Raw genomic sequence first — 288,358 nt, forward strand, 5'->3', positions numbered from 1 at the left:
TTGAAGGAAGCTGACAAGTGTCCAACCTGTGGAAAACTCTACTGAGTAACTGTAAGGATGTTGCAACTTGATAGTAGTTTATATGCATACCTCTGTCTTTGGCTGCATTTCCCTTTCCTTTCTTCAGTGTGACTCTGGCTGCCACTCCCCCCTTCCTATTAACTCCCCTCTTACAACCATTGCAGTTCCCTCTTTTCTCTCCAATTCCTTTTTCTTCTCCAGATCCCTTCCTTCTGCAAAAAGGCATCAGGTGCCATTTATTCTCACAACAAGCCTGAGAGGTGGGTCAGGCTGAGAGATGTTTGAATGGTGCAAGGTCACCCAGAAAGCTTTCATGGAAGAGTGGAGGTCTGAACTTGGGTGTCCCAGATCCTAGCCTAACAAGCTAACCACTACACCACACATATCTTTCAGCATCTCTTCAAGTTTGGCCTGTAGATCAAGGCAGTATGGGATTTGGGGCTTGGGGTGGGGGGTGTTACAATGAATATACCAGACCAACATGTGAAAAGGAGGAAGGTCACAATTCTTCTTCCCGGTGCCATATCATGCATTTAATTTCCTGAAATACCATTCTTGGTTTGGCAACATTTACAATGGTATTGTATGATTTTAGATATGTCAAGCTGTGCAGGGAGATGTGGGGCAGGGTATTCTAGGAAGCATAACTGCCAATGTGATAATAACTGCTACCTCTACATGGAGTGCTGCCCAGATTACAAGAGACTCTGCATTGCAGGTAAGTCCTCAATCCCACATAGCTTTTTTTTTTTTTAAAGCATGGATCTGTTGCACTGAGAGAGTGGTTTTCAGCCTGTGTTTTGGGAAACCTCATATAAACTTATTGGAAGGTTCCTCAATGACAAGGTCACCAATGGGAAATACGTTTCTGTTGTTTTTTTTTAAGACAGCTTGTCTGACATTATAGATCTTATCTAAAATTGTAGAATTTCTCCTACCAGGCACAGCTGTGAAGAGTGATGGATATGTTCCAAGGGTTGCTATCAGTTTGTACACGGCCAACATCTAGGCCCAGCAGGCCAGCACCCCATGAGAACAGATAGTGTTATGGAATTCCATGGCAGATATGAGAGAGTTTATTTCCACATAAATTTGTTGTAGAAAGGGTTCGGTATTAGTAAGAAGTTTGAAAACCACTGCCTTAAGATCCTTCCCTTTGGTACTTGCTCCTCCTTGTCTTAGAGTCCTTGATGGTCCTTTTGTGTGTGCATGTGTTTTGTGTCTCTCGTCCTGACTTTGTTTGGTAAATGTTGAAGTACGATTTGCAGAGTAAGGGTGAGTTCCCTTTGCACAGTTTTCAGCTGTCTACAAATAATTCCTGTGGGCAGTGGAAACATGTCATGTCAGATAAATGACTTTTACATGCAATTTGTTCCCACCATGCATTTCACAAGATCGCTGGGTAACAAATAGTGCGCATGAATCATTGACAAAACATGTTTCATGTATGTCCTAGTCATGGGCATCACCTTATGGGAATTATCCAGTTTCTTAAAAATCAGTGAGAACTGGGCCTCAATCATTCAAAAGGTTTAAGCATGAGTTTTCATATGTGCTATATTTTAGTACTGCATTATCTAGATTACAAGGCAAATATTTGTATCTGGCCTATTCTTCTTAATGCTACATCAATACAAACAAGCTGTCAATTTCCTTAACTACTTTTCTAGCCACATCACAAGCCATCCCAATAAGTGAGTGTCCCATTGTATGGTATGTCAAATACTTTGTGAGGGTAGAATTTGCGGATGCCCTAAATGAGGGCCAATAACCACACTCCAATGTCTTGAATGCATGTTCTACAATTATTTTACTTTGAAAAGAACACAGGTACATAATGTGTTATGTTTTACTTGGTGATTATCTGCAACTGAATAAAACTGAAGGACATAGAGCAGGTATAGTAAAGAAGTTGGGTAAGTTTTTGTAATTATATTTCTTCGAAATAAGAATAAAATGATGGCTATCCTACCTAAGTAGCCTTCCTTCAGCCAATGGAGCTGTCTTCCAACGTAAGTAATTCCTCTTCCAGTGGAAGAGCCACCAAGCTGAAGGAACACTTTTAACACTGTTGTGTGGACTGGTAGAAAACATGTCACCTTAACTAATATATTATGACATCAATTTTTAAGTGACATTAAATGAGAAGCAATTGAATTGTTCTTGAGTCCAGGCTGATTCAACAGAAACACAACAAAAGGTTGGATCCTATGGTTCTCTTCTGTCTTCCTTCAAGGGAAAAGGACTTCTTCCAATGGGGTGCTGGTAGAGAAAGGCTGTCTCTGATAAAGTCTTTCCTTGTTGAAGTTAGAGAAAGGTCTGAATGAAGAGAATCATAGGATCCAGCTCATAGATTCTAAATTATATCCAATATACTATAAATTATGACCCATACAATGAGGTCATGAATTAATTCAGGGGTTTTTGAATGATGCTTGCCATGACACCATTGACATGAAAATCTTCCATCTATCAACCCATAATATTTGAAATAAAATTGATTCCATGCAAAGGAAAGACAGCTAACTGGCTTACATCCTCCTGTGTAGAAGTCACCTGTAAAGGTCGTTGCTCTGAGGGCTTTGTAAGAGGGAGACCATGTGACTGTGATCCAGACTGTCCATTATATGGCAAGTGCTGCCCAGACTTCGAACAGGCCTGTCTAGGAGGTGAGTACCCTAAACATTACATGGAAATAATTTTGCCTGAACCCCGGCATGTTGAGGTGGCAACCTATGCTTGGATGGAACCGTTGCAGATTACAAGTGGCAGCTCCAATGGTTGAGTGTTCCTCTAATTTAAAGAATCAAAAAGAGTCCAGTAGCACCTTTAAGACTAACCAATTTTATTTTATTGTAGCACAAGCTTTCGAGAATCAAGTTCTCTTCATCAGATGCCTGATCCGAACTGGTCAAATACAGAAGAGGAGGGGAGGGGAAAGAACAGGACATATATCACAAGAAGACAGGATGCAATTAGTGTGAAGGCAATCAAAACATTCCTTTGCTTGTAAATGTAAACATCTCCTTTTGGTGTGGAGTCAGTTTGCCGCAGTGAAGGTATACAATTCCTATGTAGTATAAGCCCTCGATAACCACAGCTCTCCCTGCCAGCTGCATCTGACAAAGAGAACTGTGGTCCCCGAAAGCCCACACGCACTCAGGCTGAGATAATTGACAAACAAAGCCCACACCAGGCGTCTCTGGGCTCCCCCAGACCACGCCTCTGTAAAGGAAATCTGTTACCTGTGATAATGTGATAACCATTCATAGTCTCTATTCAGTCCCAGCTTGACAGAGTCAAATTTGCATATGAATTCCAATTCAGCAGCCTCCCGTTGGATTTTGTTTTTGAAGGGTTTCTGTTGAACCACAGCGACTTTTAAGTCTTTGGTGGAATGTCCTGGTAGATTGAAGTGTTCTCCCACTGGTTTTTGGACGTTTCCATTTCTAATGTCAGATTTGTGTCCATTTATTCTTTTGCGTAGAGGTTGGCTGGTTTGTCCAATGTACAGAGCAGAAGGACATTGTTGGCACATGAGGGCATATATCAGATTGGAGGATGAGCAGCTGTAAGAGCCAGATACAGTGTAGTTGATGCCATTGGGTCCTGTAATTGTATTCCCTGGGTAGATATAGGGGCAGAGCTGGCATCTGGGTCTGTTGCAGGGCCTGGTACCTGTGCTGGTGGCCCTGCTGGCCGATTCATGATTGTAAGTGAGAAGTCGTTTAAGATTGGGGGGCTGTCTGTAGGCAAGGAAAGGTCTTCCACCCAGGACTTCTGAGAGAGAGGTATCATTTTCCAGGATGGGTTGTAGCTCCCTGATGATACGTTGGATGGGTTTGAGCTGGGAGCTATAGGTGACAACCAGTGGTGTTCTGTTGTTAGTTCCTTTAGGTATGTCCTGGAGCAAACTGTTTCTGGGTACTAGTCTGGCCCTGTTGATTTGTTTCTTCACTTCATTTGGTGGGTACTGTAGTCTCAAAAAATGCTTGTTGTAAATCTCTTAAGCGTGAGTCTCGGTCGAGAGCATCGGAGCAGATACGGTTGTAACGTAAGGCTTGGCTGTAGACAATAGACCGAGTGGTATGTTTAGGGTGGAAGCTGGAGGCATGTAGATATGAGTATCGGTCTGTTGGTTTCCGGTATAAGGTGGTATTTATTCGTCCATTATGTAGTTGTACAGTGGTGTCCAGGAAGTGTACCTGTTGTGTAGAGTGGTCCAGGCTTAGGTTGATAGTAGGGTGAAAGTTATTGAAGTCCTGATGAAATCTCTCAAGGGCTTCCTTCCCATGGGTCCAAATGATGAAGATGTCATCCAGGAATCTTAAGTATAGTAGTGGTTCCAGTGGATGGGAGCTGAGGAAGCGTTGCTCCAAGTCCGCCATGAATATGTTAGCATATTGTGGTGCCATGCGTGTGCCCATGGCTGTGCCATTCACCTGTAGATATAAGTTGTCACCAAATTCGAAGTAATTGTGAGTGAGTACGAAGTGACAAAGTTCAGTGGCGACTTTTACATTGACATTTCCGTAGACGTGCTCAGGCTGAGATAATTGACAAACAACAACACCTAAAGCAGAATCTCAGCCGTGGGGTCAGAAGGTAGTATTTTATAGAATGTTGTGTTGGAGAGTTGTCTTTCTGCTTCTTGTATATAATTTTGTTTGTCCATGATGACAACTGCCCCGCCTTTGTCAGCTTCCTTGATTACGATGTCAGAATTATTTTGGAGGCTGTTTATGGCCTCTCTTTCTCCACGGCTGAGATTCTGCTTTAGGTGTTGTTGTTTGTCAATTATCTCAATCTGATATATGCCCTCATGTGCCAACAATGTCCTTCTGCTCTGTACATTGGACAAACCAGCCAACCTCTACGCAAAAGAATAAATGGACACAAATCTGACATTAGAAATGGAAACGTCCAAAAACCAGTGGGAGAACACTTCAATCTACCAGGACATTCCACCAAAGACTTAAAAGTCGCTGTGGTTCAACAGAAACCCTTCAAAAACAAAATCCAACGGGAGGCTGCTGAATTGGAATTCATATGCAAATTTGACTCTGTCAAGCTGGGACTGAATAGAGACTATGAATGGTTATCACATTATCACAGGTAACAGATTTCCTTTACAGAGGCGTGGTCTGGGGGAGCCCAGAGACGCCTGGTGTGGGCTTTGTTTGTCAATTATCTCAGCCTGAGTGCGTGTGGGCTTTCGGGGACCACAGTTCTCTTTGTCAGATGCAGCTGGCAGGGAGAGCTGTGGTTATCGAGGGCTTATACTACATAGGAATTGTATACCTTCACTGCGGCAAACTGACTCCACACCAAAAGGAGATGTTTACATTTACAAGCAAAGGAATGTTTTGATTGCCTTCACACTAATTGCATCCTGTCTTCTTGTGATATATGTCCTGTTCTTTCCCCTCCCCTCCTCTTCTGTATTTGACCAGTTCGGATCAGGCATCTGATGAAGAGAACTTGATTCTCGAAAGCTTGTGCTACAATAAAATAAAATTGGTTAGTCTTAAAGGTGCTACTGGACTCTTTTTGATTTTGCTACTACAGACTAACACGGCTAACTCCTCTGGATCTAATTTAAAGAAGTCTTTTCCACATAGAAAATTAGCATCTCAGAGAGAAAGGTAGACTGGATGTCTTCCCAAATTTCTTTCAGGAGGGCACTTTTGTATGAAGGAGCTGTTATGAGGCCCCATTAGAAATGAGGCAGTTCAGACACAGGTTTTCATGTCGGTAAGAGAACTAGATCTCTGGGTATTTATTTATCAAATGGTGAGATCTCGTTATTCTTTCTGTTATGCTCTAGCAATATCGTGCTAGAACATGATAAAACAATAAAAGTGGGGGAATTGGTGTGGAGAGGGTGGGGTCAATTCGTGGGTTGTGGGGGCACCTGAGTGGAGAGCCTCGTCACATGGACCAAAATCTTGTTCAGCAGTCTGACTGGAGCCTGGCTAAAGGCATCACACACATACATCAACAGCAAACCAAGACAAGAGTTCTCAATAACTGGTTAAGTCCTATAGGACAGACTAATGAGCTACCTCTGGGATGCCTTCTCTTCATCCCAGATTCTGGTGTTATCTGGAGCAGGGAGCACATTTAGCCCCCAAACCCAATGGCATCCTCATGCCCACTTTCAATAAAGTGATGATTGCTATTTGCTCCTATGGGGAAAAGTGCTGCTATTTGTATGATGTTTCACTGTAAATATGTACTTCCACCAAGTCCAACTTTTAGTGACATGGATCATGCTGGAGATTGTGGCTCTGTGAAAGAACTTTCAGAGACACACTGCCCTCCTCTAAGGGTCCCAAGCTTTTGGGCCACACGTGCATCACCTATCATAATGAGCATGTAACTAATTCGCTATAAAAGAAATGCAGGAAGTGCTAAAAACCAACAGAGAATCAAAAATTTGTAGAGAACCATTTATTTATTTCCCCATTATTTTTAGCCTTTATATATGCCACCCACACCCACATTTACTGCCTCCTATTTATTATAGTCAGGTCTGGATTTTCAGCAGACATAACTTCATTTGACTTCAGTGGAGTTATGCCAGGTTAGAAGTTGGTCCAGTAGAAGGTTAGTAATAAGAGGACAATAGAGAGTCCAGGGCAACATCCTTTGGAAAATCTTGCCTTCTTAGCCCCCAAGGAAGCAGAAATGGAACCAATGCTCTGTGCTGTTCCACAAAAACTCGGTCTTTCAAGCAAGAAGTCATTTTTAAAGAAGACTAAAGGCCAGCCAAAGTATTTATTTTGTGACAGACCTGGCAGGGCAGTTCTAAGCAGAGTTGTGTGTATGTGTAAAGTGCCATCAAGAGTTACACCCATCTACATTTTACAGTGAACTTAGAAAAGTGTGGTACTACTTAGGAGCATAATGCTGGTCTGGGAATCCCTGTCTTTGACAGAGAGAGGGGTGGGGGGGCGGGGGAGAGAGGGAGAGAGAGGGGAAGAAGGCACAACCCGCAGTGCAGAAGTAGCATGCTTTAAAGTTTTCTTCTCCCTTCTTTTCAACCTGGCACTCCATCTGCTCCCCCATGCCAGACAGGGCCAGAGGTGAAGAAATTACTGAGGAGAAACAACAAGCTATGAAAAAGCTATACCAACCCTCCACTGCCTCTCCAGTGTAAACTGCACCTTCCCTTGTTTTGTAGAGAGTCAGTTTCCCAGACTAGGGTCTGCCATCAAATAAATTGCCTCTAATGCAACTAAGCCAAAGGTCTGGCTGTCATGCAAGCAAAGCTACTGTCTGGGGCTGGTTCAGAAGACCCATGCGTGGTTTAATGCTAATTAGGGTGACTGGAAACAAAACAGGAGAGGTTTCTTGGACCTTTAAGAGTTTCGTAGAAGAGGGAATTTTGGCAGGTGAAGATAATGTGAAAGGGATAAGAAATGCTGCATGTGTGGAAATTCCAAATCTACAGATCTGTTCAGATTACAGAAGCCCGGTCTTCCTCCTTTACATCAGCTTACTCTAACTCTGGCTGTCTGGAACTGAATTGTGTGTATGGTGGCTACCTTTTGTCCATTTCCCATTTTGTGCCTTTAATGGCTGCATAACAGTCAGAAATTCTACAAGTACCGCTTTTTAAAATCACAGGTAAAATGCAGCTGCCCATACATGACATGGTTCTCGACAATCAGTTTTGCTCAGTGTGCAACAGGCACAGTGCCCTGAATACAACCATCTTGTACATAGATGTATCTGTGGTGGTATGCCATCTGTTCATTACAGTACATCACAACTACTTCATATGCATGAGGTTTGCCACTTGACTATTGCCCTCCTATCCCACTTCTGTTACCCCGTCAGTTAAGAACATCAGAACATAAGAAGAACACCAGTGGCCCAAGTAGTCCAGCATCCTGTTTCACACAGTGGCCAACCAGTTGCCAAAGCTGCTTCTTGCCCTGTCTGATGTTGCCTCCAGTGGAGGTATTCTTAGGTTTACCACCTCTGACAGAGTGGAAGTTATCTTTAGTCACTATGGCTAGTAGCCATTGATGGACTTCTTTTCCATTCTTTGGTCTGATCTTCTTTTAAAGCAATTTATGTTTACGGCCTACAAGATTCTGTTCTGATCTTGGCACACCTCTTACAGTAGTTGACCCTGGGTGTGGGGTTGCCATTTTTTGGAATAAAAAATATTGGCCTTCTGGTTGAGTCAGGAGTAGAACTGCTAGCTCTGGGTCGGGCCATTTTGAAGACTTTGGAGTGGTCACTGGGGAGGGGAGGGACCTCAGTAGCTTATTACAGGAGTCCACTTTCCAAAAGCAGCCTTTTCTCTCAGGGGAACTGATATCCATAGTTGGGACTCAATTATAATTCTGGGAAATCTTTAGGGCCCATCTGGTGGTTGGCAACCCTAGTCAGGGGAGTAGATTAGGGGTAGAAACTGGCAAGTCAACGATTGTATCTGGAGGAATCTTGCAGATCATAGGGGAAGCTGGGATCTAAATTAAAGTCTGAATATGACTCTGCCTAAAGAAACCTTGCTAAGTTTATGTAAATTATCCCCAGCAACCCCCCCCCCCAACTTTAAACATTTTAAAAAGTATGATTATAGATTATAACCAGGTTAACTTTGTATGTTGCTTGAGACATAGAAGAGAACTCTCAAGTAAGATATGTCTTTTATGTCTTGTTGCAGTCCAAACTACCGCAACCTCACCTTCTACTACCACCGCCCCAATGACTAAACCGTCCACAGCTATGAAACCGAAAGCAGGTCCTCCAGCTACTAAGTCAACAACCAAACGTTCACCGAAACCTAAACTCAAACCCAAACCCAAGCTGAAACCCAAACCCAAACCTAAGCCATTAAAGAAGAAAAAGAAGCAAAAGAAAGTATCCCATGAAATTATGGAAGGTAGGGGAAAAACACATTTTGGGAATTTGGGGATGTGCTGCCTGAATTTTTCTTTTTGAGTCATGATTTGGCTTCTTCTCTGGTTGTTCTCTGGTTGTGTGAACCTCAGGAATGTTAGCAGGGGCTGATTAAGAAAGAGTCAGTGGATGACACTTGTAGATCTATTTCTAGAGAAAGGTGCAGTGGGAAATTCCTTTATAGACTTCCAAAGAGCCTCATTTGCCATTTTACAAAAGAACATTCCTATAATTTTAATTACATTTGATTAACTGATTTTTATTCTTGGCTAGCCCTGACCTGGATAGTCCAGGTGAGCCTGATATCGTCAGATCTCAGACGCTAAGCAGGGTCAGCCTTGGTTAGCAATTGGATGGGAGACCTCTGTGCTGTTACGACCAGGCAATGGCAAACCACCTCTGTTAGACTCTTGCCATGAAAACCCCACCAGGGGGGAGGTCACCATAAGCCAGCTATGACTTGAAGGCACTCTCCATCACCATTCTTGGTTAGAGGAAAGACTGCAGTTTGGCAAGAAAGAGGACCAAATACTCTTTGTATTACAAATGATTTCTGGTTTTTGGTGAGGATGGGATGGACAGGACAGAGAGAGGAAGGCTTGTGCACACGTGATGCTCTGTGGTTAGCTGTGCCTAGTGGGATTTTGCCTGCATTGTTTAAACAGCAGACACCCCAGCCTACATTCTAAACTGCTTTTGAGAATTCTCTGAAACATGCTAGGCCATATGCTATGGCAGAATGTTTGACAAACAAAAGCCCCAGCGGGTAGGACTAGCTGTGCAGCTCTTCAGAGTTCATTCTGAGATTTAGGTTTGCTTGCAGGGAAAAACGTGATTCCTGCAGTGAAATTAACAATGCAGCAAATAGTGTGACTCGTGGGCTTACTTACCAACCCATACTGCTCCAGTTCAGTAAGGTCTGGATCCAGTAGCACCTTAGAGACCAACTAGATTTCCAAGGTGTGAGCTTTGGCTCTTGAAAGCTCATACCCTGGAAATCTAGTTGGTCTCCAAGGTGCTACTGGACCTGAATCTTGCTCTTCTACTACAGATCAACACAGCTACCCACCTGAAACTGCTCAAGATTAGGAGCAGATGATTTTTTTCCCCACAGGGCCAAGGCCTACATTGAACTATATCAGGAGCAGGAGGGTCTTTTTGGTATTTTGCACTTTAGTTTCCAAAGTGATCAAAGATATGTTTCATATTATAATTTGGACTTCTTCCGTGGGGCCGTTGGCGCATTTGGTCTGAGAACAAGGACTCCATCAGTAAAAAAAAGTCAGAGAAAAACTACATTCAGTATAACTTTGTTTTTGTTGATTGTTTTGCTTGGTTGCAGAACGTTCTAAGAAGATGTCCTCCTCCTCCTCCTCATCTTCTTCAAAAATTCGGAGAACTATGGCTACATCAAGCAACGCCAGTGAAAAGGACAAGAAGAAAAATGAGAAAAACAATGAGAAAATAAAAGAACAATTGAAAGGTATGTTTTTTGATCATTTTTAAACATGCAGAAATGAAGATGTAAAAGAAAAAAACATGATGTGATTTTTCATTATTCCTTTCCTCTGATAAAAGACCCGGTTTATAGTTTGGCAAATGCTATTAGATCCATGCCCATAAGTGTAGGGATCAGCCCCCTGCGGAGAGCAGGAGTGTGTGGATTACACTGTATAAGTATGGGATTAACTGATCACTTTGAGTCTGAGCAGGAATTTTTTTTGGACTGACTCTAATTGGCTGTTAGTATTTTGTTTTGCCTGCTCTGTGCTGTATTGGGGATCTTAAGCTTATTTCAATAGACTTTATTAGTGTAGACTGATAAGATCCTAACTGAGGAGCAAGTATGAAGCCAGCAGTAACACTGGCCAAGTTCGAGGCCAGGATGGACTCACCCCAAATTTTGGTAGGTTACTTGCTGATGGCAACTCACACCAGAGTTGGAGCTGTTTATTTGAAAATACGCAAGTAAATAAATACTTTTGTCTGTCTGATTTTAAAAATGATTTAAAGTAAATAAATAAAAGGAAAGCTGCACTAGCAAGGGGGAGGTAAAGAAGTTGCTTTCCTCACATGTGCATCTGCTTGCGCTGCTTAGTATCGAAGCCGACATTTTAAATTTATTTGAGTTATGCCTAACCTTAAATATTCCTGCACCAAATACATTCTCAATAATGTTTGGATCAGACTGGATGGGATACACATATTTAATTTATATTAACTATGTTGGTTGCAATAAATACAGAATTATACTTTGGGGGCTTGCAACAAGGATTAATTTAGGAGGGAGAGTCTGGTGAACTTTGGCGTATAGCAAGTCCAAAACACATTTTTTTAAAAAATCAGGGTTTTTTTTTCATTTTGCAAAAGAGCACCTAAATGTGGTCTGAACTTGTTTTACAAGGCTGGGTTCCATATAGACTGCTGCTCTGAAGTCACTCCAGTTTAGAGGAGAGTGTATGAATTCCTTTCAGAAGTCTGAAGGTTGGTTTTAAAATGCCATGTTGGTTAGAGAAACAGTTAGAAACAGGGCACAAGGAGAAGAATTATATTGTTAGAGATCTTATTCAACATTGCCCTCTCAACTGCATTGGAAAAAGAGACAATTTTGTAGACCATTGCAAAAGGCCAGTTGGTATATATCAAAAAGCATGATTTTGTATAGTTCTACACGCACATGTATGTGTGTTCACATGCGTGCGTATTCGTGTGTGAGAGAGATCTTTTTTAAAATTTATTTTAGAGATTTTTCTCTGTCCTTCTCCTAGTAAAAGAGCCAGCAATTGGTATGCCTTTAAATGCATAGTCCTGTTAGCTTCTGTCAAATCACTGTGTTAAGATTCTTAAGATCCGAGGCAACCAAACCAAAAAGTTTTAGAAGTGAATTTTTTAAATAGAAATGTGTATTTAATAAGTTAATATGTTGTTTCCTATCCATTTCTTTTAGCTAAAAAATCATCAAAGTTATCATCAAAGACTTCAAAAACCAAAGCGATAAAAGTGATTTCTGAGGAAGATGGCAGTGGGTTAGACAATGCAGTAACAACAGCCGTTACCACAACTATAACCAGTCAGCCTTCTACCATGTCCACAACGAGTCAGCCTTCTACCACAAGCACAACACAACTTCCTTCTACTACAGTCACGACAAAGTTGCCTTCTACTACAGCCACGACAAAATTGCCTTCTACTACAACCACGACAAAGTTGCCTTCTACTACAACCACGACAAGGCTACCTACTACCACAGCAAGACCATCTACTACTGCAACCACAACGAGGCCACTTACTACAATGACCTCCATGACAACACCTACAACTATGACTACAAAGATGGCTACTACTATGACCACCACAACAACACCTACTACTATGACAACAATGATGTCACCTACAACGACTAGTCAGCCTTCTACAACTACAAAGCAACCTAATACGGAGCATATAACCAAAGGAAATCAAGGTACTGCAACAACTCCTTTATCTGAAGATCATGTTAGCCAGATCCCTCCTTCCCAGTCTGAAAAAGCGACAACATCCTTCACAATTATTACTACAAAACCATTAAGGCCAAACAGTAGCTCATCACCTAGCTCTCTTTCAAGCATCAGTGATGTTTTGACATTGTCTACCATAGCTAGTGTCACTGTGGGCCAAGACACAAGTACTGCTGGTATGAAAGCCACAACCTCTATAGCTAAAGGCACAACAACAATAGCCAAAAGAGATACCACTACTGTAGCTATGGAAGCAATATCAGCAACTGATAAGGACACAACCAGTGCAGACAACCAGATTTCAACCACAACAAACAAGAATGATGCAGCATCTGAAAGTGATAAAACAGATACCACCACTGCAAATAAAGAGAGTGTAGTCACAAATATTAAAGATACAACTAGAAACGCAGACACTACTACTACAACAATAGCAAGCATTACATCAACAGAGACTCTAATAACTCATAAATCAGATGGAACTAGTTCAGGTACTGTCTCCATAGTAACTGAAAGAACCACAGATAATAAAGACACAACGACACCACGCAATGAAGACACTACTGCTGCTGCTGGAAAGAGTGTAACAACAGATAAAACTAGTGAAAGTGAAACAGCAGCAGGAAGTCAAACAGTAACAAGTTCTTCAAATACATATTCCTCGATATCAGCCAGTGAAGAGGTTGTTGTTATAAATACAAAAGTGACAACTACTGCTGATAAAGACATAACAACCACAGAGAGAACAGAATCTATGAGTGAGGAGCTGATAACAGCCAGTAGCACTGTTGAAGCCAAAGACACAACTACTGCTGACAAAAAACCAGCAACTACACCTTTCACAGACACAGCTACAACTACAGAAAAAGAAACTGCCATAGGTAATAAAGAGACAACAACAGTTGGTGAAAATGAGACACCTATTTCTGTAAAAGAGACAACTGCAGTAGATAATCAAGAAACAACAAACTCTAAAGAGATACCCAGTACCAGTAAAGAGATCACTACAGTGATCAAAGAAAGAATTACTCCTGGTGAACTGAGAACTTCAGAAAATGAAGATTCAGGTACAACAACTGCTCTTACAGAAGGGGTGTCGACTACAGAGCTGACAACTTTAGTGGACAACTCTAAGAAAGACACTGTTCCACCATCAGGTACGAACACTGGAGATACTACAAATACAATAGAATCAGGAATTACTTCTGGGACCATTGGACACCCTGCTCTAATTCAGACACCAACTAATGAGCCAGAGCAGCTTATAACTCAAGACAACCCAGTTCTCACGCCACTTATGACAGTTTCAGACAATCCTCAAGAAACCACTAAAAATGTTAAGTCTCCCAAACCAGATAGTCCTCAATACCAACAAACAGACTTTCCCTCAACTCCTTTATCTCTGTTCACAAGTTCTCCTCAGCCTGGAAGTGATTATGGGAGTGTCAGGACAGAACGGAGTGTTACTGTCACAGAGTCAGCAACACCACAGACTGATCCAACAAGTGACACAGCTAAACCAAGTACCGGTAATATAAATGGCACACCAGCAAGTAGTACTAGAAGCACAGAGGCAGCAGTAACACAAACTGATGCAACAAGTGACAGTGATAAAGTTACTAGTGATGACAAAAATGACATAACCAGAAGCGGTACAACAGTCACCGAGACAGCTATAACACAGACTGATCCAGTAAATGTCACACCCATTCTTGCTGGTGGTAATATAAATGACAGGCCAGATGGGACAACTGCAGTTCTTCAGGCAGTAACACAGACAGATCTAACAAGAGGCACATCTAACCCCAATACCAATATTAAACATGACAACACAGAAGATACACCTACAGTCACAGAAACAATAACACAGGTTGATCCTTCAAGTAAAATACCTATCCCTGATGTTAAAGATGAAAGTAATACTACTCCCACAGGAAGAACAATAAGGCAGACAGATCCAACAAATGACTTAGTAAATCCTGATGATAATGGTAAGAATGACAAACCAGACAGTACTGCTACAATCACTGAGATAACAAAACCACAGACAGATCTAGGATACACAGCCAATCCTGATGGTAATGATAAAAGTGGCAAGCCAGAAGGGACTACTACTGGCACAGAGACGACGACGACAACAACAACAACAACACAAACAGATCCAGTAAATGGCACACCTGTTCTTATGGGGGATGATAAAGATGTTAAACCAGAAGGCACTACTACAAATAGAGAGATAGTGACCGATCCCTCAAATGACTCACCTACTCCTGATAGTAATGATAAAAACGATAAACCAGAAATAAGCACTACGGGGACTGAGACGATAACACAGCCACAGACTGGCTCCAAAAGTGACACATTCATCCCTGATGATAAACTGGAAGGAACCACTTCAGTCAGAGAATCAGTAACACAGAGTGATCCTTCAAGTGACCGAATCAGTTTTAATAGTGACAAATCAGAAAGGACTACTACATTCATAGAGACAATAACACCTAAACCACAAGGGATTACTACAGTTGGAGAGACCACGATAACACAAACTGATCCAGTAAATGGCACACCTGTTCCTGCTAGTGATGATAAAAATGATAGACCAGAAGGAACCAGGCCAGTCAGAGAAACAGTAACAACACAAACTGGTCCCTCAAGCAGTCAACCCATTCCTACTGGTGATAATAGTAATGACAACCCAGAAGGTACTACTACAGTCAGAGAGACGGTAACAACAGAACCAGAAGGGACTACTACAGTTAGGGATACCACAGTTACACAGACTGATCCAGTAAATGGCATGCCCATCCCTGCTGGTGATGATAAAAATGATAATCCAGAAGGAACCAGGCCAGTCAGAGAGACAATAACAACACAAATTGATCACTCAAGTGGCCAACCCAACCCTACTGGTGATGATAATATTGACAAACCAGAAGGTACTTCTGTGGTCAGAGAGACAATAACAACAGAACCAGAAGGGACTACTACAGTGAGAGAGACCACAATTACACAGACTGATCCAGTAAATGGCACACCCATCCCTGCTGGTGATGATAAAAATGATAAACCAGAAGGAACCAGGCCAGTCAGAGAGACAATAACAACACAAACTGATCCCTCACGTGGCCAGCCCATTCCTACTGATAATGACAAACCAGACGGTACTACTACAGTCAGAGAGACAATAACAACAGAACCAGAAGGGACTACAGTGAGAGAGACCACAGTTACACAGACTGATCCAATAAACGGCACACCCATCCCTGATATTGATGAAAAAAATGATAATCCAGAAGGAACTAGGCCAGTCAGGGAGACAATAACAACACAAACTGATCCCTCAAGCAGTCAAACCAACCCAACTGGTGATGATATTAATGACAAACCAGAAGGTACTACTACAGTTAGAAAGGCAGTAACACCAGAACCAGAAGGGACTACTGCAGTGAGAGAGACTACAGTTACGCAGATTGATCCAATAAATGGCACACCCATCCTTACTGGTGATGAAAACGATAAACCAGAAGGAACCAGGCCAGCCAGAGAGACAATAATAACACAAACTGATCCCTCACGTGGCCCGCCCATTCCTACTGATAATGACAAACCAGATGGTACTACTACAGTCAGAGAGACAATAACAACAGAACCAGAAGGGACTACTACAGTGAGAGAGACCACAGTTACACAGACTGATCCAATAAACGACACACCCATCCCTACTGGTGATGAAAACGATAAACCAGAAGGAACCAGGCCAGTCAGAGAGACAATAACAACACAAACTGATCCCTCACGTGGCCCGCCCATTCCTACTGATAATGACAAACCAGACGGTACTACTACAGTCAGAGAGACAATAACAACAGAACCAGAAGGGACTACTACAGTGAGAGAGACCACAGTTATGCAGACTGATCCAATAAACGGCACACCCATCCCTGATATTGATGAAAAAATTGATAATCCAGAAGGAACCAGGCCAGTCAGGGAGACAATAATAACACAAACTGATCCCTCAAGTAGCCAACCCATTCCTACTGATAATGACAAACCAGAAGGTACTGTTAAAGTTAGAGACACAGTAACACCAGAACCAGAAGGGACTACTACACTCAGAGAGACGACAGTCACAAAGACTGATCCAATAAATAGAACACCCATCCCTACTGGAGATGAAAATGATAAACCAGAAGGAACCAGGCCAGTCAGGGAGACAATAATAACACAAACTGATCCCTCAAGTGGCCAACTCGTCCCTACTGATAAAGACAAACCAGAAGGTACTATTAAAGTTAGAGAGACAGTAACACCAGAACCAGAAGGGACTACTACACTCAGAGAGACGACAGTCACACAGACTGATCCAGTAAATGGCGCACCGATCCCTATTGTTGATGATAAAAATGATAAACCTGAAGAAACCACTCCTGTCAGAGAGACAATAATAACACAGACTTATCCCTCAAATGGTCAACCTATCCCTACTCCTGATGATAAAAATGACAACCCAGAAGGTACTACTACAGTCAGAGAGACAGTAACAAAACAATCTGATCCTGTAAATGGCATACCAATCCCTGATAATGAACCAGAAGGAAAAAATCCAGCCAGAGAGACAATAATAACACAGACTGACCCCTCAAGTCGCCAACTGCGCCCTACCAATGGTGATAAAAATGACACACCAGAGAAGACTACTACTGTCAGGGCAACAAAAATAACACAGTCTGATCCAGTAAATGGCACACCCATCCCCGTTGATGATAACAGGGATAAACCTCTAGGAACCAATCCAGTTAGGGAGATGATCATTACACAGACTAATCCTTCAAATGGTCAAACTAGCCCTGCTGGTGTTGATAAAAATGATAGACCAGAAGAAACCACTCCAACCAGAGAAAAAATAACAACAGAGACCATTCTCTCAAGAGGCCAACCCAGCCCTACTGGTGATGATAAAAATGACAAACCTGAAAGAACTACTATAGTCAGAGAGATAATAGCACCACAGATTGATCCAGTAAACGGCACACCCATTCCTACTAATGATGATAAAAACAGTAGACCAAAAGAGACTACTCCATTCAGAGAGACAATAATAACACAGACTAATCCACCAAGTGGCCAACCCAGCCCTACTACTGATGATAAAAATGACAAACCAGAAAGGACTACTATAATCAGAGAGAGAATAACAACACAATTTGATTCAAACAGTCCTAATGGTGGTGAGGAAAGCAAACCACCAAAAAATCCTGAGATCCCAGAAAGACCACCACAGTCTAAATCACCAAATGATGAACCCAGTCCCAATGGTGCTAGTAAAGTTAACCCACCACTTGTTACATCCAAAGTTACAGAGACAACAACAATAATTACACAGTCTAACTCACCAAATGATAGACCAAAACCTGATAAGCCAGATCGCACAACTGAAGTCACACAAACTACTACCATTGTCAAAAAAGAACCTGATCCAATAAGCAATCCCCCTAATCCTGATGAACTTGGCAAACCAGGCAGCATTACCAAGGTCACCAAAACTTCTACAACTATCACAACGGAATCAAATCCTAGCTCACGTAACCCAAATGGCAATGACAAAAAGGTCAAGCCAGAAGTTACCACTAAAATTACTCGGATAACAACTGCTACTACTTCTTCAAGCACCGACCCATTGAATAGACCTGACTATCCAGCACGTAGTGTTAATACAAAAATTGATCTTTTTTCAGATACAGAACCCACCAAGAAAACTCCTGCTAACAAGAGTACAAATACTACAATAACAAAGGTGACTACATCTTTGATTACATCAAAATCTCCCAACACGCCAACTTCTACAGTTGACAAGACCACACAGTATACCTCAACTTTCCCAGCCACTCTTGTAACTACGAAAAGAAGACGAGTGACATATTACCCTACTCCAAGGTACTCTACAACTTATACAGCTAGACATCCTGAGAGGATTACCAACATAACCAGAGAATATATTCGAGAGGAGAAAATAGTCACACCGGTATTATACAAAGGTATATTCATTTCTTTAAACTTGTACTACGGATGAATATTGATATCTTAAAATAATTGGAAGGAATGTAGGGTGAGTTTATGTGTGTGGTATATATAAATACATATTTACATGCTTTATTGTAGGATATGGGAAGTTATTTATGAACAGAGGAATGGTGCCTTCATCCTTTGTTTCAAGTTGCATTATGATTATTCCTCAGGGCTACCTATATTTCTGGTGATTATGATATATAAATATTATGAGTATTAACATGGAACCACAGCTCTTTATCTTAACAAACTAATTATCTTAAAATAAAAATCCACTTTATCTTGAATATATTCCAAAGAGTAAGTTTACCATTACCCATTACAGAAAACCAAAAAAGATGCCCCTGCTGTAGAGGGCTGAATTTTCCTCATCTATAGCGACCATGCATATCTGGAGCATCGCAGGTAGCGCATACTCCCAATATGTGCATACCAGGGTTTGGTAAACACGAATGTAAGATTTGGAAAGAGCTAGTCTGGGAGGAATATTAGCCCTCGGAAGTGACCATGGAAAAGTTGAGCACTGAGTTGCTAGGCTTGCAAAGACCTGCAAGTGAAAAAGTGACCCAAAAATTCACTGGACTTCCTTGGGAATCCAATGTGCTCATGCAACGGCTCTGCTTTCCATAATTCTCATGCCCATCTCTCCAGCTTTCCGTCCATTGACTCCTACCCTATTCATGAATATGCTCCTATCAACCTATAAATGGATCTAAGATGGTTTGCCAGTGCCACTACAATGGAGGCATCCTATACAATTAGCTCCTTAAAATTGTTTGTGTTGTGCTTAATAGTACATACATTCTTTAGCCTCCAGACAGCTGGGATAAAAAAAGAGTCTTAAGAGCAATACACTCAGATTGCATATGCATTTGTAAGAGTGCCATGTGTATTTGCAAGAGTGCCATTTTCCCATAATATTCTCAATTTTTTCAAATTCATGTACGAACTAGAAAGAACAGAAGAATATGCAACATGGTCAAAAACAAAGCAGAGAAGGTAGCATGTATGCTATCACTCTACTTTTAAAGGCCAAGTCTGAGGTCTAATGTTAAAACATTTTTAAAATATATCAGATCAGCTGATGCACAATGGAACCAAATTGTACAGGATTCTCTGCTGTGATAACTTCAGAAGGAATACACACTTGCCGTTGATAATGGCACTGTAATTTGCTGTTGTAGGGAAAAGTTTGAGGAGGAAGTTTGTCTTTATAAACAATTCAATGGGTAGAGCAAAGTAGTTTGGTATAGAAGTACATCCGAAGGATATAGTGTCAAATCTTAAATCGTTTATATGCTTGTTTGATGGCCTCAGGAAAGTTAAACTATTTAGTTTTTACCTCACTCTTCCTCCACGGAGCTCATGTCAGGTTCCCTCACCACCATCTTATCTTCACAACAACACTTTGAGGTAAGTTTGGTTGAAAGACTAGCCCAAGATTACCCAGTGATCTTCATAGTTGAGTAGGAATGTGAACCAAAGTTTGTGTGGTCCAAGTGCAACATGATAGTCATACACCACAGAGGCTCCTTTCCACCACACTGCATTCATAGATGTGTTCAATTCTAATAATACTCTAAGCAATAATATCTCATCAAAAAGTTCCCCATAACTGCTTTTTGGGAGAGAGTCATGGTAACGCACATTAGCCCAAATGATCCTTTCAGAAATTCATCTATAGGCACAATTCTCCCTTCACTTCCCTATTTGTAATACAATGCAAATGGTGATTGGTTTTGTACAGGGGAATGACAAAAGAAAATATCATTATCTATCAATAGAATTATTGGTAGACTGAACTATACTATTTTCCAATGAAAACTGAAAAACATTAATTTTCCAAAAGGCGTTGACTTAAGGCTTTGTGTCCTGAGATGAATGGGAGAAAGGTAGCTATATAAATAATCTAAATAAATAAAATAAAACTATGGAGAACATGGTTGGATCCAGTGATGCATGAAAGGAAAATGTACTCTTAGCAGGGTTCTCATTGCACAAGTAGTACTGCAATGGCTGTGATATAGTGCTTTGTTATAATCTTTAACCCAATAACAGTGTATCTACAAAGCAATGGAATGTACAAACAGATGACATTCCTGATTTAATTTGAAATCTGTAAGATCCATCTGTATTTGAGCAGATTCTACTTAGCTGTATTTTTAGAAAAATATGGTGCAAATTATATATATATATAAAATCCACAATGATAAAGATGACCAAACTACAACTTCAGAGGTTATCCATAAGAAACTATTCTAGATGGCTATTCTGTTTGTGATGTTGTTTAGTCTGAATGTAGGGCAAGAAGGCTTTTGTGGATCCTGAAATATCAAGAACCCAATGTTTCAGAAATTATCAGTGCAAATATTTAGGCTAAAGATGTGTTATGAATAATGACTTGGTTCCAAGTTATGTCCTTGTCAGAATTACATCTAAAAAAAATTACGGATTATGTGTGAGCAACATGGGGGCCTGCAAGGGGAATCATGAGAGTGGGGAACAATTTTGAAAACCCATTCGCCCTTCAAAATCTCTTCTCCTTTCTCAGACACTTGAACAGGCTGATTTATACTCCCCCCTCCTATAACTGACATTCAGCTGTTTTCACCACTTTGCTCCGTCTGAGGCGTGTTTGGTCCTTCTCAGACTGTTTCCAATTTCCCCCCTCATTTTTTGTGTGGTTAATTTACAAAATTGTATTTTTTGCATACCTGAGGCATCTGCTGAATAAATAGATATTTTAGCCTTCTGTGCGTGGCACTGATGTAGTGCTTTTATTGTTCGTACAGGTGTCAGCCAGTTGGAGGGGTGAATCCTATGACTCCTTTCTACCGAATCTTCCAATAGAGAAAGACTTTTCTTCTGGAGAAGGCTTATTCTGTCATAATATGCCATTCTCCATTGGAGGAACTTCCTTCATTGAAGGAAGGCTTAGCAGAAGAGTGCCATAGGATCCATAGTGATATAGTAAACTATTTGCACTACATTTTCTCATTTTGTTAGTGTTGCATGACTTTCTTGAAAAAAAAACAAATTACAAAAATTAAGTAAGAACAATTACTAATTATTTTGCACCAGATGTGCCTGAAGAGATGAACTTGTGTAATGGAAAGCCTGCAGACGGGATTGTCCCTTTACAAAACGGATCTTTAGCTGTGTTCAGAGGTAAGTTACCCATTTTTGTGTGTGTCAAAATGCCTAGTAGTAACATATCAGAATGTGATCCTACCCTTCCTCTAAGGCTGAGTGCGTATTTAATCCTCGTCATTTGTATTGTCAAAACAATCCATTGAGGAAGGCTAGGCAAGAATGTCCCATGGCTGTCCAATGAACTGCATGCTTGGCTGGGGGATTTGAATTGCGGCAGCCACCCGGGGCCTAGTCCAGTGCACAGATGCTACACTCGATATGTACGGGGCTGGTCACATTTCTCTGTTACAGCCGCAGGAAACCAGCCTTCATTAGATTCTATCCATACTGAATCTCCTTGTTGTAACAGCTTGAGAGGTTTTGTTGTCCAATCATAAAGATATTTTTGCCTATCCTGAACTTTCTGAAGACCTTCTCGCACCCCAGTGAGTACTTTGGGACACAATAAGCTGGTAGTTACTGGCAATTTGTTTCTTAACATTCTACCCATCAGTATCTGAGCTGGCAAATGCAACATTCCAGAAACAGGCGTATTGCAATATTCCAACAATGCCAAATAAGGATCCCTTTGCGAGTCTTCTGCCTTTTTAATAAACTGTTGTATGGAACGAATTGCTCTTTCTACCATTCCATTTGATTATGGGTACCCTGGACTTCTAAAGCATTGTTCAAATCACCAATCCTTTATACACCGTGTTATGCAGCTTTGGGTATGAATAGTATGTATGTACATAATGAGATGTGTATTGTATGTACATATTAGCCCCAGAGTTGTATTTGTATGCATCTATTCAGTGAAAAAAACCTGTGGCCTTAAATGAAAAAGTCCTTTTCCATCCACATCAAAAGCAAAAAACACACAAATCCAGGCAGTATAATGGTACTTGAAGTTGGCTCAAGCACCCTTTCCCCACATCATCCCAGTGAGATCCAGGGTATGGTAGTGGGGGCAGCATAGTTGCCTATAGGTGTCCCATGCCCACTGGAGAGGCAATTAGTGGCAGAGTTCTGGGGGAAAACATGTACTTTTCGTGCTTGTTCCACTCATTTTTTTAAAGCCAACAAAGAAAGGGTTAAAATGCTGCTGCTTCATTCCCTCATGGCAGCTTCCCTGCTCCTTTGCAATAGGCTGTGCAAAACACTTGCTTTTTTTCCTCTTTGGCATTTGGCATTTAACCCTTTCCTGGCTGTTAAAGCCAGCAGAGAATAAGCAGCAACATTAGGGCTAGTTCCTGACTTTGAAAAAAAAATAAGAGAGTTCATGCATACCTGGGAGGAAGGAAGCGAAGGGAGAAGCAGCCAGTTTGGTGTAGTGGTTAAGAGCGCAGGACTCTAATCTGGAGAGCTGGGTTTGATTCCCCACTCCTCTGCTTGAAGCGAGATGGTTGACCTTGGGCTAGTCACAGCTCTCTGGAGCTCTCTCACCCCACCCACCTCGCAGGGTGTTTTGTTGTGAGGATAATAATGACATACTTTGTAAACTGCTCTGAGTGAGTATTAAGTTGTCCTGAAGGGCAGTATATAAATCAAATGTTGTTGTTGTTGTTGTTATTATAACCCTTACCTCACTTTGCTAATAAAAATGATGGAAAAGGAGTTCAGAGAGCTGAGGAGGGTGGGAATGGTTGCCAGCAGACAGACCAATCAGCTCCTGGGGGAAAGGAAGAAGGGAGCATGAAAAGCAGGAGTTTTTGATTCTGTGCGGAACGACTGGGCAGTGACTTAAAAAAAATCATGGAATGTGCGCAGGGAAAAACCCGGAAAAGTTGGACAAAAACTGTTTCTGCTTCTTGTGACTCCGTTGCACCTGCAGAACTCTGGAGTTCATAGAAAGCAGAATAGATTCTGAAACACTGTAAAGTGACCATGCGGAAAACACCCTAGTTTTCTTTTCCCTCATACTTTGGGAACCATTACTTTAACGAGTTCCATTTTTTTTGTTGTAACCAGTCATTTATTGAAAAAGTAAGCATTGCAGAGTGAGTGAGATTGGTAAAAACTAATGCTTTGCTTTCTTCCCACACATTTTATCTCTGCTTGCTTTTACAGGTCATTACTACTGGTTGCTGAATGGAAATAGCTCACCTTCTCCTAACCCTCGTAAAATTACCGAGGTGTGGGGTATTCCATCTCCCATCAATACAGTCTTCTCTAGATGTAATTGTGATGGCAAAACCTTTTTTATCAAGGTAATATAATTTTATCCTCCATGGCATTGGCGTATACATATTGACAACTTAATTTTTTCTGCAGGATTTGAGTCCAGGGGCACCTTAGAGACCAACAAGATTTTCAGGGTATAAGCGTTTGAGAGTCAAAGCTCTCAACTTCAGACATTTTTTTCAGAAGCTGTTTATGACATATGAATCTGCATCTTTGCCAGAAAGGAAGCCATCCAAATTCTGCAGCCAGAAACCCAACCCTTTGGGTCCAGGACCTTAACCCTCTAATAGAACTTGCCACCATCGAAACACCCCCTCCCTTTGCCTCCCCTCCCCACTGTTTTTGGACCCAGGAGCACAAACAGGTTTGTGTGTGTGTGTGAGAGAGAGAGAGGGAGAGGGAGAAATGAATAAGGCATTTAGTTGAGTTCCCCTTTCCATTTCTTCCCCCTCTCCTTCCTTTGCTCACTCAGTGCTGTCCCTTCAGTGCCTGGCTGAATCCTGGTTGCATGAAAAATGGCTGGCTGCAAGGATGAGATTATAAATGCATACTCAGGACCATAAAGACAAATGAGTCTGAAGACAAACAAACTGTCTTTCTGACTCCAAGCTATATGCAGCCTTGCCCCCCTAGTTTTAAACAAACATTACAATTACATGCTAACCATTTTTATCCATTCTACTGCAGCTTAGAATCAAATTTAAAATGGACAGGCTCAAACTCTCTAAATTGGCCAGTTTATTCACAATCCCTTTCCTAATAGCCCCCAGCATACACTTTGCCTTTTTCACCACTGCCACATATTGGGTCAATATTTTCATTGAGCTTTCATTGAGCTACAACAAGAAAATCTCCTGTCCTATCTATAGAGTTTACATCCAGGGATAGTAGTGTCCGGTTGGTTTTCTCCATTCCATCTGTCACCATGTATGTGAGTCTCTTTTCCTGGATGTAACTTAAGGATTTTAATGGCTCCTGTCTCACCGTCCTAATAGTTCAGACGATATTTATCAGTCAGTCAAGCAAGCCTTTATTGGCATATATAAAATATAAAATTTTTAAATACAGAGACTCCATACAAAATGAGATTAAAATACAGATAGGAGCAGGGCAACAGTGCAGCAAAACCAGTACAGAATATTACTTGTCATCTTTGACGATCTTTATCTCTTCAGAATGCAGAAGCAGGGTCAGTACTAGGGGTGTGCAGGAGGGGGTTGATTTGGGTTTCCCACCTCAGGTTTACCCAAAGTGGGAAAAAAATTCGGAAATGCCTTAATTCTGAAGCGGCAAGCCGCTTTGGAATTAAGGTACTTTACTTGCTTTGGTATGCTCTGTAAATATTTGGAGCATACTGAAGCGAGGAGGGCAACTCCCCCCTCCCCCCACCCCCCTGGGGCAACCCTTCCACTCCCCACCCCCTTGGGGAACTCTTCCACCACCCATCCACTTACCTTACCTGGCGGGAAGACCAGCTGTGCTGCGGGCTGTTGCCACCATGGCGGCGGCGGCATGACACTGCGATGGCCTGGAGGCTCCAGGCCATCGCAGCCTTGTGCTGCCGCCGCCTGAGCCTCCGGGACATTGGGGAAGGCCGGAACTGCCTCCTCCATCCCTTCCCGCCCCTCAAATGGCTGCTGTGGCGCTGGCATGCCATGGCCATTTGAGGGGCAGGACGGGCTTTCTCCACCTCCTCCGGCCCTTCCTGCCTCTCAAATGGCCGCTGTGGGAAGGGCCGGAGGAGGCAGCTCCGGTGTTTCCCAACACCCCGCAGGCTCAGGCGGCGGCTGCCACCAACAAGGTAGGTGGGTGGGTGGGGTGGGTTGATATTTAAAGGGGCATGCCACTGTGCCCTTTAAACTCAGCCCCGAAGCTTTCTGAAAGCTTCGGAAAGCTTTCATTCGGGACTTCCGAATTGGAGCCAGCATGCTGGCCCTGATTCAGATATCCAGAATCTTTCCGGATTGGGTCTGATTCGGGTAATTTACCCAAATCAGAAACCCAAAGCGCACAGCCCTCGTCAGTACTTGGATGTGAAGCCTTTTAAGAAGAAGGGGCTGCTATGGAGAGGTAGGCAATGGCATGCTGCCTCTGCTCATTTCTTCCCTTGAAAAGGGAAATGGCACACTTTACCTTTATTTGCCCTGATCTGGATGGCCCAAGCTATCCTAATCTCATCAGAGCTCAGAAGCTAAGCGGAATCAGCCCTTGGTAGTCCAGGGTCGCTACACAGCGGCTGGCAGTGGCAAACCACCTCTGTTCATCTTTTGCCCGAAGTCAGCTGTGACTTGACACTTTACACACACATCTCACATACAGACCCATAAGACACATATTTCATCTTCTCCCTACAGTTGCAACTGGAGTTAACGTCTCCTTGAGCTGTATTACTTCAGATGGCACATAGAAATTCACTAGGCAGAATGGACTTCCATATCAAAAAAAAATCCTACTATATGAGAAAGTAGCATGTTAGGGAAGATTTCTGTTGTAACGTTTCTTGCAAACAGTAGCTTGTATCCGACAAAGTACCACCAAAATGTAGATTTTTCTAACATTCCCCCCCCCACACCACCTGCAATTCCCCCGGCAGGATTTTCCAAGGATTTAGAGCCAAATATGGCTTCTCCCCCCCACCCCACCAAAAGGAAACCTTTAAGGTATATTGGAGGAGTAGATGGGGGTGCTAGAATATGTGAAGGGGATGGCAGGCTAAAACTGAACGCAACTAAAAGTCTTTGTAGCGATGCATTACAAAAAGGGAAGTGATAAAGATGAAAAGTTGCCAGTGAACCATACACAGTATACTAAAGTAATCACACAGGTTGCATATTGTGAGACTTCATGTGTGCCACTTCCTAATCAGAGACTCACAACAAATCGGGAGCTGCAGAAACTTTATTAGTTATTAATAAGTCAATTATTAGTAACATTAAATTGGATATTTTCAGTTACACAAACTGGTTTTCTTACACTGGCTATTTGTAGATTGAGGCTCTCAATTTTAATGCAGTTTGGCTCTTTAATTATAAATAGTAACAGATTCTTGCCTGGGGTGGTGAGGAATTATTCCTAGGGTTGTGAGACTTGCATGTAGGAACAGCTGAAAGAGCTGTGGTCTGTGCTTATAAAGGGTAGGGGATGAAATTGCTCTTCCTCTTTCCAGTCAGTGCAAGGGGGAACACCCCCTCCTCACTGCAGGCCCCCAACATATGCAGCTGTTTGTCTAAATCCCATGACATGCATAGAGGAACTCGGGCCTCCATCCATTGGTGCTACATTGGACAAAAGCCTTTATACTGATTGAAATACGTAGGCATTTCTCCCTCTTCAAAACTAAAAATGAAAATAGGCAACAAAACAAAATGTCTTGCAAAGTCATTGCAAGAGAGTCAGTTTGGTGTAGTGGTTAAGAGCACGGGACTCTAATCTGGAGAGCCGGGTTTGATTCCCCACTCCTCTACTTGAAGCCAGCTGGGTGACCTTGGACTAGTCACAGCTCTCTGGAGCTCTCTCAGCCCCACCCACCTCACAGGGTGTTTGTTGTGGGGATAATAATGACATACTTTGTAAATCGCTCTGAGTGGGCACTAAGTTGTCCTGAAGGGCGGTATATAAATCGAATGTTATTAATATTATTTTTATAAAAGGGAACTTTATTGTGAATTTTAGTGCCAGAATAGATTTTTCCAGGTTCAACAACTACTGCCATTTTTGCCCACGGCTGTGAAGATTTTGACCCCTCTGAAGTACAATCAGACAATTTAAACAGATTTAGGAATGCTGAACTATTTAAACTACATAAAGTGAAAATGTTGAGTGCAATTAGGGTTCTCACTTGATTAAAGAAATCTTAGTTGGTGAATTATATGAGCTTTAATTGATCAATTAAATCTGCGTAGAGATGAAAATTATTTTAATGAAAAAATGTTTTCTTTTTAGATCATGCATGTATGTATCATGGCAAACAACTTTAAAGAGTTATTCTCCTTTCTCACATGGGGGAATAATTACTGATTAATTGGGAGCTTGTTTTGCACATTAAAATGTTTTAACATATTAAACCAAGCAATCAAATAACTAAACATAATTTTTTAGCTGTAAATGCAAAACCTGAAGATTTTGCTAATAAACTATTGGGCTGGTCAGTGTGGCAAACTGTTTTTAGTGCACAAGAGTTATCCTGAACGAGAGAAACCATACATTTTAGAAACCCGGTAGAAACAACTTTAAAAAAATAAAATGGAAAAAGTTTGAAGCTTCCAACGAACACCAGAACACTACGTATGTATTTCCTGTTCCTCAGCAGAACCTGTAAAATAGTAGTAAAAGCAGAAATGACTCTTGAAATGTCGGCAACCTGTGTATCTTAAAACCAAGATATATTTGCCTTCTTAGAGGATAATCTTGGAAACCAGAGAAGCCCTAGACATTATGCTGCAACTCACACTCCAAGGCGGTATTCCCCAGGATCCTCTGGAATGGTCCAGGTGATACTGGGCATGACTTGTGGGTCACATGTGGCTTTCTGGGTGCCCTTAAAAATCTCACCACCCTGAGTTACTGCTTGGAGGCTCCAACTGCTGGGGAGGGGCCTCCAACCAGGTCAATAATACATGGCTTACATATGTAATTTATGCTGAACCAAATCTGGATTTAGTTTACATAGTTTTTACATGAGCGGCATACACAAGTCTTAAATTGTGTTCTGAAATCTACACCTTATACTATGACTTCTTGCTTCTGCATCCTACTCGTCCCTATTATTAGTAAATGTTCCCAATTTGTATTGCCAAGATTGGGGGAAAAATCCTGGAGATCTCATCTTCAGTAAACCATGTCTGGCAGATTGGGTGGGTCAGATTTGGACTGCCAAATCATACATGTTTTATTGAAAATATCCAGCTCTGTAATATCCAGCTCTGCAAAGAAAAAAATTAAGCTAATTTCTTCCATCTAACCACAAATTATTGCATCAACTAAGCTACACTGGATGTCCATGTAAAAAGGATGGTTTTTAAAAAAATGTGTTAGTACAGACTTTTACTTAACTTTTAAAAATGTCTTTGTTAAGCAGGGAAATAAAGAGCCAAACTAGATGTTGCATGAGAGATGCATGGATCAGTCTCAGAACGGGGGTTAAAAAATAAAATAAAAAACCTCAGAGGTTGCAGTTAGAAATGGGTGGGGCAGGGGAGTGGGGTGAGAGTCTGTTTAACTGTGGATGGAAAAGCATATGGAAAAATAAATGGGAACCATTTCTGGAAAACCTGAGTTCAAATCCCCACTCTGCTGGGCGGCCTTGAGTCAGTCACACACACACTCAACCTAACATACCTCGAAACGTTGTGAGAAAAAATAGAGGAAAAGAGCACAATGTAAGCTGCTTTGGGTCTGCACTGAGGAGAAAGATGGAGTATAAATGAAGTAAAATAAAATAATTGTGAACAAGCAAAACAGGAAGGAAAAGAGTTAATTCCCCCCCTTCCCCATGTTTCTCTACTTCCTACTGTGACCGCCAAAGGAGCTTTTGACAATAATTGTAAATGTAATTAAAAAATACCTGGCAGACTGATTTGCCTATTGCCCATGTAACATACAGTTCTGCTCATGTTCTACTTGAAAGAGTTGGTCCTGTTAAATTCATTGACTCCAGTATAGTTAAAAACAAACAATTCCTACACCCAGTGCTTTTTTTCATCTGGAACACGGTGGAACGGAGTTCCGGAACCTCTTGAAAATGGTCACATGGCTGGTGGCCCCGCCCCCTGTTCTCCAGACAGAGGGGAGTTTAGATTGCCATCCGCACCACTCAGCGTGGAGGGCAATCTAAACTCCCCCGTCTGGAGATCAGGGGGCGGGGCCACCAGCCATGTGACCATTTTCTCCGAGGGCAACCCACTGAGGTCCACCACCTCTTTTCCCAGAAAAAAAGCCCTGCCTACACGCTATGGCTAATTAAGCCTAAAAAAACTATCAGAACCTTGTAGCGGTTGCTCAGTACTCTGAAAAGAGAGAATCTGGGAGGGACTGCCCATAGTTATTACAAGGACTTCTCCTCTTGATGAGTTTCTTGGCCTTACATACCCCCCCGCTCCCTCTGCCACTTGGAAGTACCCTGGAAGTCTCATTCTGTCTCCTACTCTATACCACTCTGGGACACTCTGAGTGGGTGTATCGTGTCAATTTATTGCTCATGAAAGGAAGTGACTAATAATAATAAATAGATCAAACTTGTTAGCCTTAATTAAATCAATGTTTGCACAGAAGTTTATTTAGCTAGCAAAATTTTCAGTTTCTAACTTGCAGTAAATAGCTTAGCATTAAGGACAGTAGGGAGTTAGTTTGCTGCAGAAAAAAAAGGTAAATTCCATGTCAACAGACTGGAATATAGCTTGGGGGGAGTTCCAGAGAATAAGCTGCTGGCAGTAGAAGGATTTCTTTCCCATCTGCTGCCAAGGGCATTTTTCAAAGGTCAAGTAACCATTAGGACTTCATTACATGTAGTGTAACATGCAGCTTAGTCCTTAATAGACATGGGCACGAACAAAAAAAAATTACAGAACCAGAGGATCGTGGTTCGGTGTAGACCATGATCCTGAATTCCCGAACAGCAACAAACATGTCCCGTTCCCGAACCCGGATCGTGGATCGTGAAACTCAGCCTGGGAGCCCATGGCTATTTATAAGCATGGATCCCATTCAGCAACACAGGAGGTCTATGTTTGGCCGTCAGAGCTGCCTATCAGGGTTTGCAGGGATAAGATTGGAGTGCCCATGGCTACAAAACACCCCCTTCCCCCTCTGTCCCCTGGGTGTCTTCTCCCAACTTGTGACTGCTTTGCTGCTCCGTGGTTGGAGGGAAGCCCTGCTGATCAAGGAAAGCTGGGCTTCCATTTGGGTTTCCAGGGCAACAGAAGGAGGGCAAACACAGCTCAGGCATTCCCCTGGCTCCGTTGCCAGGGGAATAGATTGCTGGCGCCTGAGTGTCTGGATCCCCAAATCGAGCCCGAACGCCATGATCCAGGCCTCTCCCAACCGCTTGATCGTTGGCCGTGGGTGATCACGATCCGCTGGGTCACGATCATGCGATCACCATTTTCGTGGGTTTTTTACGTTCGTAATGCGGATCGTGCCCATCTCTAGTCCTTAATGTCTTTTTAAGGATCAATTTCAACCCTATGTTTTTCTCCAAGGAAGAGTAACACGTTTCTCCCCATATTCTTTAGATTCAGGGATGAGATCCCATGACATGCACCGCCAATTTAGGGTGGTACAGTCTATCCAAGCACAAAGCAGATAGTTCTTAGTCTATGGTATGCACTGGGAGATCGGCGTTGCTTACTTGTGTTTTTTGCTAGAACAAGGCACAGTGACTAGCATGGAACCAAACCAAATACGACTCTTAAAAACAAATCTTTGAACTGGAGGGGTAAATGGGATAATAGAGTAACTAGCATGTAAAGAGAATGGCGGGCAACGATTTTTTATGGGGTTAGAGGGCTTATACTGTACGTAAGAAGAAATGAAGAGCTGCCAGCATTCCACGTGCAAACCATGCAGAGATTTATGCCAGTGCAATAAGACTGTATTTATTACTTATTGTGAGATCTCATGTATGCCACTTCCTCATGAAAGGGTTGCAACAGATTTATGCCCATGTTTGGGCTGTGGACATTTTATGGGTTTTTAGTCAACATGTCAATTGCCAATCTCTTGCTCTGAACTTGGATGTAGTTTGTCTCTTTATAAAATGTTCATGACCTCCATGCTGGAAAGTGAAATGTTCCTCATTTCTACAAGCTTTTCCAGACTAGGATTCTTATTTAATTAGTTCTGTTTTATTGCAGCTTTTTATTTCCAAAGTGATTTGTATGGACTTTTATGATCTTAGCCTTGTGTTGGAAAGGCAACTTGTAAATGCAATATCAACATGAAAGGATTTGTACTGGAATCCACTTTAATGTTGCAAGACATAACCACATCCTTCCATCTCTTTTCAACATCATTTCTTGCATGTGCATTTCTCCCAGGAAAAAGTCAAGTGTTATAACTGAAATAATCCTCGTGTTGTTTTTCTACACCAGCTGACTGATCTGCTATATGGTAGCTGAATGTAATAGGTATTTTCTGTCTCGGTATAACTTCAACCATTTTCATACGCAGGATTCTCAGTATTGGCGCTTCACCAATGACCTGATGGATACTGGCTATCCCAAGCAAATTTTAAAAGGATTTGGAGGATTAAATGGGAAAATAGTAGCAGCTCTCTCTGTGGCTAAACACAACAGCAGGCCAGAATCTGTGTATTTCTTCAAAAAAGGTGAGCTTCGTATTTTGCATACCTACCAAATTTAGCACGATGTATCCACCAGTGACATTCTTGGATATTTAAAGCCTTGTTTCATGCATGTGAGAATCCAGTGACTGTAACTGAATGATTCCTTTGATGTGTGTTGCTTGGATTATTTGCTCGTATTATATTTAGTACTGACAGACGTAGAAGTGTACGTGATTAAATCTGTACTAATTAAAACAGTTTTGAAGGAAGAAAAAGCCTTGGGCTGGATCCAAAGGTGAGCTTCCACAAACAGAAGGCATTCCAGTTGCACAGCGCCTCCTCCCTGCCCCCAACTGTCAGGGCAGTTGTTCTGGTGGTATGGAGAGCTACCTAAGATGGGAAAGATCCAGTCCACCAGCAGGTCTTTGCTCTTGGATCCACAAACATTGCTTTTAGATGATGTATGCAACATGCTATGACTACCACATGTGGCTTTCCTAAGTGCTTCTATTTAAACAGATCTAAAAAAAATTACTGCCTTTAATATACCAGGGCCACTTTTTAAATTGATTAATTTGACTAAATGCTGAAGTCCACATCTCCATATGCTTATCTTTTAAAGTCCTATACTACCAACAGCTATGACATGGTACATGTTAGGAGTGGGCTACAGTTTTATTATTAGTGTCGTAACAGCAGTCATCTCTTATGCTGTGGATAAAAGTGAAGCTGCTTTTCTTGGTTACTAGCAAAGTTTTACAAATGTGGCTTTCCTGCTACAGGGGGCAATGTTCAACAGTATACCTACAAGCAAGAAAGTGCTAAGAAGTGCAAGAAGAAAATTGTGACTGTGAAATACCCAGCTTATAAACCAAACACTGTGATCAGGAGGCGTCGGCGACGCTTTGAACGTGCAGTCAGGCCTCACCAGATATTCCGCACCGTGAGAATCAAGCATTACCCCGTTGTTCAGATCAGCCATCAACCCACAGGCATGTTCACCATTTATGTTAAATACAATCCTGAATGCAGATTGATTAAATCCACTTGAATTTAATAGGATTCAGCAGCATATTTGGATTATGTGCCAGCAAGACGAGTGTCAGAAGTACTTGTCACTATTTTCTTGATTTCAAGAGAAATTATTTTTGTGTTTGCAGGAGTGCTGCACCAGGAAGTCAAAGTCAGATCATACTGGAGGGGATTTCCAAAAGAAGTTAATTCTGTTATCTCAATACCTAGTGACCAGAAGCCAGATGGCTATGATTACTATGCTTTTTCTAAAGGTACATCGCTAAGGTTTCACAACGCCAACCTCAAATTGGCAAATCTTTTAGACCAATGCTCTGCAATCCATGGGGACCTTCAGATGGGTTCACAGAGCCAAGAGTCGGTGGGATTGGGCAGCACTGTGTTGGGAGAATAGGTTCACTTCCATTCCCCCCAAATTTCATCAATTCATCTCCCCTCCTTTCCAGCAGACCTGAAAAGGGAAATAGAAATCCTCTCTTTGCCTGTCTTTTTTCTTCTCTAAAGCTAACAATATGGTGGGAAGGGAGAGAACTTTGGTTGGTAAAACCATACAGACATGGAATGCTTATATCTGTTCTCCCTGACACCACAGGAATTGGGGGGCCTGCATGGAAGCTCTCAGCCTTCTAAAAACACTGGGAGATTGCAGAAGTTCTGGAGGGGGATCCCAGAGAATCTAGGAAAAAGCTCTTTGCTGGAGTATGTTGCTTTCCTAATAGGAAAAAAACTGAATCATAGTCCTTGGAGCACTGACTTTTTCTGCCTCCTCCTTGACCAAACTTCACACCTCTAGGGAAGATGCAAATGCCCAGTATTCTGATTTTTTGCCATAAAGACTATTGTAAAATATTATTTTTTTCTTTTCCAGATCAATACTACAATGTGGATGTGGGCAGCCGAGTAGCGAGACCTGTCACATTACAGACTGGGCAAACAGTGTCCAAGGCATGGTACAAGTGTCCTTCAGAGTGATTTGGAAACATAAAGACCAAAAAAAGTGCTATCACCTTAGACAAATTCTGTACTTTTTATTAATAAAAGACAATGAAATGTTCATACATCAACCCAAGTTTAAAAACTGCCTTTAAGCTTGGAGGCTACTACACTAATACAGAATAGAAATGAACAGAACGGTACACACTCTTTCCAAGTTTTCTTTTTACAGAACTCAGTTAATATTGCCTCTGTTTAGACCTCCTCTTCCTCCCATCGCATGAGTTACTCCTGCAAGAAAAGAGTATTATTACTTTTGTTCCAGTACTGTTATTAATTCTTGACTAATTTAAATGTCACTATCAAAGGATTTTTTGGAGATGTCCTTCCACACACTCTTTTTAGGATAATAATCCTATCTTATGTAATAGACACAGCATGATTTGTTGTGGGTACATATTGCTTCCTTTTTATTACATCTATTTTAACCAATTTAAACCATAGCAGCCTGTACTAGAAATACCTTCTGGTTTATCCCAAATGTCATTCTGACAACTAGATCAACTGGTGACAGAAACATTCCTGTTTTAGGAGGGGACTGGCACAGTCTGACACTAAAAAGTTAATTACTTGCACCTAAGTTTCAATTTGCTTGAACGAAACATCATTTTTAGGTAATTCTACATATCACTAACACAGACAAGATCTTCAAACGGATGGAGGGGAAAATTTTTTAAAAGTGTGAGTTTAGAAATAACTGTGCCCTGTTATAAACCTTCGTGTTCTGCTGATGATTTACTTATATTTATTTACTATCTACTGCAATTAACTTTCCTTGATAAAACCCATGCGATCTTCTAGAGAATTTTTAATTTTGTTATTTCCCCTAAAAGCTAAATAAATATCCAAGATGACATACAAGTTATAAGGTCTTTGGGGTAGGGAGTTCAAAATTATCCAGCTCCATACACACTATTGGTGGCTACAATACTACTCAATACAATCTTCTTAAAAGCAAGTAAGAGATCATGTTAAATGTAACACAGCCCTGCTCACGTTAGCTTCAAAGAATACCTACCCCTCTGTCTGTTAAATTGACGACCACGAACTCCAGTTCTCAGCGTTGGGGGTTGAAGTCTGACGCGCCGAAAAGGCTTGGGGTGACTACTACTTGTGTCTGGAAGAGAGATCGTGGGACAAAAGGGTATGACTGTGACTGTAGTTTGACTTGTAATAGTCATGTCAGAATATGTCTCCTCTTAATTTTTATCCTTTGCATTGTGAAGGTGTAGGTGATATAAATAAAATCTTAAACTGAAAAAAAGCAGTTTTTAGCTTTCATCTTTCATATTATCTAGCTACATGAATGTTAACATTTAAGAACATGATAAAAATAACATGTTTCTGAAATGAGAAGGTTACTCAAGAGTACTGAAAAGCAAGCGAATCTAGCTATTTATTTTTATTTATTTATAGTCCGCCTTTCTCATAGAGACCCAAGGCAAATTATACAATGCAACGGGAAACAATATAACCAACAGTGTATTTCACTGAGCAAAAGACAACACAATCCACAGTTAGGACATTCAATACACCAGGGTACGTAAGCAGAAAATTTAAAAACAAAAACACAGATAAAACCTTCCTGAAACAAAGTGTAACTAATTAACATGACCTCTTTAGCAATGTTGAACTGCCCAGTAGGAACATACCTACATCAGCAGACAGTATCAGCAGACAGAATCCAATAGCATAGTCTTTGTCCTTTACTAAGGCATCTCTCAGCTATTTCTTATGACAGAGCCCTCTCTTCCCAAAGCTATTCCTTGTGACCAGTATTTCAGGGGGGCATTTTGGGCTGTAGTGTGTGGGGGTGGGGTGGGTAGATAAGGAAACTGCATTTCTGTGGGTGGAAAATCCTTCCATCTGCAGAAGTTTTAGGAGGGATCTAAGCCAGTGCATACCCTCATATCCAGTGTTTAGACCTTTTATATAAGAAGCATATCTGGGCTTCCCTGCTTTTTGTAATTTGGATCAAGAAAGTATCCTGACGTCCTATAGTGAACACTTAACCATCTACACTCAGTCTCCTCCACAAATACATACCAACATAATAAACAAATTGATGGGGAAAACATGCAAATCTTTTAAAAAAGAACAAAAGAGTCAATACTCCAAACATTATCCATTTCACTTGAAAATTTTCACTTGAAAATTTTGTTGGTGTTAATTTTGTTCTACTGCTGTAGACAAGCGTGGCTGAGAATAACCAACTATCCAAGCTAAACCAGACTAAGAGGATTGTGCGGTACCTGCAGATGAACTTGAAGGAGGATCTTGACTGGTAGAAGGAAGGTCTGATTCATCAGGTGTTTGCGATGATTCTTCTTCTTGCTGGCTATCAATCTCTAGACCAACCTCTGAAGTAATTCTGGAGGGGAATGATAAATGTGTAGTTATGAGATTTCCACAGAGAAGAAAAATCATGATAGGACAAAAGTTCTTTATGGGTTTATTTCTTGTGGAAACCTACCCCTTCCCCCACTAATTTTCCCTATATATGGAATTTTTCACATCAAAAACAATATAAATGAATATTCTTATCCAGTCCATTTTCATAAACGACAGTGACTGTAACTTTGCCGGATATTCCAACAGAAAACATTAGCATTACTCAAATTAATTTTATTAGATATATAATTATTAAACAACATCAGCCACATTAAATGGTCTCTATAGTATACAACAGCCATAGGATTCAAGAAAGTTTAGGATGAGATTTATAAGCCTCAAAAGAAGATACTCTCTGGGCAACATTCATTCCAGTCACAGAGCAGAAGACAAATCTTGTTTATATTGCTCAATCCAGGATTTCTTTCACAACTTGTCTTTGAGAATATTATATAGAGAACAGTGCAAGATATAGTGTAGCATGTCTTCAACCTCTCTTTGACACAAATGTACAAAAAAATTCATCTACTGAAATTTTAGAACATATTTCCCATCTAAAGAGGTTGAGAGCACGGTCTTGAACCCATCAAGACACAGCCTTATCCTGGACTCCATTTCTTGGTTACACTAATGGGGTAAGAGTATCATTTTAGATTTCAGCGTGGAGAGGAGAAATGATTCATAACAAGGTTCAAGCACTTGCTTTTAACTATATTTAACCTTAAATTGCAAAAGGCCTGGTATATCATAAGTATGTGTTAAGAACAGGGACTGCCCAACTCTGTGCTTAGGACAGGATTAATGTCCGCTCTCATGTTCTACAAAAATATTTGCTGTATTAAACACCAAACAAACCCCACTGATTTCATGCATTTGGATTTTCTCCTGGTCATCTGAATGGGCTCAGTGGTATCTAGACAAGTCTCCCAAAATGACTACATTTCAGTAGAGCAGTGATGTGCCACTACAGAAAGATGCTAATTTCTGAAGAGATGCTATTTTTCTGAAACAGCTCAGATGAAACTCAGCCATTCTAACAGGACGCAAACTTTTGCCAGAGAAAGTACTGAACTCATCTTTATCGAGTTTAACTGCAGCATCCTGAGGACCACAAATTATCAATGAAAAAATCCAGCACCTGCTTCTAGTTATCAGCCATGGCCAATGTTGACTTCAGGAACATAACATTTCATTTATTATTGCTGTCAAGTAATTTATGAGAACCTTCACAATTTGATCTGTCTATAAGCCTTCACATCTGTGCCAGTGCCAGAGAGGATAACAATCTAACTAGACTGGGTTGAATGCATATTTTCCACTGCCAGTGGATGAATTTGTGAATCATGTCCTGCAGCCATGAAGTCACCTCTAAAGGCAGATGGGAGCAATTCACTCTCTCTAAACAGGGCAGCTCCATTTAAGGACTTGCGGCCTGAAAGCCTTTTGAATCTAAAGTGGTTACAACAGAAACCTTTGTTTTCTTTTGGGGGAGTAGAGAGGTCAGGTGACAACAACAATTCATAATGTTTTTTGCATATCCTAACAGCATCTCAGAACAGCCTCAAGTAGTCCTTCAAACTATCGGACTGGTTTTGATTACAGTCCCATTCTGCAGATGGGAGGGAAGAGGCTAAGAGAAAGCTGCTTGCTTTGATGGCAAGGTAGTGCATGGATGAGTGCAGCCTTTTAACTTTCTGCTTTCACTGTTCCACCTTTTAGCTACTACAACAGTACCTTGTTTTCTCCAGTGAAACATAAAGTTCCCATAGCACTCCTAGAATTCACATAGAGTTCTCAAGCGAGCAGAGGCTTTCCGGTTCACTTCCAAGTTGGAGGTAGGTGTGTGCGGTTCAGGTTCCCAATTCGGAAAAAATGCCCAAATCGGACCCCATCTGTAAAGATTTGGGTTTTCCGAATAGTTTTGGAACATGCGAACCAAAGCTTCCCAAGAGATTCAGGTCGCTTCGGAGTCCTTTAAACTTCAGCTGACCCGTGGGCCAGCTGAAGATTAAAGGGCATCCTGGGCATACTTGAGGGGGGGAGTTTAAAGGGAAAAACGCTCCCCACGCCATTTGCAAATGGCGCAGGGAGCCTTCTACCCTTTAAGTTCTCCCCCCCCTTCCTCCAGCCAGCTGGAGAGGGGAAGAGCTTAAAGGGAAGAAGGCTCCGTGCCTCCTTTGCAAACTCTTTCCCCCCTCCCACCAGCGAAGGAGGTGGAGGAGGCCCTTCCTAACCCTCAAATTGCTGCCGTGGAATACGAAGCATATCGAAGTGAGCTAAATACCAGAACCCCGAAGCAGCTTGCCGCTTTGGGATTCTGGTAATTCTGGGTTTTTTCCCCACTTCGTGGAAATCCAAAGCGGGAAACCCTAATTTTTTAGCAGTGCACACCCCTAGTTGGAGGATGTTCTGCACACGCATTCACATCCTTTGAACAGAGTTCATCTACTAACACTGCAGTCAAAAGGGAATGCTGTGTTTGTGGAGAACACTATGGGACAATCAGCGCTCTATTGTAGTGTTGCCTATTACTATTATCTCTAAGTGGCCAAGATAACATTTTGTATGGTAAGAGGTGAAGTACCATCAGGAGAAAATTCCTGTGCCTTATTACAGTGTAACAAAACCCAAAAGGAGTATGTCCTCAATCATGCCCTTCCATCAACCAAAAAACCTTGAAAGAAGCACATGAAACCCAAGGACAACGGTCATCAAATACACATCTAACTGTCCTCTACAACTGTGTACATGAGGCAAATCCAGAGCTACAATAATGTATTGTGATATTTAGGCCTCACTGGAGCAGTGATATGCATTGCTGAGCTAGCTGACAAACTAATGATGAGACCCTAGGTGGATTCTTGTTTTTTGTTGTCATTACTGGATCATTACACACCTCTCAGTTTGTCTGGTGTTTTGCTTACGACATTGCAGAGTTTCCCAAATATGCTTCCTGTGCAACTGGCATTAAGCAGCACACTGGATCAGTTTGAAAATTTGGATAACTATAATACTTTGCAACTTAATGTGGAAAGCATCAGATCACTGAAGCGGGTTTATTTGTTGTATGGAGAAATGTAATGAGTTCTTCAACAGGTGAGTGAACAGACTTATTTCAATAAGATTATGCACAGGTCAGTTCCTGCCGCCAACAGGATCAATTCTTTGCCACCAACAGTTTTACTTACCCTTCTGATTCTGCCTCCACAAAAACCTCATCACCATCATCACCGGTTCCAGATTCTGAAGTGGTAGATAAGTTACCAGTGGAAGTCGTAACCATTGGGACAGATTGAGACGCATGTTCCGAAGCATCAGCGGCAGTGCTTTCAGTAAATACGGAAACTTGAAGAGCAGAGACAGCACAGAATAAGCTACAAGATGGTATTGCACAATTCCCACTGCACTAAGAAAATCCATATTTCTAAAGAAAACTGCTGAGCAGTTTTTATTAAATGTAGTGGAAGGTACGTTTTTAACCAATAAAAATGTTTGGATGTATGTGCTGAAAACAATCATGGCGGTCATCCGTCTGGCCACAATATATGTCTAATGGATTATGTTTGTTCAGGCATTGTTTGACAAAAGTCGAGGGTGGAGGAATGAATTTGAGAATTAAGGACACAGTGACAAAGTCAGAAAAGAAAAAGCAACTGAAGCTCTAGGGAAGAACTGGAGATTTTTTAGTGCTCTGATCACCAGAAGCCCTGACTCAGGCTTCTTCTGGATTCTAAGCTTCAAATGGGGGCTGCATATACAGTTTCAGATTGTTCTCCAAGACCCCACATTTACTTCTTTTGGGTGTTCTGAGTGAAGCTACTTCATTGCCACTTTATATGGCAAACTACAGCAACGTGGACTCAACTTCCAGCTTGTAACTAATTTCTTGCTCAGCAATGCAAGCCCACCAAATACTGCTTGGATGGGAATCAAATTGAAAGCCACTCTTTGTAGGAAAAGCCAGTCACAAGTGTAATACATAAATATATTTCTAAAGGAACAGTGCATTTAAAAACATAATGTGAAGAATTCATTTTCAGTGCTGTATCTTATCACAGCCACAAGATTGTACAACAATCCATGCAAACTATACACTTCCACAACCAAAATAAGATTACGGACATTCCCTAAACTCACCAGGTGCTGCAACTTGAAGGGGAGTTGTTGGAACACTCCGGCCTCCTGATTCTTCTTCATGGGCAAGGAAGAGAGGAGTTTCATACATTCCTAACCCTACAAACAATTCTGCAATTAATGACCTGAGAAAGAAGGCTGCGCAGAAAATACTGTGCCTGTTGTGTGTGTGTGTGCATGCAAGCACGTGCGCAAAAGAGTTAGGAGAATGAGCAAACGTGCATGCACAACTTCCCATCCACATGGCATATAAACTTGCTTTGGCTAATTTTTTTTAAAACGAAAGATCATAGTAAAGTTGGGGAAGCAATGGGGCAAAATAGAGGAAGGCTTGCAAAGCAGATGATTTGAGGATGGTTCTGTGCGGATACTCCAAAAAACATTTGTTTGAATGCCAAGCTAGAGCAACATAGTCCTGAGGAAGCAGCCTGAAAATCACCCACTCCACTAGGACCAGAGTATGTCTCAATAGCAACCTGAAGTTGAATTGAACCAGCAGTGCCATCTAAATAATGGCAGATGATAAGTAGCTACGGAAGAATGATGGGAGAAGAGCGAACCCTCTCTCTTCCCTCACTCAGAAGATCTGGTTATGATTGAAGAGCATTCACCATTTTTTTAAAAAAATTCTGGAGGATGCTAAATTCCATGCCAGATACCAAGTTGTACAATCTCACAATAAAGCAGTGCAGTTGCAGGACTATATAAGCTTTCCTGCATGTTTTAAAGAGGCAGAGAACAATCTAGGGAGAACAATCTATGTCTTTCTTACCACCTCATCTGCTTTTAAGGCAGGCCAGACACTGGGTTATTATGACAGGCTAGTGGAGAAAAATTATTCCATTTGGGCTGTTTTCTTATTATGTCTGGTTTGTAAACTCCATTAAAAATAAAATAGACAAAAAGGTTAGTTATATGTACCTCCTTGTGATGCAAGCTGACCAAGATCAGAGTGGCTGGAACTGGTCTGTGGCATATCTTCAGGTGGTCCAAACCTGAATCTAGGAACTCCAGCAACTTGAGGAGAACTGTTAAAAAAAAAGAGGTGCATTTTGTTTCATAAATCACTGACGCATTATCTGTACAATAAATGTGGAGGTAAGAAATGAGCAAATAAGACAAACTGTCCAACAACGGTTCCATGTAACCGAGAACTCCAGTTCTAGACAGACCATGCCCAAAATGTGTTTGCCCACAAATTCTCTTGTGCTGACTGAACTAGGTTTGCATATTGTGTACAGAAGATGACATATTTTGATAAGATACTTAAAAAGAAAGAAGAGTCATTATTATACTATGATGACAGGGCAAGCAGTCAGTTTTGAAACTGTAGTACGAATAAAACTGAGATTAAATGTTGTACTACTGCGAGATTCCCAAAATGGAATAGGTTTAGGGTGGTGGGAGGTTTGAGTAAGGACTGATGAGGCATCTCACAGAACATGGATGTAAGGTAGCATGTTTTATGGGCTGATATTTCTAATTCTACAAGTAGGCCCCCCACAAGAACTCACAGAAGGAACCTTATTCATCCCAGCTGATTATCTTCCCCTACCATTTTCCCTCCTTCCCCATCACAGCCTCTACAGCTTTGCTCCTTTTCATGAACGTTCCCCCAAATTAGTATAATTTCCCCTTCTGTATATGGCTCTCATCTGAGGATTTAACAATATCCATGTTCACCATTACATATGATATCCAAATGAGACCCCCCCCCCGATTTCTGACTACCAACTATTTATTAAGGTTTGCTTTAGCAACTGCAAAGAAAAGGTCAGCAGACTAAACATGACTTGTAGCTTTATTACCTATCCCTGCTCTTTAAGTTCACAATGTAGGCTTCTATCGCGGAGCCAATTTAAGGCATGTCTTTCACATCGGAACTCAGAATCCACTTACTGAATTGCTTCTGCGAAGCCATCTGTACGATGCGGCACCACTAACGTTGGGGTGCTAGGGACAGTCCTGTCTTCGTCATCAAAGAAGTGTTGCTGCTGAAGAAAATATTAAAGATCACTAACTAAAGCAACAGAAATGCTGCCAAATCCTTAAACCACCATGAAAACTAACATCTTTGTGTTTTGCTTCTTTAATATTTTGATGGAAATTGGTAATGAAATAAGGTAACTGACTAGCATTTCAAGAAGAGTTTCCAAGGGAAAGCATACAATTTGTTGTAAACTTTTGTATCACTACCAACCCTCTTCTACAGCATCTGTTTCAAAGGTTAGTTGAATTTCTCAACGGAAAGTTAAAAAGTGGCAAAGGAAGAAAATATTATTAATTTGCTGTTCATTCTTTGTAGTTAATATTGGGCATACTAGCTCCATTGGAAATAGAATGCTACAATGTATCTTACTGATTTCTCCAGAATGCATGAAAAGCTGGCCGAAAGAGCATGTGGGGCGGACAAGAGTATGTCACAGAATGAATTCATCACTTAGTAAATCCAATCTGCCAGGCGTCATCACTAGGGGAAAAAAGAGAACGCTTACCATGCCCCCTATGCCAGGTGTGAGCTGAAGTCCACGTCCCACTGACTGCCTACGAGTCATCTGAATTCTCTGTAAGGAAAACAATTTAAGATATTTCAGATAGCCTACAGGAAGACGAGCAAACTGAGGTCCGTTGGCCAAACCCAGTACAGGAGTGAAGGTGCAGAAACAGCAGCATATTTCATGCAGGTGGAGGTAGGGTATGAAACAGAGTATTCTGAATTCCAAAACCATACCTTCTTTAGAGGGATGGAGGGGGAGGGGAAAAGAGTATTGGAACCCTTGTGGGGGGGTGGGATGGGAAAAGATGCCCCCTCCATATGCATTAGATAATACCAAGGTTTACATGTCCAAGGTTTAGCAACAGCACCACCAAAATGCATCCTCCTTTCACAACAAAAAGCTTATTTTAAAAGTAACAATCCTAATCTAAGCGTGACTTTTCACTGAACAATAACCATAAATATTATTAATATATGCTTTAAAGCGTGTTAGATTGTAATTTAATATTACAATTTTTTTTGTTAAAGAGGCCATTAGCTCTAGATATTTTGATGGAAGTTATCTGAGATTTCAAGCGTGCCTCGATACTTGTAGGTGTAATCCCAAACAGAATTATGTCATTCTAGGCCCACTGATGTCAATGGATTTAGAAGGGCATAGTTCTGTTCAGGGTTGCTCTAGGAGACACCATAAAAGAAAGCATGCTCAGCAACTTAATGGCTTTCAACATCTTGTAAGTCTCAATGGAGCCAGCAGGAAGAATAATTCTAGGAAGAGTGGAAGGAGTCTCCTAGTCTGGCCCTTGGCCTAAGTCCCCTTAACAAATCTGCCTTATAGTGGAGGTAATACTCAGTGTGTGGACCACTGAAGGCAAGAAATAAAGGAGTCAGGAAACTTTTTTGCTGCATTCAATATCAATCTGATTAACATCAGAGTACATTTTGTCATCCTTCCAAACACGCAAAAATGCAGAAATTCCAATGAGTTACAGCCAAGAATTTAAAAAATTACACTTTTACAGAGGTAATACTGATTCTACTATAAATTGGGTGTAATTTCAACTCCTCTTCATTACTCCTGAACACTTTTCACTGTTGTGCTTGCTGCATAAAACTACTGCCAGGCTTAAGGAAGAGGAAGTAAAGTTTAGTCAGGCATGGCGATTCATAATCACCCAAGAGACCTATATTTCTGCCTAAAAAGGAACCACCTTAAAGTAGTTTTCCAGATGCAAAGAATATTTTAAAAAGTCTTCTTCTAAACAGTTTTCTGAGAGATTTCCAAGGTTTGGGCTGAGATCACATACCTGCACGGGTGGTCCCAGCTCCTGTGGTGGAGCAGGAACAGCGTGAATAGTCAGCCGTGGTGGTAACGGGTGGGGTCGAGGTGGACGAGGCGCCTGTCTCTCAGAAGCAGATGTTGGCTGCTGTTCTCTTGGGCTTTCCTGGGAGAAGGTAGACTCAGCAACACCTGTGGTACCGTCACCTTATGGTAAAGACATAATATTTTGTATGAGGCCCTTTTTTAGTTCTGCAATTCCTATTCAGTAAGATGCAGTGGGTCATTTTAATGCATGCACTGAACTGCGAAGTCAGGAAAAGGAATGCATTTTGTCAAAAGTAAAGGTAGAACAGAATCACTGTTAATACTCAACTATACAAGTTCTATTCAATCCCCCACGAAACATTTCTCATTAGTGATAAATGGGCTATAATTTATTAATTAAAATATTTATATCCCACCTTTCCTTGTAGCTCAAGGTGGCTTGCGTATTATAATTAAAAACGTCTCAATTTAAAAACAACAAACTAAAACCCCAAATAACCCCCCTTCCCAGTCAAAGGATATCTGCAGGTTAATACCCCAGTAAAAGTTCTGGCACATAAGATGGTATGGCCACACCTCTTTATAGTTTTAAGTAAACATCTCAAGCAACAGTGCACAAGGGTACATCATGAATCGAGACAGGTACTCTCACCAGCTCCTACTGTGACTTTTCCCCAAGAGATTTTTTTTAAAAAAATTCTAGACATAAGGACATTGCCTGCCATATCGACCTCTCCCCCCGAAATTCTGCACTGTGCAGGCAGAAGCATAGAGAGGGAAAGGAACAGAAAAATGGGCAATGACTGCTCCCCCCCTCTTATGCAGGCAGAAATGCTTTCCATAGCTACCATCCAACATTTTGAATAGCTACCATCCAAACCATTACATTGTTAGTGAAAACTCAGAATTAAGTATACCGCAATTCTGAGAGTCGGCTGCTCTTTGGCTGCTTTCACCTCCAGCAAGGCTTTCTTCAGTTTCTGTACTGGGATCCATTCCATCAGCACCCTGGAGACACACACAAACTAATGGTGAATTCAATGGAAATTTGAGGAGTAAGGCATAATAAAAAAAGCTTTCATGTGCTGGATACTTCTGAGACCTCTTCTCATTCCACAATTCCTGCTGATCTTTAAATCCAGTTAGGTAGCTTTCAACCTACATTCCAACTGGCACGATATTCTTTTTGCTTTGAAATATGTAATTTTGGGGGGGGGGGGGAGATCAGAGATATACTGTCACACTTAAACATCAAGAAGGATGTTACTGTTATTCTGAGCTTTGTAAATTAAAAAATGGCTCAACAACAGAAAAAGGTAACAGCTTTCGTGTCCTATCATAGCAGCCATAAAAAACCATCTGTCCTGTGACAGTGTGCCCCAGGAGAGCAAAAAGAAGGCAGAGATATCAGTATGTGCCTGCTCCTTGACAAGTTGGGAGTGACTCCTTTTTAGGTTGAAACGTGTTTTCACTTCTTAAATTAGAATCTGCTGCATTTTACAAGTGTTGTGGGTCATTTTGAGGACTGTGATCAAATAGTGAACTGCAAACCCAACAAAAAATAAATTTAACACCATCCTATTTTGTCTGGCATTCTTACCTCGGTTTCATCAGCATCATACCCATCATTCCCGTCAACGCTTCCAGTGCCTTCGTTACTATCATCACCTTCATCTCCCATCCCTGTGTCTTCATCGTCCTCATCTTCATCATCCTCTTCCTCGTCTTCATATTCCTAGGAAGAGTGCCATTTCAGAAAGGTACAGAAGCAAGGCTAATTCTGACTTTGCTTAGCATCCTCTGACATTTGAGGTTAGTTACTGGGTTGGATCCTGCTGATCATTTCTGCTAATGAAAGGGCAGGGGCAAATTCTGCTGATCCCCAGCTCCTGCTGCAGACATCCAACTTGCTCATCATGCTGTTCATAAAGGCCCCCCAAGAGCACTTTTTTATGGAGATCAGGGGGCTGCAACAGGGCAGGGTGGGGAGAGGGATGGAAGTTCCATTCCGTGAACGGAAATGCCTTCTGTTAGTGGAAAAGATTAGCAGGATACAACCCAATCAGCAGTCAGAACTGAAAAAACATTGCAACCTCCATTGAAACACTTGGTATTTGGGCTACCTTGATGTGGTTTGTCATTTTAAAGAAAGCCCTCAACTGACTGACAAAAAAAGATACACTAGACAACACGCCACAAGAAAATGAAGGTAGCCATCTCTCTCCCCCCTCTCTCTATATCTATATTTAAGTCAAATTAGGATTTTTAAATGATGGTGATGGCAGCATTAGGGGCACTGACTCATTCACAGATGGATCTGTGAATTGTCCTCAACTCACACACAGCACTAGAACCCTCTTCCTGACTTCTATGCAATCAAACAGCAGCTTGCAATTGAGTAGCAAGTCCTCATTGATTTGGTAATTATGCTGGCATGAGGCACTATCCTCATTTAACATTAACAATTTAACATTAAATTACAAATTTACCAGAAGATTAAAACATTAATGCAGACATCCACCTTTTAGCTGGAATTCTCCATGATGGCTAATGAAGAAAAATCTAGGAATCATCTGCACTGGAAAAGCTGAAGATTAGTTTTGCTAAACTAAAGAGTCTTAAGAGGCACAAAATATCCTACAGAGATTGTAAAGCCTACAGCAATGGACTGGATCCAACCAGCTTTTTTGCCAGGGTACAAGGGAGAAGTTCCATTTGACCACCAAAAGGGCTATTGCTGAGGATCATGGGACCTGTATAGACAAAAGTCATGTGGGAACTGGGGATTACTAAATGAAAGAGCTCCCTGCATCTAACCCAGTATCTAATATAGATATAATAATAACATTCAATTTATATACCACCTTCAGGACAATTTAACATCTACTCAGAGCAGTTTACAAAATGTGCTATTATCATCCCCACAACAATCACCCTGTGAGGTGGGTGGGGCTGAGAGAGCTCCAGAGAGCTGTGACTGACCCAAGGTCACCCAGCTGGCTTCAAGTGGAGTGGGGAATCAAACCCGGTTCTCCAGATTAGAGTCCTGCTGCTCTTAACCACTACACTAAAAAAGAGTTGCAAACTTCTGCACCTTGTGCTACCACGGCACATGTATCTTTAATTTCTGATATCTAAGAGCCGGGGGGGGGGGGGGAGTTGAAGGTACTAAATTCTGTAGTAAACAAAATAAAGTGTATTATGTGAACAGAAACTCTCTCAGAGTCACAACAGAGAGAGCTACCAGCATGTCTGGCTATTAAGCTAAACTTTATAACATTCACTGAACTTTTAAATAATGCATTATCATTAAACACATTATAGCATATTAATTGTTGCCATAATCAGTTACATTTAAACAAAAAAAATCTTGCAAGCGTTTTATCTGTCTACAGCGTATAAGGGTTTTTCCCCTTGCAGTGCCCCCCCATTCAAATTTCCTGATTTTTCCAATATAAATATGAGAAAGTCCTCAGACCTTTTCATGCTGTACTCTTGGACTGCCAAGGTGTTTGTCACACACAAACACAAAATTCATAGGAGGGTTTTTTCAGTGCATCCCAAAATTTCCCAATTTTTCCATTGGAAAAACTGGAGAGAAAAAAAGGACTTGGGGGGACAGGAAAAAAAAGACTTCCCCCCAAATTTTCTTTCTCCTCCCACCCCTGGCCTTTACATCTCTAATCTAATAGCACTCTACATTTGTCTGTACACGAAAGGCCTCCATTTTGACTTACTACATAGTCCTAAACTTGGATAAATCACGCCAAAACTTGTAACTTTACCCTACCACTGCTCAGCAAAGTCTGAAGTCTTCCTCCAGCCTAAGTAGCCTTCCTTCTTCTACCACTGGAGGAACCACTGAAGGCTTCAAACACTGCTAAAGGGAGTGGCAGAATGTAAGCCAGAGATTTTTTAAAAGCAAACAAGGAAACAAGCCTTGTAGTGTACATACTTCAGGTTCCCCATCATTTTCCTCATCATCTTCCTCTTCATCATCACTGTCAATGACAATGACGTCATCTCTCTTTCCCTGGCCATCCTGGGACGATGATGTATTCTGCTGATCTGACTGAAGAGGTCCAAGATCTACTGGGAGTGAGTGAGAAGTTTCCTCACTGTCTTCCATGGGAGTATACTCCCCCTGTGTAACGCCCTTCAAAACAAGAAAAATGATAGATAGATCAGCGGTGTTTTTTTAAGAACTAAAGGGGCAATCCATGAGCAGTCCTCACCATGTTCAGGTGACTCTCCCCTGCATAGTTATCTGAGCCCTCAGCAAATCTGGCACGGCCCTACTGCTTCAAGCAGCAGAATTGGAAGCCTTCCACCAACCTAATGGGCTCTGTCAATTAAGCTGGAGGGAAGCTTCAGAATTCACTGAGTAGAGGGATAGGATATGTGTCAGTAGAGTCAAAAGACAGCGGGGTGCTGTGGCTGTGTTTGTCCTGCTACTGGGGCACTTGCTGAAAGGAACACGGCAGCTGTACAGCACAATTTATAGTCAACTTCTATGCTTGAGAGTTTGCCACTGTTGACAGTGAGAGTCAGCACAGTGTAGTGGTTAGAGTGTCAGACCAGTATCTGGGAGACCTGGGTTCGAACTGCCCATCCTTTTATAGGCATGCCAGTGGGGAAAACACATGAAAATGACACGTAAGTATCCTGCGCCTCTAGGAGCTTCTGGAATGCCTGCAGCAGGCCTGCCCACGCACAGTTCCCATGTGGGACTGCAGAGAAGTCATGACAACAAACAATGGCCACCCATAAATGTATTTCTGCATGAAATGTGTACAATAAATGCTCAAAAGGTGCTATAAACTCTTACAAGTACAGCTGGGCATTCCAAACCATTTGGAACTTCTGATATGCTGGGCACTTTTGAGCCACTGCATACCTAAGGGGCATGAGGCATAACATTCAATTCTACTACAGTGATAACTAAAAGAAGTGATCTCAAGTAACTTGGCGTAACATGTGTCAGGTTGTTCCACCAACAACTTATTCTCAACCCCGTACGTGCCAAGAAAACAGATCATGGTCCAATGCAAAATAAATAAATAAGCATCTCCAAAAGAGAAACAGAGGCTAAAGACTCATAAGCAATCTCTCTTACTATTAGGGTGGAAAGTTGACAAGGAATGACATGTAATTGCTATTAAGTTTTTACAGTAATTTTCCTGCTGAGTTTCCCTGCAGCAAGATGCAGGTTCTGCACGAAGGGTACAAAAGTGCTTTGCAATGGTTAGAAATGGGTTTGTCCGATTACTGTAAAGACATGGGATCCAAGACGTAGTGCAGTCTTCCATACTTACACTCTTCAGCTCCTGCATCTTATAGCAGCCCCTTTGGAAGTTCTTGAAAGTGACCTCCCACAAGGATCAAATGGCTGCTGTCAGAAAGGAGAACTGGCGCGCGCGCGCGCGCGCGCGCGCGCGCGCGCGCACACACACACACACACACACACACCCACCCACCCACCCACCCACCCACAAGCAGACAGGAGTTTTTCTAGCTACAAGTCATGACATATATATTAGATGCAGAACTATTCTGCTGCTTACTTCTCCCATGGAATCCTGTGAGTCTTGGTTGTAGGCCTGAGCTTCTATTTCTCCATCCGTACTCTCTTCTGCAGTAACTTCCTCCTGAAATATTATGTTAATTCATCACAGTTAGATCATGAGAAATGCATGGTAATGAATAAAAAAGATTTAGCTCCCCTAACTGTACAGGGTAAAAATACAGCTGTAAATTTTAAGTTAGCACCATTTTTGACAGCTAGTCAATTTACTCCATCTAGATCCCCAAAACTCATTCCATATTTCTCTCTTCAAATTTTATATAACTATGGGATCAGAGAAAGTGGCCTGGATTCACCTCAGTGTTTTCATGGATGGGAGGATTTCCACTGGATCCAAGCCAATGTATAAGCCTCCCTTTTCTAGTGACTGAGTTTTCCCCAAGAAGTCCCTTAAGTTTTGAATTTCAAGGTTGTGATTTCTTTATTGCAGGATGATGGAATTTGTCATTTACACCAAGGACTGTATCAATACATGCAAATTACTTGATCGGGGTGGGGGTGGGGGGTCGGGTCTAAATTGCATGCATGAAGTGCTATCATTTAAAAGTAATTGTGTTTGAGATTATGATAATATGATGTGGCAGCAGAATTCATGCCCCTTCCCCCTTTATTGGCATGCTGACATTCGTAAATTGGGTTTCTGGGGCAGGTGAATCTTCTTCAGGATAGACACAGTGATCATGACCAAAGACAGCCAAATTAGCAGAATGAATTTCAATCTTACAAACCTCCGGTCCAATTCTTTGTATAGTTCTCAGTTTCTTGGTATGAGGCATATCAACCATTTCCTCTGGAATTTGTTCTGAGTTTTCAACTGTACTATCATCTTCTTCTTCTCGTTGACGTTTGGGTAGAGAAGAACTTGGGGTAGCTGAAACTTAAGTGGTACAGCTTTGTTACACCCAAAACACATTTCACAAAGACTTAAGAAAGATTCTAAGGAAACTCTGACCTCAATAAGCCAATTGGCGGGATCAGTATCAGGCATCTTCACATGTTCATGTGATTGTAGACAGTACCATATTGTTGTAATTGTGATAAACCACGCGTAATGGAACAATAATCTTTTATATAGTACTTCTCCTAAATCTAAAGGATTGACTGACCTTTGCTTTCATTGAAGGATATTTGGTTAAACTAACCTGTGCCAAACACTGCTGTCGATGTGGAAGGTCTTTCCACCTGCGAACTCTGGACAACTTCCAAAATAGCTGGGGTTGGCTCCTGAGCGGCTGGTTCGATCTGAGGATGACTCTGCTGAGTGGGCTGCACAAAAGCCGTTGCCTGAGTCTGCTGCTGAACTGTCAAGATGGGCTGAGAGAGAGAGGTCTGGACATTGGGACTTGTGGAACGCACAGATCCACTTGTGCTTCCAAAGACTGGAACATGCTCAACTGGTCCTTCTGACTGCATAGCTGGAACAAACAAAAACAGCCCATTTTTAGCAGCACTGACACTGTCACATAATTTTAACAAACAAGGAGCTGCCAAGCTATAGCTGGTGAAAATACTACAACACGTTATAGTTTTGTTATCATTACTCTTAAGTGTTAAAAGACAGTTGCTGAAGAACATCAACAAAAAAATCAAGGATAAAAAAAAAGGAATTTCAACTTGCATTTCCTTGCCTCCCTCTCTGTCTTCCTTTGACATTTTTGGAACGGCTTTTTAAATTGGACTTTTACAGGTATGCTAGAATTTTTTCCTTTTTGAGAAAAAGTGACAGGTGATCTCCTAAAGCTTTACCAAGATCACACAAAATTATTGTATGATGCCCGTTTACTTGGTTTAGTACTAGGACAGACACCACAAACGTTCCACTCCAAACCATCTGAGATTTTCATGGTATCCACTCCAAGAACACAGGTGTGGTATTTGGTGTTTTAACTACTCAACGTTCTCCAGAACAGCACAGTACAATGCAGAGGTTCTTCAGGTAGAGCAGCTGGTGTTACCCCTTTCAATTTTTTACCCTTATAGATCTCAAGGAACTGCACATGGCGCTCTTGATATTTAGCTGATACTCCCTTTGATCAGAACCTTACCTTCCTGAGTTTCCACCTGAGTCGTTGGCATAACGGTTGCTGTTGGTGTCGTTGTCGGGTTTGTAACTGTAGCAGGAGTAACCATGGGACGGATGCTGGCTCTAGGAGTAGACTTGTTCCCAGCTATGGCAGCAGCTGTCACTTTGCTTGGGGTAGATACAACAGGTGTTGGTTTGATATTGGCTGTCGGTGGATCTGAAGTACTAGCACTAGGAACAAACAAAAAAAAATTGTATGCTATTGCTAGAATGCAATTGTAAGCACATCACAACTGCAATATAACTTCCTTAGAGTAAATAATAGAAGAAGGATATGTGGGACGGAAATGGTACAGAACACACACTGGATATGGAATCATTAAGACCCACAAGCCTCTCCACCCCTTTGTGCATGATCAAATCTAGACAGGTTCCTGAGTTTACACTGTCACTGTGATATGTGGAAGATAATGAACACAACAGGAAACTTTGTGCTGGAGGGAGAAAGTGTGACTGTATGATTAGGCTTGTTCACAAATTTTTCTGAACATGAGATTATGCTGGCATTTTATTTTACAGCTTCTAAAAGGAGATCACAAAACGTTAAAAAAATGAGATCCAAAGAGATCTGGGAAGTTACAGACCCATCAGCCTAGCTTCCGGCTGAAGTAACAGTAGAAAGCATGATTAAAAACTAGACTAGTTAAGTATACAGAGGAACATGACTTGCTAAGGAAGGCCCAGCATGGCTTATGCAACGCAAAGCCTTGCCTCAGCAATCTTTTAGAGTGAACAGATATTCTTGCTCTTTTTTAAACCTGCAAATGGCAGCTGTGGGATCCCCCTGATTTGGCTTGAACCTGCAGTGTACACAGGGTTTGTACATGCTAAACTCGTTTCCTCCATGCTTAATCCCCTTCCTGAGGCAGTATGCCCTAGAGGGGAAAATATACAATCACCCATATGATACCCTTCCTCTAGGACAAAGAACATCCATGGAGGGATAGGGTTATCATCCCCCGCCCCATCAGCAGTTGGTATTTCCATCTTAAATAACAGCAGGAGACCCTTCACACATCTCCTATCAGCAGAAAACAGTGTGAATTAAGCAGACACTGCATCTGAGGACTTTTAGCAATGATAGACAAAGCCCTTCAAGTGAAGGCGCACAAGGATCTCTCCTGAGGCCAACGGTGAATAGTAAGGTGGCACTGCAGAGCACCAAAATGGATCACTGGGCAACACAATGGCAAACAATGATGCATACTGGGGTCAAACCCCTCCCTCAACTTCATAGACAGACAGACAGACAGACAGAGACAGAGAGACAGACAGAGAGAGAGAGAGTCTAAGTTGCCTGTGGCTAGTTAGGAAAAAGATCTTGGGTTGTGGCTCACTGGTAAGAGTAAGAGAATTAATGAGGGGGGCGGGGATTCAGTTTTGTGCATTAAAAATAAGGCAGCCAGTATCCTAATGTCTATGGCAAAATCTACAGGCTGGGCTAACTGTACGTACAGTTCTGAAGAGCAACACAAATGATCCAAGGGCTGGAACACATTTTTTTGCAGTTAATGAAGCACTATTTCAAGTAGAATGAGTAGTTCAAGAGATTTTCTACCAAGAGCCATTAGCTTCAAAGAAAACAGCTATCATGGCTGGATAGGATTCAGTAAATTTCGAATCCCAGAGCCAACAGTCCAGTTGCTGGGCACTAACAGGAGAGGACTGTTGCCCTTAGACTTTGCTTATGAATTTCCAATATACATACAACTGGCCACTAGTGGAAATGGGATCCTTTCCTTGGTATGCAATTCACCTGCCTATTTACAAACAGAAGTAAGAATTGCCACAGCACGGATTTTTTAAATTTTAAACAATTATGCTAACTTTTCAAGTAAAGTGAAGGCACTTGGTTTACCCAATAACGTGCAGGCTTTATTATACTCAGTAATTTTCCTATCAGCTTGACTCTCTAGTGCAAAGCATCCAACGAAAGGTAATATATAACTGTAGAGCAAGTGTATTTTGGTGGTTTTAGCCAAGTATCTTTCTTTGCTTCAATCATGTACCAAAAAATCATAGTTGTATCTAAAGCATGTTTGGAACAGCCCAGGCACACAAGTTTGCACTGTGGACAGAAACAGCTTGTACAGTAAGAATAGGAAGGATCAACAGAAATGTAGATAATTTAAACAAGAACTTACATTCCTCGGTCACCAGTTGCAGGTGTTGATTTAAGGGTGATCTGCCTCTGCTGTTCTGAAGCCTGTTAGAAAAAAATGTTTCTATAAGCCACAGGAATCAAAAATATCAACCCTAGTACCACTATAAAATAGTAAAAGTGCTGTTCTACTGAACTACTGTGGAGGAAATCGTTTTGGCCCCAAGCACAGGGGGAGAAAGACGCGTCTACCTACAAAAATGTGGGTGTACCAACAAACACAACTGAAGGAGAGGGGGTGAGAAGAGCTGTACTTAGAGCAACTCAAGCCCCAGTGGATTGCCAACATCTCAAGGATATGTCCTGGACACTGCCAGTAGATGTGCAGGTCTGAGAAGCAATGATTGACATAAATCATACCTTTTGCTTTCTCTTGCATCAGCTAAACTGCCAGTGCCTCTGTTGCTTAAGACCTTGCCCTGGTTGCCAAGGAAAATGTTACACTGTACTCCTTTCAGCACATATGCCAGAGGCATGCCACTGAGCTTGGACAATATTTAATACATCTTAACACAGGTAATAGTGTGGGTTATGCAAGGCAGTGGATGAACATGCCACTTTAAACAATCTCTCATTAGAGCAGAGTGGCAGCTGTAAGTCCCACCGAACTGAAAGTACCCAGAGACTGAAGAGGTAAGAATAGCATCTACAAATCAAATACAGCAATCTTAGCTTAATGGGGGTTTGAGACAAAGTGAAATTTCCATAGACACTAGACCTTGTTGGTAGACTCTGGCGGCTCATCTCGCTGTTCATGGTGCCTCTCTTGCTGTTCTCTGAGCTCCCTCTCAAGGCGGCAAATCCGGCCTTCGTATTGTGATTTAAGCGCACTCATCCGTACTTCTAACTCAGTCTTTTGCTCTTCCAGAGCACTGCTCTTTTGTTTCCATTCATCGCTTTCTTTAGTTAGCTGCTCTTTTGCACCTAAAGAACAGAAAGTCTCTTCATTAGAAGCTAGGTCGCCAAACCACCACGCAGGATGTAGGAGCCAATTCTCTTCAGTCCATTGTATAGAGGATGATGACTGTTGATCAAAGCTTAAGAGTTTTACGGCATCTTAAAATCCGACTATCTCACTCTGCAAGAGAATGAAGATGGCAACCCTCCTAGAATTTAAAAGCCAAACATGCCACTCACCTGCTAATTGTGCAATCCTCTGTTTGGCAGCCAAAAGTGTCTTCTTTGTCTTCTCCTCCTTCTCAGCAATCTGTTGTCTGAGCTGATCTTCCTGCGTCGTTCTCTCCTGTAGATCTTGATGAAGTCGGGAAGTCTCTGACTGCAGCTGGGTTACCTGGTCCTGAAGGTTTTTTACTTCAGTCTCCTTCTCTCCTAGCATCTACAGAAAGTGAGACAGGACACAACTGTTTTCAAAAGCTGGTGGATTTGTAAATTGGTAGGAACAAAGGGGACAGGTATAGCCAACACAATCCAAATATCTTCATAGAAAAGGTTATTAAGTCAATCCAGTTGTGGATCAATACATTCAACCAAGGTAGTTTCTCCCTGTGGAGAGGCACTTGTAGAACTGCGTACTGTGGTGATTTTTCACCACCTCCATTTATAACACGTTCTTCTGTCAAGAATGCAGGGGCTGCATACAGAGGATTATCCCTTTAATCAAAGTGACAGCCCTTCGAGACAGGGGAAAAAAAATGAGAGCACGCAACCCTGTCCAAGTTTCACAACTGAGCACGCATCTGAATTTGGATCACCATCTTTGAGCTCAATGCACTGCTTCAACTTACTAGTAATTTAGTTACTCAAGCTGGAACAGGTGCAGATGCATGGGCACTGCACAGACTCTACTCTTACCTTCTGTAAATTTTCAATCTGCCCCTCCAGAGCTTTGATCTTTGCCTCTGCTTGACTGAGAGCCTCTTTCACCTCTTGAACTTCCTTGTCCGAAGTGTGTTGCTCTTTCTGTTCTACAAGAGACTGAACTGATGCTTCTGCAACCACCTAAAATTGCGGACAGATAACATGAGAGTTCTCTGCTGCAGAAAAGCACCAGTTTTATGATTGATCGTCATGAGTTTTTATGTAGCTGTGGCGCAGAGTATGCGTCAAAGGGCAGCAAAATTCAAGAGCCTCTGCTCCTTCTGTTGAGACATCCACTATCCCAGACACTCCACAGAGGTTTGAAACAGGAAAACGACCATATATTTGCACAGTGGCGGAGGAAGCCTTGCCTGACTTGATGCGCAGTGTCAGTCTACCTTCAGAGAACTGGCTGAGAAGATGGGAGAAATATCTGTAGAGACCAGGATTGTGGCCTCCCAGCAAAAATTTAAAAAACCATCCTGGAACTTGTTAAACAAGAGATTTACCAATGTGCATCATTGCTACTGAAAGAACTTCGAAGGTTATCTTCCACTAATGGGGCAATTTTCACCCCTCTCACTGTAGGCCCCCACTTTCATCTCCCCTGCTGTCTCTGCCTCCTCCCTCAAAGCAGCATTTGCTTATTCTTGTTTTGCAGACAGGAATATTAGGCAGTATTATTAAAACGTACATTCAGAAGAGAAACTGTGCATGCAAGCCTTGAAAAACAGGAGATGTTACAAAGGCCTCATGGGATTGCCTTGCACTTCTTCCTCGGCCAGATGTCAAAACCTACCTTGTCATGCTGAGCTTTCAGTTCTTCATACTGAGTCTTGTATCGACGTCCAATTTTCTTGACCTGTGTTATAGTTTTGACTTTCTCTTGGATGTCAGCCAGCTTTGCTTCCAACTCCTTCTGCAGGGCGTCCTTTTCAGCTTTTGTTCTTGTTAGATCTTCACGGAGTGACTGAGTCAGATTCTGACTTGTAGTAAGTGACGCGTTTGACCTTAACACAAATTGAAAGTTTTACACACCAAGAATGCTGCACCACAGAGCTACTTCTTTAATGTTATTCCACATTCTATTCTGGGGCAGAAAACAAAAAAACAAACATGCAGACTGCACGTAAAAGGAAAGCTGCTAAATGGTAAGAATGCTAGTGACAGCCATGAGCATATAGAAATAGCTTAAAATACCTTACAAACCTGTCATACAAATGTTAAAATATCAAAGGTGGTTTTTTGGCAGCATGCAACCTGTAGTTTATTTGTGTTATTTTAATTATGTTATTTATAGTCCACCTTTCTCACTGACAAACCCCCATCAAGGGGTTGAATCCACACTCCAAGTACAAGGAACACATCATGAGTCCAAGTAAGCTTCTGGACAAGTACTTCTTCCAGCACCCAGTATAGGATCACATTCAGTATTTCTCAGATCGCAAGATAAACCTTTGTAACTCCCCTGCCCCCGAACTGCTAATGTGAGCCACCTTGAGCATTTTTAATGGGAAGGTGGTATAGAAAACAAACAAACAAACCTTACCTTGCAATTTCTGCTTTCAGCCTGCCTATTTCTTCACTCATCTGCTGTATACGCTTGGTGTTCACTTCCTTCTCTGAAAGAAGCTTCCGATATTCTTCAACATCAGTATCCTTTTGTTGGCTCAGCAAATGCTGGGGGGAGATGTTAACAAATCATAACTTAAGAGGAAGAGGCACGTTCCGGGCTACAAAGATCAGCTGTGTTACAGATTGTAGCACGATACTGACTCGTTTGGCCTATCAAGTTTGAGCACCAAGAAGTTTCTTTTTGCAAGAGGCAAAACCAGCACTAGAGTGCACATGGCACTACAGGGAAACTGAATTCTGGGCCAGGATTCAAAGGGCTAGTTAAGTGAACACAATCCCTATTTGAGATTTTATTCCCATTGTATGCCTTGAATAGCAGACCCCACCTTTCCAGTCACCAACTTCTAAAAATTCTACTCAAAGAGCCATTTCATCATATGGTGAAAGATGTGCTATTGAAGGGCAAAACTGCTACTGGGTTCTGGCCAAAGAATCCCCTTCTCACCAAGAGAAAAGAAGAGGAAGCATCATTTATCTGTATGTATCATTATCTCTTTATTTTAGAACCCAAATTTTCTTTTATGCTTTGAAGTCCTACACATATAATCTAACCCTGTCACTGGTCTCCTTTCTTAAACCGTTTTTCTCTAACGCCTGAAAACGCTTCCCTCCCTAAGTAAACACTGCTGTTGAATTTGCTTATAATCTTACATCATAGTCACTGCCTTATCCCATTTTCTTTTTCTACCACCCACTACATTTTCATCTGTCCTGAGGCAGCAGCTTCTTCTTCTGTTTTTGAAAAAATGCCATGAGCACGGAGTTGCTTTGCAACTTGCAACCGCTCTGTAACCCAAGGCAGGTGTACCTGAGTTCGGGTTTTCCAGCGTTTAACATCTTCTTCCAACAGCTTCTTCTCGGCCTGGAGCATGCCACTTTTCTCACTCAGCTCAGCATTGGACTCTTGCAAAGGCAAGATATCAGCTTCCAGCTTACGCACCTGAACCAATGATCATTAAGAAGTTACTACAAGTGACTGTTTTCTAGCATTTTTGGTACTCTTACATGCAAATTTTAACACATGTTCTCTCTCTCTCTCTCTCTCTCTCTCTCTCTCTCTCTCTCTCTCTCTCTCTCTCTCTGTGTGCAAACAAAGCTCTTGGGTTTTGAAATCTTTGAGAATATCATAGTTTTCTAGGTAGACAGAAAAAGACTTGTATGGCACCATGACACCAAAACTATTGCTGGACTGTCTTACACTGTTATCTCTGGTGAAAAATGGAGAAGTTAAACATAACTTCCATCTGTCACTCATAAATCTAACAAATAAAATAAAAATAAATAAATACGTCTCATTCATTCCCAGTATCTTAGAAGAAGGGAAATTAGTCAATCATATTTAAATTGTGAAGGCCGTATCAATTTTCTAAGAAAAATTGGATTGGAATGACAATCGCTAATTCATCACTGTATTGAAAGGTTGATTCAGATGCATTGTTTCCAATTCTCCATACCATACTATGGAAGACAGAAAATGTGTTGAAGCTCATTTGCTACTTTCCTGCTTTCCCAACACATCAGGTGATGTGAATCTTAACATGTGTTTATTCAAAAGCCGTAATTTGCTTTTACATGAAAGTGAACGAATAATGGTTTTAAAACCACAGTGTACTCAGTTCACATTCAACAATGAACTGTTTTCTGAGAAAAGGGTAAGGAAGGAGACACCCTCCAGCACATCATGGAATGCTGGAAAGGGGAGCACACACAAGCCTAATGTTCAGACATGGGAACCAAGTCTAAGTGACATAAAGGGCTTTAGAGGGTTTGTTTTAGGGCTTTGAAAGCTTATCTGAAGTTCTGACTGACTTTTGCTTGCATTTGCTGCAGTTCCTGTTCCAGTCTCTCCTTCTCTTCCCTCAGCATCTTGTTGGTCTCTATCAAAACATTCATGGTCTCCGTTTTCTTCATTAACTCTTCATGCTGAGCAATTGTTTTTGCTGTCACCTAAAAGTGACAAAAGCAACAATGAAATCCAATTCTGTGTGAAAACCCCTTGCCATATGCTGGGCTTAGATGTGACCTCAAGTGCCTGGTATATGCATTAAATCTGCTAGACAGTCAAGTTCCGCTTTGAATTAAGCCGTATGTATAACATGGCAAGCTACCAAAAGAGGGGGGCAAATCCAGTGGACCAAAGGTCAAAACTACAAAACCCACCAGAATTATAATTTTTAGTTTTAATTTATAAAAGTGCCAAAGTGCAATGCAAAAATGCAATATCAGTGAAATAACTTAATAAATACATAAATAGGAGTTCAAAATACAAAAGGTGCGTCCATACATTATATACAAAATACAATAAATGCAATCAACAATTCACAGTCCGAAATATAGGAGTAAAGTGCAAAGTTCCAGCGAGGTGGAAAAGCGCTGCTTGGTGGAGAGCCAACCAAGTGTCTTCTCATGAAGATTCACAGTCCCAAAATAAACCTGTTATGGTGCCGACGGGGTTTAGCAAGCAATATTTCTATTTAACCCGTTTCGTGAGGCAAACTCACTTCATCATCAGGCATGAAGCGATTAGGACTGACTATGCTGTAACATGGAAGACGTAAGAAACTTATTACAAATATGATTCAAACATGAACAAACATATCTCTTCTCTTAATTAATGAAGTTGTACTCACAAATTCACAACAGTTCTATGCTCTGCTCTCCTACCGCTCCAAAGTTGGTCTGCGGACTATGTGATCAATTAGTGGGACTCAACAATTTTATAAAGGAAGGGTCTGATTCCATTACACAAGTTGTGGGTGAAATCCCGCAGGAACTTAAATATAAGAGACATTCAGGGAAAATTATAAATAACATGATAGATCCATTTCCTGATTAAGCCCATGCGGGGCCAAAGTGTCTAATTTAAATATCCATCTAGATTCCACTTGCAGTAATAATTTACCCAGGTCAGTGGCATGGGGACGGACTATCTGGTCGATGACAGAGACCCTAAATTCATTGTTAGTATGTTTGCATTCGAGAAAGTGACTAACCAGAGGCGCTTCCACGACCTTATTCCTAATCCTTGAAATGTGCTCTTGGACTCTTACTCTTAAAGCACGGGTGGTGCTCCCTACGTATAATGCAGGGCATTTACACTGGATTATATAAACCACATTTTCTGATCTGCAGTTGGTAAAGCCCTTCTTGGAAGGTAATAGGTCGGGTCGAATGACTTCACGCTTCACCATTAGGCTGCATACATTACAGGAACCGCATGCATGATGGCCTGTAGGTCTTACTGCGGTTTCCTCGGCGCTGGTGAATTCCGATCGGATTCATCCTAACAATGAATTTAGGGTCTCTGTCATCAACCAGATAGTCCGTCCCCATGCCACTGACCTGGGTAAATTATTACTGCAAGTGGAATCTAGATGGATATTTAAATTAGACACTTTGGCCCCGCATGGGCTTAATCAGGAAATGGATCTATCATGTTATTTATAATTTTCCCTGAATGTCTCTTATATTTAAGTTCCTGCGGGATTTCACCCACAATTTGTGTAATGGAATCAGACCCTTCCTTTATAAAATTGTTGAGTCCCACTAATTGATCACATAGTCCGCAGACCAACTTTGGAGCGGTGGGAGAGCAGAGCATAGAACTGTTGTGAATTTGTGAGTACAACTTCATTAATTAAGAGAAGAGATATGTTTGTTCATGTTTGAATCATATTTGTAATAAGTTTCTTACGTCTTCCATGCTACAGCATAGTCAGTCCTAATTGCTTCATGCCTGATGATGAAGTGAGTTTGCCTCACGAAACGGGTTAAATAGAAATATTGCTTGCTAAACCCCGTCGGCACCATAACAGGTTTATTTTGGGACTGTGAATCTTCATGAGAAGACACTCGGTTGGCTCTCCACCAAGCAGCGCTTTTCCACCTCGCTGGAACTTTGCACTTTACTCCTATATTTCAGACTGTGAATTGCTGATTGCATTTATTGTATTTTGTATATAATGTATGGACGCACCTTTTGTATTTTGAACACCTATTTATGTATTTATTAAGTTATTTCACTGATACTGCATTTTTGCATTGCACTTTGGCACTTTTATAAATTAAAACTAAAAATTATAATTTTGGTGGGTTTTGTAGTATGTATAACATGTGCAACTCCCCAAACTGCAGACCCTTCAGCAGAGCTTCAGGTATCCATCAAGGTCCGTGTTTTATGTCAGTGTTGTTTGGTCTGTGGTCTTTAACATAACACAAGTCATTTTAAAAATGCCTATAAAACAATCCATACCCCACTGGCAACATTACAATTTACATTACAACATTGCAATTTCTCAGACAGGGACCTTCACACCTGAAGGAGTTACAACCATACATTCTTGACATTACAATACCCCCCTAGTAAAGTAAAAGATCATCAAAGCTGGAGTGGTACCCAGAGGCAGCCCCAAAGGAGATAACAATGGAATAGCTAGTTGTCACCTACATCTCACAACTTAGTTCAATGCATCATCAGTGACCTAAAGGTTCTCCTGGATAAGGATATTTCTTTTCCAGAGGTCTTGGGTAGCATGCCTTTCCTGGCTTATTGACAACCTCCTAATAGCTTTTCACCGGCAATGATGGACCATCAAACAGAGACAAATCCAGGAACCAAACCCCACAACCCACCTAGATGGTGACTTTGTCCCCATATACACTTAAGCAATACTATCGTGGGCCCTAATTACATCAGCTATACTATTGTGGGCTCATCCATTATTTTAACCACCAATTTAATATATGACATCAACAATCCCCATTGGATAAACAGGTCAGTCCCAACTGAGAGAATGAAGACAAAAATGACATAAAAAGATGCAACACTCAGAATGAAATCAATGGGAGAACATTTTAATCTTACTGGTTGTACTGTTACAGATCTGATAGTCACTGTTTTAAAAAAAAATTCAGAGGGAGAATACAATATAAAAGCACTAAGGCAGAACCAGTTACCCTGGAATTTCCAAAAAGATTTCTCTGCCATTTGTGTCTGAAGATATGAGCTCTGGCTCATAAAAGCACATATTGAAATAAAGTGTTAGTCTTTAAGGTGCCATTGGACTTCTGTTTTATTTTGCTACAAAAGATCAATATGACTACCTTTCAGGAATTATTACCTTCAGGGAACCCCGCCAACACTGAGTTTTCTGCTGAGAAATCTCTGCTGTGGAACATCTACACATTCTGGGTCATCTGATCCAGAATGCAGTTACTTCACCTGGAACATGAGCCAACCCTACTGAGTTTTTATTGTTGTCCCACAAAAACATGAGTATGTTCCAGGGAACACTCAAACATCATGCTGTAGCTGTGTATGGCAGGAAAAACCAAACGTTGTGAGCAAGGGGGTCTTCCAAGGAAGCTAGCCCAACATTACTGATGAACTCCAGGATTTCCTGGAATACAGCATGAAAGCCACTGGCATAATCTAAGGAATGTTTCTGACTTGCTTTTCCTAAGATATCCTGCACAGGTAAATATTCTAAGCGTGTCGATGCTCCTGAACGCCAGCTAGCAGCCTCTCTCAGGTACTACCAACGATATTAACATCATTGCCAACAATCTTATTACAGTTTTTTACATGACTCACAACCCCATGCAAAAGGGAAATGCCGCAGTAGCAAGCGTGAGCGTGTATATACCTGCACCTTCTCTCTCTCTGCATTCAGACTCTCCTGAAGCCCTTGAAGTTCCCTCTCCAGCAGTTCCACTCTCTGACGATAGCGCAAGCTCTCCACCTGAGCGACTTCAAACCTGGTTTCTGCAATCTCCTTTTCTCGACGTATAAACCTGAAACACAAAGAGGACCCACTGAAGATTAAATGCCTCATCCCCCCCCCTTTTCCTTTCCTTTTACTTTAGAAGTAAAACGAAAGCAAGAAAATGTAGAATCATATTGGATCTGGTAACACAAGAGATGCTTATGGCTTTGATGACTGTGGCAGTGATGTGTATTGTGACTGTATGAAAATCAATGAACAAATGAAAATCAGCAATGGAGTGCTATAAACGAATCTGCAGTGTGGCATTTTTAACTAAACCCAAGCAGTCAGTCAAGCAGTCAAGTTAAAGTCAGTCAAGCAGACTTGTAAAGAACTGGATATTGTTTGCGGAATATTGGAACATGGAATTCTTCAGTTCTGTAGAGCAATATGTATGGTTTTCTTTGCTATAAAATATAATAAAAAGAGTATGAGGCATGCAGCTCATGTAACCAAACACAGATGACAATGTATAGAATGCAAGCTACTTTGAGCCACACTGATTGGGGGAATATTCTAAATATATAAGGACAAATACAGACACAATGAGGCACTGTAAATTTAGAAATAAGAAGAGAGTCATGGGATTGCGTTGCTAATCCTGGTTAAAATTCAACCAAGCTTCTGATTTTCAGGGAGAATTTCACTTTCTAAAAAAAGTAGCCACTGAGGCTGGAATTTGAAGAGGGAAGGAGCTAGCTTCATTCTTGATCTGCAGTTCCCTGATGAAAAGTACCCATACCAGAGAAAAAATACAATTACCTTTTCTCAGGAGCAGTAAAAGCAGCTTAATGAGGGCTCTTTTCAGTGGGGAAATGGCCCCAGGGACATGAGAAATGACTAACTGTAAAGCTGCTTTGGATCAGTTCCATCCCGTGTGACTCGGCACAGCTCTCACCTGAGAATCTCCACTATTTGCTCCTGGGATTTGCCTTCTTCGCTGAGAGAGACGTTCAGTGCACTTGGCGCCCCTTCCTTTGCTGAAGACACCATCTTGCTGCTGAGGCTTTCCAGCTGCTCCTGCAGCAGTCGGTTTTGTTTCTCCAAATCTTCGCAGCGAGATGCCAGCTTCGAAGCTTCATCCTATAAAAGAAGAAATGGGGTTCACCACTGGAGCACAAGTTTGAAGAAAGATTACAGACCTGTGTTGAGCTTAAAAAGGGGCCACTGGGATCTGGCAAAAAGGCCCTTACCTTTAACATTCTCTCTCGCTCCTCCCATGATGCTTTGCTCTCTCGCAGAGTGGATTCTGCTTTCTGAGTTGCTTCTTCCAGTTGCTGCCTTATTGCAGAATTCTTAGCCACTTGATCTTTGGCTGCCTGTAAGGCTTCGACATCAGAAGCATGAAGCATCAGCTCCCGCTCGTATTTGTTCTGCGCTTCGGCAGCCATCTTGGCCTGTAAGAAACCACCAAGCATCACCTCTTAACCATCAAGAGATTCAGTGGATCAAACCAGCTTTTCTGCTGGTGAAAAAGGAAAGCAGGAGACCCTATGACTACCAAAAAAAAATTCCTTTGCAATGATGGGTTGGAGACTGTAGTAATGAAGGAAATTAGACAAAACTGAGAGAAGCAGGCTGAATCCAACCGAACAGCTTTATTTCCTAGTGCTGTTCTCTGAGTTACAGGGTTAATAAAGAGATATGTGAAAGCATTAATGGGGTGGGAAGAGAGAGACATTTCCCATAACAGCACCTCAGCAATTCCTTTGAAATCTAAGGGTTTTTGTTTCCCCAGGCAGAAGTAAGTTATGGGACTTGACGTTTTCTTGCAAAAGAATTCACATGAAAAGATACAAGGAAAAAGTTTCTAACACACTGCACATAGAGACCCCCATGCCATTCAATATATAAGATCCGTGGCACACACGGAACTCTCACACGTATAAATTACCAAGTATTTTAACATTTTCAAGGAATACAGAAGAGCTGCCACGAAGTTCATTCTTAACAAGCTAAGCTATTATCTTGGATCCTTGATTAAATAGATTATAGTTTTTGCAGCAGACCTTGTCCTCTATATACCTAAACTTAAATTTTTTAGTAAAGTGGCAGAGGCAATTATGTGTCATCACAAGAAAAAAAATACAAATAGAAACAGCTGCTATAATCAATTACTTTTTTTCCTCCACAAAAATTTAATGTATTTTGTTTTTATTTAAAACATTTGTCTCTTTCTACCCAAATACAGTTCCCAAGGTGGCAAACATTAATAAATTTAAAACACTGTCAACAATTTAGATTTAAAATAACATTTAATAGTATAAAAATAATTTAAAACACACACAAACAAGACCAAGAACAGGGAGGAGAACCAACAACAATTGTTGGAGGTATGCCTGTGTAATCTGCCTTGAGTCTTAGTGAGAAAGGCCGACTATAAATGACAGAAATAAATTTTGTTCATGTTCAGATACTCAAACTTACTTGTTCTTGACAGTCTCGTTTGGCTTGCTGCTCATTTGTAAGAGCTGTGCTTGCTCTCTGAAGAGATTCCTGGACTTCAGCTTTCAGATTGGAGAGGCTTTTCTTCAGCTCAGAAAGCTGCATGAGAAACATGATACATTGAGGGTTTTTTTTTTGGTTTTGGTGAAGACCATCAGATTTTAAAATCAGAACTGGAAGGCATGATATACAACTTTAATTAAGGAAAAACACAGATTAGATTAAGGCAAAGCCATTATTTGTCTCATTACAGGTCTTTCAGTTGAAGTGCAGATTCCCACAATTACGCTTCTCATTCCATTGAAACTGCAGCTGCCATATAGTGCCAAAAGCCTTCCAAAAATTCCATGGAGTTCTATATTACTGATTCGAGTGTTTCATCACCTCTTTGGAGATCACCTTGAAGAGGGATGATTTCAAGTGACACATCCACCTATCGCTCTCGTAACATGTGAATCCTGCCTTACAGCTTTTTATTTTTCGATCTAGACTCAACAAACACATTACTGGTTTCACAGGAATCTTGCAGACTGTGCCTATAAATGTGGATGGCTAAAGAAAATAATCTGACATATTGGTCTCCTGCGTTTTCCTATCCTACTAAAACAAACCATGAGAGGCCTTGCACACCTTTTGCATTTCCAGTGGTTCAATTATTCCAGCTCTGCAGAAGAGTTATTTTATTGTGCAATATCCATACCAGATATTAGAAGCAAGAAGCAGAAAATTCTACAGGTCAGGATCCAAGGTGCCACACAACTCCAGCTGTGAGCGCGCACAAAGGGACTTCAGGCAGGTGCTTTTTGGACAGTAACTCTGTCTTGGGCAACACATCTTTTTGAAACTAAGCTACAAGTGAATTATAAGATTGCACTGGGATCTATTAGGTGCATCCAAATCCTTAGATTAGTTGAAGTAAACATTTGGATTCTGGACACGCTCTAAAACTAGCGTGAAAACTCCAGCTATAGAACCAGAAAAATGGAGAAAGATCATGCCACTATACCTGTAACTCCATGCTCTCAACAGTTTTCCGTTTTTCGTCCTGAAGCTCCTGCTTTTCCTTCTCCGCCTCCATCAACTTTTTCTCTAGCTGGGACTGATACTCCGAAGAGTCCTTCAAGCGGGCTTCAATGGTTGCACGAACTTCTTCCGTCACCTACAAAAGGAAACTCAATTTTAAACATAAATACGGAACAGGGTATTCACAAGTTTCCTTTTTTCCTTCAGTGTGGAAAGGAGGAATAAAGTCTGAAAGATAGGCCGAACTGTTCAAATTTTGTCATACTAACTTCTTCTAATTTTTTTTTTTAAAAAAACTAAAGTACCAGACTTCTTTGGGTGTAAATAGGATGAGGACAAGGACCTGGCTTAGTCAAAAAAATAATAGTTGTCTCTGGGACAGTACAGGACCCACAACATGCTTTACAGTTCACCCACTGGAGAAATACGCAACCTACACAACTGCTTGTGAATGGGTGAGTGTTACTGTTGAATCAGCAAGTTCAATCTTAAGTCACTTTGGAAGCCACTTGATTGCTGAGGTCATGGGGCCTGTATGTAGATTAATAGCCACCCTCAGTCTCTTCTGCTGATGGCAGAGGGCAATTTCCCTCCCTCATTACAGCCTCCTAACCCATAAGGCTATTAAATCCACACCTGTCCTATGACCCCAAGAATAATCTTTTCTGGTGTGAGATGCAGCTCTGAGGCAAGGGGAATACAGGAAAAATGCACCACCAATGCCTTCTGCTGATGCATTACTAGACCTCACCTACAATATGGCTGAGCCCCACAGATTCTATCTACAGAGCTAATTAATGATCTAATTAATTCTCCTCAGGAAGTATCGAGATTTTAAAATTTAACAACATTAAATATGCAGCTGCAGTTCACAGCTGTGGTATTTAATGTAGGGAGCTCTTCCTGGAGACTACGGCAGATCGTAGAAGTATGCAAAGAACTTGATTTTCTGCTTTAGATTACAACTGGAAAGTAGCCCAGCACAACACAGTCTCCAAACACATTCAACAGTAAAGTTATATTTAGCTGACAGCATATTACCTGTTTTTCTTTGTTAAGGGATTCCTCAAGGCTCACCACCATTGCCCGATACTGCTCCACGTTATTTGTGGTTGTCTTCAGCCTTTCCTTTAGATCATTAACTTGCTCCTCCGACTGTCTCAATCGACTTACGAGATCATCCACATCCTCACTTGTACTAGGCTGGCCTGAGAAATTTAAAACCATTAAAACCAAAAGCCTGCATGGAATACAGCACTAAATATTACTTCTTCTTGTACATATGCTATCTCAAGAAGAGAGCTCTGACTCTCAAAAGCTCATACTCTGAAAATCATGTTGGTCTCTAAGGTTCCACTGGATTCAAATCCTGCTGTTCCCCTCAAATAGAGCAATCCAATGCAGTAACTTTTAAAGGAAAAGAAATTGCACTGTCAGCTGCAGAATGCCATGGCTGCATGGCTCTGAATGCACCACCTGTGCCATATTCTATTACCAAAAAAAAAGGTGCTATGGTTTCTTCTAGCTTTTATTCATAGCAACTCCTAGCATATTCTGTCTGATTATGTAAGAAAGGACTGTATGTACTGTTCAAAACTTTTGGCTTATCCATGGACACCCAAAAGAAGGAAGTATGCTGGAAAGAGGAGGCTATTTTGGAAACTAACATCAACTTGAATTTGCTGTAAGACAAGAACTGGCTTTTCCAACATTATTTTCATGATGCTGCTGCTAAATGCCATATAAACTCCTATTTTAGCAACCTGTAATCTCTGAAGCAAAATGAAGGTAGAGATAAAATTATGAATTGGATGCTGTGGTCTGTTTCTGCAGGCATGAGGACACTGCAGCTAGAGGGAATTTTCACCAAATTCCACTCCTATGGTAGAATCCCACGTTGTTCAGTATTGTCCCTTGGGGGTAGTCCCCTAAATCTTGGGGGTAAAAGACAAGGTACTGTGGAAGGTGGAGGAAGTTCTGTTCCAAGAGAGGACTATTGGATCGAACCCTAAATAAAACTGGTCAGTTGACTGGGGATGCAGGGTCCCCTTCCCCTGGACTTACCATGGCTGACAGGGAAGGAGGAGACAGCCCCAGGGGCAGGCAGGCCTGCAAAGGAGACAGGTGGGCCTAGTGGGGCCAAAGGAGCGGATGGGACCACAGAAGAGGCAGAGGACGACCACAGCAGCCCCGCAGGGTGGCAGGGGCAACAGCTGATCAGTGTAGCCACAAGCCCACCTGCACCGAGCCGTAGAGGCACTGGCTGAGAGACTGGGCTGGCAGCTGGAGTCTCAGCCCCAGATTGGCACAGCCCAGCTGGCAAGACCAGAAGGAGCCCTTTCGCTGCTCCAGCCATCCCACCCAAAGGCTGCCGGAACACTGCCACCTTTAGCAGCTGAGGAGGAAGAGATGGGGAAAGCATCCTCCGAGTGTCCACACCATACCTGGCATGGCACCACCAGCCCCACCCTGCAGCCAGATCCCCACTGGACAAGGGGAAGGCTGTGGGAGGGGGGCGGGACAACTTGGAGGCCCAGGTTGGCCAGAGACCCTCACAGATGAGGTGTGGAGAGACTATGGGTCAGAACCTGGGAGCGGGGCGAACGTTCTGCCATGGTGAGCCCTATAAAAGCAGGCCCACTGGGACAGCCAATGAGGAGGAAGTTGTGGAGTCTGGTGTTGGTGAAGAGAGTGAGCAAGTGAGCGAGCAGAGGCTTACCAGCAGCCAGCGGCACAACAGGGGAAAGGGGTGTGAGGATGCTGTAAACCCCCCTCCTCCCCCATTCTGTGGCTAATCCTAGGCCAAAAACAGGGAACAAGGGGCCAACCTGGAGGGTAAGCTCCTTCCAGGTTTCAACACCTCCAGTGCGGAGCCTGACATCAGTATTTTATATAATTTTAATTAGTACTTAAATGTTTTATGGTTTTAAATGTTTTATGGTTTTAAATCCTATAAATTGTGAAATGTAATTTTAAACTTTAGTTGTAATCTGCCCTGAGCCTGCTGATGTGAGGAGGGCAGAATACAAATCAAATAAATAAATAAATAAAGACAACATTCAAGTTCTATGTTTGGAGCGGACATTTTCATATTCAGTATGTCCAATGACTAAAGTACTACTTTACTAAAGTACATTTTATCTGGGTTGTACCATCTGACACTCTTATGTTCCTCTTTTTAGGTAATAAAAGTTACATTTAAAAAACTCTACTACTGAGGTTGCCATCCTGGGTTTACACATGCCAAGCCCAAGTTGATGAAGAGTGCCAGGTTCAAATTTGTAAGTTAATTTTTGCACACTTACCTTGACCAGGAGCTCGCTGCGATGACTGGGAGGCTAACTGAGCCTCCATATTGTGAAGCTGCTGTTTCAACATCGCAATCTCTTTTTGGGCATTCTTCAACAGTTCTTTTGTGTTAACATGAAGATTTATTTCAGTCTCGAGCTGTCTTTTGCTATCCAACAAATGAATCTGAAAGTACATCATGTGTGCCTTACTCCACAAGTCAGAGAGCCTCAAGAAACAGGAGTGCAGCTTAAAGTACGATTCTTACTTGAACCATTAAAGCCTACTGTCTTGGCCTCCTCTCTCAGTAACTCATCCAACTGCATGAGAGCACTTCAAAAAGCTGCCCATTTGACTATTAACCTACAAGAAACCCAAGCACACCAAAAAGAAGGACTGACTTATCCTGCTGCCCACTCCCTGTCTGTGGACTTATAAGACATAGCCCCAACCATGGGAGTATCTTGCTGACAGCAAGTGTGTCATGCCTCAGGTGGGGTGAGCCATGTTACGCTGCCACCACTCTGGGATTTAGGGTCCCTTGGGAAGGCCCAGAGTACCCTCCCAACCCTTCTGACCTCCGTAGCTTGGCCAATAAACAGGTGTGAGGACCAAGCAGAGTAACAACAAACAAAAGGATTTATTTACAAGGAGGTCAGTTAATATCAACCAAACAAGCAAGCAAGCAAGGTGCATTAGCAACAATAGATGGGTGAAAGTAAAATAAACAAAAGGCCCTAGCGCAACTGAACTCACTGTCTCTCTGTCTGCCAGGCCTGTCTTCTCACTCTACCTGGATGAGGGCCTCTCCCCCTAGCAGAAACCTCCTCTGGCCTGCTCCCTGGGAGAAAGAACACAGGCTTTTTTCCTCCCAGACTTTTATAGCACTAGCCCCCTGTTCTGATTGGCCAAAAAAGGGCGCCAAAATGGCTCAGGAGCTCCTGGGAATTGTAGGCAGGCCTACTCTCACTGCTAACAGGCTTCTGAGGCCTTGCTAGGCCTTCCTGGCACAGTCAGATCATGACACCTCCCCACCAAACCAAATCATGGGGTCCGGCCATCCAGATCCCCATTGATGTGGTCTGCAACCAGGGATCTGGGCTACGCTCTACCAGCTCTGGGATAAGATGGCAAGCAGTAACTTCCCGCGAATGATAGGGCTTCAAGAAGTTAACATGATAAACCCGGGGAGGAAGGTCTATGTCTGTTGACTGGACTACATATTTCACCTCCCGCATGCGTTCCTTGATCTGGCAAGGCCCCTCCCAGGAAGCGTCCATTTTATTGCTCTTTATAGGCTTCAACACCATAACTAAGTAACCAGCTTGGTAAACCTGCTCCCTGGCCTTTTTATCATACCAGGTTTTCTGTTTACCTTGGGTTTCGTGTGGCTGATTATGGGCTAGCGTTAAAGCTTCCTTTAGGTAGTTCTGAAGCTTGTCCACAAAGTCCAAAACATTAGTCTCTGGGGAAGGTAGGGAACCCTCCCAGTGGTGTTTCACCAATTCCAAAGAGCCATGGACTTCCCTTCCCATAGACCAGTTCAAACGGGGAGAATCCCAAGCTGGGGTGTGGAACTGCCCGGTAGGCAAAAAGGAGCTGAGGCAAAGCCAAATCCCTGTTGTTGGAATGGGCGGTTACAAACTTCTTAATCATCTCCCGGAGGGTCCCATTGAACGTTTCCACCAACCCATTGGATTGGTGACGATAGGGGAGAGTCACTAAGTGCTGAACCCCGTGGCTGTGCCACAGCTTCTCCATCACCTCTGAAAGAAAATTGGTTCCAGCGTCTGTGAGAACCTCTAGGGGCCAACCCACCCTTGCAAATATATCTGCCAAGGCTTGGCAAATAGCGTTGACATCAATATGGCTAAGAGCCACAGCTTCTGGCCAGCGAGGTGCAAAGTCTACAACAGTCAATATATATGGTTTCCCCCTCGGGGTTTTATTCAGCAAGGGCCCCACCACATTAACAGCTACTCTCTTGAAAGGGGTGTCAATCACAGGTAGAGGCTGAAGTGGGGCTTTACCCTTATCCAGGGCCCTCCCCACAGTCTAGCATACCTCACAGGACTGGACAAACCTGGCAACGTCCTTGCCCATCCCCTCCTAATAAAACTGCTGTCTCAGCCGGTCTTTGGTTCCTTTTACTCCCGAATGGCTGCCGGGGCAATCATGGGCAAGGCTCATGAGTTGGAGGTAATGTTGGACCGGTACCACCAACTGACAATGCGGCCTACAGCCACTTTGGTCACCTGGTCGAAGGGACTCATGGTACAGTAGGTCTCTGTCCATCACAAACTGGAATTGGGTGACTGCACTGAGGGGAAGATCCTTCCGTGCCTGTTCACGGGCTTCCTCAAGACTTGTGTCTTCCTCTTGCTCCTTCTGGAAAGCAGCTGAGGTCACTGGAGGAGACTCTACCTCTTTAGGGGGTGCCACAACGTCTGGAGCAGTCACTGGTGCAGATACAGCTGGTTGCTGCTTCTTAGTCTGGCTGCATGTTAACAGCCCTATGTAGTCTCTGGCACATCTGCCAAGTTCCTCTGGAATGTCTGCAAAGTCTTTCAGAAACTGCGTGTATACATCTCCCTCTTGGTCGACCTCAGGCTGGTTCTACAGACTGTAGCTTGTGTTCTTTTGGTTCTTGGAGCACATGCTCTGCTAAGTCTTCTCCCACAAACATGGCCACTGGGGTATAATCGTGCACAGCAACTTTCCAAAGTCCATTCCAACCTTCATGTGTGTGTGTGTTATGTGCCATCAAGTCGTTTCCGACCTATGGCGACCCTATGAATGAAAGACCTCCAAAACGTTCTCTAACAGACCTACTCAGATTCTGCAAACTGGAGGATGTGGCTTCTTTTACTGAGTCAAGCCACCTTGTTTTAGGTCTTCCTCTTTTCCTTCTGCCTTCCTCTTTTCCTAGCATTATTGACTTTTCCAGAGAATCTTGTCTTCTCATGATGTGACCAAAGTATGCTAGCTTTAGTCTTGCCATTTTAGCTTCTAAGGAGAATTCAGGCTTGATTTGATCTAGTACCCACTTATTTGTCTTTTTGGCTGTCCATGGTATCTCCAAAACTCTCCTCCAGCACCACATTTCAAATGCATCAATTTTTTCCTGTCAGCTTGCTTTACCGTCCAACCTTCACATCCATACATGGCAATGGGGAATACCATAGTTTGGATTATCTTGATCTTGGTTCCCAGAAAGACATCTTTACCTTTAAGTATCTTCTCTAGCTCCCTCACAGCTGCTCTTCCGAGTCTCAATCTTCTTCTGATTTCTTCACTGCAGTCTCCATGTTGGTTGATGATTGAGCCAAGGAATAGAAAATCTTGACCAACTTCAATTTCCTCATTGTCAACTTTAAAATTGTGTAGTTCCTCGGAAGTCATTACTTTTGTCTTCTTGATGTTCAGTTGTGCTTTGGCCCTTTTCCCTTTAACCTTCACCAGTAGTTGTTTCAAGTCTTCACTGTTTTCTGCTAGTAATGTGGTATCATCTGCATATCTCAAATTGTTAATGTTCCTCCCACCAATTTTCACTCCACCTTCTTTTAGATCTAATCCAGCTTTCCTTATGATATACTCTGCATAGAGATTGAACATGTAGGGAGATAATATGCATCCTTGTCTGACACCCTTGCCAATTGGAAACCATTCTGTTTCCCCATATTCTGTCCTGACAGTAGCCTCTTGTCCAGAGTACAGGTTGCGCATCAAAACAATCAGATGTTGTGGAACTCCCATTTCTTTTAAGACACTCCACAGCTTTTCATGATCTACACAGTCAAAAGCTTTGCTGTAATCTATAAAACACAGGCTGATTTTCTTCTGAAATTCCCTAGTATGTTCCATTAGCCATCATACATTTGCAATGTGATCTCTGGTGCCTCTTTCTTTTCTGAATCCAGCTTGAACATTTCTCGTTCCAATATATGGTAAGAGTCTTTGCTGTATAATTTTGAGCATCACTTTGCTTGCATGGGAAATTAACGCAATTGTCCGATAGTTACTGCACTCCTTGGCGTCCCCTTTTTGGGGATTGGAATGTAGACTGAGTATTTCCAGTCGGTGGGCCATTGTTTTGTTTTCCAAATTTGTTGACACATTCTTGTTAAGATTCTGATGGACTCCATTTCTGTGGCTTGAAATAGATCTATTGGTATTCCATCTACTCCAGGTGCTTTGTTTCTCTCAATTGCTTTGAGTGCAGCTTTTATCTCACTTTCTAGGATTTCTGGCTCTTCATCAAAAGATTCGTAAAAAGTATCTGTCATCCTTCCATCTCTTTTGTATAGTTCCTCAGTGTATTGTTTCCATCTTTCCTTTATTTTGTCCTGATCAGATACTGTATTTCCATGTTGATCTTTTAGCATCCCAAGCCGTGGCTTGAATTTCCCTTTGATTTCTCGGATCTGTTGGAACAAATCTCTTGTTCTTCCTTTTTTGTTGTGACCTATTTATTTGCACTGGTTATTATAATAGATTTGTCTCTGCGTGCAAGTCGCTGAAAAGCTGCATTTAGAGTTTTGACCCTATTTCTGTTTTTTGCTTCTCGTCTATCTTTAGCAATTTTAAGAGTTTCCTCAGACATCCATTTAGGCTTCTCCTTTCTTTTGGCTATAGGAATAGTCTTTGCACATTCTTCCTTGATAATATCTCTAGTTTCAGCCCATAATGCTTCTGGCTCACGATCAATTAAACTTAGTATTGCAAATCTGTTCCTTACCTGGTCTTTAAATTCTTCAGGAATATTATTTAGATTGTATTTTGGAACTATGATTCTTTCAGTGTTTCTCTTCAGCTTTATTCTAATTTTTGATATTAACAATTCATGATCTGTATCGCAATCAGCTCCTGGTCTTGTTTTAGCTGAGAGAATAGAGCTTCTCCATCTACTGCTTCCAATTATGTAATATAATTGGTTCCTGTATTGTTCACCTGGTGATTTCCATGTATACAATCGTCTTTTTGGTTGCCTGAAGCATGTATTAGCAATGAACAGGTTGTTGGCTTCACAAAATTCTATGAATCGCTCACCTGCTTCATTTCATGATCCTAATCCAAATTTTCCAACTATGTTTGATTCTGCTTTATTGCCTACTTTTGCATTCCAGTCGCCTATGATTATCAGCATATCTTGTTTAGGTGCATGGTCAATTTCTTCTTGGATACTTGCGGAAAAGTTTTCTATTTCTTCCTCTTCAGCAGCCGTAGTTGGAGCATAAACTTGAATGCACCCCTTCTTGAATACACACCTTAATGCGGTGAGGGGGTTTGAGTGTGTCAGTGAAGCTGAGAGCAACACTGCCAGGAGCACAGGCTTGGTCAAGAGTCTAAACTTCTGGAAGAGTCACTCAAGGCGGAATGGTCAAAGCTGAGATACCAGACTAAGATGTATCCACCCCCTTCAAGAATCAATGGTCACATCAGCAGAAGAGAACTGAATGTTCCAGTGGTGATGGGAGTGGAAGAATCCTTGAAGGTTAGCTACTGGGCAGCAGCAGTAGTGGAAGGTGACACTGGCGGAGGATCTCTCGCAGACAACGGCAATGTCACTTCAACTAACCCTGGTTAGTACTGCGAAGTGGAAGAAGGCAATGGTAAACCACTTCTGCTAATCTCTTATCTTGAAAACCCTATGATGAGACAGTCCAAAAAGAAAAAAGATATAGTGCTGGAAGACAGGACCCCCAAGTCGGACAGCACTCAATTGGCTACTGGGGAAGAGCTGAGGACAAGTACGAATAGCACTATTCTTAATGATGGGACTGGATGAAAGCCGAAAGGACGTCCATTTGCGGACGTGAATAGATGCAAAAGGAACGTCCAAAGCTGTGCAACACACATAATAGGAATATGGAACATGAGAAGTATGAAAACAGGTAAGCTAGAAATTGTAAAACAAGAAATGGAACATTTAAACATTGCAGTCCTGGGTGTGAGTGAACTAATGTGGACCGACTCAGGACATTTTCAGTCAGAAAATCACAGTGTTTTACTGTGGAAATGAACTAAAAAGAAATGGTGTTGCTCTAATAGTGAGGCGAGACACAGCACAAGCAGTCAAGAGCTACAACGCAAAGTCTGACCGAGTAATATCAATCAGACTTCAGGGAAAGCCTGTCAACATAACCATCCAACCTTCATAGGTAATCAGTACCTGGGCGACAAACAGCACAATACCTTCTGCTTTGTGCAAGCGCCTTATCCTCCTTTCTTCTCCTGGGAGGAGGTACTTGGGATTGATAAGAGAGCGATGCACAGTAGTCAGGACAGAAGCAGTATCTCATCAAACAGCAACTTCACAGTCATCCACCATGACCCGGTGGTGCTGGGGAATATACTCTGGATCAAATGCAGGTGAAGACATCTGAGGCCTCTCTGGGATCATGTGGTGCATGTCAGTCTCGGCCTTGGGGCACTTATTCTGAAAGTGGCCCAACTGGTTGCATGTAAAGCACTGCGGTACCTTCTCCTCCACCGTGGGTGACTTCCCACCAGCACTTGGGAAAACAGGTTGCTGTTGCTGGGACGGCTGTCCTTTTTCTTCTGGCTGCTTTCTGGACCAGGTTGGGGACTTAGGAGAGTCGCTCTTATGCCAGTCCCGATGAATGCTGTACCTCTGCCCCCCATAGCCTTCAGCCAGTCGCTCCACCCACTGGCCTGTTTCTTGAAAGGCAGGAGGACTCTTGTCCACAAGCGGGCACCAGATGTGCGCAGGAAGAAGATTCAGGAACCGGTCAATGCACATCAGGGCCTTGACATCAGCCAGGGTCTTGGCTTCTGCAACTTCCACCCACAAGTCATAGGCTTTTCCCAGTCTGTGTATTAACTGTGGGTAGGACTCTTTACCTTCAAGCCTGATCTCTCTGAAGCGCTTTTGGGCCCCTTCCTTGGTGAATCCCACTCTCTCTCTCACTCTTTGCTTGAACTGCTTGTAATCTGTTCTCTCTTCGCCTTCCATCTGGCCAGACACTGAAGCCAGGACACCACTCAAGTGTGGTCTCAGCTTTTCCATGTGCTGCTCAGGGGGGACCTTGTAGTCAATGCAGACTTGTTCAAAATTCTGCAGGAAAGCCTCAATGTCCTCTCCTTCCTTGTACAAGCGGTACTTTCACCGTGGCATCTGGAGGGGGCGGAACCTTTGTGAGCTTAGCCATCTCAAGCTCATGCCTCATTCTCTCTTTTTCCAGCTCTAAGAGAGCTTGGTTCTCTTTCTTTTCTTTTTCAAGCTCCATTTTCTCTAGCTCAAGGTTTGCCTGCTTAAGTTGCAGCTGAAGACGCAAGACCTCTTCACTCAGGGGCTCCATTGTTCTGGCTGTCTCTTCCTTCTGAGACATGGGCCCAGCAGCCCTTGCTTGGGTCTTGCTTCTAGGAACAGGCGCGTCCTCTGATTTTGTCTTCCCAGTTCAGAGGAGCATGAACTACCTATTCTAGCCTCACTATCTGGTTGACCTGACAGCTAAAACATAAACAAACCCCCCTTTCACCACACCTTTACCAGACCTTTAATTGGTCTTGCAAGCACCTTCAGCAAATGTGGCTTCCTTAAGCCAAAAGCAAAAAAAAAAAAGGTGGGGTTTTTTTTTGGTCAAAGCCAAATGTCACTCTGCCTTACCAGGGTCCAAAATTAGTCCATCCCACCGCTACAGCCACCATGTCACACCTCAGGTGGGGTGAGCCACCTTACACTGCCACCAGTCTGGGATTTAGGGTCCCTTGGGAAGGCCCAGAGTACCCTCCCAACTCTTCTGACCTCTGTAGCTTGGCCAATAAACAGGTGTGAGGACCCAGCAGAGTAACAACAAACAAAATGGTTTATTTACAAGGAGGTGTTAATATCAAACAAACAAGCAAGCAAGCAAGGTGCATAAGCAACAATAGATGGGTGAAAGCAAAATAAACAAAAGGCCCTAGCGTGACTGAACTCACTGTCCCTCTGTCTGCCAGGCCTGTCTTCTCACTCTACCTGGATGAGGGCCTCTCCCCCTAGCAGAAACCTCCTCTGGCCTGCTCCCTGGGAGAAAGAACACAGGCTTTTTTCCTCCCAGACTTATATAGCACTAGCCCCCCATGTTGATTGGCCAAAAAGGGCGCCAAAATGGCCCAGGGGCTCCTGGGAATCATAGGCAGGCCTACTCTCACTGCTAACAGGCTTCTGAGGCCTTGCTAGGCCTTCCTGGCACAGCCAGATCATGACAAAGTGCCATTCAAAAGGGTCAATATTCAGGCAAAAAATGATCAGAGAGCCAATCTGGCCTGCAATTCAGCTGATACAGAGTCCCACGTGCCATGGGGGGTCGGTTTACTTATATTCTACTGAACAAGGCAGGGTAGTCCAACTTACTATAGTAGGGCAGCCTACAAGCTTGGAGGCCTCTGCTGGTTCTCAAGAGATTTGGCTTTGGGCAGCTGGCTCTCACCATTCTTATCTTCACTCCCCAATTTCACACGGCTAGCAATGCCAATTAAGCTAGCGAATAAGAGTTTGGGGTTACACCTGGGAATGCCACATCTCCTATATATTCCAGTTTTGCACTACTTAAGATTCCTTTACCTGCAGCTCTGATGGAATTGTTCCTGGTTTCTTTAAACTCAAATGTGATGGCTCCATACCCCACTTCTCTCTCAGAAACTTCTCACCGCATTGGAAGCTGCTCCTTTCTGCATCAAAGCTCCTCCCACGCTCTGACTCCTTGATGCTTGCCATCAAATCCCACATCTAGGGCCCAAACTAGAAGAAATTCCCTTTTGCTCTCTTTTATGCAACCAAGTGGTATGCACAGGTTAAGATTTTATTACACTAACCAAAAATGATTCCAGTCCCAGAGAGTTCAAATTAAAATAAATCCAAATCAAAAGCTTATTTGACTCTGCTCAAAGTTACATGCCACGGACTGGCATATTCTTTTTATGTCTAATACTCACGTCTTGATTTTTAGAAAGTGCATGCCTTTGCTCAGTCTCAGCCTCCAGTTTTTTCTTGAGCTGGGCTACTTCACGCGCTGCTTTCTCTATTTGGTTATTGAACCTTTGTTTAGTTTCTGTCTCAGACCTTTCCAAGATCACCTAATGAAAAAGACATTTTTACATGGCACAACCCTGGCACCAGATACACACAAAGTAAGTGAGCTGCCACACACTGTGGCCAAATCTTACCTTACAAACACAACCATTGTAGATATCATAGAATCACAGAGTTGGAAGGGGCCATACAGACCATCTAGTCCAACCACCTGCCCAGTGCAGGATCAGCCTAGTCCAACCCCCTGCCCAGTGCAGCATCATATGGGGGAAAGGAGCTGGTCTCAGAACAAGCCCCTCCTCCCACCTCCATGCACATCCATTACTGTTACCAAGAAGAAAAGAGCATGAGGAAAGGGGGAGACATAGCTGAACACACCTGAATAGACTGCAGGTTAGTAAGTAGCATATTTTGTCCTCTTTGCTCTGTTGCCATAGTTTCTTTTTGCTGAGTCAGACGGACCTCGGCCATCTTCAAGATATCTTTTTCTTTTTTCAAGTTTTCTGCTCTCACCTTGGGAAGATAACAGTTGATTTTGTACTAGTTCAGTCTGGGAAAAATTCATTGTTCACATCTAAGGAAATTCAGCTGTTTGAACTTTAAGGCCTGGATCTCAAATGCTGGGGAACAGGATGACGAAGCCCTGATGTGGTAGAATGGATGGAAACCACTTGACTGAGCCACTGTGTGTGATGAATTCCAGTTATGAACATCTCTTCATATAAAAATTCTATGCAAATCCAGCATGAAATTTTATCCAGCAGGGAGAAAAGCCCTCTCTCATATTCCTTGTTTAATATGCTGATCTACTATTTGCAAGTTTTTTTAATACAGAGAAACATTTAATGATGCTCCACTTGCAGTTTGAAGTGGCACAGTCCGTTATACCACCTCATTTCTCCTGCACATGTGAACCAGGACTCAAATCACACTCACTGAGTTCATAGACAGAAATGGCCACTAAGATTGCTCAGGCTTAACTGTGCTCATACTTTCTTAGAAACAAAAGTACATTGTCCAAATCTTTGAAAGAAGACTGTGATTCTGTGAATACCAAAAATCTCTTTGATGATCTTTTATTACTTTCTTCTTTCATCTCCCTTTCTAAGAGGCGAAAAGGAAATAAACAAACCCTCCAAGGAGCCATAGTTGCTGGTAGGGGTGTGCGCTTCGGGAATCCGATTTCGGTAAAATACCCGAATCGGGCCCGATCTGGAAAGCTTCGGGATTTCTGAATCGGGGCCAGCATGTTGGGCCCAATTCGGAAATCCCAAAGCAAAGCTTTCCGAAGCATTCGTAATGCTTCCGGGTCTCCGGGGATTAAGTTTAAAAGGCCCTGTTGCAAGCGGCAGGGCCCTTTAAACTTACCCATTTCCCACCCTTACCCCACGACCCCCACCCCTCCCCACCCCTCTGGTGGTGGTGGCGGCTGCTCTCTCTGCCAGCCAGCCATGCCGGCTGTACAGTCGGCATGTATGGAGACCAGCAGGGAGAAAAGCTCTCTCACCAGCCGTGTATGGCATGTACAGCTGGCTGTACAGTTGGCGCTGGCGGCAGGGATGGTCCTCTCTGCCAGCCGGCTGCGACGGCCGCAGCTGCGTGGTGCCAGCAGTAGGGAAGGCCCTCTCTGCTGGCTGGTCGCAATGGCCACGGCTGCGCGGTGATGACAGCAGGGAAGGCCTTCCCTGCTGGCCAGTTGGCCAGCGCAGTGTTGGGCCGCTCCAACCATCTGACAAGGTAAATCGGGTGGTGGTGGGCCTCCCGTCACTTCAGTATGCTCTGAATCTTTCCCGAGCATCCCGAAGCAACTTGGAATCCCGAATCCGAAGCAGCATGCTGCTTCAGATTTTGGGCCGTGTTCCAAACCCTTTTCCCGCTTCTGGTAAACTCGAAGCAGGAAACCCGAATATTTCTCGGGTGCACACCCCTAGTTGCTGGCTCTGTAGAAGGGGAAACTGACAAAACCTTCTGATCTGTTTTAAAACTCAGCTTCCCGGCTAACACTGCAACTCCCTTCACGTGTGCATCGTGTAATTTGTCTCTTGTAGTTTAGCTCTAAGTCCAGCATTTAAACCACTGGGCCACACTTGCTGTCATTCATTAAATTGTCAAGGAACGGGCTGATTAGAAACATTATGAACTACAAAACAAATTTTCTTATGTCACCACTGCATAAAACATGACACTAATTACCTCAGCCACAGCTAACTTTTCATTGGCTCCTCTCAGTTCTTGAGTCATGGTATTGATTATCTGTTCCTGTTTCTGAGTTGTCGCTGTAAGCTTCTGGATTCTCTCATGCAGTGAGGTTATCTCTCGACGATATCCCTCAACATTATCCTGCAGCATCTCATAACTTTACAGATAAAAAATTTCATTTCAACCAAAAATGAAAAATTAAAGAGAATAATTCTAACACTGTTTATTTTGCACATGGTTTTAGTGAAAGCTTAAGCAGAAGAGACATTTGCAAAGGTGGCAACTGTAAACCGATAATCTTATGGACTATGCAAGTTGTGATTCGAGCTGCTGTCTTTTGATTTTGTAAAACATGAATGTTTTAAGAATTTGATTTATTGAAGATACATAAAATATGAATGTTTATCAAACTGATTTACTGAAGAGATTTTAAAAATTTCCATGACAGCAAACATTAAAACATTCCAGATACTAAAAAAAGCATTTAAGGACATTTGACAGCCTCACAACTCAGCTTACTACTGTTAAAAAGAGAAAAAACAGTGGAAGCTAGCAAATTAAACTCAATGTACAAAGAAGTATAAAACAACGACTCTATTACAAAACCTACCCATATGGGAAGAGGAGGAGCAGCATAAATGCCTATGTCGCACTCCTATTCCATAAACACATATAGGAGAAACCAGGAAATGTTATATCTGCAATGGTCATTCAAAGGGCCTTGGCCACCATATTACAAACTGTGGATCTCACAGTTCTATCAATAGGAGAAAAACATGATAGATTAATGGTACAGAAGCATGTTAAGGAATGTTCATAAACGTTGCCATACCGCTTAGAAGCAAACTCAAGTTGGGTGGAGATCTTTGTGTTCTGCGATCTCAAATCTGACACCTGTTCTTGGAGCTTCTCATTTTGCTCGTTCAGCAGCTTGTCATTCTCGGCCTTTTCTTTCTTGTAGGTCTCAAACATCTCCTGCAACTGGAGTGTGTGTTAAATGTGATTATGCATGCAGGTAAACGCAACACTAAGCAGAAAGTAGTCACTGTACATAAGCAAGACAGAGGCCACCTGGATCCATGCCATGGTGACTTCAAGACTAGACTACTGTAAGGCACACTATGTAGGTCTTCCACTGAAGTCCAGCTGGTGCAGAACACCATAGTGTGATTATGGTCAAAAGCCATGCAGAGCAATCGTATTACTCCCATTCTGCGGTTACTCCAATGGCTTTCCATTTGTTACAAGGCTGAGTTCCAGGTTTTGGCTATTGCATATAAAGCCCTTATGACCTTAGTCCCTCATATCTACAGGACTGCCTCTCTTCCTACGCTCGTCTACAGCAGCTTCATTTATCTGAACAGCGCCTTCTGCAGATGCCACCCTCCAAATGGCCAAAATCAACAGCTCCTCATACACATGTATTCCCTGTGGTGGCCCCCACCTTATGGAATGGTCTGCCTGAAGAGGTCAGGAAAGCTGCCATTCTCCTGGCCTTCTGCAAACTATGCAAAACTGCATTATTCAGAAGGGGGATTTTTTTACATGAGTAATAGGACTGTGCTGTAAGGAAATGGTTCAGAGAGATGTGTTGGTAAAGGGATACAGACTGTTGACTACACTACTGTTACTGTCTGCTGCTGTAAGTTTGCTCCTATTGGATTATTTCTTCGCATAATTAATATGTCATGTCAATTTACTTATGTTTTGTTTCAGCTCCGTATGGGATTTCAAATTTTAACTTTTTTTCAAATTTTAACTGCATTGTTTATTGAAAGTTCCAGCCATTGATTGTATTGACTTACACTGTGCAATCCACCTTGAGTCTCAGTGAAAAACGACGATCAATAATGTAAGCAATAAAATAAAATAAAATGGGTACCTGCTTAAGAGCTGCCTTTGCCTCCACTACTTCAGTTGACTCTGTTGCTGGCGCAGTAACTGGAGTTGACATGGCCTGAGGGGTACCTGATAGGCGCCTTGGAGTCGAGGTCAAAGATGGCTCCTCTGGCAGGATGCTTGGCACTACAAAGTTTAAAAAGCAACATTTTCCAACCAATGGAGAAGAAACTGAATGCCTTTCAGTCACAAGGAAGTTGTTGCAGTGACATTTTCAGAGGCTATCCTAATAGTCCCAAATTCTACTACTAGAGCACATATCCAGCATTTAAGTATGTCATAAAAATTTGACTCATTTCCATAAATGTGAATGCTTTTTCTTGTTTACTCAATTATATAGTGATATTTTTTTTTTTGGTTTTAGAATCTGAAACCTGTGAAGTACTGTCAGATTAATATTATAACAGAAGTGTTTCTCATCTAAATCCTGAGCAGGGAAAGACAAGGCAAAAACGAAATTGCCCACCCAGCTCCTATTCTCTAAAAAATATCTTTTGTATAAGTGCACACAAATGAGCTTGCTATCCAAACTAACTTAATTCCTTCTCCCACAAGTGGGCAAGAAAGACACACTGCAGGCTCTTGCACAATTAACCTTGCTAGGCCATGCTGGAGTGGGGAAGGAATTAACCCTACAACCTCCACTTCGTTTTGCTACTTGTAACTGGACTCCCTGCTTCGTTATTAGTATTTTAAAGGGGGGAAATATGTTTTTAAAGAAATCTTTTCTCTTCCCCTTTAAAATGCTAACAGCAAAGCCAGAGAGCTGGTTTCAGTGGAAGGGTTAAGCCTCCTCTTTCTTCCCCACATGGTCCCCAAGGCAAACTGAAGCTGCACAAGCCAGCAACTTGTACTGAGAAGTAAGATCTGTGTGACCTAACACATCCACACCCTTCCCTCCAGCTCTCAACTGTACTCTAGTAAATACACAACAGACTGAAGAACAGGCAAGCCTGCAGGAACAACACTTTTACAAAGAAACTGGCCTCTTCTGCCCAGTCTGCCTCTCACAGTGTTTGACCAGAGCACTAACAGCCTTTCACACAATTCTGCAGACGTTACCAATATGACCCTACCTTGCAGCGGAATGGCAACCCCAGTGGTCTGCGCCAACAAGATGCGGTACATGTCACGCTGACGAACTATTGAGTCCACAAGCTGCATCTGGTGCTGCCGGGACTCGCGCAACTTTTCTAGCTCAGTGATGGCTTCGTCAAGCTGACTTTGTAGCTCGGAAATCCTGCCATGGACAGAAAATAGTTCTACGTTAGAAAGCCCAAGGAGAATCTGTACAGCCTAAACAGACAGAAGCTGAACCAGGAAATAAGGCTTGAAAGCAATGGTGCGTGTGTGTGTGTGAAGATATGCTTCCGTCTCCTATTAAGTACAATGTTAACAGGGTCTTAAGAGTGGTGCAGAACAGCCTGAAAATGTCACCAACACCAAGCGTATTTTAGCAGATAACATGAAACTCCTTCACATTTATCAACCTGAGCAGGACCTTCCAAGTTGCCTTTAATTTACTTAGTTTTGTGGCAAAATGTAAATAGATAGGAAGATGAGGGAATCAGAATGAAGACCTTTAAAAAATAAAGGTAATGGAAAGGACAACAAGGCGACCAGCATAGAGAAAATAAAGACTAACTAAGGATTGAGCAAAATTCATTAACATTTACTACACTGGAAAAACTAGAACACTTGTTTAAAAACTAGTGTGCAGTTCAAAAATGTTTAGGCATGTATACAAGAGAGAAAGATCATAGATAATCAGCGCATTTCTGCAACAGAAGAAACACAACCTTCTTGTCTCCTCTGTTCCGCCACGTCCCAAACTTTTGGGAAGGAAGAGGTGAGAAATTTGCACTTAATAGGCAGAAATCCTTCTATGCACAGCAACATTCTGAATGATCCAAGCCAGGGAAATGTATCCTAGATGTTCTGCTGATGGAAAGCAATCTTTTCTTGCCTTCCCCCAGCTGTGACCCATGAACAGATGTTGAAGACAGAAAGCCATCAGAGACTGCAGCGAGGAAGGGAACTGGATGAGATCACCTCTTCCCCACTTCCATCAGCAGACACTCCGTAGGACACAAAGCCACAGCGTTTTGGCCTTAAGGTTGTTTTGATGAATTTTCAGATTTTGCCAACATCTGAAAATATTGCCAAAGAGAAGCATACTTAGACGAGGTTGTTTCGTGCTCCTCTTTCTCTTTAGCTTCACCCAGCTCTCGAAGAGCTACCAAAAGGCGTTGATTCTGCTGCTGAAGTTCCTCAATGTTTCGATAGGAGACCAAGTGCTGAGTTATCACTTCTGAAGAGCTGGTGATGTCAGCAGAGCTCACTTCATCACGGATGACATGATTGCCTCTGGCTTCTTCAAGTTCCATTAAAAGAACTCTTATCTTTTTAAAAAATTGAAACAGGTTACTTTCTTCCTTTAATCAAACTTGTTTCTAATGCAATACTTCAAGGAATTGAGGTTCTAAAAAAAAAATCAAGTCCTTCATTATTCCGAGTCTGCAGCTTATCTCTTAACCACTGAAAAATTGAATTTTAAAAATTTCACTGAAAGGTGAGGTGCATTAGTAATGCCTTAATTAGATCTGGTCCCGCAGTTACCTCTGATGCCTCTGTTTCTTTTGGAGGAAGATCCTAATTCTATTTTTATACAGTTGAATTGCTTTGTGAAATATCTGAACTTTGCAGGAAGGAGGGTCAAATGAGCTCCTCAATCCCGGAAGTCAACGTTAGAGCTCAAACTGAGGCAAAGGTCTGCAAGGTTAATAGATCAATCCCTAAACAGTTACACCCTTCTAAGTCCATGGAAAGGAATGGGCACAGAATGATGCAGCCCTGCTTAGGATTGCGCCGTAAGGCTGCACGCACGTCTGAACATACGCTTCAACAGAAGTCCCATTGATATCAGAGGGCCTTACTTTTGAACAGACAAACTTCAGGTTTTGTTGTAAACTGTCTAAAAACCAACCTGCTGTGAAAGATCTTTGACTTGAATGTCGAGCCTCTGATTCTCCCTTTCAAGCAGAGAAGCTTGCTTGTTTGCTTTATCGGCATCATCTTGCAAGCGTTGAATTTCCTGAAAACCAACAAATGCATCCGATTCTTGAAAAAGCAATTAATACCATCCATACCATGATGGTCATAAATAGCCATATGAAAACAAGACCACTGTGCTTCCTTAATTATACTGGATCATATCCTATCAATACTGCAGTGTCAGAAGAGAGGAAGAGGAGTTACCTTGCCTGAATCCCACCCCCAAATAGCAGCCCCTGACCCACACTGCCTTCTGCCTGCAAGTATTCCCTAATCCCCACCAATGCCAAACACCGACTTCGGCCTGGGGAGCAGGGAGAGACCATCTTCTACCAGTGGAATTTTTTACCGGACACCGCCAGTTTTGCAGAGGAAATTGGTATGATTCATCAATTCTAACAGGGCAACAAAGAAGGGGGGGGGGGAAATCCACTTTTAGAAGCCAACATCCAACTCAAAATAGCTGGATTATGAGCCAGATCTCCATCAATCGAATTTCTATCAATCTCCATCAATCAAATTTTATTCTGAACTCAAACTTTTATCAAGTTTTATACTGACCTTCATAGCTTGCTCAAGTTTAGCAGCAAGACTCGCAACAGCTTTTTGCGAGCGTTCATATTCTTCACGCTGACGCTTCAAAATGGGTGCTTTTGCTTCTACTTCCTGAACTATTTCATCCAGGTACTTGTTAATTCTCTTATTCTCTAACTTCTCCAGCAGAAGCTGATCTTGTGCTTCTATATACGCATTGTAAAGCTGTGTCAAAACAAACAAACTTGAAGATACTCATTCTCTACTGGCACATTTTCTGGCCTCCTAGCCATCTTGCTTTCTGTGTCCAGTATGTGCATAATTACCATCTTCTAATTTACATTTATGAGAGAACTGCTGTGGGAGAGGGCCATGCACCTGACACCTCCACCCCTGCTGATGTTCCCCTGCAGGTGCCTCATTCACATGCAGCCACCACCTGAATTACAGCATAATGCTGTAGCATAAAGATAAACCAATTTCCTCAAAGTCCTGTTAAACTTGCTTGGACTTGCTCCCCTCTAAGCGATGCCAGTATCAAGGCAGAACGAAGCAATGAAAGGGAAGACAGACTGTGTTATTCAACAGCTGTGTTATTGCACTTTCATGTCTGAATATATCTTGTTGAAATTAAGGGGATCTTGTATATATGCAAAATGGAGCAGACTTGGAGTTAACAAGCCTCCTTTCTCCATAAAACTGTTCCTGGATCAAGACCATAAAGTACTACTTTATATGAAACAAAACACCCTTATTGCCATTTTATTTATTAAGAAATCAAAGTAGAATGGCTCCATTTTCCATGTACTTCCCCAGTCTGTCAATCATGAAAGCACAAATTAAAAGCTGCATTCATTCACATGAATTAAAGCAAAAAAGTAATCTGGGAAGGTTATTCAGAAACAAGTGTGTTCTCTCCTGCTGCCAAACACATTTTATTTACACAGGACTCGAAGCTCATTCTTTATTTCTCCTATAAGTACCTTAGAAAAATCATAAGACGGTAATTCAAAGGTGAAGAGCATTCATTCTGTAGATTGTCTGACTACAGCCAAACACACACACAGACACCCCAATTGCCAACAAATACAGTATCAACTGGCTTAATTCTTACCTCCGTCAGTTTCATGCCAGGCTTTACCACCTTAGCTACTGCAGCAGCAGTGGGAGACATCGCTGCCAGCTCCTCCTCTGAAAGGATGGCCCCTAGAGAAGAGGCAGAGCACGGTGCAATTTTTAAAAAGATCATGCTGTTAAAAAATGACCAGCACAATAGTGATCAGACCAAGCTATAAAGGCTTCCTGGGAAGGGTTGTGGCTCAGTGACAGAGCATCTGCTTGGTAAGCAGAAGGTCCCAAGTTCAATTCCCGGCATCTCCAGATAAAAGCATCAGGTAGTGGGTGATGTGAAAGACCTCTAGCTAAAACCCTGGAAAGCTGCTGCCTGTCTGGGTAGATAATACTGAGTTTGATGGACCAAGGGTCCGATTCAGTATAAGGCAGCTTCATGTATACATGCCTGCATTCTACAGGGCACATGAGGCATCAGTTAATTATCCTGGACATAGATTTTTTCAAATGCTAGAATAGTAAAAACCCACTTCGTGGCAAGGTTACTTATAATTTCTGAACTGTGCACTTTCTCTAAGGTCTATTCTATAGCAGATACAGACCTTTACGCTTGGTGGCAGAAACCAAATCATTGGCATTGTCCAGCTCTTTCTCTAATTTGTTAATTTTTTCCTTCAGCTCTTTTTCGGTCACAGCCTTCGACTGTTCCATCTCAGCCAGGCGATCTTGTGTTGCTTTGTTTGCTTAAAAGTCATACAAACAAAAAAAAATATGCTGACAAGGTTTCTAAGCTTCCCAAGACACATTCAGAGAAAATGTAATAGTTTCTGCAAAAAACCATTGTACCGCACGACAACAGAGTGGACCTTGCAGGGGACATCAAAAGAACAGTTGTCATATCTACAGGAGAAACACCCAGGTTGCATCAACAGAGGCCCAGGAAGGACTCAAAGATCTAGACCTGACTATGAAAGAACATGCCTAAATAGCTGACCAAGCACAACAATGCTCTGAACTTGAACTTCTTAAATAGAAGCCACACCCTCTCTCCACCCCAAGCCATAGCTTCCTTTGAAAATGAGGGCTTTAAAAAAATGGAACATACATGGCTGGTCCTTGATATAGCTCACAGATTTTGAGTTTCCTGTTTATTTACCAGAATTCATGAATGGCTCTAAGTTCTGAGCCAGAATATGTCTCACCTTCACCCGCTTCTTTCAAAAGCTTGTGCAGCTCCTCTACAGCTTGAGTCAGCTCATTGCTCTTTGTCTCCAAGTCATCAGCAGCCGCCTGTATGCAACACATTTTAATTGAAGAATCACTTCATCAGGTATTTTATTCAGGACCTGTCCCAAAAGCCCAGAGGCTGTTGGGCTTTACCTTTACAGGTAAGATCTGTCTTTGACATTAAAACAGAAAGAACTTAGCAATTAAATTAAGACATATTAAGTGGTCCTCATATAGTGGAAATAAAGCACACAAAACAAGCAAATGTTAGATCAAACATTTTTATCTAACACGTTTAGCATTTTTCTAATGCAAATTCAAGATGGAAAAGTAACCAATGGGTGCAGAACTTTAGCCCCAATTTTCAAAGCTAATATACTTGCCAGCAACCTCTGGGACCCTCTGGTTGTTTCCCACAAGAATACTTAAGGTGATAATCTGCAGAATGAATAGGGAAGGTAGCCAAGACATAGGCTAGAATAGGGCTCTTGGCTTGGTGTAAAGCTTGCAAAAGAATAAAAATGCTGATATATTGTAGTATCTGAGCTCCAAATAAGCACTGTCTCTGCTCAATGAAGCTCCACCAGAGGGAGCACAAAGCATACCAATGAAAATAATCTACGGTCAGTTGGAACTGTGAAGTGGAATTAAGTACCTGCTACAAGTACAAAGGCATGAAGCAACCCCCTGCCCCCCGCAAGTTTCGGGGAGCAGACTGGCTTGGCATCACTTAATCAAAAATATATGGGCTGTTTTTTAAGCCTCAGGAACTGGAGAGGCAAGCAGGAGCTCATGGAATAGTGCAGTGTGTTGAAAGGAGGTTTTTGGCGTGTCAAAAAAACAAACCCACTTAGCAGAAATCTCTCCTAGCCTCCTGCATGATGGCTCAATCAGTGAATATTAAAAGATCAAGCAGCATACTTTTCAGATGGAGCATTTCAGGCAAATTTTAACACAAAAACAATAGGTCCTCTAAGGAGTCAAAGCATCCAGCATTTCCCAATGAATAACTGTCTTTAATTCTATGCTTTGCGTTTCATTGAGATTTAAGAAACACATCCCAACAGGATGGAAAGTGTAATAAGTCTCTGTTGGCCAACTAACTGAAGATCTTGCTCATTCCATACATTCAAAGTACGCAAAGGTGTTAGGTGCAGATGCAAAGCTTCCTAACAATGTTTAAGAGACCAGGGACGCTGTGCAGATTGCTACACTTCTCCCTAAATACCCCCTTTTCTTTTCAACTTTAACCCTTAGTTAAGGGGTTAGCATTAAACTCAGCTAAGCATAATAGTAATGTTAAAGGTTATAAAGAAAAACAAAGAAGAAATGCATAAGTGACAGTGGAGGATTATCCAAGCCCATAGGACACTCTGTAGAGCGACATCTGGACCAGGCAATGATAGTGAGAACATGGAATTCAGAACTATATTCCTCTTTTTCCTCAGGAAGACAAACTTAAAAAGAATTCTGGAGATCACACATTTTTTCTAGAGAACAGATACAGATTATCTTCCCTATATATTATCTTTGCAAGCTTCTTCAGGCAAGGCTATCCATACTCTTTTCATTACAATTTTTTTTATTGGTGACTGTTTATGTTTATTAATTATATAACTATTACAGTATTCAGTATGGCTTTAGGATGCTCAGATCTTAACGAAAGATTAACATTTAATAATAATTATAACTGGAGCACAAATAATTACGGATGATAAAATAAAAATGTAATGCTGATGGGTCTTACTGAAATCATACCTTATATAGATTAGATAACTTGATATGGGCATTTAACTCATTGTGGAATCTCTCTTCCATACTAGCTTGCTGCTCTTTTGCCTGGCAAATAAAAAAAACCTTAATTAACACAATCTGTTAAGTGTTTTTTTAAAAAACAGGGACAATTACAAACAAATATGAATATACTGACAGTTTGATTGAAACAATCACAGGAGAAAGTTATTCTGTTTTAAATGTGACAGAGGGTAAGATCGTCTCCTTTTTAGGTTTGTACATGGTTTGGAGATTTTAAAACTGGTATCTATTCAATTCCACCATTATGTTTCCATATACTTCCCAAATGCTGCAGTAGGTGGATGGAGATGCTATCAGTAGTATTTACTGCATTTCTCTGAACGTGTCTCCAGATGCTCCACTAAGATACTCCAAGGAATTCAGATTTGAGACCCTAGGTCTCCTTGTTAAAATAAGCGCCACACAAGTGATCAGAAACAGGACTGCAGTACTCGTGCAGTATCATACCTGCACAGAGCTCTGCAAAGTATGAATCAGAAACTAGCTCACATATACAAACAGTGCTGTCACAGGGGCCAAAGCACAAAAAGCTGTATTTACCTCCTTCAACTTATTTAAAAGGTCTTCCACATGTTTCTGTAGATTTTCATTAGATTGTTTTAATCCACTGACTTGCTCCTCCAGTCTGGTAACCTATGAAAATGAGGGAGATATAAACAAGATGCCTATACCTGGAATGAGATTTGAAACCATCTATGTAATAATGTAATAACTGATTGCTGTGACATACAGGCAACAATGCTAAATTTTAAATTGCAGAAATGTAAGATTAAGTGTAAGAATTAACATATTGAAAGAACTGCCACCTAGTGAATACAGACAATAGCTTACATTCTGAATAAGCATGCAGTACTGAAGAGCTTTCGAAAACTGAATAGTTAAGGCAAATTCAGACATAGTTATCTTCACAAGTTGTGCCTTGGTTGTCCCTAGAGACCATTAACGTGTGACCTGGCACAGTACAATTTATGCTTCTCAGTGCCAATTTCTGCCACTGTGACAGTATATCAGAAGCTTACTGTGACACTGTAATCACTGTGACAGATTATTAGAAGCTACTGATTGCATCTACTCCCCCCTTCCCTCACCACCTGTATATATCTGACCAGTTTCTTCATACCCTCCATGCATCCGATGAAGAGAACTGTGGTTCTCGAAAGCTTATGCTACAGTAAAGTTGGTTAGTCTTAAAGGTGCTACTGGACTCTTTTCTATTTTGCTACTACAGACTAATATAGCTAACTCCTCTGAGTATATTTTCTACTCCTACGTTAAAGAAAATATTTCTAGGTAGCCAGAACACACTTAATATTCACATTATGAATGCATCACTACAAACAATATGAAACCTCAAAAGCAGAAAAATTCCAAGTCTAAACTAAACTTTAGTTTATTGAAATACAAATCGGCAATCCGTGAAGAATTACAGGAATGTGAAATTCCAATTTACTGTTCCTGCTTCATCTTCCCTTGGTCACGTTCCCATCACCTTCTCACCTGCTTCTGCTTTTCTTCTCCATCCAACTCCCACTGCTTCTCATTTCTCATCTGTGACAATTCACTAGCAGTTGGAGTAGCATGCTAGATGCTCCCTCTCCTCCTCCTCTACACCTATACTATTACCCTTCACGAAAATATTTGCTACTGTACTACAATACAATATACATTCTCAGTATAGTATCTGCTAAGCTTTTAAGTTATTCTTGTTGCTGTTTTAATTTTGTAGTGAATTTCATATTTTGACATATCAGCTTTGTAGCCCTATAGGTTGAAAAGCAACATACAGACTGAAAGCAAAATTTTAAAAAATGAAGTCACTTGTGCACATTTTTATTAGTAACATGACTAGATACACAGTGTACATTAGATTTTGTACCCCTCTGGCTGTTTTTATCCATGAATCTATTCACTGAATTATCTGGATTATTAGAGACTGAAAGCAAATCTCTCTTGTGTTAAACATTTCACCTACCAACTAGACAAGAAAATATACTATCCCCTTGATTAAAGATTTTTCTGAACATGATCTTCAAGACATGAACACTGATGTGCTGTTTTACCTCATCTTTCTTGTTCTCCAGGTTACATTTAAGTTCCAAGATTTCATTTCCTTTTTCTCGGGCAAGAGCCAGGAGTTCATCTGTTTTTGCCTTCAGTTCTGTATTCAGCCAAGTGTTCTGATTTTGCAACAATTCCTTTTCTTGCTCCCACCTTTGCTCACGATACTAAAAGTAAAAATGTGAATTTTAGATGCAAGGAACTTGATCTCCAAAACAGAGTTTAAAAAAAGACCCAGGGGCATGCACTCTAAGTCTTTTTTTACCCTACTACCTGTATGTTACAGACCACATTGCTTGAACTATTCTAAAACAAGACCATGTCATAAGATATGGAATTAATGCTTCCAAGTAGAGGTGGGGCGAACCAGGCTGGTTCGTGGTTCGCCAACCAGCAGTTTGTGGGAGCACATTTCTAATGAACCATGACGAACTTCAGAGCGGTTCGTTTGGTTCGTCATTTCCAGGGGCTGTAGAATGGCCCTCTTGACAGTTAGAGATGCCAAACTCAGAGAGAGTCTTCAACAGGCTCTCCGCCAGCCATCCTTTGGCGAAGATTGGATTTTGGATGTCCAAGTTATACACACCCAAAGCGGCTGCCCCCAGGAAAGTTCCATTGCCAATTGACTTGCACTGGCTCCACTGAAATACATTGCAGCACCAAAAAGTTGCCATGAAAATGTGGGATGGAGTTACAGAATATTCCTCTCATCCCACATTTTCACTGCAACTTTTCATTGTGAGTTTGATCTCTCTGACTGTCAAGGGGGCCGTTCTACAGCCCCTGGAAGTGACGAGCCACGAACCAGTTCGCGAACCAGGGCAAGTTCATGAAAGTTCATGGTTCGTGAAATGCGACAAACCACAAACTGTGGTTTGTGGCATTTTCCTGGTTCGTGCCCATCTCTACTTTCAAGAGATTACTGATGGATTTTTCTTTTTAAAAGATATGTTTGTAGTGCAATTCTATGCCCTATGCCCATTAATATCAATGACGTTAGACTGGAATAACTTTGCACAAGTTCTCATGGTTAGTGACCTTTCAAAAAGTAATTGAAAGAAGATAAATATATAAGGGCAATGCTTTAAAGTTAAAGTGGAAACAAGTAGAGACCTGGCCAACATGCTTTCTCATACTCACCTTTACAGAAAAGGCAGATGTTTCAAGCTCATCTAGCTTTAACTGTAGCTCTATCTTTGCAGTGTTTATTTCTGTAAGTTTCTCATTCAGACGTTTCACATCCTCTATAAAATCAGAAAACTCATGAACTTAAACATAATTCATAATAAAAGAGATCTAGCAAGTTATTTTCTGCCATATTTCAGATTCTCACTGTTCTACTCACAATTCTTATGAACTTAAAGAAAATACTTAAAATTACCCAGTGAAACAATCAAACTGTCACATTTTATAGACATGAACAAATTCACTGGAGTTCATAGCAAACATCTCCTTGCCTGCATCACTTTGTGTCCAGGCCTTGTAACGCCCAGTGATATCACACTAGCCTTTGATCCACCTTCTGACATAAATCCTATGAAAGCTGATTTCTTCTCAGGAAGGAGAAGCAATAAAACAGACATGAGTATTACCATTTGTTCTATCTGTCATTGTTGTCATGGGAGGATGGTGTTTTTATAGCATTTTGGTGGCATCATAAAAGCCTGGGCTCCGTGGGTGATGCGACTACGGTTTGGGGATGCTATGGTGCCTGAAAGCAGGCTGGACCTAACTCAGGAGGAGGGGAGGGAAATCCACATCTCTCTGAAGAAGGGCGTAAAGGTCTGCAGTCATTTTGTCTCAACTTCCAAAAGATGCATACCCAACCTAAGGAGTCATATAGAATTCCAAGGTAAGCTTATGACTCTGTAGGCTTACCTTAGGCTCTGTAGAAAGACCTACAGTCTTTCCTTTTCATACCTAGCTATGTAATCTCCTTTTTCATGATATGATCTTCCCTGCATATTCTGTGCTCTGCAAGTATATATACTAGTGTAGTACAATAAAGATCTTTCTTTAAGAGTCAGTTGTGTCGATTTGTTCCTCACCCACGTGTGTAGCCACTCATCCATTGCCAGTACTCTGTACATGGTCAGAGGCTCACCACTTTCCAAGCTGCTGGTGAAAGACAACCCTTTTCACATTTTGTGGTGGCAGACTAAAGGAAGGATATAGCTAAGGGGGAGAGGGAAGTGTGGATGCTCACCCAGGTGCAGCAAACATCCCACATTTTCCCCCTGGCCACAACAGGCCTCTTATGTGTGTCTCATTCATGACACTTAACTGAGCTCCAGAAGCGATCCATTAAGTTTCTGTAAAAAGGGCACAGGGAAAACATCTCTTTGACCATATTAATCACAGTTCAGTGCAGATGTTTATGGGAGACTCCAGGCTAGAAGATTACTCCTTATTTTGCCTGAGATAAATAGGAGATGGGCTCACAATGGGCCAGCTCTTTGTGGAGGGGAGACATTTGAATGACCAAGCACTTCTTTTCATGATGTACAAATGGCTACTGAGATGTCCGTGATGGTTGGGGCACCCTCTTCAGCTGTTGCCATCACAAGGGGGCAGTCACGTACATCAGCATTTCTATGTGAGCCTGATACACTCTTAGGGTGATTGCATCAGGACTGCTTCAAGCGTATACTGATTTATGATACAGAAAGGGGATCATTGTAAAAGAGAGGTAGAAAGGCAATGGGAAAAGGCCATACAATCCAAAAACCCATCTAACACTGCAATCCACAGATTACAGATGCCAGCACTATCCCAGCACACCCTCCAGTTTCTGCAGGTGAGAACAAAATAATTCCTTCAACTGCTACTTCATTTTTGCAATATGTTGTCCTGCCAGTCTGACCTCTGAAAAAAGAAAGCATAAAAAGACAGTTCTTGCAAGCACGCGAGGGCATCCATTAGCAAGCCTTTTGGGGGCCAATCAGTTACCATTTAAGCGCTCCAGTTCTTGTGCTCTTCTTTCACTTGTTCGAACCAAATCTCTCTTCTCTGCTTCCAGTTCTTCTTTTGCTCTAGTTAGCTGACCCTTAAAATAACGGGGGAAATAATGCTTTGACCACACAATAAAAATGTCATATTAAAGGGGTTATCAATCCAGCTTGATTTAAGAAATAAGAATCAGCAAATCACTGTGTGTGTGGGGGGGGGTGGGGGAGGAGATAAGACTGCTCTCCCACATACCTCTAATCTGGATTTATGGTTTGCTGTCAGAAAAGTCCATATTGGTATTGCTGGTAATTTAATATACATGAACAGAAAAACATAATTATACTGTAAACAAGAACCTGCCCATTCCCAGATTGTTGTGAATTCCCTCCAGTTCTCTGTATGCTGGGACAAGAGGTTATAAGACAGAACAAGGTGGGAAAGATACCACCAGCACAGTGGCTACCATTCAAATAACTGCAACCTCACTCCTTCCACTGATACTGTCTGGCAGCTATCTGTGAATGTCAGCAAGATGTCCTAAACATCTGTTTATATTCAAAGGATGAAGAACATATTGAAGAGATAGCAGTCTCCGGGCCACCTTTCTCATGTTTATACTCTCATGAGGAGAAGCCACAGAGCAGAAGGTGAACAGATGCGGCTGATATTCTTCAAAGAAGACGTATAGTTTGCTCTTCAGTTTATATTTTAAAATTCTGTCAGTATTTACAACCAGAGTCCTTAAAAAAATAAACTGAATTCAAAAAGCTTCTAGTTCTCTATGAAACGGATGAGATTTATACCTGTGTAGCTGCATTCTGCTCCTGAGCAGTTTCCAGTTCTTTGTTCTTCTCAGTCAGTGATTTTAACTGCTCATCTGGAGAGGGAAATTTAAATTTTTGCATTTAAATAAAGGTTGCCTGTTGACGATACCTAAGCCAAGAACGTTCTCTCTCTCCCCCATCAAGAACACAAACATAAATCTGCTTAGACTAGACACGCTTACTCTGATGTGTAGATATGATATAACCACGACCAAGATCAGTCACTGGACTTGCTCAAATCCATCCCAGGCTCAGACAAGGAGGGCATGCAAAATGACCAGCAGGCTTCCTCCCATGATGAGATTCCCCTTGACAGTTTGCTTAAGCTCAAGTTTTAATGCCTACTGGACACAGTGGGCTTTGAGGCACTGACTTGAAAAGACGGATAGGTTTTTAGGGCTGAGGAGTTCAATGGGTACAGATAAGCTTGTTAAAAGGTATCTCAGTGCACCTGTTGCAGGCTTTATCACTGTTTCAGAACTTGGTTTTAAAGCCCTGGAAAAACATACCCAGATGATTAAATCACATGGGGTTGGTTCCAGGGATCCAGCATCATGGAAGATGCTAGTGGATACAGATCTTTGCTACATCCCCACCCCACCCGCTTCCAATCTTTCACGTGGCTCAGAGAACTGCGCTGAGGAGGGAGGAGTGAAATAGTCTCTCCTCTCTCTTACATCAGCAAAACAACACCTACAGAAGAGGGAGGAGGGTGGATTTCATTCAGTGCTTCCTTTTGTCCTTTGGTGCAGCTTCCTACCCTGCATCACTGATCACTGTGATTCCTCATGGATCTCTCAACACCAAAAATCAGTATTCTCATTTAGGGATAGAGGAAATGCAGCAGAGATCCACACTCTTTTCACTAGTGGAGTGCTTGATCCAACCTATAGCAAAAAATGTTCACCTCCAGGCACAGACTGAAAACTCATGGAAAGGATCAATGGACAAATAAACTTAGTTCTACTAAGAAAACCTAACCTTTCCATACACATTTCAAAACATCACAAAACAATCATGATTGATAATATTTAGTGGTCAACTTAACATACAGCCATACTTACTAAGCTTGCTGAGCTCCTGTCGGAGATTTTGACATTCCTGTGTCTCATTGACAAGCCTCTCCTGACTCTGAGCCAGGCGTTTTTCTACTTCAAAGTACTGTTGCTCTGCAAAACAGACATCAAAATGGCTTCAGAATTTATTCTTCCAATAAGCTACACAAATCTAGACTCATCACCCACGAAGCGCTGTTTTGCAGAACAGCTGCAAAACAATTCCTTTTGAGCATGCAACATTTTCAGATGAACTTTTTATAGATTCTGCAATAAGGGACAAGAAAAGTTTTATAAACACTAGAGACACTATTGTAAGAGAAGCACTTTGCAGTATCATTGGACAGACGTTCCCAACTGATTGCATCTCCTACCCTTATCCCTGACCCCTGACCCCAAGTAGCTTAGCCATTTTTCTTCTCTTACCACTGAGTCGCTTAAACTTTTAAATCTTTTACACCAACTCTAAAACAATGTGATTCCACCTACATCTCTTCCCTGCTCACTTAAAGGTACAGTGAGGAAGCAAATGGCTAAAGAACATCCTAAACAGGCAAGAAATTAAACAACAAAACTCCTATGAAAACTTAGCGAACTGCTTTTAAAGACAAGGTGGGTGTGATGTAGCCATATACAGCTCTTAAATTCAAGATGTATTTCTGCACCTAGAAACTATGAAAGGGTAGAGAAGCATGTTTCAATTTGTGCAAACCTGAAGGCTCAGAATCATAAGTTTCAGAAACTGATTCTGATTATTGACTTGAGGAGCCGATACTTTTATTTTTAAATCATACTAATTTCATGCACATTTAAAATGCTATAATGCATGGTGATAATGCACTACTGAATAAATGTATAAAGTTTAACTACATATCCAAAATATGCTGTAGTAACGACACGAGACCGAGATCCAGATGCAAAGTCTGACCCTCCAACATGGAGGCAAGTGTTTTATTAAGAAGCTGTCTATAGCAACAATTGTAGCAACAGTTACACATTCCAAACCAGTCGCAGCCAACTAAGCAAATACGCTGTGATCAGGCTTTTGTCTTATCTATGAAGCATAGTGAAAGGAACACAGTGGACCGTAAGACATGTAAGAATACTACTTAGAGTGTATGGGGATATTGTGCTCTGAGAAGGATGAGAGACTTATTATGCTCAGATGAAACATATTGACACTACTTGCCCGGTTCCTGGGTGGTGTGCCAATCAACCAGGAATCAAGAATGCAGGGATGCAGAGAGTCAGCGTGTAGACCGTGTGGTGTGCCAACTCCAGGCCTACAATATGCTATTAGTTTTATTGTGACTGTGTGACCCTTTTTCTGACCAAATAATATATTTTTCTATTTACCACAAATCTTTTATGTTTTTTTGTATAACTCCTTTCCTCACATTTTCATATAGCTAAAATTAAGATACACATGGTAAGGTAGCACAGGGTGCATAAGCTTGCTACTCTCTCACACTGAGTATACCTGCAATTTGACTTACAGAAAACGAAGGCATTTACGACTTAAATTCCATAAATATGTCAAATATTGCAACTTTATATGTTAAGTTATAAAGGATAGATTTTATGTTGTTAAAGTGTTAAAATTAGTTCAGGCTTGACAGGGCAGTAAGCATTGCATATATTTCAAATCCCCCCCCCTCAAATTTCTAGGTTTTCCCATTAAAAATAGGGGGAAAGTACCTCCCCACCCATGGCTTCAAAATTTCTGAAAATTTGACATTTCTATCCACTTGAAACTATACAAATTTAGGGGTGGAGGTGTCTGGTTTTCACAACTCACCCTGCCCCTGATGATTAACATACCAAAGCTGCCTTACACTGAGTAAGACCCTTGTTCTATCTGGCTCTTTTGACCACTAACAACTGGTGTTTTTCCAACACCTACTAGCTGAGGTTCTTTAACTGGGTGGAACCTTTTGCATACCCAGCACATGTTTAGCACTGAGCTCCACAAAGAGAAAGGAATTAATTGTACATTAAGTTCACATTCTACTGAAATTTTGTAGCTGGATTAAGACAGAAGGTATGTGAGCCATTTATTCAATACAGGTGCTTTTTTTCCTGGGGAAATTTTTTTGCAATGCTGTGGCTTGATCTTTGACTGATGTCTGATTGCTGTCTTTTTCAACATCTCTCTGAACTGAATACCGGAAAGACACATCACTCGTCTCATCCAAGAACCCCATAATCACAGATGCTGATTCAACAATTGTACTGAGGCATGCATAAATATACCATTCTCACAAATCCTTCATTCAGGACCTCAAATAATCACTATGACTGATCTTGTCACAGGCAATGTAGCAATACAGTTCAACAGAGGAACCTATTATGCCAGTCAACCAGCAATGGCAAAGCTACTATCATCATACTTTGAGGTTGTGTCAACCTAGTTAAAGGGCACTGACAAATGCAATTATTTTTTTAAAGACTTTATACAGCAAAAGTTCTTTCCAATCAATGTGCCTCAACCCATCCAACAAACTAACAGTTGCTGGTTATTTGTTATACTAATCCAGATATTTTTACTCCAGAAAATGATCCTTGTTTGGAAATACTGCATTTTTTTCTGCGCTCAAACTACAATATATAACTGCTGGGAAAATATGATTCTTTCACTAGTGCAACCACTATAGTTTCCAGAGCCATAATCCTCACGAGAGCAAATACAGGCAGAAGATAGTCTCAAGATAATGTGCACAGAAGAGCAAGCTGCTGTCAGTTTCACACACTGCCAAGCTGAAATGAATGAATACTTCATATTTTGCCTGCAGACCTTAAGAGTTTCAGCTCTGGGGAAAGTTCTTCCTTTGGTCCCTAAGAACTCTGTGAATGAGCAGGAGGGCACAGGGGTCAAGCCTTAAAAAGACATGCACAACATATACAAGGAGCAACCAAAGTACTCTGCATAATAAAGTTTACCCATTCTGTAAATGTGGGTGTGACAGACAGACAGGAGAAAGTTCTGCCTTCTGTTCTCCCTGATCAGAGCAGAGCACTCAGATTCAAAGGCAAATGGATCTCTAAAGTAAAGAGGAAAAAAATCTGGTGTGTTAATAGCCAATGGGGGTGGAGGACAGAGGGGTTTTGGAGGGAGGAGAAAGAGCAGGTATCCTGGACTATACAGGGAGTCCTATAAGCACTGTAGTGATTGCTTTGTACAGGCAGGGTCTGGGTGCTGTTTCTAGATAAAAACAGTGAAAAGTTCAAGCTGCATAGTTACTGTCTTGATAAGGAAATACTTCTCTGTTTTTATCCTCAGAAAAGCCCTGTGAGTAAATTAGGCCAAGAGAGAGCGCAAGCTCCCAGGGCAGAGTGGGGAATTCCAGACCATAGTCTAACACTCTAACCACTGCACCTGGATTTGTGTTACGTGCATTCATTAATTAAAACATTTTATGTCAAATGCCATCATCTGTCAGGCTATGGGTGACAGGATATAGCAGACAGATCTCTCTCCCATTTGCAGTAAGACACAAGTACTTAGTCAAATGGAGTTTATTCAGAAATCAGGTCATTTCCATATTCAGGTCCATAGGTCTACTTAGGAGTAAGACAAACGTCTAAGCAGCTCGACTAGAGATTGACAGGAATGACAACATGTGAAAGATACATCTCTTTTCTAGTTCACTTCTTTCTCCCCCTCCCATTTCTAAAAAATCCTTTGCTGCTCTTTCTGTGTGAGAACATCTTGCATATCTGTGGTATCACGATGCGTTGCTAGGAAGAAAGACATATCATAGTCTGAGAGGGAATACAAGGTCATAAACACTGGAGTCCAACAGATAACCACCTGTGAAAGCCTGAGAAACAGAACACTAGCAAAAGGAAATTGAATTACACCAAGATCACGTGTACAATAACTGGACTAAGTATCAGAATCAAAATTGGCATGGATAAATGGGTACAGAAATCCATGACATCATGAGCAGTTTCTGGACAAGCAGCATATACAATTTCAATTAAGATGTTATATCAATAGAATTTTGAAAGATGTTCATAGCAGGTGGGCTCTGGTTCAAGGTTGTGCCACAATAAAGACAACTCATCTTTAAGAGGCTACAAGATAGTGGTTTCGTTCAGCTGTGTAAAACAGCAAAGCTATCTCCACTGGAATAACTTAAAGTATTTGCTTGACTCCATCCAGTTGGATCTAGTTTAGTGGTTAAGACTATGTTACTAGGATCTGGGAGGCCCGAGTTCAAATTCCCACTCTGCGAAGATGCTATTCATTGCTTAACTTTGAATCAAAATATATTGTGAATTGGAAAGGGCCTGGGTGCTTGCTGAGTCTGATCCCCTGCTCAATAGAGATCTCCCATCAAGACACTGATCAGCCCCATGCCAGCTTAGTTTCTGGAAGGCTCCTGACATTACATACCCTTGTCCAGTTCACTGACAGTCACTCACCCACTCAATCTAGCTCATTTTTTAATCCAATTGATCCTCCAAGGAGCGTTGGCATACATGACTCTCCTCCCTCCATATTATGTTCAAAAAAACCCTGAGGCAAGATAATCTGAGAGAAAGAGCCAATTAGGCACAGTGGTTAGAACACTGGACTAGGCCGCATATATACAAATTTGAATTAGCATATTCTTTGCAACACAAGTTTTTTTTCTAGCAGGTTAGGCTAGGACAGAGAAGACCAGGATTTGACTTTCCTATGCCATTCTCTTCCTCTCAACCTTACATGATTAAAAAGGGAGTCCAATAGCAGCTTTAAAACTCACGTCTGAAGAAAGGAGCTCTGAGTCTCGCGAATACTCTGAAAATCGTGTCAGTCTCTAAGGTGCCCCCTAGACATCGATCCTGCAGCTTTGAAACTTACAAACGTTTGTTCTATCCTTTGCTTTTGTGAATAAAAACTCAATTCTTTAGACATATGGGGAACATCCATCCTAAGCAGCTAAATTTATGCTTAAGAGTCAAGCAATAGAGAGATGCAGGAAGGAGGTAGAAGTTTCAAGCAGCAGGTGTTCAAACAAGAACCAAGCAAGAAGGAATCAATCCGTCTAGAGTGGAAAAGAACCCCACTCCGTGCAGAACTGTTGGGAAAATAAAACTGAAGAGGGAGAAAGCAGGGTTGCCAACAGGCCTGGAGAAAAAAGATCTGTCCCTTTAGAGGCTTAACGTGTGATGCTTTTCGTGGCACGAAGGTAAATAACACTATCTAGCAAATAGCATCCCATTGAGCTCTGCTGAAGAAACAGGACATTTTTTCTTCAGGTTACTGGCAAACCTAAGGAAAAACAATGTATGCTCCGCGGAAGTAGGGCGATATAAGAAGAATGTGAAAGGCGGTCAGTCAGCTCCTACGTGAGCAACGCTTTCCGAGCTCTTCTCTTTCCCCTCATTTTCCTGTCAGGCTGCGGGCACGAGAAATTCCCCGCCTCGCTGCAGGAGCCCCGCAATCCTCCCTGTCGCCACAGCGCCCAGCTGAACGTCACTCACCGCTGTCCACCTTGTACCGCTCGTGTCTCGCACGGAGCCCGTCTATCTCGCTCTGCTGGTCCGCCAGGAACCGTTCCAGCTTCCCCTGTACGACTTTGGGCAGCTTGGCCACCTCGGCCCGCTCCAAGACTTGCTGCAGCACGGCCGCCATCTTGGCGGAGGAGGAAAGAAAACCGCCTCTCTAGCTTCACCAATACAGGCCCGGGAAGGGCAGAAGAGACAAGGGGAAACGACTCAATTGCACCCAGGGCGCATGCGAGAGCATCAGCTGACTCAGACTGTGACGACACCCGGAGAAAGGAGGGAAACAAACATGCTCATTGGATGGTTTGAAGGGGAGGCGGTATGTGTCTCCCTCGATCTCAAAGACTGCGGTGCGCAGCTAGTTTCGCCATGTTGAGTGTACTAAATTGACCATTTCCGAGATGTAATTGTGAAGAAAAATGTCAAATGGAAAAGTTTGTAAGGCTAATATGATGCAATATGAAACACGCACAAAAAGACAGAAAACAAAGCGCTTGCGGTGTTGCCACTTCTCTTCCGCCACATTTAAGATGGTGGACAAACAAAGCCGTCCTCCCGCTTTTTAATAGGTTGGTTACGTCATCGAAAAGCGCCCCATCGAGCGAGGGGAGTAGCCGCTCCATGAATGACGACAGCTGAGACACATCAGAGTATGAGAAACTGAAGAGCTGGGCGGAGCGGTGTGAGGGAAGAGAGCGCTGGTGTAGTGGCGGCGTTTGAGGGAAATGTTTGGATTGTAGTTGCTTGTGCCCTCTATAAGGCTTACCTCCGTGCAAGTAAGCGTAGTATTGGACTGTTAAACTGTTGGGGGAAGTTGGACAGGGTTCAGGAGCAGGACATTTGCTTGACCTTCATTGTGTTTACTTCGGAGTCTGGCCTGCTGAGGGGGGGTCAGCGTGCCTGGGCCACGCTGCTTCAGACTGCAGGGTACAGTCTGGCAGGGTTATAATAATAGCTGTGGTTATGTCCTGCTTTTCTAGATAGATTAGTGCCCCACTGAGAGCGGTGAACAGGCAGTGTTGTTTTCCCGATAGTACAGTTGGGAAGCTGGGACTGAGAGGAATTGCTTGCCCATGGCTACTTGCTAAGCTCATGGCAGTAATAGGAGTCAAACTGGCAGAGTGCCAATTTACAGCTTGATCACTTAACCGCTATGCTATAGCAGTTCTCTGTATTAAACGCTCTTGCGTCAGAAGTCTCGTTACACAGAGAAAACTAGTTTCCAGGTTAGACGAGTATCTTCTTCCCTTGCAAGCTGGTTTTCTTCCTATAAGGAATCTTTTGCACAGAGGAGAATCCTGTCGTACAAAGGGCTTGCCTGTGGCTGAAGCTCTGGGGCCAAGGTGGTTTGCTTGGGGATGTACAGGATTTTAGCTGAACGGCTTTATTCTTTAGTTTGGAGAAGAGGAGATTGAGGGGAGACATGATTGCTCTCTTTAAATATTTGAAAGGCTGTAATTTGGAGGAGAGCAAGGAGCTGTTCCAGTTGGCAACAGAGGATAGGACTCGAAGTAACGGGCTTAAATTACGTGCAGAAAGGTACCGGCTGGCTATTAGGAAAACTTCTTCAGGTCAGAGTAGTTCAAAGGTGAAATCAGCTGCCTAGGGAGGTGGTGAGCTCCCCTTCACTGGCAGTTTTCAAGAAGAGGCTGGATGAATATTTGTCAGGGATGGTTTAGGCTCATCCTGCTTTGGGCAGGGGGTTGAACTAGATCTGTGTGGCCCCTTTCAACTCTGTGATTCTATGGTTTCTTATCTGGAAATAGTTGTGGATGGATAGCCATGTTGGTCTGCAGTAGAGGAGCAATATTGGGGTTCAGTAGTACCTTAAAGACCAACTCGATTCCCAGGGTATGAGCTTTCAAAGAGAGCTTTGACTCTCAAAAGCTCATACCCTGGAAATCAAGTTGGTCTTTAAGGTGTTACTGGATGCCAGTCTTGCTTATCTTGAATTACATTTTGATGTGTTCCAGTAGTCCCCAGCGGGAGTGTTTGCTGGTGTATTTTTTGGCACCAAATTGCTTCTAAAATGTTGGGGATATCTTGAATAATGTGAAAAATGGGAGTTTCAGGTCATTCCTTACTGGCAAGCCCTGCTATCCAGTTCAGATATGCTGCAGCTGTGTGCCTTCCACTGGGCCAGAGAAATAGAACTTTCTTTTGTCTGGGCTTGACAGTCTCTCCCTATTACCACACAGGGAGCAAACTTTCCCCTTCCTTTGGAACTGAAACTAAAAAACTGCTCCCACCCAGCTACCCTCCACCATCTCGGAGCAAGTGATTTTTCAGAGGAGTCCAGGAGGTGGTGAGCTCCCCTTCACTGGCAGTTTTCAAGAAGAGGCTGGATGTATATTTGTCAGAGATGCTTTAGGCTCATCCTGCATTGGGCAAAGGGTTGGACTAGAAGGTCTGTATGGGCTTTTCCATCTCTATGATTCTGTGAAGACACCCTTTTGCTTGCTCAGGGAGTGCCCGTTTGGAAGCTGCTGCCTTTGTCATAGAAAGATGCTTGGCTTGAAACCTCTCAGTGTCTTGTGATTGGTCAGTTTGGGTTTGTGCCTGCTGCCTTTTCTCAAAATTTAAGAGGGCCTGAAGACTTTTACTATGTTTTATAGGGCTGACTCCCTAGTAAGTGTGCCTAGAACTTCAGCCTGAAAGGACTGAGGGACTGGTGTTGTTTGGGAGGTCATGTTCATGGAGCTGGAAGGGACACATTGCCATGGTGGTACACTGGAAAGTGCACAACTGAAAATACTTGGGAAAGAAATGTTGTTGGGTTTATTTATTTTCTTGTTTATGTCCTGCCTTTTCTCCCCAGTGAGGACTGAAAGCTGCTTATATAATTCTCCTCTATTTTATCTTCATAATAATCCTCTGAGGTAGCTTAGGCTGAGATAGTGTGACTGGCCTGAAGTCACCCAACAAGCTTATATAGCACAGCAGGAATTTGAACCTGGGTCTCCTAGATCCTAATCCGGCATGCTATCTGCTGCACCACTAAAATCTAGTTTAAGATGTGAGGGAACAGATATAGGGTAACAAGCAGGGACGTTGGGGATACATTTGGCTCAGTCCTTTCCATTGGAATACTGAATCAATTGTGTATGTTTGATGTCTTTTGCCACTCTCCCAATTGGTTAAAGAAAAAACTTGCTAAATTTTAATACTATACAGATTATATATTAAAAGACTTTTCCTGTTTTAACTCTAATTCTAGTGTGGCACTGTTCAGAGCCAAATAGGCTGTATGAGCACTATCATTAAAGTAAAGTAAAGATGTCTTTTGCCAGGAACAAATGTATATCTGCTATGCAAGTGCTATTCAGCCTGTCCTTTTTGTTCTTTTTAAGTTTATGACTTAGGCTGTTAATTGCAATAATGGGAAGAAGCTACTTTGTAGAAGAAGCTGTTGGGCAATATCTGTCGGACCTCACCATCAAATCAAAGTCTCTTATCACTGGCCTCTTGGTAGGGCAGGTAAGCATCTTAGTGTTTTTCAGCATTGGAAGGGGATGTTTTATCAGTTTTCTGTTTTATCACAGTTGGAGTCTTTTCTCTTTGTGACAAAAATACAGCTGCACATGTAACTAAGCTTTGAATTGCTGCTAAGTGCATTAGTGCAGCTTGTTCGTTAAAAGTCCTATCTAGCAGACACTTCTATTCTTCACAAATGCCGTAGACCTGACTGGGAGTTGCACAGGTGAAATTCCAGCAGGATTAATGCTGTAATTTGCCTTTTGTCTCAGTAAGAAAAGCGGACTATAAATAAATAATTTTATTTATTTACTTATCTGCAATGCAAATCTCAAGGCTGCTTGTTAGACTCAGGCCAGTTCTTTGAAAACAGATTACTGAAGTTGCCGGAAGTACTTTCCCCCATTTTCATCTTGCATAAAGACTCTGATTCCCCATAGTTTAAGCTGCATTTTCCACAGTAAACCAAGCATCTGTAACTTCCGTAATTGTCTATTGCAATGTGCTCTGCATAGGGCTGCCCTTGCAAATAACTCAAATGCATCTGCCCACCTTTGATTTGGGCCTGGATGCCAGAATCATAGTCTGTGTTGCTTGTTGTAACTTTCAGCAGCTATACTGGCTAGCCAGTTTTCTTCTAGATTTAGTTCCTGGTGCTGGTATTAACTTTTAAAGCCTTTCATTGCCTGGGAACCCATACTAGAAGGACAACCTCTTTCCTCTGTGAAAACCCAGGCACCTGTTCAGATCAGCTCCACAGTCACTACTGTCAGATCCCTCTTATCACCATGTTAAAACTATGAAAGAAAGCATGTTCAGTAGCTGCACCTGTCCTATGCAGCTAACTAGCTCCCCATAGAGGTGAAAGAAGCAACATTGTTATCCAGATTGTGCATACAATAAATAGCACCATAAGCTACAGTCCTTTCCTTTTGTAAAATGTCCTCTAGAAAAAATCCATTTTATAAGGGCTGTAGGAGATTTTTGAAGACAAGCTCTAATCTATAAATTTGGGGGCGTTATTATTTTTGGCAAGCGTTTCTGTGGTATCACAAACAAGTAGGCACAGGTTTCAAACAAAATATTGCCAAACAAGGACCAAACGGTCTACAGAAACCTGTTAGATAATAACAATAATGCAATTTTAATGAAAGTGCCAATGCAATGAGTGCAAAAAGTACAAGGTAAGTATTCCAATATATATACTCCAAAAATACTAGGTCCTTGTTTGGCAATAAGTGTTTCTGAGGGACTATTTTACTATTGTGAAAACTGATGATTTAAGTTAGTGACTGGCTTTTGATAGAATTTTTATTGGATTGTCTTCCTGATCTTGCTTGAGTGCAACAATAAGGAAGGATATAAATTTCCCAAATAAATACTTTTGAAAACAAAGCTAATTATATAGGCATATTTCCTTCTGAAATGCAAGGCTGTGTGTAAGAGGCAGGCATCTGACTGGGGAAATTTACTTGTTTTACAAAATTTGTATCCCACCTTTCTGCCCTCATAACGGCCACCGAGGTAGATAACAAATCAAAACATAGATAATAAAGCTACTCTTTAAAACCGTTAAAACCAACCAAAAGTCATTTAGCCAGAGCTAAAATACATGCTAAACATAAAAACAATAAAAAACATTGAGCAGGAAGGAGGGAATGTCATTGAGCGAATGCCAAGTGAAACAAAAAGGGCTTTACCCACTAGTGAAAGATGGCAACAGAAGGGGATAGATGAATCTCTGTCTAGAACGGCAGATAGTAAATTGAATGCACCTGGGCTGTGCCGAGATTAGGTGGTTCCTCCTCCTCATTAAGATAAAGGGTTGGCGTGGGCGGGGAGGAGCTGGTTGGTCGACGGCAAGGACAAGCTTTGTACTCATCTGTTGGTTAGTGCTAGCCAAGTTAGATTTGGGTCTTCTTTTCCTTTTGTTATTTATTGCCATTTCTGTTGCTTTTAGAGTGGCTTTTATTGATTTAATAAATAACTATTTGCCTAAAGCTCGAGTGTCTGGCTGCTGTGTGCAGGGTCCTCCAGGCTAAGAACCCAGAGACTCCTGGCGGGTCTCGTGTGAAGCAGGTGAAATTACTCCTCTAAGTGCTTCTTGGAACCTGGGTGGCTGTTAGCAGCACCCAGCACGGGGCCAGAGGGCGCACCTGCTCTTTACAATCTCTCTGGGGAAAGATTTCCAGAGTTTTGGTGCTATGACTGAGAAGGCCCTCTCCCAGATTGTCATCTGCTTAATCTCAGAAGGTACCCAAAGCAGAGCTTTTAAGGATAACGGTAACAGTCAGGGAGGTTCGCGGGGGGGGGGGGCAGTCCTTCAGGTATGTCGGTCCCAAGCCGCATAGGGCTTTAATAGCACCACCACCTTGAAGTGTGCCTGAAAACACATTGGGAGCCAGTGTAGATAAGCTAATACTGGAGTGTTATGTTCCCTGCAGCCCACTCCAGTCAAAGTCCTGGCTGCAGCATTCTGCCCTTGAGACTTCTGAGCACTTCTCAAAGTAGCCCCACATAGAATGCATTGCAGTAATCAAATCTAGATGTAACCAGACCATGCACCACAGTGGCCAGATCTTTTTTGCCTAGGAGAGGCTGCAGCTGGCTAATCAGTCAAAGCTAGTAAAAGGCACTCCTGACCACAGCTGCCACCTGGTTACACAGCTGTAGGCCTGGGTCCAAGAGAACCCCCAGACTGTGGACTGGTCCTTCAGCAAGAGTTCAACCACCTCCAGGGTTTTTTTTTACCACTAGCGTGTCTGTATTTTTGGGATTAAACTTCTTTTTCTTAGCCCGCATCCACTCCAATATGGCCTCCAGGCACTGATTCAGTAGGCTTAGATGCAGGGTAAGATGTGCCTCTGTTTGCTGATCTCAGTCGATGTAGACATGGCTCACTCTGTGTAGAACTACACATACTTGTGTAGAAGTGTACAGGAATTCAGACACTGCTAACTTAACTGTGCAAGGCAGAACTTCACAAGACAGTAGGTGGATTTATAGACTCCAGTGTGGGTAATAGTTTTTGTTTGTATCCCCTGGGGGCAGTTTCAGGCTCAGTGGAATATTGAACTTGTGGAGAAGAGTTCCTGCAAAATGTGCTGCTTCTTGACTGAAGATACATATATGTGGTAAACTAGTTATTTTAAATGTGCTAGTGGTGGTGGCCTTGGATTTTTTAATCACCATGGTGCTGTCTTTTTGTCTGTTCCCAGTGCTCCCCACAAAGAGACTATGTTGTCCTAGCCATTCAGACCCCTCCAAAAGATGAAGAAAACAAAAGCAATGCTGTTTGTGGTTCAGAGTTGTCTAACGTTGATGAAGAATGGACAACAGCACATGCCAAACAGGTAACGTGTTCGGTGGCTGTTCTTTCAAGTGAGAACATATAATTGTGTTCATTATTACTTCCTGTCTTGCTTTCATGTGGAAAACTGGATTTTAGTAAGCTGCTGCCTACCTCTGGGTTTTTGCATAAAGGCAAACTTTATTATTTACCTCATTTATGCCCTGCTTTTCTCCCCATTGGTGCCTGAAGCAGCTTATGTCATTCTCCACTCCTGCATTTTATCTTTCCAACAATCTTGTGAGGTAGGTTACGCTGACAGTATGTGATGGGCCCAAGGACACCCAGCAGGATTCATGGCAGAGTGTGGATTTGAACCTGGGTCTCGCATCTCCTACTCTGATAATTTAACCACTACACCATGCTGGCTTTTTTCATGAACACTTGAATATACTATACCCGTATCAACCCTAAAGTAATCAGCCTCTAGCCAGTTCTTGGCTACTAAATTTTCCGTCCATGAAATCTTTCTTAATTCTGTTTTTCTGTATGGTGTATAAATATAAGGCTTAATGCAAAGGAACCACTCGCATCCATATAACTCCACGGATATTGTATTTATTGTAAATAGTAAATGTGGTGGTGTAGGAGAGAGTTATGGATACCATAGCTCACTAGAAAGACAAATGTGGGCTTTTGATCAAATCATGCCTGAATTCTCCCAAGAAGCTGAAATGACTAAACTGAGGCTATCGTATTTTGGTCACATCATGAGAAGACAAAAACTCACTGGAAAGGACAATAATGCTCGAAAAAGTGGAAGGCAGTAGGAAAAGAGGAAATTGTAACATGAGATGGCTTGATTCAATAAAGGAAGCCACAGCCTCCAGTTTGCAACATCTGAGGATGACTCTTAATGATAGGATGTCCTGGAGTTTGTTCATTCATAGGATCACCATAAGTTGGAAGTGATTGGACATCGCAAAACACACTGTAAATGATAGGATGTTTGGGGGGGTCATTAAATTATAGGGTCATCAAAAGTTGGAAGCGACTTGACAACACGTAATTGTAACAAGTATAGATTGAGTAAATATATTGGTGGTGGTAAACAGGTTATCTCCCAAGTGGAGGGCTATTGTAAATGTGCATTCTTTAGTTATGTGTAACTAAAAAGCGGCCAGTTTAATGTGAGGTTATATATTATGTTTGAAATTGGCCATCCTTCAGTGAACTTTGGGCAATTTCAGCCTCAGAAAAAAGTGTGGTAGGTTAGGCTGAATGATAGCAATATGATTATGGGCTTGGGGGTCCATATGCCACACAGTCGTTTCTTGTGGCATTTATGGTGCCCCTGCCAGTTTGATGATTTGTCATTGTGACATCCAGTAGTTGTGATGTATTAATGCTGCAATGTTGAATAAATGAAAAAAACATAGTTCACAAATCAACAAGATCATGGATATCAACAAGATCTGTACCTCAAAGTACAAGTACGCCTTTGATTAGGGCCTATTCTGATCAGTTGAATGGATGAAAGAGGAGGTATCCTGTTAGGATGGCGGGAAGATTGCTACCTGTGGACCGTATATTGCCTGTTTCTGAATCCAGTGTCCCAGGCATACTGATTTCAGTAGCTTTACAAAATTTATACTCTCGCATGATATTTGGAAGCTTCAATGAAATGCTTATCTAGAAATTGTGAGCGCTGTGTAATAAATTGTTTGCTGATTTGTCTTGGTAGGTGTCAAGAATGCTACCTGGAGGACTGTTAGTTGTTGGTGTCTTTACTGTTGCAATTCCAGAGCTGTCAAAAGAAATCCAAAATACTCTGCGCAAGGTAAATAATAGCCCTAGGGAATAGTAAGGCAGGGTGCATTTCTGTACTTGCAGCTTCAGTTATCAGTATATACATGCCCGATGCTGAACCCTGTACATGGCAGTATTCCTGTCAGTGCCCTCAGAAGGGCTCCTAAAAGAAGCCACAAAGATGTCTGCTCTTCTATAGCCATAGAATGTTGGGGGAACGAAGGGAGTGCATAGAGCGTTGGGAAGGAGCAGGCGAAGATAATTGGTTGGTAAAGAAAACAGTTGAAACGAGGTGTGGGGTAGGCAGGAGAGAGACCTGAGAGAGGAGGAGAAAGAAGAGAGAGTGGATGGGCCAGACATTTTGGACGCTTTGGGGGAAGTGGGCTTGAAATAACTGAACGGTTGGACTAGCTGCTGTCAACTGACACTGTTGATCGCATGAACAGTTGTTTGTGTTTCGGTTCCTTTCTATTTATTTGTTGTTAACGATTGTTAATTAATTGGTTCTCCTGCCTATTTGCAATTTTTTGCATAAAGAGACAACTTTAGCCATCCATTAGACTAAAGAGTCATTTCCAGTCTGCCTCTCCTCATCTGATATTGGGAAAGTTCATGTCTTAACATTTGGCATCACAATTTATTTATTTTCTGTATTTATAGTCCCTCTTTCTCACTGAGACTCCCAAGTGGTGGGACTGAGGCCGGCAACTGTGACTTTACCCTGTTTCTTTGAGGCACCACAACATTTTAAATTTCCAGAGGAAAATATAGAGAAGTGCTATAACGTTTGGGGGATTTAAAGCAGCACTTAAGCCCGTGTTCAGCTTGCATGAATTGCCTGAGGAGGAGGAAGTGGAGGTTTTAATTGACCAATTAGGCAGAAGAGTAAAAAGAGAAGTGTTTACAGAGGCAGAATTTTGAAGAGTGGGATAATTGTTTCATTTGCATGCTGTGTCCAAACTGCAGCTGAGCACTTATAGCATTAAGGGAATATGCTTGGCTTTGAGAGCAGTTGAGTAGTCAGAAAGAATCAAACAAGGGGCACGACATAGAGCAGATGCTTAAGGAGAGGTTTGTGGGGGGCATGCAGTGACGCTTGTGAAGGGTAAATAAAATTGCTCCTTTGGCAAAATGAACAAACCCCTATACTCTGTCAGAGTGCGGTGGTTATAATCTTGCCCAGATGGGGAAGAAATTAGGTCTCAGGTGGGGGGAAAAAACGCACTTTGAGATGATGTAACGGGGATGATCTGAGAAGACTAGCAAGAGGATTTGGGGGGAGATACAGAGAAGAATTCAAAACCCCAAATTGCACCTGAGACAAGAGCTTTCAGTGTCTGGAGAAGTTGGGCACAGGATACAGCATGATGGAAGAGATAATCGGTTTTCTGGAGAGACTGACAGAATGGGAACAAAGAGCTGCTGTAGTTTAAAACGAGGGCTTTCTAGGAAGAGGCCCCAGATTTCAAAAACCCTGAGACAAGATCCATGGCAAGCTCAAAATGGACCAGAGCTGTGGGAAATTGTTTTTACAGCGCTGACTCAGATTAATGAAACTGTATCATCATCTTTGCCACTTAACTGTAAATGGCCTGCATTTTGTTAAGAGCTAAAGTGGTTTTGTGTGGATTCACCCGTGGTTTGGTTTTGGTCTTATAACCGTTAACTGGATTTGTTATTTATTTAAAGATGTAGCTTAGTATAATGGATGTTTTACAGTATTTATTTAAGATGGTTTGGCAGTCTGCTGCTTCTCCGCTGTGTATTTGTTTCTTAGTCATATAATGTAGTTTATTTTTTAGCCTGCATCCAAGATTTCCTTGAGCTGCATGGGATGGATAGAGAAGTCAGCCCAAAGGAAGAGCTTACATTTAGCTTGTGTTTAGCAATTATAATTTGAGGTGGTACTTGTGTGGTTTTGATGAGAGCAAGAAAGAATGTTCTCTCTGTTTTTTTCCCCCTCTCCCAGCTTGTCTTTTCAGTAGAAAAATCTGTAGCTAGAAAGAGGCTATGGAGCATCTCTGAGGAAGATGTATCTGACCGGGTGGCTCTTCATCTTTGTTCTGCTACAAAGAAGTATCCTTTTTTAAAATTGCAAACTTTAGTGCCTTTAGGTTGAAGGAGAAATGGCACGTGCATGCTGTGAGCTACCATTTTACTAGATTGCCCCTAAGGTTGTTCAGCCATGTTTGTAGCCCTGCTTGGTGGCAAAACCAAGTCTGCTGCTGTGCACCCTGTTTAAAATGTGTATCAGAAGACGGCAACTTAGTTCACCAACTTAGTTTTTAAAATGCAGCTGCACCTCTGATAAGGTAATGCTGATCAAAAGTATTGGAGATCATGAATGTGGTTAACAGTGCGAAACCTAATTGAAATCAGTGAGCTTAGATTGGCGTAACTGTGTAAGATTGTACTGTAAATCAATTTTTCATTTGCTTTTTATTAACAAGGCCTTGCCTAGCTTTGCAGAGCCCGAGTTTTTAATATATGGAGAAGACACTTCCCCTCTTACCCACCTGTGATATTCCTTTCCTTGACTGTGTCTGAATAACCATTCAAAGACCAAATCACACCATTTGGTTAATCTCAGGCTAAAACATACGGCAGTTATTATCCTGCTGTTGCACAGAGTGCTGGTATTTAAAATGTAGCCACAGTTGGAATATGAGTACTGCCATGTCATAAAGAAACAGCCAGTTGAATTAATGAGGAATCTGGGTTCCGTATCTGATAGATCTGGCAGTGCTACAAAGTGCAGCTGTAGTAGGGCAGTAAAATCCAAGAGAGAGAGATACTTGTTCTGCTATCTTAGGAAGATTATATTATCTAGCTTGCAAGAGCTGTTGCTGGTTATTGAGAAAATGACCTTGGAGTTGTGATTCCAGTTGGAGAAATCCTGACTGTTTTGGCTATATTTGCTTGGACAGAAGCTGTCAGAAGAAATTAACTTAATCAGAAAGTTCATGATGTCTCCAGGGTCTTGAAATGAAAAATATTTGAAGGAGAGTTGCATCAGTACTTGAAGGTCATCGTATTCCTGTGACATGTCGATATATCAGGTCATCTGCATATAAATTTGTAACCAGTCTTTATTTTAGACAAACACACATGCATGCTCTCTCTTTTGTCTTATTTCTTGTCTTGTTCTACCTTAAAGGAACAGCGACCTTAGTTTTGCTGGTTCATTTGTTAGACTTACGGTCTCCCAAAGCAACTCACATCAGACAAGAGATGCCAGCCCTTCTTTTCAAGCTTACAAATGAGAATGTTAAGATGCACAAAAGAAAAAGAATAGTGGGAAAGGGGGAGGATGTAGATAAACCTGACCAGTGTCAGGATTAAATGAGGATTTATACCCAGTTGGGGAAAGCTGATCTCGCTTGTGTGGAAAGCATGGAACTTCCTCTCCTGCTTTGTTGGCTGGCAGGGACCAGTGCATTGTCCTCCTTGCTTCTGCAGTCCCCGGACAGCTGGTACTGAGAACAGGGGTAGGGGAAGCAGGTCCCTGAGCCTGCCCATCCTCCGGCTAATGACTGGTGGTGTTCCTCTGAGGAAGATGACGGCACCTTCCAATGGCATTTCTAAGCGTTAGTGAATCTGAGGGGTTTAGTGGATAGAAAATGCACCTCACAAAACAATGTGACTTTGGGATCTAATAATCATTCACAATTCTGATGCCAGATAGCTCCTGATAGTCTCTCCTTCTGGGGATCGGTGGGGTGGGGAGATGTTCATGCAGGTGGATGTCTGAGTGACAGATGAGTGACATGCATGTTCTTCACTTGTCTGTAGACAAGTTTGGATATTTGTCCGTTTCTGTTTGGGGATAAGTATAGAAAAGAATAATATATCTTCTGTCAATCCAGTCTGATCTCCAATGATAGTCATCAGGACTAAAATGCTGTAATGCATTAGAAATTAATTTATATTGACGGTGTGTCTTTTAGTGTCTTCTAAGCAAGTTTAGTTGTTGTTTCTTAACTAGGAACGAATACTTTGCCGCACGTATGACATACAAGATCCAAAAGTAAGTCTTTTTTAAAGAATGGTAGCACAAGTTTTAAAACGGCACAAACCTTTTTGCAAGCTCCCATTTTAAGTGAACAGAAGGTTGCCTAAAATGTCTGCTTCGTCCTTAGACAAGCTTGCAGGTATTTCAGCAGAAGTTGATCAGTGGCTCTCCTGGAATCCTCTCTGCTGCTGTTAAAGTTTTTGTGAAGCCCTAATGTTCACATACCGCAGCAAAAGTGCCTTAGGCTATAATCCTATGCACAATTCTTTAGGAACATGTTTCATTTTTAAATCTAGCACATTTTTATCCCACCCTTCCTCCAGAGAGCTCAGGGTGGTGTATTTGGTTCTTTTCTCCTCTGTTTCATCCTCGCAACACCCTGTGAATTAGGTTAGGGTATAAGAGAGAGAGACTGACTGGTGGACATTGGGTGTACTTCATGGCAGAGTGGGAATTTGAACCTGGGTCTCCCAGATCTTAGTCCTGCACTCTTACACTACATTGCACTGGAACTCACGGGTATTAACTGAAGTTTGATATACTTCCAGGCAAGCATGCATAGATCAAGCTGTCAATCTTCTGTAAACTGAAAATACTAGTAGCTGCCTTTCGGTATATTAATAATATGATCTCTTCTCTCTCTCCTCTCCACCCTCCCCTCCTCCGTCCCACCACTTTAGAGTTCAGCTAAGCCAGCAGACTGGAAATACCAGAATGGTCTGTCCACTTCTTGGCTATCTTTAGAATGCACAATTAATGCAAACATTCACATCCCACTCTTGGCTACTTCAGCTTGCCACGAACTAGAGAAAAACATACAGGTAACAGAGCATTTGTTACGTGTTTATAATTTTATCAATAGTATTTGTAGCTTACAATAGAGTGGTGTATGTAGTTCTGGTAACTCCTGTCTTTTGATCTGTCTGTTTTGTTATCCCACAAGCCTAGACTTTATCCTTCAAAACTCTTTCCTTTGTTCCTCCTTTAAAAACCTTCCCCCAGTCTTGTCGTTGGCTGCTTTCCTTCTTGATCGCACTCTTGCTACTTTTCTGATTGCTACCAGTGAAACTTCTATCACATCCTGCAACCATTAACTTTTCTGCATCTTTGTCCTGTCCTCTTTTCATTTTATAATCAAGCCCGTATGTGGTACCCAATGCAATATTATCAACTTAGGGAATGGCACAAGATACTGTCTCAAGGTAGCTTTCTGGAATTTAGTGATATTTAACCTCAGTTATCATTTCCTGCAGAGCAGTAAAATGAAAAGCTTTTTATTTTCCTGCTGTTCTCTCACTGGCAGTTGCTTTGGAAAAATTCTTGGTAGTGTTTATAGAAACTGTAATTGTGGGTTATGTTTGGCACGTGAATCTCTTCAGGGATGCCAGTGGCAGAGAACTTGTAGTCTAGTTAATACAAAACGTGTGTTTCTGAATTTGATTTAAAAATTATTTACACCCGACTTTTCTCTCCAGTGAGGAGAGAAAAGCTTTCAGTATTGTTCTCCCCTCTTTTATCCTCACAATAAGCACCCTGTGAGATAGATTAGGTTGAGAGAGGGGGCAGGCCCAAGGTTACCCAACAAGCTTTCATGGCAGAGTGAGTATTCAAACCCCACACTCTAAGTGCTATACAGTTCTGGTTCTCCACTCTATAGAAGACACAGTAGAGAGCACCATGTGTACCAATCTCCTCGGACTATGCTTGGTTAATATTCCTTTGAATTAAAACAGAAGTTAAGTTCACATCTGTCTCATTTGAGAACCTGTACTTAGGCATCTAAGAAACTGGCACAAGGCTCCCTTTATATAGTCTTGACCTCTCTGGAAGAAAGCTAGGATATCAGTGTAATAAATAACTATGTTTAGAAGGGGACATCCGATCAATGAAAAGTCTTCTATGTGGCTAGAGTTCTATCCTCGGTTTAAATGTGCGTCAGGATTTTGGATGGGGAAAGCCTGTTCAAGAAAATGTTTTTCCGCAATATATATCTGTCTCTTTTTGGTACTGCTTTAAAGAATGGATTAACTCGGTGGGCCAAGCAGATAGAGGAAGCTGTCTTTTTGATCAATGGCCACGTCAAGGAGGAAGATGCTGACTTAGTGAATGGTCAGGTGAGTGCTGAATAGTGATATGATTACAATGCCCAGCGTAATGTTTTTATTGTTCATTTTCATCTCATGGTAGCTTGAGCCAAATAACATGGAACAGTAATGGACTGTCTCGTAAGACATAACAATGTTGTTGCAAGAAAGATAGCAAGTGAGTTTTATTCCTGACTTTCATCTCTCCTTTGATCAGGAAATAGTTTAATACAATGCAAGTGTATTACCTAAATAAAGTACTCTCACATCTAATGTCTAATCAAATGGTGGGGTAGTTTTGATCATGTGATCTGTCGTGAACTATTGTCAAACATTTCTAAGGCTTCTGCTTGTTAGGACTGAATAATCATATGTATGTAAGTTAACTGATACTGTGAAACAATGAAATTAAATTGTGAAATAATTCCAAAGACTTATTGTAACTTCTTACGATGTTTAGTAAAAGTGGATGATTCACTGGAAAGTTCTCTTGTGAACTGTAGGCCCTTATATCCAGCATAAAAACAACAGAAAGAATAGCACCTCTTTAAAGTCAGCTTTTAAAGCAGTTGTGCTGAATGGGCAACAGGCCAGTCCTGGCAATGAGTTTATTCCAATACTAGCGCTGCATAGCTAAGGAGCAAGCAGCCCATGCTCCTGCCTTTGCTAGGAAATGGAAGTAAGCAACCACCTGCAGGACAGGATTCTGTGATCTGCTGCAAGCATGAGGACTGCAGAATCAAGAGATCAATGCGCCTGCAAGGACTAATAGCCATGCAGGTCAGGAAGCTGCCATGGGGCAGAAGGGAAACCATCAATTAATGCAAATACCTTGCCTCTGCTTTACCTACTCTTTTTAAGAGACTCCTGAACTCTATAAACTTAACCGCTTTAAATGCTTTGAATTATTCCTGTAGAAAAAGTCTGCAAGAGGAACCACACAGTCAGCTGCCCAGTCCCTTGATGCCAGGGTTCTAACACCGTTGGTAAGTCCATGAGACCAGTGTGGCACAGTGATGAAGAGAATGAGCTGGGGAGTCCCTGGTTCATTCTTCAGCACAGTTCTGAATTCATTAGATGATGCTGGGTGAACTATTATTGGAATCTAAACCCGGACTGCCACCATGCATTGGATGTCATACTGTCATGCTATAGCAATTATTTACCTCCTGGCCTGTTTTGTCCCTACAGGAGAATCCAGTTGCAAATGAGTATGATGATGGCACAGTGCTAGAGCAGTGTCCAGCCATGTGTTGGTAACAGCCCAGGTCGGCATATATAGGAGAATGCCGAGGTGGTAAAAGTTTATCGCTTTTGAATGTTCCCCTGTGTCAGTGTTTCCCAATCAGGTTTTGTGAGGAAAAAATGGAATAAATAAAAATTTTGAAATATCACAAATTCTAATCATCCAAATTTGGCCAAGAGGTCAGTATTTGTACAAAAAATAAGCAAGCCCAAATATTACACTGAAAGTAAACCTTATATTGACTTGGAATGTGAACTTTATTTTGATGTTGAAGTAAACTTTATTTTGATTTGATTTGATACTTGAGGGGGGGAAAGGTGAGAAGACGAAAAATAGGAAAATTGTTTCACTTTTTTCTTAGTGTAAATCTGACACAGAGGGAGCATGCATGCAGCCCTTCACAAATAAATTCTCTTAGCAATAATTTAGCAGTAGTTGAATTGTACTACCCGTCAACAACTTCTTCTGACCTATAAACATTTTCATAGGTAGGGTTCCCATGAGATTTGAAAAATTAACTAAAGGGCTCCTTCATGGAAAAAAGGCTGGGAAACATTGCTCTGTGCAAACACCAGCATGCAAACAGAAACTAGCAGATGAGGGAGAAAAGTTCTAGCCCAGCCCTTAGTTTGCTATCCTGGTTATTGTCTGGAGTGCTTTTTATCTGCGAGAACATTGAAAAGTGTTGGCCTTCACCTGCAGCCTGCAGCAATACAGTCCATTCTGCCCCCATCACTTGCTGAATTTATAGACGTCTAAGTGCTAAATATTACATTCCTTATCTATTATGAATGCTACACGTGAAGCTGAAATCGCATGTCAAATAATTAGAAACGTTGCAACTCTCAAATGAGGCCAGATAGGCAAGTACTTAGGGCCTGATTTTACCCAGTGGAAATTACTAGGAGAGCAGAGTATTTAATATTGAGAAGTTGTCTTGGCTTTAAGATGAGGTTGATTTTGCAGTTAAACTAAAACTTTAACTCATAGTAGCATTAGTGAACAATGTATGGTTGTTGGGAGTGAAGGTTTATTCACAGAGGGAATCCGCCCTGAGCCTGCTTGCGGGGAGGGCAGAATATAAATACGATAAAATAAAAATAAATAAATAAATAAAATAAATATTCCTTTTTGTCCCCCCCCTCCTTGGCAGGTTCTTGTTGAAAAGCACTGGTCAATATTGGGATGATCAGCAGTCTCCTAGCAAATCTGAACCGTCAGGAATGGGAGAGGCTGCTATTTGAATGGCAACATAATTAAATTAAGCGACTTGAATGCCAGAAAAATTGAACTTTTTTAAAAGCTCAGTTTGGACAATTCATATTGTCACATTGCAAAATATTAAATCCAGCAGTTTTGGAAAGAAAGAGAGAAAATAACTGCTAGTAGCATGTACGGCAACCTGAGAATTTCTAACTCTACTGGAAATGTAACGGTGATATAGAGTGGTATGTGAAACATACTTAGCTTTGTGCTTCTGATATTCTCTCTTTCAGTCGCAGAAGTCAGACTCCAGATCCACAGCAACTGTCCAGATCTGCAGCGGTTCCATAAATCTCAAAGGTGCTTTAAAATGCAAAGCTTACATCCATAGTAACAAGCCAAAAGTTAAGGAGGCTGTTAAGGTACATTTGCTGCCCTTCACCCTACTGAAGGCCTTGATCCTAACCCTCTTCCACAGTTAACTATTACGGTTGATGTAAACAGAGGATAAAACTCGTATTGCCCACATTCCTTATGCAGCAGATGCCCAGGTGCTTCACTTCTAGTTTTTGACCAAATGACGCCAATCCACCTTGGAACTCTCTATACATTATTATTACAATCCAGAATCAGAATCTTAGATTTATTTTGCAAGATTTATTTTGCATCTGTTTGACACACACATCCACTTTATCCAAATTATGAAAAATATGAAACATTTTCCTTCAGCTTTGGTAGGAAATAATAGCTGAGGTGCTGTGCTCTTGCACACTTATATTAGAAGGTTTTTCTAATCCTGTGTCTTGCCAAACAAAGCCACCTCTTTGTCTTAGAATGCAGTCTTCAACATTCCTTGTGTTATCAAAAGTAGTTTGTAATAAGTCCGGTTTTTCAGCGGAAGGTAGACGTGTTTGAATGAAAAAAATTTAAGGTAGAATTTCCATTTGATTCTGAGATAGTGGGTGTACTGCAAGTTGGATGAAATGCCGAGGTTTTTGACACATCTGCCTATGCAAAGACAGGTCTGATTTGTTAAAGACCATCTTTTTGTATTCCTATCATTATAAACGGGCTGCCACAGAAATGAGAATTTCTTTCATTGGATTGATTTTTTTAGTGTCCAGTAGCTGGATGTAGGGGAAGTAATATTTACTAAGGAGGCAGCAGAGGAACTGATGGAGGGCTCTTAGATTTTGTGGTTCATTTTATTTATTTTTAATACACCTAACCTACTCCACAGTCAGTGGCGGCTTACGGAAACGAGCAGCAGCGATTTAGGTTACAGAACTATCCAGTTACAAGCAACAATACCAAGAAACCAGCCCTGTCTCCTCTATTGCAGAAAAACATGCACAGTCTTTGGTCACTGCCCAAAGCCCATCTGAACAACACAGCCATACAGTGTTTACAAAACCAGGCCCATGGGGTTGGTCCTCCTTTTTAGGGAGAGCATCCCAGTTTTCCACCTCCCAGCTTGGCAGAACTCTTTCCCTTTGAAAGTCATGTGAGCTAGCAGAAATATTACGGGAGCAGGTTTTCCCCATCACTGTGTCATTGTGCTGGAAAAAGCTATAGCTGTTGCTTTCCTGCCTGTCAAGTTGCTTTTAAAGTAAATGAGGATAGTTAGGAAACCAGCAAGGGAGAAACCTCAGCCTAGGTAAAATGGAATTGGCTTAACCAGTGAGAAATTATTGCTTGCATGCCAGTTAAATTCCAGAAGTGAGTGAAAGCACCCAAGTAAACATAGCAGTACTGGAATATAAGAGGAGCCCTGCTGGATTGGTCTATCTAGTCCAAGCCCAGTCTCATCAGATCTTGAAAGCGAAACAGCGTTGGCCTTGGTTAATAATTAGATGGGAAGACCAGGGTCACTATGGAGAGGCAGGCAATGGCAAACCTCCTCTGTTAGTCTCTTGCCTTGAAAATCCCAGCAGTACTGTTAGTTATGTCTTGACAGTTCTTTCCTCCACCACAACACAAATAGCTGCCTCTGCCCTCTGGCAGTGAATTTTATAGTTTTGGCTTTTCCACATGGGAATATTCCCCCTGTCTAGGCAGCTGGATGCCCCTGCTTTTGGAACAAGTTTCCATATAGTTCTGTGCTCTTTCCCAGTACCACTTGTGGGGCTATTGGGGCTTTCTCCTTTGAGTCTTTTGCTGTCATGACATTGGCTGTGTTTTGGAGGGTAGTGGGTTGTCAAGGATCAAAAAGGGGAACACAACCACTGTCTTCTGAATGTAAGAGAAATATGTTCTGCCAAACTATTTTTTGCCTTCATATCTTTGTTCATTTCATTGCACAGATGGCCAGCATGCAGAGAAACACGAGAAACTTGCGTGTTAATTTGTCTTAGAACATTTTTGCTATCCTAGAAATGTTTTGGTATCTTTCTGTTCTTTGCTTCTGTAGGCCTTGAAAAGAGACATAATAAACACTCTCTCTGATCGTTGTGAAATCTTGTTTGAAGATCTGCTTATGAATGAAATGCCAGGAAAGAAAAGTAAGACATTGTACAACTACATTTTAAACAGAATCTAACTAACTTTGCCTCTTAATGTTAAATTATTTTTGAAATACAAGGATGTGTTCACATCAGTTGAAAACAAAAGACTGCATTCCTGTGAGTTTATCATGTGTTTGACTGTCCCATAACAAGCTGAATATTTAGGGCTTGCTCTCCCTATTGATCTTGTAGTTGCAGCCATTTTTCTTTAAGTGGTGACTCCAGCCTTATTCTGGGCTGTATAGGAAGTTCTGTTACCTAATATGCTGTTGCCAGTTTCGTTTTTTACTGGATCCTGTCCCTTTAACAGCAGTGGCTATTTTAACAAGGATAATGCTGATATTTGTGAAATCAACGTGTTTGTGGTCTTTTCTATATCTTTTCCTTTGAACAGCCAATCCCCCACCCCCACCCCCCAAGGCATATCACAAATGGTTTCTGGAAATCTTCCTTGTTTCAAAAGAAGCTCTCCTTATAGCACGAGGAGCTGGGTGTTCAGGAAACCGTTCCTAGGCCTATGCAAACCCCATGGATACCTGAAAATACTTGCACATCTCTCTGTCCTCTGTTTCTGAATACGGGACAGATTTTGTAGTCGTATGTCCATCAAATCCTTCACCAGCACGAAAGCACTGGCTTTTCTGTCACCCCCACTACTGCCTGATTTATGAGCCAATCTAAACAGGTTTGTAGGTCCATTTAATGCTCTTTTTTAAAGGATGCTTGCCCATCGTGGTGTATTTAAGAAATGTATATTTCCAGAGAAATATATTCCAGGGCATAAAAGCAGGACATTTAGCAGCCTAACAGTGAAATCCTAAGCAGAGTTATTACAGTCTCAGCCCACTGATTCCAGTGTACTAAATGGGGTGCCTGCTTGCAGCAGCATCCAGTACGGGCCTAATAGAAGCTTAGACGCTGCTGTGCCATAAAATCCAGCCTGTCCACCTGCCTGTCTTCTCCTTTTCAGGACCTTCACTGTGAACTATGTTTTTACTTTTGATTTTTTCACTTTTTAAAATTTAACAGTATAGTTGTTGTTGTTGTTGTTGTTGTTTTTTAAAAAAACAATGAATAGAAACATTGCCTGCAATTTTCAGTTGCCTCTCTAGGTGGCCTGCGTCCTCTACATACTTATTTTATTTGCCCATTTAATACTAACAAGTGAAACTTTTTTTGGTCAGGATCTCTTACTCTTAACCCTTCCGTCCAATCTCAGTTTGCTTTTTGCTGTTCTTGCTAAAATCATGTTTCTTTTGCTCCGAAATGTTAAGTAACAATAATGAACAGATTGTGCTAAAAATTGAATACTTGAGAAAGACAAAAGAACGTGAGTCAGTCAGACTAGATTTCTTTCTTCTTCCTCTTCCCCCACCCCACCCTTTTGGAAAGTTGTCTAGGACCAACTGGTAAGTCCCTGGTAAACTTTCACGATCGATACTAAGTTCTTTCTTCTGTGCGTTACTTAGCCCACTGTTAAAACAGGCATAATGTCAGTTGTCTGTACTGATTCCTGCTTGGACAGCCAGACAGAGAGGTTCAGTTTGCTCATTCTCATTTAATAAATTCATGGCTATTTTATAAGAAACTATGTTTTTTTTAGTAGACTGTTATGAGCAATCAGTTTATATAGTCCTGGATGGACAGACTGCAGCTAGTTGCTTCCCCACCCCAATCTCTTGGCTTGTCGCAAAAGCATTATTATTAGAGAGTTGAATCCAAAGGTTGTTTTCCATGAAAAGGGCTCTCTTGTAGACTTTTCTGTCCCACCCCCACTCCATGGTCCATTGAGCTCCAAACTGGGGCCCTCAGCTGCTCACGGAGGTTTTATATTTATTTCTGAAATTGGATGCAACACCAACTAATCCAATCGGTTCCAAAAGCAATTTTAAAGCAGTTGTTAAACCAGTCACTGAAGTTAAACCAATTTAAGCAATAAAACGGTAACACTGGATGCTTGCAGACCAAGGGGATGCTTAGCTTAGAGCATAAAGCATGCTTGCGCTACGATAATGCTGATGCTCTTTGTGAGTGTGTGCGTGCGCGTGCGCGCATGCCCATGCACTAGGAAACGATGCTCATTGCAAGATTTGTTAGGATAAAGAGATCAGCATGGGAGCTGGATCAAGGATAGACTGGTTCAAAGAAAGCCCTATGTGAAGACCAGCCTTTAGAATCCTTTATGTCTAACCTGGTTGTGTGACTTTGGTTCAGAAGTTTAAGTTTCCACAGGCCCAAGTTCAGGCTGGTCTCTGAGAAAGAATGTTCTGGCCTCCTGATTAGTTGCACCTAGAGCCATTTGTTCCCAAGTGAAATATCCTTGGGAGCCTTCATCTGCCCTCCCTAGTTTCTCATGCTAGAACCTCTGATTATCTAAGTGCACCCTGATTGGCTAATAGTTCTTGAAAAGATGGCTGCTCACAGCGTTGTGGATCCTCTCTATTCAGAATCATTCTATCGGCCTGTGAGAGAGGCTCTTTGCTCCATGCCAGATACCGAAATGACCAGAACTGCCTGGCATGGTTTGGACTTCTTTTTCTTAGTCTGCGAGTATGAGCAACACAGCTGGAAGCTACATCAGAGGTGCAAGTTAGTAAGCCTTTTAATGTCTAGCTAGCTTTAGCTTTAGCCAGCCTAGACAAGTGTTATTTTCTTTGCCTGTTGCTTGTGCTTCAGTAGAGTGGTTCCTGCCCAGCATACACTCTTCCTAATTGGAATTACATAATAAAGCAAAATATATTTTACTTCTGGTGTTAAGAGTTACTAAGTGTGTGCCTATACTCTCAGAAATGAACCCAGAGGCTGAAGAGTCTCAAACTAAGGGCCAGACCCCCCATAAGGCTGCTAGGGGTTTCAAGTGGCTGTCGGTTCAGTGCTTGGGAACAGTAGCAGGGGCTCTCTAGGTCAAGACACCCTATTATGAAATCGGGGCACCACAACATTCGAATGGCTAATGCTGAACAAGAAGTATTGGACTGTACTTAATTTTACAATTAAGTTTGTGTATGTTATCCCAACTCAAATACTTTCAGAATGAGGATCACTGGCTTTTTTTCTTTTTATGAATCTCTAAATTACTACGGAATAAGAGTTCAGCATGGGCACTGGCAATCATCCAATGACAGGTGTCCTTCAAGTGTCAGTGTAGTGTGTACAAATGATCCTAGTGTCTTCTAATGATACTTGAACAATTGCTTTTGTATCCTGCCCACCATTTGCTTAGGTTTGGAAAGAGAATATCATGCCCTGCCTTGCAGAGTATTTGCCCCCATTGTTGGGTCTTCTGTGCTGCTTTGTGACTACAAATTCGGCGACGAGACAGTCAGGGAAATCCAAGAGCGTTTTCTTGAAATGCTGGATCAAGCTGTTCAAGCCGAGGATTTACATTCAGTAGAGGAAATGAGCACAGGTAAATATAGCGGTTAAGTTAAGAGCCAGATTACTCTCCATCAGGAAGCTAGACCAAGCAGATCTGATTCGTTCCGAGGTGCCTAAGAGGCTGTGAAAATGATGTTTAAATGGCTTGTCTGGAATCCTACCTCAGGCTAGTTGCTGTGAAATCTGGTTTCCATCTCCATTTCTCTTCTATTAAGCCGTTCATAAACAGGTGGCACTTTAGCTAGGACAGCTAACTTGGCCAGATACCAAGGTCTCTTACCTTGGCTGACCATGCCCAAAGCAATGCCACGTGCCAAAACAGTGGGCACTTCCCTACTTTAGTTGGGAGGAACTTTCCCAGCCTCAGAAGTCTTCCTCCAGCAGAAGAGCCCCTTAAGCTAGAGGAAAGGTTCCTTAGGCTGGAGGAAGGCTTCATACTTTTCTTAGCGGTGTGGTGGGATACAGGCCAGTACTGTTGCCTTAACTGATCCTAAGCCTTTATTTGTTGTCAAAGTGACATTGATGCAAGTATTTAAAAACATTGCACAGCTCATGTATTTTGAGCCAGCCATAAAAAAACCCCTTGTGAATCAGGTATTTATCTTCCAAATGATTAGCACTGCAAATCAGAGTACAGCATGAAATAACTTAAGAAGGTGCCCTAAACAATATTTATTGAAAGCACTTTAAGCTGCATGTACTCTTTGTTGGGGGAGGGGGCACTTAACATTCTCCTCTTAAACTCTCCTCTTAAACTCTGTATAAAATCCATATTCTACCAGAGTTTTCATCTTAAAAGGGTTGGGAAATCTCATGTTTTTAATCTTTGTACATGATAAGGTAATGTTGATTCTATACACAAGTAGCCCAAACTTCTGCAGTTGCAAGATCTAGTAAAGAATAATAGATTTTGCAGGTCAAATTATATCCTTTGCATAATTTCAGGTTTTGTGCTCAAGGAATGCTTTGTCATAAAAGAGATTTGAGAGTGACTTTCATAATTTTGGACCCATGAACCATTAGAAGCTATGCTCAGGCTTTAATCACTGATACAACAGTTTTTAAGGTAAATCTATTGCTTTTTCATGACCAAGCATACTCCTAAGTATGTAAATTGACAGACAAAAAAAATTCTTCTCTTCATTTTTAGGTACTGCAGTTGCAAAGATTTGTGCTACTTCTGTACATGCTGGGCTAACTGGACTCAGGTGTTCCAGGAAAATGTGATTTTAGTGACTAGGCAATCATGATACTTCTCCATCTCTGGTTGATCATTGTACCCTGTAATGTAATTGTTTGCACTGGTTGCTTAAGATGAAATGCCCATTGTACTTCACAAAGTCTGTCAAGCATGAGGCAGGAGGAAGTGGGGCAGATAATCCAATGCTTTTAGGGAGGGGTTTGTTAGCTTTTTGTTATGCATTGTTTTTGTAGGTTTGGAACTCTCTTAAGCTGCCTATAAATACAGTTTCTTGGATAAATGGTATCATTTACTGCTTCGATTCATCTAAATACTGTTTGTATTTGCTCCCAGCACTGGTGGGAGATCTTGATACCATAAGTGTGTGGGCAGAAGAAGCACTGCCTGCTGCCTTGGTTCTGTCAACAGGCATTCCTTCAGCTGATGAAGGGAGCTGGCAGTGACTTGATAGGAAGATTGGGTTTGGATGTAGAGATGAAGAGTTCCCGATGTTGGCCAATTCATCTGCTTTTCTATTCCTGCCTAAAGATGTTCTTAAACTCCCGCCAATGTGGTTGCTTTCTTGGGGAGGTTTCTACCCATGCGATTTTTCTGGTAGCATTCAGTGAACCATGCAAGCCATGCACCTTCCAAAGGGCCAAGTATTGCTTATGTGGGCAGAAGTCTTTATGCAAATCTAGACTGCCTTGGGAGGGAGCATGCTTGTCAGGATATGTGCAAACCAGGAATTATGATCTTCTTATGTTCTGATTGTTTCCCCTCCTTTGAAGTAGCACAAATTATATGATGCACTCGTTTCTAAATTATTCAACTTCTGGGAGCTCTGATATTACAGTACACTTTTGGCTTTTCAATTTCCATTTTCAGTAGTTACTGTCCAGTTCAGTTTTGTGTCCTGGACATATTTCAGTGGTTCTGGTATATAGAATAAGGCCCCAAACTTTGTGTACCCCTATATGCATTCTAAATTATGCAAATTGGTTCATTTTGCATGTTCCTTACTTGTTTTGTATATCTTTTTGCTTTCAAAATGTAGCTTCTAAATAATGTTGACAACGCTTTGGGTTGCAAAGGGAGGGAGGAGATGGAATGAGAACGGGAGTGGTGACCAAACCTAGTTCCTCTGCCTCCTTTCTCATACAGTTGAAGTAATCCCACCGAAGGAATTTCCAGATGACGTTCAACACAAACAGTTGACGAAAGAAACACTGCTGCTGAAACTTCACCAAAACATAGGTATGTAGACTCCAGCAATTGCTCCTGTTCTACTGGAAATAATGATGACTTACTGCCTGGGTAGGATCAACAACATAATTGTCTCCCTTCCCTATTTTCCTATACCCTTCAGTAAAACTTAAGTGTTGATAAAGGGGAGAGGAATTGAAGCTTGATTTGAAGTTTGTTGGTGGACAGCGGGTGGTAGAAGCACTGTCGTCCAGAAAAGTCCCCATCCTTCAAAAATCTCCCAAAGCAGCTGATTGGGAGAAAATGATCTCCGAGTGATCAAAATCAGATGGATGTCATCAGGTTCACTTTGCCAGTGGACTGTAAAGGGAAATCTGTATGGCTAGTGGAGGTTTTTACTGCCTTCCATGATAAATATTGCTTTTGTGACATACCTAGCTATACTTCCTAATTAAGAAAGACATTTGTAATGAGGCAGGGGTGGTGATGGGGGAATGAAGGCTAGGAAAATCTGTAAAGCCCATATCCTTTTAAAATGGCCCTATTACAATTTGCTTCACAACCAATATGTTACTCCCTGGACTGACCGTCTACAGAATATTTCTGAACAACAGAAATTCAAGCTCTTGCTGTCAGGCAAGATAAGAAAATGCTCATGTGATCTTGCCATATTTATCCATGGAGTCATAAATTATTTATAAAATACTTGACGTATGGCTTGTGGGCTATTAAGTTACAGGGAAAGATAAGAAACATTGGGCATGTGCAGTCCTTGGACATCCCTCTTTTGGTGCTGCCTTTAGAGAGGGGCAGTAAATTAAAGACGGGCATTTGGGAGTAGGGAGGTACAAAACAGGAAAAGAAACGAGAGAGGCACAATTGAAATGTCAAGTTGTAATAGTCTGTCTTTGTCAATGGTCTCATTTGTTGCCCCCTTCCCTCCTGAAATATCCTGACTTCCATTGGAGGAGAGGACTGCTCCTGTAACTCTTTTAGCATATGCCAGCTTTTAGCATATGCCAGCTCTCAAAGGGTGGACCCCTGAGCTATGGGCATAGTTGAAGAAAAGAGTTGGGGAGGGATTCAAAAGCGTACGGAGAGAAAAAGCTTTAGCCCTACAGGCATACCTAATAAAGTGTGCTCAGAGAGCAACAGAGTGACAGGATTTTACTTGCCTTGCCACAGGACCTTCCTTGCCTGTTTGTGTTGCATCTAATGTGTCCTTGATGCTTGTATGTGTAAAATACAATACACTTTTAAAAAATATTTATATTTACTCAAAAAGTACTCCTATGTATTAGGGAGATTTTAATGTACCAGAATATGGAACAATTCCTGTCCTAAAATTGCTCATTCTGTCTTTATTGAGTGGTGTATGGCCAGAAAGCCAAGAGAGATTCTGGAGTGCTTCGTCTGATAAAACTTGTGTGTGCTTGGACTATCCTGGGTATGAGAAGCACACTCCAGACTAGGCATCATTGTATGAGATAGGATCACCATTATCCCTTGTTCCTGATTTTACTGGATAAAGATCTCATAGTCGTTTCATGACATAATTGCATTCTGCACAATGGGCAGTGAGTTAATGCATTTTGTCCAACACAAGCTGGCCAAACAAATTGCAATATTCCCATCCCACCAGATGTCAGTTCTGTTTTGCTCTTTGTGAAAGGGAAAATAGGGTTTGTGTGTGAATGAACAGAGAAAATATTTTATGCAAGCCATTTTCATTTAGTTAGTGAGAGCCAGCGTGATGTAGTAGTTAGAGTATCAGGTGAACACCTGGGAGATCCAGGTTTGGATCCCCTCTCTCCCTTGGAAGCTGGCTGGCTGGGTGAACTTGGGCCAGTCACACTCTCTGGGTGTAATCTACCTCACCAGGTGGTTGTTAAGGTAAAATGGAGCAGAGAGAACGGTGTTGTAAGCTGCTTTGGATTCCCATTGGGGAGAAGAGCCAGGTGTAAATATCTAAATTAAATAAAATCAATAACAATTTCTCTTTTGTTACCTTTACGCATTGAGTGTTCCTACTGAAGCGAATGCTGCCTCAGTTGTGTCCATGTTAATCCCCTTCCCTCACTCTTTACTTTCCAGCAATCTCAGTTATTCTGTTCACATACTGAACTTCCTTCCCCTCGTTTTTTAGGAGTCGTAATAGCTGTGGCTGTTGCCATATCTGCTGCAGCCTTCTCCTTCAACTACTTCAGTGACTAGTCTTCTGACCTTGAGAATCATCCTACGAACTCCAGCCACCATGAATATCCTGAAAAGAGCCTCACCTCTGGAACTGAATGCATTAGCAACCTAACATGTCGCCTAAAAAAAAGAGAGAAAGAAACCAATTAGCGGTTCTAAATAATGATGATGATGGCTTTGGCTGTTTTGTTTCTGCATGTACTTTGTGTAGGTGGTATGGGTGCGGGGGGGACACCAGCACTACCCAGGAGCAGATAATACCTGTATTACAACATTATTTTCCAGGGAGAATTTGTTAAATGGATACTTAACTTTCCTTCTTACTAATTAAAAGGATCATTATTAAAGCTAGTGCGTGTTTTTAACAACTGTGGTAGCCCTGAGAACCTGAGGGGTTTTTCCCCGTCTGTCGTGAATCTTCAATATTGCTGTTAACGGGTTGCTGTTAAAAGAATGTAGTGGCTGTAACTGTTTTTTCCCTCTGTTAAAGGAAGCGTCAGATTATTGGAGCGTGTCTGCATTCTAGACTGAAACTGGTTTAATAATGATTCCACACCCACCCACCTCTCTTCTTTGGAGGAAGATCTGGGAATTGATCTGGGAATGATCAGACTTTGGCTAACTTGTTCAGCCTGCAAGGTGTCTTCCGTACAATAACCTGAATATCCTAGTGTATGTTTAGATTTCCAGTTGATAGGCGATTGTGTTCCCAGGTAGCCCCATTTGCCTTGGTAAGAAGCCTTTGTTTCTCCACTCCCTCAGCTGCACTTACCTTTCAGAGGAAATTTTTTTTGCCAGCATTACGAGCGGCAAATCATTCCTTTCGACGGTTTCTCTACCATTCCTGCTTGCTTTGAGGCCTTACCTTCAGCACTGTGTAGAATTTGTCCCCCCACCTACACTGATGTAGCAGGACTAATGGCACAGTTGGTGATCACTGTTTACAATAGGACTTTAAAGCCCATCACAAATAGATGTTCTGTGGCTCAATGTGGGGGTCTTAGTTTGGGGGGAGGGAGACAAGTTGGGTGCAGGCATGACACTTAACTAAAAAAACTTTGTAGGAGTTTGAGAAATAACAGAGGTTTTTTTGCCCTCGTCTGGGGTCCCCAACGTGGTGCCTATGGGCACCCTGATGTCCGCTAACACCTTTACTGCTAAATGTTTTCAGAAAGTGGGCATGGCCAGTTGGGGCTTTTGCCTGACAGGGCTTCTAATGGGCCAATAGACACATGACAGTCTGTACAGATTTTTAAAATTGTTTCAGCAGCAGCTGCCACCACAGCTCAAGGATCTTCACAGCATGACTGAAGCTAAACTATGTGTATGCAAGAAAGTATTTTAAAACAATATGTTCAGTTTGAAAGGCATCCTGTTAAACACAGCTTCCACCCAAAATTTTGAATAGTTACGACTTATATGACGTAACTATATGGTCACTTATGTGTGACCCTGTGCAATTCCAAAGGTGCCCACTGGCTGAAAAGAGTTGTACCCTTGCTCTCGTTGATGAGAAACTTCCGTTATTTTATGTAACACCTCTCAGACCAACTGCCCTGTCCATCTGCTATGAAGAATTTCTTTAAGATTGGTAAAAAAGGAACAGAATTAATAGTAGCGTGAAACTAGTAGGGTTATTTGTTAATGCAGTAAAGTTACATAGTCGGGAAAGCATGGAGTCACGTGTGGGTGAAATCCTCTTTGACAACAAGGAAGAAAAATGGGGGTGTGGGGGAAAGTCCCCACAAACTCAACCCAAACAAGCAGGGGAACAAAATATAGGGGTTAAGTAACAACCTAAAAATATATATTAGAAAGTATTTATATTAGAAAGCATGTGCACAAATGTAGATTAAAAACAAGTTTAAAACATATGGCCTGAATGGCAGGCTACATGTATATGCTAAAATTTGCTAAAACATCTCAAGGTACAGATGATGGTACAGTGCAATAACCAACACAAATAGACCAAGGTACAGTTAAAAAGACGAACAGATGCTATAGAAACCAATCATGAAATGCTCCCGGTTTTTTATCTAGAGTTCTAGTATAGCTGTACTTTCTTAGGTTAAAGTGCCATTCTATCTTTACTGCAGATTGATGTAACACACCCTTATACATTGGAAACCAAGCCTCAGAGTACAATAAATGAAGAGCATTGTGTGAATGCAGTCCTGGGTCTACTGCAATATTTGTATTTTATCACACAATACTAGAGCTCTAGATAAAACACCAGGAGCATTTCATGATTGGTTTCTATATGTGTGGGGGTGTTTGATTATAAATTGTTTACAATTGACCACTGAGGAAGGCCTTAGGGCCGAAACTCGTCTGGTTGGGTTTTTTACTGTACCTTGGTCTATTTTTGTTGGTCATTGCACTGTACCATCATCTGTACCTTGAGATGTTTTAGCATATACATGTAGCCTGCTATTCAGGCCTTATGTTTTAAACTTGTTTTTAATCTACATTTGTGCACATCTATAATAAATACTTTCTAATATATATTTTTAGGTTGTTACTTAATCCCTCTATTTTGTGGGGACTTTCCCCCACACTCCCTTTTTTCTTCCTTGTTGCTGTATATTGGGGGCTGCGTTGGTTGAGTTATTGAAATTCTCTCTGAGCCAATATATTGCAACACATAGAACTTAACATTTATAGAAGTTAATTCATATTCACTTGCATTTTTTGTAGTAGCAAAAGAGCAATAGAAATCTAAATAACACTGTTCCCTGTTACATATAGCTAGCTAATCCAGCTGCATGTGAGTGGGGTATGAGAACATGGGTGTGTCTCGGTATGCTTGCAGGTACGGTTGCCAACTCTGGGTTGGGAAATTCCTGGAGATTTGGGGGGTGGAACCTGGGGAGGGAGCTCAGTGGGGTATAATTCCATAGAGTTTATCCTCCAGATCAGTCATTTTCTCCAGGGGAGCTAATCTCTGTTACCTAGAGATAAAATGTAGTTCTGGGAGATTGCCATGCTGCCCCTGGAGGTTGGCAACCCTACTTGCACAGGAGAGTGCTGCAGACGCACCTTGTTTCTTCACACATGTATAGAGTCCAGTTCCAGAGAAAAGAGTGCTCCCCAGTGTCCATGCATGCTGAGTTGCTTCTACTCCAACAGAAACTCTGTGCATACCTGCAGTATTATGGAAGGCACCAATTGGCTAGTGCTTTGTAATGTTGAACATATACCTCCCCAGCCAATCTCTGGAGTAGACTTAACTTTCTTAATACAGCCTTAATTTTCTAAATATAAACCATGAATGTACCGAGCAATGTATGCATTCTGCATATATACTGAAGTGCTCATGGGCATTGATATTTGCTGCCTCCCCCTTCTAGCAACGTTCGAGGGCCTCCCAAGAGCTGATATTGAGTGGTCTTATGGACAAAAATCCAGAAGTTTTTTTTATGTAGAAGTGCTATAATCAGGGAGGAAACTAGAGAAAATCACCCCACCCTTGCTCTTGCACCAGCAGTAGCCATGAGCAGAAGAGGAAGATGGAAGCCGTTTTGCGTTGTCCCCCTCCCCACCAAAGACTTTATGACTGGATTTTTGTTCACACAACTTCTAGCATCAGCTTTTCAGAGATCTTGAGGTTGCTGGGGTAAAAGGATAGCAAAGAGCAGTGACTACTGTTAAAATGTTATTTCATTGAATCCATTCTTATGTATTGCCATATCTAGTCTTAAGTAATTTGGGATCCCACAGCATCTGCTGTAAATGATTTCTTAAACATTGCATCAGAAGGAAGTGGCAACACTCAAGGGGCTGGCATTCTGAATTCCCCGTTGAAATATTTAATTGTACAAATTTGTCACTTGCTGTACAAACACTTGTGAGAAATAAGATGTGGCATTTTACTCCCTTTATGATACCTGTGGTATGCTGCCCCTCTGACTTCCTTAGTGTTCCCAAATGATTTTTGCTGCCACCAAAGACTCTCAGCCTGCGTTCTCTCAGTTTAACCTGTAGTATAGGAAGCCTTAGTAATAACTTGTAGAACAATTGGTCAGCTCATGGGGGTGGCTGTGAGGTAAAAATCGATCCTTTATACTAGATAAAACAGATATTTTACTTAAACCAGGATAAGGTTTATTTAGAAATATATGCATAATGGTTTTCTTAAGACTTCTAGTGCCCTGCTTGCAAGATAAGTACAGGTTTTCTTTGTATTTTCTAAACAATTAGTTACAAAGACTTATTTCCCTCAGGTACCACTTAGGCTAATGCCATCCACAAAAAAGAACATAGGCTTCTTAAGAATACAGCACTTCACTGCTTATTCTCTCTCTGTCCCTCAGAACAGCTCACCCTGAACTGGAGTTCACTCCAACCCCTAGGGCTCAGTTAACCATCCAGTCATAAGACACTTCACTAACACATCCATTCTCCTTCATTCTTCCCTTAGAGGCCTGCATTTTAAACCACAACAAACATACATTCAGAACCCCACATTATTTAGCAGAAATAAAATGCAACAATACTTACATGGCAAAACGTTACCCAAGAGAATATTGGGTGATATGCTGTTGGGAGCTTCACATGACTGTTCTAGAAGTAAGAACTGCATTTATCACTTGTTACCCTGTTTTGGAGAAATGTCCCTTGGGATGATGTCTCTCTCTCGACATGCAATAGAAAGAGTTCATCAATAAGATATTCTTTTAAGGAATTCTGGATGTTATAAGTGATGCCTTGTATCTGGGTGATCCTTGCTTTTATTGACCAAAAAAGCTCTGGAGGTGCCAGTACCTTACTGTGCTATTTTAGGAAACCAACAGTTAGAATTTGGGAACAGTCCAGGAATGCAATGGGTGAGGCGAAGACATACTTATCACAGGAGTATCTTCTGGAGGGAGGTTCAGATTCTAATTCTTTTCCCTCTTCTTCTGAATTCTGCCTACTAGCCTTCACTTACAATGCTAGGTTAGAACTTGCTTTGTCTTTGCTATTGAATAGGTACTTTGGGGTGGGGTGCCTTTTATCCACCTGTTAGTTCCCAGACAGTTAATTATATCCCCCACCCCGTTCTTGCACACCGAAATAGTCTAAAGATTATTGTTCTGTGTCTGAAAGGATTAGTGGTGGCCTTGGCTCATTTCTGCTTTAAAGACTTGGAAACAGAGTTTGAGAAAGTACAATAGCTCTGGGCTGAACACCTGGATTAACCTAACAAATTCCAGGGCGATTTGATGTGTATGTGGGGGTTCCCCTTTCTTCACAAAAGGCAGGGAAGACCTATCCTTCCTTTTCTTTTGCTGAAGGCCAAGTGAATAATACACCTGTCAGAAGAGTTTATTAGTTTAGCTAACTTCTTGGAGGGAACCCAGCCCTGAAAATGCCCTGCCCATGGAGACAGCAGGTGAGGAGGTAGGACAGGATGTCACATTTTTCTTATGTGTGGCGTTCCTGCACTTCTCAGTAGCCAGGTATAATCTGACTGGGAAAGTGTAGTGGAGAAAGGTAGATGAAGCCCTCCCCCCCGCCAGCTTGCAAATATTTCCCTCAGTGTGCAGTGCAATCTTGTTCTATATCTGCCCCATCAGGAAACATGCAGGTACAATTAGTGGTTCCCTACGGCCATTTGGGGGTAAGGAGTGTGTGTGGGGAAGGCGTAACCTTTGCACTTCGGGCCACCCTTGTACCACGGATGTCCTGATCAGAAATGCGCGGATGATACCTGATGACATCTCAGAAGGTAGATGGGTGGCTGAGCAGGGTTTACAAGGGTCAGTGGGCAGTGCTTTAGTGACATATAGTTCTTTATCCCACCCCATGATTCTGAGGTGCTGAATTAACAATATGAAATAAGAGAATCATGCAATAGGATTAGGTTGCATTGTTTACACATGTTGCTAGAGTTAAAGTTCTCTTGGCGTTGAATTTGGGTTAGAATGTTTTTTCTCACATACAATTTCTTTTGTTCCTGGGTATTTCGTTGGTCAGTTTAGTAAAAATAATGGCTGTGTGGAAACCTGGGAACTGATCCCATGCAACATATTTGAATTTGATTGTACCCACTAGTGCTTCCAGACCCATTCACATTAGCAGTTTACTAGACCTCTCTGCATCTGCCAGTTTAGTGTAGTGTTAAGAGCAGTGGGACTCTAATCTGGAGAGCCAGGTTTGATTCCCCACTCCTCTGCTTGAAGCCAGCTGGGTGACCTGGGGTCAGTCACAGCTTCTCAGAGCTCTCTCAGCCCCACCCACCTCACAGGGTGATTGTCATGAGGATGATAATAACACACACTGTAAACCACTATGAGTGGGCGTTAAGTTGTCCTGAAGGGCGGTATATAAATTTATCATCATTTGAGATACTGAAACTAAACTAAGCTTAGTTTGGAGCTAAATTGTCTAATTGTAGCTTAGTGGGTGGTTGAAATTTATTTGATAGACTTTTTTTAAAAGTCACCAAAGACTGAAGGGCGTTCAACAAAGATTTCTCAAGGTCCTGTTCCTTTACTGCAACCAAGAGTAGGGTAGTGAGACAAGGGGAAGGTAAATATGCAGACACCAAAAGTAAATCTCTAGTTAAGATAAACACAGGAAATTTGAACTGGAAGTCCTTCTTACACATCAGGGGCTGTGATCTGACTCATTCCCAGTGCAATACAGCAAGGAGGTTCTCTCTGTTAATGTGTCTAGTTTCTCTTAAATCACACCCAAAGTTGGGTGGTAGCAGCCAAGCTAAATCTGTGCCTGCCATTCCTCTGGAATCCGGATACTTTAGTCTTCATTCCTGATATTTGTGTGTGGAATATGGGAACTTGATTCTGTTTTTTTTTTTAAATTTTACATGAGTATACATAGCCCTGTCTAGATGTGGTTCTCATAAGTCTTTTTTTTAAAAAATGGAATGTTGTATACAGTGATTTATGATTTTTTGCTTCTCCTTCAGATTTTCCTGCAGAAACCCCGACTGGTACAGCAATCAAAGCATTAATTTTAGTTTCATTAGTCATGGGCTGCTGCTGTTGAGTGTTAATAGGCGGAGGGCTTGGTTGGCGCCATGTGGGTACCACCTCCTGACAGTTTTAGGTTCATGGATTCTCCTACAAAATCATGCTTATGCATGCTTGGCTGGCCACTTAAACGAGCTTTTTCTTTAGAGGTGGTTGTAATTAAATCTCTTGAAACCCTGCTATATTTTATGGAAAGAGGCAATATATGCTTTAGTGCTCTTTATATCTTGATGTTTTAACACTACTCAAATAATTTTATTGTGTCTAAGGAATTCTAGTATAGTACAGCAAGCACAATTAAATGAACTGGATTGTGCCTATAGAATTTGTGTGTGTGTGTGTGTGTGTGTGTGTTGAAAAGACCCGAACATTTTTATGTGCAGGGCCTTCCTTCCCGTCAACCTTGCAATTCAGGCAATGGATCAGCATGATCAATCAGTCTCTTGCTTATCCTTACAACACCCTCTTACATAGTTTATGATTATTCCCATTATACCGATGGGGAACTGAGGCTAGAAGACTGACTTGATGAAAAACTCAATCTAGCAATTCCACATGAGGTCTGGGAGATAAAGGAGACAATCATTTCCATAATGACATAAACACATTTTTATAACCCAGGAATTCTTTTCATAGTTTTAGCTGTAGATATTGGCAGTGAATATGGATCCTTCCACTTAGTCTGCAGAAGCAGACCTGCATTTTCTTGTTGTATAAGTATTTATGCATTCACTGATTTGTTTTAGTGCAAAGTACTGCTACATCAGAAATTCCAGTCAAATAGTGATGGTAATAGAAAATATATCAATGATCATTGTTAAATGGAAAATGGCTAAAGTCACTGTATTATAAAACAACACAGTCTATATATTCCTATGACAATGCTAAAACTGAGAAAAGTAAATCTGCAGCTTACAAATTTTAAATCCAAATTTCTGGAAGGGTCACCCTAATAAAATCACTTCACTTCAAATTCTTGTTCCTTAAGCCCATATTTCCATGCCTGTTTGTAACAGAAAACTATATATAGTACAGTTATTGCAAAATTCTACGCTTGTGCATTAGAACTAGCATAATATAATATGGTAGTATGATTTGATGCAGAATGCTATTCCTCTTTTCCTGATGGATGGTGTACATAAACAGATCATATCAGTTCATTAGCAATTGCACGGCTTTCAGACTAACTTCTGAATAGAGCTCAGGGTTGATGATGCTTACATTTAAACTCCTCCTTAAATACTATTTCTCCCTATATGAGCCCTTATGCCATTTATGTTTAGTGTGCCACATTTCACTTCAAGTGACTTCATAATAAAAAGCATCATTTATAGCAGGCAGGGCCACTTATCTTACCATTTCATTTAAAGTGTGAAGCCTTCCTTCAGTCTATAGGGGCCCCCTTCCGACCTTTCCTCTGACACTTTTCACTTAAATTGGAATGCTCTTTAGGCTGGGAGAAGGCTTCAAACTCTGTAGAGTACAGAGTGGAAGGATATAATCAGTAAGGGGCTTTGGTCCTGAGTCGTCCTTGGTGAAGTCTGGTGCAGTTTTTCCATTCTACTCTCTGTAAGAGATGGTAAATGCACTTATTTCTGAAGGCATATTTGCCTTCTGATTTATTTCTCATATTTTGTCTGTTCGGGTAATCGTTTCTGATTTTATTGTTTAAATTGACATTTTACTGTGTTTTTATTTAAGCCAAACAGCCGAAAAGTAAGTTATAATTTTTTTAAAATTAATAAATGTTCACCCTCCAGTGCATTGTTAACATATCTGTACAGAAATACAGTGTTCAATATACTATCTGAAATTTACTGTTTTTATTATAGTAGATTTTTGTTGTATTTCTTTATTTCCCTCCTATGCTTTTAAATCTATAAAATACCTAGATCTGCCGAACTGGTATCTCAATCCATTAGAATCTGTTGGATTTCCAATTATGTTCTGTTTTCAACAAGTATGCATATAATAAATGAGTTTTTCTTTGTATTTCTTAAATCATGTAAATGTTTTGCTTGCTTTTCAAGAAATAAAATTGCAATCTTCCCAGTATTTTATTTTAAGATGATGTTAAGTTCCTTTAAAAGGTGCACTTTTTTGATATCCTTTATTACATCAACACAAAATATGGAGGCTTAGTAAATTACACTTTTAACCAACAGTTATGTTTAAAATAACATGCAATATTACACAATAGTATATGATAAATAAGTTAGTTGTGTACCTGCAATTTTCTTACTTATTCCTTTTCCAGCAATAGCCAAATGTCTATATTTTCACAATTAAAAAATTGAGCTAGAAACATGTATGGTTTCTGTATAATTTGCAAACATGCTTCTTACCATTACAGTATTTCATTATTTCTAAGCATCTCTAATTAACTCTAATTCTTTCCATATGGGTTTTGAGGCATGTTTTTCCTATGATACTCAACCCCATTCACAATGATGAAGGGGTGGTGGAAAATGAGAGTTAGGTTGCTGGCACAGTGCTGGCAACCAGGCAGGAGACTGGAGGAAATGCAGACATGGCGAAACAGTGGCCGTTTCTACACGGCTCCCCGCTGCTCGTAACAACCTGGAAGATCGCGCAAAAACCGCGGAAGATCGCGTTTTCTCGCGTGAGATTTGTGCGACGTCACATGACGTTGCGCAAATCTCGCGCGAGAAAACGCGATCTTCCGCATTTTTTGCGCAATCTTCCGGGTTGTTATGAGCAGCGGGGAGCTGTGTGGAAACGGCCAGTGTTGTATGACATCACAATGGTCGCTTCCACATGTTCCTTTCTTTTCAGGCTTTCTCTGTCCTGAAGCTGAAGCTTCCCAACCCACGTTCATAACTCACCTTCCATATGCAGCGCCCACATGCGTTTCTTGTGTGTGTGTGTAGCGAAAGGAAAAAAGGTCCCAAAACAGAAAGCGCCTTCTTTCTGCACCTCGTCACAAATGATGTTAGTGCGGTCCTGCCCAACTTTCCTTTTTTTTTTAGTGCATGCGGTATTGCACTATATCATTGTCCTGTCTTTCAGTTTCTGGAGAAACTGGGCATGTGTAGTACTCTGTTCTCTACCATTGATTTCCCAAAGTTTTAAATGCAAAAGTGTTTAATAAGTATGTGAACACAGAGTAGCGCAATCACACCATTTCATATCCTACTATATAAAAGGCAAACTATGTTCCCTAGCACTCACTCCTTAGTTCCCTAGCACTCCCTGTTCCCTAGTGCTCACTAGCACGCAGGAATAAGAGTTGAGAGGCAAAAGCGTTTGCCTCTCCGCTGCCTTCTTGGGGCGTCCAGAGGCCTGGAAGAGTTCAGCACAGGCTGCGGGAAGGCCCTCCCAATGTCCCACAGCAGCGGGGGAGGCCGGGCACAAGCCAAGTGGTGGCTGAGGGATCAGAGGAGGAGGGAGCCCCTGCTCTCTTCCCCATTCCCCTCTTGACTGATGCCACGGGGGGGGAGGTGCGGGGGTGAGGGGAAGCGCTGCTAGGAGCTGTTATATTTTCCAAAACACCAGGCTTTAATGCTAGCTTGAAATAAAATCGGAAATGGCATTCTGTTACCAATGTTGTTCCTAAACTGATAGTCTGATTGCTGAGTGATCCAATGTAGCAAGCACTGCATCATAATAGCGCAAGGACTGCTTTAAAAAGTAAAAAAAAAAAAGATGGGGAGACTTATATGATCACACATGAGAGCCAGACACTTGTGTGGGAGGGGTAATGGCAAGAGGAGGGGTTGGAGATTTGTGGGAGGGCACTTCAGAAGCGCAAAAAAGCCTCCAGATGCATTGATACATTAGACAATCATGGGGGGAAAGCGGCATAAAAATGAAAATGGAACAAAACAAGTTTCACAAAAAACGCTCAAAACCCGGGATCATGACAAAATGATGATGTGTGTAATGAGTGAGATAATCCGCCAAAGTTCTGTTCGCAGGCCGTCTCATTAAGGACGTGTGGAAGCAACCAACGTCTCTTCCATAAGAGATGTCATAGTGTTGTGTGACTACCATTTCCCTGAAACTATAAGGCAGGAGTCCTCAACTTGGTGTTCAAGTGTGCTGCAGTGCCTGCTGACCTTTCTCAATGCCCATGAAGTATTTTTGGAAAGGAGGGGGCATGTGAGGATCTTGCTCAGCATGATTTACTCCTGAAGACCTGACTGACTATGCAGATTAACATAACATTGTTTCAGTGGTAGCTGCCACCACAGTGTTGGTTTTATTCTCTTTTCCAGCATATTTTTAAAATTATCCCTATTCTCCCCTGCATTTGTGCTCCCTTTATGTGTGTCCTTCCATCTCCTGAAGCAGTCGTTTTGTGGTTCACTCTGCTTCCTGTGGCAGCCATTTTGTGGTAGCGCCCACTACTCTGTGCTAGAATTCCAAAGGTGCCCACAAGCTCAAAAGGTTTGAGGATATCCGCCGGTGGGGGCAGGTGATCTCCTGCTCCCACCTTTCCCCTCCTTCCACTGCTTACCTGGCTAATGGGGAAAGGCGGGCAATAGGCTTCCTGGGTGTGTTCCTGGGGCCAGCGTGATGACATCACTGATGTTGTCATGCAGCCCTGAGAGAGAGTGCACATGCTTCACAGCAGGCCGCTTTGGGTTCCAGCCTTGTGCGATATACACACTTTGCATATGTGCAAGGAGTGTCCCAACAGCACTGGGAAGGTAAGTGCTAGATCCCCTCTCCAGCCAGGAGGGTAAGGGGACCTGGCAACCCTAACTGAGGGGACCACTGCTCTAAAGTAAAAAAAATTCTATAGAGATTGAGGAAACTCCTACAGCATCACAAAATGCAGCAACATCACTTCTGGGTGATGAGAGTGACACTGCAGCATTGCATGATGTAGTTTCCCCTTCAGCTGTATCCCCCACCTGCCTCGCTCCATTGAGTAGAAGGCTTTTCTTTGCATCCACTCACAGTACGTTGGGTCTGCTTTTGATGCTATCAAACACAAAGTAGCTAAAGCTATAAATGCGACTAAATCCCATCTAGAATGGCCCAGATCTTATAGCTGGTCCTCCTGATATTTTATCTGGGGGATCAACCATAAAATGCATGTAAGATTTGGCCCCATTCCAATGTTCAGCCACCATATGGGCAGTCAGTGGCATTGGAGGCAGGCCAGTGCCCCAGGAAGATAATCACGGCCATGAGAAGCACTCTAGAGTAGAGATGGGCACGATCTGCATTACGATTGAAAAAACCCCACGATAATGGCAATTGTGTGATCGGGACCCGGCGGATCGTGCTCGGCCACCGCCAATGATGCAGTGATCGGGGGGGGGGGCCTGGATCGGGGCTTGATCGGGGCGATCGTGCTCGGATCGGGAAGCCAGACACTCAGGCACCAGCAATCTATTCCCCTGGCAACGGAGCCAGGGGAATGCCTGAGCTGTGTTTGCCCTCCTTCTGTTGCCCTGGAAACCCAAATGGAAACCCAGCTTTCCTTGATCAGCAGGGCTTCCTTCCAACCACGGAGCAGCAAAGCAGTCACCAGTTGGGAGAAGACAGCCAGGGGAGGGAGGGGGAAGGGGGTGTTCTGTAGCCATGGGCACTCCAATGTCATCCCTGCAAACCATGATAGGCAGCTCTGATGGCCAAACACAGGCCAGACCCCCCCCCGCCCCCTGAAGGGAGGCGGCTCATTGCCGTCTCCCTGTGCCCGCCGGGCCTGGCAGCCACTGCCAACACCCACCTTCCCACACAGCTGGGAATAGCGGCGCGCCCCGCTTTGGCCTCCACGATCCACGATCCACAGCTCGGGAACAGGAGATGATTGGTGTGGATCGTTTATTGGGGATCGTCGCCAGCGCCGATCCATGATCGGCTGGATCATTAATTTATTTTGGATCGTGCCCATCTGTACTCTAGAGCTCTGCCCTGTTCCCAAAAATAATTCAAATGGGCCTGTCTTTTTAGGTAATGTTTTAAATCTTAGTTTTATCTTTATGATGATTCATCTGTGAGTTACTTTGAGAACAGCAAGTATAAAGTTAGATTTGTTTGAAGCCTATAAACAAAACAACAGAAGGTCTAGTATACCCATAATATTTCTTTACTGTTGAAAATGTTACATTAGCCCACCTAGCAAGGTTTCTGGGCTCTGTTGTGCCATAACACCGCCAGCTTCTAAAGCTGTTTTTTACGGTCTTCGTATTTTAATGGTACAATCCTATTAATTGTGCTAAGCTCCATTGAGCTAATATGTATAATAATGTGTTCATCCATGCCATTAGCCATAAGAGCAGTTTTGCAATCCTTAACTTGTTGGTGTTCACAATACCATCAGATATAGATCATTATCACCCGCATGTTGCAGACTAAAGCTAGAATGGTGTTATAACTACTCTTAAAAGCCTAACAACACTTTTAGACCCCTTGTGTTGAATACCCAAATAGCTAGAATATAGAACAAGATATAATTAGCTGGACCAGTTTTCAAGACACAGTTGTCTCCTGTGCATACTGGAAATGAGTTAAATAAATGAACCATTTGTTGAATCTCGCGTTCCTATTATTATATCGATGCCACTCATTGAAAGGGGAAGAATGGGGACTATCTAGATAATCATGGGAATCCAGATCCAGGTCTTAGGGATGCTGACTGAATCTTGAAGTTCAACAGGTGCCTGTATCTATCTGTCTGCCCCACCTAATGCCTGCCTGTCCATGCCATGTCTAATGCCTTGTAGACTCCCCAAACTCCCAGTCAAAATCTTCTGAGTCTTCCTGACCACCCACTAGTTTGTTGATGGCTATGGGGCTCCAGCAGCTCCACCCAACCATCTCTGGAGGCTTAGCCTGTGCAGCTTCCCATATCCACTGGGCTTCAGCCAACTCATTCTGGTGGGTCCTAAATCCTGCCTGCTGTTACTTCTCTCCCTACCCACCCATCCCTGAAGATGACAGGTAACCACATATGCCCCAGTCAATCCAGGTTAATTTCTGAAAACTTTCCCACCTTGCAAATCCTAAGACTACTTGGGGAATTCCGCATCTGCTACCATTGCTCCTACTTGCTCTGGAGTTCTGCTTATCATTTTCTGCTTGTTTCCCAGCATTTTACAGAGATTAAATCACAAAGGATGTGTGCCTGAATGATTTGAAAATTACAACTGGAGTAAAAAAAAAAAAATCAGACAGGGTGTCTGTTTGAGCAAGTGTGTCAGCACTGTTTTGTCTGCATCTATTTTTATAATTGTTTGTAATTTTCCTATAAAGCTTTTAGTATTATTAGGAGCAGCTGAAGTACTCAGCTTCACATACTGATGCTTTGATACATGTATTGTTTGTGCATAAGTACAGGCCGCATTTGCTAAGTGAACAAGAGCCCTACCAAGATCCAACTGCAATATATACTGGGGAGGGGCATGAAATACCAAAGCATTCGGTATCTCGTTAACTATTCGAGCTCTTTCTCCTCAATGTTACCATTCCCAAATGCTGGGATTTCCTTCTGAGGTAGCAACCCATATTCCTTCAAGAACGTCTCCACATCCACAGCAAAAAACTGCTCATTGAACTGTTCAGTAACACTTATGAAATTGCTTACAAGCTCCCCACCTCTGTAGACAAGAAGCGTCGGAAGAACATTGGGAGAGAAACGGTCTCCAGCCCCTGTGTTTGAGGCCTTGATTTTGCAGAATCTCACCATGCAATATTCAGCGGCAAGACAGGTCAAACTGCTGTTGAGTAACTCACAGCCCTTGATACCATCTTCGTAGATGTGGACAATAATGGTAGTGGTTTTCCTCTCCTTCTCTACAGTCTCCAGGAACTGCTCTCCATTCTGCAGCTCTGAAAGGTGGCCATACTTAGGCCCAAAGCTCAGCCTCTGGTGCATGTCCTGCATACAGCGTTTCCGGTATTTCCGAAGGCAAGTTTCATCTTCTTTTTCACCGTTAATAAGCTCATACTCCTGCATGCTCATCTGTAAATATTACAAAGAGTAAGTTTCATTATTGACTTAAAGAAGAAATGAGGAACATGGAAGAGAAAAGGGGTCCAATGAGAGGTGTCGGCAGTCTTTAAAGCGTCACCACAAGCAGGTGTTAGTTGAAATAAAGAACTATTTAGACAAGCACAGAAGCCTCTGGGATAGATGTTGCGGTTAGGTTTGACCAGGCATGCAGGTAGAAGGAAGGCTTGATGAGAACCTCCACATTTTTTTAGTGTAGGGAAAGAAAAACACTTATTGGTCAAATCCACATTCACCTATTACCCGCATGTTTATCGGATATCTTCCGTTTGCCTCCAATCCGCTATTTTTTCCTCTTCGTTCACATTCCTGCTTCCAATCCGTCTTTCTCGCACATCCCTCCGGTCACACGGCCGCTCGAAAACCGCTTTTTTGGGCGGGACCTTTTTTTCCTGCCCATTTTTAAAAAAAATTTTGAGTGCACTTTTCCGTTATTTCAATCTTGCCTTATAAAGAAACATCATTGAAGATAATGATGCCTCTCTTTTCCCCACCGACAGCACTGATGGCTCTCTCCCGTTTCTTTTTTGGAAATTTGGAAGCATGTGGGAAGCTTTCGTGGGCATTTCCTATGCAGGACAGTTCAGTGCCTGAATTTTACTGAAGTTTCACTTCCTTGGAGTGTCATTATTTCGATATTTTGCAATTTCGATATTACAGTAATATAAAATAAAAAAAATAAAAAACAGTTAAAAAGGAAGTTTCACGAGTCTGTTCTGAGGATGGATTCACCCCAAAATGATTTTTAAAACTACCAGATTTGATTCAGAAACAGCATAATCAATAAATCCAATGCTATGAAGTCAAAAACAGTCTTTTGCAGACTACGGAGCACTTGCAAGTTGAATCAGCCAATAGGAACTCTCGGCACGGCTGGAGAGACAGGAAGGGGGGTGGTTTTAAAAAAAACCCACGTAAATTGCGCATTGGCCCGTTCACGGCCACCGTGAAACTCCCGTTGAAAACCTGTGACCACATATTCGGGAGAAATGCGAATGATATGTGTCTGTTTAATGAGGTAATGTGACCAGCACTCGGGATTGCGTGGGGAATGCGGGGAACATGCGACTTAGAATGAGTAATGTGGATTTGCCCATTGCTTCAGTGGAGAGAAAACATTGGGGAGGCGAAAAAGTACAAAAGATTTTTAAATGTCTGTACTTCAGTGGAAAAGCTCACTTCTGCTATACTGGATTTCTGAACATGATATAGCTCTATAGCCCTAAGGGATGAATTAGGGTTGAACTTAGGGTTGCTGAAGCTGGCAACCTACCAGGAGAAATTAGGGACAGGCTTGTCATTGGTGCACTAATGTGCAATGTCATTTCCAGCGCAAAACCAGAAGTGCCATCATTGTACTGGAACAATGTTGTATGATTCATGCAAAACTCTATGGTAAGCCTGTCTCCCCCCACCCCAATTTCTCAGGATACCAGTCAGCCCCCATCATTTTTCTCCTTTCACTTGGTGGTGGGGAGGGGGGGGGCAGAGGGGGCAATGCTGGGAGGTATAGCAGGAGACCCGGCCCCACTAGGCTGAATAGGTCAGTGGTGGTGTGTTGGAACAGGAGCATACTGGACATGCTTTAACTACATGAAAAACTCATAGCATTTTTGTTAACATTCCACTTCTAATGAAAAACCCAATCATAAGAATTTGTTATTAGGTATGTAGCAGGATGGGGGAAGTTTAGTTTTAAAAGGTGAGGCTCACATGCTACTAAAAGGTTTTTAAAAAGATTGCTGGTGATCTTGGCCAGTCACACACACTCTGCCTAACTTAACTTTACAGACATGTTACATTCAAGAAAAAGGTAAACAGGATATCAGTTCTGGTACTGAAATTCAAATTTTAATAACTTCCAGTCTTGTGTATTTTGTTTTTTTCCCCTTACCTTCCGAATGAATCTCTCTCTGGTATCATCTTTGTTGTTAGATCGATGGGGTGAGGACATTTGCCTGATAAGGATCTCTTTCTTGCTCAAAGACAGGGTGTCTCTGTCTTCACTTAATAATTTAAACTTCCTCCAGTCATGGATCACCCCTTTAGGTCCTAGGAGAAGAAAAGGACGTTGTTACTTCATACTCTATAATGATTGCCAGGTGTCTCTTGAAACTCAGGGGGCAGAGCTTGCTGACATAGTATGGGACCAGCGTCCTGATAGGGCAACGGGACAGTACTTGGCAGAGCGTAACTGTGCTTGGTGTTTCATGGGAGGAAAGTTGTGGATATGGGGGTGTCCATTGCAAAAGCTCTCAAGCTAGAACTGCCAATTTAGCCTGAAGAAAAATCTCTGTCTCTTCAACATGGGAACCCATGTGAACAAAAGCTATGGAGGATGGGTGCTGCAATGAAGAATGGAACTGAAAGAGACTGAGTGGGATACCTGACATCCTTGGCAAAAGCAAAATAAGTCTGAGGTTTGCGAACAGAGATGGAAAACTTCCCAAGAACCTGTGTATAGTATCTTGAGATATGCAGAAGAAAGGCAGGATATTGATGTAGTAAATAAATATTTAATCCCTTTTCTGGAATACTAAAAACCGGGAAGGTCTGTACCTTGATATTTTAGAGCAGCTGCCTGAAGAAAAAAACCCGACCTGCCCCTTTAATAGAGACTTAATAGGATGTTAATTGCCAGGTGATATTATTTCCTTCCATGTCATGACAAGTTTCAGCTGCCCATGAAACCTCTATTAAAGGGACTCGACTTTTTTTTTTCCCATGCCAGTGCTGGGGTGTAAATGTGAGGTTTTGATCTAGTCCTAATTAATCTTTCTGCCAGGACCTTTAGCTTCAAAGTAGTCAGATCCCTGAAATGGTCATAATATCCTAGACCGGTGGGTAGGTGGGAATTAAGAGTATTCATGTGCCAGATGGTACGCATCCCTCAATTCTAATCTCTTTCTCCAGGATTTCATTTACTTGTAATGGCTTGATCATGCTAATTTCCTCTGGCTTGCCTATGGGCGGCCCATTTCACTGTCATACTGACAGCCACCATCAGACCATGAAGTCTGCTGTTTGGAAGAGTGAAAGTGGTGCGTCCTAGATAGATGGCTGAGATTATGATGCCTCTGTGAATTCTGGTTTGGACATGATTGTGTATGTTTTGTGTGATTAAGGATATTGGATTTTTTAAAAAATGAATAGTAAACTTTGGAATTTAAAAAAGTGTATAGCTAACATGATGCCCTGAATGGTACCACCAAAAGCTGTGACAAGAAGGGAAACCAATACAATTAATTCAAATTCCCCTTCGGGGATACCATCACCTCTTACCTTTCCATCTTTTGGAGCCTCATCCAGTCCCGTTTACGGTGGGGTTTTCAATGTGTGGGACATACTTAAAAGGACAGTATCACACCACAGGACTGAGTAACTGGGCTGAAGGAATACGGTCTGATTTTTATACACCTTCATTGTTTGGAGTGTTTCATTTTTGCATGTATAGATTGTCAGAAAGTATCTTTTTGAAGTGTCTTTGATATCGTTACACGTAATGTTATTTATTGCTGTAATGTTATTTAATGAGTATCAATGAGGACTACATTGTCAATACATTTAAGTGATTTCATCATTTGAATTAATTGTATTGGTTTCCCTGCTGGTCACAGCTTTTGTTTGTTCCAATTATCGTTGGGGACCGCCTATCCCATATTGCTACTGAATGGTACCACAGCATCCCCATGTGCTGTAACTGAGGCAAGCCTAACTGTGCATTTCATATCGTCCACAAGATAAGTAGAAAACTTAGAGAAAGTTCTCTTCTCTAAGTGCTGCTACACTTGCTTACCGTGGGTTCCAGACCAAAAGAGTGCCCCATTGAGTTCAACCAAAATTCTGTTTCTCCCATCGCCATCTTGGACAATTGACAGACGGCTGCTCCAGACAAGCTTACAAAGCATGGCATAGCAGAGGTGATAATTTTTTATTATTATACTTATTATTAAGTCAATGTTGTTTTTTCTAAGTATTGATTAAACAAGAGGTACATAAAAGGAATTTTGTCCTTTGTGTAATGATTTTATACCTTAACTCCTTTACCTGTATGTGTAGCTTCAGGGGCTTCGAAATCCTCTTCCAAACTGGGGCCTGTTTGCTCTTCCATCACTGCAACTGGATTGACAGACTTTGGCAGGGTCTGGGAAAGCAGTAATGAATACATTGACAGATGGACTGCAGGCTTTAAAGCTGACAACACTCTATATGTGTGATTTCCTGTTTCTGCTTTCTGGTTTAAATTCTGTACATAAGCCTATGGACTCAGGGAATAGCTATTTCGTATTAAGGTCTCATAAAGAGGGTGGGGTGGGGGAACAGAACAATGGATCAGATTCTTGTAATTATACTTTTTATTTATGTTTATGGTTCACGAAGAATGTAATTAAAAGACACATGGTTCCCAGACTCCTACACCATACGGTGTGCCTGTGTTATTTCATATTTTTCTGGTCTGTGTTTCACACACTTCTCTCCTTGCTTTAGGGATTGTGGTGCATTGCTTGAGCTTAAAGTAGTGCTCCCTCCCCCCAACTTCATAAGTTACCCCCCAAAAAGATATACTTCCTGTTTTTCCAACTTGACTTAAGCACACAGGTAATATATAAGCACACATGTAATATACACTCCCAAGAACTGCATCTGTTCACATATTTGCGACATGTTTTCAATAATGTGACTGCTCTATATTTATTGTAGTTGACTTGCAACTAAAACATAAGAAGCCAATTTTCCCTACAAAATTAATATGGCATTTAGGTTTGGTATGATGCAAGTACTATTGTTCCAATAATGCCTTGACTGGGGGCAAAGCTAAATCTCCAAAAGAGAACAGGAATCTTACTCCTGATATATGAGCTGGGCAAAGTCAGTGAATGAGAGAGAATTCGGTTGGCCTTACTCAAGCATACCTTTTTTGCAAATGTAAGGCAACACCCCCCCTCAGATTTTATATGTGAATAGGTCAGATATAGGAACTACAAACATAGTTGCCTCTATCATGTCTAGTTTGGTAAAGTCAGTGAATAGGAAAACCCAGAAGTCACGTCATGCCTTGAAGGTGTGCATTACGAAATTCTCGAGCCAAAAACAGACGCCAAAAAATGTCCTTTTGGGTTGTTACCATGATTTTTCAGAACACAAATCTGGGGTGCTTGGGAATTATGAAAACCCCTCCCTCAAATCCATAGTTTTTGTCTGTGTTTTGTCTGTCAAATGCTCCAGGCATTTGATTTTTCTTTGATTCTACTGATTTTTGTGGACAGTGGCTAAGGTAGGCTTGCCACTCTCCCTCCTTCACCTGCCACCCCCTGGCCCCGCTCACCTGGTCGCTGGTGGGGAAAGGCACGAGGGGGGAGAGTGTGCTTGGGCTCTCGCGCTCCCTTGTTGCGCTGTGCAACAAGGAAGTTGTGAATGAAGCTGAAGCCAGATTCATTAAAAATTGCCTCCAAATGGGCAATTTTTAATTAATCTGGCTTCAGTGTGACCTGCAGGTCCTCTGTTGTGCTGGAAAATGGCATCCTTTTCTGGCACAGTGGGAGTGTGTGGGAGTGTGCTCATGTTACCTCCTGCCCTCGGGCCCCTGCCCCTTCAGTTTGGAACCTGGGGAGCCCTGGCAACCCTAAGCTTGCGGAAGGTGGGTTCCCAGCCAGCACAAGCCAGGCACCGGGCCTGGCAGAACTGCACTTCTGGCTCGTTCCTTCTCCTCCTCTCCCTCTGTTGAGAGACAAGCTCCCTTTTTCCTTCTGCAAGTAGAATGGCTGAAGGCATATTGTTCAGGAGGAGCCTCTAGAATTGGACCCTTTGGTCCAATTTGCTTTAAACTTTAGTGGAAAGGCAGCACTAGCTGCGCAGTAATTTGGGTGAACTTTGGTTAAAAAACAGTCCCCCCCAGTCCTCCACATGGAATAATGGCAACCTGATAGGATGAGACAGGTAGTTCTGCAAAGGAAGCCTTCCTCTCTTTGTACATATAAATAAAATCCGAAGGAAGCAGAATTACACTGTTAAGTGATATTGTTAGCTATTGCAGGTGTGAACAGGAGAAAACTGGTCACAGCCAAAAGAGATAAACATCTTCATATATTATATGCTATAATCAAGGGGATTTAAATTAATTAGAGAAATAACTTTTACTACTTCCTTATCCATTTCAGAGCTGGAGGGATTACAGAGCACTAAAGTATCTTTAAAACCATATTCCAATATCTTGAGTTGTAAGCCACTTAGCAGAACTGAGAAGCTGGACGTCACTTTCACTATACAATAACCCTTGAAATGTTAGGATAATTTGGTGTTGTATTTCAATAAAAGTTTTTAAAATTTATGTTGGTGTCAGGGTCCTATTTAGTGAGTATGGCTACTCTATATCTGTCCCTTCCCTCTTTCCAGACAACATGTTATTCCTCAGACACATTTATTTTGTTAAGTGTGGCCCCCTTCTCTAAAGTGGTGAGAAGTCCAGAGGCAGAACTTACTTGGGTTGATTTCTTTTGGAGAAGAGAGTACTGGATATTTATGGCAAGCCTTGACAAGTTTTCCTTGGCTTGAGAAGCCCCACCCCTCTCAATCTAGGAGCCAGTCTTATTTTTCAGCCTTCAGGATTTTATATTTTAATGATCATACTTTCTCTAATTATTGCTTCCCCAAAACATAATCCTAAACTCTTCACAGCTTTTTGTCAACATTTTAAAGCTGTAACAAAAGTGTTGTGGTATATAAATACACATACGGTAACTCTGGTTGTGATCCCAACAAAAAGCTAACCTCTATCTGTTACTCAAATAAGTGTTATACTGAGAATCACCAAAAGGCATTTATAATCAATGCCTGCTGAAAATACTAGGTGTCACAATGAAATTTCTAGGCACCATGCTGCCCTGGTGCCTGTGATTTGTCGAACCTTGACTTATGGTGCTGTTGTAGTTACTTAGTTTAATTACCAATGTATAGGAGGAGGCAATGAGGCACTCCTATAAGTAGAGGTGGGCACGGACTGAAAAATGGACCAAAATTTTACATGGATTGGGCCAGTTCAGCATTCACAAGCCAGCGGGTCATGGGATGTGCCTTTTTTCACAAATGTGACCAACTTTGGCCGGTCCGTCAGTCCATTGGTCCATGAAACCAGACATCCTGGTGCCAAGCAATCAATTCCCTAGGCAATGTAGGAGCTGCCTGCAGACCTTCTACTACCCTTGAAACACACCAATCTTACCTTGAAAACCTTGATAGGCAACTCTGGCTGCCAAGCAGAGAACTTCCATTATTCTCTATGTGAGCCTTTAGTATATAAGACACAGCGCGGAGCTGCATTTTCACTTTCCAGCTGGTTACCGGCTTGGAGGAACTGTTTGTTGTGGGAGTTTTTTTCAGATTGAGCCAGAGGAAGGTTTGGGGCTTGTGTTGCAGCAAGGCTCTGGGTGGGAGCAAGCTTATTGGGTTTCCTTGGCTGAGGGCTCATTCTTCTTTCTCTCCCCCCCCTTTCAATTCTTATTTGCTTGTAGGGCTGTGGGCTAGCCTAGGGCTCTGCCCCAACTCAATCTCAGAGCTGCAGTCAGGCTCTGGTTGCATGCTTATTGGGTTTAACTGGCTGAGGGCTCACTCTTGTTTCTCCTTTTTAAAAATTCAATTCTTATTTGCTTGTGGGGCAGTGAGATAGCCTAAGGTTGTGCCCCAACCCAGTCTCAGAGCTGCAGTCAGGCTCTGGGTGCAAGCTTTTTGATCTCTTTGATGGCTGTTTCATTTTTTGTCCTTTCAATTCTTATTTGTTTGTGGGGTGTTGGGCTAGCCTAGGGTTCTGCCAATTGCTACAAGCCAATGCAAGTCAATTGGCATTTGCAGCTCCTATTCTGTTTACTGTAAGTTTCCTGGGGGTGCCCACTTTAGGGGTCTGTAACTTTGATGTCCGAAATGCAAACTTCACCAAACTTGGAGAGTGGCTGGAGAAGAACCTGCTGAAGACATGCTGCACGTTTGACATCTCTGAGCATGAAGAGGGTGGTGCTAGGGCCCCCAGAAGTGACGGACCATGGACTGACGAACCAGTTTGTGGACTGGGTCATGTCCGTGAATAGTCTGTGGTCTATGAAATGTGACGGACCATAGACCAATGGTCCGTGGCTTTTTCCAGTCCATGCTAATGTCTACTTATAAGACAGAAGATCCCCAAGGGGGTCAGGTGAGATCTTGCTTCTAGAGGGCTTCAGTTAATTCACATTGGTGTTTATATGATCCTATTGCTTTCTCTCCTAGAATTAAAAAAATGCATTTTTCACACATAACCATCTGCTCCTCCCTTCAGCTGTTCTGATGGGCTACTTCTTCCAAACTCTGCTGGTTCTTATTCATAGTCATTTCCTGAGTCTTAAGTAGAGATGGGCATGATCCAAAACAAATTAATGATCCAGCTGATCATGGATCGGCGCTGGCGACGATCCCGACTTAATGATCCATATTGATCATCTCCTGTTCCAGAGCCGTTGATCGTGGATCATGGAGGCCAAAGCGGGCTGTGCTGCTATTCCCAGCTATGTGGGAAGGTGGGTGCTGGCGGCGGCCGCTGGGCCCGGTGGGCACAGGGAGACGGCGATGAGCCGCCTCCCCTCAGGGGGCGGGGGGTCTGGCTGCTCGTCTGTGTTTGGCCATCAGAGCTGCCTATCAGGGTTTGCAGGGATGAGATTGGAGTGCCCATGGCTACAGAACACCCCCTCCCCCTCCCTCTCCTGGGTGTCTTCTCCCAACTTGTGACTGCTTTGCTGCTCCATGGTTGGAAGGAAGCCCTGCTGATCAAGGCAAGCTGGGCTTCCATTCGGGTTTCCAGGGTGACAGAAGGAGGGCAAACAGAGCTCAGGCTTTCCCCTGGCTCCGTTGCCAGGGGAATAAATTGCTGGCACCTGAGTGTCTGGATCCCCAATCCGAGCCCGAACGCAATGATCCAGGCCTCTCCTGATCGCTGGATCGTTGGCTGTGGACGATCACGATCTGCCAGGTCATGATCGCGTGATCGCCATTATCGTGGTTTTTTTCCGATCGTAATGCGGATCGTGCCCATCTCTAGTCTTAAGGCCTAACAGTTACCTATAAGTTATAACTGTTAAGAAGCATTATGATACTACTCATTATGTTCTCTGATTTCCCCAAAATATGGCATTTTAGACTAAGTATATAGGCAGGGGCAGCACAAGGTTTTCTGGTGTTTGTGGCCAGCTGGCCAGGCACCTCCCCCACGTGTGCAAGCGCGTGCACACACCGGCCTGCGTGATGATGTCATGCGTGACGTCATCACGGGAGCGTGCGCGCCACCGCTGGCCCGATCACTGTGGTGGGCAGCTGTGACAGTGCGCAGGTGGCCTACAAGCTCTCCCGCTCCCTTGCCTGTGCTGCCGCAGATGTCTGCCTGCGGCAGCTGCGCCTGGCCGGGGGCGTGTGCTGGCAGCGGTGGTGCGGGGCGGGAGGGATAAGAGGCTGCTGCTCTGTGGCATGTGCTTCCGCCTCCCGCGCCTCCTCCGGCGCTCCCTCTGGCACACCGCACCTGAGGCCACCGTCTACCTGGTCTCAATGGGCGCGCTGGCCCTGTCTATAGGACAGAACTTTTCATAGATTCCAAACTTGTCAGTACATAGTACAGTGTATAGAAAGTGTATAGACCTACCCTGACCAGCTCATTGGTTCCACACACTGAGACCCAAACTAAAAATTCCAAGGGAAGGCTGGCTGCTTGTTATTTTTAGCCTAAATGGCAACTGTATGAAAAAATCTAACTTTGTGACTGGGTCTGTGAGTAAATATTTAAGGATCTATACTTATTTTAAACTACCAAGCTTATAAATAGAGATGGGCACAATCGGCATTACGACAGAAAAATACCCACAATAATGGCGATTGCGCAATCGGGACCTGGCGGATCGGTGCCGTCCACGGCGACTGATCCAGCGTTCGGGGGGTGCTTCATCGGGGCTTGATCGGGGCGATCGGGCTTGGATCAGGAAGCCAGACACACAGGCGCCAGCAATCTATTCCCCTGGCAACGGAGCCAGGGGAATGCCTGAGCTGTGTTTGCCCTCCTTCTGTCGTCCTGGAAACCCGAATGGAAGCCCAGCTTGCCTTGATCAGCAGGGCTTCCTTCCAACCACGGAGCAGCAAAGCACTCACCAGTTGGGAGAAGACACCCAGGGGAGGGAAGGGGAAGGGGGTGTTCTGTAGCCATGGGCACTCCAATCTCATCTCTGCAAACCCTGATAGGCAGCTCTGATGGCCAAACACAGACGAGCGGCCAGACCCCCCACCCCCTGAGGGGAGGCGGTTCATCACCGTCTCCCCGTGCCCGCCGAGCCCGGCGGCTGCTGTCTTCACCCACCATTCATTTCTCGCCCACATGCTCCTTTTTGGCCTGGTGGGTGGGCACATGGGGGGTGCCGCCATTGAGCGGCCAGACCCCCTGCTTCCTGAGGGGAGGCAGCTCGTCGCTGCCTCCCCGTGCCCGCCAGGCCCGGCGGTCGGTGCCACCACCCACCTTCCTACATAGCTGGGAACAGAGGGGTGCCCCTCCGCTTTGGCCTCCCCGATCACGGATCGGAAACGGGAGATGATTGGTGTGGATCGCTAGTTCGGGATCATTGCCGGCACCGATCCACGATCAGCTTGATCAGTAATTTTTTTTGGATCGTGCCCACCTCTACTTATAAACCTCTTCTGAAAACAATATGCTTGTAAATTCTCTGGAACTCTATTTCTAGTTAAGTAAAATGAAAACCATTTTCAAACACTAAGCAAAGCAGGGAGCCAGCATAATACAGACCATTTCAAAGCCTTATAGCAAGGTGTTATTATTATAGGAGTTACAATATACAAGTCACATAAAGGGGGCAAAATGCCACAGTCTGCCCTTCCATTGTTTTTACTGGAAATGTCTTTGTATGGAACTTTAAATCTGTGCTTGTTTTTGACATAATCTCTGTGCAGGAAAAGCATGTGAACCCACCCACCCCATGCTGATAATTATAGGTTGGATTCAGTTAGTTTTTTTGCTGGTGAAAAGGAATGAGGGATCATTTTTGACCTGCAAGGGATCGTGGGACCTGTATGTCATGTGGGGATATGGCTGTAGTAAGGAGAGGAATGGGTAAGAGGCAATGAAAAAACTGGATTCACCCTTGTGTGTGAATATAGCACACTGATGTATTCAATAACTGTAAACTGCAAAATGAGCATATGTATGGTTGTTGCATGTGATTGTCCCCATACAGCCTGCATTACACAAAACTTTAAGGTTAAAATGGGTCTATATTTTTGAGAATGCTTTTCTAAAACATATCTGGTAGCTGCTGACATTTTCATTGGTAATAAATGTCCAGATATTTTGTGTCAAGGTCACAATAACACATTTGGCTGACGCTGTTCCAGGGCAAGAACCACATTATGGCAATAACATTTTTAAAATTAGTCTTCTGTATAACTGAAGTTGTAAATGAATTCATAAGTCACTCTCTTCCCCAAATAAGGTCATTTTAGCTGCCCGTTAAGACCTGTGTACTGAGGGAATTGTTTCAATGGGTCTCCTTTACCACCAAGAGGCAGGGGTAATTCCAGAAAAATAAACTGGGGAGATGGCAGGGGTGGCAGAATAGAGATATATTTTAAACCCACCCAATGGCAGTGGTCATAGCTAACTTATGGTGACCTTGGCTGGGGGTTTTAAGGCCAGAGACTAACTAACAGAGGTGATTTGCCATTGCCTGCCTCTGCAGCCCTAGTCTTCTTGGGAGGTCTCCCATTTGAATATTAAGAAGGGTCAACCCTCCTTAGCTTCCAAGATCTGACGAGATCAGCCTTGCCTGGGCTATCTAGGTCAGGGCAATCCACTCAACAGGACCTTAATATTCTGTGTCTGAAAGCAGACACAGAAAGTGTTTATCTGTTACCCCTTGTCACCCCTAAGAGTGATTCCTCCTACCAAGAGTCTTGGTAAATCATTGGTTTTAGCTTATGAGATAGATGAAAGAAGAGAAGTCCAGTGCATGCCGAAACCACTAGAAAAGTTATCTTCTGTTTGAATGTTACTTTGAGATAACTGCAGTCACTTTGGGGCATGATACAAATGAATCCACTTTCAACCTTCTTAATGCAAGGCCCCTGTCCTTGGGTGACTGCTTCTGGTGCTGTATTGCAATTGGCATAATTAACAACAGCTTTAGAGGTACTGAGGGTGGGAAGTGCAATTGAATAGGTGTGAGGCCACTCCACACCATGGAAACTTAGTTGGTAAAAATCCTATATAATACTGGACCCCTGTGTTGGCCATGGGGCAATAGGGTTACCAACCTCCAGGTGGGGCCTTGAGTTTCCCTGGAATTGCAACCGATCTCTAGGCTACACAAATAGTTCCCCTAGAGAACATGGCAGCTTCAGGGGGAAGACTGTGGGCCAAGCTACACATGACGAATGACACTTGAACAGCAAGTGTATTTCTCCCTGTTCACTTGCCCTCCACTCAATCCACTTGCCGTTCAAGTGTCATTTGTCATGTGTAGCTTGGCCCTGTGATATCACAGACTCATAGATTCTAGGTGAAATCCCTCTCCAAATCCCCCCCTCCACAGTTACCACCTCCAAATCTCTAGAAATTTCTCAGGGTGGAGTTGGCAACCCTAATAGACAGATGAAGACCTTCTTTTTGAAGGACTTTTACAGTGCAATCCTATGCAGAGTTGCTCCAGTCTAAGTCCGTCTAAGTCAATGGGTTTAGAATGAAATAACTGCACAGGATTGCAGTGTTAGTTTTTTGGGTTTTTTTTTTTTTAGCAAAGGCTGTTTTCTCTACATGTACACCATGTTGTGTTAAATTTGCAGGTGGTGTTTGTCATCCTGTATTGAACCCAGCACAAGTCACACACAGCCAATGGTAGTGGATGGTGGCGGTGGGGGGGGCTGTTATATATTATGTGGATCCCTACCTGCATGTACATGTGTATGCACATGCATAGGTTGCTGTGTGTAGGAGGGTGGAGAGCTGAAATGGGTGATGGGAAGTGTGCTGGGCTCTCTATTGTGAATTCACACTTCAGAGGAAAAGGATAGAATAAGGTAATATCTCTATATCCTTGCAGCTGCATACAAAATGGGACAGGATTATTGCTCAAGACAGAACATAACTAAAAGAGCAGAAAATAAAGGAGGCTACACTCTTTAAAATACTTAAAAGTCTGCTTTGAAGGAAACCAGTTGACAAATCAGCATCCAAGTAAAATCAATGATACGTAACTTTGGTTTGGATTATGCCTTACTTTTACATGTATTATAATTTACATGTGTTAATTTAATTGCCGTGGGGGTCTTTAATAGAATCCAGTTTATTTTAGTCAAGGAATAAGTGTAAGTATAATCGGTTTTCGAGTGGGAAACTTACATTCAGGTCACCTCCCAGCTATGAAACCTACTGGGTAAATTGTTATCACCCAGTTTAACCTATCTCCCGAGGGTTGTTATGAGGCTAAAAGGCAGCTCTGAACTGTGCACGCATTGTGTGTATGTGTGTGTCTTGTGCTTACCCTCTAACAGTAGACAAAAAGAAGGCCAAACTAGACATTTGCTTTTTAAAAAAATTGGGTATGGGGAACTCAGGTTTCCCTGCAGCCAACCAGCATCAGCAGGGAATGGCTATTAAAAAATAAAGCAGGGCCCCTTTGGGCTTGGAACACCACCATAGGGGGAGGAAGGGTTTCTGCCTCCCCACCAACCATTTTCCATGCTGAAACAACACCAGGGGTGGAGTTTTCCCCATTTTTGCTGCGCCATGTAGAGTACTCTGTAGAAAGGAGCTGTGACTCTCAAAAGCGTACACCCTGAAAATCTTGTTTGCCTCTAAGGTACCACTAGACTCAAATCCTGGGAAGGGAATGAATATGCATATTTGATACTTCCAAAATTTTGCTTGTGATTTTTGAAGGGACAACATTTCATCGTGTCGAGGTCAAGTTAAAACTTCAACTGCAGCACTACATTCTACACCACTTTAGATCTACTTTTAAAAAAATTATTTTGGCCATTTTCTCACAGCCCGTTATTCCCACCCTTTTCCCACTTTAGGCGTGTGTTTTGCTGAGTCGCCCCAACAACTCATCCTTCACATGCAGTACCCACAAGCACTTGCTTTAGTTGTGAGGTTCCAGGAAAACCTCCAAACAGTACAAAAACGGTGTTTTGGGAGAGAGGTCAGGCACTTTCATCATCATAGCCTAAAGGTGCCCCTCCCCTTTTTAATTTTTTTTTTACTTTGCGCATGCGCAATTACACGCAGCTGCTGTTGCAAGCAGGCTTCCATGGCTGAAGAGAAATATGAAGAAGGATGGGCAAGAGCTTCGAGGGAAGAACTGGGTGGAGATTGAGAGGAACAGGAGGTTTCTTTGAAGCCCTTTAAGCATTCTTATGCCAGAAACTGCAAAAAGAAATGCATTGTAAACCCGCAACCAATGAAAACTTCGGAGCAAGTGCAGTCCCGGTGAATATACAGTAGACCCCAGTAAACAAACAATATGTACATGGTTGGCAAACGATAATGTGTGCAAGCTTGGGGAAAGGCCGCCACAATTCCAAGGATGAACCGTACCTCTAAGGAAATGTGGAAATGACCTTTGTCTCCAATTATTGTCTCCAATTATTCTCATTTTTCATTTTAATTTGTGCCTGAGAGAACAGGGCTTATGGCGTTTATTAGGTGAGGATTTGCGATGAAGTCAGAAATAGGGTGTGAGGAGGACTGCTAAGGAGAGAGGATAAAATCAAAACAAAACATTTATCCCTCTTGCAAAACAGGAAGATAGTCCAATCTCTTTTTTTGCAGTAAAATTCACTTCAAAAGCCTGCTCCTCATTTCTCAGGAATCTTGATTTGGATAGTATAATGAATGAAGTGCATTACTTAAAAGAACAGAAAAGAACTTAACTCTTCACTGATTTTTCAGAGGTGAGCAAGAGAAGACCTGCTCTGATTTTTCAGGTGTTCATAGCCTTTGAACAAGGGCATATGGCTGAGCTACTAGAGGTGGAACTCATCATTTTCCTCTGCCTCTAGCTGCTCCAAACTCATGACAAATAGATGGTCCACCATGAGCAGAAGCTGAACATTTGCATAGCATTTCCCAGCAAACAAGAGTTTCCAAATCACACATTTGGGGGAGGGGGGATTTGTGGAGAGGCAATAGTCGTGGAAGTTGCTCAGTACTTCTTGCACTTACTAATTCTTCCTTGCAGATCCCTGTCCTGGCCATTCCATTCTTTCAGTCATGCTTATTTTTTATCTTGGAGCTTAGTTTGGGGGGCAGGGGGCAGGAAATGAGTTAAAAAAAAACACAGGGATTTGGGACAATTGGCAAGTAGCGTTCAATTTAATCATTCTCTCCTATCTACTGATTCTCCCCTATAAATAGCCCCATGTGTCCCACATTAGTTTTGCAAGGCTGAGTTGCAACAAGGAACATCATAGTTTTAACCCAAGCCTCCTCCTTTAACCCAAGCATGACCCACCACAATCCTTCTAAAGGTGACAGAAGGTAACACTGTACTTTCTGCTCATGGCAAATGGATTAATATGGCTATGGAAACTAGTAGTGCAGTAATGTGCTCTGTCACATGATGTTATAGCTGCCATGTGGAGGCCACTGGAAATAGCATCCAAGGTGGAGAAGGCTACTTAAGAACATAGGGACTGCTTTTCTGTATGATGCTGTATGTTTTGAATAGCAACCAGCCAGAGATATCCGAGTGCTCAAGTTCGGCATGAAGACGTTGACCATCCCTTATTGCTTGCCCCCAACATCTAGCGCACATCTAAATCTAAACATGCCGTTCCTTTTAGCTATAACGTCTAATAGTCATTGATAGGTATGTTCTTGAATTTTATTAATCTTTTTTGAAGTTAGTTATGCATTGTATGAAGAAGTTCTTCCATTTTCAAGTCCTGCAGCTAGGGATAATCATTTTAACTGGATGACTTTGCATTCTAGTATTATGAAAGATCTACAGTCTACGTATTCCAGATCCCTGTAGAACAGATATCATGGTTTATGGAAAAGGTAAGAATGGAACTTTGTCCTGATTGGGATCTAAGCCAGTTTACAAAAAGACCTATGCTCAGATGTCTATTATGAGGGTTGGCTCTGCTATTGAAAATGGGGTTTGAGGGTCTTAGCAAGCCCTGGAAAACAGAACTGGTTATCTGATTAGATCTTTGCTATGTGTTTATATGTTATTCTTGCTGTTGTATTATGTTGCAATTTGATGTTTAGTCTTTTTGTAAATTAGCTTAGATCCCAATCAGGACAAAATTTAAATGAATGAATGAATGATGAATAAATGAACTAATAAAATGATAAGGCTGTTGTACAATCACATCTATAAAATGTCTTTTCCTCATGCAAAACTACCTGCAGATATGTCGTTTCCTGACATTACCGGGGTACCCTGGAAACCATCATCAATGAAAATGTTGCAAGATGTGATGGTACAAGTACTCGTGCCAGATTAAAGAAGAAGATAAATAAGCCCATTCTACTGACGTAGAAGGTTGCCAGTTTTGATTTAGCTCACTGGGGTTGATGAGAGGGTTATTGGATTGTCTCAGTCTATCCTCTTTAGCAGAGTTAATGAAATTCCTTATTTGGAAAGGTGGAAACATTTTAAATAGATGCAGGTCAAAATTTCACTGATCTTTAAAGTTGAATCAGGTTGGCCAACAATGTTGGAAGTGATTATGTTTGGTCTTAAAGAAGCAGTATTAGGTCATCAGACATAACAGTAACAATAACAATAATCCATGAATCCTTCATTCTCTGCAACTTGGCCATACATACGGCTAATTATCCTATTTAACACTGTGCCTCTCCTGTATATTACATATAAATGGAACTCCTGTTAATTCAGTTCAGTGTCTTTCAGACTGTATTGTTGGGAACCCTGGAAACTTATTAGTGTTTCTTTGATGACAGCAATAGTGGTAAAAAGAGGTTGCAGGCGCAGCTTAAATGCATTGGTCCAAAGCAAAATCTCAAAACCAAAGCCCTTTTGTATCTCTCATTAAATTGATCAAAATAACACAAGCTTTTGAGTTCTCTGGAACTCTTCATCAGTCTGGATGTTAACAGGGAGGAGAAAACAAACTATTTTAAGCCATGGTTTAAGGCTACTTGGTAACTTGTCTGCCATTGCTGGTTTTCTTTGGCAATATGCAGCTACAGGAGATATTAGAAACTTTCAAGAGTACATTCTTAGTACTTAAAAGTCAATGAGAAGTCCAGGTTGGCTTGGCTAGCATCCCATGTGGAATGATAGTGTACTCAAACACATGAGTTCTCTGCAACATGGAAAGATTTTGTTGCAGGTACTCAGGTGGTTCCTCCAAAGAAAGTCTACATGGAAATGGTTCCCTTGTGATGCAGAGCCTGAAAATCAATAAACTAGTTCTGTAATTATCAAATCATATAAAGCAAATTGTACTGTAAAAATGGGAACTCATTAATCAGTATGGTATAGCAGTACAAATGCCAGATTAGAACTGGGGAGATTGGATTCAAACCCTCACTTAGTCATGGAGCTCACTAGACCTTGGGCGATTTACTATCTCTCAGTCTATAGGATGCTGAAGATAATAGGAAGAAGGGGAGAACGATGTACACTAGTGATCCCCAATGCAACACCCCTTTGTACCATGGTGCCCACCAATATTTTCTGGAGACCTCTTGCTTCTTCCCCAAAACATGTCTTCTGCAAAGTAAAGAACCAATTCTGATTTTCCTCACTGGAGCAGGAGATATTTCAGATGATCCCAGGAAACATCAGCTTTATATCTACAGAGAGCACAGAAATAGCTCCCCACTGCCATCATAGGAGGATGCTTGGTGTGAAACTTCCCAATATTTTGTAATTGGCCTCCATTGCAGCCATTTGATGATTTGTCCTACCTCCTGTGGCACTCATTTCTCAAAATTCCAGAACTGTCCACAAGCCTAACAAGATTGAGGATCCCTGATGTAGTACTCCTTGGAGAAAGGGTGGGATAAAGATGTAAATGGCAGATCACCTCCTCAGGTGGTCTTAGCCAGTGGGCAATGGGGACAGCTGCCCAGGGCACCATTTCAGGGGGCCTCCAACTCACCACAGCCCTATGTGCCCCCTGACAATGAGGGGAAAGAAGAAAAAGATCAGGCTCCTACCACTTGCACTCATCCTGTTTGATGCTCAGGCAGCCTGTTTGCACTTGTCATTCATGTCTGCCCTGTCTGAGGTTTGGGCAGATGGCTTGTGGCCATTTATTTATTTATGTATTTATTTAAATATGATGCTTACCCTGTCTTTCTGCCCCCATAAGGCTATCAAGGCAACTAACAAATCAAAACACAGAGATTATCATCTTAAAAACCATTAAAACCAGCATACAAATACATCATTAAAACATTTTAAAAACAGAGCTTAAAACAAAAGATTAAAAACAACTGTTGAAACACTAGGGAGGGAAGAAGGATCATTGAAGGAATGCCAAGTGAAACAGAAAGTCTTCACCCACTGATGGAAACACAAGGGGACATCTCCCAGGGGAGAGTTTCAGAGTTTTGGTGCCACTACTAAGAAGGCCTTATTCTGGGTTGTCACTGGTTGGCAGAAGCACCTGAAGCAAAGCCTCTGAAGATGATCAATGGTTGGATAAGTTCATTAGGGATTAAGCAGTCCATCAGTTATGTTGATTCCAAACCATATAGGGCTTTCAATGTCAGCACCAGCACCTTGAATTTTGCCCAGAAACAAATTGGAAACCAATGTTGATGAGCCAGGACTGGAGTGATATATTCCCTATGGCTCACTACAGTCAGCATTCTGGCTGTAGCATTCTGTATCAACTGAAGTTTCCAACCCATTTTCAAAGGTTTCCCCACTTAGAAGGCTTTATAGTAATCAAATCTAGATGTAAGCAGGCCATGTACCACAGTGGCCAGATCTTTCCTGCTGTGGGTGGCTTATCAGTTGAAGCTGGCAAAAAGCAATCTTGGTCACAATTGCCACTTGATTATCCAGCAGTAGGCCTGGGTCCAAGAACACTCCCAAACTATAGACCTGTTCTGTAAGCCACTGAGAGGTCCAGGAGAATCAACAGAGGTGCAGTTCCTATGTCCATATCCCAGCTCAGGCTGTTTCAGTCCCATAACCAGACCTAAAAACAGATCGGAAGGGATCTAAATAATTTGTATCATCCAGGAAAACTTGAAATTGTTCTGTCACCTCCCTTCCAATCACCTTGTTCAAGAATGAAAGATTTGAGAATGGTCAAAGATCTCTTGGGTCCAGGGATATTAAGATCTCTTCGGTTGAGGGTAGACTTATTTAGAAGTGGAAGCACCACAGCTTGTTTCAAGGCTGGGAACCACATCCTCACTCAAGGAGGCATTAATTACCTCTCACACCCAGTCAACCAGCCCCACCTGGCAGATTTAATTAGACAAGAAGGGCAAGGGTCATACAAGCAGGTAGAAAGTCTCAAACCTGTCCACATCCTCAGACCGAACAAATATTCCAAACAATCAGACAAATTGGCACCCTGTTACCATCTGACAGAACCAATAGAAACACCAATCGTATCAACAGGAAAATCCCATAGAGCCAACAGAAAGCCATTCAGATCCATCTGGTGCCAGGGATGGATAATTTTAATAGATCCCTCACACCTGCAGAGTCTTGCTATCCCTATAAGTTTAAATCCAAACAAATAGTGATCTGTCCATGACTAAGGATAAGGAACCATAATCAATTACTCCACCTTCAGTTCACATTCCTCTCACCGAGAAGAAAATACCAGATCAAGAGTGTAATCTGCACAATGTTTAGGACCACTTATTACCCGAGACAGGCTCATGGTTGTCGTGGAGGCCATGAACTCCTGCCTGCCTCACCTGTGGTGAGGGCCACCCCTTACTAGGGCCAAGAGGATGGCAGTGATTCCAGGGCTCCATCTGCTCAGGACACCAGAATCACTATAACTACTCCTGTCATCTCCTCATATTGTGTAACATTTTTAAGATGTTTAATTGGTAGGCTATTCAATCAAAGCAATCTTTATCATCATAGTTATAAAAGTTGGGTTATTTTCCAAATTTGTGCAAAATTGTACATATTAATAATCTAATTTACCATGTGTATATTGAAAAGCAACTACAATAAAATGTCCAATGTATCTTTTTGGGGGATAATTTTTAAATTTCCTTTTGAGTTTGAATTTTTTTTTTACATATCATAGTCATGGGAAATAATTACACATTTATACTAGGGTAAGTGATTTCAGTTGCTACATGCCAGGCAAAAATGCTGGTAGGTACTTACTGTGTACAGTTCTGGTCGCCACACCTTAAAAAAGATATCATAGCACTGGAAAAAGTACAGAGAAGGGCAACTAAAATGATTAAAGGGTTGGAACACTTTCCCTATGAGGAAAGATTGAGGCGCTTGGGGCTCTTTAGCCTGGAGAAAAGACGACTGAGGGGAGACATGATAGAGGTTTACAAGATAATGCAAGGGTTAGAGAAGGTCGAGAAAGATGTGTTTTTCTCCCTTTCTCACAATACAAGAACTCGTGGGCACTCTATGAAATTATTGAGCAGTCGGGTTAGAACAGATAGAAGAAAATACTACTTTACACAAAGGGTGATAAACACATGGAATTCGTTGCCACAGGAGGTGGTGGCAGCTACAAGCATTGCCAGCTTCAAGAGGGGACTGGACAAATATATGGAGCAGAGGTCCATCAGTGGCTATTAGCCACAGGAGATAGATGGTATTCTCTTTGTGGGGAGGTGGTGCTCTGTTGTCTTGGTGCTGGAAGGAAGGCAGTGGGAGGGCTTCTGGTGTCCTGGCCTCACTGACAGTCCTTTAGATGGCACTGGATTTCTAGCCACTGTGTGTGACAGAATGTTGGACTGGATGGGCCACTGGCCTGATCCAACATGGCTTTGCTTATGTTCTTATGTTACCTTTTCATTGTTCCACCCTACCACTGTTCATGAGATTTTTATTGACTTTGTATAGTAAAAAATTGTCGTGACAAGAATAGAGGACAAACACCAGAGCAGGCCTGCGTAACAACTTTTTGTGGTCCCACGGAGGTAGCAAAAACAGGTTTGTGAAACCTGTTGTGGCTTTGGCTTGATAATTAAGATATACAGACCTCCAGAATTACGGTGTTGATGACTACTTTTGTTTGGACAGAATTGGGTTCTTCTGGTATAACAACAGAAGAGCTCTGAAACTTGGGACTTCAGGTATTCCTTCCATGAGTTAGACACTATATGTGGTTTTGCAAGCTGGAGATAAGACCCCTATCAGTCAGGATCTCTTCTACATTCTGTTGTGTTTTATCTCTCTTCTAAAAATATCTCTCCCTAAAATAAGGAATGCTCTGACCTCGATAGCACAGGCAAGCCTGATCTTGTCATATCTGAAAAACTAAGCAGGGTTAGCTTTGATTACCAAATTGATGGGAGACCTCCAAGGAAGACCAGAGTTGTTATGCAGAGGCAAGCAATGACAAACCACTTCTGATAGTCTCTTGCCTTGAAAACTCTAGCAAGAGTCACCAAAAGTCGGCTATGAGCTGATGGCGCTTTCCACCTTCACCAAAATAAGGAATAAATGTTTTATGTTTGTAATGTTTAGATTATCTTAAAACTCCTGAATTTGAATTCTCAGCATGTAAGTTAGTATTGTGTCAGAAATCTGTAAATTTTATATTTTAAAATTAATGGAGTGTTAAACCCTCCCCCCCCCCCCCCGCTACCCACCATAAACCTCTTTTCCCAGGTTTGGGCTTCACAGCAGTTCAGAGAAGTCACAATATGCCACTTGTCTAGTTCCTAATTACCAGGCAAAGATACATGACCCAAATCCACAAAGGGTCCCCTGTCTCCTCTTCCCAGAGACTTTACCAGACAGGCAACTAGTTCCCTCAATGCACTACCCCTCACCTAGCTGAATGCCCAGGGCTATTGCAGTTAGGAAACTCAGTATTTATTTTCCTTATACGCTGCAACCATTTAGTGTAGATATGTTGGCCATGGCCAGAAAGGTTTGTGTGTGTGTTTGTGTTTTACTTTCCCTGAGACACTAGACAGCTAGTCACCATGGTTTAAACAGAAAAAAGGAGTTGCATTTGATTTACAGCTTCAACAACATTTAGAGAACTCAAATAGAGAGATACGTTGTTTCTAGTATTTGAACTTTTGATTCAAGTTTGTACCTGCAATCAGTCATCATAAAGATCCAGAGGAGTTAGCTGTGTTAGTCTGTAGCAGCAAAAATAGAAAAGAGTACCCTCCATGCATCTGAAGAAGAGAACTGTGATTCTTGAAAGCTTATGCTACAGTAAAGTTGGTTAGTCTTAAAGGTGCTCACAAAGTACCAGTTCTTAGAGGTCAGCTGCTCTATTCAGGCTCTTCCCTTCTCAAACTCAAATAGTCCCTCTCCTCAGACTGCCTCCTTTCTCCTTTCAACTGCTTTAATGGATCTCAACTGTTTTTAACTGTCAGTCTGATCCCAATGTTCCATCAGCTTTCATTGGTCACTTATCCCAGACAGAGGTGGAACTTGTCCATCACATGGAGATTCTTGTTTTTTCATTAATGAGTGCATGCATAACAAAACACTGAGTGTTCGTATAACTTTTTTGGTCTTGAGGTTGAGGTTTCCTTTTGCTTAAGTGTTTGGAGCATGGCTGTAGTTATTGAGTAAGGAAAATGCCAAGTTACACTGTAGTCGAATTCATTATATGCACAAATAAAGGAGTTTATCCTTAATATGCACATATTCTCAGTATAGCCTCCTCAACTCAATTTTCCTCTGGACCCCTTCCCCCTGCTGCATAGACATTGCTAAATGCTCTTCTTTATCTGCTATATGCAAAATTTCTTTATTCTAGAATATCCTGACTGGAACTAACTTTTACAGCAGATATTTACCATATAAGCGTTTAGGAACGTTTCATAGAATGTTTAATCTCATGATGAATCTGGTTCTGCAATGAAAATGAAATGTCCCAGTTTTCTGGGAATGTGAGCAGGAACACTCCAACATAGGAGATGAAATGAACTTCCCCATCTTTCAAAGGTCAGGAGCTTACAGAGTTGCTGCTGTCTATAGCCATCTAGCGTCAGGATAGGATTGTCATTTATTGGCTAGCAGTTGCTGGTAAGAGTCGGGGGTGGGGTGGACGTGGAGGGTTACCATAAAGTTTCTGGTAATTCCTAGAATGGCCTGATGTCATTTTGTGTTTTCTCTGGAAGTGATGTAATGCCGACAAGTGACAGTGATTTTTTTTTTTTAAAATCCTCCCACCAGCCACCAGAATGGTGGCAGGAATCTTGCAGCCCTACTTCAGGGTCATTTCAGAGTCCTAGCCAGAAAATCTGCTAATTTGTTGCAGGAGAACAATCAACTTTCTTATCTCTAATTAGCTGAGTGGCACCAAGGAGGTAGAGTCCTAATGTAGTAATCATTGTTCCTTCCAGTATAAAACTGGGCCGCTTTTCACTACATTTTCCAATGCAATCTATATCCATAGACAATTATAGCCAGTGATGGTTTTCAGCTGAATACCAGAACTTCAGGTTTTGTGTGACAAAAGTCTTTCCCTTGTTTTATATGCAGCTTGGAAGGTTTTTCCAGGCCCCTTCCCACCACTCTTCATCTGGCCTCTATTTAGTTATTAACCAATAAAGCTTATTTTCTCAACCTCTTCTTTGACTGGCTGTACTACCTAAACTGTGGAATGGTCATCCAGTCCATTTTACTTCCATTTCAACAACTTCACTGAAATGTTCTGTTTTCATTCTCTTCCCAGTACAATTACCACTCCTGCTCCCCCACCAGCCTTATTGAAATAGAGCAACAAATTTCAACTCTCAATCTATGGAAAGTTGGTGTCCACAACCCTGCTTGCCATATAGACATACAACAGGCTGTGGCCAACCCAATGATGCAACTAGATTCCCCCCTGCATATAGCCACACTTCTCCTATTTCTGACAACAGCCCCAGGAAAGAATAAGTTGCTGTAAGGAAAACATAAGAGGACCTTACTTTGGAACGAACTGCCTGGCTATGTGTTTGGCAGCATATCAGTCTGTTGCCTTCCTTGCCTAGCATGGAAGGGAAGAGTTGTATAAGCTCTACGTTTCGACTCTGTGTATTCCTCTATCAGTGGGTCTCAAACTGTAGCAACCTGAAAACCCCTGTTTTGATTAAAAATTTTGTATGGATCCAAAAGTGTTCTCATCCTTCCTCACAATTTGCATACCAAACATCCCCTGTTCAAAGTGTGTACTTTGTAGCTACAGATGCTTCATGTAAGATTAAATTCTCTCACCTTATTCACTAAAAAAATGTAAGAAAAGATGATTTTATTGTCTGTACATAGCCTACAAGTTTAGGTTTCAGAGGATAGCTGATTCTATAAGAACAGAAGGCCCTGACCCAAGTTTCAATCAATCTTATCCCTTGATTGGAAAGGTCTTTGCATCAGAGACAAGTGAGCTGAAGTGATCTATACAGTCAGTTAGTTATATGCCTATGTCGTCCCTGTCCCACAATTTCCCCTGAGCCATCTAAAAGTACCAACTGTCCTCCACAGTAACTGCCTCTTACCCCTGGTGCCATCACAGCTAATTCTGCCCAGCAACTAATGCAGCTATCACCATACCCAAGGCCCACTAAAAATCTGCTTGGTTGTGAAGTACTGCACAATTGTGGGTCATCTAGCACATGTGGGTACCTTAGTGCTCACTGATCGATCCAAGTGTTTTTTGAAACTGGGCAGGGGCAGTTAGCAGTTCTGTCCAACAGGGCTTCTGATCAGCTATTGGAGATCTGATTGGCTGTACAGATTTTTAAAAAATTGCTTTCGGCAATTCTTTTGCCACTACAGCAAAAGAAACTTCACTGTTTCACTAAAGGTAAGCTGTGTGTATATGTAAGAAAACATTTTAAAATGATACGTTCCTTGTAAAAGGCATCCTGTTAAGAAGAGCTTCTGCCTGAAATGTTGAAGAGTTACTGTTAAGAATTATGAATATTCTCACTCCCTGACAGTTTGTGGTTGGCTCTGCCTCCTGTGGGAGCCAATTTGTGGTTGCACCCAACACTCTGTGTTGGAATTTCAAAAGTGCCCACAGGCTCAAATAGCTCACCTCTTATCTAGTGCACTGCATACCAGCATATGCTACATATAACATACAAACAAGGAAGCACTGCAAGAAGCATTCCTCCAGGGAAAGCCATAGTGATTCTGGGGCCCTGGGCCAAAATCTGGGATGGGGTCAGAATCTGTGCTACTTCCTGTCATTCCACCCAGATCCAAGCAAGGAACAGCCCTTACCTTGCATAAGGTGGAAGAAATAATGAATCTCTTTACACTAGAGACTACACCACTCAGCTAACATTGCATCTCCCTTCACTTGAGCATCCTCGTGTAAATGGTGTAAGTGGTATTATGTAGAGGGACTCAATTGCTGAAATCTGGCAGCCTTGGATGAAGCAGACCCAAATGAGCTGACTGCTCGAGCCCTTACCAAAATTGTTATCTTGGTTGCCTCTTGTAAATACCACCTCCCTCCATCCTCATAAACAGGGCAAATAATATTGGAATGAAATGGAATGGGGAAAAGGAAGAGCGGTATTTTTCTCTGCTTTACATTTACCATCCAAAGCAGACAGAGTTTCAGCAGCTGGGAAGGGTGAACTTGGTCAGTATATCTCTAAGAGCCAAGCTACAAGTGACGCTTTACACAGGTTGGACACTTGTCAGCTTACCTCAAGTTTTGATGGGAAATGTAGGTGTCCTGGTTTTACAGCTTGGCTCTCCATTACAGCTGCAAGACCAGGATGCCTACATTTCCCATCAAAACTTGAGGGAAGCTGACAAGTGTCCATCCTGTGTCAGGCATCACTTGTAGCTTGGCTCTCATTGGTCAGATCTCACGATGAAGACGGGCCAGTGGTGGCATAAGAGCATTAAGTACAGAATCTAACATCTAACAACTTTGAACAGAACTCTAGAACACATCTCACTTATGGAATGGACTAATTTTTGGTACTGTTAATCACCTCTATATTATTAATTAGGTGTATATGGGAGAAATCCTAAGCATGTCTACTTATTTTATTCAGTGGATCTTACTCGTAGGAAAGTGTTCTTAGGACTAAAGTTTAGCAGTCAAATTCTTTGCAGAGTTACTTCAATATAAGGCCATTGATATCAGTGATCTTAGACTGGAGTAACCCTGGATAACGCTCCCTGGTAAATCCCTTAACAGCCTTTCAGATTAGCACCCATACTGAATCCAAACATACCGATTATTACATTTTTGATCCATGAGCTAACAAACCCTCTGAGGAGTGATCTCCGCTGGTTCTGTCTTTTTAAATTATGCTTCCTGGCTAACATTGAGTCTCCCTACACTTGACAAACATGTGCCAAAGCATCTAATGTAGAGAGGCACTAAGTTTTGCTTCTCTCTTTTTGCAAATCAGCGTCCTTTTCCACACCATTTTGTGTTTCTTTATAGGAAGTTATTCCTATAAAAATATGTATTTTTCAGTTTTTCCACCCATCTATAAATTGACATAATACATGCATATGTGTGTGAACATTTGATATTTAAATAGGAAGTTTCATTTTTTGTTTGTTCATTTCTTCTTGTGCCCACTGTAGTCAGCTAACCATCCTACAGATATCCTACAAAATGCTGACAAAGAGGAGTTAAGATTATGACCTGAAAGATTTGTTCCCCCTCCTCCAGCTAAAAGAATTTAAAAGCTTTCACAATATGATATGTTATTTTGATCTGAGTATAAAGGGTTTTGGATTGTGCTATGAATCCCCATAGCTGCCTATTTTTTTTTCTTTTTACATATATAGGTTCTAGGTATAAATGTCAATGTATCCACAAAAGTTAGGGATAGAGCTTGCCACCACGATCCTGTTCCACCAATCTGTGTTTATTGTAAAGGTAAAGGTAGTCCCCTGTGCAAGCACCGAGTCATTACTGACCCATGCGGGGGGGGGGGGGGGGGCATTGCATCACAATGTTTTCTTGGCAGACTTTTTGTTTTGTTTATTGTATGCATTTAGAATATCTGCAAAAGGGCTAGTCTCCCCAGGCAAAGAAATAAAATATCAGTTTGAGTGCTAGAAGCAAGGTGAAAAGCTATTTTCTTCAATGTTTGTCCCAGCATTCTCATCCCTTATTAAGAATGAGGTGATGATTCTATTACTCATGTAAAAGGGCTATGAAGTCATGATGGTTTAAGGGCTTTTGTTATTGACTCTTCTTCCTTCCTTCACTTTTAGGTTCCATGTTTAAACCATCAGTTATTCCCAGGCTCTGTTCCTAAGTACTTTCCTGTAGAGACCATCTTTAATACCTACTTCTCCATCAAGTTCTGAGCTTCAGGAGACCTGAAAACCCTAATTCATGACAGGGCTGGACAACAGGGGTTGAGTCCAGTGACACCTTAGACACCAACAAGATTTTCAGAATCGAAAAGAGTCCAGTAGCACCTTTAAGACTAACCAACTTTACTGTAGCATAAGCTTTCAAGAATCACAGTTCTCTTCGTCAGATGTGAGATGCATCTGATGAAGAGAACTATGATTCTCGAAAGCTTATGCTACAGTAAAGTTGGTTAGTCTTAAAGGTGCTACTGGACTCTTTTCGATTTTGCTACTACATACTAACACGGCTAACTCCTCAAGATTTTCAGAGTATGAGCTTTCAAGAGTCAAAGCTCCCTTTTCCAGGTGTTATCTTGCTGGTCTTTAAAGTACAATTGGACTCAGATCCTGCTGTTCGACTGTAGACCAACACGACTACCTGGCTGAAACTATCTTTGTGGCATCTGGTTTGGGTTTAGGTTGGTAGAAGGCAAAGTGCTGTAAGTTAAAAAGCCAATGGTCTAGCTGGTCTAACATCATCTAGAATGTAACATACAAAACTTATTCTGGAAGCAAATTATTGACCTATTCTGTCAAGACATAGCTAGATAAAATCTTCATACGTTACTTACTATGTTTGAATCATCAAGATCTCACATATGCCTAGCTTCCCAGCTTAATGATGGGGCATCATTTTTGCTTTGGGTGGGGGACAGGTGACACCAGGCAATTTGGGCCCGGTGTTGGCTGTCTGGTCAGCCAGGTGGCTCTGAAGTGGCTTGCTGCAGCTTTGTCCCCCCCATGGGCCAGCTGGAAGAGGGTGGGGTCAGTGGACCTGAGGACTTCAGGTTTCAATCTGGTTCATAGCTCAGGTTGCAAAGAGGTGGGCCATATATAAAGATACTTGTCAGTGACTGATGTGGATTGCCTGTTTTTTTTGATACTCCCACTTTGGTACTCTAAGCTCTGTAATGAATGCAAACAAAATGGTTTCTGGTATTTTATACTGGCTCATTTGCCCTGTCAATCCATTGTATTTTGATAGTATCTTGATTGTCGTTTTGCTTTTACTGTACAGAGGGTAGGGTGTTGATGATAGACATGCATCAAAGACTAGGGCCACAGCCTTGTTAAAATGTTTTTATTGTGAGTTGCTGCTATTCTTCAAGGTCCCTAACTCTAAAAGTTAATTCTTTGAGATTGGAATGGGGAGCGGTTACATTTATCATCTCATAAGCACATGAATCTGAATGCCCATGGACGCAAATGCTAAAGCACTATGAAGTTTATAGCTTGCCACTTTATACACACACACAGACACGAAGAGTCAAGCACTTATCCTGAGAGCCAGTTTGGTGAAGTGGTTAAGCAGCAGGACTCTGGAAAACCGGGTTTGATTCCCCACTCCTCCACTTGAAGCCAGCTGGGTGACCTTGGGTCAGTCACAGCTTCTAGGAGCTCTCTCAGGCCCACCCACTTCACAGGGTGATTGTTGTTGTGGGGATAATGATAACATACTTTGTGAACCGAACGTTATTGAATGAACTGGCTCTCAGGATAAGTGCTTGACTCTTCGTGTCTCTCTCTCTGTGTGTTATTGAATGTTATTATTATTGGTATGGAAATGCAGGTGTTACAACCATATCCTGGTTTTCATCTGTGAAATATTCAAGGATGTGCATCTGGCAAACAGGGCAGGGGCAGGGTAGATGGCATAACCTATACAGCCTGCTCTCCCCTCATCTTTAACTGCTTCCTCCTGCTCAAGTGTGTAGCCTTTGCTAAAAAGCAAGAGCCAGAGGTGTGGAGGGTAGGAAAGAAAGCTGAGCCTACTCCCTCCTTCCTGCCTCTTCCTTTCTCTTTGGCATGTGTTCTACAAGCAGGGAGGGAAAGATTGTGCCCTTAAGCATAATTCCTTAAAATGTTATTGTCCTTTGATATATTATAAGCCACGGTGTATACATGTGTTTATTTTCAGACTGTAAACCCACCCTAAGCCTAGGGATATGGAGCTTAAAGATTAAAACCAGTCAGGAATTATTTAAAAACTGTTATTTGGCTTCCATCAAATGGAAAACCATAGGTCTTATAGCTGAAGGGTGTTTTTTCCTTATTAAAATTAATCATGTTGTCTATATTTAGTCCTCAGAAAGATCCAGACATTGTCCCAGAGCTCATTAGTTAAATTGGTCTTACCCAGTTTAGGCATGGCAACTTTGAAAATGTTGCGGGAGAAGTAAAGTTGTAAGTTAGTATTCCATTATAGCTTTTTAAACCTATTAACAGAATTATTTTACCAAAAGTAGCTAGAAAAAGTCTGGTGTGGCAAATGATGAGTAATGACAGACATTCCAAATATTAGCAGCCAGATGTATTTATTATTTGATTTATAGCCTGCCTTTATCAAAATGGCTCAGGGTGCACTACTAAAATTAAAAACCATATATTCCCTGACCTGGATAGCCTAGGCAAGCCTGATTTCATCAGATTTCAGAAGCTATGCTGGGTTGGCGTTGGTTAGTAATTGGATGGGAGACCTCCAAAAAAGACCAAAGCAGAGGCAGGCCATGGCAAACCACCTCTGTTAATCTCTTTCCTTCAGAACGCCAACAGGGGTCACCATAAGTCAGCTATGATTTGACAGCACTTTCCACCACATACAATAAAAGCAATAAATACAATAAAAAGGTGACTATCCTGTGTGAATCTCAGTGTTGCTATAATCTATCTTCGGAGGTGCCATTGCTCTGTGGTAGAGCAATTTCTTAGCATGCCGAATGTCCCACGTTCAAACACTAGCATTTCCAGTCAAAAGGACCAGGTTGCAGGTGATGTGAAAGACCTGTGCCTGAGACCCTGGAGAACTGCTGCCAGTCTAAGTAGACTGTACGGACTCTCATAGATCAATGGCTGATTCACGATAAGACAGCTTCATTTGTTCAATCACATTTCAGAGAAGAGCATATTTTAGGATATGGAAATATGGGTCCCAAGCAGAGATGGTCACGAACCGAAATACGAACCAAAGTTAGCCATGAACCGGGCCGTTCTTTGGTTCGCAAACCGGTGGTTTGCTGGAGCTCATTTTTGATGAACCGTGATGAGCCACTATGATTTTTAAAATGATTCATATGGTTTGTTTTTTGGTTCATCACTGCAGACAGCCTGGCCTCGATCAATCTGTTACCTAGGCAATGACGGGGATGGGCTTTCTACAGACCTTCTGTAGTCCTGGAAGAGATGAACTGATGAACCAAATGAACTGATTTGCGAACCAGGCACGTTCATAGTGGTTCGTGAAACGCAAGGAACCACGAACCGCCATTTTCCCGGTTCATGCCTGCCTCTAGTCCCAAGTATATAAATATAGATAATACATGGGATTTTGTCAATCCACCTCTCCCTTTGTTTCAGACACCAAATCTCTACAGAGGAATCAGAGTTGGGGGAATTCTATGAAGGATCCAAATTTACTTTTCAAAGCAATTGCAAATGGGTTTTTGAACACTTTGTCATGTTCTGCTCTTCACTCTGTTGTGTCAAATTCCAAGCAGCTCACACAAATTTGCTGGAAAGCCCCTTTCCTACTGGAAACAGGCAATTGTTTTCCCAGAGACCTGAAAGGGAAAAAATAGGAGCAGGGGCATTCTTAGCCAATGAGCAGCAAAGGCAGTGGCCTAGGGCCCCATGCTGGGGATGTCAACTGCTTATGGCCCTGTCCCTTCTAACTGACGGGGTGGGGGGCAAGAGAGTTCATGCTGCTGCTGTTCACACCCACCATTTACTAGTTTTGTCTGGGAATGCATACATACACACTAATAATGTCACCAGATTGCAGACCTTCATGGAAAAATATGTACAGATGATGCAAATTAGAAAACTCTAAATTGAAGTTTAAAGGCCTTATAATTAGAGACAGCAAAGATATGAACCTGATGTACTTAGTCTAGGGTTAATCTTTGGTTGACTTAACTGGAGCCGGATCAAGAGCTTCATCTGAGATAAATTCTTAATTACCACATACAGTGTGGTTGGCCATCTGCTGCCTTTAGAAACTGTTGCTTATGGTTTTGGAGCATGTCAAGTAATGAAGCGGCATGAATAGGAGGCAAAACTTAATCAAGGATTTTATGGTCAACTCACAGCAAAATGAATTAAGAAAACATCATATAAACTAGTAACAAAGCCCGTTGTGGGGGAAAAAATACAATGGGCATGATACATGCCGGGTCAAGAGGGGGACATTGCCTCTTGTTCTGTGCCTGACTACGGCTGAGTGAAGGGGGGGGGGCAGGCATTGCCACCTGTTCCGGGCTCATCTGCTCCTAATACCAGCTAGGTTAAGGGGGGTTGGGCATTGCCAACTGCTCTGCTCCTAATACCAGCTGGTTTAAGGCAGGGGGCTGGGCACTGCCAACTGCTCTGCTCTTGATCCCAACTGGTTCAAAGGTGGGCGGGCATTGCCACCTGCTCCACTGCTGATACCAGCTGGCTTAAGGCAGGGGTTATGCATTGCCACCTGCTCCACTCCTAATACCAAATGGGTTAAGGTGGGGGTGGGTGGGAATTGCCACCTGCTCCGCTCCTAATACCAGCTGGGTGAAGGCAGGGGGTGGGCATTGCCACCTGCTCTACTCCTAATACCAGCTGGGTGAAAGTGGGAGGCGGGCATTGCCACCTGCTCCCATCCTGCTCCCGTCCTGGGCTTCGCACCATGGCATGCTTTCTGGAGGGACATGGTGCCTTGCCTGGGCTTCCATCCGAGGCAGTGCCCTCTGGTGGTGCACCAGGGTATAAAGTGAGTTGTCTGAAATACGCTTACTCAATTATATAGTAAGATATGGCACCAAATCTACCTAGCTAGTATGATATACTGCTTAGACTAGGTCGGAGGGGATCCAGATTCAAATAATTGCTTGACATGAAACTCACTAGGTGTCCTTGGACCAGTCATTCTCTCAGCCTCATGTATCTTATAGGTTCATTTTCAGGATAAAACACAGGAGGATGAACTATGTATTTGGGCAGGATAAAATTTACTGAATAAAATAGTAGCTTTGGAATGCTAACTGAGAACCAGTTTGGTGTAGTGGTTTAAGAGTGGTAGGACTACAATCTGGAGAACTGGGTCTGATTCCCCACTCCTCCGTCTGAAGCCAACTGGGTGACCTTGAGTCAGTCACAGCTCTCTCAGAGCTCTCTCACCCCACTCACCTCACAGGATGATTGTTGTGAGGATAATAATAACACACTTTGTAAACTGCTCTGAGTGTGGCATTAAGTTGTCTTGAAGGGCGGTATAAATCAAATGTGAATAATGTTATTATTATTAATGCCTGATATTAGTAAAAAGGCTGCTTGATTAAAAATAGCTGGTAAATAGCAATGGACTCCAGCACTATTGTAAAAGTTTTTACTATCTATACTAGGGCTGCCAGGTCCTGGTGGGGGGTGGGACCTGGTACTTATCTTTTTCTTCCTGTTCGCGCATGGGCAAAGCGCTCCTGGTCCCTGAATGATGACATCACTTCCCAGAAGTGGCAGTGTCATGCCACCCCGGGAGTATGCCCGAGAGGCCTGCTCCCCTGCCTTCACCTTGTCAACCAGGTGAGTAGTGGTGAGGAGCAAAGGGCAGGAGTGGGGGATCCCCCACCCCCATTGGGGGACCTGGCAGCCCTAATCTATACCCCTGTTCTACATGGCTTTTGTCCATGCCGGTCCCATGATCCCCAGCATAACATTTTTGAGGAGTGAGAAGAGATACCCTCCTCCTTTTTTCATAGTAGAAAAGTTGGTTAGACCCAACCCACAAACTTCATGTCCTGGCTGTAAGTTTGCTTCAAAATACAATGAGAACAAGAAGAAGAATCCTACAAGGATTCTGTTGCTGCGTATTAACAAAATGAACAGATGTTCATTGTTTAGACATAACAAATGTAAAATAGGTTATAGACACTCAAATCTATACCTATAAAAGCCTAGAGACACAATGATCTTTGGGGATTTTTTTTCATAGTAAGAAAATATAGATTTTTTTTTAAATGATGGGTTGGGTTCCATGGCTCTGTTCTGCAAGGGATGGCGCTGTTCCCCAGCACAAGAAACATTTTTCTGACACAGCTTTGCATCAGAGAAAGGCTCTTTGGGTATCTGCAGGATCCAACCCACCAGTTTAAAAACTGATGAGCTTGCAAAGCGTGCAATGCATTTAGTAATCCATTTAACCTTAACAATTAGGTTGCTCATTTTTGATTTAAAAATACTCCTGGGTAGGTCCTCAGCCTGGAGCCACTGCAGAACCTGCTAGGACAGGGTGGACCCAGGATGGAATTTGGTAAAACGAGGTGGAGGTGGAGAAGAATTTGGCAGGCCAGGGATGAAATTAAGGTGGAGCTGGGGAGGATCTGAAGTTTATGTACTTTTCAAACAGCAGTGCTGATAACAGAACATGGCTTTACAGGTCAGGCCAGTAAAATACTAATTGCTTGGCAAGACTTTCCACTTCAGATCAGCACCATTTTCTGCTCGGCTGACAGTTGTTAATTTTTTAATGATATGATCCCACTGTGGTTTTGATCCAACTGAGGGGAAGTGCCACTTATGTATGTAGCCCGGCTGTAGCCCCCCCCCCATGTCTCATTACCAGTCCCTCTCTAGAGAGTCCCCCTCCCTCCAGGAAGGTTTCTTGGGGGCATGAGGAGCAAGGAGGGAAACTGAGATGAGAAGAAGGCTTCCATTTATGCAAGGAGGTTTGTAGCCAAGCATTTATTTTAATTCTCTTTGTAATCATATATGTAAGTGCTGGTGAAACATGGATCCTTCTGATAGCTGCTTCCAAATGTCACTAATCCATTCATCACGAGCATCTTGCAATATAAAGAAGCCTCCAGTCATCCCAATAATGCTAACTCACACTTTGTCCCACAATAGGAAGGGCTTGGTTAGTCACTATTATAGCAGTAACAAGCCTTCCTAATGAATTTTTCTACGATTTTAGTAAACATTACTATCCTATGCAGAGTTACATGGGCCTAATGTAGCTCCTAAACACATTTAAGTAGAAATTACATTCCTTGAAATGAATGCAATTTCCCCTCCAAGTACATTATTGAGAATGGCAGCTGGTGTTCATTATTGGGAATGGTACATGCATGCATGCCAATGCATAGGCAGAAACATTTTTTTAAGTACTTGGAGTTTACACCTTGAATATTTCACACAATGCAAACACCAACAACCACAGAGGCATGAAAACCATAGCTTTTCTCCTGTTAAAGTAAAAGGACCTCTCATCCCAAAGATTTATAAGCTTCTTCAGGGCAGGATCTAGTAAAATGTCATGTTCATAAATTGCAGAGTACAAATAAATAGAAATAATAACATAAAGAAATCTACCTGGTACGCTCAGGTGCTATTTCCACTTTTTCTGGCGTGATCACCAATGTCCTTAAATGGTTGAAGCTGAGGCAAATGTGAGTCCCTGGCTGCTTGGTGTTTGAGACTAGGAAGAGCCAGGTGGAGATTTAGACCTCTGGATCCAATGACCCTAGCAGAAATAGCTCAGGATAGGCAAGAGGATTATGATAAAGGGATTAGCAAATTCTGTTAATTACCCTGGACCAATGAAATGCCAGACTTCCTCAGGATTTAAAGGATTTAATACCTAGATATAATTGGTAAAGGAAAAATAAACCCTGCTAGCCTGAGTTACAGATGGCATCTCTGTATTGTGGGTTAGAGGATGCTCCAACTCGACTAACCAAAGTAGATGGTAAACTACCTGGCCCATGAGGCACTATTACTATTTATTTATTTATTTATAGTCCACCTTTCTCACTGAGACCCAATCAATAGCTTAGAAATTCACTGAGCAAAATATAAAAACGAACAACAGTTGAGGCATTCAGTTTGAAAACAAGCAAAAAATCAGAGATGGAATCTTTCTGAAACAAAGCATAACTAATTAACATGGCATGTTCAGCCACATGGAATCTCCCTAATAGAAGCATATCTACATCAGCAGACAGTATTGTCTCTAATGGCACAATAGACATAAAATATGGATTAAACATTGGTCGAATCCACATTCACCCATTACCCGCATGTTTATCGGATATCTTCCGTTTGCCTCCAATCCGCGATTTTTTCCTCTTCGTTCACATTCCTGCTTCCAATCCGTCTTTCTCGGGTGTCCCTCCGGTCACACGGCCACTCGAAAACCGCTTTTTTGGGCGGGACCTTTTTTTCTCCACCCATTTTTAAAATTTTTTTGAGCGCACTTTTCCGTTATTTCGATCTTGCCTTATAAAGAAACATCATTGAAGATAACGATGCCTCTCTTTCCCCCACTGACAGCACTGATGGCTCTCTCCCGTTTCTTTTTTGGAAATTTGGAAGCATGTGGGAAGCTTTCGTGGGCATTTCCTATGCAGGACAGTTCAGTGCCTGAATTTTACTGAAGTTTCACTTCCTTGGAGTGTCATTATTTCGATATTTCATAATTTCGATATTACAGTAATATAAAATAAAAAACATAAAAAACAGTTAAAAAGGAAGTTTCGCGAGTCCGTTCTGAGGATGGATTCACCCCAAAATGATTTTTCAAACTACCAGATTTGATTCAGAAACAGCATAATCAATAAATCCAATGCTATGAAGTCAAAAACAGTCTTTTGCAGACTACGGAGCACTTGCAAGTTGAATCAGCCAATAGGAACTCTCGGAACGGCCGGAGAGACAGGAAGGGGGGTGGTTTTTAAAAAAACCGTGTAAATTGCGCATTGGCCCGTTCACGGCCACCGTGAAACTCCCGTTGAAAACCTGTGACCATTTCGGGAGAAATGCGAATGAAATGCGTCTGTTTAATGAGGTAATGTGACCGGCACTCAGGATTGCGTGGGGAATGCGGGGAACATGCGACTTAGAATGAGTAATGTGGATTCGACCATTACCTACCACTTTTACTAATATTTAATTAGTACAATACTTGTGTCCTCACTAGATGTATATATTTGTATTTGTTTCCATTTGAATTTATATCTTTGATCGCAGCTGATCACCAACTGTATGGACTTGTTCGACACACCACCAGTTGTTTCTATCTTGGGAACTAGATTTTACGACAGTTTTAGTTCAAAGGGTGCTATTCTGAAAAGTTTGGGAGCGGTCATGATAATAAAACTGTACATATTTAAGAAGTGTACTTTCTACATTCAAAGAAAATTGGTACTTTGACGTCTATAACATTTCATTTTTTTAAAATTTATCTTCTTTAGCTAGATTATACAACTCTGCATGATTTATAACCTCTCTTGGAATGAGATTAACCATAAATGTTACCCTTTGAACTACAGGAGATGGGTAGATAGGGACAAGGAGTTTTTGTAACTAACTTGCAAGATTTACAGGGAACAGAGTTTTGCCAAATATATGTTCAAGTTTCCCACATTTGAGAATTGAGTAACAAAGAATTCCTTGATCTCAGCAGATTTTCATGATGTCAAAATTAACTACAAAGTTGAATTAAAACAAATTTTGTCTCTCTCAGTTTCAATTTACACTTACAATATTCCATGTTAATATAAAAGGTCAGTTTAAGGAGCTGTAGCAGATGAAGTTGCTCCTATTTTCACGCTGTTTTTTCCTGTGAGTTGTGCTGCTGATTTTACCCCTTAATACAACTTTCTGAACTCAGGTGGGGTAAGGGGGGCAAGCACTCCCAGATAAGTAGCTCCACCCATGTTTTTAACATTGTGATTTGGTTTTCATTGGAAGCTGACTCAAGTAGGACTTTCTGAAGAGGTGACATAGAAATATCTGAATGAATGAATGAATGAATGAATGAATGAATGAATGAGGCACTCTTGGCCACCATACCAACCAGCTTCTCAGTCATAAGCACCTTCAAGCTTGTAAACTGCCCAGCAAATGTCAACTCCATTCTGTCCATCACAAGTGGATTGAGACTCAAGTAGGACTCTGAAGAGGTCACATAGAAATATCAGAATGAATGAATGAATGAATGAATGAATGAATGAATGAATGAATGAATGAGACACTCTGGACCACCATACCAACCAGCTTCTCAGACATAAGCACCCTCAAGCTTGTAAACTGCCCAGCGAATGCCAACTCCATTCTGTCCATCACAAGTGGATTGAGACTCTCCAAAGCATCAGCCTTCCCAACCATCATCACTTCTCTAGATTCAGCTTTAGCTTTTTCTGCCCAAGCTGCTTGACCATGGCCTCAAAGCCCTGATTCAGGGGAGGCTTAGATGATGCATCTGGAGGCTTAGATAATGAAATATAGAGCTGGACATCATCTGCATCTTGGTGACAACCAACCCCAAAGCTCTAAATGATCTCATTCATTAGCCTCATAAATATTGTAGAGCATGGATGACACACAGTGCAGATCCCAGCCCAGTGATTTTGCTCATCTGGAGGAAACTCTTCGGTTGTTACTGTCTTTTTAGTCTAATCAGATAAAAACAGCAACCTCTAGCATCAGCTCTGTATTCCAACTGATGAATACAGATGGCATGCTCAGCTATATCAAAGTTTGTTGATAGATCCAATCATATCAACAAGGAAGAGGGCCCCTGTCTGGCTTTAAACTAAGATCAACTATCAGTGCAACCAAAGCCATCTTGGTTCCAGAACCAGACATGAAGGCAGACTGAAATGGGAGGGGAATTGTAGGATCCAACTGTAGGAGTTAAAGTAAAACATTTCACCCACATTTCTTGCCTAAATTTAGAAAACCAGCATAAAATCTAATTCCCTGTTGTCACCTATATGCTATGTCAGACTGCGTGAAGGCTTAGAATTACAACAGACACATGCTTGGTTTAGAAATGATCACAACTTTATTGATTACAGCTGGATGGAGCATTGGCCTGGCATCTGGACACGAATCCCTGTTGGCATCATAGACCTGGCTGCCGACCGATACATCATCCACCAGCCTCCTGCTAGCACCTCGGCACACGTTGTTCCATCACCGGCCCTGCCTGGCAACCCTTGCCTCCAGATCCGTCGGGGTGAGCAGTACCAAAGGCCCACTCACCCTATTGGGATCCAGCCCAATGCCTCAAAAACCACCAACCCATAAAGTTGTGACAGTGCACCCCCATAGTCTTTAATCAGCAGAGAGTGGAAGGGTGACAAGCTGCTCCTGAAGTTGCTCGGGTATAATGGTGCTGACCATGTGGCTGGGCCAGCGCAGGATGGACGCTCCTCCTCCTTCACCTGATCCCACCTCCACTCCATCTTACACCCAACCCAGCTTGCCAGTGTTTAATGTAGAAAAGCAGGAAATATATGCATGAGAAAATCATGACTGGCTGTTATTTCATGTATAGGACAATCCATGTACTCCAGCATCTATTGTCATATTTAAAAATAATGTGGTAAGGAATGCCTTCTGCTTGCAATCATGGCAAAAAATTGGCATGCCCTTTTCATCCATTTGCATTGTTAAGTCAAAGCTTCTTCATGCACTTAATATTAATTCTTATTCAGAGTCAAGCAGAAGGCTTGAGAGAATTTTCAGACTGAGTGGTACGACCAAACATAAAATCCAATGCAAGCAACCCAACTCACTTTCATAGAGTTGTCTACTTTACTTCAGTAAAAGGCTTCATTAAATACTAAGTAAAAGTCTGATTTTGTTGCCTGTCACAGAACTTTGGTCTTCTGAACAGATAACTGTGTTCCAGTTGAGGAAGGCTAAACACATCATTCACTGTGTCTGTTATCAGCATGATATTTATTCTCCGGTATATTGATTGTACTATCTTGGCAATGTTCTTTTTCAGAATACCTTAATGTACTAGCTCTGCTTCCAGCATGTTCTGTCACAGTACTACAAGAACTTTGTATCTGTTTGCCAATCAAGGTTGATTTTTATCAAGACAAGTTCTCCTTAAAATTGAGTATATATGTAATGGGCAGGTCAGTAGTAAAAATGGCTGTGTGTTATGTGCCATCAAGTCGCCTCCAACCTATGGCAACCCTATGAATGAAAGACCTCCAAAACATGCTATCATTAACAGACTTGCTCAGATCTTGCAAACTGAAGAATGTTGCTTCTTTTATTGAGTCAAGCCATCTAATTTTAGCTCTTCTTCTTTTCCTACTGCCTTCTATTTTTCCTAGCATTATTGCTTTTGCAGGGAATCTTGTCTTCTAATAATGTGACCAAAGTATGATAGCCTCAATTCTGTTATTTTGGCTTCTCGGGAGAATTCAGGCTTGATTTGATCTAGTACCCACTTATTTGTCTTTTTGGCTGTCCGTGATATCTGCAAAACTCTCCTTCAGCACCACATTTCAAATGAATCAATTTTCTTCCTGTCAGCTTTCTTCACTGTCCAACTTTCACATCGGTACATTGTAATGGGGAATACTATTGTTTGGATTATCTTGCTCTTGGCCCCCAGAGAGACATCTTTATCTTTAAGGATCTTATCTAGCTCCCTCACAGTTGCTCTTCCAAGTCTCAATCTTCTTCTGATTTCCTCTTGCAATCTCCCTGATGGTTGATGATTGAGCCAAGGAATAGAAAGTCTTGGACAATTTCAATTTCCCCATTGCCCGCGTTAAAATTGTGTCACTCCTCAGTAGTCATTACTTTGTCTTCTTACTGTTAAGATGTAATCCTGCTTTGGCTAGTACATGAGAATTAAAAAAAATTATTGCCATACTTCTTCACTTCTTTCTGTTTTAAGAAATTATTGGATGGATCATAGCTGTCTTGCAAAATTCTATTTCAACTGTAATTTCAGGCCAAAAGGGGGAACTTCTATACAAGCCATAGGACTGACCTTTTCATTTATTAGAACTTGAACTAAGCCCAAAGTTCTCTGCTGATTTTGCAGGGTAAAAATGTCAATAGTGTCCAAACCATTCTTGTCCCCTCCCCAGAAATTTTTCAGAGATTGCTTTGAAAGTGTTTGCCAATTCAGAAGCATTGCTCTTGCTCTGAATTATTTTTGTCAAGCTCAGTGATTTTAGCTCGTAACCAAAGCCAATTGGCTGTGTAACATTCTGGAATCCTTTCTGTTATGTGATCTTCAATGCGTTGAGATCACTTAGTACAATGAGTACAATGAGTACAACAAGGAAAAGAATATGGGGAAGGGGGCATGACTCAGAGGTAAAGCATCTGCTTGGCATACAGAAGGTCCCAGGTTAAATTCTTGGCTTCTCCTGCTAAAAGGATCAAGTAGTAGGTGATGTGAAAGACCTTAACCTGACACCCTGCAGAGCTGCTGCTTGTCTTAGTAGACAGTACTGATTTTGATGGACCAATGGTCTGATTCAGTATAAAGCAGCTTCATGTGCTCAATAATTACAAGGAAAAATGGTCCCAAAGATCAGAGGAACAGTGGCAGAAAACAAGATAAAAAGTAGAGATGGGCATGAACAGCAATACAAACAAAAAAAAGCCAGAACAGCCCAATCTGCTGTTCGCGAACAAGCTGTTCGTGAGGACCCATTCTAAACGAACAGGTGGTCGTTGCAAGCCTCCAGCGTTGCTGTTCGTCAAGCCAGACAGTCTGGCACCTGCAATCAATTCCATTGGCAACATAGGCAGGGATTGTCTGAACTCTGTCTGAACTCCTGCTGTTGCCGTGGAAACCCCAATCTAAGCCCGATTTAGCTTGATAGGCAGGTCTTCCTTCCAAGTGTGGAGTTCCAAATTTGTTACAAGAGAGCAAAGACCAGGGGGGAGGGGGGCTCCCAGCTCTGGCTTTCTTTGCAGACAGTGGAGAGGGAGAGAGAGCTGCTGTTGGCATTTTGATAGAGAAACAGGGTGAGTGCATTGGAGCTTGACTTTTCATTGTGTGTGGTGGGATATGGATCTACCCCTTCAGATTCCAGGGCTGTTGTCAGGCTCTGGGGCCAAGCTATTATTTATTATTGGTACCTTTCCTGCTGCCTGCTCAGGTAGGGTTTCTGGGAGTGGTGTGGTAGGGATCTTGACCAAACTTGGATGATGGCTGGAGGAGAGCCTGCTGGCCCCCACGAACATCCAACCACGAACATGTTTGTGAACAGGGTCATGTTCATGGTTGTTCATGAGTCCCTGTTTGTGGATGGCAACGAACAATGAACATCATGTTCGTTTTTTCTGTCCGTGCCCATCTCTAATAAAAAGGCAAATATTTACACCAAGTGGGGGGGATAAACTTATAAATGATACCAATCCTGAAAAGGCAAAAAAACCCCAAAACCCCAAAGGGGGAGGTTTTTTAAAAATAATGTAAATAATATATATGAATAACAAACCTACAATTTAAAAACCAATAAGAAATAAACAAAATAAGTATTCTACACTTGGCGTATTCCTGATTTTCTTAGAAGTTAATCACCAGGCACTGGAATTGGTTTGGGATGGTTCTTCTGCAAGTCTGCCCTCCTTTTGCATTTTTACAGTTGTGGAGTTGATTTATTTTGTTCTCTACATGCCTTAAATAATTAGGATTATCAAAGAAGGGTGCTATCATCATAGGTGGCATTATTGGCGACATCACAATCATGCACTTTTTTATTTTTTGTGCATGCTTATAATGAACACATGGGGAAATCTTTGCATGAGGAAGCCTAAAAAGGATCAGCTCTACAACACATACCTAATTCCTCGCCTTCCTGTGATCCAAACTGGTGAGGCCCACCTAGGCTGACCCAAAGCTATGAGGCAGTGGTAGGCACTGGCAGGGCAAACCAACCTCTGATGGGACACAGCCTGGAGCAGCAGCAGCGATGTGCTTTTCCAACAACACTGTTTTTTTTCTGGCAACAGAAGTGGTTACCCACCTTGGGCCCCCACGACTTTGGCAATTTTATTTTAAAATTGTCATTTTCATAGTTTTATATTGTCCTACCATTATAACAGTAGATGCAGCAGATTCTCTGAATTCCTAGTTTTAATTTTAAAAAAGTAAATCTCTAGCACTTCCTTTTGCAGAGGGATGAGGAAAATGGCGTATCTCCGCAGTGAAAGGGGCTAGAAACTTACTTTTTAAAAAAAATGAAAGCAGGGAATTCAGAGAATCTACTGCATCTATCATTACAACATTTGGTTGATATAACACTATGAAGATAACAATTTTAAAAGTAGATAGAAAATATAACTAGGAGGGGAGAAAGGCAGGTGAGGGGGTGGAGTGGTCTGACAATGACAAATATCCAGTTATTGAAAAGTGGGCTGGAAGTGGGTGGGACTGAAAGAAATATTACACTTGAGGGGGGAAATGGCTCAAAATGGGTTCCCAGAAGAAGATTGGGGTGAAAGTGATCTTAAAAGAAGTAGAAAAAAACCCCCAGAGAAAAATAAAACCCAAAGCAAAAACTAAGGCAAAAAAAATGTGTATGGAAATCAGGAGATAAACTGAAGCTGTAGGGGGCCAGAACCGACAGAAAAAAATGGTGTGGAAAAATCCTGTGTCACAAAATCCTCATGATCTTAACATGGTAAAAATGCTTGTTATCTGTCATAGAAGAGAAGACTGGATGTGTTTTTCAGGTATACAAATGTGTTTTCAGGTATACAAAACAGAATATAACTGAAAACCAAATAATATAGATAAAATAAATACTTTACCCTATTTGACACTTCTGCTGATCAGCCAGTATAGACAGCAAAAATGGCATATTAATGGTTATGATGCTCAAATAAATTGGACACGTCAGGTTTTTAAACTCAAATGCGTAGTACAAAGGGAGCTAAGAGCTGCCCCTCCTTACTTCACAGTGCTGGAATTATTGCTGCATTTTCCCCACTAGCAAATCCAGTTGACTTCTGGTTGACTTTTCTGGAGAAAAATGCCAAATCAACATAGTACAGTAGGGATGAGAATGAATTTCTCAGTTTCTCCAGTTCAATTCAAATGTCCCTATTTCAATTTTGCTTCTCTCTTGTGAAGAACAAACCTGTGAGGAACTTCTGTTTCTTTGTGCTGATTTTTTTCTCAACAAAATGTATGGCATTTCAACATTATTTGTCCACTAGCTGCATCAAAATAGTTTGTATATTTATATATACCCCCAAACCCCAAAAGAATCATCAACAGTGGCAATGAAGGTTATATGTAATTACAGTAGTTCCTGCCTGCAACATGTTTTAGGAAAGGCTTCAGGTATGTAGTAGGTCATCTTGGGATATTTCCCTGCTCTTAATAGAACAATTTTTGTACAGCCTGATCCCTTTTCACATTTATTCTGAAGTAAGTGAAACTGGGAGCAATCCTAGGCATTTTATTTAATGGGTGTCACTCTCGGGAAAGCATTCTTACGATAGTAGCCACTGCTACTCAATTAGCCGTAGTTGGTCTATAAAAATACAAGAGAGTTAAGCAGATGGAAATCCTTTTGAATGCTCTGGGTCTGAAGGCGTCTCAGCTGGATTGATGCCTGTTGGACAAGCATCATCAGGAAGGAATTTTCATACAAAATTAAGCTTAAAAGTATATGGATAAAGAACAGTTAAACAAAGACGAAAAATGTAGGCAATAAGCAAAATGTAGAGGCAGACATGAAAAGGAGTTAGTTGTATATGCCAGGAAGTGATTAAGATCCAAGTCTCCTGAAAGAACTTGTAATAGAAATGGGGATGGAATTGGCAATATTCACAGGTATTTTAAAACATGATTGTATTATGAGGAATCTCTAGCGAATCCCTAATATATCTCTTCCTTGCGTCACAGAAGAATGTCATCCTCAGACTTACCCATTCCCAGTAAGATGAAGCTAAGTCTGGTTTTAAATGTCATTACTCCACAGTCTGAGTTGGCTGACTATATATAAATAGAACATTCTTCATAATGACTCCTTAAAGTATATTGGACATTTAGCAATCAATCTCTTTTGGATAGTAATTTTGCTTTTCCTTAATTATGCCAATTTTCCTTCAGGCGTCTGTACCATAGCTGGATCCTAGTGGCCCCAGGTGGATGTGGTCCCCAAGCTGCCTGACCCAGGCTATAATTGGATAAGAAATGCAGACGTTTTATAGACAGGGGATCTCATAACCTACAACAGTTAGTCAAAAAATGATACAGTGGAAAATACTGGGGGAGTAGCAACAAAGCCCGTTGTGGGAAAAAATACAATAGGCTCTAGAAAGGGGAGGGCGGGCAGGCAGGCATTCGCTCCTCCTCTGTCACTGATGAAAGAGGGGAGTGAGCATTGTCATCTAGTCCATGCCTGATCTGCCTGATCTTGGCCATGTGAAGGGGTAGTAGGCTTTGCTACCTGCTCCATGGGTGATACATGCTGAGTAAAGGGGGGGGGCATTGCCTCCTGTTCTGCATCTGTCTATGGCTGGGTGAAGGGGGGCAGGCATTGCCACCTGCTCCAAGCCTGATTCCAGCTGGGTGAAGCGGGTGGGCATTGCCACCTGTTCCCCGCTGGGTGAAGGGAGGAACAGGCATTGCTTCCTGCTCCACGCCTGATCCTGACAGGTGAAGATGGGTGGTGGACTTTACTACCTGCTCTGCTCCTGATCCCAGCTGGGTGAAAGGGTGCGAGCATTGCCACCTGCTCTGCTCCTGATTCCAGCAGGTTGAAGTCAGGGTGAGCATAGAGGCCTGCTCAGTGGATTATTCTGGTAAGGTGAAGAGGGCGGGCATTGCCACCTGTTCTGCTCCTTATCCCAGCTGGGTGAAGAGAAGAAGGGCATTGCCTCCTGCTCTGTGCCTGATCCCAGCCAGGTGAAGGCGTGAGGTGGGCATTGCTTCCTGCTCCACTCCTGATCCCAAATGGATGATGGCGGGGGTGGGCATTGCCACCTGGGTTTAGATAGGGGAGCATTGTCACTTGCTCCACTCCTGATCTCAGTCGGGTGAAGGAATGTGGGCATTGTCATCTGGTCTGCTCCTGATCCCAGCTGAGTTAAGATGTGGGGTGGATGGGCATTGCCACCTGCTCCACTTCGAATACCTGCTGGGGTAAGGTCAGGAGTGGCATTACCACCTGCTCTGCTCCTAATAACAGCTGTGTTAAGATGGAAGGGGAAATTCCGCCTGCTGTGCTCCTAATACCAGCTGGGTTAAGGTGGGGGATGGGCATTGCCACCTGCTCTGCTGCTAATACCATCTGGGTTAAGGCAGGGAGTGGGCATTGCCACCTTCTCCACACCTAATACCAGCTGGGTTAAGGTGGGGAGAGGGCATTGCCACATGCTCTGCTCCTATTACCAGCTGGGTTAAGGTGGGGAGAGAGCATTGCCACCTTCTCCACTCCTAATACCAACTGAGTTAAGGCGGGGGGTGGGCATTGCCACCTGCTCCACTCCTTATATCAGCTGGATTAATGTGGGGAGAGTGCTTTATAGTGCTACATAGTATATCACACAATCTATAAATATCAAGACTCTACCTCAAATAACATTGCAAACATTAAATAGAAGAGGTCATAGAATCATATATCAAACACCATTGGTAAGTAATAAATTACAGTACAATCAAGTACAAAATTTAGCTCTTTTCTTTTTTAAGTATAAGAAGATACTTCCGTGGTCAAGTGGTTGCAGAAGGACCAACAGTTTACCGTCGAATGACTACACCAGTTGGTGAATAACTTATGATACTGCCTGTTATATTGTTGTGGTTATAATGAGCCTGTGAAAAAGTGTTGCACACGAAACGGGAAATATATTGCTGGCACACACCCATCGGCTCTGCCCAAATATTGAACTCATCAAATATGCAACAATAATTTTTATTGACTGAGTTATACATCTATGCAAGAAGGAAGAAACTGTTGGGCAATGCCTTCTCCCCACCTTAACCCAGCTGGTAATAGGAGCGGAGTACTTTCAGCACAAGTAGCACTTTATAGTAATAAAATTGGAATTTTCCAGTATTTTAGCTTTCTAATTGCTTTTCTCCTCTGACGGGCTGCTCCTATTACCAGCTGGGTTAAGGTGGGGAGAGGGCATTGCCACCTGGGTTAATGTAGGGGGGCATTGTCACCTGCTCCACTCCTGATCTCAGTCGGGTGAAGGAATGTGGGCATTGCCATCTGATCTGCTCCTGATCCTAGCTGGATTAAGGTGTGTGTGGGGGGTGGGCATTGCCACCTGCACCACTCCTAATACTAATTGAGTTAAGGCGGGGGTGGGCATTGCCACCTGCTCTACTTCTAATATCAGCTGGATTAAGGCGGAGAGAGGGCATTTTCACCTGCTCTGCTCCTAGTACCATCTGGGTTAAGGTGGGGAGTGGGCATCACCACCTGCTCCAATCCTAATACCAACTGGGTTAAAGTGGGGAGAGAGCACTGCCACCTGTTCCACTCTTAATGTCATCTAGGTTAAGGCAGGGAGAGGGTATTGTCACCTGTTCCACTCCTAATATCAGCTGGGTTAAGGTGGGGAGAGGGCATTGCCGCTTGCTCCACTCCTAATGTCAGCTGGGTTAAGTTGGGGAGAGGGCATTGCCACCTGCTCTGCTCCTAATACCATCGGGGTTAAGGCGAGGAGTGGGCAGTGCCACCTGCCTCACTCCTAATATCAGGTTGTGTGGTGGGCATTGCCACCTGCCTCACTCCTAATACCAGCTGGGTGAAAGCGGGAGGCGGTCATTGTCACCTGCTCCTGTCCTGCTCCTGGCCTGGGTTTCCCACCATGGCACGTTTTCTGGAGGGACATGGTGGCTTCCCAAAGCTTCCCTCCATGGCAGTGCCCTCTGGTGGTGCACCAGGGTATAAAGTGAGTTGTCTGAAACATGCTTACTCAATTATATAGTAAAATAAGGGTATAGTAATAAAGAAGATAGCACCAAGATTGTATAATGTCAAAATGTAGAATGGTCAGATATACAGAAAGAACAGGAGACATCTACAATTTCTCCTCAAAGAAAGAGAAAGAAACGTATTGAAAAATTAGGAAATGAATGCAGAAAGGAAACTGATGATTTACCACGTTAATATGGGGACACCATAACAGTGAATAGTAATGGAGAGTCGAGTGTAGATGATGTTTAATACCTGATACTTTGAGAAGGAATACAAGGGAAAGATGAGTTTGGAGATGTTCTGAAAATTGTTAACATATTGATGATGAAAACAATATGAACAGTTAATTTTGTCTTGTTCTTGTTCTAAACATTTATATATAGAAATTATAATACTATAGTGTATCATCCTTTTCTGTTCTTGTTCTAAATATTTATGCATAGATAGTGTAACAGTACACTGTAATGGTTTGTTTTGTTATACATAATTTGTTATATAAATTGTTCTATTGTAGTGCTACTTCTTAAAAGTGCTTCTTAAAGATGCTATGACTTTAAATATTACAGCACACTGAAATTTCTAAAGGGAGAGCTCTCAGTTGTCAGTTGGGCAAAAGCAGTTAGAACTACCTGAGATTTAGAGTTAAAACCAACTTATATCCATGTATCAGGGATACACACATACAGGGCTTTTTTCCTGGGGAAAGAGGTGGTGGAACTCAGTGGGTTGCCCTAGGAGAAAATGGTCACATGGCTGGTGGCCCCGCCCCCTAATCTCCAGACAGAGGGGAGTTTAGATTGCCCTCCGTGCTGCTTGGTGGTGTGGAGGGCAATCTAAACTCCCCTCTGTCTGGAGATCAGGGGGCGGGGCCACCAGCCATGTGACCATTTTCAAGAGGTTCCGGAACTCCATTCCACTGTGTTCCTGCTGAAAAAAAACCCTGCACACATACACACGTTTGAAATAGTCTTTCATAAAACATTGACAATAACACAACAAAAGTCAACCTGCGGTGTCCTATCATAAGGTTCTCTAAGATCTAAAGGAAAGAAGAAAGATAACAAGTGATGGATTGAAGGAAAAATTCCCAGGATAGAAAAGGTCATCCAGTTCAGTCCCCTGTGAAGCCAGACTTTGTAGTTTCAAAAGGAAATGGGGTTTGTCCAGTCCGTGAGTCAACAGATGGAGTGAGACCATATACTGGTCAAAATGAGGCGGTGATGACAAGTCTTTGATGATAACATTGGCTAGGAATATTCCTTCAACCACGTTTTAGAACCAGTTCTAATTCTCTTATACAAAATGTCAAAATGTAAATCCAAGTATTATGGAAGCAGGACAAACAAGCGATAATGGCTTGGACACAGACAAGCATTTCTGTGGGTGCAAGGATTTTCATTCACAGAGTGTGAATGTCTTGTTTTCCTCCTCCCATGGTGGCATGCAATGAACCCCTAAATCATTTTCCTAGCAGTAGGGGACTGCCAGGGACAGGATTTGGGGAGACATTTGAGCAGCCACAGGACAAGGGAGGCAGAAAAATCATGCTCTGTGGGTAGCTATCCTTGTGTCCAAGAAAACACTAGTCTGGATCCAAGCTGAAAACTCCTTCAGGTTTGAAAACTTATGTGAATGCTAGAATGCATTGCTTTTCATGATTCATCTCGCTGTTTTGACCATACTGTCCTTGTGACTGTTTTTCTTTCTGTTTTTTTTTAATTTGCAGAATTTGTTTCTTTTGTTGCAAACTGGAAAGTTATCTGAGCGCCATTTATTCAACATACCTACCTAAATTTTTCCCAAGCACAAACATGGACTCTTTCCGTACAGGCTACTTGCCTTAAGTTGTTGGGAAGTGGGTTTTTCCCTCAATTCTCCTCAGCATTGTGATGCATGCCATCTGAGTGGGAAAGTTCAGATTTTTCTGGTCCTCCTGACCACATGGCAGCCATTTTCCATGCCCCTGTCTACACAGTGGCCATTCCCACCACCATTGGGAGTCTTTTTGTTTGTTTGTTTAATTGGTAATAAAATATTGCTACATCATAATTGTAACAATTGGCGTATCAGGTTCTTTGAATTCCCAGTTTACTTTCTTTAAAAAAAAGAAAGAAAAGGCATATATCTCCTCAATGAAGAGTGTGAGCTACTTTAAAAAAAATGTAACCTGGGAATTCAGAGAACCTAATGCACAGATTGTTACAATATAATGATACTCAATTGCTGGTTTAATATTCAGTTGGCCAAAATGTCATCTGTTTATAAGATCTATATACAGATTCATACAAATGTTTCACATGTTGCCAAGATTCATGTGTATGACTGAATCTGTAGACCTACCATGAACTCACAGATTCCTTGGTAGTGCATGGCTGTTCTCTTGTACTGTCAAGTTCATAGTATGTACCACAAATGATAGCTGATGCCACTTACCATATTTGGACACTTTTTAAAAAAATACTGCTTGGAGCTGGACTAGCCCTGTCCAGCAGGCAGATCAAGCAGATCAGTGGATTTCCAAATCAAAGCAGAAGTCTTATGTTTTGTATGTTACTCTAAACCTTGTCCTGAATCTCAAAGCCATCTCTCATCGGAGGTAGCCAAGTCAGTATATCAGCACTTATTCCTAAGGAACTATCCATCATATTTTTATTTGACTTTGAGACATAATTTGGCAGAAAGCTTTTTGGTGCACCAACGACTTAAGCACTCCCGCTGTGCCCACGCATAGACTTCTACAAATGCAGGATGATTTTGTCATGTAACAAGGTAGTTTTGTCACCATGATCATCTCCGATGTCAAACTTTAGGTCATGTACCAGAGGAACCAAATATTAGCAACTGTGTAATGACATAGATACATCGGCATCATATCTTAAGTCAGAATTCTCACATAAAACATTTGTTTATATAACCTTCGATCACAAGCACGGAACCAGGTAAAACCAGGCAATTCCTGATTTAAACCCATCAGTAAAGTTTCAGTAATAGAAGCAGATTGACTAGGTAGATTTATTTTCCCTGGTTCGGAGTAATTTCATTTTTGTGCAGGTGGCTTAGTCATTCTTCCCATTCCTCGCACACCAAAGAATACAATGAATTCTAGTGTCATTTATAGTAAAATGTTACGTGCACTGACCTCTTCTAACTTAAACCCTTCATTCTTTGGCACATGCTTTTTGTTTCATATTGCTTGCCTACCTCATTCTACTTCAGTCAGTTTTCTAATACAAAGGATGAATACAGATGATCGTTTACACAGTGGTAACTTATCAAAGTATGCACATAATCACTTACTAACAGGAGCGGATTGACCCTTTAACTCACTGGAAAAGTTCCTCGTGGGTTGCTGACAACCGGGAGCTAATCAGTCCAGGGGTGCTGGCAACTAGACATGGGCACGAACCCAAAAAAATTAATGAACCTGCGGTTTATGGTTTGATGCCACTGCCGAACCTGAACAAACGAACCGTAACGAACATTTCCCGTTACCGAACTGGTTTGTGGTTCGTGGGCGTCGGAATGGCCCCCATTGCACTTAGAGAGCCTATATTCACAGGGAGTGTTTAGCAGGCTCTCCTCCAGCCGGCACCCATGTTTGGTCAAGATTGCAATAGGGATCTTGGAGTTATACCCTTCCAATCCAAGGCCCCCAGGAAACTCCCACTTGATACAATTAGAGCCACCAGTTGACGTTGGCCCAGTGTACAAGGGGTTGGCCCTCAGAACTGCCTATCAGGGTTTTCAGGGATGAGATTGGAATGCGCATGGCTACAGAACACCCCTCCCCTCCCTCCCCCCAGGTGTCTTCTCCCATGTAACCAATTGTAACCAATTTGCAGCTCCGTGGTTCGAAGGAAGACCTGCCAATCAAGGTAAGCTGGGCTTCGATTAGGGTTTCCAGGGTGACAGAGGGAGTGCAGACAGTGTTCAGGCATTCCCCCAGCTCTGTTTCCAAGGGAATTGATTGATGGTGCCTGACTGTCTGGTTTCATGAACCGTGGGCGAATGCAATGAATCGGGCTTCCAATGAACACTGGTTCATTGGCCATGGACCCTCATGAACTGCCGGATCGCGAACAGATGATCATCCGGTTCGTGGGTTTTTTTGGTTCATAATGTGGTTCATGCCCATGTCTACTGGCAACCCAACTGTGACTGCTGTATTCAGACCCAGCCACCAGTGGTGGCAACAGGCATAGGTTTCCTCTTTACTTTGTCCCATGCTACCGCTGGCTGGGTCTGAGCCTGGTTGCACATCCTCCCCAGGTCAATTTGCTCTCAGGCCATTTTAGCAGCCTAGTCTGGCTCTGCTTAGTCACCTAGTTGACTGGTTATAGACCATCATTTTACTCCATATTTCACTTTACATCTGCACTTTGGTATCGTTCTCCTAACAACTTGGTAGAATGATACAGATGCAGCTGATAAAAATATTGTGGAGTGAGCTCTCTTCTTGGGGGTAGATTGGGTATCAGTATCATTCATAAGTAGAAAGGTGGGATATTAATATCCATAAATTTTTTTTTAAAAACCTGCCCTGTTGTAAGGAGGATTTTACTACACATAAAATGCTGATGATTGATAAAATTGCCTCCTATAGGAGATCAAACAATCTGACATACTAAAGGATTACAAGTACATAGTAGAAAGTTGCCCTTTGATAAATGGCCATCTGTCTTCAAATCACATTTTATGTTGATTAAACTCTTGCCATGTTTCTGTAAAGGGATGTGCTTCATACGTTCTTCATAATCTCTTATCTGCAAGAATATTAATTCTGTCTGTAATTCTTTCCCTCTTTTCTACTTTACTATGCTCAGACATTCCTTACAAACTTGAGGTTTTCCCAAAATGTGAGTATGAATAGGTGTGCTAATCAGAACACTCCAGCTTTTGACGTCTATTTGCTGCGTGTCTGATTTTTTTTAACAACTAAATGTGGTTGGTTTCCTCACATCATCTTATTCCCAGCTTTCATCTTCAAAGCCTCACTTTCCTTTTACTTTGTTTTATGGCTCTCATAGCTCGTTTTTAAGCTTCTCTTACCTACGTAGCCTGTTTTACTGAGCAAAGAATGTCTCTCATGCATTTGCTAGAATTCCATCCTATTAATCACTTGGGTCTCCGTACTGGCCCCCATCTTTCCCAAGGGCCTTGTATTAAACCCTCTCTCTAGGAGGGATGTGAATTTCGATGGCTTCTTTAAGCTTTTATCTTTGTATTCCTTGTACACGCCATCTCTTGACTACCTACTCTTCAAAGGATGGAGTGTTTCAGCTTTTGGAGAGTACCAGCTGTTTATCTGATTCAAAGCATATGACGGCAGACCTAGCTACATTTTCAAAATAGAGTACATAATTCAATTTCATTTTTGGGTTATGCATTTTTTATTAAATGCCACCTTTGGATATTTTATCTTTTTATCAGTACCATCCCAAGCAGAGTTTCATGCTTCTAAGCCCATTGAAGTCCATTGGCTGAGGAGGGCATAAATCTGTTTAGAACTGTAGTATTGGTCTCATTGCAACTTGTATTTATTGTATTTTATACTGTTTGGAAATATTAGCATTTCTGTTTTATCTGCCAAAATGTTTTTGAATGGTTCCATCTGATAGCATTTATATTGTTCTAATTCCATACTACATACATATTTGGCATAAGAAGAGTCCTGCTGGGTCAGGCAGGTCCTCTATCTAATCCAACAATCCTGTTTCACAGTTGACCATGGAGGGCCATCAAAGAGGGCCTTAAGGCCTCCTCGCACTGGTATTCAGAGGTCTACTGATTCCAAATGCGGAGGTTCCCTTTAGTAACCATGGCAAATAGGTGGTAGCAAAAAAGATTTTAGCATGCTTCATGGGTGACTCATTTTGAACCTCACCTTGGAATCATGAGTCATGATGCACCTAATCTCTACTTGTATTTATGCTCCATTAGATGTGCATCAGGCCCTAAATCTGATGGAACTGTCGGTGCAATGCACTGGCCATGCTGTTATGATAAGACTTTGATTTTTGCCCTCCAGGAAGGGCTGTATCCTGGGTGGGTTCTTTAAGTCCATTACCCCATCTGGAGCACTGATTCACCACCTAAGTGGTGGTGAATCAGTCTGATGGGTGTTGTCAGAATTTTGTTACTGGGTCGGAACCAGACCTTTTTGGCCCATGTTAGAAATAAAAGAACCAGCTATAGTTTGGAAAAAGAAATCTTCCAAAAAGCTCTCTCTCTCTCTCTCTCTCTCTCTCTCTCTCTCTCTCTCTCTCTCTCTCTCGGCAAAATAAAGTTGTGTTTCCTGAGAAGATTTCACCCTCTGTGACAGGGAATAGATAAGGCCATAAAAGTTAATTGCTTGAGACCTTTGAAGGGTTCTCTGGCCATACATGTAAATCACTAAGAGGGCAAGGTGATAAACACCAAGACAAACAGCAAACAGCTTATCTCCAGGAAGAACAGGATAACCGATAGCTAGTGTGATGTGAACATTTCTTTGTAATTTACAATATAGCCAAGTACATATCAAAGATGCAGTCTATCTTAGAGGTAAAGGATGTGTAGGTTTGTGTTTACATGAAAGACCCTCAACGGAACTGTCTTTCAAGAACAAAGACAACGTAATTGATTAGGATGTTAATGAAACAAGCCTTTGATATCTCCCTATAAAAGAGGGACGAACCAGATTCTCGGGACCCTTCTCTTGCTAGAGGACAAAGACCTCACAGGTCTCTGCTCTCTGCAATGGGGGGGTCTCAAGGGCTCTTGATTGGGGAGGGAATGATATCTTAATTGTTTTGTATTTTTGTTATGTCTAACTAATGATTTTGTACTCTGTATCTATCTCTGTAGTGTTCTAGTGTTCAGCAGAGATGAGGCCCTGAACTGGTGCCTTGTTTCTCTGCTTGTATTCTCTTTTGCCTTTTTAAATAAAAACTTCCAGTCTTGCTTAAGACCTTTTTGCGGCAAGCCCAAAAGAGAGAGTCACGCAAAATAAGCAGAAAAACAAAAAACGTGACCGACTAACTACAAAAGCATGAAGAATCAATACTAAGTAAATCTGAAAAATAAATTTATAGTGAACAAACTCATAAATATAGTCAGTAACACTCTTAACAGAAGCCCCGGTACACACCTGAGCCACCCCGTGAAAAAAGCAAGGGGGGGAAAAAGGCTACATAAGAGTAAAGGAAGGCGGTTACACTTTCATTGATTTGATTGATTGACCAATGATGTCACTTTGGGTCAGCTGGAACAAGGGGGGAGTTTTTAAAAGTTTAAATCACCCTTGGCGAAAATGGTCACATGGCTGGTGGCCATTTCATTGATTTGATTGATTGATTGACCAATGATGTCACTTTGGGTCAGCTGGAACAAGGGGGGAGTTTTTAAAAGTTTAAATCACCCTTGGCGAAAATGGTCACCTGGCTGGTGGCCCCGCTCCCTGATCTCCAGAGAGGGGAATTTAGATTGCTCTCCACGCCAGCGTGGAGGGCAATCTAAACTCCCCTCTGTTTGGAGATCAGGGGGCGTGGCCACCAGCCAGGTGACCATTTTCAAGAGGTTCCGGAACTCCATTCCACCGCGTTCCAGCTGAAAAAAAGCCCTGACTGTATGTGATTTAGCTTTTGCTGCACCATTTTGAGAGTTTGTATTCTTGGATTCTCTGCAATATCTGAGATAATGTCCCCTGAATATTGAACAACAGCATGTTGCTCTAGCCTTACATTATTCCAGATATACTAGTTTTTCTATTTTCTGGGAGATACTAGAGGGGGAAAAATATGGTAGAACTGTTAATTGCTCATCCATTGTCTGAAGTTTTTAGCATTAGCTGTACTACATGACTGCGCTATTTGTGGAGCTCAGCTTTAAGAAAGAGATTATTCTGTTTCAAATTAGGACACATAATTTTTAGGAGGGAAAAAAGGACTGGAAGCATATTCTGATCTGTGCCATATGGAGTTATATACATAGTTTTCTGCAGGCCACATCACAAATAGAAACCTGCATGGTCTCATCCCTCGCTGTGCAAACCTGCACAGTAAGTATTGTAGTATCAATAGTGATACATAACCATGTTGTCCTTACAAAAGGGTGCTTCAATTTAATGCTAACAGCTCAAACATGATGAAAACTTGCCACATAAATCATGTCAAGCTCTAAAATGGGGTAGGGGTGGCTGGCCTAATCTGTTATGATTTCTTGTTCTCTATATATTTATTTTTGTTTTATCCTTTTATCAATAGTGTGTTTGAACTTTTGTGCTTCGCTGATCCTGCTGAGTCGTCTTTATCATTAAAACTGTACATCTCAATCACTCTGTCATCATGTTAATGCAGATGTATTCTGTACCCATCAGTTTTGAAACCTGTTCTGCTGTTGTGGGATTTACAGAGAATGTGCTGTACATAATTTCCCAGTGAGTAAGAGTGTCCTTTGATATATCTGCTCTAGGATATTTGATTTATTTTGTATTTATTTACAAGATTTTTACCCTACTTTCCAGTGCTCATAGGGCCACCAAGGCGGCTAACAAATCAAAACATAAAAATTAAAATCTCATGTTAAAAACAGCACACAAATACATCATTAAAACAATTTAAAACCAGACCTTGAAATGAATACAAAATATAGAAACAACAGTTAAAAAATTGGGGAGGGAAGAGCAATGCCAAGCAAAACAACAAAGCCTTTACTCACTGGCAGGAGAAGATGGCAACAGAAGAGGAATCCTTTAGGATTATCTATCATACTGCTGAGGGCCAACATTATTATTGTTTTTTGTGGGTCAAATGAAAAAGGAAATCTCTTCCATTATAATGTAATTCCTCTCTTGAATAGCAATTACTGATAGGATCACTGGTAAACTAGACAGGATGAAATTTGATGACTAATCTTATAAACAAGCAATACTTGCACCGCAGAGAGAAGGCTATACTCAAAAAACACTCTCTAATGCACGTGAAGATAATTTCTAAGGAAATTTAAATTAATAAATTAATAATTTAGTCACTGCCTGATTCCTTTATTTTAATTACATTTGGGCCAAATGGTGGTAAAAATACTTTTTCAATATTTTTAGCGCATCTTTAAAAATGTTCCCTGGTTGTTTGCAGTGCTCATACCTGCTTTCACTCACAATGAGCTTGCTCTCAATTATGTCATCACTTAGTCACATCTGATTGACATTGTGGCATCATCTCCTGTGCAGTACAAACCTCGATTGTAGAGATTACCCAGGATGTATTGTCCTCATTTGTCCTTAGTAACACTGAGACATCATTCCACTTGCTGCATGTTCCCAGATTGGCTGGATTACCCATGTGACTTTCCAGGAAGTATTGTCCTAATTTGCCCTTAGTGATGTCAGAACAATCTGATTGGTTATAAAGTCCTATGATAGTAGTACATTTACCAGGCGAGGATAATCTCTATGAGCAGCACAGGTAGGAGAGAACCATGCTGAAGCCAGAAGACAGGAATAACAATGGCACCAAAGAAGATTTTAAAAGCTGATGTTCACACATCTAAGTGTATTTTTCCCTCTGGAAAAGAAATCTGTATCATTTTCAGTCCTCAAATAAAAAGTGGAGAATATCTGTTAGGGTTGCCAGTCTGCAGCCAGCATCCCCTGGGGGGCATTTAGGAGGTGGAAACTGGCATGCTGGTGTCACTTTCCCCAGAAAACTATAGGGACTTTTCAAATCCTAGAGTTTTCCATTGCATCACTTCTGATGAAAATATCAACATGCTGGCATGTGCCCCCATTACCCCCTCTTCCATTTCCTTCCACTTGTGTTTCAGGTACTGGTGGGCAACAAAGCAGGTTATCAGGGAATCCCTCCATCAACTCTAGGTATATTCGTAGAATTAAAATTAATTTCTCAATAACCCTGTTGAGTGGGGCTATTGAAAATTCACAGAACAATCCTAAAAATACTTTCCTGGATGCAAACCCCATTGAGCAAACCTGGAAGGGATTCTGAATAGAACTGTTTGGGATTGCTCTCTTGGTTTGTTAGGGTTAAGATTGCAGTTCTTATTCTTATTTTAGGGCAGCAAAGCATAAAAACATGTACAATCATAAATGTTAACAACTGAGAAAAATTAAAAGCCAGCTTTCAGACTGTAAAAGCTCTGTATAGGATTGCACTACCGAGATGTAAAACTGGGGATAAGATTCTAAGGGAAAGAATTTCCAAATTTTTTAAAAAATCAAATTGTTGTTGGAAGGCCTACAGTAAAAGGACCAAGTATAACCCCTAAGATAACTCCATTAGAGTGACTGAGACAGTTTTTATACAATGTTATTGACAAAATTCAGGTGGAAAAGGATCTAGGTAATCTAGCTATAAATATTATTCAGTTTATTAGCTTTATACCACTCCATTGATCTTCATATTATTAGTACGCCTCGACTAAGTACATGAAATGAATTGCCTTAAAGATAATTTGTTTTGCTTCATACCATTTTTCTTGTGTCCTAAACTGGACTTTTCTGAAACTATTTCAGGATTTCATCCAAAATTGTAACCATAGCATAAATAAGCCATTAATATGTTTGAAGTTTTTAAACTCCAAGATTTACCCAGTGCATACTCTGGTTCTTGTTTTCATTTTCTTGAGGAAGAGATTAAGAATGTCCAACATGTACAGTTGCCAGTTTACAGTTTGTACATATGCTTTTCTGCAGAATCATCCAATATAAATAGGACAGGAGGAATAGAGGGGGAAAGCTCAAAACAAGAGCTGATGCCTCTTTTCCAAAAGAGATACGTCACAATTCACAGAAACCCTAATGAGTACTCTCAGCATTGCGCAGTTTTGAGTTACAATGTTTTGTTTAAATATAAAATCTAATTGTGGGGCAAGTCATACAGTGGACTAGTGGATGCATGTTTTGCATCAAGAATTACAGTGTAAGAAAGGAAATTGATAATGCCATAGAAGCATGGAAATGAAATCCACCAAACCACACTTCATCCCACCCAATTCTACACTATTAAGTACAAAACATAATTTCCAATAGTGTTGTACACTGGGGAGAAAAAGCAACTACCTACAATAGTAGGTACAGTCATTCCTATGTCACTTGGCTATGCTGAATGTATGTGTCATTCAGCGATTACTAATCTATTTCTTTTTTTTTTAATTTTTATTGGAATTAGAAATATTTTGTCATTTATAACAATCAAATTACTTTAATATTCCAGTTCTAACCCCCTCCCTTTCCCCCTCGTTTGTTGACTTCCAACAGTTTTCCAACCCTTTGTCTATTCTTCCCCTACTCATTTCAACTTATTTTGTCAATTAAACATATACTTTCACACTCTTCTAAGCTAGTCTATTATAACACAGTGCTAAGTCAATTTCCCTTCACTTATCAACTAACTAATACATTCCTGGCATATTATTCAATAGTAATAATACTGGTAATATTCTCAATATCCTGTACTCTAACTTATTCATTCTAATGTCATCAATATGGGACAAACAATTTATCCCTCCCTATACATAACTTGAGTACTCATAAGTGATGAATACATTTATAAGTCAACCAATTTAACTTATACTCTATATGTTACTCTTTACTTCCTCTTATATCTCTTATCTTTATAACATAAAGTCAATCAATTTGACTCGTATTCTACACATTTCTAAATATACCTATAAACACCATATACATTCGACATAAGTCAATCAATTTGACCCATGTTCTGCACATTTCTAAATATCGCTATAACTAAAAATACCTTCAGCATAAGTCAATCAATTTAACCTATATTCTATATGCTACTTCTCATTCCCCCCTTCTTGTATTCATGAATTTTAATTCTGTTAATTCTCAATTACACCCCTATCTGCCAGCAACATAATTAATTAATTAATTTCTATTCTTATATATCACATAATAACTATTACTTAATACTGTATAGAATAATCAAATAGAATAATTGCTTAGTAATTCTTCTTTAACTCTCCTCCCCCCGGTATAGTCACTTCTCTCTTCTTTTGTTTTTCTTCAATAATTTTCAAACTGCCACAGTTCTCCTCCCACCTCCCATTTTTTCACCAAATATTGTTTCAGCTTCTCCCAATCTGTGTTATACTGTCCTGGATCGTCTCTTAGTTTTCTTGTCAGTTTATCCATCTCCGCCATGTACAGCAATTTGTGAATCCAGTCCTCGATAGTTGGCACTTCTTGTACTTTCCACTTTTGCGCATACAAAAGTCTAGCCGCTGCTGTCATGTAAAAAAGCAATGTCCTATGTTGTGCTGGAATATCTTCCATTCCCAAGTTCAGTAGCAGGAGTTCTGGGTTCTTATTGACTTGAAACTGTAAAATCTCACTTATTACTCTTATTATTTCCCCCCAGTACTACCTGACTACCTCACAAGTCCACCACATATGGTACAAAGATCCTTCATGCTTTTTACATTTCCAGCATTTATTAGACGTGTTCACATTCCCTAGCGCAATTTTCTTTGGTGTCAGGTACCAACGATAGATCATTTTATAGACATTCTCTTTAATGTTAGTGCATGTCGTAATGTTCAAAGTATTTTTCCACAAATATTCCCACGCCTCCATTGTTATTTCTTTATTAAAATTTATAGCCCACTTCACCATTTGCACCTTAACTACCTCTTCTTCAGTATACCATTTTAACAACACTTTATAGACCTTTGAAATTTCCTTTTTGTCTTCTTGTAAAATTACTTCCTCCAAGTCCGAGTTCTCCATTCTTATCCCTCCCTTGGCACAATCCGATTTATAAAGGTCTCTGAGCTGTCTATATTGAAACCAGTCATAATTTGGAGACAACTCTTCTTGCGTCTTTATTCTTAATTTAGAAAATTCTATTCGTGTTATCTCCTTATACGTTAAACACTGTTGTTCATTATCAACAGTTCTCGGATCTATCGCTTCATAAGGAACCACCCAGGAGGGAATTCCTTCTTGTAGGTAATCTCTGTACTTTTTCCATATTGTGAAGAGACTTCTCTGAATGTAATGGTGTAAAAACATAGAGTCCGCTTTTACTTTATCATACCATAAGTATGCATGCCATCCAAATATTTTTTTGTATCCCTCTAAGGCCAGCAATTTGCGATTTTTAAGCATCATCCAGTCCTTCAGCCAAACCAAGCAGATTGCCTCATAGTAAAGTCTTAGGTTGGGCAGTTGCATTCCGCCTCTCTCTTTCGCGTCCTGTAACACTTTCATTTTCACTCGAGGCTTTTTGCCTGCCCAAACAAAGTCCGATATCTTTCTCTGCCATTTCTCAAACTGCTTGGAATCCCGAATAACTGGTATTGTCTGTAACAAAAACATCACTCTTGGCAGCACATTCATCTTGACTGCTGCAATTCTTCCCAACCATGACAAATTCAATCTATTCCATTTAATCAAGTCTCGCTCTATTTGAGTCCACAATTTCTCATAATTGTTCTTGAATAGATCTATATTCTTTGCAGTCAGTTCAATTCCCAAATATTTCACCTTGTTTGTTACTTCACAGTCTGTTATTTCCATAAGTTGCTGTTGTTTTTGTTTAGTCATATTTTTACACAGTATCTTTGACTTCTTTTTGTTTACAAAAAAACCTGCCAAATCTCCAAATTCTGTGATTTTTTCTATTACCCTTGGCATGTTTTCAATTGGATCTTCCACAATTAACATTATATCGTCTGCAAATGCTCTGACCTTATAGGAATAGTCTTTTATCTTTATTCCACGGATTGCATTATCTTCTCGGATCTGTATCATCAAAATTTCTAAAACCATTATAAACAACAGTGGAGACAACGGGCAACCTTGTCTTGTACCTTTGCCTATAGTCAATTTCTTAGTCACCTCGTCATTCACCACAATTGCTGCACTCTGGTCTCTGTAAATTTCTTTTACTGCTCTGATAAATCTTTCTCCCAACTGTAGCTGTTCCATAGTGGCGAACATAAAATCCCAGTTCAAATTGTCAAATGCTTTTTCAGCGTCCACAAAGAAGAACCCAACCTCCTTATCACAACGCCTATCATAATATTCAATAGCATTTATAACTGTCCTTAAATTGTCTCTGATTTGTCTATTCGGTAAAAAACCAGCTTGTTCTTCCCCAATAACTTCGGATAGCCATCCCTTTACTCTTTCCGCTAAGATCTTCGCAAAGATCTTATAGTCATTGTTAAGTAAGGAAATAGGTCTGTAATTTTTGACGTTAGTCAAGTCCTGTCCTTCTTTAGGGATCAATGATATATTAGCTTCACTCCAAGTATCTGGAATTCTTTGGTCTCTCATAACACCATTGATCACTTCTTTTAGGAATGACACAAGTTCATTGACCATTACCTTATAAAATTTAGCTGTGAGTCCATCAGGCCCTGGCGCCTTACCCAGATTTGTTGACTGTATTGCCTTCCTTATCTCTTCCTCTGTCACTTCACTATTCAATTTATTTCTCCAATCTTCCGAGATCACTGGGAGCCTCATTTTCCCCAGATATGTCGCTATTGAATCTTTATTCACCTCTTTTTTATTATACAATTTAGCGTAAAATTTGTAGAAGGCTCTACTAATAGCAGTCTGTTCCAGATATACTTTATTATCCTCACATATTTTATTTATTGTCTTCTTCTCCTTTCTCTTCTTCAATTGCCATGCCAAATATTTCCCAGGTTTATTTGCTCCTTCAAACGACTTTTGATTCATTCTCTTCAGATTCCATTCCAGTTCTTTATTATTCATTGCTGTCAACTGTTCTTGTAAAATTTTAATGTCTTGGTAAACTTTCTTCTTCCCTGGTCTTTTCTTTAGTAGTATTTCTTTGGCTTTTATTTTCTCTGTAATCTCCTGTCTCTTCTCCTCTTGTTTTTTCCTGGCTCTTCCGTTTAAGTCCATTAGTATGCCTCTAATTACTGCCTTATAGGTATCCCATACCTTGTTGGTTGGTACTTCTCGATTCATGTTGTATTGTATGAAGAACTTAGTTTCCCTTCTCAACATCTCCAAGTTTTCTCCCTCTTGCAACAAGTCCTCATTTATTCTCCATCCTTTCCTCTTAGTTCTTTTCCCAAACTTCCACATAATTGGATTGTGATCTGAGCCTACCATAGGCATTATTTCCACCTCTTTAGTCCATAACACTAAGTCCTTTGAGGCCCAGATCATGTCGATTCGTGATAAAGTAGAGTGTCTTGCGGAGAAAAATGTGAATTGTCTGCCCTTGGGATTCTGTATTCTCCATACATCTTCCAAAGTTTCCTGCTGCATTAATGCAAAAAAAGTTTTTGGTAGTAGTCCTCTTTTCTTTTGTGCAGTTGCTGATTTCTTGTCCTGCTCCAAATTTGTAACTCCATTGAAGTCTCCTGCAAGAATTATCTGGTCGTAAGAAAGTTCACCTAATTGCTTCCTCAAATCCTCAAAGAAGCTTTCTTTTGCTCCATTAGGTGCATAGATTCCAATCACCAGCACTTTCTTTAAATTCCATGTACATTCCACCGCTAAAAATCTGGCTTCTGGGTCCTTAAACACTAACTTTGGCTGCAGCTCCTCTCTAATATACAAGACCACTCCCCTTTTTTTCTTTTTTGTGACCGCTGCAAAATGAGTGCCCAATTTGCTCAGTTTTAGATATTTTACATCCTGTTTTCTAATATGAGTCTCTTGTAAACAAACAATATCACATTTCTGTTTTAATAGCCAGTGAAAAGTACTTTTTCTCTTATTGGGTGAATTAAGTCCATTTACATTCCAAGATATAACCTTACATTCCATATTCATAGCCTTGTTGCTGGTAAGTCCTTTTCATTGTCCCTCATAAACTTTTCCATTTCAAATTCAGATCTGATGCGCTTTTTCACTCCTCCAAACTCAAATGCCAGTCCTTCCGGTAATTCCCATCTATACCTTATTTTCATGTCCTTCAAAATTTGGACTAAGGCTTTATATTTTTTCCGATCAAGCAACACCGATCTAGGTAACTCCTTCATAATAATCACCGTCTTGCCATCAACCTCCAATGGGTCTTGGAATTGCTTGCTCACAATCATTTCTTTCATATTTCTGGTTGTAAATTGCACAATCACGTCTCTTGGTAACTTCCTCTGGGTCGCCAATCTTGAGTTTATACGATACGCCATGATTTCTTCTTCTTCCTTCCCCAGGTATCCAGCTAACACTTCAGCAACTTGCTCTTGAGCTGTCTTTCCCTCCATCTCCGGCAAACCGCGAAACCTTAGCTGCTTTTCCATATACTTGCTCTCCGCAATAGCCATTCTGCCCCTCATCGTCCTCATATCTGTCTGTTGCGTGTCTGAGAGATTCTCCATCGCCTTCTCCACCACGTTAACTTTTTGCTGTGTTGCTTCCATTCCCTTTTTCATTTCTGCCAATTCACTTTTAACTGTCTCTTTAACTTCTTTGATCTCTTTCACCAGCTCCTGCTGGACCTTTAACATTTCCAAAAATCTTTTGTCTAAATTTTCCATAGCCGTCTGCCACTCTTTTTTCGACATCGTGGGGCTTGACTTGCCTCGCTCCCACGAATCTGCTCGTTTCCTTAACTCCGTGGCGCTTGGCTAAGTGTCCCTTTAATTTAATTTAATTCAAATGTCCCGGTTTCAAAAGGAAAAAAAAAAGCACTTACAAAATCCAAAATGCCGGGCGTCTTTTCTCTATGGTTTTTCTATATTTTTGTAATCCAATATGGCATACTTCCTCTTCTGCTGAAGCCCGTGCCCTTCCCTCTTCAAAGATGGCGATTGCCCTCTTCCTGTCTGCCTTAGGGCCGTCTCTCTCCAGCAGCTCTATCACAATTACGTACTTCCTGTTTCCCGTCTCCTCACAGCAGCTCTTGCGATGGTAGCTTTCTCACAGTCTATTATCTCCTCACAACCACAGGTATGAACAACAATCCTCCAATTTCTCTAATTACTTCTTTTAGCTTAGTCCTTTTACTAATCTGTTTCTTGCCGAGTCTTCCTCTACTTTTAATCAAACTGTTGCAGTTTAAAAGTCCCCTTTAATGCTTCTTTACTTTAAGTAATTCGTCCCGTTTCAAGAGATAGTGATCTTTACCTTTTCAAACGTCTTTCTGGGTTGTAATCACTGCTTCAAACTCAGGTTCTCTTTCACCTTCTTTCCTCCTGTTGATGCTTGGGCATGTAGATCTTATGCCAGCCGTCACTGGCCACAGAACTGCCGCAGAGATATAGGCCGACCTGTCTTAGGGTGGGACCTCAAGGGACGGGGGAGAGTCCGTTGCGCAGAACCCCCCCTCACCCGAGATCAACGCGCCCTGAGGTACTTGAGCGTTCAAAGCCTGTTCTCCGCCTGAGAACAGGGGACCGCGGGCTTGTTTGCCCCCGCCGGTCACTAAAAACGGCAGCCCGGTCAGCTCTGCTCCCAGAGCTGTGTTAGACCTCCATGGATCCCAAACAGGAAGTCCGCGATTACTAATCTATTTCTATAGCAGGCTTGGCCATTTAACTAATCAAAGATACTTGGCCAACTGTTATGTTAAATAATGGACAGGTAATTAAAGCATAAATTAGCAGGGTGGTAGAACTCTCAAGTGGCAAGCAGCAAGCCTTTTCAGGATTTGGGTATTTAAACTCTTTGGCATGCTCCTTAATGATTCGGGAATCTTTATAGAGCACGCCGAAGCTCAGCAGCACTTTTCTTGCCATTTGCAAATGGCAACGAAAGTGTTGTTTTCAAAAGCAAGCCACTTTTCAGCTGAATCCCCCTCCTGTCAGCTGAAAAAAGCTGCAGGCTTTGAAAGCAGCAATAGTTTTCTTGCATGGCAAGAAAAATGTTGCTGCTTTCAGATGCCCCACTGCTTTTTTCAACTGAGGAGAGGAGGAGGAGGGGAATCCCTCCTCCCTCTCCCCTCAACTGAAAAAGCTGCCGGCATTTTAAAATAGCTTTTTTCAGCTGATGGGAGTGGAATCCCCCTCCTGTCAATGGAAAAAAAACCCTGCCAGCTTTGAAAGCAGCAACATTTGGGCTGATCAAGGAGAAAAGGGGCAGGGCCACCAGACATGGGATTACTTTCAAGAGGTGGCAGAATGCTGTTCCACTGCATTCCGGCTGGAAAAAAGCCCTGTAAATTAGTAAAACTATTATCATGAGAGAGATATAAACACAGTTGGGATATAACAGTTTGGGCATCATGGATGAGTCTTAGGTTGATGTGCTCCCTTGGATCCAAATTTTACACTGTGAAATACTCATTTCTAGTTTGGAAGCAAATGTGAATGTCAGATGGAAGTTAATCCACAGCATAGATATCCAAACAGAGTGGTTCTTAGTGAAATCGAAAGAATGCCCATGATGCAGGTTTAGTCCAAGGAGACAGAAGGAGATTAATAGAGTAACTTCAAGTGAAGTTGCACCTTTCTAAATCCATTGACATCAGTTGGCTTAGAAAGGTGTAATACTGTTTAGGATTGCATTGTTGGAGTTTTGTAATTAAACTAGTTTATATTTAAAGATCTCTGCAGAGTTTGGCTACTGGGATGATGTGCCTTCGGCTAGCAAACTCACTTCCCTGCACTTCCTCTTGTGCAGTCCATTTGCCTCTCTTACTGATATGACAAACTGCAAACTATGGCTTATGTAAACTATACAATCTCCTTTAACATAGCATACAATCTGCATTCTTAAAGCTCTAGGTCTTGCTTCTTTTATGATGCGAAATCCATTGATTCATTGGCTTTCTCAGAAGCTTCCTCCCTTCTGTCACTTTTGCTGACTCCTTAGAGCAGGGGCAGGCATAAGGTTGCCAACTCTGGGTGAGAACTTCCTGGAGATTTGTGGGTGGAGCCTGTAGAAGGCACGGTTTGGGAAGGAGCAGGTCCTCAGTGTAGCATAATGTCATAGAGTCCACTCTCCAAAGAAGCCATTTTCTCCAGGTGAATACATGTATGTCATCTTGAGATCAGTTGTAATTCTGAGAGCTTCAGGCCCAACCTGGAGATTGGCAACCCTAGATAAGCAATCCCTGGCATGTGTGCCGACAGCAGCACATCAGTCCGTTTAGTTTGGCAGCTAGGATGAGACCTCCAGTCAAGCAAATGAGACACTGGCAGCACTGCTGGAGTCAACAGTGCTGGCCCCAGCAGTCTGGCCATGTATAACCACACACACCCCTTGGTTAGCAGGCATACCAGCATCTTCACAAGTAGACATTTTGGTTCTCCCCCCCCACCCACTTTGGCCAAAAAAGGTTGCCTACCCCTGCTCCACAATGTACTTTTCTTCCTCTGGGCAGTTCGGGAAAGAGGGAGGCATTATTAAAGTGTGGTTAGATCTAGGACCTTAACAAAATATCTAAAAATGCTGCGGCTCATTTTAAGGAAGGAAAACTCTGAGTGATTTACCTTATTATACTCTTGTACAACTCCGCAAACACTTCATTATATATAGTGTGCTTTTATAGTGGCTTCAGATATATGTAGCCGTCAAAACACTGAATCATAATCTACCATATTTCGTTTTCCACCCAACTGATTCACTCATTTGGAAAGTTTTCCCATTGGTTTGGGGGGAAGGGGGAGATCCAAGGGATTAAAAACTTTCTCACTTCAATGACTGACGATAATATTCTTGGATGAAATTGTTTCCTTTCCCAGATCTTGTTACTGGAAACAATTATGGGCAGTCAAATCTTAGAGTTCATGTTTCCATGCATCATATAAAAGAGGATTGATACAGAGCACCTGAACTGCTAAATCTGTTTTCTGTCCTTTACTATATATTTATAATTATGTTTGGGTGGTCTGCATTTACCCATAGGTGACTCTTGGGACACTTTTTTGGAGAACAATTCTTGGAGAACAATGCTTAGCAGAAGCAAAGGAACAATTTATGCTCTTAAGACTAAAGGAAGGAACCTCGCTGGATAAGCAAAACAGTCTGTGTTTTGTGTATTCAGGTTGGGCATAAGGCAAAAATGGAAGAACGGCTGCAATCATTGGCAAACTGTTGCAATGGAAATATACAGAGTAGGTATGGATGTATCTTGACCTTAGTACACATGTATGTAAGTGCATGCACATGGACACAAATTGCCAGTAAACCACCTCCCTTTCATCTCTGCCATAGCTCTTCTCCATCCCGCAGTAAATGTTACTGATGGTTGATTACTCTAGTACATATGCATGGATACTCTAGTACACATGAATTTACAATCACTGCATAAGTTTAGACATGTGTTCTCTAGACTCGTGTCTAATGGAGCCCACATTCAGATGGTGCTGCCATCTTGAGATTCTGAATATATAAATAAATAAACTGGCTTAGAAACCCAATGCAGCCTCTTACTGTTCCCTCCAGTACATGCTGCCTCAGACTTAAGACTGGATGAAGCAAAAATGTCCCAAGGAGCATTACTCTTATGAACTTACCCAGATTTAATAACTCTGAAACCACTAATTCAAGCAATGACTCACCAGGAATAATGATCCTCGACTGGGTGATGAATTGTTACTGCAAGTTTGGAAGATCTGATGAGCTTATACAGAGTCCATATAGAATAGCAATTGGAAATAGTTTATTAAGGGGGAGTGATACAAGTATCAAGGTGGGAACTTAGCAAGAGACTACGAACAAGGTACCTTGCTCAGAGACAGTGCAAGAACTTGGGTGGGGTGGGGGTGCTTCCAATCTTGATAAATAGCAACAATGAGGAGGATCGAGGTGGCTGGGCAGTTAGTAAATCCAAGGAGGAGGACAAGTGTTTCAGATAGAAGTGTCAGATAGAATCTTAAGCATCTCTCAAGACATGAGTAATCTTGAAGCTTGCAAAAAGCAAGAAAGGATACTTCAGTTATAGGACAAGTGGGTGGGGCACAAGAAAAAGTGTTGTTTCTTCCTGCAATTGGAAACTGAAGGGGCAGAGGCAGGGGCCAGATGTACACAAGGTGGTAGTGGTGGTTCTTGAGCTGAATGGTAGAGCATCTGCTTGGCATGATGATGGTTCTAGATTCAATCTCCAGCATCTCTAGTTAAAAGGATCCGGCAGTAGGTGATGTGAAAGACCTCTGCCTAAGACCCCAGAGAGCTGCTGCCCGTCTGAGTAGACAATACTGATCCTGATGGACCGATGGTCTGATTCAGTATAAGGCAGCTTCATATGTGTTCATGTGAGTGAATTAAAACTGGATAAAGCTAAGAGCTTTGGAGTTAACCAACTGTAAATATGAGAGACACTGGGTGAAATAATGGGTGTGCTCATGCTGGTTGGGTAAGATCAGTCAAAGTGATAAAAGGAGGATATGCCATTGATGGCACTGTTGGCACTCTTCGAGTGCCAGAATTTGTTTCAGGAGCAGCAACAGCAGTGAATGGCACAGGAAGGGGCTGGTGGACATCTTTTTCACCCATTCCCACACCACTTGCTGCTGCTATGGCAGGGATATATCACACCCCTGGCTGAAGGCATCCAATTTATAAAGAATTAGCAAAAAAGTCCATTGTGGGAAAAAAATACAATGGGCTCTAGAAAAGGGAGGGCAGGCAGGCAGGCATTCACTCCTCCTCCATCACTGATTCCAGTTGGTGAAGGAGGGGGTGGGCATTGTCATCTACTCCACACTTGACCTGCCTGATCTTGGCCATGTGAAGGGGTGGTGGGCTTTGCTACGTGTTCCATGCATGATACATGCCGGGTAAAGAGGGGGACATTGCCTCCTGTTCTGCTCCTGACTATGGCTGAGTGAAGGGGGGCAGGCATTGCCGCCTGTTCCAGGCTACTCTGTTCCTAATACCACCTGGGTTGGGCATTGCCACCTGCTCTGCTCCTAATACCAGCTGGTTTAAGGGGGGGGGGGCTGGGCATTGCCAACTGCTCTGCTCTTGATCCCAACTGGTTCAAAGGTGGGCAGGCATTGCCACCTGCTCCACTGCTGATACCCGCTGGCTTAAGGCAGGGGTTAGGCATTGCCACCTGGTCCGCTCCTAATACCAACTGGGTTAAGGTGGGGGGTGGGAATTGCCACCTGCTCCACTCCTAATACCAGCTGGGTGAAAGCGGGGGGTGGGCATTGCCACCTGCTCCTATCCTGCTTCCGGCCTGGGCTTCGTACCATGGCATGCTTTCTGGAGGGACATGGTGCCTTGCCTAGGCTTCCAGCCAAGGCAGCACCCTCTGGTGGTGCACCAGGGTATATAGTGAGTTGTCTGAAATACGCTTACTCAATTATATAGTAAGGTGGGCAGCATTCTTAAGCAATGATTCTTGGTGTGTGTGTCTTACTAGAACACTAGAGTGTCCTTTTCCCCGTACAGTGTAGGGTTATATGATGCTGGTATTCTTACCATGTTGAAGCCACCATTTTCCTTAGCTGCAAACTCTGTTTTTTAAACATTTGCTCACATCGAGTGCTGTTGATGACCAAGAAAAACAGCCTGGCCTGACATTTGACTGACCTTTAGGCAGGCCTTTCAGTACTAGCTTGCATCCTGACATCAATTAAGCTTATCAGACATCATAGTTATATTTGCGACTGGTAACTCCTCTAGATTGTTTCAGAGCTGTCACTGGATATATCTTCTTATCTAGCCTATTGTCTGATTTATGTCTTGTATTATTAATTACAGACTTAAATGCACTGTGCGCCAGTTAATTAATTGCTCTAGGGAATTCCAGATACGTGGGGGAAGCTGTAGAGCACATAACTTTGCTTAAGTACTTGGTTATGAAAGATATAATTAGACATTATGTTCTTTGCGGAAACCCTGTACTTCCATTTCTATAACTTTAATGAGTGTACTGTCAGCTAATTAACCCACTCAGCTCCACCCCAGACATTTTTTTGCCAAATTTAGCCAGAGGCTTTCTTTGATCAAATATTTATGTGTTTATCATGTCATAGCTAGGTAACGGGCATACCTCAACCGCAGATAAGGCAGTCGCTTGCATGATTTTTAATTCTTTGTGTTTATTTCTCTTCTGTGTTCTGCACGGAAGCTTGTCGTTTTTTAACATGACTCATATAATAAATGTTATATGCTTGTATCCAAAACAAAACACTAAAAATTATGGTACAATCGCATGCAACTTCTGTTTCGACAAGAGTAAATAAGGACAACCTTTTAAAACAACCTTTGTGACCTTTTGAAACCTGCATTTTAACCTAATAATTTAAGTTTTGTCTACATTTTTGGGTTTTGTGGTATGTGTCAAGCTTTGGTGAGAGTATGTGTTGGAGTTTCAGTTCTGGGTATTGACAAAAAATGGGATTTTATTGATAACCAGCTGTGAATTTGCTGCCCAAAAATTCTTCATTATGAATTTTTATATTGGATATTCTCTGGACAATGTTTCAATATTTGGTATATGTATTCACCAAATATTTGAAACCTGCATTTGATCTTTGATAATAAATGATTTTATCAATGATATGTGATGGCATTTAACTGCTGGGCAACATATGATAGTTAGCATGCAATTATTGGTAAGCTTGACTGGCTATGATTTGCAGTTTTCATATTTGACTGTTCCTGATAAGAAACAGCCTTGGAGACTTTATATATAATGCTTATGAACATCAAAATAATGTAGGTCTCGAATTTTATGCTCTCAGATTTCAAAATCAGGTAAAATTAATTCAAAGTTCATATGTGAAGTGCTGCACATCTGGAATGGGAAAATTGAAAAGGCTGGTTTCATATATTTGTAAATATTTGTTTCAGTGTGGAGTCCAAATCATCCAGCTTGTCTATACAGAAACAAAACCATCTGATAGGGATTCTTAGCCAAAATAACTTTTTCTTCCAATGGCGCCATGAATGCAAATTCCAGTGAGATAGCTGTGTTAAAATTGTTGAAGAACAACCCAAAAGGAGTCTTATGGCACCTTAAAGACTAACACATGTGTGGCATATGCTTTCATGGGTTAAGGCACTCTTATCTCCCAAAAGCTTGTGCTATAAGAAATCTGTTAAATTTCAGGAGATGCAACTTTTTGGTTTAGCAGTATGAATGTTAAGTTAGATTCACGGGGCCATTAGGAAGATTCTCTTGTGCATTCCAGACAAAGTAATATTTAGTTCAGACGTATGAGTGGTATGAGATGATGAAGTGATTTAGAGATATACACATGCAGATATGGTAAAAGCAATGATGGTTGGTGGCTTGTGTATGCAGGAGCTTAGCTTCGCAGCTAGATAAGGAACAATTTGTCAGCCGTTCCAGGGAGTGGCTGTGTATATATAAGACTAGTAATTTCTTAAGGGACAGGAAGCAGGGATATGGGGGGTCTGGATTTACTCCTTCCCATTGAACCAATGAATGGTGTTATTGCAGATTATCAGACCAGAGCTATACTGGTGTGTTCAGCATAATCAGGGTTACAGTCCAACATGCAGTTAGGTATAAAATTAATGTTTTCATGCATCTAACTTTGAGTTGGATTGTAGCCACTTTGGTTGATGATTCAAGGGTAACTCCTACCCCTGCAGTCAAGATTTTATGCAAAGCAGGTGCACATTCTAGTGCAGAATCAATTTGCCTAAATTTTGTAGAATTCGGATTCATAAATTCAGGTGTTTCAAACCTTGTGAAAACATAAGGATGGGGGAATCTTTTGAAGCAGAGCCTTCTTTAAACTTTCTCTAAAAGTTGTTGCAGAGTACTTCCAGAGGCTCAATAAAACTTATATAAACAAATTATAGCATGTACAAGCTGGGAGCATGCAAGGAATAATGTGTGTGTGTGTGTGGGGGAGAAACAATTCCTCAAAATCTCCACCTACAGGATCGCTATGCTCTCAGGGCATGAGCAGGCTGTTTCCCCCTCCCATTTTCCCTTTACTTGATTCTCAGCTACTCTCAATAGTAAAGAGTCCAGTAGCACCTTTAAGACTAACCAACTTTACTGTAGCATAAGCTTTCGAGAACCAAAGTTCTCTTCATCAGATGCATGTGGTGCTACTGGACTCTTTACTATTTTGCTACTACAGACTAAAACGGCTAACTCCTCTGGATTAGAGATGGGCACGAACAGAAAAAAACATGAACATGATGTTCGTTGTCATCCATGAACAGGTACTCATGAACAACCACGAACATGACCCTGTTCACAAACATGTTCATGGGTAGCTGTTTGTAGGGGCCAGCAGGCTCTCCTCCAGCCATCATCCAAGTTTGGTCAAGATCCCTACTGCACCACTCCCAGAAACCTGACCTGAGCAGGCACCAGGAAAGGTACCAATAATAAATAATAGCTTGGCCCCAGAGCCTGGCAACAGCCCTAGAACCTGAGGGTGGGTAGATCCCTACCTCACCACTCCCAGAAACCCTACCTGAGCAGGCAGCAGGAAAGGTACCAATAGTAAATAATAGCTTGGCCCCAAAGCCTGGCAGCAGCCCTGGAACTTGAAGGGGTAGATCCCTACCACACCACTCCCGAAACCCTACCTGAGCAGGCAGCAGGAAAGGTACCAATAGTAAATAATAGCTTGGCCCCAGAGCCTGGCAGCAGCCCTGGAACCTGAAGGGATAGATCCATATCCCACCACACACAAAGAAAAATCAAGCTCCAATGCACTCTCCCTGTCTCTCAATCAAAATGCCAACAGCAGCTGTCTCTCCCTCTCCACGGTCTACAAAGACTAGCCAGAGCTGGGAGCCCCCCTCCCCCATCATCTTTGCTCTCTTGTAACAAATTTGGAACTCCACACTTGGAAGGAAGACCTGCCTATCAAGCTAAATTGGGCTTAGATTGGGGTTTCCAGGGCAACAGCAGGAGTTCAGACAATCCCTGCCTATGTTGCCAAGGGAATTGATTGCAGGTGCCAGACTGTCTGGCTTGACGAACAGCAATGAACCACCTGTTCGTTTAGAATGGGGCCTCATGAACAGCTTGTTGTCAAACAGCAGATTAGGCTGTTTGTGACTTTTTTTTGTTCGCATTGCTGTTCGTGCCCATCTCTACTCTGGATCTATCAGCTATTCTCAGCATTCTTTGCTCCTGGAGGCTCTTAATCGTAATAAAATCATGCATTCCCATGTTCTACAGAGTCATATTTTTCTCGGTACCTGAGGAGTCCACCCTTGTCTTTGGAAGGCCCATATTTGCTGCTTTTATAATCCACAAAGGGGACAGTTAGCTTAGTATTAGTTATGGGTGTGTGTAAAATGGGAAGTGTATTCCATCCCTACGCCTATAATCTCCTCTTCCATAGTTCAGTAAGCTTCTTGGGGCTCTCAAGAGCATACTGATTTCTCCTTCTTGTTCTCTTTAACTGACGCTCAACTTGCTCTTAACCATCCCAATTCTTCTGGAGTATTCATAGTCCATATCAAATTGAGTTTTTATGATTTGTTCATTTGGTTCATTTATCAAGCCACATTTTTCTGGCATACTTGGAGAGTTCTGAGTAGACAGATATCCCTGCTTTGTCTGTGTTAAATCCTCTTGTGCAGCTTTAATTACCCACACAATGGACAGATTGTTTATGGTCAGATATAGGTGATTTCTTCTTATATTTATATATTTAACATATGCTGCAGTCTTTATTTTTACACATGGCAGAAGTCTCCAACCTTGTGCCATGGTGCCTGATGACACCTTTCCTGGTACCTGCCAAGTGTTTTTGAATGCTGGAGGGGCCAGTTGGGGCTTTTGCCCAGCAGGGCTTCTGATATGCCATTGTAGATCCGATTGGCTGTGCAATTTTTTTAAAAGTTGCTTTGGCAGCAGTTACTTCCACAGCACAAGGATTGTCACTATATGAGTGCAGGCAAGCTGTGTGTATTCAAGAAAATATTTTTAAACAGTAAGTTCCTTGTAAAAGGCATCCTGTTAAGTAGAGCTTCTACCTGAAATGTTTAATAATTAATGTTAGAGTTATGCATGATGCATGACATCACTCTCTGATGTTTTGTGGTTGGCCCTGCCTCCTGTGGCAGCCATTTCATAGTTGCATCCGCCTCCCTGTGCCAGAATTCCAAAGATGCCTACAGATTCAAAAAGGTTGGCAATGTGGACTTCCGGTACGGCAGTAGTGAGAGTCAGTTGTGTCTGGGGAAACTTCTCAAGACATAGGTCAAATCCACATTCACCCATTACCCGCATGTTTATCGGATATCTTCCGTTTGCCTCCAATCCGCGATTTTTTCCTCTTTGTTCACATTCCTGCTTCTAATCCGTCTTTCTCGCGCGTCCCTCCAGTCACACGGCCGCTTGAAAACCGCTTTTTTGGGCGGGACCTTTTTTCCCACCCATTTTTTTAAATTTTTTTGAGCGCACTTTTCCGTTATTTCGATCTTGCCTTATAAAGAAACATCATTGAAGATAATGATGCCTCTCTTTCCCCCACTGACAGCACTGATGGCTCTCTCCCGTTTCTTTTTTGGAAATTTGGAAGCATGTGGGAAGCTTTCGTGGGCATTTCCTATACAGGACAGTTCAGTGCCTGAATTTTACTGAAGTTTCACTTCCTTGGAGTGTCATTATTTCGATATTTCGTAATTTCGATATTACAGTAACATAAAATAAAAAAAAATAAAAAACAGTTAAAAAGAAAGTTTTGCAAGTCCGTTCTGAGGATGGATTCACCCCAAAATGATTTTTCAAACTACCAGATTTGATTCAGAAACAGCATAATCAATCAATCCAATGCTATGAAGTCAAAAACAGTCTTTTGTAGACTACGGAGCACTTGCAAGTTGAATCAGCCAATAGGAACTCTCGGAACGGCCGGAGAGACAGGAAGGGGGGTGGTTTTTAAAAAAACTGCGTAAATTGCACATTGGCCCATTCACGGCCACCGTGAAACTCCCGTTGAAAACCTGTGACCACATAGTCGGGAGAAATGCGAATGAAATGCGTCTGTTTAATGAGGTAATGTGACCGGCACTCGGGATTGCGTGGGGAATGCGGGGAACATGCGACTTAGAATGAGTAATGTGGATTTGCCCATAATCTGATCCTAATCGTCGGGGGGGGGTCCAGAGGCTTTTGGACTCCCACGGGGGACATTGGAGATGACTCCCAAGCCTGGGATGCGAATTGGAGAGAGATTCTTGGATGCAGCTGAGAGGGATCGCTCCAAACAAAATCCTTTCACTCAAGACGACATGGAACCATTTTGGTAATCAGCTTCTAGCCACCGGTCTAAGCATTCTTGCTTCAAATTGCAATAATCTTCTGCTTACAACTGCTTTAGATAACCTCCTCTGTGTAAGTCTGAATTTCTCCAATTAACTCTGAATTGTTTTGGAAACTGACTCTATGGTTTAAGAATTAGACATCCTAACCTTACTGATTAGAAAAAAGAAGATACTGGAGACTTTGTATCGTTAACTAAAAGTTCTTTTTCATTTAGAAGTGTTGGAGAAAAAATTATGTATGGAAATAATTTGTTAAGATGGAATATTTTGCAAAATAACAGCTAATTGAAAACTGCTGGTGCATACTATGATTTAAGACATTGTGGCTCTTCTTGTCTGTGTGTATCTATATAATCTGGCTATTCCAGTGATACTACATACTGAATTTGCAAACATTGATGCAGGAGAGGGAGTGAGATTAACGTCTTAGACTTGTTGGGGATGTGAGCTTTAAATATGGTGTTAAAATCTACTAGAAGGGGAAACAAAGGAGAGAATTCTTGCTGCCTGTGTATCTTGGAAAGAAGCCAGATTCCCGCTGCCCACGCACACTGAAAAATTGTCTACGCCACTGAAGCCTGACTGAAGGAAACCTTTGGGATTTTTGCCAGTTCATATACTGACAATTGTTGGAGAGATGGAGATGGGAAAGTCCCTACAGTGGACCATATGCTTAGATATGGGACAGATAAACACATCTATGGAAGAACTTTTAAACCAAATGATTAATTTGAGGGTGGAACTGATTGAGATGAAGGATATAATGAACAATACGCAACGACAATTCAGGGAAAATCAAGAGCTAGTAGACAAGGAGTTGGAAACTGATATACAGGGACATGGAATGAAAGCCCCTCAGCAAAAATCTGTACCTGGAAACAAAAGAAGAGGGATAAAGAAGAAGACAAAGGAACTCTAGGATGACATGAAGAAAGGTAAATGGCAAGATACTCAGCCAGACCTTATACCACAACCTCAAGTTATTTCAAGCTACACCAACCAATACTGGCTCAAAGATTTGAATAATTCAACTGCATTTTTCAACTACAAAAGAAAAAAAATGAAAATTAAATGGAAAGCAAACTGGGAAAAGAAGAAGAAGAAGAAGAAAATACAAGTAAGGTGCCCATCCCTGCAAACAACAAGTTAGCTGGAACGAGGATGACGGATATTTGAAAGACCAAGACTTAAAAACTATTAGATATACAAATGTAGTTATGGCACCTATCTTTCCAAACAATAAATTAACTGAAATAATGATGTAATAGATAATTGAAAATATGGGAAGTCATAGAAAATTAACTGTAAAAATCACATATTATTGGTATAGAAAAACAATACTATTAGTATATGCTGGAAAGATGTAAGAACATAATAATCTGTGTGATATGCTCGAGATGGAATGATAAAAAGAACGAAATTAAAAGAAAATAGATTAGACAGATGCAGCTATGTGACTAAATAAATGGAGGTGAAAGGGGTAAGAATATCTTAAATAAATGTCAAGAAAAAATAAAATTTAGACAGCAAAAAGAGCAATTATACTAAGCTACATACAATCTCTTTTTAAAGGTATATATAAAGAATAGATAATATTAGTTTTCATATATATTATTCCATGTTACATAGACTCCTATACTTCCTAAGACAGATCCACTGGTTATTGATGTATCCCCCCAAATGAAGATTATAAAGACTAAGAGAGAGAGAGGAAATAGCTAGACGGTAGAAATTACTTTATAGCACGAAAGACAACAAATGTAAACAACAATGATGAAATTAGTCACTATGTAAGAGGTACAAAGAATTTATGTTTTAGTATAAGTATTATATTGTACTTATTAAGAAGACTGAAGGATATAGTAAATGCTATTGTAAGCAGAGCAATGTGTAGAACTTGCCCCCTGTGTTTTTTCTATATATTTTTGTTACATTGATTCATTGTATCCACCCTTATAACTTGTGAAGCTTTGTTCTTTATTATGTGAAATGCATACCAACCCTCCCCCCACAATAAATGCTATTTAAAAAAAAAGGTTGGCAATGCCAACATATGTTATAATGAGTGTCTAAAATTTATGAATTTTGAGGTTTGGATGTGAATATTGATAGACCCAGCCAAATTTTGTGTCTGTAAAGTCTTGACATTAACTGTTATGTGTAACTACCCTGATCATTTTGCAGTAAGTCATACCTTCAGTTCAGTTTTTTCTCCCTGTGCTTTATACACAGAATGGTGTGCCACAGAATGGACATTTTTCTTTGTGGGCTGCGCATCATGTACTTGTCAATTGCTAGCATCCACTCAGCAGAAGAAGCTATCTCAAGCTTCATTCTGTAAAGGCTCCAGATCCTGCCTGTATTATGAGGCGAAGGGCCACAGTTTAATGGTACTGAATATACTTTCCATTCAGAGGCCATTTCCACACACGTTGAATAATGCACTTTCTGCACTTTAGCAATCCTTTGAAAGTGGGCTTTTTGTTTCACACATGGAAAAGCAGTTCCAAATGTTCACTAAAGAGTATTGAAAGTGGATTATCCAACGTGTGTGGAAGCAGCCAAGGTTTCAATCCCTGGCATTAACTGCTCAAAGTATCTCACATAGGGAGGGACCCTGAGAACTCCGTGGCAAACATGTTAGATAGGCAAACATTCCTTGATTGACAGCAGTGATCACACATGAGATGCACCTCTGATCTGTTTATCTATCCACCTTCCACTTTGATCAGCTATGAAACAGCTTTGCGGCTATGTGGTAGCTCTGAGGGTAGAATTTCATTCCCATGCCTTATTGGGTTATATCTGTGCACTATGTGAAATCGATTCTACCCCTGGGTCATGGATAATCAGGTCAAACAATGAAATAACATTATGAGGAACTATATGTCCCATAAGACTGTGCAAAAATGCAATTTATGTGAAGCCCTGATGCCATGAAAATGGTAAATGGTAAACATCTTACTAAATGGTAAGACTTTTTAAAAATTGCCAATTGTACTGTACTGTACTGTCAGTATATGAAAAGTTACCCAATGAACTGCCACTCATTGTTCACTAGCAGGACTAGAAAGAGCCCCTGCTTAAAACCTTGGAGAGCCACTGGGCTAGGTGGACCAGTGATTGGACTAGATATAAGGCAGGAACATATGTCCATTTAGGTGTGCCACATACTCATACAGCTTGTGCCACTTATAATATATGTCATATATAGAGATGGGCACAAACCAGAATACTAACTAAAAAGAACCACGAACCAGGGTGGTTCGTGGTTCGCGAATCAGTGGTTCGTGGAAGCTCATTTCCACGAACATCCACTGGTTCGTGAGTTGAACCCCAATGCCCCTTTCCCAGCCAGTGCAAAGCAGCAGGGAAAGGGGCATTTAAACCCATGGATCAGCTGCTATCCCCGACAAGCAGCTGGTCTGGGATTTTCCCGGCCAGCCAAGCCTGACCCATTGTTTAAATGATCATTTCCCCACTGCTTAGAGTGGTGGGGAAATGACCGTTTAAAGAGTGAGTGAGGCTTGGCTGGCCAGCCTCTGGGAGTTCCTGGCTGGCCAGCCAAGCCCCACCTGCTCTTTAAATGGCCATTTCCCCTGCTGGAAATGGCCATTTAAAGAGCAGGTGAGGCTTGGCTGGCTGGCAGGGAACTCCTGGCCGGGCAGCCAAGCCCCGCTGTTTAAATGATCAGCTGCTTGTCGGAGATCTCCTGACAAGCAGCTGATCTGGGGGTTTAAATGCCCCTTTCCCTGCTGCTGCAAAGCAGCAGGGAAAGGGGCATTTAAACCCCATGAACCAGGAACCACGAACTGGTTAGTGAACTTGCCCCAGTTTGTTAAATTTTGTGGTTCCTGGTTTGCGAAACGCCACGAACCAAGCGTTTCATTTTTTTATGGTTCGTGCCCACCTCTAGTCATATGTTGTCCTCCAATAAAACGATATATTTGGCAATAACAACATAAACATTGCTCTGTAGACACAAAGAGTTGGATTCTATGATTTCCCCCCCTGCTAAGTGAGGAATCTTCCATTGGAAAAAGATGCCTGCCGTTGAAGCAAGATTTTAGATGAGTAACCTAGTGTGTCTGTAGCACCTTAAGGAGTCCAGTGGCACTTTAAATGCGAACAAAATGTATTCCAGAATAAGCTTTCATGAATTACCTCACCTCATCAGATGGATGTTGAAGGAAAGGCAGACTCCCTCCTCTAATGAAAAGAGCATTCATCCAGCAGAAGTCTTCCTCACTCAGCAGAAGGGAAGTACTGAAGCCAACTCTGACAACAATCTTGTGGCAAGAGCTTTTTTAATCAAGAACCTCTTTCACTGAGACGCAAATCTGGAAATCCATCCTGTAAAAATATGGTGCTAAGTCCTGTTTTCAGACAGCTTTAGAAATAGGGAACGCAATCTGGGCAAAATACATTATTGCGTGGGAAGGGGAGATTTGTGATTGGATTAACTGAGAGTGGGACCACAAGTGACGCCTGACACAGGTTGGACACTTGCCAGCTTCCCTCAAGTTTTGATGGGAAATGTAGGCAGCTTGGCGGAATGTTGGACAAGTGACAGTTGAAAAGTCCATTGGACAGCAGTCAGAGAGTCAAGCTGCAAGACCAGGATGCCTACATTTCCCATCAAAACTTGAGGGAAGCTGACTAGTGTCCAACCTGTGTCAGGCGTCACTTGTGGTCCCGCTCTGAGGTTTCATAAAACTTAAAAGCAGGGAACAAATTCGGTCAGAGAAGTAGCACTGGGATGAGATGGGAATGCATTTAACTTTTCTTCCTGTGCTGTTTTCCTCATACTCCTCCACTAGCTGCTATTTGCTTTGTAGAGCAAAACATCCAGATATAATTGTTACCCTAACTGGGATGTATGTATGTGTGTGTATCAGGGTCCAAGATAATATGAGTCTCTATATGTGTATTCTGTATTCCATCAGAATTCTTTTTTAAAAAAAATACTACCAGCTATAAGTATTGTGTGTCCACTAACGTCCTGATGGAAGCAAAATTGTGTATGCCGGAGAAACACATTTAAGCTGTTTGTGTTGTACACACAATTCTTGCCCAGAGGCTCCTCACTCAACATAGTGTCTCATACACATTTTGATGGTTCTAATTTTCAATTCTGTTTCTGTTGATCAAGCACAGCTTAACATTTTGGCAAAGCTGTAAGAGACAGAATTCAGCATGAAAGGAAAGGTTCTCTTAATGCTTGAGAACTATCCCTGTACTGACAGTAGATAGAAAATGACATACCTGCCCAGCTCAACCTGTGGCTTGTTTGCTCAAAAGTAAATCCCTCTGAATTTAATAGGACTTAATGAAGAAAGGAAGGGTAGCAACAAGGAGATGTCATAGAAACCAAGATCCATAAGCACAGAAATAGACCTAGTTTCTCAGATGTGAGTTTGAAGGTAACCTATTTACAGGCAGCTAGGAAAAGTAGAAGCCAGTGAAAAAAGAGGAGGGAAGCGTTTAAGAAGTAAACAATTGAATGGGGCAGTCTGTGGATGATTATTAACAACTGTTACTTTATTATTGATAAAACTTATGAAAGCACATGATGCTTTACAAAAGTTTATAAGGAAAAAAATCAATCTAGCACTGTCACTCAATTAAAGAAACATTAGTTAATAAACACATGAATTATAATCAGTTAATCGTTTGATTACCAGTGGATTCCTAAGCAGAGCTGAACTCTTCTATGCGTAATGACTTGAATGCACTTAGAAGGTTTAGGAGTGCACTGTATATCTGCATAAGTGTACTGGAAAAATAATAGAGTTTTTAAAAAGAAGCTTTATTTCATTTTAAATGAGGCACACACATGCCATTGTAGCCATTGTCTTAGAAGAAGCATTCTCTCAAAATAGAATGGCTGTTTTTCCTTGCCTTCTGAAGATTTTATAAGTACTTGAACTACAAAGTAATAAAACTTCAAATCCTGTTGTGCAGGGACATTTGTATTCGAAAATGTTTTGTAATTGAGTTAGTCTGAAAGAAACTTCCTCGAAACTTGGCAAACTTAGCAGGACTTCATGCTTAAAGAAAGAGTTTGAGGTACAAAACAATGTGTGCAGTGGACATGAAGTCCAAATTTTAAAAGGCAATAATTGTATCTGCGTGGTATCGGCAGAAATTAATGCTTATATATAATCTTTTATCTTGACCACCGGAGGTATTTTGCTGCTGAAAAGAGGGTGAACTACATGATTTGAAAAGTACACCTTGATATCCTGGAAAATATATCTTGAATGATTGCCATGATGTTGAAATGCAGTGCTTCGAATGTACATAGCCACACACGATCCAAGAATTGCAACCTAATAACCTCTGCTTCTGAGATAACCTTTTCTTTTAACCACATATTGCATTATTGGTAACACTGTTTTCTGACCAGAAAAAAAAATGGCCATGGGGTTCAGGGTTTAGTCCACCTTTTCTATGTGCTTTGTTTTTGTTTAAAAATTGTCCCTCTTACCTCCTGCTTCAGCATCCAGGTTAAGGAAGGTGGGAAAAACCCCAGCTCTTATATCAATATAGCCTGCCTCCCCATGCTCACTCTCCGAGGGAAATTTTTATTTGTCTCTAAAACAGGGATGTATTTTCTAATTTGTCTGCAGTTTTGGGGGCATACAGCTCCTCGGGTAAGAGACACAAACCCTTAGAGGGAAAAAGTTACAACTGGAAATGTTTTCCTCATTAAACCAATGGAGGTCATTGATTTCCTAATAAGACTAGCTTTAATTCCAATATTAAAAAAAACAGGAACCAAGTTTTTAAAATAAAAAACTCAGATTCGAACCAGACTGGTTTCTTGTACACCCCAAACCACTAGACTCTGCCTGCTTTCACTAGTTAGAACTACTCTGTATTTTACCTGCTGAATCTAGAGGTGCCCAAGAACCAAAAGGTTTTATTTCATGAGGTGCACCTGTATACATTTTTGCCCTCCCATGGGATTCTTTGTGATGTTGGATGAGTTCTGTTAACACCTCATGAAGATATTGGGAATTAGTCCAATCATCCCATCATTATCTTTGAGTTAGCCAACATCCAAAATCATTCTGTTTGAATTCTGCAAGTCTTCCTGTCAACAATGTGAAAAGCGAATGGTAAATGGAATCTTTACTTTTATTAGAAGAAGTCTACGGGGAGCCCTTAACTCCAGCAGATGGTGCTGATTGCTCATTGCATTTCAATACAGTGTCACAGATACGACCAGGAATGCCCATTGCATTTCAATACTGTATCATGGAATGGGCAGGAATGTAGGGAAACAGTTGCTGGTGTTGACCGAGAGTCATGGACGATGCGTCTGAGGGGGAGAATCAAGGTTGGCCTAATCTCTCAGCTAAACATGCCAAACAGAGATTCCCGAGATCTTGGAGAGGAGTAAAGACAAATATGGACTCTAGTAGATTAGAAATAGTATAACTAATATAAATAGGAATAATGTATCTCTGTGCCCAGGTGCAAGAAGTGTCTGAGAATGGTAAAAATGTCCAAATAATTACAGAAGTGAAGATATAGTTCAAAGATAGGGTATATTGGTTGGGGACCAGCAGACAGTCATATGTATAAAAAGTTTGTAATCCCTATTTTTTATATTATTTGTTATGATAAAAAGTAGTGAGAATGATCTAACACAAGTTTAATAATAAGTGAGATAACTTTGTATTGAATTTGAAGTTGCAATACAATTAGTTAGCCAAGAAAGTGAGCCCTATAAAGTAGAACAGCTGGCTATGGTTTGAAAATTATTTTGAAAGCCTATAAATATAGGATCTGCAGCATCTACTTTGAAGACGCTCCTTGCTGGTAACCTGCTAACGTTTGGTAAGAAATAATGAATGGACTCAATGAGAGAGCCAGTGTGGTGCAGTGGTTAGATGTTGAAAATGTCAAATTACTATATGGAGGGCTTGGGTTTGAATTCCCGCAGTGCTATGGAAGCTTGTTGGGTGACTTTGGGCCAGTCACACACTTCCAGCCTATTCTACTTTACAGGGTTGTTGTGAGGATAAAATGGAGAGGAGAATGACTGCTTTGGTTCCCTACTGCAGAGTATGCTGGGGTTTGAAAATAAATAAATATATGCTCCCATTTAATGATCTATGCAAAATCAGTGGATGGCATTACAATATTCTTTTAAACTAGCCATTGTATAAATAATTATGTTTTGACAAAAAGATAAAAAGGAGACAAGATTCTCTAGTAATATTTTTTACTTGTCTATTATACCCAAAATGAACCAAAAATATTGTTGAGGTGTACGTCTTGCCAGGAGATTAATGCTCTGATATAGGAACGTTAACTATACACCTAAAGCTTCTTAAGTGCACTCCTACATCTGAATCAAGCCTGACTGCGTCATCCAACACAAGTGTATGCTATTACTCTGGTGGCAGTGCATCACTTTTGGTGGGGCCCATCCAATTGCCTAATGGAGGTCTGCACATGCACAGACCTCAGGTAAGTGTTTTCTGGGGTTTTAAACCTCCCAACTATTTTTGGGGAGGGGGTCTCAGATTTTTCTATAACCTTGAGAATCCCTTAAGGTTGCTGAAACATTTGTTTTGTTCCCATGTGGCCCCAATATTTAGGTTTAAGTATTTCGCATAATGGAGCCATTTGGCTATTAGTATATAAGATATTTGCATCTGTACCACATATAGCAAGCTGCAAAGGTGGCTGAAGCGTACTTTAACTATTAAGCCATTGTACTGGTGTCATGCCTCAGGTAGAGCCACGTTATGCTGCCACCACTCTGGGATTTAGGGTCCCTTGGGAAGGCCCAGAGTACCCTTCCAACCCTTCTGACCTCCGTAGCTTAGCCAATAAACAGGCATGAGGACCCAGCAGAGTAACAACAAACAAAAGAGTTTATTTACAAGGAGGTCAGTTAATCAAACAACAAGCAAGCAAGGTGCCTTAGTAACAATAGATGGGTTAAGTAAAATAAACAAAAGGCCCTAGCGTGACTGAACTCACTGTCCCTCTGTCTGCCAGGCCTGTCTTCTCACCCTACCTGGATGAAGGCCTCTCCCCCTTAGCAGAAACCTCCTCTGACCTGCTCCCTGGGAGAAAGAACACAGGCCTTTTCCTTTCCAGACATATAAAGCACTAGCCCCCTGTGTTCTGATTGGCCAAAAAGGGCGCCAAAACGGCCCAGGGACTCCTGGGAATTGCAGGCAGGCCTACTCCCACTGCTAACAGGCTTCCGAGAACTTGCTAGGCCTTCCTGGCACAGCCAGATCATGACAACTGGATACATGCAACATTACGTACCCTTTGTAGTGTACAGATGCCATGCAGTACTGACCATTCCACCAGTATATGGGAAAAAGGATACACTACTGGGACCTAATATCTCTTGTATAGATGACAGGTAGATGAGGGTTCCAGGTTGCCAGACCTGCCCTTCCTGCCACCACTTCTTCGGGCAGCAGGATTTTTTAAAAACAAATTGCCAGTCTCACATGTAATGTGATGTCACTTTTTGGGAAAATGATAGAACTTCTGGTGATTCCTAGAGCAAGGTGATTTCACTTCTAGTTTCCCCTGGCAATGACACACACACACCCTTGTTCCCATCACCATCTCCCACTGAATCATTGGTCGTCAACCATATGGGAATCCCAGAGGCATTACAATTATTCAGAATGCACAGTCCCATCTCCGGGACCTTTTCCACATGGGTTATTTTTCTCATGCTGTTTGATGCTGTTGGCAATTTTTTTTTCTGACTCCCCATGGCATCATGGTTGTACCTATGCACCAGCCAGGTTTTCTCCAGGTTTTCTCTGATTTTTCCCAAGCCTGCTTTGCTGCAAAGTTTTGGAAATATTGCAGCAAAACTCAGATGGCTGCCATGTGGGTGGGAATGTTCAGATTTTCTACATCCCACCCACACAGCAGACATTTTCCCTGTTTCTGTGGCAGGCATTTTCCTCCATAACAGGGGCTTTTAAAAAAACAAATGTCAATTGAATATTATTATAGTATATCAATATTATAACATTATATTAATATGCGTATCAGGCTATCTGAATTTCCACTGTTAATTGTCTAAAACCCTAAGTGTAAAGCACCTTTCATTACAAAGTTACTCCTTCTTCCTTATATGCCCACAAGAAAAAGGGCGAAAGACTTGTAGAATGAAAGGTGGGAATTCAGAGAACCTGATTCACAGACTGCAATAATTAATATTGCAATAATTAATATATAATATAATTATATTCAATTGTCAATGTTAAAATAAAGCTGATAAAGCATTGTTGGGGTGTGTAGGGGGGGAAGGATGCTGCTAGAGACTTGGGCAAGGAAACCTGCCATGTGGAAGCCCCATTGACATGCTGTATCAGCAGCAACAGCAGTAACACAGAAACTACACAAACCTGTCCCCGGCCGTTTCCAGACGGCTTACCTGCACCCGGGACGTCGCGCCACGTTTCGGATCGTGCCAGGGAAAACATGATATTTCGCGTTTTCCCCGGCACGATCTGAAACGTGGCGCGACGTCCCAGGTGCAGGTAAGCCGTCTGGAAACGGCCCCCATGAGGAAAATACCTGCATTTTGATTGACTTGGCTAAGTGGAAAACAGGACAGCAGAAGGTATGATTAAGCTGCCTTTCTTCTAGCTGCAGGAAGGACGCCTGCTGTGGGTCCAAAGATGATGATAATAAAAAACCTTAACTTATGTGCAGAGTGATGTGTGCTCCCAATATTATTCCAGGGGGGGAAAGCACTTGTGAGCCAATATCAAAAGCTGGGGAAACCCTGCACTGGTTGAACTGCTTGTCAGGAATTACGAAGTGAACATCAGTACACTACATGACTCATGGAAATGCCAGGAGTCCAAGAATAGCTTGTAGGTCTATGTAGCTCTCAACATGCTTGCCTTTTTTATATCCATGTTTTCCTTACAGGCGTTCCAACAGCCCACTTCCTGTTTTTCTTATGACTCTGCCAGTGAGAGTCCCAGCTGAGGCTGGAAACAAATGAACAGAGTCCAAGCGACTGTGAACTTGACAGCCGCAACGTAGCCTGCCTTAAGCCTTTTTGTCCTACGCAGATACTGCTGCTTACGTAGCCTAGTCACGAGTGATTCAAGTTTTGGATTTTTTCTGTGAAAAGTCTAAATTTTTTCAAAAGTGAATTCACCACTGGCTCTCTTTTATCCTAGGTTGGGAAATTAAAGTGTCAAATCCAGCAGTCCATCAGTGGAATATGTTGACAGTCACAGATCTTTCTCACCTTCCCCCTGCCTCAGCAGCCATTTTGAACCCCAAGAAAGTTAATTCCTAGGGTTGCATGACCCCTGTGGAGTAATAGCCATGTGGGACATTAATTCTAATGAGGAGGCAGAAGAGGGCGAAATCACTCCCTTCTGTTAAAGGTTGGCTGTGGGAGTGGGGGAGGGGAGGTGGGGGAAGATCTATGATCTTTGTGTGAGTGGATCGCTATTTCCAACCCACTCAAAGATTTCAGAAAGCATGGCTAGTTTGACACAGCAATCAGTCAAAAAAAAATCTCATTTATCTTTTAAGGATTTAGATCTAGATCTTCAGAACCATATTAAATTTTTGAGGTAGACTTGATCCTATTGTTCCAGTGGTGGTTAAGAAAAAAATCACCACCACCTTCATGGTCAACTCAAAAGCCTTTGAGTAAACTCTACAACATGCACTGGCTTATTTGACAAATATCTTCACAATGTATTGATTTTCCTTTTTCAGGAGTATATTTAATTTTTATAACGTATGTCTTGACTAGTTTCTACACAAGTGTTTGCTGTCTTTCTGGTAAAGAGCATATAATCATTTTCTGTAATTTGAAGTAATGCATTATTATGGAAGGCCAAACTGTCTTGCTTCAGATGCAGGGTTGCCAGCTCCAAACCTGGAGAAACCTGGAGAAAGTGGGGTTTGGGGAGGGAAAGGACCTTGGCATAGCATAATTCCATAGAGTCCACCCCCAAAAGTAGCCATTTTCTCCAGGTGAACTGATCTCTGTGGCCTGGAGACCAGTTGTCATTCCAGGAGATCTCCAGCCACTACCTGGAGGCTGGCAACCCAATGTGAAAGACAAAAGACAGGTACCAATGCCATGGATCATAACATGAGGAAAAAGTAGTTGCTCACATCATTTAAAATGATATATGTTTTTGACCAAAAGGGAAACATTATTTCCTATGATTTTCCTCTTTCAATTTTGCCTATTTATATGATTTGTTAGGTTTTTATTCTGATCTTTCTATACATAGTTCTTTCCATCCTATTTCATCTTTACAACAACCCTGTGGGGGATGGTTAAATCTAGAGATGGGCACGATAAAAAAAAAATACCGATTAAGCCGTTCGTGGATCTGGGCCACTGCCGAACCCAGGCCACCGATTCTAACCAATCAAGTCCCATTTCTGAACCGGAATTGGGAAGGCCAAAGCGGGAGGGCGCCCCGCTGTTTCCAGCGATATAGGAATGGTGGTTGGTGGCAGCGGCCGCCAGGCCCAGCAGGCAGGGGGAGGCAGCAATGAGCTGCCTCCCTTCAGGGAGGGAGGGGACATTCACACTCACACACACACTTAGAGTAGAGGGGGGAGTTTTTAACCCGGCAACGAGCCGCCTCCCCTCAGGGAGGGGACATTCCCAGGGCCGGATCTACGTTTGCCAGCGCCCAGGGCAACCGTAGTCAGGCTCTTGTGTGCGTGCGCTCCTGGGTCGCCACCCCTGCCCATGCAGCAAGCCGGCTGTCCCGGTGCACATGCGGAGCTGGCGGCAGCACGCGTGGCTCAGCGGCTGCCCGCGCCATTCACCTGCCCCGCAAGACAAGGGGCGGCCAGCTTGCCCGCGCGCCCTTTGTCCTGGGGAAAGGTGAATGGCACAGGCGGCCTCCCAGCCTCCCGCGCTGCCTTTTGCCTTTCCCCAGGACAAGGGGCGGCCGGCTTGCCCACACGCCCCTTGTCCTGGGGAAAAACAAACGGCGTGGGCAGCCTCCCAGCCTCCCGTGCTGCCTTTTGCCTTTTCTTTGTGCCCATGGCTTCAGAACATCCCCTTCCCCCTCCCTCCCCTGAGTTGCTGCTCCGTGGTTGGAAGGAAGCCTACTAATCAAGGAAAGCTGGGCTTCCATTCATGTTTCGAAGGCGACAGAAGGAGGGCAAACAGCTCATTCCCCTGGCTCCGTTGCCCCGGAAATAAATTACTGGCGCAAGAGTGTCTGCAATTCCGAACAGAAACCGATATATCAGATCAAGTCCCAAACAAGCAAACCCCCGACTGCTGGATCGGTTGCCATAGATGGAACCGATTAGCTGAGTCACGATGGTGCAAATGCCAAAATCGGGTTTTTTTTTGAAATCGTAATTCAGATTGTGCCCATGTTTAGTTAAATCTAAAAGTGTGACTGGCCCAAGGTCACACAGCATACTTCATAGCAGAATGTTATGGGGTATCCTACCCCTAGTTTAACACTGAATGAGGCTGGCTATCATGAGGGCTACATTTTTTTTACATCTGTGCCATTAAAATACTTTTCACACACCTCAGCTTTCATGCAATTTTTGTTTCAAGGTTCTGTCACCATTATGGTCCTCAGTACATTAGCCAGACCAATCAAAATGGTGTCTGAATTCTTATGAGAGCATTTGGGAAGCTCTGTAGGACATGTACAATAACAGCAGCTGGACCTGGCCCAGGCAGAAACAAGTGGTGCCAGGGTGGGAGTCCACAATCACCCTGGAGGGAAAGGGAAAGCAGGAAGGGCAGCTGGAGGCTGAAGGAAGCACCAGCACATGGAACTACTGTACACCAGGAAAAGCTACAGAGCACCCAGGGGGATGCCCTGTTTCTAATCCAGAACAGGTCTTCATCTTGTCTTGACCCTGTCCACACTCTGGCTGAGCCTTGTACTGCAAATGCAGTGAGACATGTGAAGTAAATCAGACGTTGCTCCTGTGTGTGTGAGGCTTAGCATTTGAGTGACAGAAGAAGCTCCGGTGCTGGAGTTTTAATCAGTTGGACAGAAAGCTTGAAAGTGGGAGCTGATTTCTGGAGCCTTTACCTGGAGACAGCTGGTCACAATAGCCTGAAGTCTGCTGTTAAACAGGGACTATCACTGCAATCCCAAGCAATACCCTTCTAAAACCCTTTATTTCAGTGGATTTAGAAGTTTAGGATTGTACTGTATATGCTTGAAACAACATGGAGCTGGCGGGGTGATATGGAGTGTGAGAGAACTGAACTGACTTTGAACTTTAGAAGTCTTAATGGACATCCACTCACTTGGTGTAACTGGACACCTGCTTAATGTTAGGATGACTCATGAGCTAGTTGGACAATCAGCATTCAGTCAGGAAATAAGATCATCCCAACTTTTAATTTTGGGTTGAAAAAGCTTCCTTGTAATGAAGACAAGATTAGGAAAGTGGTAAGAGGAACTCTTTCCAGTCACGCTAACTTTCTATGTGGACTTTCTAGGCTTATGTAAGAGTTTGTTTGTTGTCCCTTAATGAATTTCAAACATGCAAACATGTTGAAATCATTCCAGAAAGGAAGCCAAAAGAGTAGTGTCAGGTGACTGAAATAGGGAATGGGAATGTGTTGAAGGCAGCACGTCTTCAATGTCAGTTAATTTAATACAGGCTTGTCCCATCAAATCTCCCCCCCCCCGCCCCCAAACATTCTGGTAAAGAAATCAAAAAATCCCCATTTGTTTTTTGAATTCTGGATGACATCTGGATTTATGGATTAAGAACCATGAACAATAGAAAAAAGGGGGCTTTTATGTTTAACTTAGAATAAGCGAGTTTCTGAAAATGATCTATATTTGTGGCGGAGAAAATCGGAACTCAATCTGTAGTTTAGGTTAAGGGGTTCTTTTTCTTTTTTCTTTTTAGAATGTTTTTTATCCTTTATGTTTGTTGTCTATAGTTTTTATGTTATTGTTTATAGTTTAAATAAAGAAAAATTATAACAGAAAAGAAAATCCCTCCAGCTCCCCAAAACACTTCCAGAAGAGAAAAAAACCCTATTCCATTGTCACTTCCCCCTCCTTCCTGAGTAACAAAACTTTACTTTGAGGAATGTCAAAGGAATAACTGCCAGCAGGGAGAAAATCCAATTTGCAGTTGCCTGTAATGAGAAATGGAATTGCCTGTAAAAACAGGGATGCTTTCTCTTACGTTGTTTCAGGTGGGTAGCCATGCTGATCCACTGTTGAAGAGCAGGATTTGTCATATATTTGAAGAAGGGTGCTCTACCTCAAAGCTTATGCCTGGAAATCGGGTTGGTCTTTAAAGTCTATTGAACTCATATCTTGGTTTTCCTATCTAGACAGTTTAAACTCTCTCAAGCATGCACAGGGTGGTGCAACCCAAGAAAGCAAAAATAATAAATTATTAGAATAATAGAAAAATTAGGACAATATATTATTGTAGTATAATATATTATTATTATCTATAATAATATATAATGGAGGCTTCAGGTATGACTCCATTTATATACATCTGAAGTCCAAGGACCAGGAGCAATTCTGGAATGGCTGTTGATTGAGAAACTGGACTGATCAAAATGATCAGTTGATAATTCCGCAATGAGAGCCAGTGGCACATATCCTACAAGATCCACTCATGGAGCTGTCCTTGTGGAACAGGACTTTCCCCTCCTGCTGCAGCAATCTGAACTAGAGATGGGCACAAACAGCAATACGAACTAAAAAAAGCCATGAATAGCCCAATCAGCTGTTTGCAAACAAGCTGTTCGTGAGGCCCCATTCTAAATGAAAAGGTGGTCATTGCAAGGCTTTTTCGTTGCTGTTCATTGCTGTTCATCATGCCAGACAATCTGTCACATGCAATCAATTCCCTTGGCAACCGGAGGCAGGGACTGCCTGAATTTTGTCTGAACTCCTGCTGTTGCCCTGGAAACCTCAATCTAAGCCCAATTTAGCTTGATAGGCAGGTCTTCGTTTCAAGTGTGGAGCTCCAAATTTGTTACAACAAGGGAGCAAAGAGCAGGGAGGAGGGGGGCTCCCAGCTCTGACTTTGGAGACAGTGGAGAGACAGTTGCTGTTGGCATTTTGAGAGAGAGACAAGGAGAGTGCAATGGAGCTTGAATTTTCTTTGTGTGTGGTGGGATAGGGATCTACCTCTTCACGTTCCAGGGCTGTTGCCAGGCTCTGGGCCAAACTATTATTTATTACTGGTACCTTTCCTGCTGCCTGCTCAGGTAAGGCTTCTGGGAGTGGTGTGGTAGGGATCTACCCCTTCAGGTTCCAGGGCTGCTGCCAGGCTCTGGGGCCAAGCTATTATTTATTATTGGTACATTTCCTGCTGCCTGCTCAGGTAGGGTTTCTGGGAGTGGTGTGGTAGGGGTCTTGATGGCTGGAGGAGAGTCTGCCGGCCCCCACGAACAACGAACAATGAACATGTTCATGAACAGGACATGTTCGTCAATGTTCGTTGTTCGTGGATGGCAACAGACAACGAACACCATGTTCATTTTTTTTCTGTTCGTGCCCATGTCTAATCTGAACTCTCATAAACTTTGTTCCTGAGGAGTCAGTTTAGCAAAGTGAGGGTTATATGGTGGGAGAGGGAAGTCAGCTGAAGTAGGCACACTCTTCTGAAGACAGAGGTGTCCTTAAGTCTTCAGAACTGTGTGGGTAGGTGGGAGCCAATCACTGGGTATGTTTCATTAATTAATGGTCAATATATATGCAGGACAGGACCTGTGATCATTATTATGCTCAATAGATAGAGTGGCAGTAAAACAGCAGACTGAATTTGGGCAGAGTGAGTGAAGTGTGTTCTCTCTGTGTCATGATGACCCTGAATCTGACCTCTTTTGTAACTTCCTATCACTTGGGAAAATTACATGAAAGATATCCCCCTGACACACAGGTTTGTAACAATGTTGTACAGGAATTGGGGAGCTATGCAGGAAGAATTTGATCTCTTATAATATGTTATGAGATTCTGTAGCAAAACGTGCAATATTTGCAGAATTTAATAAGGGACTGCCTTGCCCTGCGGTAAGAGGAGACAAGCACCTCAAGCAGCGAATTTTGGACATGAGGATTTACTCAGAAATGAAGAAACTTGGTTTCCAGGATTTGTTTCACGTTAATGAAACAAAACATTAATTTCCATATGTATTTCCAGCTCATTTGTTTCATTCTGCACACCCCAAGCATAATTCCAGATCCCAAGATTGGTAGTTTCAGTTTCTTACCACAGTTGAAACATCAGCAAAGAGAGGGCCCTTTTGCAGAGACATCCTCCCAATGCACACAATGAAGCGTATTGTTAAGAGTGTCAGACTAGGATCTGAGAGATCTGGGTGCAAATTGCCACACTACTGTGAAGCTCACCAAATCATTCACACAGCCTAACCCACCTCACAGGGCTGTTGTGAGAAAAGAATGGGGAAGGGAGGCCTGGTCTGAGCTCCTTGGATGAAGGATAGGATTAAAAATGTATTAGATAGATCTTACAGCTGCTTCCCCCCCCCCAATGAAAGGCAGAGGAAGCAACCAGGTTTGATTGCATGAAATATGATTGGATTTCCCACTTTAAAATAGCAGTTGTTGGAGGACAACCAATAGGAATCAGTGTCATGGTGCTGAGGGATGGGAGATTTTAGTGCCATTTTCCTGATGGAAATCCCTTTCCTGGAGCTATTGGCCCCTAGGTGGAAAATACCAAGGTAAGCCATGTGGTGGCTGATCGTTCAAGTTTTTCTTATGGCTGAAATGAATTGCTGAGTACAGCTTTACACAGAACTGCCTATTTTATTGCAGCTGACTCTTGAGGCAGCACAGCAGAAGTCTTTCCCTGTTCAACAAGGCAGAGTTTACAGTGAGTTTTATGTAGAAAGCCATGGTCTTCTTGAATTGTCTCATCCTGATAATGAAATGAATGTATCTATGGTTGCCTCCATCGTGTGTTGAATGAAAAGGACAGGATGGGATGAAAATTTGCTTGGGGGCATTAAGTGTCTTAGGGAATGTTTACTTCTGTGTTGTCTTCAGTGTCCTTTAACCTCTGGGGATGTGGCCTTTCTCCAAGTTCATTGGGAGCATTTTTCTGTGCTGCTTTTTCTTTTATTGAGGTCATCAAGGTATCTAATAGTCAACAAGTCCGCTTCTGTGGATACTTAAATCCATAGGCTGAAGCCATATTGATAAAAGAAAGATTTTTCTCCAACCTTGCACAAACAACTATCTCGTGGAAGCATCCTCCTCCCCAGTCTACCACTGAGGTGACCTCACAGGAAGAATGCTGGCCAGGCAAGTTTCTGATGCCCCCTTTGAGGCCCCTCTGAATCACGGTGAGGTGGCAGCACTGGAAATGGGTTGGACAGGAAGAGGGGGGCCTCCATTGCCCCCAACTTCCCCATTAGCTGCTGAAACTGCAGCTGAAGTGGCAGTGATGGGGGTAGGCAAGGATGAAGGGTAGGCTCTCCCACCACCTGCCCATCTGCTGTTGAAGCTGCTGCTGAGGCAGTATTGCTGGAGATGGGTGAGGGAAAGCCCCTACGCCCCCCCCCATACAAACCTCTGCTGAGACAGCAAAGTTGTAGGTGGGTGCACGGGAGGCGTCACCACTGAAACTTCTGCTGAGCTAGCAGGGCTGAGGATAGGCAAGGAGGAAGTGGAGCCTCTGCCATCCCTCTCACCACTCCTTTGCATGCTGCTGAAGTTGCTGCTAAAGTGGCAGTGCTGGAGGCAGCTGGGTGAGTGAGGAGGAGGGGGAACCTCTGCTTCCCCGTCACCCCCTCTCTGCTCCCAGACAAAGGGAGGAAAGTGGGGAGAGGGATGGGCAGGGAGAGAGATGGCTATGTGACAACCCTGCTCCCCATGAGTCTCTTAGTGGGTAAGGGGGTGGGGGGAGGGAGCAGCATGCTGCCTTGTTGGCAACTCTAGGTAAAGAGTAGGTTGTGTAAACATGCCATTTCATTGGATTGTGCACATGTATCACTAAAGAATTTTGGAAATAGTGGCATAATACATTTCTGTGTCCCATAGGAAGTGACCCATCAACTTTGCACTTAAAAACAGGGTCTCCTGCAGATGCCACCCAGCTCATTGCTGAAACCGACAGCAGCCCATATACAGGCTTTCTCTGTGGTACCCCCCCCACCTTGTGGAATGGCCTGCCTGAGGAGGTCAGGAGGAGAGCCCCCACTCTCCTGGCTTTCCGCAAATGGTGTAAAAACAAATTATTCAAAAAGGCTTTTTACTCAGATAGGAGGACTGTACTGTAGGGAAGGGATCTCAGATGATCCACTAACAAGTTAGGAACCATAGACCTCACCACTATGTTGTAGTGAATTCCTACTAATGCTATGTCTTTGTGAACTTGTATCTATTTACCCTCTGGCATTGTTTATGGAAATGTTCCTGATATTGACTGTACTAATTTCACACTGTATAATCCTCCTTGAGTCTCAGTGAGAAAGGCAGACCATAAATGACATTAAATAAATAAATAAATACAACCAATCTGTGTTATCAGTTTGAATAAAACATATTTTGTACTGTGTTGGTTCATTCCATCATCTAGATATTATAATATTCATGTTTTTTTTTTTTTAAAGTCAGTGTTAGCAAATTATTTAAATCTAATAGTAAGGCAAGAAAGCTGGTAGAAACTTTCTTGTATTACCATAAGGAAGAGTAGCTGATTGAGAAGTAAGAAAACATATAAGTTGGAATGTTGAAAATGAAAGCTAAAATCCTATCTATTTCTTGGCACTAAATAAAAACAGTATATTGCTTTGCAGATGTTTTCCTTCAGGGAATGACCACAGGCAGACTAGGAGAAAACAATAACTGTAGCTCATGTTTAAAACTTGTGAAAGTTACTTCTGGGGTTTTTTTTGGCATGCATCCTTTTACTCTACTGGGCAAAGTTTGAAGCCTTCTTCCTGCATAAGTGGCTTTTCCTCAAACGGAAGAACCACTTAGGTTGGAGGAATTTCCTCCAAATAAATATTGAATACGTGCCATTATACGTACTTTCATCATCATCATATCTCATTCTGAAGGATGGCTCAGACTATGAATCAAAAAATCCACACATTTGAGCCATGTACAGATAGGAAGTATTTTTCTATGAGTCTTGGGAAAAGGTGGGCAATTCTGGCTTGAGAAATTCTGGGAGATTTGGGGGCACTGCTTATGGGAGGAAAGAGTTTGGGGTGCGGAAGAGGCTCAGCAGGGATGCAGCACTATACAGTCCACCCTCCGAAGCTGCCATTTCCTCCAGAGGAACTGATCTCTATAGTCTGGAAGTCGGTTGTAATACCAGGAGAACTTCATGCCCCACCTGGAGGCTGGTGACCCTGTACTGATTCTGTGTGTTCTAAAGTATTTGCTAGACTCACACGGGGAACCAACATTTTTAGCTGCCACAATTCTTTCCAGGCAAGCTTGACTCTCAGCACGTCTCTTTTCAGAAACAAGTTGCAGTATGCAGTCTCATAGTATCACTTTCATTTTTCATTATTGGATTTGGATGATCTAGCGCTGTATAATCGAGGAGTGTTTCTATATAAAGGCCAAGGGGTTTAAGAGAAGCTAAACTGTAATTTGTGGCTGCTTGACAATTTTTCTTATTTAGTTTCAGGAAGAAGCCATTCAAGAGGGGTTTTCCTGTCATTACATTCCTAGAAAGTGGGAGTGTGAATGATGTTTGTGTCAGAATAAATGATGAGGGATTGAGCTGGCATGATCACCCCCTCGCCAGCACAGAATTTCATAATTACTGATACTGGCAGTCTTGTACTTTAAACTCTACATAAGCCTGGTTAGCATTCTAAGTATCCTTTCCCCCCACCATTCAGTGACAGAAGAAAGAAGAGAATGCTCTGAAAAGCTGAATCAAAGTAGTTAGACTCAGGGGCAGACTGGGAAGCTAAAACAGCCCAGGAAAAAAGCACCAGTTTCCATTATAATGTCACTGATACGAAAGACATTTGCCTAAAGTAGGGGCATCAGCATGAGGCTGGCAACTAACAGGAGACTGACTGTCCAGGGGAGCTTTGCTGGCAATGTAATGATGTTGCTGGTAATGCAAGGATGTCTATTGTGGCACAATTGGAAGTCATGGCACTGTGCTGCTGGCAACACTCTAGCAATTAAATCAAAAGAGTTTTCGGCTAAATGTTAGGAAGAACTTCCTGACAGAGCAGTCCCTCAATGGAACAGTCTTCCTTGGGAGGAGGTGGGGGGGGGTCTCCTTCGTTAGAGGTTTTTAAGCAGAGGCTAGATGGCCATCAGACAGCAACGTTGATTCTGGGAACCTAGGTAGAGCATGAGAAGGAGGGCAGGAAAGGTTACAACAGTGCTTAGTTCTCATGGCCCCTTCTTACACACCCATGCTAATGCTGATTGCCACTTTGGGTCAGGAAGCAATTTTCTCCAGTTGGCCATGGATCCTGGAGGGGTTTTTTTTTGGCCATCTTCTGGACAAGGGTCACTGGGGTGTGTGGGGGGAGGTAGATGTGAGAGCCAGTTTGGAGTAGTGGTTAAAAGCGGCAGGACTCTAATCTGAAGAACCAGGTTTGATTTCCCACTCCTCCCCTTGAAGCCAGCTGGGTGGGGTCAGTCACAGCTTCTCAGAGCTCTCTCAGTCCCACCCACCTCACAGGGAGAATGTCATGAGGATAATAATACACTTTGTAAACTGCTCTGAGTGGACATTAAGTTGTCCTGAAGGATGGTATATAAATAAAATGTTATTATTAATTTCCTGCATTGTGCAGGGGGTTGGACTAGATGACCCTGGAGATCCCTTCCAACTCTATAATTCTATGATTTGGCCAAACTATGGTTTAACCACAGAATTTGACTAAGTGCTAGAGTATTTCCAGTGATGTGACGACACATAAGGATACTGGTGATTGCCCTCCCCGTTTCCCCCATTATTCCCACCTCCCAGCTGAGCAGCATCAGGAAGGGCAGGTTGGAGGCAGGAGGTTTCCTGCCTGAAACAGGAAGCTGTCATCCTGAGCCTGAGACCCTGGAAAACTGCTGTCAGTCAGAGTAAATATCACTGGCCTTAACTGATCATTGTTCTCACTCCATTTTAGAAAGCTTTATGTGTTCAACTGATGGCATATTTTGTGGAAACAAATACTCAGAAAAATATTTGGGTGGTTTTATGTTTGGGTTTTTAAAAAGCACAGATAAATGAGAAAGTTTGAGTAATCAAATGTTTAAGTGATAACTATCTTCCTCCAATTGTTAATTCTTTGCTGCTCAAAGATATACTTAGATTTCCTTTGCTGTTTCAATTGGAAACCAGTTCCAAGAGCCAAGACTTTGGTTTATTTTTCTCTGCTTGCGTATTTCATTAGTAATATTGAACTTCCTTTCCAGTTTTATAAAAGAAAATATTTGGGTGGGAGGAGTGATTACATAATGGAAACCTCTTTAAATCCAGTTTCATTCTATCCTGTCTCCTACTCAGATACTTCCAATTCAAGATTTAATCGCTATGTATTTCCAGATGATATAATTTTCACTATAATAATAACAACTAAATATAACTTTGGGAGGAGGAACATTGTGCATGATAATAGAAAGCACAAAAGTATGGCAATGCCATTTAAGTGTCCATCAAAACTTTTGGCACCTGTAGAGGAAGTATATTCCTTTCCTCCTTTTAAGAAAACACTTAAAAGGTTTTGGTGTGGAGTCAGTTTGCCGCAGTGAAGGTATACTGGCAGGGAGAGCTGTGGTTATCAAGGGCTTATACTACATAGGAATTGTATACCTCACTGCGGCAAACTGACTCCACACCAAAAGGAGATGTTTACATTTACAAGCAAAGGAATGTTTTGATTGCCTTCACACTAATTGCATTCTGTCCCCTTGTGATATATGTCCCGTTCTTTCCCCTCCCCTCCTCTTCTGTATTTGACCAGTTCGGATCAGGCATCTGATGAAGAGAACTTGATTCTCGAAAGCTTATGCTACAATAAAATAAAATTGGTTAGTCTTAAAGGTGCTACTGGACTCTTTTTGATTTTGCTACTACAGACTAACACGGCTAACTCCTCTGGATCTACTAAGAATTTATTTTGCTTTATATTTGTCCATTGATTTCTTTTTTTATTCCATATTATTTCCTGAGTCGGCTGGGACTGCTTCTTGATGTCCATTTTAGGAATTAGTAGAAAGTGCGACTGCACAAAGAGAGAGCTACTTTGGGGGTCTGTAAAATCACTCCCGTTTGTTCAATCTGCTTGTAATTTAGAGATTCTTTAGATTAGAGAGATTTGGTGTGTGATTTGGTGCCATTAAACGCAAAAAGAGCTGCTCTAAAAAGAACAGATATGAAAATCATGAATGGGAAAAAACTAAAAAAATTCAAGTCTGACCCAGCAGCACCTCACCAGAAAGCTAACCAATCACGATAAACATTTCACTCAACAGCCCCAGATTTTTTTAAAAATGAAAATTTTCAAAATGCACACCCCTATTCTAAAGTATGGTTTTGCATGCTATATCAATATTTTGTTCCCTGGCAATGCCCTCATACAGTGTCCAACTAGTGAGATGCCTGGGCAGTGCAAAAGTGATAAAAACAGCATTTGCTGAGTTAAGTTAGGAGATGAGTGATTGTCTGTGAGCTGAATCTTGGGTTTACAAATGAATCATAGGTAAAATAAACCATAGTGTCTCATTCTTGAACGGAACTGTGCATACGTTGTTCTCAGAAGACTGGGTCTCTTTGTGTCAGGTGTTCAGCCCCCAAAGCAGAGATGTGTTCAGCTCCAATACAATTGTATTTTGTTCATTTCATTTATTTCCTTCCTTTCAGAGATTACACATATTGCCTCCAGGCCAGGGAGGCCTTTAGGATTAGGATTGTCCACTCCAGGTTGGGAAATTCCTGGAGATTTGGGGATGGAGCCCAGGAAGGCAGAGTTTGGAGAGGAAAGGGAGTTCGTCAAAGCTGTGATGCCATAAAGTCCAGCATCTGAAGCTGCCATTTTCTGCAGGGTAACTGATCTTTGAAGTCCAGAGATCAGGATAACTCTTGCTCCCACCTGGAGGTTAACAACCCTACTTAGGGTGGCTCATAAGTTAACTATAACATGAGACAGTATTTAAAACAAAAGATTTATGATTAACAATAAGAGTAAGCCTAAACAGATTATACTACCCCCATTTTTTAAATCGAACACATCTTTCCTGAAAGCTGGAGAGAAATAACCATGATAACTCTTGGAAAGCCATCCTTAGAAGGAAAGTCTTTCTCTAGCTTTATGAAGTCAGCAGAGATTTAAGCAGGCCTCTTCAGGGACAACATTAGAGTCAAAAACATCATTGCTGGAACAATCTGAATTGTAGAGGGCTCCAAATGTAGAAAAAGGCATAGGTAGAAAAGGCCCTCACTGTAGTTTTTTGCACATGAAATGGGGTGCAGCACTTAGGCCTAAACAAGTTTGTTATTTGTGAGTATGTATGGAGGGCTGACACTGTTTGTGCGAAAGCTGCATAGGAACTTCTCAGGCTAATGAATGTTTCCTATTGCTTGTCCTGGAGTCATTCATATGGTGAATGTTCAATCAGTTGTCTAAAATTGTTGCTTGTCTGGTGTCATCACAAACCTTCATGTGGACCTTTTAAGTAAAACATCAGCCATCATAAGACTAATAAGGGAATATGAATTTTCAGAAATTTATTAATATGATATTCCTTATTTTATTCTGGTTTTCTTATGCAACTTTAAAACGTACAGTACTTCTCATGGTTTTGCAACCAGAATTATTTGGATCCCCTATACCAGTGGTTCCGAATCCCAACATGTTGCCTGTGGGTGCTGTCACACCTGCTAATGTGTTTCCTGACACCCACCTTCTTCTTTGTCAAAGGAAAGAGCCAATCTCAGCTTTCTTTGGAGTGTCGGGTGCTTCAGAAGAGCCCAAAGAGCACCCATTTGGAAATAGCTGTATCTGTCATGGGAGGAAGCGCCCAGTATTTCATAATCAATCTCCCCCATGGCAGCCATTGTTGTGGTCTCCATTACCTGTCCTCAACATTCCAAAAGTACCCACAGGTTCCCACTATAAACACACTATAAACTCAGAGCATCTAGTGAAATACGCAGTTGCTTAAATTTGTGCTCAGATTCCATCTGAGCTCACTTGTGGGCTTTGGCAAATCCTTGCGTTTTCAGCTCTGTTTCTTCCTGTGTAAAAGAGGGATGGTGGTAACATACAGAATCATGGGATGTTATGAGGGAAGATAGAGACATCATGAGACCTTGGTTAAACTTGTTGTGGTTTGTGTGATTATTCATCCACAGGCCATTCCACTAACTTTGGTTAGTTAGGGTATATCAAACCTAGATCTGAAACCACTCACCAGTCCCATATGTTTAAAGGTTCTTTTGTTTAAACGTTGGTTCATTAACCACAGTTAATCTTAACTGTGGTTTTGTATGACATCATGGCTTAATCTGGCTTCTTTCCCAGAGCTGCCCTCGCTTTATCTCAGGGCCAGCTAGATCTCTGCAGAGTAGGTAGGGCAAAGAAGAAAGGAAATAAAATGAGTGAAACCAGGATTTAATTGATTGTCAACTGAATTCTGAGTTTAATATCTAAGTTTGAAATAGAAAGTCCACTCTTGTTACTTGGAAATTGTCCTTCTTCTAACAAATAGGGTTGCCAACAAACAGGTGGATACTGTGGATCTTTTGGAATTGCAACTGCTTTCCAGACTATAGAGATCAGTTCCTCTGGAGGAAATAGCTGCTTCAGAAGGAGGGCCCTAAGGCATTATACCTTACTGAGATCCTGCCCCTCTCCAAACCCTGCCCTCCTCAGATTACACCTCCCACTTTGGATACAAATGAAATCCCACTGAAGTAACTAGGAAAGCATCCATTGATGTTAATGGAAGTAGAATGTTTGCTATATCAGAGAAACCAACCAGCCTTTCTCTCTTACCTGCCTTCTGCTTAACACTTAATCCTTTTAAACTTTAAAAAAAAGAAGTCTATCATAATTATTTGAGGCCAAAAAGATTTCAGTTGTCTCTTTTATATACGTAAAAATTTTGTTTTAATGTTGAAACATTTAATGTTTTGACAGTCGCCTAGGGGACTCTGAATTGGAAGGAAAGGTGGCATAGAAATGTTTTAAATAAATAAAATAAATATTGCTCAAGTCCTGCAAGAGACAAGGGTCAAATCCACATTACTCATTCTAAGTCGCATGTTCCCCACATTCCCCATTCAATCCCGAGTGCCGGTCACATTGGTCGAATCCACATTCACCCATTACCCGCAAGTTTATCGGATATCTTCCATTTGCCTCCAATCTGCGATTTTTTCCTCTTCGTTCACATTCCTGCTTCCAATCCGTCTTTCTCGCGCGTCCCTCCGGTCACACGGCCACTCGAAAACCACTTTTTTGGGCGGGAACTTTTTTTCCTGCCCATTTTTTAAAAAATTTTTTTGAGCACACTTTTCCGTTATTTTGATCTTGCATTATAAACTTCATTGCATGAGGTAATGGTCAAATCCACATTACTCATTCTAAGTCGCATGTTCCCTGCATTCCCCACGCAATCCCGGGTGCCGGTCACATTACCTCATTAAACAGACGCATTTCATTCGCATTTCTCCCGAATATATGGTCACAGGCTTTCAACGGGAGTTTCACGGTGGCCATGAACGGGCCAATGCGCAATTTACGTGGTTTTTTAAAAAACCATCCCCCTTCCTGTCTCTCCAGCCGTTCCGAGAGTTCCTATTGGCTGATTCAACTTGCAAGTGCTCCGTAGTCTGCAAAAGACTGTTTTTGACTTCATAGCATTGGATTTATTGATTATGCTGTTTCTGAATCAAATCTGGTAGTTTGAAAAATCATTTTGGGGTGAATCCATCCTCAGAACGGACTCGCAAAACTTCCTTTTTAACTGGTTTTTATTTTTTTTATTTTATATTACTGTAATATCGAAATTATGAAATATCGAAATAATGACACTCCAAGGAAGTGAAACTTCAGTAAAATTCAGGCACTGAACTGTCCTGCATAGGAAATGCCTACGAAAGCTTCCCACATGCTTCCAAATTTCCAAAAAAGAAACGGGAGAGAGCCATCAGTGCTGTCAGTGGGGGAAAGAGAGGCATCATTATCTTCAATGATGTTTCTTTATAAGGCAAGATCGAAATAACGGAAAAGTGCGCTCAAAATTTTTTTTAAAAAAATGGGCGGGAAAAAAAGTTCCTGCCCAAAAAAGCGGTTTTCGAGCGGCCGTGTGACTGGAGGGATGCGCGAGAAAGACAGATTGGAAGCAGGAATGTGAACGAAGAGGAAAAAATCGCGGATTGGAGGCAAATGGAAGATATCCGATAAACATGCGGGTAATGGGTGAATGTGGATTCGACCCTGATGGCTTACACTTTTTGTGGCAGTAAATAGCAAAACAGTCGGATGTTTCTTGGATTTTTTATTTACATATATGTCATTTATATTCTGTATGGGCTGTAGAACAGAATGGATAAACACGTATAGGTCAATATGCCTTTATTGGTTTAAACAAATGGAGATGGTGAGTTAATGAACAAGTTAATGTAAGCAGTGAAGGAAGGGGAGATCTGTTGTGCTACATCCACAAGGACTCAAAGTGTTTTCTTTTTTTTATTAATAATTTTTCTTGGATGGGTCAATACAATCAAATTAAAATATGTACAATTCATATGTACAATTTAATTTCCCACAGCTATATTTCCCCACCCCTCCCCTCCCCCTTTTCCATGTTGACTTCCAACAGCACTCCAACCCCCCATTATTATTATCACATCATTTCTATACTATAGTTGTTCTTGTCTCGTTATTGGTAAAGATCTTAACTATATCTTATCTTAATATCTTTAAAACCCTTCAAAAGACCATAATTGTCCCTTAACATCCCATCTCTTTTCCATATTTTTTTTTGTTTTTTCCAATCTTCCAAAAACCTTTTCGGATCTTGATCTTCCAAATTTCTTGTTAACTTGTCCATTTCAGCCATGTACAACAATTTCCTTGTCCATTCTTCAATTTCAGGTATTCCTTCTTTCTTCCAGTATTGAGCATATAACATTCTTGCTGCTGTTATCATATAATATAACAATGTCTTATCATTTCTATTAACATCTTCTAAATGCAAAGGTAATAACATTTCTGGGTTTTTAACAACATTATACTGGAGTATCAAAGACATCTCAACACAATTTTAGTCCAAAAGTCTCTAGCCTTTCGGCAAGTCCACCACATATGAAATAGAGAGCCCTCATGCTCCTTACATTTCCAACACTTATTGGATAGCTGTTTATTGGCTATGGCTAATTTTTTCGGTGTTAAATACCATCTATATATCATTTTATAGCCATTCTCTCTTATACTAGTACATGTTGATATTTTTAACGTGTTTTTCCACAATTGTTCCCACGCTTCCATCATTATTTCATTATTACAATTTATTGTCCACTTTACCATCTGTACCTTGACTGTTTCATCTTCTGTGAACCACTTCAATAACAATTTATACATTTTTGAAATTGCTTTAGTATTAACTCCTAACAAAAGTTCTTCAAATTCTGAGTTTTTAATTCTAAAATCTGTTTTCCTTTAGTCTGAGTCAAATAAATCTTTTATCTGTCTGTATTGTAACCAACCATACTTAAAAGGCAACTCCTCATTTGGTTTAAGCTTCAGCTCCTTATCTGCTACTTCTATTAAGTCCTTGAGGGTAAGCCATTCTTTTCCCTTATACTCTAGATTTGGGTTGATCACCTCAACTGGTATAATCCACAGTGGTTTCTTCTGATCTATATATTTTTTGTACTTTAGCCAAGTCAACAATAAATTCCTTCTCAAATAGTGGTGCTGGAACATTGCATCCATTTTATACTTATCGTACCACATATATGCATGCCATCCAAAAAGCTTATTATAGCCTTCCAAGGTTAACAAATTATGATTGGTTAAAGACACCCATTCTTTTAACAAGACTAGGCATATCGCTTCATGGTAAAGTCGAAGATCAGGTAACTGCATTTCACCTCTTTCCTTCGCATCACAAAGTACTTTAATCTTTACTCTGGGTTTCTTTCCTGCCCACACAAATTCCGATATTTTCTTCTGTCATTTTTCCAATTGCTTTTTGTCTTTAATGATTGGAATTGTTTGCATTAAGAACATAATTCTAGGCAGTACATTCATTTTAACTGTGGCAATCCGACCAAACCACAATAAGTTTAATTTATTCCATTTTATCATGTCTCTTTCAATTTGTAACCAGAGCTTTTCATAATTATTCTTAAATAAATCAATGTTTTTAGCTGTCAGCTCTATTCCCAAATATTTACAGCGCAATCCTATGGCCGGCCCCAACGCCGACGCGGCTGCACTGGTGGTGTGGCGGCGCCGCCGGGCCGGATCCTGTGCCAGCAAAGTGTGGCCGCAGCGGCGCCCGCAGCGGCGCAGAGATGCAATTTTGGAGAACCAGAAAGTGTTGTGGGCGGGTTTGATCCACGGCCGCCGCCAGGCGCAGCCAAAGGGCGCTGTTCCTGACAAGCGTCAGGGGGAGGAGCCAGGAAAGGCGCAGCCTATGGGCAGCACGCGATCCCGGCCAGGCCCCAGAGCAGCAGGCAAACCGCGCCCATGCTGGCAGACTGCCTCGGCTCGTGTGTCGGGCGGGGCTCGCAGTCGGGAAGGAGAGGGGTGGGCATAGTCTGAGAAGCCTTTCCCCCGTTTGCCCAATGTAGCACCAAGTCCCTGGCGGCCGCGTCCAGAGAGGTTGGCATGGGACTGGCAGGCGCCCTGCCATGAGGAATCCAGGGCAGCAGCCAGTCTCTGGCAGCAGGGGACAGCCCCCAAGTGGTGCCGAAGGGGAGGGCTGGCCTGAGGCCGCCACCAAGAGGCAGACACAGCGGGCCTGCCCCCTCGTCCCCATCCCAAGGCAAAGAACACAGACACCCATTGCACAGAAATCAGCCTTTATTATTATATCATCCCACCTCCCCCAGCAGACGTGAGGAAGGGGAGGCGTGTAGGAGAGCCGTCTGTGCAGCAAAACACCCCACCCCACCCCCAAGGCGGCAGCGGCGGTCACCGGCGAGGCTGGCGGCCGGACCCCCTTGGCCGTCCACGGGCCCGGCCTCTCGCACGCAACTGGGCCCGAGGGAGGGGTGCCTCTGGGGCGGGTGGAGCTGCTGCAGCGGGTGGGGCCGGAGGGTCGAGGATGGCGACGAGCCGCCCGAGCAGGGCTTCGGCACGGACTTGAGAGGCACACCCCACCCCTCCCAACAACCATGGCCTGTTGGCGTGGGAGGCTGGCAACTGCTCCACGGGATTGGATGCGAGGCAGGACGCCCTGGGGTGGAAGGTGTTGGAATGACCAATGGGGCTGCTGCAGATGCCCGAGGGGCTGGACCCACTCTGGGAGGCGGCCGCTCATGGGACTGTGTTGCTGGGGCTGCGGCTGCGATGGGGGCGACCCTCCCCAGGCGCGCGAGACCTCCTGCCCGGGATATGGCATCCACCTGCCACCACCCTGGATTCTCCATTGGTGGGGGCTAGGGTTCCAGCGAGCGGACCGTTTGCCCTGCCATCTCCCGCCCCCTTGAAGCTGCAGCTCGCACCACCCTCTCCCTGGCTTATCGTGTGCCAGCTACTCTCCCCACTGGGGATCCCCGCTCACATGCCCCGCCCCAACCCTCTACCTGGCCATAGATACAGGGGGGTTAGCCGTGTTAGCCTGTGGTAGCGAATTCAAAAAGGGTCCCGTAGCACCTTTACAACTATCCAATTTTATTGTGGCACAGGCTTCTGAGAATCAAGTTCTCTTCGGCAGATGGGTGGTACAGACACTGGTCAAATACAGAGGAGGAGGGGGGGAGGAGGGAGGGAGGGGGCGGGGAGGCAAGACGGGGTGTGTCGGATACATTTGTGGCAATGTGCAGGTGGGGAGATGTGACGGGAGTGTTGGGGGAGGGGCGGAGGACGAAGTCAGACTCGCAGACACAGAAAACAGTTGTTGTACATCTCGTTTTATTGCACTGGAAAGAGCGGGCTTGCGTTTAGGCTGGCGAGGGAGCTGGAGCATTCCACACAGCCCTCCTTCCCGCTTGGAGGGGCGGGGCTGGGATGCAGGCCGCGGCGCGACGGTGCTTCCTGGGCTGCAGCCAACCGTCCGTCAGAGATGTTTGGGGAGGGCGGGGCGCGGGGGAGCAGCCATGCCCTGGATGTGCCTGTGGGGGAAAAAGACACGTGTGGGCTTTGCCTCATTCCACTGGCAAGGCAAGCCCCACACTCCGCCATCCGGGGGGGGGGTTGCACATGGTCGAGGGCAGCAGCTGATGCATGACGGTCTGGTGAGGATGCACTCGGCCTTGGCAAGCCTTTACCGTTAAGGGAGAGAATGAGCTGGTCACAACAAACACCTGGCCACATGTGGTTTTCGAGGCGCCTGCCTCTGAGGCAGCCAGGGGCGGCCATGGTTGCCCCCCACCCCTGCTGGGCCTCACCCAAAGCGGCAAGTGAGCGGGTGGGTTCAGGTGAATGGGCGGTTTGCGCTAATCTGCGGAATGCCCCCCCCCACCTCCTCCTTACCTGTCAGCGCTCCGTCGGTCATCACCAGGTGGGAGCGCCAGAGTCAGGGCACCTGCAAGGAAACGGGAGAGCATGCGGTTAATTTGCAAAGTGTCATTCCCTTCTGCCACGGAAGGGTTAGTTTGTTTGTGCTTAGTTAGAAGCAACTAGCATGCATCAGTTAGCTGTGGAGTCATTCTTTCTATCACGGTAGAAAGAGAGTTAGGCAGACATTTGCACCTCTTCCCCTTTATGCGAAGTTCCCCCAGTTTTTCGCAAAGTCCCCGGAGTGCATTCTGCGCCTGCCAATGTGAATGCCCTCAGCCAGTTTCGGTTTTCAAAGGGGCAATGCCACTCAGCAGACGGGCAGAGCCTCCGGCCGAGTGCTCACTTACCTGGGGGTTTGGGTGGCGCTGGCCGGATGTTTTGTAGGGCGCGGTCGCAGGTGATTGGGTGCAGAGAGGGGGGCTCGTCCACGCCGGGCGCGCATGCTGATTGGTCCCCGGGATAGTTCTCATCCTATGCTCCTTCGGGCCATAGGGGCGGGGCGAGGCGCTCAGAGAGGGGGCTGATTTTTCGCCGTTCCATGGACGCCTATGGGCTACGCCTTCTTTTTCCGTGGCGTAGCTTTTTTGCGCCGCTGTGGGCGTTCCCGCTTCTGGAGGAGCTTAGGGAGCGGACTAACTCTGACCCCGCCTTGCTCCCCGCCCCCCCCTGCGTCGGCGTAGGGCTCTACGCCACTTCTGCGCCGCCGCCCGGGCGCCTGTGGCTTGCACCGGTGCTGGCCCGCCGGCGGGCCAGCGCCACGTCCCAGCGCGGGCGGAAGGCCACTTACGCGGGCGTACGGGCTAGATGCGCCCTCGCAAGCCTTAGTTCGGTTCCTGTTCACTTTCCGTGCCCTTATTAGGATTGGGCTGCCCGTCTTGTGTACCACTTCACAGTTTGTAAGTTCACACAATTCCTGTTGCTTCTTCTTGGTCATGTTCTTAGTTATTATTTTTGATTTCTTTTTATTTATAAAAAATCCTGCTAAGTCTCCAAATTCTTTAATTTTATCCAGTAATCTTGGCAAGGTTTGTATTGGGTCTTCTACTATAAACATCACATCATCTGCAAAAGCTCTTAACTTATAAGAAGATCCCTTTATTTTTATCTCTTTTATGTTGTCATCTTCTCTAATCTGCTTTAGTAATATTTCTAAGACCATAACAAAGAGCAAAGGTGATAGTGGACATCCTTGTCTTGTACCTTTCCTTATTTCAAACTTCTCTGTCAGGTTGTCATTGACACAGATTGTCGCTCTTTGTTCTTTATATATTGTTCTCACTGCTTCTATAAATTCTTTACCTAAATCCATCTTTTCCATTAATGCAAACATAAAAAGTCCCAGTTCAAATTGTCAAAGGCCTTCTCTGCATCTGCAAAGAAAAAGCCAACTTCTTTGTCTGGTCATTTATCAAAATATTCAATAGCATTTATAAGCACTCTCAAGTTGTCTTTTAATTGTCTGTTTGGTAGGAATCCAGCCTGATCCTCTCCTATAAAATCCATTAGCCATATCTTTAGCCTGTTTGCTAATATTCTTGCCATTATTTTATAGTCATTGTTTATCAGTGAAATTGGTCTGTAGTTTTTCACATCTGACAAGTCTTGTAATTCTTTCGGGATCAGAGCAATGCTCGCTTCATTCCATGTGTTTGGAAGTCCTTTTCCTTGAAGTATATCATTCATTATATTTTTTAGTATCCCATCCGGTCCTGGTGCTTTTCCAATCTTTGTTGCTTCTATTGCTTGTATAATTTCTTCCTCTGTTATTGGAGCATTTAGTCTCTGCTTCATATTTTCTGATATCTTTGGTAAATCTGTTTTTTGCATATATTGATCTATTTCTTGCAAGTCTACTGCCTTCTTTTGAAATAGTTTCGCATAATATTTGTAAAAGGCATGTTTGATTGTTGATCTTTCAATTCTTTTCCTTCTTCTATTATCTTGTTAATAATTTTCTTCCCTTTTTCTTCTTCAGTTGCCAGGCTAGGTACTTTCCTGGTTTGTTTGCTCCTTCAAATGACTTCTGTTTTAATACCTTTAATTTCCATTCTAGTTCCTTGTTACTGATGGCTCTTATTTGTTCCTGCAGTATTTTGATCTCTTGTCTTATTGATTTTTCCCAGGTTTTTTCTTTAGTTCCTGTTCTTTTTTATACAATTTCTCCTGTATTTCATGCCATTTCTCTTGCTTTCTTTTCTTGTCCTTGTTATTTAGTGAAATTAAATTTCCTCTTATTACTGCCTTATATGTATCCCATACCATCTGGATTGAAACTTCATTGTTATTATTTATTTGAAAAAATTGCTTTGTCTCCTCTCTCAAATACTTCAAATTTTCTTGATTTTGTAATAGATCTTCGTTTATTCTCCATCTTACTTTTCTCCAACCCATTATAGCTTTCCATAGTATTGGATTGTGGTCTGAACTCACCCTTGGCAAAATTTCCACTTTTTTTGTCCATAGAGCTAGTTCTTTTGATGTCCAAATCATGTCTATTCTTGAAAATGATGAATGCCTCGCGAAGTAGTATGTAAAATCTTTGCCTTTAGGATTTTCTTTTCTCCACACATCCTCAAGTTGTTCGTGCTGGACTAATTCAAAAAATATTTTTGGTAACTTTCCGGATTTCTTGTTACCTCCCTTTATATTTGTAAGTCCACGACACCATTGAAGTCTCCAGCCATTGTCATCTGGTCATATGAGTCTTGATCCAATTTGTCCATTATTTCTCTGAAAAACTGGTCTTTTGCACCATTGGGTGCATAAAGACCTATTATCAATGTTTTTTTTAGCATTTACATTAATTTCCACAGCCACATACCTTCCATTCTGATCTTGAAAAATTAATTTAGAGTCTATAGCCTCTTTAATGTAGATCACTACTCCTTTTTTCTTGTGCTTGGATGATGTTATATATTCTTTTCCTAATTGTTTGTTTTTTAAATATATAATGTCTTGATCCTTGATATGCGTCTCTTGTAAACAAATTATATTGCATTTTTGTTTTTTTAGCCAATGAAATATTGTTTTTCTCTTTTGGGGTGAGTTTAGTCCATTTACATTCCACGATAGTAGTTTGTATTCCATTATGTTACATTCTTAATGGTCTGGGAAAATCCTCTGCATTTTCCTCAAAAAACTTTTCCATCTGCTCTCTTGTCTTTATGATGACTCTTAAAGCTTTATAGGAAAAACTTCGTCCTTCTGGTATCTCCCATCTGTATCTGATGTCCTTTTCCCTTAGTTTCTGGGTCAACTCTCTATATTTTTTCCTTTCTTGGAGAATCCTTTTTGGCATCTCTTTCATTATCTTGATTCTGTTTCCCTCCACTGTTAAGGGATTTTCAAAATGCCTTTTAATAATTTCCTCTTTCATTCTTTTTGTTACTAATTGCACAATAATATCTCTTGGTATCTTCTTTTGTTTTGCATAAGCTGAATTAATTCTGTATACCAGATCCATATTTGCTGTTATTTCCTCTGTTTCTTTATCTAGGAATTCTGCCAGAATTTCTGTCATTTGTTCCTGTACAGTTTGTGTCTCCAATTCCTGCACGCCCCGAAATCTAAGTTGCCTCTCCGTCACCTTACATTCCATCATTGCCATTCTTTCTTGCATCACTTGGTTTTCCTGCTTCATATTCACCACTATATCCTTAGTCTTTTGCTCTACCTCTTCAACTTTCTTGTTAGTTGCTTGCAATTCCTTTTTTATTCCATCAATATTTTTTGCCAGTCCCGCTACCTCTGCCTTAATAGTATCTTTCATATCTTTTAAATCTTTTGCAAGAATTTCCTGCATTTTTGCAGCAGCTCTTTATGATTCTCTGTGACTTTTTTCTCTAATCCTTCAATCGCTGCATCTACTGAGGCTTGTCATTCTTTATCTGCTTTTTTCTCGGCCATCGTGGGACTCAGCTTCGTGCCTCCCCACGTATCTGCTCTTTTCCTTAAATCCGTTTTAACTTCTTTTATTCTTCTCTTCTTTCAATGTATTTAAATGTCTCTTATTTGGCAATTAAAAATAGTTTCTCTTAATTCCAAAATGTCGGGCATTTTTTCTCTATGGTTTTTCTGCCACTTCATACCTCACTTAAAATGGCGTGCTTCCTGTTCCTGTAATCCTTGTAGCCTCTCCAGTATTTCCTTTGTTTTGCTTCCGGGTCTTCCTTCTTCCAGTCAGTCTTCTTACCTCCTGCCCTCTGCTGTCCTCTCTAGGCGCCAAGTTGTCTCCTCGCCTGTTTACTTCCCGTCTCACGATGTTTCCCCTAGTCCACACCTCCTCTCTCACGCTGACTATCTCTCTTCTAACCGCAAGTATGTATAAACAATGTTTCTTTTAGCTTTTTTAGTCCTTAAAACTTCACCAGTGCTCAAAAATTTTACTCAACAATTGTTCCTTGTCGTTTACTCTGTTAAATTCTGTCCTTTTGAAATTTTTATCTTGGTCTTTTCACTGCCGTTTTAATTTACAAAGTTCGATAATGATCTTTACCTTGCGACGATTCTGCGGGTTGTCTGTGCTGTTTCCTTCGCTTATAGTTGGTTAAAGCTGTTACTGAAGCTTAGTTTCTGATGATCTTAAGCCAGTTAAATGACTCCTGACGTACTGTAGAGATAGTAGCTCGTCCTTCTCTGAGGGGACCTCAAGGTGGTGGGAAGAATCCTTGATTCAGAACCCCCCCCCTCACCGAGATCACACTCTCTCAGGGATGTGTAGCGTTCAAGCCCAACTTCTCCCTGAAGTTGGGCTGGTAGCAGGCATTCGGTGCCTCGTTTTCCAGAAAAACAGTGCCTCGGATAGCCCAGATCTCTAGGCTCGTCAGATCACCATTAATCCCAAACTGGAAGTCACGGACTCAAAGTGTTTTCAATGTGTTTAATATCATGGTTGAAGATGATTTTAACATATTTCTTGCAGAGTTGTTTACTGTAAATTATTGTTCAGCTCCTGGGACAAATTTGTTTATTTTCCAGTGGGAGGATACATCATGATTTGTGGAGGAAAAGAAATCCCTTTTGACTCCTTACTACTTCCTCTTGTTCATGATCACTCCCCCTTCCAAGTCTGTTACTAGATCTTGAGATGGGAATGTTGTCTTGTAGCGTGAGTGCTGAAATGAAATCCGGCCCTCAAGTCATAGTTGATTTATGGCGACCCCTGGTGGGGTTTTCATGGTAAGAGACTAACAGAGGTGGTTTGCCATTGCCTACCTCTGCAATCCTGGTCTTTGTTGGAGGTCTCCCATCCAATTACTAACCAAGGCCGACCCTGCTTAGCTTCTGAGATCTGGCCAGATCAGACTCTCCTCACCTATCCGGGTCAGGGCATTGTGAGTGCTACAACAACCAAAAAGAGTGACCAAACTGTGCTTGCATTGCTTGCATAGACATCATGTTATGTTTTTTGGAAATTTGGAGGGAACAGTTACCTCAAATTCATTTGTTTGTTTGTTCATTTATTTATTTGCAGTCCTTCCACCACCACAAATATAGGGGTTCTTCTGGGTTTGCAGAACTTTCAAGCAATGCTTGCACTGTCACTGGTGCATGTATTTTGCAGTTTCCTTGAGGGCCAGCCCTATCAAATTAGATATACTGATTTCTCTAGAGCTGAAAATAATGAAGACTAAAATGCATGAGCTGTCACCTTCTCCAATCAGAATGGAAAATCTTGCATCTACGTGAGCGTGGCTTCATGTTTTTGATGTTAGCATCTTTATGAAGATCTGAGTCAGAGAACTTGCATCACTTTTAGTGGTCACTGACGGCGCTTTTCAGTTAGGAAGAGGAATTTTAGCTTCCTCTTCCTCAACCGCATACTGTAAGACTCATGGTGTTACATTTCAGTGTTTATCTCCTGAAATAGGATGTAAAGAGATTTACTACTGTTATTGTTTTCAGCATGTCTGTAATACAGAAGAGCCAATAGCATGCATGGAGATAGCATGCCATGCTTTTTATGTGCAGATACCATGTTTATACAATTCTTCCCCCTCAAATAAAATGGAATTGGTCTATACAAAATGAGACTCACTTGGGAGTTGTACATTTATGTGTAAGGCAGTGGGGTGTGTTAGTACCCTCTCACCCACTAAGGCAAGAGGATCATTTACACATGTCAATTAGTCCTAACATTAACACTTTTTAACTACCCTATTTCCTGAGTAATAAAAGACTGGGTTGTCTTGTGCTTAGAGCACTTATGATGAAATGAAGATATGTGCAAACCCTCTCTCTTTATTTCGACAGATATTGCCTATGAGATGGCACTGTATTTTTGGGATTTGCAAAAATGGATGGGAGGGTTTAGTTGCAATATAGTCTTGAATCATAGGCATATTATTAGCAGCAAGTTTGGCTTAAAAGTGCCTTTTTCTAGCATGGAGGTCAAGTGACAGGAAAATATTATATATTTGGACATTTTGTCCATGCTGATGTTAAAAGGACCAGGGGCCATTCTATTCCAACCCATTAGGATGCTTTTTTTCTCAGGCACAGGGGACCATTCTATCAGATCTTTCCATTTCCTGCAGAAATCTGGAGTCCTAAAAAGTCTTGATACTTACCAATGTCCAATGAAACAACCTTAATCTCTTCCATCTCCAAGTTACCAAATTCCTGTCCATAATAAAACACCAAATGTAGTGCTTGATAGGATTGAGACAGCCCCGTGGATGGCCATGAAATCCTGAGCTTGATTGCATGGATTCAGCATGGAGGTTGAAGTCCTCCAGATATATAACTTTTGGGACCTCTGGATCCAAAAGTACCAGCTCAGGCAGACAGACCGAGGGTGGGTGACACCAAAAGAATCCCTTGCCTGTCTTGTGAGCCCTACACACATGCACTTGATATTGGAAGAATTCTGGACCAGGGGAGGGAGATATCTTGATAGAATAAGGAAACCTCATCTTTCTGACCACCAGCTTTTGCATGCTGTTGTATAAATCAGCCATGGAGGACATAACTATGATACACTAACCCCTCCTACATATCCTGCAACATCTCTGTCATTCATACCAGGTTGACATATTCATTCAGGATCAAATCCTGGAGGAATAGTCAGTGATCTGATATTCAACAGCAAGGCATTTTGATTCATCAGCTATCTGACATGGAAATCAAAGTCCCAGCATTCTGAAAGGGAATCACAAGGGAAATAAATCTCCACTTGTCCAGGCTCCCTTCTCCTAATCCTACTCATCCAGGCTCCACCACCATACAGTTACAGGCTCCCCACATCTTGTAACAATGAGAAATTCCAAGGCCAGTCCTTAATAGGTTAGGTCCCTTTGGACAGTAGAGCACTGGACTCTTACGGCACAGTGTTAACTTTATGTACAAAATTACAGGTGGAAACAAAGAGGCACTCATGTCACCTCCAGAAATTAAATTGGTCTTTTTTCACACACAAACTGCTCCCTTTTTTAGCAGGTGGACAGAGCCATTTCCTAATACATAAGGCCCATTATCTACAGTTGTTAGGAAGCATTACCATTTTTTTTGACAGAGGCTCTGGTTTCCCCAAGTCATGCTACTTTAAGCCAAGGCCATAGGAAAGAACCATTCTCAAATGCCAGACTTTTAATTATACCTGCCTTCGCCCGAGATGAGGGAAGTGCCCAGAACCTGGTCTGCCCTCAGCCTATGTACCCTTTCCCCGACAGTTTAAACTAGAGCAGTAGGCAGGTGGACAGCTGGTTGGCAGGTGGGATGAGAGGCTGCTACCCCCCAAAGGAACATTTTTCATCTAAAATAACTGAACAGCAGAGAGCATTCGCCACACTTTACAAATGAAATCCACGTCATTGCACTAGAAACAAGGAGAATCAATCCAAACAGGAAATTCTCAGGGGGCTGTATCATTTCAGGCATGCACAAGGGGGATTGTATCTTTGATTATTCTCTCACTTTCACATCTCCTTACCCATGCAGACTTAGAGCCAAGCTACAAGTGATGCCTGGCACAGGTTGGACACTTGTCAGCTTCCCTCAAGTTTTGATGGGAAATGGAGGCGTCCGGTCTTGCAGCTTGGCTCTCCATGTAATTGAAGTTTACAAAGTGGCAGTCTATGGGAGGGGAGTGCAGGCATCAGGCTCTCGCCGGGTGCCCCCTTCCCCTCCGCTGGGTGTGTGTGTGTGGGGGGGGGGGTCTGTAAACTTCAATTAAATGGAGAGCCAAGCTGTAAGACCAGGACGCCTACATTTCCCATCAAAACTTGAGGGAAGCTGACAAGTGTCCAACCTGTGTCAGGCATCACTTGTAGCTTGGCTCTCAGTGTATCAGGAAGCAGCTGTGCCATAAGCCCTGGTAAACATTTGGGTTGCCTTAGGTTTGCAATATCTGTTTATGCTACTACAAGGATTTGTGGTGCTGCCATTTAATGTGTTCAGCAAGTGGGGCAAAATCTTTATTTTTTTCTCTTCAGGGGTCTCAAAGTCTCACTGCAAACAGTAAACAACTTGCAGACAACCCCTTCTGCCCCAGGACATAATAATTTAAGTACATACAGTCGTTCATAGGATAAGATCGCAAGACTTTCTCATTTAATCCAAGTCATTTTAAAACCAACCCTTTAGTCTATTGTCAGGATTTGACCTGATAACTCCTCATTGGAGGACAGAGTTGTCAACTCTGGCTTGAGAAATTCCTGGAGATTTGGGGGTAGAGCCTGGGGAGGGCTGGGTTTGAGGAGGAGAAGGATCTCAGCAGGGTATAATGTCATAGAATCCACCCTCTAAAACATCCATTTTCTCCAGAAGAACTCTATGGCCTGGAGATTGGCAAACCTGGCGGAGGATGAGGGCACAATGGTAGTAGATCCTATGGGGGGGGGAAATCATAACAGACCTTGAAGTGCCCGGGCCCTCTGGCCCACAAGGGCCATCAAGAGACTTGCAGCCAGCTGTTGTAACCAGACCCAAAGCCCAGGAAGGCTCTGGAGAAAGAGCCAGTACTGGAAACAGATTGCTGAATGACCCAGGAAGCAGAGTGGCCTATTGCCAGGAATCCCACAGTCATCACTCAGACACCAAGAGCAGAGTAGATGGAAAGTCTGGGCAGCAGCACAGCTCAGACAGTGGAGTTCATATCTAGCTGCCTAAGGCCACTCTGCTGACCACAAGGCATCTGGAGGCCTAGATCCACCATAGGGCTTTGTAGGATGCTGGACAAGGTGCACTCACTTCTATAAGCAGCCTCAGTTCAGTTCTGGCTGTTGTGAGATTAGCAGCTCTGATAGATTTTGTCGAAGGCTTTCATGGCCGGAGAACGGTGGATACAGTGAAGCCTCCCTCCATTAGCATTCCACAACCTGGGAAACTCTTACAGGATGACTCAGCCCAAACCCACCTTCCTGAGTAGATATAAATTACCTGCCAACATCTTCTTCACACTGTGACACTGAGAGATCTCTATCTTTTGGTGCTACACCTCTGATGATGCCAGTCACAGCTGCTGGCAAAACGTCAGGAACTACAATGCCAAGACCACGGCTATACAGCCCGGAAAATCCACAACAACCATCTGATAGATAACCATCTGCCTAGGTTATTTTCAATCACACTACGGATATCGTTCAAACCAACCAGCCAAACAACTTCATCCTGTCAGGAAAACGTTTATTTCTGTCAAGGGTAAAAGTATAATAGTCTGTGTTTAATGTATGCTGTGTAGCATAACACTGCCTCACACTTGGATTGTTTTAATGGAGTAGTACAAACATTTCCTTTCACATGGACACATTGTACTAAATGCTGGTGTTTTGTGTGTTATCAGGATCTTGGATAAGATAAAGAGAAAATGTTGCAGAAAGTATAGCAAGTCCTTCAGATAACCATTTGAGATTGCTTTCCTTGTTTCCATGTTGAGGGGTGGGGGAGGCAGGAATGTTTCTTCAAGAGAAGCTTCTTGTTTGTAAATGGAATTACGTGTGTTTGCTGGAGGGGATCACTGCCAACTGGGGGGAACCCCAAGATAAGCCAGAAAAATATTTCTTTAAGTCTGCTCCACTAATACCATCAGAGAACAAGGACTGTGCACGCATGCTGTCCTCATATTGTTGCCAGAGTACATTGTCTATACAGAGAAGTTTACAAGCATGAAACTCACCCACCAGAACTGGAAATTAAGGTGAAGGAGGCAAGCTTGTGTATTCAGTACATTAGTGTCATATTCACAATGGACCCTACTACCTTTAATGCAGTGGAAAGGAGAAAATTATAGTAGGGACTTTTCTAAATGTCTGGTTAATTCTGATCTATTTCAAAAGTTTAATCTTTTAATGTTTTTTCCATACATGGAATGAAACTGCATTGTTTCCTCCCCCCGACCATAATTACAAATTTTGATAGAAATACTGACATTAACATTTATTTATTTACTTCATTTATATCTTGTTTTTCTTGCCAATAGGAACCAAAATTGCCTTACATCATTATTTTCTCCTCCATTTTCTCCTCATAACAGCACTGTGAAGCAGGTTAGGCTGAGAGTGTGCGACTGTCCCATGATCACCTTGAAAAGTTTCAGGGCAGAGTGTGGAATTGAACCTGGGTCACCCAATTCCTACTCCAACATACTAACCATGGGTGCCTGATTTCACATCAGTGTCATATAAATATGTGTGCTTGGTGCAAAAATAAAGCTTTAAAATGGTATAAAGATGCCATAAACAAAAAAGGACCTTTAAAAGGGTAACATTTGTCAGCAGCATTTGATGTGGTCGTTTACGATCTACTGACCCACTGCCTTGCCAATGTGGGGATACGAGGGACTGCCTTACAGTGGCTTGTCTCTTTTCTCCATGGTCGGGGACAGAGGGTGGCACTTGGGGAGAAATTGTCATCCCGCCACCCATTGGTATGCGGTGTCCCTCAGGGGGCAATACTCTCCCCATTACTGTTTAATGTTTATATGCGCCCCCTCACCCAGCTGGTGCAGAGTTTTGGACTTGGGTGTCATCAATCTGCTGATGACACCCAACTATATCTGATGATGGATGGATGGCCCGACTCTGCCCCAGATGTCTTGGAGCATGCCTTCGAAGCTGTGACTGGATGGTTGAAGCAGAGTCGGTTGAAATTAAATCCCACAAAGACAGAGGTCCTGCATGTGGGTCTGGGGGCCATGGGCACGGGATTCTGGCTCCCTGCTCTTGATGGAGTGCTACTTGCGCCGGTTTCAAGAGTTAGGATCCCAGGGGTGATCCTGGATGCCTCCCTGACTATGGAGGCACAGGTCGCAGCGGTTGCCCAGTCTTCATTTTTCTATCTAAGATAGGCCCGGCAGCTTGTCCCCTACCTATCAACCCATGACTTAACTGCAGTGATCCAAGCAATGGTCACCTCTAGATTAGACTCCTGCAACTCGCTCTACACAGGGCTTTCCCTGGCCCTGATCCGGAGGCTACAGCTGGTCCAAAATGCAGCTGTGCGAGTAATTGCAAGGGTCCCAATTAGGGAACATATAACACCTATACTGCTTACCAGTTGAGTACCAGGTTTTGTTCAAGGTTTTGGTGTTGACCTATAAAGCCCTATGCGGACTGGGCCCAGCATATCTGCAGGACCGCCTCTCCCCATATGTACCCCAAAGGATGCTTCGTTCAACAAATAAACAACTGTTGGTGGTCCCTGGCCTTGACCAGAGCCAGGGCCTTTACGGTCCTGGCACCGACCTGGTGGAACTCTCTGTCAGAGGGAACCAGGGCCTGGCGGGATGTATTATCTTTCCGCCGGGCATATGGTGGAGGTTAGGTTGGGCCCCCACTGGCCACACTAAAGATCTGTCCACCACCCTACATATGAGCCAGGGCTTGAAAAGCAGTATTTTATCATTGCCGTCTGAAGAGAAGCTGTATTATATAAAGTTGTTTTAATGTTATTTGTATACTGTTTTATCTGTTTTTAACTGTATTTATGTAAATTGAAAAGTTGTACTCCGCCCTGAGCCCGCCTGGCAGGGAGGGCAGACTAAAAATCTAATATAATAAATAAAATAAATAAATAAAATGATGCACACAAATTAAAAGAAACAAAAATTTGTATTCATACAGCCCTAAAATTAAGCTGGTTGAAACCCTTGGATCATGGCTACTGTAAAATACAGACTTCATCAAAACACACATCTGCTGTAACTTTAAACTGTGTTTGTTTGTTTGTTCCCTTATGAAAGCTCGTCTTCTGTTACCGCCAAAGCTGAAATCAAGAGGAGTTAGTTCAAGACAATCTAGATAAACTTGTTTGTTTGTAACCAAGGCAAGAGTTGGTGTTTCACTCCGAAAAAATGGAAACCCACACATGAGTCTCCGCCACATCAGATTAGTCCTGTCTGTCATGCATGACCTAATTCTTGTGGTATTTTAAATGTGTTTTGTTCTTTTGACAAGAAAACTGATAGTGGCTAATTGTATGTAGATATTCAAGGAGGGTAGAGCCGATAGGGGGACCACCCGCCTCTGCAACTCTTGTACAATTGCCTGCTGTTGCTTTTGAGGCTAGTGCTTACATCACTTTCTGTTTTCCACAAAGAAGTAAATAGAAACAAAGGCAATAGTATCATCAAGTGTCATGGGATGACAGGACCAAAGACTACAACCTTTTAAGGTCACAATGATTTTTTTTTTTGTAAACACAGAATTCTACTGTTAGTGATGAAATCTCATGTAGGTTTTGAAATTCAAAAGCATCTCTAATTTTGCCATTCAAATTTTCTTCAACATTTAAGTTTAATAGTGTCAGTTGTATCTGTCTATAATTGTGTGCATATGTGTGTTTTTGACAAACAAATATGGAACTATAGTATGAAATATAGTAAAAATACCATTCCATACCAAAAACACTATTCGCTGCACTTAGTGATAAATATAGCATCCAGGACCTGAACCCTAGCCCATGAAAACTTATGCTGGAATAAAAATGGTTAGTCTTTAAAGAACCAGGGGACTCCTGCTTGTTTCTGTCGCAATTGTCTAATGTGCTTATCTGTGTTAGACTATTGCTACAGCTATTTGGAAATTGTCAAATAGTTATACATGCCACCTAATAGCATATATCAAGTCAAATGTCCCTGTAAAAATAATATAAATGTATCGAGCATCCATACCATCTTGTCTTCAAATCATTCTTCTTCTGTGGTTTTGCCTGGTTCTAATATTCCCCAAACTGTTTTTGTTGCAGAAAGACAAGCTGTTTATAGCCAAAAATAAGATCCAAAAAGCTAAGAACACAATCCATGTAATGCGTTTTGTTAGACATAACAGTGTGTTCCATAAAGATTATAGGTATCAAGCTCTCCACTCACATCCAGTGCCATTTCCCCTCTTTCCCTTGGACTTCCCCTACTGTCATTTTGTTGGCTTTTTGAAACTTGGTGGTAGGTATATTGCTAGAACTTCATAACACTAAAGTGATACAACCTACTACCGATATTTTTTAAAATATGGCAAAAAGGACTCTGGCATAATGGGGTGTCAATGAGATGGCAGGCATAAGGAGACATCGCATGTGGAAGCTCTGTTGTCTCTTCTGCATTCTCAGCTGCAATACACAACTGCAGCCCACCTTTCCCTCCCAACAGCAATGGCTATGGTAATTAGTATGTTCCAGTTCCAAAGCATCTGATTGTAAAAAGCAAGCCTGATGATTATATCTTTATTGGAAATACTTCTAGAGAATTTCCTGGACTGGGGCTATATCCAGGTGAGTCCAATGAAATCTAAAAAACAAAACCAACAGCCATGCCATTGCAATAAAAATGGAATGATGAATTATTCTAATCACCCTGCTGGGAGTATTTTTAGAACTCCATTCTCTGAGACTATATTTCTAGCTTTTTTTTAAAAAAAGGATTTTTTTCTTGTTATGGTTCTGTTAATGCTTGGAGGATGCTCCAGTCTGGACAAGCAAAGTTCCACTGATTTCAGTGGGAGAGAATCCAAAACATGTTAACTCTCAAGTCAATGGGATTTCACAGTGTCAGCTTTGGACGAATCAAGCCTCTAGTTAGAAGAACTAGTGCTGCAAACTTTACAGAGTGATCTTATGCAGGGTAATGTCAGCCCATGGCTTACACCAGAGTTACTCTGCATAGGCTTGCACTGTTAATCAATTTAATCACTGTCAATCAATGTAATCAATAGATCAGAGAACGCTAACCTAGAGCTACTTCTGAGTAATGAAAAATAATCTTCCCTCCTTCCCACTGGATGTTACCAAGAAACAGAACACGGACTAGGAAGAGCACCAGAAAGGAATCTATCAGCTAATCAACACCGAGAAAAGTCCCAAAAAGCAGAATGAAGAAGATCTTTTCATGATCTTCTCCTAGGTCTTTGAGGGGTGCACAAGCTACTTTGCAACAGCTGGTGAGCTAGTGGTGGCTTATGAACTGTGTGTGTGTGTGTGTGTGCCATCAAATGACGGCAATCCCAGCAAGGGGCTTTCAAGGCAGGTAAGAAGCAAAGGTGGTTTGCCAGTGCCTTCCTCTGCAGAGTCTTCCTTGGTGGTTGCCCATCCACGTACTGACTGTGCTTAGCTTCGGAGATCTGATGAGATTGGGCCATACCAAGCTGCCTTCCCTCCCAATTAGTAGCACAGACCAGTTTTAACTAAGTGACCGCAGAAGGCTGGTGCTGGTGAATGGCAGCCTATTGTAGAGCTTGGCTACCTTGTTGCATACGTTCCTCATCACCTCCAAGTCTCTGGAGAACTTCGGGCCATGAATGAACTTCTGAACAAGATCAGGCACTGAGCAGTGACAGCGGTTTCCTGCACTGTCTGCTCCTTATTGACTGAGTCATCTGACCATGTGTACAAGGCCCAACAAAGATGGCAGCAGCCTTAGGTGTTTTCAGTATTTCCAGCCTGCAGTGGATTCCTGGTCAAATGCTGCTAGGATCTGCCTTGCTGGCTGCTCCAGGAGGCCCCAAAGCTGTGATGCCACTGTTTAATTATTAGTAACTTTACATACCTTCTTTGCTTAGAGCAAACTCAAGGCAGTTTGAGGTCCACCAGGTTTTATGTTATACAAGAAAGGGAACCAAAGCTAGCATTCCTCAACAGATCTCAATGCAGATAAACAGGTTTTGTCATTCCAGTCTTATGGTTTTCTGAGAAACACAAAACTAGAGCAATCCAAGAACAAAAGAAACGTGATACCTCTCTTTTCATGTTCTGGTGTGGCAGCTCATTCTTCCCAACAAAATTGATTGCCCTTTGTCCAAAGCACGCTCTACAATAGGGTTGCTAGGTCTCTTGACTCCCCCAGTAAGAGATTGGGAGCCTGGCACCTATCTTGTTGCACCTCCGAGTCCTTGTGTTGTGTGCGTGTGCGCGCGTGCATGTACACTCCCAGCTTGTGCGATGACATCATTTTTGGGAAGTGATATCATCATGCAGGTCAAAGGGCAGCCCAGGAGCACTTCCACGCTAGCCAAGCAGCTGGATTGGCCCTCTGCGGGGCGTGATGTGGCCCAAAATGGGCTGCTGTTGAGAAGAAGGGACATTGGCAACTCCCAATTGAAGATATACAGCATCAAAATTAGCAGTTGATTGGACCACCATGCCTACCCACAACCTCTGTCTATTCTGAAAATATAAAAGGAGTAGATGGCGGGGTCCCTCACCCCATGCTATTTTAAGCCTTTCTTGAGGCAGAAACTAAAGCAATAAAGCTGTTTTATTCTTAAAGTAGCTACATTCTAGTTTAATTGCACAAATGAAGAGATAGAGATCAATTCAGCTATTTCAGTCATTTCTGTTGGATAATGTCTTAATAATGAGTTTTTCCCACATCAAAGAGCTGGCAGTTTATAAGAATCATGTGTTTCTGAGGCCAAAGGGTAGGAGTTTGAGACAGGTTGTAGCTGGTTGTCCTTGTAGGAAGACACCTGTTTGTTTTCAAATTATCTTAGCAACTCAATTTGCAATACTTTGATGTTCAGCTCCTGATCAACAGATACACCTTTTAAAAAAACAGATTCTATTCCTAGCATCTAATAGGCAGGATCGAAAGACAACTTTGCTATATCTGGGTTTGGCTAGCCCTTGGGTGGGATACTCTTTATGTGCTCTGCCTTTAGCTCCTGAGGAAATGTGGACTGAACATGAAATAAGGAGGAAAGGAGTAACTTAATACATTGAATCCTTGAGGCAAGAAAAATGGATGTGGTGGTTCTAAATTAATTAACTGCCTTGAAAAGCAATATGGGTTAGATCCAGCCAGCTTTTCTACTCAGTCTGGTACAATTATGGTTGCTACTACAGCCCTATAGCTTTCGTACAGGCAGGTTCTGTGATCCTCCACACAACAGTTTGGTGGCCAAACAGGACCCCACCTTCCTTTTCAACCAGCAGAGAAGCTGGTGGGAATCAACCCCAAAGGTATTGTACTAATTATTTCATGCAGGAGTAAAAATAAAACTCAAGGTTTTATTTTTGTTTTATTTTGTTTAGTACATTTTTATTCCACTTTTTCTCTAAGAAGCTGAGGAACAGCATACATTATTCTCTCTTCCTCCATTTTCTCCTCACAGCAGCCATGTGGAGTCCATAAGGCTGACAGACAGTCAATGACTAGCCAAAGGTTACCCAGTCATCTTCATTGCAGAGGGGGAATTTGAACTGGGCCATTTCCAGACGGCTTACCTGGCTCCGGAACGTTGCACCATCTTGTGGGGAAAACGCGAAATATCGTGTTTTCTCGTGCGAGTTTTGTGCGACGTCATGCGACGTCGCGCAAAACTCGCGGGAGAAAACACGATATTTCGCGTTTTCCCCACAAGATGGCGCAACGTTCCGGAGCCAGGTAAGCCGTCTGGAAACGGCCCTGGAGTCTCCACAGACCCTAATCTGACACACCCAGGAAGGCAGAGATATGTCTTCATCAAATTAGTACCTTGCCATTGTTTGCTGTTACCCTTGCCTCTCTCTCACCCCTCTAAAATTAGATTGTAAGTGCTATGAGCCATCTAGGGACCACTCAATTGAAAATATATAAATGGAGAAATACATTCCCATGTATGGCCACTAGTTGCCCCTCATGATTAGCTGCATGTGACTATACCAGTGTGGTGGAGTGTTCAGTGCTGGACTAGGACTGGGAACACCAAATTAAAATTTGATGTCAGTATGATATTCATTGGGTAACCCTGGGACAACTGCATTTTCTCTTGGTCTAACATAACTGTGAGAGTGAACTGGAGGATGGGAGAAACACATATGCAGTAGACTTCCCAGAAGGAGGGGTGAGGTAACAATACATTTAATAAATTAATAAATAAATCTGGAGTAGGACAGTGGTGCAGCCTGAGGGAAAGCTTGGCTCCTCAAATTTGGGGGGAGAGAGGAAAATACTACTTAGTGCTTGGTGGGAGAGGAAACCACACTTTTGAGGAGGGAGAGAGAAGCAGTTTTTAAAAACTTTTTAGAGGAAGACACTTGGGTGAGGTGAAAAGATGTAGAAAAAGAGTTTTTAATTAGTTGGATCCAGTGGTAGATTTCCACTTTGTTTTTGAATGTATTTAAAATACTTATAAGCCTGACTTTTTCCTGAACATCTCAAGAGTCAGACCCAATACAGGTAACCCGAACATATAAACACTTTTCTAAAATAAACATTAAAATGACAGATATAAAAATGCATTAAAGCCAATCTAAACACTTTATGACCTGCCACTAACAGTTATCCCCCTTTTACCAGGCTGAAGCTGCCTTTGAAGCCCTCCCAATAGGGTTGCCAGGTCTCCATGGCAACCAGTGTGTGGACGGGCAGTACTCACCAGTACTGTTTCCTTCTGCATGACATCACTTCCAGGAGTAACAACATCCCATTGGCCCTAGGAGTGATCCCGAACTTTGCACAGGGCCAATTCTTTGAGTTTCAGCCTATTTGACCAAGATCAGCCACCCATGAAGCATAAGAGCACTCCCATGGCCAGCATGCACTCCCATTGCATCGTGCATTTAGCAGTTTCTGGATCATCTTCAAGGGCAGTCCGATGTGAAGTTCTAGTCTTGACGTTACTGAAGTGTGGATCAGCATGACTGGATAGGATGTCTGCAAACAGGAAGCCTGTTTACTAACTATATGTAGTTTGTATTAAAAGGATTTTTCTTTTCTGCAGCAGACAAGCAAGTGGAATGAAGCTCACAACACAGGACTTCTCTGACTCCCACCTTTGGAGGCGGCCCATCAATCTTACTCGGTTGTGATCCGGGATGGTGGTGGTGGGTGGGTCAAGGAACCCTCACAGACAGTGTGAGGCCACCGTGAGGGTCTGCAATGGAAAGGAGAGATTGACAAAAATCATCTTCCATTAGCAGAATTGCCATTCTATAGACCCAAGTGCCATTCCATCATGGAGAGCACCTTTGGATCCTACTCTGTGATCTGCTTTGGGGGATCGGCTGCATATATTTGTTGGCTGCTCTAGCTCAAGATATTTTCCCCTTTATTTCTCACTTATTTCCTGCTTTCTTTTAAAAAGGCCTTAAACATCTTTTTTCCCTCTTTGTCTTAGATTGCTTCATGTTTGCATAGTAGCAGACAGGAGGGGAAAAGCTGGAGCTTGGGGTGAGTTTGACCCTGCGTGTCTGTTCCTCTGGTGGTATCACTTTCCTCTGGTGCAAGGAGCAAGGACCCAATTATGTTTCTCAGGGAAGGGTTTCTTGTCCCAGAGGAAAGTGCAAGGATACAAGATCCAACCCATTACCTTAGCTTACTGAAATTAGTACAGTAAATGTATTGAGTGCTGAAAGAAAACGATGTCTTTTAATGTTTTGTAATGGTTTTGTTTTTACAGAACTCCAGCAGGCCATATTGCCTGAGTGATGGGTGAGTGTGGTTGATTTGGTGCCTCAAAAATTGTACAGCAAGAGGACCGATTAAGGTTAAGAGTAGGGATGGCAACTTTCAATGTAGAACATTATGGACATTCACCCATGAATACACATGAAGCTGCCTAATACTGAATCATACCATTAGTCCATCGAGGTCAGGATTGTCTACTTAGACTGGCACTGGTTCTCTAGGGTCTCAGATTGGTGTCTTTCACATCACCTACTGCATGGTCCTGTTTACCAGAGATGCTGGGGATTGAACCTGGGACCTTCTGCATGAAAAGCAGATACTCTTCCACTGAGCCACAGCCCCTCCCCAGGTATTCAACCCAATGGGATTTACTGTGACCAGAGTACAATCATAAACACCCAGTTTACTGCATTGATTAGCTGGAGGAAACCTGAAAGTTTTAGTTTAACCTGAAAGTGATAGTTTAATCTGGAGATGGATCAAACTTTTGTAGTACTTTCTATTCTAGTGTGTGTGTGTGTGTGTGTGTGTGTGTGTGCGTGCGTGTGCGTGTGTGTGTGAGAGAGAGAGAGAGAGAGAGAGGCCGTTTCCGCACATGCCAGCATAGCGCTAAACTCACGTAATGAATGTGTCTTCCTGGTGCGATTTCTGACATCATCGTGCTACAATCCCATTTTCATAGCGCGATGACGTCAGAACTCACGCCAGGAAGATGCCTTCATTGCATGAGTTTAGTACTATGCTGGGACGTGTAGAAATGGCCAGAGAGAGATGTGCCATCAAGTCACTTCTGACCTATGGTGACCTTTAATTCCTTTATAATGGAATTAAAACTGTAATATAATGGAACAACTCAGAAGGTTGCTTTATAAGGGATACGTTTGTGGTGTATTACAATTTTTTTTGGTATCACCTTCCCTTTACTGCATGGTCTTCTACCTTAGTCACCCACTTTCTGTATGATGCTAAGACATGCCTTAAACAGTGTTTCCCCCCTTTTTTGTTTGCATTGCTGTCTGGTGTTGTAATCCTAGTCCTACTGTATTATTAAGTGGAGTTCTCTGCTGTCAGATTGTTTTATATTCTGTAATCTGCTTTGAGTCTCAGTGAGAAACACAGAGTATAGATGAAGCAAATGAAAATAAAAATGTTCTTTTAGAAATATTTCCCAACCTAAGCCTTAATTTATCTTTATACTTGAGATGGTAGCATTGCAATCCTAAATAAGCTTATATCCTTCTCGTGTGGAGTAGTGATTGGATTAGGATCTGGAGGGACCCAGGTTCAAATCTTCACTCTGACATAGAAGCTTGCCGGGTGATCTTGTGCCAGTCATACATTTGCAGATTAACCTACCTCATAGAGTTGTTGTGAGGATAAAATGGAGGAGAGGCGACCAATGTAGCTGCTTTGGGACCTCCTCACTGGGGAGAAAGGCAGGGTATAATTGAAGGAAATAAAATCCATTGAAGGGACTTATCTCTGCTTAGGATTGCATTGTAAAACTATTCAACAGCAGTTTTCACTGGGCACTTAAGGCCAGACCAAACATTAACAGTGAATTCTGAAAATGCCATGCTCCTCCGTCCTGACCCTTCCCCCTTCTTTGCAGAATCAACTTAACAGAATAGTTACCAGTGGAGAATAATAATTGAAATACCGAATGGAGCCTTGACGACATACTTGACACTAATTAAAAGTATTGCAGAAATTTGTACTCTTTATTGAGGAAAGCATTTGCCATTCAGCACAGCTGTTTAAATTCCACAGTGTGACATTTGTATGTCTTGAAGTTACACATTAATAGCCAAGAATGATCACCTCTCTGATATATTTATTTACTGTTGCAGAATTCAACACATGAGTAGTTTTCATGAATGAAGTCTGTAAGGATAGGTGCTTGGCTTGACGCACGCTCAGGTAGCTCCATTATGTTTCCATGGAAAAGTTTCTTTTTTTAAAAAAATTTTTTTTATTAGGTGAGTACATATCTACAATCTATATTTCAATTATTAAACCTAAATATCAAGTTCCCCCCCACCCTTTCCTCCCCCCCCTTTTCTGGTGACTTCCAGAGATGTGTCAGGGCTCAGACATTACCTAGAGTTCAGAGCCTTCAACAACACAGATGACACTTGCTAGGGCCAACTTTTAAGTGCCATTGGTTACTGAATTTCGCACCCCGCTATTGCTTTACATAATTGTGATATAAAAATGTAGTATTTTGTACAATATGGTTCCTTTTTGTATCATGTATATTCTCACTGTTGTAAATGTGTCCTTTGACTATCCAAAGTGGCTTTTCCTCTTGACATTGTTAACGAAACAGCATGGTGTCCTTGGTGTTTAAAAGCCAGCTTGGGATATCACTCTCACATGAAACAGTTGTGGACACTGATCTCAGGAAATAAGGGACAGTTTTGATTTTGACAAATATAAATTTAAGTTTTGGCACTACCTAGGAATGATAGATAAGAAGGTTCCACTTGCTGTTTTTGGATCTTGGAGCAGGACTAACTTCAGGTTTTTTGGGGGAGGGGGTCTAGATAAGATGTCCTACAGTTATCCACCACCAAGAATGCTGCCACGTTGTGTACCATTCTTTATTTTATTTTATTTTATTTATTTATTTATTAGGCTTCTAGCCTGCCCTCCCCACAAGTGGGCTCAGGGCAGGTTATAGTAAATGGAAATACATTTAAAAATCACAATAAAACATCATGATCATCAAACAACTTCATTTTCCAAGAAAGCAACTAATACAGCCCACCCCTGTCAAAAGTGCATGAGGGGGGGGCAGTCATTACTGTCCATGCTACAGCTAGTGTAAGGGGCCAAGATGACTATACTGTCCCCTGACAAAAGACTGGTAGGGAGGCTCACCAAGATGAATACAAGACTGGCCTCAACCAAATGCCTGGTGGAGCATTTCAGTCTTACAGGCCTGCCAAAAGGATAAGAGATCTTGGCAGGCCTGAGTATCTAGATCCACCAGGTTGAAGCCAGGCCTGAAAAGGCCCTGGCTCTGGTCAAGGCCAGTCTAGCCTCTTTTCTCTAAGTTCCTGTCAACAATGCTAAGACTGAAAGGAGCATGAAAGACTTACACTTTCCTCCCTCTGGGTACCTCTCTCAGCATAAAAGGGGATAACCTCCGCCTGAACTATCCAACCCACCATTTAAGCTTCTTCTCGCACTCCTTACTCCCTGTGCTGTCACTTGCACAGATGAGGTAGGTGATTACCAGAGAAATAGCTATTTCAGTGGCCTATGAAATACTCTCTGTCTTGAAGCTTTCTGGTGCCTACTCTACTCTCTTTTAGTTGACAGGCCAAGACAGTTCTTCGTCATTGTCGTCATCATTGTAGCAGTATCTGTCTCTTTTTTCAACATCCTTTATGTTAGCCATTTCCAGTTGCTACTCTTGTCAACTTTACCCTCAGTATTCTTTATGTATTGACCATACAGTGGTTTACTTTGCCATGTCTCCATGTGGTTTTTTAACATTTCTTACCTAATTCATATTTTGTACCCTTAACTTTAATTTCAAAATCCAAACATGTAAGAAGGTAGAAAATAATACTCTGGATATTACTGTAATTGAAAGTAAGAAGGTCACACTGATCAATGTGGCAATTGCATGTGACAGTTGAAGAAAAAGAGACTGAAAAGATAACATATCAAGGTCTAAGATTTTGAAGTTCATGTCTCTGGGAGAAACATACAGCAGTTATTCCAGTAGCAATAGGAGCCCAAACATCTGGTGGACTGTGATAATATTCACAGCATGGTGGAAGACCATCTAGTTTTAACAAAGAAGCAAGAAGATTTAAGAAGGAGAATCCTTGAAACAATGGCTAGCACAGGTGACTGAAGTTGTTTATCAAGCTTGAAACTTGTCCCCCAAAATAAATTAGATTAAATCATTAATGATGTCAACTCTGCTGTTGCTGCAGTACCAAGAACCACCACTTGCTCAACAAACCAGTTGCTATGCATGTCGGCTGTGGGCATAATGAGAGAATTTGGGCATGACATTGACAAATCAATGAACATATTGAAAAAGACGACTCTGAAATGGAATCTTTGCCTTGATCTAAAGCTCAACAAAATTCAGAAGGATTCAAGTTGCTTGAAAAGTTTGAAAGATGAAAAATTAAAGAATGGAAAAAATCAAGATGTTGGAAGAAAAATACCTGCTGACTGGAGAACAAGTCTGAAAGAGCTGGAGATATTGAAGCAGCAGATAACTGCTGTTGCAAAAAAGATTTCCAGATATAAGGCATGTATATGCCGGTACTGGCAGAACACTCAGTTTAGGTGTAATCAAAGACAATTCTACAAAACTCTGACTGGTGAATGGAGTAGCAACAATAAGCTTTCTGAAAAAGAAGAAACCATTGTATTTTGATGAGGCATGTTGGATAATCCAAAGAAGCATTACGCATAAGCAACATGGAATAATCAAGATCAGAAACACTTAAGGCCTAGGAATATGCAGCATTTTATCATTACCACAGAAATTATGACAAGGCAAGCGAATACAGTTAAAGACTGGACAGCGTCAGGAAAAGATGAATTACACAGGTCTGGGCAAAAAATTTAATCATCTTACATCCAAAGCATAGCAGTTTAACATTATGCTGCAATCAACTACAATTAACAACTGGATGACAACTGGTAGAACAGCATTAATTATTATGAAAGATAAAAGCAAAGGGCAATCCCTAATAATTATTGATCAGTTACTAGCCTGCCAAAAACTAATAGTTACTGATGCAGTTCAACAGGGTAAAGTCGATAAAGGAACAGAAAGGAAACTGCTAAAACTCGTGGAACAGAAGATCAATTACTGATCAATTAAATGATATTAAAAATTGAAAAAGGAGGCAAACAAATTTGTGAATAGCTTGATGACAAAAGGGCATTTGATTCCCTGCTTCATTTATGGACTGAAAAAATGTAGAAATGTATGGACTTAGCAACAATATTAGAAAGTTCTCATCAGCAACAATGAGAAAATGGTGCACAACATTGATATCTAATGGAGTGGAACTAGGATATATAAGGCATGAAATATTTCAATGTGATTCCTTGTCACCTTTATTGTTTGTCATTGTGATGATACCACTAATGATGATACTGAATAAAATATTGCGGGTATGAGATTTCGAAGAGAGTGGGAAAAATATCTCATTTGCTATATATGGGTGACCTAAAATTAAAATCTGAAGAGGAAATTAAGTCTATGGTGCATACTGTGAAAATATTTAGCCAAGATATAGCTACGGTTTTTGGAATTAAAAAATGTATAATGCTATCAATAAAACAAGGCAAGATTACTGAATCAGATGGATTACAACTTGTGGATGGAAACGGAATCAAAAGCTTAGATTATGAAGAAAACTATAAATATTTGGGTATAATGCTAGCTAATGATGTTCAACATATAATAATGATAACGAAGACTTGTGCTGAATACATAAAAAGGGTCAAACATTCTCAAGTAGAAATTAAATGATGGAAATATAATTTGTGCTATAAACACCTGGGTCATCCCAGTGATTTGATACTGCAGTGGAATTGTAAATTAGATATACGCCTAATTGGATGCACTAGATTGGAAAATGGGGAAAGTAATGATAGCCAATCAAACCCTACTTTCTTGAAATGACATAGATTGACTTTATTTGCCGTGAAGTAATGGCGGCTGAGGATTGTTACAAGTAAAACAATCAGTAGTAGAAGAAAAAAGGGTGCTGAATGATTACATGAAGAGCAAGAAAGAATGTGATAGCTGATACTTAGAAGGAATAAATAAAATTAAGGGTACAGAAGAAAAATATAGGAAAGAAATGTTGAAAAACAACATGGAGGCAGGACAAAGTAAACTACTGCATAGTTAGTATGTGAAGAATACTGAGGGTAAAGTTGACAAGAGTAACAACTGGAAATGGCTAGCTCAAAGGATATTGAAAAAAGAGACAGAAGCACTTATACTGGCTGCACAAGAACAGGCATTAAGAAGGAACTGGTTGAAAGTGAAAGCTGGAAAGACCACGTATGATGGCAAGTGCAAATTATGTAATAAAGAGGATGAAACAGTTGACCATTTCATCAGAGCGTGCAGTAAGATTGCACAAACTGGCTATAAAAACCATAATAAAGTAGCTGCAATGCTGCACTGGAATAATGCAAAAAGTATGAGCTACCATCCATGAAATATCAGTGGGAACATAAGACCAAGGAAGTTATTGAAAATTAAAAAGTTAAGATCTTGTAGCATTTCAGTTTAAAATCCAAGCAGATAAGAAATTAGAACATAATACTCCAGATATTGCTGTGGTTGAAAGTAAGAGGGTCAATCCCAGGTGACAGTCGAATTGAAAAAAAGAGATTTGAAAAGATGACAAAATATCAAGATTAAGATTTGAAGTTAAGCATCTCTGGGAGAAACGTACAATGGTTATTCCAGTATGATAGGAGCACTAGATGCAATTCTGAAAGGACTAACTAAACATCTAGGCAATATCAATATAGACAGAATAACAATTAGCTGCAAACAGACAAACTACTTGGAACATGCCACATACTAAGGCAATACCTCATTAACTTATAGATTCTTGGATAAAATCCAAGTTGGTGAATGACTAAAAATATTCCTGCCCTAACATCTTGTGGATTGTGATAACATCAAACAACAACAATAACAAATCACAACCATCTTACAGAGACCCCCTAATGGGCTTTTCAAGGCAAGAGATGAGCAGAGTTGTTTCATCTTCCTCTGCATAGAAACTCCAGTCTTCCTTAGTGGTCTCCCATTCAAGCACTCACTGTGGCCAATCATGCTTAGCTCCCAAGCTTTGGTGAGGTGTAGGCGGCCTTGAGATGGTCTAGAGAGGTGGCATACAGATTTTTCTATATACATAATTTTTAAAGGCTTTTTAGTTTTTCATGAATTTTATATTCTGGGTTTTTAATTTATTGGTTTTTAATGTTTATGAATTTTAATGTTTTTATGATTTTATCCTGCCTTATTTTATGAGCTGCCTTTAGATGTTCTTTAAACAGGGACCATATAAATATCTCAGATAAATAAATTGAATGGAAAGTTGCCCAGCCATACCACAAAGAGGTGGGATGCACTGAAGCCGGTGATGAGAGGGCGACTTATAGTGAAATCCTCACATCTTCTGAAACAAAAGCAAAAAACAAGATTAGACTTAATACAAAACATTTTTAATCTGGAAAAACAACATAAACAAACTGGAAGCAGAAAGTTATATAAACAATTATTAATGGAGCGTAGGAAATTAGGATTGCTAGATATGACCCAAATTCAGAAAAAACATACTATACTTTAAGCAAAAATTCTGGCAAAAAGTCCCCAAAGCAGATGAAAATGTCAGCTAAAAGGATGCAGCAGGAGACGGTGGCTCAGCCATAAATGACCCAAAAGGGAATACGTATTATAGTACAGAAAAAATTTCACAGATATTTCTAAACTTCTACAAAACCTTGTATAGATCCAAAGAAATTCCATCTACTAATATTGAAAATTACTTTCTGAAGCATCCCATAACAAAGATACTATCAGAGGAACATAAAGCCATAATTGAAAACCCCATCTCGACACAGGAGGTTAGAGAGGCCATCAAAAACCTGAAATCTAACAAATCCCCTGGACCAGATGGTTTTCCATCTGAATACCAGGGCTTTTTTTTAGCAGGAACGCGGTGGAACCGAGTTCCGGGACCTCTTGAAAATGGTCACATGGCTGGTGGTCCCACCCCCTGATCTCCAGACAGAGGGGAGTTTAGATTGCCCTCCGCATCTAAACTTCCCTCTGTCTGGAGATCAGGGGGCGGGGCCACCAGCCATGTGACCATTTTCGCCGAGGGCAACCCACTGAGTTCCACCACCTCTTTTCCCAGAAAAAAAGCCCTGCTGAATACTATAAAAAATACTCTACACACTATTAGCCCAACTGCTAGCAGAGGCCTGCAACTACGTACTAAATGCAGGAATCATGCCACCTTCGTAGGCTCAGGCTGCAGTAATAGTACTGCCAAAACCAGGTAAAGATACTACAGAAGTGGCATCATACAGACCAATCTCACTCCTCAATACAGATGTTAAAATTTTCATGTCCATTCTAGCTAAGAGATTAGCTTCATTTATTACTCAATACATAGATCAAGATCAAGCTAGTTTTATGCCTGGACGGGACATTATAGACAATACATATAAGGTTCTCAACATACTTAACCACTGTTCTCAGACTAAACAGAAGGGAGCTCTTCTGCCCCTAGATATCCAGAAAGCCATTGATTCAGTTGAAATTTCATATCTGACAGATGTGCTTAGGAACATGGGATTTGGGGGGAAATACCATATATGCCACTCCAGCAGTGAATTTGAGAATAAACACTACAACATCAGAAAAGTGCAAGAATAAGAGGGGGACAAGGCAAGGGTGTCCCTTGTCCCCTCCCCCTTCTATTTGCAATAGCACTAGAACCCCCTGCTGACAGAATAAGGGCAACTAAGGATATTAGAGGAATACAAATCCAAGAGAAGTATAAACCAATGTTTGCAGACATGTTGTTGTTTGTATCACACCCATCTCCTACAATTAGACACATACAACAGGCCCTGAAGGAAATAGGAGAAATATCAGGCCTACAAGTGAATCTAGAGAAATCGTCATGCCAATTAATTTAGAAGGAAACCAGATTTCAGAAATAAAGAGTACAACAGTGTATAGATGGGCCATGACTTCTATACACTGTTTGGGTATAGAAATACCCAAAAAACTTAGTGATATTCAAAAGCTTAATCATGATAAATTTATGAAAGTCGTACAATACCTATTAAACAGATGGCATAAGACAAATCCAACATGGTTAGATAGGTTGCACATGATTAAAATGTTCATACTTCCAAAACTTATTTTCCTATTTCAAGCTATACCCATAAAGATACCTCTTAAAACATTGAAGAACTGGCAAAAACCATTTTTAGATTTCTTATGGTCCTACAAGAAACACAGGGTTAATGCTGACACACTACAATGGAGCTCTAAATGGGGAGGGCTAGGATTTCCTGATATGATTAAATATTATAAAGCCATTCACCTTTCAAATGCAGTTAAATTGCTGGAACTAAACCATCAGCCAGAATGGGTTGCTCTACAACTTGAATATACTGTACCATATGAAGTACAAGAGGCTGTATGGCAAAGAACAGCTGACAGACCCAATAAAATACAATCAAATCCATTTCTAACCCCAATATTGGAGGTCTGGGATGAACTTAGAACAAAATTGCTACCAAACAAATCCAGATTACAAACGTTTCTAAATCAGCACTGGTTTCCACCAGGGTTGGGCAATAACTCCTTCCAAGAATAGAGAAGGGCCTGCTACTTCAGGATCTCGCAATCAATCATAAATTAATGAATAAGACACTATTAGAGAACAAATTAGGTACATCAATTCCATGGTTTCAATATCTTCAGGTAACGCATATGTGCTCTCAAATAGATTTGCAAAACATTCTTAAGCAATCTCTAAAAGACTTTAAAAACAGACTTTACAAAAAAGCACAGGAGACAAAAAACACCTTATTTCAGCCATTTATAATGTATTATCTGACTTGAATAAAACACATACGCTCACATACCAAGCATGCTGGCAAAAAATCAGTGACACACAACTGACGGAAGCTGACTGGATATCTATTTGTAAACTACCCCCATTTAAATCTCCTCTTGTAACTGAAAGTTTACAAGCGTTCAAAATCATCTCACACTGGCACATGATACCTTAAAAATTAACCCATGTCATATCAGTCGTTAGCCCAGCTTGCTGGAAACAATGTGATGAGATAGGAGATTACCTTCACTGCTGGCTATACTGTCCCAAAGTATTCTGGGAAAGAGTTCTAAATGAAATAAACACACTCACAGGCATGCATATTCCCTTTTCGCCAGAGACCTTGCTCCTAAACACATGGGCACTAACAGGAGGTACACAGATTAAGACAGGAACTACGTCGATCCTGTTAACAGCTGCCAAAGCAGCCATTTCCGCCTGTTGGAAAAATGTAAATGCTCCAGATCTCTCTCTATGACATAAAAAAATTATGGGACAATTATACTATGGCTGCTGTTACAGACAATCTCTCATGTATAGATGCCTAGGTGGCATCAAGAGACTTTATACCTAGCTGGTACCCAATCTTAGAATACCTAATGAAATAACAAGAAATCCCCAAAAGACTTAAAGATCTATGTCTGTGGTAAATCGGAAGTATATAATTCCTCTATATCACCTCAAAACATGACTATTATCAATATCACTGCTAGTTATACACATCTACTTCCACATGTTCATGTACAACAACACATAATAGGATGGATATTCAATACAGTAAGATATAATCATTGCTATATGATCGAATGTGAATTGTAAATGTATGTTACTTATGAAGGTATAAATGTATAACAATTTAGAAACAATTTATAGATACCTATCCTTGTAAAAGTTATTTGTATCATTGAGGTTCTGAAAACAATAATTTTGGGGAAGAAATCTGCTACATACTCAAGCTGATATGTGGTTTAGGGACTAGGGTATTGTGTGATATATAGGTCTATAAGATATAGCTTGTCTTTGTTTCATTTTCCTGTTCACCAGATGAAATCCTCTAAATAAATATCAACAAAATTTATTTATAATTTCAGATTTCAATCTCTATCTTTTATTTTCTTACTTACTTACTTACTTACTTCATTTATACACAGCCTTTCTCCCCAATGGGGACCAAAGACGCTTCCTTCCTTCTCCTCTCCGCCATTTTATCCTCATAACAACCCTGTGTGACTGGCCCACCATCACCCACCAAGCTTTCATTGCAGAGTGAGGATTTGAATCTGGGTCTCCCAGATTCTAGTCCAGCACTATAACTTTTATACCATACTAGCTTCTTTAAGAAATATATCTACTGCTGTACTGGACAACTTAGATAGCCTGAGGGAATCCCAGACCACAAAAAACTTACCCGTATGTTTCCATACATATTGGATATGGTGAACAACGTTGTGTAGTGGTTAGAGTTCTCTACTAGCATCTTTGGGAGATTTGGGTTCAAACCCCATCCTTGAAGATGCCTTGAAGATGACTTTGGACCAATCATTCTGTTGCAGCCTGACCTATCTCACAGGGCTGATGAGAAGATAAAATGGAGGAAAAGGGGCCTGGGATGAACTGTGATTTTTTTCCTAATTTGGCCACCAATAATCTGCTCTCTTTTCAATTTAAAACCATCTGCTTCTACTGCTCTCAACATATGTGTGTATGGCCTCTGTGGCACATTTGGTGCTGTTAAGTCCAACTGCTGTTCTAACAACATAGCATACCAGCTGGTGATGCCAAAACACCACTACAAAAGTAATTGCACTGGCTCTAGAATTATGATTCAGCAACAGGGCTCATTTCGAGGGGGAACATGCAGGAATGCAGTTCTGGCAGTTCCCCAAAGAGGTCACATGTCAGGTGGCCTTGCCCTCCTGACTCTCAGCCATTTTGGGCCCATTTCGGCCTGGATTGGGGCCACAATGGCCCAGATCGGGCCTCTGACGGGTGTTGGATCACTCTTCCACTCAGCAGAGGCCTGACCCTGACTATTTTGGGCCCGTTTTGACCATTTTCAGCCCCTTTTTGCCATTTTGGGCCCAATTTCAGCCCTGAATGGCCAGGATTGGGTCCAAAACAGCCAGGATAGGTGATGTCAGGGGGTGTGACATATGCAAATCAGTTATGCCAATGACACACTACCGGTGATGTCAAGGGGCATGGTGCATGCTAATGAGTTATGCTAATGAGTTATGCTCATTATGCTAATGAGTTCCTCCAGCTCTTTTTCTACGAAATGACCCCTGTTCAGCAATATTTTAAATGAAATAGCTAATAATTAGGGGTGTACACCCCCAAAATATTTGGGTTTCCCGCTTCAGGTTTACCCGAAGTGGGAAAAAAATTCGGGAATACTCAAAACCCAAAGCGGCAAGCATGTTTGTACCTGTTCCACATCCCATGTTTGCAAGGTTTTCATACTTTCAAAGCAATCATGGGACGCAGTCCTGCTTTTTGTACGCTGCATCTCCGATTTTTCCCCCTGCGGACATACCACAATGTTTTTTTAAGTCCACTGCCGACTGGCAACCGGCCTGCATTTTGCTAATGTGAACGCTTTTGCCCCCTTTTTGCTTCTCTCCCCCTTCTCCTTTCCCCTGGGAGCTGATGGGTTTGTGCAGAATTAACCACTCCTACCCTCCTCAGCTCTCTGAACTCCTTATCCACCATTTTTTTTAGTAAAGCGAGGTGAGGGTCATAAGGCTGCTTCTCCGTTGGTTTCCTTCCTCCCAGTATGCATGCACTCTTTTATTTTTTTTCCAAAGCCAGGAACGATTCCTAAGCTTTCTGTTAATTCCCTGCTAGCTTTAAAAGCAAGGAAAGGGTTAAATAGCTGATTTCTCCTTCTTCCCTTAGGGTATGCACACACACTTTTTTTTTTTAAAGACAAGAATAGATTGCAACATTGTATCATTGTTGTATCATTGCACTGTTACTGCACTTTCTTCCTGGCTTTAAAAGCCAGGAAAAGATTAAATGGCTGCTTTTCCCTCCCTCCCAGGCATGTTTCAGACTTTGCCAAAGTGAAAAAAAAACCCAAGCATTTTGCACAGCCCTTTGGAAACAAAGCCTCAGCTTGCTGGGAGGGGATGAATCGGCAGCATTTTAACCCTTTCCTGGCTTGATTTTAAAAAAAGAGAGTGGTACATGTTTTTCCCCAGAACTCTGCCACCAATTGCCTCTCCAGTGGGCAGGGGACAGCCCAATCAGCAAAAGGGGGGGATGGGTTCCAACATTGCAAAGTTACTACGCATGCTCAGATTTAAAAAAAAATGTGTGACGGGCCCCGAAAGCCTGAAACTTCACCGAGGCTTCAAAGTGGGTTTGAAATGAAGTGAAGACGCCAAATCGAAACTGCTGTGGACAGTGTGAAATGAACAGGTGCAATGCCGAAGCCACTGCAATCGGGGCGAATGCTCATAAATGGCGGTTTAAACCGTAAGTGCAAAAAGAGCCAGTCTCATAAACCTTGATATAATCACCAGAGTTTCTGTTCTGACAACCACTTCTGCTTATATTAGTTTATAGTTAATTCTTTGAAAAGCCACTCATGTTATCTTGTAGTTTGTTCCAGTCCATTGAAAGCCAGTTGTGTGCATGTGCCACCTTGCACTTGTTTGGATTTCAACACATGTTGAGAAGTGCCGTTTTGCTAATATTCACAGCATTTTCTGAAATCCAAATCTCACTTGTGGTGGGAAGTGTGCATGACAGAATGTTCATATATCAATAGAGCTCCAGTTCTTTAGGCTAGTCACAAGCTAAACACAGTCATATATTTAGAAAATTTATTTAGAAGATTTTTATGCAAACATATACAAGAAAAGCAACTAGGATCAGCACTGCCAATCAAGTAATTTCAAAAGTTATTGGTTTAAATCAGACAGGATTTATGAAAAATAGATATATGTATCAAAATTATTTAAAATTATTGCAATACAGAGCAAAGAAAATGTCTTTATAATACTATTCTGGTGGTACCTAACTCTGCATGCTTACTTACATGACTAAAAGACTCTGGGTTGTATCTGTTGGCAATGTTGGCAATATTCCTAAAGCTAAAGCATTGTAATCTTCCTCTTATATGAAACTTGCTATTTGTAAAATATTTTAAAAAATCAATATTATTATAATAACAGTGCTTCAAGCCCCTTTCTTTTTCAGTTAGAGATTTCCTTTAACCCTCATCTTACACCTACTGGGTAGATTGCTGCCACCAGGAATTATATTCCAAAATATGTAATTTAAATTTCCCTTTTAAATAACGTGCCCAAGCGTCAGGCTCCTTTGAGGGACAATGTGGTCCTGAAGAAAGGAATGGGATATAGGAATAACAGATACTCTGGGATAAAAAAAACCCCAAATATTGGTTTCATACTGTGGGATTAGCAAATATTAGTAAAGACTATGGATTAATCATATAGCCATAATATTAAGCTAGCAAGAAGCATAAGATGGATTCATTATGTTTTAAAGTAACTGGTCTCTGTTTTTAGCCACCCCCTCTCTCTTCTCCCTAGCTGTACATGGAAGGAGAGAATGTCTATCCTTGAAGATAGATAACTGGACATTCCTGTGGGTATATGAAAAGGGCAAAGCCAGAAACAAAGGGAGAATTATAAGTTCCACCCCCTTCCCCCTTTTGGAGAAGAGAGTTTGTGTAGAAAAGTAACCAGTTGTGGAATGAAGGAAGATGCTGTTATGGAGACCAAGAAAGGATGGCAAATGATGTTGTCGCGAGACTGAAAGGTGTACAATAGTCCAATCTAAAGGTATAAAAGTGATCAGGTGCTTTATTTTGAATGTGACTTTTGTTTCTCCAAAATGATGTCACAAGCCCTTAAAAGTAACATGTGCTCCTTTGTTCTGGGGTACATTCTGAGCTCATCTTGTAGCCTGTACCTTATATTTGCAAATATACGTTTTTACAACAGCCCTTATCTGTCTCATCTCTTTGCTCAGCGGATTGGAGGGGCAAGGGGAAAACACTCTTGTGTAACAATACTATTAATTAAAGCTTGATAGTTAAAGATAGTTATCATTTCTTAAGGTTTCTCTTCATAGACTCAGTCACACAGATATACACAAACTTTCTCTCTCAGGTGCACACCCAGTTGACCAACCAAATTATATTAACGAAACTCCAGAGAGTGTGCTCATGGTTAAAGATATAAAGTAGATGATTCTTGTGGTCGTTCCTCTTGGGGGAGGGAGGGGGGAGAAAAGGGGGAAAACAAGTCTGTATCGGATGTATGGATAGTTAAATTTATTCTATATGTATATTTACATGAAGTATAGATTGTATGTGGATATAATGCATACATCAGTACAATAAAATAATAATAATAACTTCTGTCCAGAAGAGCAGTATATAAGCACTATTATTATTATTATTATTCAAATTTCAGACAACACGGTCAATAATAAATATTACATGAAAAGGTGCACACACAGTTTGCCTGCTTCAGATAAATTAATCTCTCACTCAAATACACATAGACTTTCTCTCAGGCGCACACTCAGTTTGCCTGTCAAAACCAGAAAGCAGGATGGATGTTTTCTCACAGACACACACAGTTCAGGCTTCCACGCAGGTTGCCTAAATGAACTAGAATGAGAATCCCCTCAGGCTTCCTCACAGCTTGCCTGCTCTGCCCAGACCCAATATTTCTCTCATAAATGCATAGACACCCTCAGGCTGCACACAACTTGCCTGCTTTGCCTGGACTTAATATTTTTCTCCACTAAGTAACTAAAAACTGCAGTTCACTCTGTCCACACTCTCAATCGTCAACCAATCATCTCACTTGCTCATCCCTCTCTTTCACCTCATTCTTAATCTATATCACACCAAACATTTAAAGACACACACACACTTAAAATCATTACAAACAGTTTTTTAAAAGATCCACTGTGGCACTCTCTGCCATTTCTCCAGGTTTCCCATTAAGTTGCCCATGGCAGGGAATTACTAAACTCCAGCCCCAATTTCCCGCCTCCAAGGAATTGAGGAATAAGAGAAAAAATGGCCTCCACATAGTGGTGCTGTAGACCACAAAGACTGGGGGAGGCATTGCCTACATCATATTCTCCTTGATCTCCATTCTCGCCAAATCATCCACCATTTGCTGAGGCAGTGTTCAGAACCCTACCTCCCCCTCAGGCATTTAAAGAACAAAGGGAGAGAGGGAAGGAAACTACTAATGGCAAACAGGGAAAAAACCTCTCTAAGAATCTATAATCAATCACTTTAAGCCTTCACTTAACTGAAACATTAGTAAGTGCTGTCATATGCAGGACAGTACTGCATACGATTTCAGGTTGAGCAAAGCGTTATAATTAGTGATCACTGGTTTGTACAGAGGATGTTGCTGAAGCCACATTATAGGAATTGTGAAGGAAGAGAGTAAAATGAAGCAGGTGGACTACATGATTTCTTCCAAGAACAACTTGGCTTCCCAGGGAATATTGTACCTCCAGCCCTTCTCGGTGGTCCTCAATAGGACTAAGTGACCTTGGGCCAGTCATACTCTTTCACCCTAAACTACCTCACGGGGTGGCTATGAAGATAAAATGGAGGAAGAGAGAACAATGTACACTGGGACAGAGCAGCAGAGATGGCAGTTTTCAACTGGCAAGTAGAAGTTAAGGGCTGTGTATCTCTCTTAGCTCTATGCACACAACTAGAGACTCTAGAAACTGGCAATTTTAGCTAAGGGGCAGCAGGAACAGCTGCTGCAGGCACTGTGCTGAGGACCCCACCACCCATGGCCCTGCCTCCACAACAGAGTGCCACTTGTGCCTGTTCTCTCCAGGGTGTGGGC

The 288,358-nt window shown here is 41.9% G+C and overlaps 4 protein-coding genes and 1 long non-coding RNA gene across 9 annotated transcripts; 2 read left to right on the plus strand and 3 right to left on the minus strand.

Annotated features, from left to right (window-relative positions):
- Positions 1-618: 618 nt before the first annotated feature.
- On the plus strand, positions 619-34,114 carry PRG4 (proteoglycan 4). The gene is made up of 11 exons (XM_054980343.1): positions 619-739; positions 2,571-2,690; positions 8,705-8,923; positions 10,283-10,423; positions 11,888-18,475; positions 21,588-21,674; positions 23,709-23,848; positions 31,989-32,145; positions 32,886-33,095; positions 33,264-33,389; positions 34,004-34,114. The coding sequence occupies exons 1-11, from the start codon at positions 619-621 to the stop codon at positions 34,105-34,107; spliced, it is 8,013 nt and encodes a 2,670-aa protein (XP_054836318.1). The 3' UTR covers positions 34,108-34,114.
- A 29-nt stretch (positions 34,115-34,143) lies between these two features.
- On the minus strand, positions 34,144-103,650 carry TPR (translocated promoter region, nuclear basket protein). Of its 5 annotated transcripts, none has more exons than XM_054979321.1 (51): positions 103,474-103,650; positions 98,011-98,115; positions 96,926-96,999; positions 96,123-96,219; positions 94,314-94,417; positions 93,176-93,340; positions 91,656-91,748; positions 91,059-91,139; positions 89,276-89,363; positions 88,676-88,816; positions 88,117-88,208; positions 87,030-87,227; positions 86,401-86,508; positions 85,593-85,816; positions 84,491-84,654; positions 83,398-83,540; positions 82,348-82,496; positions 81,510-81,672; positions 79,695-79,829; positions 79,220-79,360; positions 70,297-70,465; positions 68,033-68,199; positions 66,975-67,127; positions 65,951-66,067; positions 64,717-64,920; positions 64,422-64,606; positions 63,404-63,551; positions 59,568-59,705; positions 58,567-58,698; positions 57,673-57,803; positions 56,923-57,133; positions 56,118-56,264; positions 55,443-55,641; positions 55,024-55,229; positions 54,289-54,350; positions 52,107-52,315; positions 51,204-51,476; positions 50,790-50,938; positions 50,042-50,125; positions 48,433-48,633; positions 46,078-46,212; positions 45,395-45,485; positions 44,458-44,636; positions 43,149-43,217; positions 42,553-42,644; positions 41,575-41,681; positions 40,657-40,752; positions 39,708-39,864; positions 36,381-36,499; positions 35,147-35,245; positions 34,144-34,359 (listed from the first exon to the last, which is right to left on the minus strand). In XM_054979321.1, the coding sequence occupies exons 1-51, from the start codon at positions 103,622-103,624 to the stop codon at positions 34,304-34,306; spliced, it is 7,101 nt and encodes a 2,366-aa protein (XP_054835296.1). In that variant the 5' UTR covers positions 103,625-103,650; the 3' UTR covers positions 34,144-34,303. The 5 variants fall into 5 exon arrangements, with proteins under 5 accessions (XP_054835296.1, XP_054835295.1, XP_054835297.1 ...); XM_054979320.1 differs by having other exon boundaries at positions 42,553-42,647; XM_054979322.1 differs by lacking the exon at positions 103,474-103,650 and adding an exon at positions 100,942-100,961 and having other exon boundaries at positions 42,553-42,647.
- Positions 103,651-104,160: 510 nt separating this feature from the next.
- ODR4 (odr-4 GPCR localization factor homolog) lies at positions 104,161-131,425 on the plus strand. The gene is made up of 14 exons (XM_054981082.1): positions 104,161-104,273; positions 106,848-106,974; positions 110,190-110,324; positions 112,005-112,100; positions 114,039-114,145; positions 116,060-116,096; positions 116,762-116,902; positions 118,100-118,195; positions 119,083-119,151; positions 120,908-121,036; positions 123,025-123,115; positions 126,342-126,527; positions 128,841-128,933; positions 131,029-131,425. Exons 2-14 carry the CDS (start codon positions 106,876-106,878, stop codon positions 131,094-131,096), a joined length of 1,347 nt encoding a protein of 448 aa, XP_054837057.1. The 5' UTR covers positions 104,161-104,273; positions 106,848-106,875; the 3' UTR covers positions 131,097-131,425.
- Positions 131,426-145,466: 14,041 nt separating this feature from the next.
- PDC (phosducin) lies at positions 145,467-150,153 on the minus strand. The gene is made up of 3 exons (XM_054979111.1): positions 150,090-150,153; positions 147,937-148,094; positions 145,467-145,994 (listed from the first exon to the last, which is right to left on the minus strand). Exons 1-3 carry the CDS (start codon positions 150,151-150,153, stop codon positions 145,467-145,469), a joined length of 750 nt encoding a protein of 249 aa, XP_054835086.1.
- A 102,276-nt stretch (positions 150,154-252,429) lies between these two features.
- On the minus strand, positions 252,430-253,844 carry LOC129331438 (uncharacterized). The gene is made up of 3 exons (XR_008597129.1): positions 253,370-253,844; positions 252,996-253,047; positions 252,430-252,634 (listed from the first exon to the last, which is right to left on the minus strand). It is a non-coding gene; the product is annotated as an uncharacterized LOC129331438 (long non-coding RNA).
- Positions 253,845-288,358: the final 34,514 nt, after the last annotated feature.

The sequence above is a fragment of the Eublepharis macularius genome, chromosome 5 (assembly GCF_028583425.1).
Source record: "Eublepharis macularius isolate TG4126 chromosome 5, MPM_Emac_v1.0, whole genome shotgun sequence".
Classification (NCBI taxonomy): domain Eukaryota; kingdom Metazoa; phylum Chordata; class Lepidosauria; order Squamata; family Eublepharidae; genus Eublepharis; species Eublepharis macularius.

Bases quoted from the DNA above. Each gene is read 5' to 3' on its own strand.
- PDC (XM_054979111.1), bottom strand. From the start codon at position 150,153: ATGGAAGAGCAAACAGGCCCCAGTTTGGAAGAGGATTTCGAAGCCCCT. The intron at 148,095-150,089 runs GTAAAGGAGTTA...TTCTTCTCCTAG, and splicing joins CCCTGAAGCTACACATACAG to GACCTAAAGGGGTGATCCAT. The intron at 145,995-147,936 runs GTAAGGGGAAAA...TAATATTTACAG, and splicing joins GAGAGAGATTCATTCGGAAG to ATGAGCATGCAGGAGTATGA.
- TPR (XM_054979320.1), bottom strand. From the start codon at position 103,624: ATGGCGGCCGTGCTGCAGCAAGTCTTGGAGCGGGCCGAGGTGGCCAAG. The intron at 79,830-81,509 runs GTAATTAGTGTC...TATCTTCCCAAG, and splicing joins AAAAGTTAGCTGTGGCTGAG to GTGAGAGCAGAAAACTTGAA. The intron at 57,134-57,672 runs GTAAGGTTTGTT...ATTTGTGTTAAG, and splicing joins CTGAAAGCAGAAATTGCAAG to GTCAAACGCGTCACTTACTA.
- ODR4 (XM_054981082.1), top strand. From the start codon at position 106,876: ATGGGAAGAAGCTACTTTGTAGAAGAAGCTGTTGGGCAATATCTGTCG. The intron at 119,152-120,907 runs GTAAGTCCATGA...TCTCTCTTTCAG, and splicing joins CCAGGGTTCTAACACCGTTG to TCGCAGAAGTCAGACTCCAG. The intron at 121,037-123,024 runs GTACATTTGCTG...TTGCTTCTGTAG, and splicing joins AAGTTAAGGAGGCTGTTAAG to GCCTTGAAAAGAGACATAAT.
- PRG4 (XM_054980343.1), top strand. From the start codon at position 619: ATGTCAAGCTGTGCAGGGAGATGTGGGGCAGGGTATTCTAGGAAGCAT. The intron at 33,096-33,263 runs GCATGTTCACCA...TTGTGTTTGCAG, and splicing joins GATCAGCCATCAACCCACAG to GAGTGCTGCACCAGGAAGTC. The intron at 33,390-34,003 runs GTACATCGCTAA...TTTCTTTTCCAG, and splicing joins TTACTATGCTTTTTCTAAAG to ATCAATACTACAATGTGGAT.